Source organism: Pelodiscus sinensis, chromosome 1 (genome assembly GCF_049634645.1).
Source record: "Pelodiscus sinensis isolate JC-2024 chromosome 1, ASM4963464v1, whole genome shotgun sequence".
In the NCBI taxonomy this organism is placed as follows: Eukaryota; Metazoa; Chordata; order Testudines; family Trionychidae; genus Pelodiscus; species Pelodiscus sinensis.
Window position 1 is genome coordinate 190,317,635 of NC_134711.1, and position 275,197 is coordinate 190,592,831.

Consider the following 275,197-nt stretch of genomic DNA (forward strand, 5'->3'; position numbering starts at 1 on the left):
TCTTGTGCAAAATCAAGCCAGTGTAGACATAGCCTTTGCCCATAGCAGTGATGAGATCATAGAATCATAGAATACTAGGACTGGAAGGGACCTCGAGAGGTCATCAAGTCCAGACCGCTGCCCCCATGGCAGGACCAAATACTGTCTAGACCATCCCTGACAGACATTTATCTAACCTACTCTTAAATATCTCCAGAGATGGGGATTCCACAAGGAACTTTCTTTTCTTTGCTGACCAGCCACTGATTACCAAGTCCAGGCCAGAGAGGAGCAAAGAGCAGAGGGAAGTGGGAAGCTTCTTCTGTGCATCCCGCTAGCGCTGCCCCTAGAGGGTGCATGTTCCAGGATACCCCTAGAGGGTGCAATACTGTGGGGGGAGGAAATAGCGGGGGGAGGGGAGAGGGACTCCACCCCTTACACGCCAGTGCCCTGCCTTGCCCGCAGGCACCGCCGGAGCAGGCAGGGGGATGGGGAGGCGGAGAGGAGAGAGAGCAGAAGCTGCAAAGCATCTGCGCGGGGAGGAGGGGAGCAGCGCCCAGCCCGGCCACAGGCAGGAAAACAAGAGCACGTTTCCCTGCAAGAGGCCAGGCCCGCCCACTGCCCCTGCTCAGCCAATCCGGCGGGAGAGGGCGGCCCAGGCGCTGCCGGCCGGCGTGGGGCTGAGGGGCCGCGCAGCCAGGGTGAGCATCGCTGCGCGCTGCCTCCGCTGCGGCTGGAGCCTCCGAGCGCCCCCGCCCGTCCCGGCGCACATGGCCTGTCTGATGGCAGCGCTCTCGGTGGGCAGCGCCTTGGTAAGAAGCCCCCGGGCGCCTCCCCCCCGCATGGCCCCTGCCCGAGCGGGGCAGCCTGGCTCCCGCAGCGGGCGGCTCTTCTGCGGTGGGACCAGCTCCCCCTGGGCCGGATTGAGCGGCTCTTGTGCGCGTCTGAGCCGGCGAGGGGCTGGCACCGCTGGGGCGGGAGGCGGGAGGCGGCGGAGAGATCCCGTGTGTAGGGCAGCTCCCCGGCCCGGCCCTAGGCTGCAGAGCTTTTCTCCCACCGGCAGGGTCGGAGCTAGGGGTGAGCTTCCCAAACAGAGTCCCCTCCCCCCGGCAGCTGGCCCATATTTCAAAACAGGCGCTGGGAGGAAGCCTCCTCCCGGTACGCAGGCTGCCTGATTGCTGCTGGACAGCAGCGACTCCCTTAAGCAGCGCGGTCGGTGTGCCAGGATAATCCCCCGGCGGTGAGTTCCAGCGATTCGTCCCAGCGGGTGTTGGGGTCGAGGGCAGCGTGGCATGGCTCGGGGAGAGGGTGAGGATGGCCACGGGGCTTCTCCAAAAGTGGCCCAGCCCAGAAAAAAAATGGATCGATGGCTTTCACTGTGCAGTAAGCATTGCTGGGATGCCTTCCTTGTGTGCTACCAGCTCTATCACCGTTGTGTCTGTGCGCCGTGAGAGAAGGGGTTTGGGGGAGGACTGCTGGTTGGTTTATGGGGGTACAGCAGTGTGAGAGCTTGGCCATTGGTTTGTGCTTTTCTAAGCAACTGGAGTGGCTGGTTAACCTTGGCCTTGGTTTGTGTCAATAAGTCATGCAAGGAATTTAGCAGAAGTTCTGGGGATTGTTCTTGTGGCATAGTTATTGCCATTTCACAGGGTACAGGCTGGCTAGAATTAGGCAGGATGCACTGATTTTTCATTTATAGCATCCTGGATTTGAAATCAGGGACACACAGCAGGGTTTGACCGATAGTTACCTCTTGCCTTGAGCTCATGGGGGGGAAGGAGGAGGAGATTAGACAGTTTTCTGAGCATGCTCTGTCCTGCTCAACTGCATCCTATGATTTCAAAACAATTTTACTGAGAAACATACAAGCTCCAGTAGCACATTATGTAATGAGTTCTGTGTATGTCTGGTTGATTTTAACAAAAGGGAAATATTTAGAGAGAAGCTGGTAAAGAAGATAGAGACATTTTGCTGAATGGGCATGTGTTTATTGTTTTGCCTGTTGTGAAACAAAAGCAATTAAAAACCACGACACAGAAATTGGAAAATAAAATAGAAAACTGGTTGAAGGGTTAAACATACATTAGTTTAAAAGAGACTGTTATAAAAATACCATTATAAACATGACTTGCTTGTTTTTATCACCAGATATGCAAATATATTTGCATTGTTTAGTAACAGTCCTTTTGTTAACGAAAACAAAAATATAGATATAGGATTTGACTCTCTACCCACCGGCATTAACAAGATCAGGATCACTGTTTCTAGACAGGACAAATGCTTCCGTCTTTTACTTCACTATCCATTCCAATTTTGAAAATCCTCACTCAAAGGACTGGCCCTTCCTCACAACAAGATAGAAGTATAGAAATCTAGGACTGGAAGGGGCCTTGAAGTCAAGTCCAGCCTCCCTGCTCAGAGGCAGGACTAGGTAAACCTAGACTTGGGGTTCTCAAACTTCATTGCGCTGAGACTCTCTTCTGAGGTTGTGTAGTTGCTTTTGTCTGAAGGGAGGATCGAAACCTCCCTGCTCACTGTCTCAGGTGGGGATAGGGCCCAAAGTTGAGGTCCCAGGGCTGCTGCCCTGGGCAGGGGGGTCTATAACCTGAGTTCCGCCACTCAGAGTAGAAGCCCTTGGCTTCAGCCCCAGGCAGTGGAGTTTGGGCCCCAGGTCCCAGCTGGCCCACAACATTTTGGTACCTGAGGTACGGAGCTCAAATGATGCCCACATATGAGCCAGCAGCAGACACATTTTTCTACACTCTGGGTCCTAGTGGTGCCTCCTCCTCCACAGTCTGGCATCTGAGACGGCCGCCTCAGTTCACCTCATGGTAAAGGAGCCAACCCTAGAGCCCCCAGGAAAATGGGATCATGACCTAAGTTCTCTTTACGCTGTGTTGCCGCATGGCTGTCAAGTGCTGTGTACACGGGGAGAGGAGACCTTCCACTGTCCAAGCCCTGCCAGAGGTGCCATGGCTGGGGAGAGGCCCCCCTCCCCTGGCCTTGTCCAGCCCCACCAGAGCTACTGCAGCTGAGGAGAGATGCCTCTCACCTTGTCCTGAGCTGCTGAGGTGAAAGAGGGCCGGGGAGAAGCCAGCACCCCAAACCGTCAACCCTGGCCCCATCCCTGAGCCCGCATCCCCAACTGGAGCCTTCACCCCCCCCACACACCTAACTCTCTGTTGCAGCCCTGAGCCTCCTCTCACCCCAAATCCTCACCCCAGACTCCATCCAGAATTTTCACCCTTGCACCTCAACCCTCTGCCCCAGCTTCAAGCCCCCTCCTGCATCCTCAGCCCCTCACCCCAACCCTCAGTTTTTTGCCACACACCAAACCTCTCTGCCTCGCCCTGTCACACATCACCTCCATATTGGTGTACATAACAAAATTAATTCTGCACATGGATGTAAAAAGGAAGAGGGAACACTGATTGCAACTCACTTTGGGTTCCCAACACACGATTTGTGAACCGCTGATCTAGATCATCCCTGAGAGGAGTTTGTCCAACCTGTTTGTAAAACCTCCCACAAAGGGGTTTCCACAACCTCCTTTGAAACCTGTTCTAATATTTGACTACCCTAATAGTTAGAAAGTTTCTCTTAGTATCTGGCCTAAATTTCCCTTGCTGCAGCTTAAGACCATTACTTCTTGCCCTAGCTTCAGTGAATATGGGGAATAATTGATGACTATCTCCTTTAAAATAGACCTTAACATATTAGAAGACTGTTTTAAGAGCGTCCCTCCCCCGTCTTTTCTCAAGATTAAACAATTGTGCCCAGTTTTTTAAACTTTTCATTATAGGTCACTCAGTTTAACATAGTTTTGCATTATCCTGTTCATATTATATATCTCTATTGTCCAACTGTTTAAGAAATCTAGTAGGCATTAGGAATGTTACGTTTTGTTTTATCAACTAATTGACTAGTTGATGGATATTCCATCGATTAGTCGATAAGTGCGGGAGCTGCTGTGGGGTTAGCTCCTGAAACCAGGAGCTAACCCTGCTGCGGCTCTACCTTTTAAATGTATTAAGAGCCTGCTGGCTCTTAATACATTTAAAAGGCTGATGCACAGCATGGGGGACCCTATGCAAGCCAGGACAGCTGATTCCCAGCACATGCTGGGTCCCCCTTGCTACACTTCTGATTTTTAAATGTATTAAGAGCTGATAGGCTCTTAATACATTTAAAAAGCAGAGGTGCAGCATCTGGGACTGGGTGCGAGCTGGGAGTCAGTTGATTTCCAGCTTGCACTTGGTTCTTGCTATCACCCTGCCTCCCCTACCTCCTGTGGAGATGGTGCTGGGAGGGATCTGCTTTTAAGCCAGCTCCCCCCCAGCACTAGCTCCTGCTCCTCCTTTGCTGCCTCTGATAGAGGCAGCGGGGGAGGGGGGGGGGGAGTGACTAGTCGATTACCGATAAGCTTTTGCTTATTGGATATTCGACTAGTTGCTTACATCCCTAGTAGGCATTGTTAGATTCCTCTTCAGTTTCATTTATGAACATGAGTAAAACACCTCCAGGAAATTTGGTAATCAGAGTTGACTTTCACCTCCAGAATTGTGGATCATGTGTTTGGTACATTCAATGTTCAGTCTTACAGAAGTAAAAATAATGACTCGTGTTAGTGGAACAATCTTATGCAAGCTTTGGATGGCAGCATATATGCTTGCTAGATTTTGGGAAACTGCCCATTTTTACTGTTGCCCCCTGCTTCTTTCTTATACACCTGCCTAGACAGACACAGGCAGGACTCAAATCACTGAATTGTTCCCTTTCACCTTTCCATATGAGAGCTCTGAATTAATATATTTTTGAGAATTCTTGGAACAAAAGAATAAGTTTGATGAAATTTGTTGCCAATAAAAAGTTCTCCTATTTCTTATTCCTATTTTCTAGAATGTTAGCAGTTCTTCTGCTATGGCTGAGCCAAAGTCAGTGTGTGTTTCAGTGGATGAAGTGGTCTCAAGTGGCACAGATAACCAAGATGCTCGGTTGCTGAATGGGCACTTAAAAAAGGTGGACAATACGCTAACAGAAGCCCATCGTTTCTCCTACCTACCCCGGAGACCAGCTGTGAACATTGAGTTTAAGGAACTGTCATATTCTGTCCAGGAAGGACCATGGTGGAGGAAGAAGGGTAAGGAAAATGAATATTTTTAGCAGCAATATCTAGAGAAATGATCTTTATGTTGTCATGAAGACTGTGGTGGTAAATGGAGAGAATGTGCTGTATACAGTGAAACAAAAGCAATGACTGGGGTCCATCAAAGTACATTCTGTGTCTGTTTTTTCTAGTGCTTTCTCTCTGCCACTTAGTGCGGTGAGTCTTGGTGTTTTCTCTGGTGCAAAGTCTGTAGAAGTATGCAAATAAATTGCTCATTCTGTCTTGCATATACAGTAATGTGTTTAACAAAGAGTGAAGTGACTACTTGGCTTGGCCTTAAACATGTGAGAGTAGGAGGTAGGGATGAGCACAAGGAGCCTTTCTCACCATCATCCCAAGGGACAAACATAACAGCAGTCCCTGGTTTTGAGCGAGCTCAGGCAGTGCTCCTTACTAGTAACTTTGGGGGCTCAGATCACCTCTGAACGTGCAAAGGACCTTTCTCACCTCCAGGCAGGCAGATTCTCTTGGGAGCATGAGCTATGCCATTCCATTAGACCAGTTATCACCAACCAGTAGATTGGGATCTACCGATAGATCTTGCTGTCTCTGATAGGTGGTCGCTGGATACCTGACTGGTTTGGCCAGGCTGGCCTCTCCTCCCACTGTCACGTTGCTCCTGCCCTCTGCCTTGGAGCTCACCCCTCCCCCGGGGAGCCTCCTGCTTGCTGTGCAGGATGTGAGAGGGAGAAGGGGAGGGGGCACTGATGTCAGGGTGTCCCTCTTCCCCCCCCCCCCACTTCTGTATCCCATCTTCACACACAGAGAGAAGGGGATGGAGGGAGCTTGGCAATGCAAATCTGTCACTCACACACTGTCCGTCACTCTCCTCTCCCGACTCAAGACATACGTGGGTTGTTACTGCTTTTACTGCTTGCAAAGTGGGTTATGTTTGGTTTTTGACTGGTCTGTGCATTTCATAATTTTTATTTCTCTCTTACGCTCACATTTAATTCTTTTAGTGAATTCTAAAATGCCTAACCCGTAGTGGCTGAAGTAATTATCCCCGTGGTAATTGCTGCTACTGGAAGTGGCTGGCATCTCCCTGCAGCCCCTGAGAGGCAGAGCAGGCGGTCTTCACATGCTGTCCTTGCCTGCAGACACCACTTCTGCAGCTCCCATTGATCAATAATGGGGAACTGTGGCCTGTAGAAGCTGTGGGCTCAGTGCCTGTAGATGCGGGACAGCACATGGTGCCATGGAGCCATTGCTGGACATGCGAGCTGCTCTCAGGGGTGGTGCAGAGCCAGGGCAGGAATAAGCCGGCCTTAACCCCACTGCTCCACCGCCTGGAAGCCGTCTTAGTTAAACAGTGCTCAGCCAGAGCCTGCTTCCCGAACCCCTGTCCCAGCCCTGAATCTCCTCCTGCACCCAAACTCCTGCCCCAGATTTGAGTTCCCCAAGACCCAAACTCCTTCCCAGAGCTTGCATCTGGAAACCCCTCTGGGACCCCAGTCCCCCACCCTGAGCTAAGCCTGGAGCTCCTCCCACACTCCAAACTCCTACCCCCAAGACCACAGCGTGCTCCCCAACTCCCTACCCCAGCCTGGTGAAGGTGAGCAAGGATGAGAGGAGCCCAAAGGGGATGGAGTGAGCAGGCTAAGGCCTCGGAGAACAGGTGGAAGAGGCATGGGGACTCAAAGAAGGAGCGGAAGGAAGTGGGGCAAAGGTATTTGGGTTTGAGGTAGATCTTACATTGCACTTAAATTGAAAAAGGGACCATGTGGTTAAAAAGGTTGGAGACCCCTGCATTAGATGCTGCAGTATATGTGTTCCCTTGTGTACTGAGGGTGGGCTTGTGTACAGTGTGAGCTGAGGGTGGGTTTGTACCTTCTGAAACATGGTTCCTCCCAGAGTTTCTCATGGGCTGGCACAGTTCAGAATTGCTGTCTGCTCAAGCCAGTGAGTAAATGGCACAGTCCGAGCCTAACAAACCAGTTCATTTAGCTGAGGGCGTTTGGCTGAAACATTAGAAATAAATAAAGACTATGATTAAAATTCATTCTAGCTAAACTATTAACACTGGGTGATCCCCTGGCGTTTATTGTTCAGATAACAGAGAATTAATGCTTGGAGAGTTTCACATTTAATTTAGATCTCACGGTCCAAGTAAATACAGTATTACAAGGCTGCCAAATCTGCTTGGCTTACAATCTCATGTGTTTTTATCCTACGTATGGGTCAAAAGAAAAGGCATGTTTATGCAGCTAACAGGGTATAATGGCAAATGGTTAGCTTTTGAACTCTTTCTGAGGTGTGAATGTTTCAGCTGTAGAGTAGGCACATGAAGTTGAGGGCAGACTATATTTCTTAAGTAATGTTTAAAAATCTAGCCCATAATGTATAGATTGTCCATGTCTGTCGGCTGTTTTATCATTCTTTTTAGAGCCTAAAATGTATAGGGAGGAGATACCACCAACTACATGGGTGTTATTTGACAGGGCCAAATTCTGAGAGATGCTGAGTAGCTCTTATTGGCTTAAGTGGTATGCTCAGTATCTCTCAGAATTTGGCTGAGGTACTGTTAGATAAATTGTAAACAAAGTGTTGGTCCTGCCCAATGTGTAGCTAATGGGCCCTGATCCTGCAAAAGAATGTGCCCACGAGGAGTGCCAGTGCAGTCAAATAATGACTGTTACTGTAGTCTTTGGGAGACCATGTGGCTATAAGGACCTGCCTGCATGGATGCTTCTGCTAGATCAGGGTCCGTGTTTGTAAGCCTGTAGACCAAGTGGTATATCTCATTAACATGAGATAGTACAACAACAATCTCCCACCAAAGTAGTTGTGGTGTTAAATATGGCGCTGAAATATCCCAGAATACATTCATATATGCTGCAGCTACAGCAGCTGCTTATTTTATCTGCTATATCCCATTATCATTCCCTCACTTCAAGTCCTTTAGTTCAAGCCAAGAAACATGAGCTCAAAGACAGGTGTATTCCCCTTTCTGCCTAACAAATTATGCTCAACAAACAGATTGTGGGTTAGTTGTTCAGAACACTTCAAAAGCGATGAGTAAAATATAGAGTAAAATCCTCGCTACAGTGCAGTTAATGGCAAAACTCCAATTACATTTGGTGGGGATAGGATTTCACTCTTAGTTCTTTACATTATGCCGTACCTATTCAAAGCAATTCTACCTATTTGGTAACGAGTCGTTACAGAGCTATTGTGAGGTAGGTAATAGTCTCATCTCCATGTTGCGTAGGCAGAAAAACTGTCATCATGGCTCTGATTCTCCTTCGACTTGCACATTGTTGGTCTTTTGCACTAATGGGGGTAAAATGCTGCCAAATCAGAATGGTAACACTTTCCAAAAACGTTGTGTTCTCTTTGTAAACGGCTGCACAAGATGCAAGGCAAAGGAGAATGAAGTCCACTGCATTTTGTTGTAACGTTCTGTTTTCTTCATATGGTTAGTGATCTCTTTGAAGGGACAAGGACTTAAAATATTCCCCATAACAGACACTTCTGGAATGAAGTATACTGAAGACAAGATATTGAACTCCTCAAGGAGAGCTCTCTTTAAGGAGAGTACTTAGATGAAGTCATTACATTTTCACAAGCAATTGTTTCCTGTAGAGTAAATTGATATAATTGCATGCTTTGGTAGGATATTTCTATTAATTGGAAATAACAAATGTGCTGTGTTGAGTCATGCCAGAGACAAAAATTAGGGAATTTTTTAATGACACTTCTTGCCCTCAATTTCATTTTACCTGTCTTTGTGTATCCATTGCTTTAAACGTCCCTCTTATAATAGTTTTATACAAAGTGTTGTCAGATAAACAGAATTCCCAGGCACTCTCATGCCAGCCTGGCGAATAGACCAAGTTTTAATAATCTAGAAATGACTGTGATGAAGAAATACTATATATCCCCCTGATCCTTCAAACACCTATGCCTGTGAGTAGCTCCAGCCGCACTGTACATATGAATAGTTACTCGTGCTTATATGTTTGCAGGAGTGGGTTTCTAATGTGTCTCAACCTGCATTTTTTTTTTTAAAAAGAATTACTTCCCCATCCCTGCCCACTCACCAGAGAAGGTGTCTTTAAAAGCTATTTGGTAACACTGTCCAGCAAGGTTTGATGTTTCAAATTTTGTTTTGTTTCTCACTGGAATTAAAACAGGATCTTTCAAAGGTTTTCACAGAATGGAATTTAGTGAAAATGTCCATTTTCAGATCTAAATCCTGAGGTTTTTTGCCCCCCCCCCCCCCCCCCCCCCCGGTAAAAAATGAACAGAGAATCCTGGTTCAATAAACCTTCCGGATGAAAACTTTGACAAAACAGATACTTACTCATGAAACATTTTGGCTTTGACAAAATGGCTATTTTCAATTAAGTTTCATTTATAGTAAATCTCCGTTCCAAACACCTTGGGAATGGGGGTTATTTGTAACTCTGAAATGTTTGTAACTCTGTAATTATGGTTGTTCTTTCAAAAGTTTACAACCAAACATTAACTTAATACAGCTTTGAAACTGTATTCTGCTGAAGAAAAATGCTGCTTTCCTTTTGTTGTAGTAATTTATATTTAACACTGCACTGTATTTTTTTGGTTTCTGCTGTTGCTTGATTTTGTATGTCCAATTCCAAATGAGGTTTGTGGTTGACTAGTCAGTTCATAACTCTAATGTTATAACTCAAAGGTTCTACTATAGCTGATAATGTTCCAACCACCCCATTTATTTAGTCTTTAACAGCAATGTTTACTGCAGGGCAGCATATTTCATAGAGATTAAAAGGATGCTGTATACTTGAATCCTCTTAAAAAAAAAAAAACCAAAAAAACCCCCCAATTTTTCTAATTGAGTCCTGATATTTACTTTTAAAAATGCCTGAAATTTAAAAAATGCCTGAAATTTAAAAGTGTTTGTCTGTTCCCTTTCTGACATTTATGAACCTCTTTTGGGTAAACCAGCAGTATTCTTACCAAACATGCTCAGGCTTTTCCCTGTGGCTCTTTCTTTTCTGAGCACTTGCTTCTTGGCCATTCATTTTCATTTCTGCAGCTGCTGTTACTGGTATGCATCTGTTGCTGGCCTTGGGAAAGGGCAGTGAATGACAGTGATGTTATCGCCTTGGGGTATGAGAAAGAGGTCTAAGCTCTCTGTGCAGGACAGCTACAAGGGACCATTTCCTATTCCCCAGTTCTGATGTTGGGCTTCTACTTGCTTCTTCCCTAACACATATATCTTAGAGCAGCCTCAGAATTGCTCTAAAGCGGGGATGGTGAACCTAAGGCCCAAGGGCCAGATGCGGCCCCTGGCTTGCCTGGATCAGACTCCTTAGGCTTAGGGCCTTCCCCAGCATTGGGGAATGCATTGGGGAATGCTCCACCCCTCGCAGCCCTTGACTGACTTTTGTGAGTCAGCGGCCCTGACACACATAAGGTTCCCCCACCCCTGCTCTAAAGTATACCAGCTGCCAGTGGGTCTCAAGAGCCACTAGGCTAGCTAAAGATCACTGGAGCACAGAGACTTTCAAGCCACACCTCTTCCTCCCAGCTCCAGCCCCTTCCACCAGGAGCAGGCTCAGAGCATTGGCATAAATCAAAAAGTTATTACATTGGACAAGCCCAAAACAATAGGGAATAAAAGATCAAAAACTGAACAGTCTGTCTGGTCTCAAATGAAAGCATTCACCAGAAGGAATGCTTCTTTGCATAAGATCTGATTTCTTTGGTGGGGTATCTGCAAAATAGAATTAACTCTGTGTAATGAACTAAACAGGATTTATGTACACTTTAAAAATAAATTACCGGTATGTGTGAGAACGCCATAGGTCTATGTTACCAATTCAGTTCCTTTGGGAATCTGATGCACTGCCAAACCCCCATAAGCTATGGATTTGCAAAGAGGCTATGCTGATTGTTGTTTCTCATGCTGGGGAGATCTTTCACTGGCAAAATATGTTGGGTTTAAGTCTGTTTTTACATGACTAGTGCAGAGCAACTCATCTGCAGCCAAAAACAAACACTACAAACAAATAAACAAGAAAACTATACCAGGCCCAGGAAGAGTAAATGACTAATTAAAAAAACAAATCAAGCAAACTGCTGTCAAATGCTTAAGATGAAAAGAGTAAAAATAATCTCTCTTCCTAATCTCTTTGAATTCTAGTTAGTTTTAGGTGTTAGTTGTAGCAACAGTAGGTAAAAGATTTTTCTATGTCAACGAGATTTTTCAGGGTGATGGTGTTCCTTTTATATTGATCTCAGAAAATTTGTTGCTGTTAAGATTTTTATCTCTTTGCCTGGTTTTAATGAAAGAAACAATAAACATTCAGGAAATGCTCATAAATGAGCATATAGTTTACTTCCAAAGAAAATCCATGCAAACACATTGTATTGAAGTTGAAATTCTTAAACAAACCAACCAGCCAAAACAGTAATGTAAAAGTAAGATTAAAATCCAAACTAACAAAATCAGAGGCATTTTGTGATAATGCTGTCATTCTGTTGTATGTTCAGGCATGTTGTTCAGACAAAGAAATCTATATGGTATGTAACATTATCTACTTTTCATAAGACCCAATACAAAATTATAGCTCTGCATTACCATGCCAATAACAGAGAAGTTAAATACACCATGGCTGCCTTTAACTTTTAAGTCTGGATGTTTCTTGTATTGATCCGTCTCAGCTTTAACATCTTATTAAGAGATGTATTCATTTCCTTTTCCTTTTTTGTTGGGCTAAATGACAGTAGAAGGACTCGCTTTCATTTACAAAGAATTACATGACAAATGCTGCTTGTCGCAAGAGACTCATTAAAATAAGTGGAATGCGCCATTTAGAAATCTATCCTGAGATGGTCTGGGGTGACCTTGGACCAGATTCATCCCTAAAGTAACTCTCTTAAAGTCAGTGGAATTATACTGGGAATGAATTTGGCACAAAAATACTTAATCAAGCAAATGGTACCTCTGACCCATCAATTTAAATGGGCATTTTCATTAGCATGGGAGTTTGGAAAAGAGCACAGGGTAAGTTTTTTGAAAGCACCTTAATGACTTGAGAGCCTGAATCCTACTGACTTCAGTCAGCAACTCAGTCACTTCATAGAAAAGTTTTACCAGTAAGGTTTGTAGAAAAATTTCTGATTTTTTCACAGTGAAATAGCTGCTTGGTTTTGAAAGAGATGGATTGTGGAATGAGTTAGTTCAACTCTGGCAGCAGTAAGGCTGAAATTTTGATTACTGTTCTCTACCAGAGAAAATTTGTTTCATGGTTTGAATTGGGCCACTGCTTGGGTACATCATAAAACTATATGCAGATAGGTGGGACTCAAAATTTGCTTAGCAGAAGTCCAGGAATGGTATAGAGGTGTTGACATATTTTGGGATGGAGGTGAGTTGGTAGAACGGAAGGAAGGAAGCTTGCACAATACATGCACACACTATTTTGTTCAGTCCCATGCTGGTCATCCCTTATTTTTAAAAGCAATGAGCCAACTTGCCTTTTAAGGAAAAATCTCTCTGTCATGTCAAATGTTTCAATATATAAAAGCCTAGTCCGCTACATTTTTAAGAACTATCTGGAGACAAACTTTAATTTAACATGCAACTCCTTACTTTGACTAGAGTTTCAACAAAAACAAGGTATGAAAGAGAAATTTCCACCCTGAACTCTAACATGCCATCTAGAATTAACAAGAGGTGCAAAAAAACCAGGCTAACCAATTTACAGAATAAGGATTGATATTGGGGCCCCTATATTAAATTTCAGTCTAGTGCTACGTGAAATTAAAGTGTTATATCTCATAAATCAAGAGTCTCCAATAGAGTTATCAACTCCTCTGCTGTCATGCTCCTCTGATTAAAATGCGCCATGAAGAGTTAATTTAGCTTGATAAAATTGCATGTATTGAGGATCAGATTATAGCTAGCCTCTTGAAGTAAAGGAGATCGTCGTGGGGTATGCACACCCCATTCCCTTTTGGGTCAGATCAGGGTTGTAATACTACCACCTATCCCTAAACTGAGAACAGTGGCTGGAGTTAGTATGGATCAGGGTCTTGTGACTTAATACTCAGAGTCAATATGGCTGCCCCTGGGCTTCTGGGCTGTACAGTCTAGTGGCCCAACTGAATATGGTCACTCTTGGGATCAGGGATGTATGGCCCAACAGTCAAAATAAGGGGCTGCAACCCAAGGGGGTGACAGCCAAGGTAAGGGGACCTGGGATATCCCTGTTCCACCGGGCCCTGTCAGTGTCAAGCATGGTCACCACCCAGTCAGCAGGGTTCCTACTGCAACATGCCTCAGTTGGGAGATACCACTCATACTGCCTCCCTGGGCCACTTCCTTCCATGCCCCCAGCAGCCAGGTTTCTTGAGCTCCTCAGTGTTAGTAGCTCCCTGGGATTCCAACTCCTGTTGACCGACTGTAGGCAATAGGTCTCTGTTCTGGTCCTTGGGATCTTTGGTTCCTGCAGTCAGGTACTGAAGTAGCTGCTGGACAGGATCCTCTACCAGGTATACTCTTCTTTCAGTGGTCTGCCTACAATGAGCTGAGATGCTCCCTTTTTATACTGGAGGCAGCAGTTGGAGCATACCCAGCATGGTCTGTGGGGCATGACTTCTTTCACCCTTAAGGTTAACTCCATATTTTCTTGGCTAATGCAGGGTACACACCCTGTCACAAGGATGAACATTCTGTTTTGCCCTTTCACCCTTGACAAATGCATCTTTACTTTGTTTTTATAATGCATTAATAATGGGCACCTACGGATACACTTTAAGGCATATTTTGACATAACTTAAGGTCCCATGTAAATATCATGCCAATGTAACACCTTAAAGGAGTGATAATTAATTTGCTTCTCAAAAATCCCAAATAACTCGGGTTTTGCTTTTTCTAGTACTTGTCAGTATTCATGGTTAATTAGGCAACATTTTAGTTTGTGTTGTAATGACTCATTTGCAGCAAGTTAAAATGCAGAGGCTAGTAGAATTTGCTCTTTAGTAACCTATTAAAATGAGTCAAAATGTAACTTTTTAAAGAAACTGTATTTTTATTGATTTGGTTAATAGCAACATAGACATTCATGTTCTGTAGAATGTGATTGTTAAAATCTGGCTTTTTTCATGTTTCAGTAATCCCTGTGAAAATAATTGATTTAAGAGAAACTTGTCTTTTACAAGACTGTAACATGCTTAATCTTAAAGTTATCAAGAAAAACAGAAGATCTTCTCCCTGCATGAGAGAAGCCTTTAGACAAGGTGCAAATTTAATCAAATTTGGCCCATGGTGTTTGCAAGGGAAATGTTGATTTTTTTAATAAATATTATTAAGGTCTGAGATAATATTATTAGAGATTTTAGACACACAAATGTTCTTTAAATAAGATGGAATACTCAGGTGACTTAACCTAATGTGAAAATGCCCAAATTGACTTAAGTGGACTAGATTAGGTTTGGATTAGGTTTCTCCAGTTCTTTTTGTGTGTGTGTGTTCTGTTACAAATTCATTCAGACATATTTATTTGAGCAAGACATAGAAAAATGTATGTGTTATGTGTAATGCCCCAGAAAGATTACACTCTCTTGGTGACATTGTGAAATCCAAATGATCAAAAATAGGATTTGCCCTGAACTATTGGCTAATCCTTGCTAGAGGAGTTAGAAAAAGCCTGTCCTCCTCATAGCAGGTGCACTGCAGTAGAGGTGCTGCATGAAACAGTCTCTTTTTCCTCTCTCTCGGTTACTGTCGGTCAGTGCACTATAGTAACCTCAGAGTGTGACGCTAGAGCTAGAGGAAATGCAGTCTGATTGGCTGCTATATGTGCTGTTGCTAAGTCGAAAGGAAAAGATGTAAAACAGTAAGGACCAAAACCCTTGCTGGGGATAGTTTTTCCTTTTTTCTAGAACAGATTAATTGTATTGTTTTCATTCACTTTAGAATCTGCTTGATCCCATATTTGCATTCCAGGTAGCAAAATGTATGTAATTTAATATTCGTGTGTTAGAGCAAACAAGTCTAACTGATAGAAATTAACTGCAGTACTAATGAATAAGCTCCAGAGCTAGTTATTTTAAGGGTCCTTTTACTTATTTTTATCAGCTTAATTTTACTCATGCCTGACAATATCAAAATTGTGTATTTTTATTTAACTTGATGATTCCTGAATTTAATTTTATTTTAACTCAGTAAAGAGGGACATACTGTTGTTGGCATTCATGGAGCCCTGTGCAAATTCAAAATCGGTATCTGCATCCACAAGAATGATCTGATGATATCAAGTGGATATCTGCAAATCTGTAGTGTTCTACATACAAAATTTATATCTGGATCCGCATCCACCAAAATGAGCCATAGATACATCCACATCTGTGGATGTAGATATAATGCAGATATCTGTGGATTTGCAGTGCTCTAACCATTCAAATTGCTGTTGCAGTTCCCATTGGCCAGGAACTGCAGCTAAGGGGAGGTGGCACCTGGGGGGACAATGCCTGCGGGGGCACCATGCACTGCATAGAGCCACCTGGCTGCATTTCTGTCTAGGGGCCAGACATGATGGAGTCACCTGGGATAAGCACTGCTTAGCCAGAGCCCTCACCCCAATCTTCCCCAGCCCCAAACCTCCTCATGTACTCCCAACTCCTTGGGCCCCGTCCTACGCCAGATCCTGCATCCTCAGGCATAGCCTTCACCCCTTCTTGCTCCCTAACCCCCTCCCCTACTCCAGAATCTCTCTGAATCTTTCATTTCTGGCCATACCCCAGAGCCCACACCCCCAGCTGGAGCCTTCATCCCCTCCCACACTCCTGTCCCAGCTCAGTGAAAGTCAGTGAGAGTTAGGGATAGCGAGAGGTGGAGGAAGGGAGGCAGGACTGAGTGGGGTTGGGGCCTCAAAGAGGGAGCAGGCCAGGCATAGGGACAGCAGGAGCAGGACGAGGGACTTCAGTTTTGTGCAATTATAAAGTTGGCAACTCTGCCTTCACTTGCAGTGCAGACGTACCTGTAGGGCCAGGGTGTCCAACCAATTCTGAAACAGTAGCCGCTATAGTGGCTACTACTATAGCGAACTAGCTACGCTCAACGAGCCAAATAGCCACATGTGGTTAATGGTTAGTGCGTTGGACACCACGACTTTAGGGTATGCCAGTACTGTAAGCATAGGGTCTGATTGCAGCTCTTGTAGACATACTTAAGTAGCTTCAATCTAGCTAGCTCAGATACCGTAGCAATAAAGCCGGAGCAGCATGGGCTGTACAAGACAACCGCCCACCCCTCCCCCCGCAAGAATCTTGGTGATTACTCACAGGGCTAGCTCGTGCTAAAGCACATATGGCTGTGACTTTGCTGGTTGGGGACCTGAGCTGGCTACATTAAAGCTTGTTGAGGCTTTGCTTTCTCAAGCTAGAGTCACTCCGTCCGATTGCAGTGCACATTTAACTTTACGCTGGGCACAGCATGAGGTGTGGGGGCAGCCAGGGACCCAATTATGGCTCCATAGTTCTGTGTTCCAGTGCTGGATCTCCATCAGAAAATTGGGATTGCCAAAGTGCTTTGCTCTTCAGCCTCTTTCCTCCCTTCTCCTCACTCTGCACCAGGGGTATTCCTGCCTTCCTGAAGTTTCATTTCAAAGATGACAGTATTAGCTATGCCATTGAGATGCTGATCTCAACCTACAAATCTACATACAGGTACTTACATATTCATGCATTCCAAGGCAGACTTTGTCCCAGCATGTACAGAAAAGGCATCTTTGGAAAGCATATGAATGTGCCAGTCTGGGGTTTAAAACTTTGCCATCCCTACTGTAGACTGGTATTGTCTTTTCTGATGCGATGGGAGCTTTGTGCAGGTCTCCAAGGGTAGAATTTAGCTCAAGGAGTGCAAATGTTTTTAATAATGTGTGTATTCTGCCATTGCATGAACATGTGGTTTCGAAATGTACCTTCTAGCGAACATAAGCTCTACCCATTAATTCTTGGGGTATTTTGCTTGAAGGGGGAAGGCTGTAGGGCTCAGCTCTTATTCAGTAAGGAATGAATTCTGCCACACTTAGTATTTTACTAGGGCTAGTATTTTACTCAGAAGAGAGGCTGACTGATTTCAGTAAGATTACTCCTAGAACAAAACACTACAATGTCTACACTACAAAGATAAATTGGAAAAAGAAACTCAATTTGTGGTATGTAAATTGCATTTCTTTTTCTGATTTACTTCCGAAAGAGGCTTTTCCAAAATTTGGCATATCCACATGGGACCAAATTTCAGGAAAAAACCCTCTTTCAGAACATTCCTTCTTCCTCGTAAAATGAGGTTTATGGAGATGCCGACAAAACATGTCCACTTTTCTGACATTTTTTTTCGGAAAAGCAGACGCATTCCTTGGACATTGCAGAGTTTTTACGGGATATCTCTGGTATCCCAGAAAAGCTCTGCAGTCTAGACGCACCCTCAGTATACATCAGAGTGGCAGATTCTGGCCTTACAACCCTGTTAAATTATAATTAGGAAATGTGCCTAGAAAACTGCAGCATACATTTCCCTCCTCCGTTAAAAAAAGATTGATCTTTACTTAGAAAATGAACATTTTCAGCAGCATCTAAACGAGAACTTCAAAGGAGATTCCCAGAAAAATCTATACATTATTTTAGCCTCAGAGAGCGTATTCATCTGAGTTTGAAATGAGCACTACAAACAAAAAGCTGGTGGCTACATCTAGAAGATGTCCTTGAGGCAAAACTTGAATTTATTAGCACCCCTCTCCTCCCAACAACACAGTACTTCAGGTTTCTGTAGTTAGCACATTCTTGCTATACATGGAGAAATAAAGTGACAGAAAATGTGGATGGAAATAACTTCAGTGCTCAAATCAACATGCCACATGGTAGAAACCTGCCCAGGACTGTGGATGTTGGAAACAATCAATCAGTTGTTCTGTGCTCTAGCACAGACACATGAGTATTTTGCCTGTGGTTAATCTGCGTAATCTTTGTGGGGTATAAACGTGGGCAACATTTGCTTTTTTAGACAAATTACATCCGAACTGCAACACATGCATTTATGTATAAACGACGACTGAAATGCAGATAGTCTGATATGAATTTTGTCTTTTCATCTAACAAAAGAACTAGGACAGTTACTATAAAACTAACAATAAGGGCTAGATTGTGAATCCAACTGTGTTCATGCATGGACATAAGGGAAGTGCCAGTGCTCTTTTATTAATGCGTGGGCTATTTAGACCTTGTAAGAGTACATTGGGCTAAGCAGGTGCTTCCTGGATATCTCCTCCTCTCCCCCCGCCCCCAATTTTGTGAGCACCATGGAGCATTGATGTAGCAGTCCCTACTCAGAGCTAAAGGCACACTCCAGCTCAATGGCATGCATCTAAAGACTAGACTTGCTCAGGTGCTTAAGTCAATTTTTTGGAAAATAAAATGAAAATGTAGATGCTTCATTGAAATCCTTGCTCTGGGGTAGGGCTGGGAGTGGAGGGTTCAGTTGCAGGCTGCCCTGGGGAGAAAGGACAACCCCAACCCTCTCTCACCGCAGCAGTTTGAGGCCAGGTGAAAAGCATCCCTCCATGGCCACTGCAGCTCCAGTGGGCACAGCTGAGAGAGGGGTGCATGTCCCCTGGCTGGGGCAGGGTTCATCTGCCCCCTGCATTCCCTAGCCATCATGAGGAATCCAGCAAACTGCACTTCCCTCTCACTCTCTGATGAAGGGGAACCACATGGTGTGTGTGGGTGTGTGGTTTCAGCCCACCCTCCCTAAAGGGTGTTGGGGGGGTGGGAGGCTTGGGGCTGGTGCAGTCCTGGAGGTGGGGAGCCCCCAGCCGGCCCCTTTCACCTGCCAGGTGATTCAGTATCTTTTATGAATGGTTTTGAGAAGCAATCCCCGGCACATCCTGTTTTCCTAGCCCAACCAAACCTTTACCTTGCTTTGAGCTATAAGAAGAGTAAGCTGTACACTGAATTTGGTGGTCCTAGCTCTTACAGTTTAGGAGGAGTTCTTGAACAGACAGACACACCGGCAGACCGACACACTCTCTCATATATAGAAGATCAGTAATCGGTTAATTAACCCCCCCCCCCCCCCCCCCCCCGAAACAGCTCACTCGAGCAGGTGTAAATTTTCATCACACCTCCACCACCCTCCAAACATTTATAAAGAGTGATTTTTTTTTTAAATCATTTCACTGATAACAATCCTTTTGGTTTTTCATCCCTTTTTCTTCAGTTGCAAACTAGGAAAAGGGGAGCAAGGAGGAGGGGGCAATGGTGAGAAGAAGACTCCTACCCCCAAGATTATCACCATTTTTCATCAAGTATCAAATGAATTCAAGGTCAATCCTTCTTGCAACCTACAAAACAAAAATAATTTGTGAAATTGTCAAAATCTTCACAGAAATGTATTTTTTGGTAAGCTCCACAATTCACCCATCCCAAACCCAAACAAGATGACAGTTAAAACATCACACAGAGGGGGGTACCAGCAGCTCAGACATAAAGGAAACCTCTGCACTACAGAGGAGATCTAAGCTGCTACTGCCAATCTGCCAGGGTTTGAATTAGCGGGTCTAGTGAAGACAGCTAATTTGAACTAAGTGTGGCACTCCAGTTGATGCCGGTAGTCCTGTTTCTACAAGGAGCAAGGGAAGTTGAAGGGAGAGTATTCTCCCTTCAACTTCCTGTAGTGTGGATGGCACCAAAAGTTGAGTTAAGGTACTTCAGCTATGCAATTAATGTAGCTGCAGTTGCATGAATCTTAATTCAACCTTATACCCTAGTGTAGACCTAGCCAAAGAGAGGAGATCTTTGTGAGAGACTGTTATTTCAGTAGCTAATTATAAAAAAGATTAACAAGGGAATTATGTGGAGATTAATTAAGAATTTTTTTCCCCCTTGGGACTTATGAATTATCAGGAGGCTCTACTGTAGTATCCCACTGATCATGTATTCATAGGAAATTGGTTCCCTACTGAATTAGCTGTTCTTGTTCAGACCTATACCTTGATTGAATCTGGGCTCAAACTTGTGGATTTTTTCTTTTGAGAAGGAAGCTTATCCTTGCCTGATAAAATAGCAAGTAACAACAAATACTATAAAATTAGTGCTTGCCAAATACTAGCAGTATGTGGATAAAATCAGAATATTTACTTGCAAACGATGTGGCTGTAGACCCATAGCACTTAAGTCTCAAATTTTGTTTGCCGTCATTTGAGTCCAATCATTGTGGGAAGCTTTGTGGTTACGTTTACTAGAAGGAGTTACTTTTCGCTCCAAGTCTTTCATTTTCACTTGGAGTTGTTCTAGGCTTTCAGGAAAATTATTTTCAGTTTTACCAAGAGAAGGACCTGATCATTTACAGAATACATTTATCACGAGAGAAAATGGTAATGGCGAAGTAGTCTAAATCCTTTAAGGAAAACCATATGTTAAATTGCATTACAGTTTAAATGAATTAACATCTTGTTTTTTGTTCACAATTCATAAATAAATAAATACAAATAAATGGCAGAGGCTTAGGTTTTGCAGGATAATTTACCATTTTCATCTTTTACTTTCCGTAGCCTACAATGTTTGTGTAAGAATTTTACTTCTTGCTGCTTTACATGTTTAATTATAAAGAACACTTGTAATTATTTCTGAGTACTTCTGCTGAAGCACAGAAAAAGATGGAACAGTTAATAGTCAGGACCCTGGGAAATTAGTCCTGTATTCAATATTTGCCTGACCCTTCAAAGAATAGATCTTGGAGTCAGAGAGAAGAGGCTGGAGCTTCAAAATAAAAAAGTACAAGTTTAATCTCTCTTGTCCGACACCCTTGCAACAAGGGATATTAAAAAGCATGTATTTATGTAAATGTGTAACCGCTGAAAATTTCAGCAGTTACATGTTTACACGCATCTTCTTCTCCCCCCCAGCTGCTGCCTCTGATAGAGCAGCACGGCAGGAGGAGGCCCTGCATGTAACCATGAAGGTTAACCCATGAGTCCAGGGTCATTGGTTAACCGTGTACACTGTCACATCCCTATTCAGGACCTGATAGGTGTTGAAGCAGAGAATTTGCCAGACTACGGGAGGTCAATATTATCTAGCAGCATTACCAACACTTCCACTGCTTACTAGGCTCTTAGAATACATTTAGGGGTAAACTGAAGCTAAACAACAGCACAGAATGAGGAGTGTCAGAGCTGATGGCTGTAAACAAACTTTATGGGACTGTGGGAAACTTGGCCACAACCATGATAAGTGGACATGTGGCTAACTAAAATCATTCTGGACCAGAAATATTGCCAGACTCCCACAGTAGACTGGTTCAACCTAAAGATGGTTAGTGAAAATGTCCATATAATTAAAAAAAAATCTAAAGGTTTTAATATTGTAAACAAGGCTGTTGGGACAAATTCTTCTCTGAGTTACATCTGTGCCCTTTCTCTGGAATCGTTTAAGTAAAAGACGAGGAGTCCTGTGGCACCGTAAAGACGAACAGATTTATTTGGGCATATGGTAAACACCACTTTGTCAGATGCATGGAGTTCACTCCATGCATCTGACAAAGTGATTTTTACCCATGAAAGCATATGCCCAAATAAATCTGCTTGTCTTTAAGGTGCCACAGGACTCCTTGTTGTTTCTGCAGGTACAGACTAACACAGCTATCCCTTTGAGACTTAAGTAAACAAGATTGCACTTTTTACTTCCTTTTATACAAGCATTGAGCCAAATGCTTCACTGAGTGCTTGAGACATTAAACAATAAAGTTCTGAGAATCTAATGTGCTTAATCAGCAAATGTACATAGAATCAAAAGGAAAAGGGGCTATAGGGTAAATACTTAATTAGAAAATTTGCACTGGCAAATTGGGGTTAGCATTGCAGTTGGATTACAATGCCACTGACTTGAACTAACCCTTTTTTATTGAATATTCATGAAAATGAATATTGGGGTTCAGCTTTCTCTAAAAACCTGTTTATATCAGCACCTTAAAGACTAACAAAATATGTAGATGGTATCATCATATGAAGAAGTAGGTTGTGCCCATGAAAGCTCATGAGACCATCTACATGTTTTGTTAGTCTTTAAGGTGCTACTAGACTATTCGTTGTTTTTTAAGTTTTTCCAGTTGTAGACTAACTCAGCTACCTCTCTAAGGGTATGTCTACACTACCACCCTAGTTCGAACTAGGGTGGTTAATGTAGTCATTCGAAGTTGCAAATGAAGCCCGGGATTTAAATATCCCGGGCTTCATTTGCATCTTGCCGGGCACCGCCATTTTTAAATCCCTCTTAGTGCGGACTCCGTGCCCGCGGCTACACACGGCACGGAGTAGGTAGTTCGAATTAAGCTTTCTAATTCAAACTACTGTTACTCCTCGTGGAATGAGGTGTACCGGTAGTTCGAATTAGCCTAATTCGAACTACCTACTCCGTGCCGCGTGTAGCCACGGGCACGGAGTCTGCACTAACGGGGATTTAAAGAGGGCGGCACCTGGCAAGATGCAAATGAAGTCCGGTATATTTAAATCCCGGGCTTCATTTGCAACTTTGAATGACTACATTAACCACCCTAGTTCGAACTAGGGTGGTAGTGTAGACATACCCTAACGTTGTTTATATCAGTTAAGATTGAAATTTGCTCTACTAGCTGCCTAGGGTTTGTAGGCCTATTATTCCTAGACAGATGAATGTTATAGGCTGCTATCAGAGAACTTTGTGAGCCTCAAAACACACAAAAAAGTTCTAGGAAGTACAGCTCTGCATGAAGGTTTCATTCATTTGTGGATGGGAAAGACGTTTTGGTCCTGGAGCTTGTGTGATTCTTTGGGTAAATTTACAACAGGTTGAAATTAATATACAAATACAGTATGGACAAAAGATTCCAATTACCATTCTACGTATCAGCTCAGATTTCAAATTTAAATTCCCAGCAGGTTTGATAGCAGAGCTGCTCCAACACAGGTAGTAAGAACTGTGAATAATGGGGATTAAAAAAACCAAAAACTCTTCTGCTACTCTCTAATGGCTGACTTAGGTTTGCTCAAGCTTTCAGTAAAAATAAATTAAATTAAATTAAATAATCAGCACAGATCATGGACAGAGCAATATTGACTAAAGGAATGTGGAAAGTCTCTGACTGAATTAAATGGGCATGGGATTGGATCTCAAGTATGGAAAATTTCAGCCCAAAATGTGAAAGTTTCTGATACTTATGAATGACTGCAATCTGGAAAATAGAATTTCTGCCATTTCTACTGTAGTATAATGGGTTATAATGCTCGAGATGGTGAGCTATTCCATGTGTGTGAGTTGTTGTATTAGGAATCAGTGCTCAGAGGGTGCGTCTACACTGCAGCATTTTTCAGGAAAAACAATACTTGCATCCATACTTCCATTGAGTTCTTTAACAGAAAGTTGAAAGAACGGAGGGTTTTTTCTGACGGCAGTACACCTCATTCTACGGGGAAGAAGCCTTTTTCCGAAAAAGGTGTGTGTGGATGCAGAAGAGGAAATTCTGTCAAAAGAAGTGGCATCCAGGAAATAACACAGGTGCCCTAGTAGCCACTCAGTACAGACTAATCACAACTTAAAAGTGAGAGAATGTCCAGTCAATTGCTTTTTCTTTGCGCTTTTGCTGTATGGATGCTCTCTTTCGAAATAAGCTTTTCCGGAAGATGTCTTACAGAAAAGCTTCTTCTGAAAGAAGCTTGCAGTCTAGACATAGCGGCTACGTCTACATTGGCCCCTTTTCCGAAAGGGGCATGCTAATTTGACAGGTCGTAATAGGGAAATCCGCGGGGGATTTAAATATCCCCCGCGGCATTTAAATAAAAATGTCCGCCGCTTTTTTCCGGCTTTTAGAAAAGCCGGAAAAGAGCGTCTACACTGGCCCCGATCCTCCGGAAAAAAGCCCTTTTCCGGAGGATCTCTTATTCCTACTTCGAAGTAGGAATAAGAGATCCTCCGGAAAAGGGCTTTTTTCCGGAGGATCGGGGCCAGTGTAGACGCTCTTTTCCAGCTTTTCTAAAAGCCGGAAAAAAGCGGCGGACATTTTTATTTAAATGCCGCGGGGGATATTTAAATCCCCCGCGGATTTCCCTATTACGACCTGTCAAATTAGCATGCCCCTTTCGGAAAAGGGGCCAATGTAGACGTAGCCAGCCAGAGTAAACAATAATATTTTACCTTCTTGGAGAATGTTTGTTTGCCATTTGATTTGACACGTAAGGATATGGTTATGTAAAGCTTAAGAGGAAAATAAACTCCACTGAAGGAGGCATAAATCACTGAGTCCTGAAGTACAATATTATTGTATTTTTCTATAGTGTTGTTGTGTCCAGTAGTAGGACAGTATTGGGGGGTAGTAAAAAAACCATGAATGTGGAAACCCATTGAAGTCAATAGTTTGATCAGAAAAGAATTTGGCCTGCTTTCAGAAAAGCTCGTTCATTCATTAGCGTGCTTTAACACTTAAAATTATAGGTACATTAATATCATCCAGTCATGATACATTATAAGGTGCTTTAGAGGGTAAAACAACACAATTTGCAGGGCCAAATAAGAATGTAGCCTAGCTTGGCAATAAGCCAAAAGATGATATTTCCCCCAAATTCAACCTGACCTGGATTCAAACTCCTGTCCAGATAAACAAAATTGCAAACAATGCAGTTTTGTATGTATGACACATTATCTGTGTGATTTTTTTATATATATATGTAAATATTTAATTTAAAAATAAGCAAAACAATGTCAGCTTTGATTTTTCCATCAAAAGCACAGGAATAGCAGTTTCCTAGAAATAGTTCAATCCCATGGCCATTGGATAAACTGCTTAATATATGAAAATAGTAGAAAAGTGGACTGTAAAATGGAAGCTTTCTCATCTTTGAGTGCTTATCAGTGAAAAAGATGAGAACTAAAAAAAGGGGGGGGGACTTTTAGTAATATTTCTCAATGGGGCTTATTGTGTATAGGGGCAATTTTCTGCTGTTTCTCTTGTAGTCCATAATGTTCATAATATATTTGATCACTGTTTTTCCTCAATGGAGCCCTTCGCAATATGTCAGCAGGGATTCCAGTTCATATATGGTACAGTGTTAGATCTCCATTTGCAACTTCCAGTATTATTATCTGAAATTTTGTTATGTTACCCTGGGCTTTGTTCTGACTTCCTTTCAGGCTGGGCTTAAAGGGGAACATTTATGTTTTCTAGATACATCACGGCCATTTCTTTGGTGACTTGTTGATGGCAAAGAATTGGTGGTATATGTTTTTGATGTAGTCAGATGTAAAATGCTCAGAATTTGTTAATAATGAAAATGTACACTTCAACCTAAAAAAGATACAGAAAACCCCCCAAACAATGAATAGAGACTTCCTGTAGTTGATTTTCTGGAGGGATAAAAAGGTGTCATTTGCATATAAGTAACTGCAGGAAGGTGTATAATTGATAGGGTGACCATTCCCAGACTGATTTTCACACATGCTACCTGGAGGAGTAATAGGGTCCTATATAAGACAAGCCCCTATATCAGGATGGCCCTGATAATGTTTGGACATCTGGTCATCCTAATAGTTGGGTTCATGGTACCTAATTATGTGCCTGAGCTGTATGTGCAGAAGGTACTCTTAATACATAACTCTGCCCCTTTCATGCAGGAAGAGGCTTGTTTGCCTCCAAAGTGGCATATTCTGTTCCCCTGATCACTGCAGAGGGATCCTGGACTATGGGGGATCCTAATGGGACTGTGGAAGGTTTAGAGGGGACACACATGTACCCTTCACACCTAACACAGTTTAGGGGAGTTTGTGGATAAGCTCCATGACCTGTTGCTCTCGGGAATGTGTGTGAAGGTATGGGGGAGGGAAGGGAAGAGAGGTAAATCTTGCCCAGTAAATAAGACACTTGGTGAAAAATCTCCACATGATGTCCTAAGGAGAGGCAGTTGAGCCTAACATTAATTATTTAGAAGGAAGGAGTTAATGAAATTCCTGGTTGATACTATTAGGGAGGAATTGCAATCCTAATAAGGATCGGAAAACAAATATAAAGGGACAGGAAGATATTAGAAATATAAACAAGGAAATGGTGAAAAAAAATTCAATGTGGGTACAAGTTATTAAATAATTAAGATATTGATAAAATAATCCAGAAACTCCATGTGACAGAGAGCAATAAATACAGGAAGAGGGAGTGGACAGCAAATTAGGCATGACATTGCAATGTGAGAGAGAATTTGGGAGTATATAAATAGCATGACATTACTGTGAAGGACAGTAGTTCCTCTTACAATGCTGTGGTGTAACCACACTATGGATATTCGGGCGCTCAGATACCATGGTAATCTATGCAGAATAAAACCCCAGATATATAGATCTTTTGTTTTTACTTCTGAGCATCTTGCCTTCGAGCAGATCTTGACAAACTGGGGGAATGATCAAGGAGATGAGGGGAGTGAAGGCATGTCTACTCTTAAAATTCAGATTGACCTAGCTATGTTGCACATGTTATGCCCTTGAACATTGTAGTTAATCCAACCTAACCCTGGTATAGTCATGGCTAGGTCAGTGGAAGAATTCTTCCATCAGCCAAGCTGCTGCTGTTTGGGGTGGTGAATTACCTACATTAATGGGAAAACCCCTTCCATCAGTGGGGAAACATCTACATTAGTGGTTCTCAAACTGTGGGTTGAGATTCTAAAGTGGATCACTACTCCATTTTAATGGGAGTTGCCCGGGATGACTTAGACGTGCTGGGACTCTGGGTAGAAGACCGAGCCCTATGGCCTGGGCTGAAGCCAAAGCCTAAAGTTAAAGCCCCAGGGCAGTGAGGCTTAAGTTACAGGTTGCTTGCCTGGGGCTGAAGCACTTGGGTTTCAGTTTTGGTGCTCCTGCCCACGGTGGCAGGATTTGGGTGGACTCAGGTTTTAGTCCTTATTGGGGATCCTGTAGTAATTTTTCTTGTCCCAAAGGGTCACAGTGCAATTAAGTTTGAGAACCCCTGGTCTACACTATGGTACTACAGTGGCATAGCTACAGTGCTGCCTAAGTGCTTGTTGTGTAGAGCATGAAGAGAAAAGGGTATAGGAGCTAAATAGAGATGGATTGGTTATGTGGAGACCGGAAGGGCATATTTCAAACAGGCATTTGAAAGGCATGAATGCCAAGGAGGGAAAGAATTTTTTAGGGTGCTACTTAGGGGGTGACAGGAATAATGATATGACATTAAGGAAGGGAAAATGTAAATTGGATTTCTGGTGAGATTTGTTAGGCTGTGGAATAGCATCCCAATGAAAGTGGTGGAAGTCGCATTGCTTTGGATGTTTCACGCCACAATAGAGAACACCCTGGAAAATAAGAGGGTGAATACTCTTGCACTGGCAGGGAGGTAGACTTGATAACAGGCTTTTTCCATCACTAAATGCTGAGAGTCTGAATTCTACATGTGGTGTCCTAATGTTTGGTTCAGATACATAAACTATTCTTATTTAGCTATTTCGGCTCTCTTTGTTAAATGGGTTGGCCCTCCCTGGATTAAAGGATACGTTCTCCTCTGCATAGATCTTCAGGTGATGTGGAGCCAACCAGGGATTGTGTCTGGTGGGGAACAAGAGGTGGAAACCTTGGCTTTCTTAGGCCACCTCTGCCTCTATAAGCTTTACTGCAACCTTTGGATCATTGCAGCAATAAGATGTTGCAGCATTTCTTTTTCTTGTATAGTGAGAATTGACAATAACACAGTCAATGGAGAGTGTGGCTCAGGATTGGAAGGACAGGGTGATTAGACTGTGAGTTCTTTGGTGTAGGGATTATTTTGTATGTTTTTTATACAGTGCTTAAAACAATCGGACTGAATTTGACTGAAGCATCTAGGCATTACTATAATAGATAAATATTTGTTTGCAGTGTATACTTACAGACCATTTACATCTGCTAGACTGATTTACCACAAATAATACAATTGAGGGAAAGCCTATTTAAAAGTAGTTTTGTGGGTTTTGCACATATCTACACCAAAGCTGACTCATATTAATGTTAATGGGAGGTACACAAGTTAAGAAAAATATCCTGTAGTATTTTGAAAATGTTGTGATCCAGTGACAGACTAATTTGCTGTGTTTTGTCATTATCCAAATTGTTGCAACCCCTATCTCTTCTTTGCCAGACTAATGAAATCTTAACCTGCCTAAGAAAATAAAAAGTGCAGCTGGTGTTTTCACTGCTTAAACACAGTGCTCACAAACATTTAGCTCTCATTGAAATCTAGAGTGCCATGAACAGATGCTAGAGTTTTCATTACTTTTCTTTGCTTTTGCATGTACATATAGCAAAATTTGCTATAACAGCTTTACATCTGATTTCTCCACATACCAGGCAAATATGTTACTAATGGCTGCCCACATGTGAAAATGTGATTATTAGACAACTGTGTATTAATAATTCATCCCATTAATAATAATGATGCACTTTCAGTTTATATTTAGGTATGTTAATCACTTAAGAGAAAGTAAATAAGGGGAGCAGTTATACTTAAGACAGTACTGTACACTAGTTACTCCCCTATGCAGATCAGTTCCATGTTGGAAATACGGTGAGTTTCAACTCAAGAGTTTCTTTGCACTTCTTAGATGGGGGGTTTGCATCACCTTTGATTCCTGAGAGGACATGTGAATGCTGCCCAATTACATCTCACAAGTGCTCCCTTCGGGCTGAGTGCATGTGCCTGCATTCTCTGCCCTTTAAAAGCTTGTTTGGTGACTCAGCCCCCCGGTCGGGTCACACACTTGCCTGTGTGTGCAATCACATAAAACTCATTCTGGGCTACACATTTAATGGGGATCCATCTCGCTGCCTCCTCTATTGTGTCTCTGAGTCTGTTCCCCACTCTAGACGAGGGTGTGCCCCCAGGGCTTCTTTACCCTTATCCTAGAGCTTTATCTCAGAGTCCCTTAGTGTCCTTTCACCCCTTGCGGCTGTCCACAGTGCTGCTGCTCTCTCAGCCAGACAGTCTTCAGTGTCCACTCTTTGAGGTTTGGAGAGGCATTGAATTGACTCTGGTTCTATAGCTCCTTTTGTAGGGTCTTCCTGGCCCCTGATTGGTCAGTTCCCCTGCAGCCACTCTAGCCTGCCTAAAGGACTTCTCTATGGCTTCTCTGGTGTGGGGTATGGCAGAACCACAGAGCCTCTGGCCGGAAGGCTTATGGGACCCATGCCACTTCCTTTTTAATGTGGCCTTCCCAACTGCACAGCTCTAATAGAAGTCTTTGTGCCAGATTCTCAGCTGATGGAAACTGGTGCTGCTCCATTGACGTTAGTGGAGCAATGATGACTTACACCAGCTGCGGATTTAGCTCTGAGAGTTCATGTGGATTTTATGGTGATTTGCCTGTAAAGTGTGTGATTTCAGGTTGGATTGGGCATTAATATTGCTTCAATGAAAGATTTACTTGGTTTTAGTGATTGTTTTATGAGGAGAAATACTGGAGCAAACTTAACGCCTAGTTAATCTCTTTTTTTTTTTTCCAGGGAGAGAGGGAGGGCGAGAATAGCTAGTATGAACACAGGGCAACCTTAACATAAATCAGTTCTATGATTAAATTGTTGTTAGAGAGCTTAGAATTCTAGTGGGAAAATTCAAGTTGCATTTTCTGGTAACATTTATCCTATCCATATTTTCCCCTCCACCCAAATGACTTGCCTAAGTAAATGGCCAGGTAGCACTGGTGTCTGAAAAAATCAACTGTACCTTGGGACACAGGATTGCAAGAGTACCTAGTTGGAAAGATACTGGAAGGCAAACACCTCCTTTGTATGAATCTGCCTCCTACAAAGAAGGTACTTAACAAAACAAGAGTAATGAAGAGTACTTCAGTCTGCAAATGTCTTTTGATGGGCTTCCAGTTGCAAGGTCATATCTCTCTCACTCACTCACTCACTCACTCACTTAATTTCCTGTTAGTTCTAGTATTTATTAGCAGATGAACCAGTCAACTGAAGTCAATAGAATGCCAAAAGAAGTCCTGTAAGGAACTGAAAAAGCAGGCAACCTAAATCATTCTAAATGGGAAATGTGTAATAAAAAATGGTTATATTACCCAGAAAGTGTACTTGCAGTGTCATTTGATAAGAGGACAATATTGCTGGTTATTTTTCTTAGTCAACTGAAAACCAGCTCAGAAAAATAGCTTGCCATTGGATGATTGTAGGGATAAAGTATGGAGATGACTATTATTTTATAGATCAATAAAAATATCATTATAAACCAATAATTCCATAGGCAATTTGTAAAATAAGGGCCAAGATTTTTCAAAATGATAAGTGATCCTGGTGATTTTGCAGGTCCAACCTGAGATAATTTGAAAGAAGGTGAGTGCTCAGCAGTTCTGAAAATTGGGCTTATTTAAGGAATCTTAAATTGGGCACCCAGGATCATTAGTCATTATTTTTATGTCTTGGCCAATACCTTTGTTTGTTTGTTTGTTTGTTTGTTTGTTTTTTAAGTGCCCATTAGAATGAAACAAAGTCCTGGAGTCAAGTCAGCAGTGAGATTAGTGGATATATTTATTCCGTTATAAATTATGTGCTGTACAAACTATATGTTTTTACATGTGAATAGTCAAAATATCTTCCCTTTAAAACACCCTGCTTACATGTAACATGTTACTGATGAAAATCTTTAATTGCTTAGGATATATGGCTAGTAGCAAGAATCAAAGCTTTCTGCATGGTACCCTATCAGCTTGAGCTAATCCATAACATTGAATGTAGGTCAACTGAAGCTTTTTAAAACAGATGGAAATTTAGTAGTTTACTGTGGCTCAACGGATTCCCTCACAAGGCTGGCAACTTCACCCGTACCAAACTGCAGAAAAAGCAAAAATCAGTCTTCGGAAATCTGCTTATTCTAACTCGTTTTCATTCCAGCAACAGCTCATACTGTACAGTAGGTTTCTGTTTAATATTTTCAGTGCCGACATCCTGCAGAAGATGGGATAGTTAATTAGAACAGTTCAGTAGTGTTTTCATTTAGGAGATTTCATTAATGTAAAGACTGAGAATGAAAGAGGAAAAACACAGTTATTTTAACCAGAATCTGGGAGCTAGTAGAAATCCCAGGCTTGTTTCCATTCTTCAGCTTTTTCTTTATATGGAGGATCACAGATGTGGCCATTATACAGTAAAACTCCATTAGTCCGACTTCCAATGCTCTGGGACTCCTGATGGTCCGGCACCATCAGGAACCCGGAAGTGCTGGGGCAGCCGGACAGGCTTCCCCCATTCAGCTGCTGCTGAAACTGACCAGCAGCTGAATCGTGGAAGCCGGGAGCAGAGCAGCTGGGGTGCTGCTGGGTTGGTCTCGTAGCGCTGCCCCTCGGGGCTGCAGGACCCACCCGGCAGCACCCCAGCTGCTCTTGGGGACGCCTGGGGCAGAGCAGCTGGAGTGCTGCCGGGTTGGTCCCGCAGTGCCAAAGGACGGTGCTGCGGGACCAACCCGGCAGGACCCCAGCTGCTCTACCCCAGGGGTCCCCGATTCAGCCGCTGTTGAAACAGATCAGCGGCTGATTCCAGGAAGCCCGGGCAGAGCTGCTTCCTGGAATCAGCCGCTGATCTGTTTCAGCAGCAGCTGACTTGGGGACCCCTGGGGCAGAGCAGCTGGGATGCTGCCGGGTTGGTCCCGCAGCGCCGAGGGGCGGCGCTACGGGACCAACCCGGCAGCATCCCAGCTGCTTTGCCCCAGGCGTCGGGATTCAGCCGCTGCTGAAACTGACCAGCAGCATCATTTTCACCAGCCGGCTGAATCCGGACGCCTGGGGCAGAGCAGCTGGGGTGCTGCGGGGTTGGTCTCGTAGCACCGCCCCTCGGCGCTGCGGGACCAACCCGGCAGGACCCCAGCTGCTCTGCCCGGGGCTTCCTGGAATCAGCCGCTGATCTGTTTCAGCAGCGGCTGAATCGGGGACCTCTGGGGCAGAGCAGCTGGGGTCCTGCCGGGTTGGTCCGGCAGCGCCGTCCTTTGGCGCTGCGGGACCAACCCGGCAGCACTCCAGCTGCTCTGCCCCAGGCGTCCCCAAGAGCAGCTGGAGTGCTGCTGGGTTGGTGCCGTAGCGCCGCCCCTCAGCGCTGTGGGACCAACCCGGCAGCACCCCAGCTGCTCTATTGCAGGCATCCCGGATTCAGCTGCTGCTGAAACTGACCAGCAGCGGCTGAATCAGGGACGCCTGGGGCAGAGCCGAACTATCGTAAGGGGGGGCTATGAGGAGTCTGGGGTGGCATCCCCTCCCACCCCACTCCGGACCCCTCATAGCCCCGCCTTCTGATAGTCCGGCATATCTGATAATCCAGCACCCCCTGGGTCCTAAAGGTGCCGGATTATCGGAAGTTTACTGTACTTGCATGTCACTCATGTAATCAGGGCAGTGGATATTGTAGGCATGGGACGGCACGGCCTGCGGAGTCCCCTCCCATGTTCCCTGTCACAAGGTGGGCAGGCAGGCTGAGGGCCATACACCTGTCCTCCCAGTGCTGGGGCTGCCATGGCTGCACCATCTGCTCAGAATGGAGGGAGGGGCAAGAGGAGAAGAGACCTTCAGCAGCGGAAGACCATGACTGCTGGGTTCAGGCTGGGTGGGGAGAGTTGCGGAGGCTGTGCTGCCCATCTCTTTTGTTACTCACAAATTTCTCTCTCCCTTCAGGGACACCCACCCGTACCCAATTCCTAGGGCTCAGGTTATAAAGCTTCCTGCAAGTCTGCAGGATCTTTTGCCACTGAAAAAGTCTTACACCATACTCTTATACTCGTATTCTGTATTTATTGGCAATTATCGAGCAAGCAGAATATACATGCTAAGCATAGTGACGTGATTAGTGAAATTTGAGTCCTGCTTAGCTATACCTTAACCAATTATTTTAGTATAATTTTACTAACCTGATCATAATGTACTGTAGCAGACTTATCTAACCAATCATCGCTTGTACACAGGCTCAGGAAATAAGTCAGCAGTTGGTCATTCAAATAATCTGCGAAGGTATGCAAGGAAATTTGCCATTAGAAATAAGAAAACTATGGTGGGAAAATGTTATAGAAGGGGAGAGACAATTAATGGCATGGTGGAAATTTGGTAAATTTTACCCTAAACAAAGATCAAATGATTCTACAGGCATATGTAGTAACTGTACATGCTAGCCTAACTATTGATATCTATCTGGTGGTGCCTATGGGAATCCAGCTAACACAAAATTTGATTATGTATTCCACTGATCATCATTCCTAGGCATATAAAGAAAACCAGCAATGGAAAACCATTGACATGTTTCAGTATGTGAGCCGTGAAAATTTGGGATACGTGCGTGAGGATCAAAATTTACAAGAAAGGGTCGAATGTTTCTGTGTAAAAGACAAAGAAAGCCAAAGACCTATGTTTGATATATATTCACTGAACAAAAGTCAGCTGTTGTGTATGCAGGAAGGGGATGTGTTTGTGTGAAAAGTCATTGTCTAGTTGTAGTAGTAGATAAGGGATTGTGTTTTATGACTCATTTAGCCTTCTGGGTCGGAGGGAGGCTAGGGCTGTGCTCCCCAGCTGCCCAGCACTCTGGAGGAGGCAGGGGCATGCTGCCCAGTGCTCTAGGGGGCCGTGGAGGATGGTGCTGCATTGCCTGGCATGTGCAGCCACTTGGAGAACTTGGGGCGCTAGCCTGGGAAGGTTGCAAGGCATGCTGGGACGGGGCCAGCAGCCATCGTGCGGAGCTGAGCTCTGATGCATATGGAAGGGGTGGGGCTGTGGATGGAAGGAGTAGAGCTGGGGGGCTAGCCTCTTTAAGCCAGGGGTTCACTCCCCTGCCCATGTATATAATTATCAAATGATTTCTGTGGATGCAGGAAAACCAAATGGGAGGAATCCTCATGGATGCTTGTCCACAAGAGTCCCCACAGGTAGCCTGCCACTTACTCACTGCTAACGGGGGGGCACAAGTAGGAAGTGGCTCTGGGGATGTCCAGTTGAAATTATGCTTTTCTCAGCCTCAGAAGCGACTCTCCATGTGATTTATTTCTCTTTCGATCTCTGGTTTCCTCCTGATTTTTCAGGGCAGTTGCTCCAGCCTTTCCTTGATTGCTACCCTGCCAGCTCTGAATCCTTAGCACTGGGTGGATGAAATAAAATGAAAAACTCAAAGCCTTTTCACGCCTGCTCTGATTCTTGTGAAAAGCTGTGGAAAGCTCATTTAAGATGTGATTTAAAACAACTTAGATATTTTACATCTGAGTGTGTTCGGGGACAGTCTCTTCCTCACCCTCAGTGCCCAGCTGACTGTGTGTCTGGAGTGGGTGGCAGAATGGAAGAGATGGGGGATGGAGTAAGGAACCGGCTGATAAAGGAAGGTTCCTTTAAATGTATACACGTATAAACATAAAGCAAATCTATTTGTAGGGGTTGGGAGGAAAGACGAGGGAGAGACTTGTGCAGGAATTTTCAATATACTGTAATTTGATGACATTTCCATGGAACAACTCTTCATTGGCAGTTAAAAGTGGCAGTTCACCAACAATTAAAGCTGACCTTTAAAGTGGAACATCTGTTTAAAAGTGAAATAGTGGAACCCAAACATTTTTCAAAATCCACTAAATGTGGATCCCTCAGTTTCTGTAGGGATTTGTAGCAAAATGTGATCTTGGTTGCATATTTGTGATAACCACTCTCCTTTGCGCTGTGCTTGGGTGGAGATTGGTATACCCTTGATGGTCTCTGCACAATGCTTTTCAACACTCACTCCTTTGGTTTAGTGAGCCTGACAAACCTTGTCTTTGAAAAGAAATAGTGCTTGGAAAGCTTTTCTCTACAGATAAAAAACTATGGCCTAGAGATGGTGCCATTCGACGCAGCTTGGAGGAAAGGGTGGTGTACAACATGTTTCAGCATCGCACCTCAGAGATACCCCTCAGAACAACAATACCAGTTTGCTTTGAGGAGGCAGGGAGAAGGAGTTTGTTCCTGGCCTCTCCCGGCAGCAAATTATAATAACTGCCACTGCAACTTACTGTACATTGGAGAGGGAGGGGGATGGAGCCATGCCTTCACCCATTCCCCTCCTCCGCTATCATGTTCTGTATGGAGGAGGGAGGAGCAAGCCTGCAGTGCCTGCTCTGCTTTTTCTTGCTTCCCTAGACCCATGGTCCAGGGGGGTTGTCCATGCAGAGGTACGATGCAGATTCTGACTCCCCAGTAACAGAGCAGCCTAGTTAGATCTGTGTGTAACAAAATGAGGTTAGGTGAGAGAGTTCAGCAAGTGAATGATTTAGAATGTCTCCTAAATTAAGAATTTGAAATAAAAATGTTTTGTTTTTTAATCAGTTTCTTAAGGCTGTGAATAGTACTATTTGTACTTTCTGAGGTATAAAGGTACAGTAATTATGAGGAAATTGCCTGCTTCATGACTGGCATACGTAAGAGGTTCTCATCTCTATGCACATATCATGCTCGTGACTGCTGTTTGCCATTCTCTTGAATGTGTCAGCTTTTTATTTCTGCATAATGCTTTTTTTTTTTTTTTTTTTTTTGGGTAATAATAAACCTGCTTCTTGTTTTTAGCTGCAGAAACAAATGTAAGAATAATAATAAAAAAACCTCTCAAATGAAAAAAGCACTTCTCCAATAATTATCTGAATTCACTGGTTCAAAAACAAATGCGTTTTTCATAGATTTGTTAAAAAGGCAGAGCCGTGCATCAGGTTCTGGTGATCTCACCCCGATTCTCTTTTTTGGTGGGAGGAGAGGAAGGCAAGGAGACTATTTTCTTCTAGATCATAATACATACTCTTCCCCCACTTCTGCAATGGTTTGGCAAGCATGTGATGAAGCCAGCAGCACTATCCACCAGCACAGAGGTACTCATATGTATGCTTGCAAGAGCAGGGGTTATTACAGTTCATTGACCTATTTAAGTATCTTTGGTTGCAGACATATGGCTGAGTGTGTATGCATCCAAAGGCAGCATTTGGCTTAAATTCTCTTATGAAGCAACATTTGATAAGGAATCATTCCCTATCTAGGAGTCAAATCCCTATGGAAAAGTCCTATAGAAATGAAGAGAAAGGAGATCCATTATGGTTTTTTTTTTTTTAAATCATTGTATAGGATTTAATAGAGAATTATATCCTGCTATATAATAGCTTGGAAAACCTCATACAAAGGTGACTGTTTTCTGTAAAACTTCCACAGGTGTTTAGTGTCATCTGTATAGATCCTTGTTTCCCTCCACACTCTACATTGGCCTTCTGCTAATCCTGGTCTCTCCTTATGTGCTATTGATTCAGGGACCACAGTGACTACTGTTACCTCCCTGGGAGCAGTTGGTAGGGAAAAGAGAGAGAGAGAGAGGCATTGCTCCTTCCAAAACAGCCTTTAAGGAAGGCTGGGAGGGGGGAGAGGGAGAAGGCGCTACTATTGTCACTTCTCCAGCAGTCAGTGAGCTAGGGACACCCTCCATTATAGAGACTAGGGATGTAAGAGGTTAACAGGTTATCCAGTAAGCAGTAGGGGTGTTAGCGTATAGTGGGTTACATGATTAACCCATCAGCCTGAGGTTATCGGTTAATCCTAATGACTTCATGCAACCCCTGCCGCCTCTGTATCAGAGGCAAGCAAGGGGGAGGGAAGGTGGGAGCTTGTGACTGTGGGCTCCCTGCACATGCCAGCTCCCGCTGCGTCGCCCCGCCCCCGCTGCCTCCCACAGAAGCAGCAATGTGGGAGGGAGGCAGGAGGGAGCTGGTGCTCCAGGGAATCTGGCTTAAAAGCTGGCTCCCCATGAGCACTGGCTCCCACAGTGCTGTCCCCCCCCCCCCCCCCCACCAAACCCTGCTCTGATAGAGGGGCAGCAGCATGGGAGGGCAGGTGGGAGCCGATACATGCGGGAAGCAGCGTTCGAGCTAGCTCCTCGCATTTATTGGCTCCTGTGGAGCCACCTGCCCCTCACGCTGCTGTCTCCTTCAGCACCGGCTCCTGCCTGCCTCCCCTCCCCCCACATGTAAACATGTAACCGCTACGATTTCCAGCAGTTACACGTTTACTCAAATAAACAATAGTTAACATCCCTAGTAAGCAGCAGGCTTATCGGCCTGCTTACTTGGTAACCAGTTAACTGGCCCACCTGGACAGCCTCCCCCTGTGGCTGTGGCAGGCTAGGTCAGTTGGACCCTGGCTGCGGCACAAGAGGCCAGAGCAGTCTGCTGCCCACGGCACAGTGGTTAACCAGTTAAATGATATAATTTTAATCATTTAATCAGTTAACTATTCTAATGGGTTTTTACATCCCTAACAGGGTCATCCTTCTCCACTTAATTCTCCAGCAGCCTTTCTGTCAACAGTGTCTATAGGCAGTGGCTGTGCTTTCTGTTTCTGAGGGAGCGGATACAGTAGGGTAGCTACATAGCAGCTCCTCCTCATCCGCTACTGGGGAGGGACCTCTTCCTCAGGATTAGGCTGAAATTTTTCCTTCAGACACATGGTGAAACTCTCATTCAAGTGAATATTTGATTCTATTTGGAAACAAGCAGGTTGCTCTTTTCCATCCACTTTCACACATTCCAACAAATGGAATAGTGGATGAATTGCTGTTAGTCTCTGTAAAGATTAGTAATTGCTCATAACAGACATGTCAGAGTGATGGCCAGGCCTGCTGACAGGAAGCTGCTAACGGGGAAGTTGCCTTGGGGCCTGGTGATAGTAGTCACGGTGTTTGGGAGCCCTCGTCCCTTTAATTTGCTGTCGGAGCACCACACACACGGCACTCTGGACAGCTCTTAGGGCTGCCTAGAGAGTCAAGGGCTGTGAGGGTTGTGTGGAAACAGTGCTGTGGTCATACATCAGAACAGCCATACTGGGTAAGACCAAAGGTCCATCTAGCCCAGTATCCTGTCTGTCGGTAGTGGCCAGTGTCAGGTGCCCCAGAAGGAGTGAACAGAACAGGGTGTCTTCAAGCAATCCCTCTCCGGTCACCCATTCCCAGCCTCTGACAGAGGCTAGGGACACCATTCCTACCCATCCAGGCTAATAATCATCGATGGACCAAACCTCTATGAATCTATCTAGTTCTTTCTTGAGCCCTGTTAAAGCCCTGGTCTTCACAACCTCCTCTGGCAAAGAGTTCCACAGGCCGACTGTGCTGTGTGAAGAAAAACTTCCTTTTGTTTGTTTTAAACCTACCGCCTATTAATTTCATTTGGTGACACCTAGTTCTTTCCTTATTCACTTTTTCCACACCAGTTATGATTTTATAGACCTCTATCGTATCCCCCCTTAGTCTCCTCCTTTCTAAGATGAAAGGTCCAAGTCTTTTAAATCTCTCTTCTTATGGGACCCATTCCAAACCCCTAATCATTTTTGTTGCTCTTTTCTGTACCTTTTCCAATGCCAATATATCTTTTTTGAGATGAGGTGACCACATCTGTACATGATATTCAAGATGTGGGCACACCATGGTTTTATATAGAGGCATTAAGATATTCTCTGTCTTTTTCTTTACCCCTTTTTGAATGATTCCTAACATTCTATTTGCTTTTTTGACTGCCGCTACACACTGAGTGGATGTTTTCAGAGAACTATCCACAATGACTCTGAGATCTCTCTCTTTAGTGGTGGTAGTAGGTCAATTACTCCCCATCATATTGTATGTATAGTTGGGATTTTTTTCTCCAGTGTGCATTACTTTACATTTAAAGTGCCGGAGGCACTGAGGGTTGGCTGCCCTGACCCTGGCCCTTTCTCCCAAGGCACTGCCCCTTCCTTCCAGGGCATGGATCCAGCACTCCCACACCTTGCCTGGAAGCCCATGGACACCATCAGATCCTCTGGTTGTCACAACAATCCGCGCTGGACATTTATTCAGCAAGTAGATGGAGCAGGCACGGAGACATTTTTCTGAAGTACAGGTTAAACCTCTCTAATCGGGCACTCTCTAGTCTGGCCCTCTTTGTGTCAGCAACACCCATGGTTGAGCATGATTTTAGCTAGCTGGAGGTCCACTTGTCATGGAGGTGCCCAAATTTCTCAGTCCCATAAAGATTGTATACAGTTTGTTTGTTCTCTCAGTGTTCTGTGCTCTAATTTGCTCCTCAGTGTCTTCTAAGAACCCAGTAAGCATTGGAAGTGCTGGTAATGCTGCTAGACAACATTGTCCTCCCATGATCTGGTAAACTCCCTGGTTCAGCACCAGTTAGGTCCCACGGTGCCAGACTAGGGCAGTTCAGTTTGTGGTTCTTTTGCAGCAGCAGGATTCTTACACATTGCAAAACTTGGCCTACTCTCAACAGTGAAAAAGAGGGGGGAGAGGGAGGTAGCTGGCCTGGGTGTGACAAAATGCTGTGCCTCTAGCTGCAAACAAACCCAGCACTTAGAGTTTGTCAATGATGGGTTGCTCAGCTCAGAAGTTGGGATTATAATTGTTTTTCAGGCTTTGTTTGAAGTAACTGTACCATATCTTTCAGAAATATTAGCTTTTAGAGAATTCATTTGGGATTTAGAGGCTGATTCAGGGGGAAAAAGATTCCTGATACGTAGATCCCTTCCATTTTAATTTTTAATTTTATTTAATCTATTTACATTTTTCTGGGTAAAGGACGGGGGAGTGGGAGTAATGATCAGTAGGTTAGTGCTTTGATGAATGGAATTTATGTGCTTTGCTGCAGAATTGAACTGAACTCAAAATACAATGCCGCCTCTGAGTTTAAGAAAACAATGCATTTCTAATCCTTACATAAAGCTTTTCAGTTGAATAGTGTTCTGTTGTCTGTCCGTCCGTCCATGCAGTTAATAATCGAGCCACACCATTTGCAGTGTGTGTACACAGCTTCCTCCATTTTCTCCTGTTTTATGTTTTTTTTTTTTTAACTTTTGAGTACTTTCATGTGTTCTAATACAGATTTTCATTTTTTCCCATTTGAGTGTGTCGGATCCTTAAATCGATATCTGCTAACAGCTTGAAATGTGTTTGTGATGACTGATGAGCATAACATTGATTACTTAATTCAGATGTGTCTGCACTTAAGAGTTTACGTGCATGTCTGTTTGTTTACTGTATGTATCTTTTAGACCAGGGCTAATCAACACGTGGCCTGTGGGCAACACGCGACCTATGGTGCGGTTTGCATTTACATGGGGCTCAACACGCAGCCTGCGGGTGGGATCCTTTGAACATGGCCTCCACTGGGCACATGCTCCACAACGGTGAGGTCTCTTGCACTGAAAGACGCAGGCGGACGGGCTGGCTGTAACGGCGTTTCTAGCCCCCGGGGAGGAGGTGCCGGGAGCGCCGGAGCATTGAGGGAAGTGCATGGTATTCATGTCCATCAGTGTGAAAGAAGATACTTGCATATATATTTCCATGTACATGCAACCACATTTAAGTTGAGGCCTTCAGCACATGCTGTGAGTATCATTGTGGTCCCCAGGGCTTCCAAAATTGAATAGCCCTGTTCTAGACTAATACACAGCCTTACTTCAAAAGGCAGCTTTGCGTGTACACATATACTAATATGATATTGTAGTATGTCTATCTCATTCAATTATTGTATTTTCCTAATGAAACAAGTTATTTTTTATATATTTGAAAGACACACAAGCATAATGTGAGGGGTTTCCTCCATTGATTCGAGCAGTGTAGGCATTTCTGACGTTTCGGAGAGTTTGGTCAGGTCCTATTGTGATCTAGAAGTCATCACCACTTAGATACTGTGCTTAACTCAGAGCCTTGAGCTCAGAAGAATGGAAGTGTATATTAGCATTTAGCAACAAAACCCGGTACAGCTGGTCAAAAAGAAGGGAAAGCATTTTCTGAAGTATTTAAAAAAAAATCATGTTTTTCTCCCCATCCTCAAACTGAGAATTCTGAAATAGAAAAATACTGAGCAGCTTTACAACTTGGCCACTGGCCTGGATAGTGAATGATATGACAGGACAGTGGCCTTAATGCAGGGGTGGGCAAAAGGGCCTCCGCAGGCCGGATCTTGGCCTGGGGAGGCCCTGCTGCTCCTCCGCCCCCAGGCCAATTAGCACCTGGGGGCGCGGGAGCACCCAAAGCCTTCTCGGCTCTGCCCCTGCCTTGTGAGCAGCACGTGGCGCTTAATTGGCCCGGGAGTGGGGGAGCACGCAAAGCCTCCTCTTGCCCTGCCAGGAGCATGTGGCGCTTTGAAGCACCGCATGCTGCTCACAGGGCAAAGGTTGGGGGGAGAGTGGAGGAGGCTTTGCACGCGCCCCCCCCCCCAGGCCAATCAGAGCCGGGGGACGGAGGAGCTGCGTGAAGATTCCTTCGCCCTACCCAGGCCCTGCAAGGAGCCCACGGCACTTCAAAGTGCCATGTGCTCCTCGCAGGGTGGGAGGAGGCTTCTCACACTCCCCTGTCCCCAGGCCCTGATTGGGGGAGCATGCCAAGCCTCTTCCAGGGCATGGGTGCCTAGTGGGAAGGAGGGGGCAAAGAGGTTCCCCCACCCCCAGAGTGATCATGGTCTGGGGTAGGGTAGCTCTGCCTCTTCCTGTTTAGGCCCCATCCCTTCCAGGGTGGCCCGGGGCTACTTAAAAAATATTCAGAAGTAGGTAAATGGTACCTTTAATAATAAATATAGAACTTCTATCTTTATAAAAGCTAGCCCCCCCCATAAATATAAAGTTATGTGGCTATCTACATGTGACAATAGTCTATAAATGATTAAATTTGAAAATTATATGTGATAAAAATGGTAATGTCATTGCCCATTAAGATTTGAAAACCCAAAGTCTGCCTGCCAGTGAACTGCCTGAACTGCCTAATGCAATGTTTCCCAATTGGTGCTCCGGGGAACCCTGGGGTTCCACGAAGCAAAACGAGGGGTTCTGCGAGGATCCAGCACTCCCCCGCCCCCTCTGAAAGAGAGAGAGCTGGCTAGCCAGCAGAGGAACAAACAGCGAGTTGTATGGGCTCGTGGTGCCCATGCTCCACCAATATTTGGAACTGGAGTGGGCCCCGGCCCCGCCACATGTCCTCCCATCCCGGTCCCAGAGCATCTCTCTCCCGGCCCTGTGCCCGTCCCCGTCGTGCGCAACCTTCACTGAGTTCCCCCTTGCTGGCTGCTGCTGCTGCTGCCCTGAGCAGCACGCTCAAACCAGTAGGCGGGAAGACTCACGGGCGTGACGTAACATCACGGCCCGGGATTTTAAAACTGCTAGGTGCTGCGTTGCTCTGTATGGCTGAGTTGCAGGTTCAGAGTCCGGAGACAGAGTGCAGACTCCAGCCCCACAAAGTGGAAGGCAGAAGGTAGGGGAAGGGCTGAGAGAGGAAGGGGCTTGTGTGGAGGAGGAGGGGAGAGGGGGAAGAGAGGGGAAGGCACCAAAGGGACAGGGTAGAGGAGAGACAAATGCCAGGGGGCCAAGTGCAGACAATGAGGAAAAAGGCAGGAGGGGAGGTGTCAGTGGGAGGGGGACAGGATGATGCTGGGAGGAGAGAGGGTAAGGGCATTAGGGGCTAGAGGGGGGATGGAGAGGTGGTGGGAGAAGGCTTGAAAGAAGGGTGTGATGTAGTGGGGGTAACTTGCTAGGGCTGTGGCAACCTCTGCTGTCTGTAACATGCGTCATTATGCAAAGGGGGCTCCAAACCTGTCTGACCAGCTACCTCCCATGGGGAGAAACAAAGGAAGGTGGAATGCCACCCCTGGCTGGGGGGCAGGGCTGGAGGAGAGTTAGTTAGTTTCGGTCTGGGAGCATGGAGGAAGCAGCCTCAGCAACAGGCTGGGGGGTTTAGAAGCCGAGACCCGCCCCATATCAAGGGGGGCTGAGGCATCCTAGGCCTGCCCTGTAACCTGGTGACATCTGTGCTGTGCTGTATTCTGGAGAGGCAATAAACTCCCTCTGTTCTACCGGCTGGTGGAGTCTGTTCGTGCCATTTCGGGGGTGCAGGAGGCGGGGGACCCCAACGCGCCGTCACAAAGGGGTGGGCATGAGGAAGGCCATGATGGAGCAAGTCATGTGTGAGGGCGCAGGGGTATGAGCAGAACGGGGGCAGAGGATGGTGAAGGGGTGGGCATCAGGGAAAAAGAAGGCAAAGGAGGTAGGGGCAGTGAGGGAAAGGGGAGGCAACAGAAGGGTGCAGGAGTAAAAGAAGGGGCAAGTGCCAGGAGATTCTGGTGATGAAGCAGAAGTGCAGAGGAGGGACCAGCACCAGAGGAGAGAGGCAGGGCAGGTGTGTAGAGGGAGGTGTTAGAAGAGGGGATGAGGAGGGGTAGCTCACATGATCAGAGTGGGGCTACTGGAGGAGTGGGCATGGGGGGCAGAGAAGGGCTGGTGGAGGGGGGCAGGTCACAGGAGGGCTGAGGGCAGTGAGAAGGGCAGGAGTCAGGACAGCAGAGGAGGGTGAGGATTTGGGAGGCAGCAGGCACCAGGAGAGCTGATGGAACAAGGGGAGGAGACATGGCAGCAGAGAGAAAAGGTAAAGGTTTAAAAATATTTATTAATAACTTGGGTGCCACAGTGGCACATCCAAACAAGCCACATAAACTCAGTACTGGTGCACAACACAATTCATTTTGCTCATGCGAGGAAACTCTTAGGCTATGTCTACACTGGCGGTTTCTTGTGCAAGAACATCTTGCGCAAGAACATGACCACACTGCCATGTACGAGCTGTGCTTTTGCACAGGAGCATCTATGGCAGTGTGGACGCTCTCTTGTCCGAGAAAGTGCCGATGCCCATTTTAGCCATAGGGCTTTCTTGTGCAAGAAATTCATGTTGCTTGTCTACACTGGCCTCTTGCACAAGAACAGTTGTGCAAGAGGGCTTATTCCTAAGCAGGAGCATAGGGCTTCTTGCACAAGAAGCCCTGATTTCATACCTGAGAACGTCAGCGTACTTGGGCAAGAACACACGGCCACCGTAGACAGGGAACAAGTTTTTGCACAAGAGCGGCCACTTTAGTGCAAGATTGCACCAGTGTAGACACAGCCAAGGGGAGGGAGGGAGGCAGGGGCAGGGAATCAGCACTGGCTCAGCATGTCTCCATGGTTTGGGGGAAGGTGCAAGGAAATTGAGGTCAGCTGGGTTGCAGAGTGGGGAGGTCCGGGGAGCTGAGCTGGGCTGGGCTGCAGGGTCGGGGTGGGTGGGTGGGTGGAGCTCAGTTTGGCTGCAGGTGGAGGGAGGTGCCGGGAACCAGGACTAGACTCAAGGGGAGGGAGGGCAGGGAATTGGCCCTTGGCTCAGCAGTTTTGTGGGGCTTGGGGGAGGTGCAGGGAAACAGGGCTCAGCTGTGCTGTGGGGGAGGCATGCAGGGAACCAGTGCAGAGCTCAGCTGGGCTGAGGTGGATGGGGGAGGCATACGGAAGAGATGGGCAGCTCAGCTGGGCTGTGAGGGGCTGCAGGGAACTGGTGCTGCACTCCCTTGGATTGTGGGGGATGGTTTTGGGGGAGGTGCAGGGAACCAGCAGGCGTGGGCAGCTCAGTTGGGTTGCAGGGGATAGAGGTGCAAAGAAGCCTAATGGGGGGAGGGGGGGGGAGAACCAGGAGCCCTGAAATGACCTCTCCTGGTCCAAAAATCCCTCATCTGGGACCAGTCAGGTCCAGAGGGTGCCAGTTCAGGGAAGTCCAACTCCTACCCAAGTCCCCTCCTTGCACCCTCCCTCGTAACCAGACACCCTACCCCCAATCTGCTCTGGTTCCCTCCCCCTGGCCAGACACCCTACATCCAGCCTGCTTCTGCACCCTATCTATCACCCAGACCTTGCCCCCTTCCACCCCCCAGCTCCCTCACAGATCCTGCACCCCATCCCTATCCCGCTCCTTGGCAGCCCTGCCATCCACCCTAGCACCTAGCACTGCCCTGGCCCTGGCCTCAGCACCCTACCTCATACCCCAGGACTCAGCACCGCCCTGGCCCTGGCCCTGGCCCCAGTCCCCTGCCATCCACACTAGCACCCAGAAGCACCCTGTTCCTTGTCCCAACACCCTGCCAGTCACCCTAGTACCGAGCAGGACCATGTCCCTGACCCCAACACCCTGCCACCTGAGCCAGCATCATAAGAACGGCTGTACTGGGTCAGACATCTAGCCCAGTATCCTGTCTCCCGACAGTGGCCAGCACCAGGTGCCCCAGAGAGTGTGGACCGAAGAAAATGATCAAGCGATTTGTCTCCTGCCATCCCTCTCCAGCCTCTGATAAACAGAGGCCAAGGACACCATTTTATCCCCTGGCTAATAGCCTTTTATGGACCTAACCTCCATGAAATTATCTAGCTTCTCTTTACACTCTGTTATAGTCCTAGCCTTCACAGCCTCCTCTGGCAAGGAGTTCCACAGGTTGACTACACGCTGTGTGAAGAAGAACTTTCTTTTATTAGTTTTAAACCTGCTCCCCATTAATTTCATTTGGTGTCCTCTAGTTCTTCTATTATGGGAACTAATAAATAACTTTTCTTTATCAGCCCTCTCCACACCACTCATGATTTTATAGACCTCTATCATATCCTCCCTCAGTCTCCTCTTTTCTAAACTGAAAAGTCCCAGTTGCTTTAACCTCTCCTCATATGGGACCCGTTCCAAACCCCTAATCATTTTAGTTGCCCTTTCCTGAACCCTTTCCAAGGCCAAAATATCTTTTTTGAGGTGAGGAGATCCTTCCACCCTGCAGCACCCTCTCCCCAGCCCCTACTTTCACTCTGTCCCCTGCTCCCACCAGCACATTTGGGACCACATTAGTGGGGCTTGGGGGTCTTTGGAGAGTTGTTGGTTTTTTTTTTTTTTTTTGCATCTCACTTGCGTGGTTCCAACTGACTTTTCTGTGGGTCAGTGATCCTTGACTCAAAACAGGTTTCTTACCCCACTCATAAATAAAGACAATGCTAAAACTTTTTGAGTTTGACATAATATTTTATTTAAAAACAAAGCCAGGCCAACAAGCTCCCAATTGGGGCCAAACCCCCGTCTCACTGCAGCATCATAACACTCCTGCACCACCTGATCCCAAATCTGAACCTATCATACACTGGAACCCCCTGTCCTGAGCCTCTTACATCCCAAACTCCTGCATCCCCACATCCTCAGTCTTCTTCCATAACACTTCTGCACCATCCACATATGGCAAATCTGTGTCCTGAGCCCATCACTCACAACCTTCTTGCTCTGAGTCCCTCACATATCCAGCCCAAACTCCAGCATCCTCACAACCACAAGCCCATGGCTTGCTCAGCACCCCAACCTTCCACCTGAGCCCAACACTTCCCAGCCTAGAGCCCCCTCCCTGAGTCAACAGCCCCTTCTCCTGCATCCAGATTCCCTCCCAGAGCTTGTACTTCTCACCCCTTCCCACACCCAAATCCCTTATTCCCACCCCACACCTCCTGTCTCAACCTAGTGAGAGTGTATAAGGGCTGGGGATAGCAAGTGATGGAGAGGAGGGGAACAGAGCCGATGAGGCCTCAAGGAAGGGGGTGGGGGTCTTGGGGAAGGAATGTGATTTTCATGCATTTGTGGGGATTTTCATGAATTGGTGGGGCCCTCTCCCCCCCCCTTTTTTTTTCGCTTGACAAACCTAGGGGCTCCTTGAAATTCTGAAAAGCTGAAAAGTGTTCCACGGCCAAATAAAATTGGGAAACACTGGCCTAATGAGTCCAATTTAGTGCACCACATTGTAATACAGTGGTGTGTTCTATTTTGGGGAAAGAGTATTTCCTGAATTAGGGACTCTTAGTCCTGGTGTACACTAGAACATTATTTCAAAATAACTCTTATTTTGAAACAACAAGTGGAGTGTCCATCCTACCGACCAAAATAACATGCTGGTTATTTTGAAATACTCCTAGGCTACGTCTAGACTTTCCCCTTCTCCGGAAGAGGCATGCAAAGCAGGCAAGTCAGAATAGAGAAATCCGCGGGGGATTTAAATATCCCCCGCGGGATTTAAATAAACATGGCCGCCGCTTTTTTCCCGGCTTGGGGAAATGCCGGAAAAGAGCGTCTAGACTGGCGCGATCCTCCGGAATAAAGCCCTTTTCCGGAGGATCTCTTATTCCTACTTGCAAGGTAGGCCATGTTTATTTAAATCCCGCGGGGGATATTTAAATCCCCCGTGGATTTCCCTATTCTGACTTGCCTGCTTTGCATGCCTCTTCCGGAGAAGGGGCCAGTCTAGACGTAGCCCTATTTTCTATGAGGAATAATGCTTATTTCTAAACAGTTATTTGAAAATAGCAGTACAGGGCATTCCTGCTATAAGTCGCCCCAGGATACATCCATTCCACACTAAAGTCATTGATGCTTATAGGAATGGATGAATTCTAAGTCCTCCCATTACTTGTCCTTAAGTCACGCCCCAAAAAAACAAAACAAAAACAAATAAAAAAACCTCCCAAACCCACAAAACCCAATTTGTGCAAATGGCAGTCAGCCGTGGGGAAAAAAATCCCCGCTTTCAGTTGGTTTGCTATACGTTCCAAAAAACTTGGATTTATCTTGGACTTATAGCGAGGATGGCTTGCAGTGTGGATGCTCCACTGCTCCAATTTCGAAATAACTACTTCCCAGAGTCATTCATATTAATTATTCCCCAGTGCTTCCTGGGGCTATATGTTGAGGTAGCACTTTCATATTAAGGGAGCCTGACTCAAATTAGTTTCAAGGTTTCTCTGTAGTGTGGATGCGCTATTTCGAAATAGTTATTTAGGGAGTTATTTCAGAATAAAGTTCTTTAGAAATAATTTCCTAGTGTAGACATGCCCTTATTTCCATCTGGCAGAGAACACTCTGTGTGTGTATATATGTACATATGCATCTCTTCTTGACAGTCTGCAGAAGTTTGAGAAAAAAACTCACGTGGGTTTTGTGCTTAAAAGTTTAACGTGTGGGACAGATTAAAGTTCCATGCACCATAACTGTGCTACTAGTTTTGTACAATTCAGACATGGTAGTTTATATAAATTAAGATAATGTACATATTCAAAGTTGAGGATAAAAAAGAAGTGGTTGAATGTTACAAATAGCTTGGCTTTTAATGCAAGTATCACTTAATCCATCTGCATATCCATTTTCTCAACATTGTACTTGTTTGAATAATTAGGAAGGGGTTGGGAATTGACAAAGTGTTTTATGACAAGTTCTGTAACTTTTTTGTTAAATTAATTTTCAAGCACTTGGTTTTGTGTTCTGTGAGCATAGGGGAAATATGCAGGTCAAATTTGTTCTTTTTGTATGAACAATGTAGGGCAGGCAGATGCTATCCAGCCTGGCTAGATGGGTGAGGTCATGCCATCTGTTAAACTTTGGAATGGAATGGCATGATGTTGGAGGGCTAGCTGCCTAACAGGCTGTCACATCTTATTAGTTACCCTGAAGAAACGCATTATTCAGATATTAAAATTATGCAATGCGCTGGCTGCATAATGGGGAAGGAGCATGGTGTATGTACAACCCTCATTCTGAGGTTTCAAAAGACTGAAAAGTTTACTTAGGGCTTTTTTTATTTGAGTGCACAATGCAGACTGTCAGATCCAATATCTCGAGCAAGTTTAAAATCTAAATCCATGGATTTGAGAGAACAATAAATGTACAGGGTCTTTTCAGTTTCTTCACAATGTACAGTTTAGTTCCAAATTCTCCCTCAACTACAATTTAAGATCAGTTTCTCACTTCCTCTCCCATCTTCTCACCAGCCTGTCATCTTTTGTTAACAAAACCACATATAGTGAATGACTTCATGCCAATGTCTCTCAGTGTTAAGTGCTAATAATTTGTCACTATCCTCCACTTCACAGTGCAGTGTGTAGGCAATTCAGTGGACACTAGCAGCTTGGGATGGTGGTAGTGACACTATAGATGCCTGCAAAAAGAGAATTCAACCCATGTTTTAGAGCAGTGGTGTGAAACACCGAACTCTTGATCAAGATCTTCCCATTTAGAGTCTGTTCAGAATCTGCAGGATACAAGGCTTTATTAAGTCCTTATGGTTGGGGGAAAAAGCCTTCAAGTTTGAATGAGGACAACCAGTATAGTGACCTATTCCTGAGTCTGCTAACAACCAAAAGTAACAACACCAAGGGGTTTCAGCTGCTTCCATTTATCTCAGTGGGATGTTAATTCTAAAGCCTAATTATGACTGGAGCTAGACAAATAATGTATACATCATAATTTTTTTTATTAAATGAAAATCAGAAAACATTTTGTGTTGGGGGACACTCTGGAACCCCCATATTCACCAATGCCATGTAATTATGATAGGTTTCATACAAAGCATGCCATATAAGGTATCATGTGAAGATTCATGAGCTACTGAAACTAATAGTTTTGCCCACTTATGCATATCATTGGTATGTATAAAATTATGAGGTTTTGCTATATGATTGTTACTGAAATTTCTTGTACATTTGAGAATCTTTTCAGCCAATTGGGTGTTAGCCAACCAGTAATCAGCTCTCTTCCTCAGTTGCACAAATCCATACATTGGGTGTTTACTCAGCCACTGTGACTCAGCAAAGCCCACCAGGCATGTGATCACAATGACTTACCCAAACATGTCCCTGTGAGATTTGCTAAGTGTTTCCTAGACATGTGGACTGTGAATTTAAAATGAGGGATGGTGGCATTATGTCTTGGCTTTTCTCTTCTCCTACCTACACTAGAAGCAACAGGAAAATGGAGGGGGAAAAAAAGCTTCACCTGAGGAGACAGAAAACAAAAAGTCAGAAAACATTCAGGATTTAAGTCCAGGTTTAAGTGGGAAATCTGTGTGTTAGGAACTGCCCATCCAGTGGAGTGAGAATACTGTTGATCTAAATGCTGCCTAGTGTAATAAGGTTTAAGATTTAGATTATGCCTTTTTCTTCAATTTTCTTGGATAGCTATCGCTGAACTTTTTATACCTATCACATATAATCATTTAAGATCTTTTTCTGTAGTTGATAAATATATTTTATACTTTATCTAAAACAGTGTTTTGGCTGAAGTGCTTGGGAAACTTCAGCTCGATTTACAAAAGCTTGTGTATGTCCTCTCCAGTGTTCCCTATAAGCTGACGCTTGAGTGGCTGCTCAGGAGAGGTTCAAATTCTGCCCGGATGATTAACAGAGCACTCACAATGCCCATAGCTGGCAGCATGTGTGTCTATTGGTGGTGCACATCTGTACATGCCTTGGTGCACATAACAAAATGTATTCCACACATGGATGGGGAAAAAAAATAGAGGGTCTGTTGGTCCTCTCCATGTTGGGAAAGGGGTGGATTGGGATATAAACTTACATTGATCAGGCTTCTGAACCAGGACAAGATGATACCATTCTGGGATGTAAGACGGGAGAGTTAAAGGGGAACAGCAGCACCCTGTTTTCAGGTTGCATTCTGGGGATTCTGTCACAGGCTGGTCAAATGAAATGTTTCATTCCACATGACTCCATTTTTTTGGTTCATCATGAATGTCTCTGAATGATACTGGATAATCACGGAGTCAGTGAAAGAGCATGAGAATGACTTGATAGCCTTGCAGTGAGGACTTTTCACCTAAGCTGTGAAGTCCTTGCTCCAATGACTGTTTGTTTAGGGAGACCCATACCTAGAATATTCCATATCTTAATGGTTAGGTCCTTCTCCTGTAATGTGTGGATCTACATTCAAATAACTTTTCCATGTCAGGTGGAGGGGAGAATTGAACCTGGTCTTCTGTATCTCAAGTTATAAGGTTACCATTTCCTCTGGCCATTTGTGACTAGCCTAAAAATTATACATTTCAGTAATGTCAAAAACAAATGGTTCATTTTGACATTACCAAAACATTTCCTCTTTTTTGTTTGTTTGTTTGTTTGTTTTTTGGCTTGGTCAAAACTTCTCCTCATACTCCACTTGAATTCAAAAATAGTTTCAGATGAATTGAAACTGCATTTTTCAGCTAATAAATTAGCCCAAATATATTAGCCCAAAATGTCCATTTCTATTTATGATATCAGACACTTAAGCATTTAACGTTTCTTCCTCTTCTGATGTTTTAGTCCAGAACATGTTTCTTTACAGACACTTACACAATGAAGGGTGTTGCTGTGGGGTGAAATATAAACTTCATTAGAATTGTAAATTTCATTTTCATAAAGAAGGTCATAGAACTCAGACAATGGAAAATCATGTTGTTCTATATACCTGAAAATCGTATGGATGAAATATAAATATAGGGAGATTTTGAATTCCAGCAATAAAGCGCAACATGGTTCATAAAGGTAAATGTAATATACCAATGACAGATGAAGCCACCACTGTGACTAATGCCTGTGAATTTCCTGCTGTGACTTGTTTGCTAATAGGGATGTGAACAGGTGTCCTGGAGGCAGGGGCTGCTCTGGTGTCCCGGCTGGAGCAGCCCCTGCCTGCAAGACATTTTGGCTTGCCGCAGACAGAGGTGCCAGCCCCCACCGGTTAACTAGCTAACTGGTTAAACATTCACATCCCTAGTGAGGAACATTGGGTGGGATGCTCGGTGTGACAGTCTGAGAACAACTTGTCCTGTAGATAAACAGGGAACTGTAGTACAGGCAGTCCCCGAGTTACGCGGATCCGACTTATGTCGGATCCGCAGTTACAAACAGGGATTTTCTCGCCCCGGAGGACTGGAGCGGCGGGACGCCTGGTCCCGCCACACGCCTCCTCCGGGGCGAGAAAAGCTGCTCCCTGTCTCCCTTGTCTGCTGGGGAAGCCTGCAGACCAGGGAGACACTGAGCAAAGCGGCGGAGGACCCGGGCCGGACCCACGGCACTTCCAGCTGATCTGGAAGCGCCGCGGGTCCGACCCCGGGTTCTCCGACGCTTTGCTAAGCATCTCCCTTGTCTGCAGACCAGGGAGACGCTGAGCAAAGCCGCGGAGGACCCAGGCCGGACCGCAGCGCTGATCTGGAAGTGCCGCGGTCCGGCCCGGGTCCTCCACCGCTTTGCTCCGCGTCTCCCTGGTCTGCTGGGGGGAGACGCAGCTAGTGCCCCCACCCCCCAGCAGACCAGGGAGATGTGGAGCAAAGCCCGGGGCCTGTGGTAGAGCAGGTGGGGCGCTGCCGGTTGGTCCCGCAGCACCGCTCCTTGGCGCTACTGGACCAACCCGGCAGCACCCCAGCTGCTCTGCCCCAGGAGTCCTGATTCAGCCGCTGCTGATCAGTTTCAGCAGCGGCTGAATCAGGACGCCTGGGGCAGAGCAGCTGGGGTGCTGCTGGGTTGGTCCAGTAGCGCCGAAGAGCGACCGCTCTACTGGACCAACCCAGCAGCACCCGGGCTGCTCTGCCCCGGGCTTCTTGGAATCAGCTGCTGATCAGTTTCAGCAGCAGCTGACTTGGGGACGCCTGGGGTTCTTAAGTTGAATCTGTATGTAAGTCGGAACTTGTGTCCAGATTCAGCCGCTGTTGAAACTGATCAGTTTCAGCAGCAGCTGAATCTGGATGCCAGTTCCGACTTACATACAGATTCAACTTAAGAACAAACCTACAGTCCCTATCTTGTACGTAACCCGGGGACTGCCTGTACTCTGTATCACTGATACACCACATAAACACTATAATATATTAAAAAAGAAACATAAGCACATTGTGCATGTGGTACACAGAAAGACAACACAGCCTAAAAATCAAACCTCAAATTAAACAAATATCCCTGTTTTAGAGTGAGACAATGCTTGTTACATTTTTTCAGTAACTTTCCCTGGCTGTTTGTATTTTTCAGGTGCAGTGGTAAAAAGTTGCTTGTTTCTAACAGCGAAACAAAGAGTAACATTAAAGCAAAGAAAAGAAACCTGCAAGACTTGCTCTCTCTAGAAAGGGTATGACCATATACTGGCATAGCTGCCCAGCAAAGCTTCTCTAGGGAGATGCTGATTGTAGATTATACCAGCTTCCCGAAGGAAATAAATGATACTAGCAAAACCACTTTTCCAATATGAAAATGTCATAAGGAATCACATCCCAAACCATATTATTATACCAGCAAACATTTCCAGCATTGACCTGGCTTAAGGCAAGTGTATCTGTGCCTCTCTGCTTCACTGTGGTGTTTCTGCCAGCCCTCTCCTGCCAGACTTTCTGCTATAGATTTTACAGGATGGTGAGCACATCCTTACAGTATTGTCAGATGAAGCTTTCCTCTGCAGAGTGGACTTTTACAACTTGTTTTGCTCTTGAATAATTCAACCAACTGGTTCCTTAATAGGAAAAGTAAAAAGATTAGTCTATTGTTTATGATGCTTGTCTTCTTCTATAATAAGTAATGGATTGAGAGGTCTTTAGCTATTAATTTGTGGGCATAATGGACCTCAGTAGTAGACTAGTGGATTTACTAGGAGCCTTTATGCATGATAGGAAGTTTCCCTGTGTCTGCCCCAAGGCAAAAAGAAAAGAATAGGAGGCCCAATTCTGATCTTATTTACATTGGTTTTATAATGGATACTCATTGTCTTCACTGTAATTTGACTTACACTGGTGCCAGAAAGATCAGAATTGAGACCAGGGCTTTTAGACCTGGAAAATACAATTTAGTTTCCATAGAATCATCATAGAATACTAGAACGGGAAGGAACCTCAGAGGTCGGGTCCAGTCCCTTACCCCCATGGCAGAATCAAAAATAATCTAGACCATCCCTGACAGATATTTGTCTAACCTACTCTTAAAAATCAACAATGACAGATTCCACAGCCTCCCTAGGCAATCTATTCCAGTGCTTAACCACCCTGATGGTTAGGAAGTTTTTCTTGGTGCTAATTATCTACATGTGTAATGTTCTCTAGGTCAGATGATAGCAGTCGTCGTATACAGTGAAAATCCCTAGAGAAGCAAAAGGGTGTCAGTGGTGTAATACATAGTGGTAAAACAGCATCAGTAGTTATTCAGAATCTTCAAAGGAATTGGTCATGCAATGGAAGCAGCTTAGATTCATTTTCAATACCCCAGTTGTGCTCCCATTTAAATCAGTGTGAAACTTCCATAGATTTAAATGCGAGTGCAGCCGGTCTCCACATGTCTATTAATGAATGCAGAGTTATGCTAGAACTCATGGAAATTTTAGAAAGTCCATGTGACATCTCTCTGAATACCAAATGAATGTATTACATCAATGAAATGCAAATGAATCTATCACTTTAAAGATGTTATTTACTTCAGTGAATCTATTGGAGCAGCAGTAGTGCTAATGATGATTTTGACCCCAGTTCCGCAGCTCACTTAAGCATGTGCATAACTTTAAGCGCTTGAGTAGTCTTGTTCACTTTAAAGTTAAGCATAATGCTCCTTGAGAGCATTCTAATTTTGGAAAAAATGAAACATCTCAGTTTCCCCAGAAACCCTTATATTCCTCAGCAGAGAAAGCAGATGTAATCTCCTGCAAGCCACTTCGCTGCTGAGTCCTGCAATGAAGCCTTGGACTCCAGCAAAGAGAGAATTCTTCTCTTATACCCCTCTTATCATCTTTAATATGTATGGAAATCTTCCTAACTCAGTTGATGAGAGTTAATTGTTTATACATGAAATACAAGGTTAGTAATACTTGTCCTAGGTTCAGAGAAATTTGCTTGTTTATTGGACTCCTTTGCTGGGCAATTCTGTGTCCCAAACTGTGGACCTATTCTGTGCCTACATCCTCTTATCTAGAATTGGTCACAATGTGGAATCTTCCTTCTGCAGGAAAACCTGACTTTTGGCAGGGGTGGGTGGGAGGATTTAATGTAAGTTAAAACAATTTAGATAAAATCAGAACATTGATTTTAAATTTTGACTTTTGATATTTTATGTTCGTATGATTTGTGTTCTATTTATTTTTATAGTTTTTATTTGATTTACCTTTATATTTTATTGCATACTTTTAAACTGGGTTTCAATTATTTTAAAGATAAAATATAATATAAAATAATTGGTTGTTATTCAAAGTGATCATTTTTCATTGTTGTTCTAATTAACAGTTACTTTGGTAATAGCTTATTGGTATTGCAGTTGATAGTCTAATGGTATTTAGAAGTTAGTTACGGGGCATTGGTATTCAACTAGTCATTGGTAATCACTATTGAAATTAGAATGGATATTATAACTTGTAATTGATTTGGTACTCTGTAATTGTAGCAATTGGTATATTATGAAGATAAAATATAAAAGTATCTTAAGATAAGATGCAGATAAAATTTAAAATTTGGAATATAAAATAAAAACATCAAAATAAAAATTAATTTGAACAACCTTATTGAAACACATTTTGATATTGACGAGTTCTCATTTTATGGTGGAGGAATGTTCCATAGGAAATTGACTAGCTCTGCTGGTGACAATACAGGTTGTACCTCCCTTAACTAGAACTCTGTGATCTGGCAACATCCATGGTCCGGCAGGACTGCGGAAGTTCCTGGACTACAGAGTCCAGGTACAAGGAGGTTGGGCCGCAGAGCAGGAGTGTGTGGGGGGAGGAGTGGTATGACTCAGCCAGGAGCCGCCTGTCAAGGGAGGGGGGCACAGCAGGGAGCTCTGGCTCCTGCTGACAGGTGGTAGCGGGGGGGTCGACAGTGGCTGCAGAGTCCCAGCAGGCACAGAGTCCCGGTAGTCTCGGAAGCTGCGGCAGCCATGGGGCCCTGGCAAACCCACAGCCCCAGCAGCCATGTAGCTCCAGCCTGGGGAGCCATAGCTGGGCAGGCAGCAGCAGGGCTCAGTGTCCTAGCCAGGGGCAGTATGGGTCATGATGGGAGGGACCTCCCCTTGTTTGGCAAATCCCCTTGTTTGGGACCAATCAGGTCCTCTGGGTGCCAGAGAAAGGAGGTACAACCTGTGGTATGAAACGATTATCCAGTTTAAGATCCAGTCTCCTCCCCTCCCCCCAAAAAAAGGGTATTTCAGATACAGGTCTGATTCTTCAAAGCACTGAGAGCCTCCTGAGAAATGTTGGAGGAGTTCAGGTCCTTTAAGAATTCTGGCCATTTTTCTGTTTAAAAAAAATAAAATGATTTTGATGGAAGTATTTATAGTCTAGGGAACAGTGAACCTTTATATGATTTCACTGAATTCAGCGGAGATTTACCTACTCAGGATTGATCATCCTTACACCCAGTGGGCAACTCTAAGAGTTGGATTGTGCCTCTCTGAGGCACAAACCCTCCTTGAACTTCCTCTAAGGCAGCGCTTCCTCAACACAAATCACTGTATAAATGGAACAATCTGGCCAAAGTTAATTGGAAATAAGGAAGATACATTTTCCTATACACGGTAGATATATCACTGAAAAGCAGGCCCTGTATTTGAGAACTACAACTATTTTCACGCATATAATCCATTCCTCATGAAAGACTTCAGTATAGAATTTATAGGTCAACTGATTCTGTGGAAGATTAGCCTCAATATTCTGTAACAGAAGTCTCTAGGTACTTACAGCCCAGAATGTTTTTAATTCCTGATACAAGATTATGCCTGGCACAATGTTACCACTACAGGGTAAAATCTCCTCTCTTAGATTTGGTAGAATTAACCTTTGTAAGTAGAAAGACCTCTCACCCACTCCTGCTGAGAATAAGGTATGGTATTGTATATGTTGGGACTTAGTGGTCTGAAATGCTAATTAATGCAATCCTGATCTAAAACTCATTATGGGTTTTTTTCCCCTTTAAAATCATTCTCTTACTCTTGTACTATGCTGTGAGCATGATTTTGGGACATTTAGTCTACTCTAGTCTAAGTACAATATCTAAGATGCTTGAAGTGTATCCTGCCAAATATAATAGTGCTGATTCTGAATTTCTAAGTCTAATAGAAAACAGGGCCATTCCTTGTTTTTCTGCAGTTTAATGGACTGAGCAATGACTCGTCGTACGGTTGCACCTCATACCTCTATAATGGAACCAGGTTTGTAATTTCCATTTAGAAGAGTTTTTATAGTGGAAAAACTCAAGTTATAAAATACACTTCTGGCTGAATCTTGATTTATAGGTTTACAAAGAAATTTTTAAAAGAAAAATGCAGTTTAAACAAGCCTACTTTATTTTTTAGTCATTAGTTGGATGAGTAGTGGAAATATATTGCAACCTGTTTTAGTTAAGCTACTGTAATTACTAGTAAAGAAATGTTTAGTCAATGGATGAATAATTTGGATGAAAATGTTTAGGCTATGAAAGTATATTTTGCATTATATCTCCTGAAGTATTTATACCAAGCAGAGTTTTATATGGTATGGTATAAAATAGTTACAAAGCATATGCAGTATTTATTGCACTATACTTAGGGCTTATGGTGAGGTGCGTATTATGAAATCCTTCCAATAAGGATAAACTATCCTATACAGTAAAAATCTACTCTATCACAACAGTCTCATACACTAGACATTGGTGTACCAGATTGTTACAGCGATATTTTCTGTGTTATCACATGAGCATCGTTATTGGCTATCCTCACAGTCAATAGCATTTTAAACTAATCTACTACTGGGGCCAGTTGTGGGAGTAAAGTGCTACATAATGAGTGAAATCCTGCATTCATTGAAGGTAATGATAAAATTATCTTCATTGACTCCAGTGAGGCCAGATTTTCACCCACTATAAGGGTATTACATTTACATGTAATGAGCAGTAATTTCGAGTGATAACTCATCTTAAGGGATTTACTACAGCACCCAGATATTCACCTTCCTTTTGGGGGTACAAACCCAAATTTGTATGATGTTCACTCCCTTCCTTAATGTGAAGGAAGGTATACACATCTTATCTCCCCTCCCCCTGTTAGAAATTACATAATCTGAGTAATACCATACACCAAATATAAATTAATTAACTATGAAAAGTGGGATTTTAAGTGGTCAAAGAGGCAGCAGGCAGAGCACAGCTGACTGCTAAGAAAATAATACAAATCCAAGCTAGATATGCTAAAGAAACTAGTTACATGTAAGATCTCACCCTAAATGTGGTTCTAATAATCTTCACAGACCAGATACCTTTCCAGGCTGGGCCCAGCTCCTTCCTCCAGTTCAGTCTTAGCTGTGTCTCACAGTCATCTTGGATGGGATAGCTATGGAGAACTGACAATCTGCATTACCTCACTCCTCACCCTTAAATAGGATTTGCATAAAGCAAGCGTCCTTTGTTTCCTAGTTTGATTTTCCTCCTTCCCTCCACCCTCCACCCCCAGCTTCTCATGGAAAAGTACAGAATTGAAGATGGCTTCCAGGATGGTCACATGACTCTGTAGGGTCCCTGTAGCCATTCTTCACAAGCTGACTCACATTCACAGAAGGTTAAGTTCTTTTACAGTTCATTGTCTTTTGCTGTTGGGCTTTTTCTCCTTTGTACCAAAAGGCCAGGTAGTTGGCTTCACCCAGCATGAATGCATTGGTAATATAAATCTAAAACCCACACTCCTAATACCAGAAACAGAAGTGATGCATGCATAGAAACAGGATAATTATATTCAGTAAATCATAACATTTTCTATGATATGGTACATGAACCATCTTGCACAAAGCATACCTCAGTTATGACATTCATATCAGAAGCATATTTTCATAAAGCACAGAGCATGCTATATCACAGGGTGTTGTGATAAAAAACTGACTACCTTAGCCATGAAACAATAACAAGGACACAGGAATTAGGTGAAGAGCTCACACCCTTTTTCTTGATGCTTGTGACCAAGATCAGTGTACTCCAGTGTAGCCATGATGGGTTGGAGGACCACTCCAGTCCAACAGGCTGTAATGCCTCTCCCCCCGCCTGACCCCATTTAATCAGTTAAGCTTAACATTTAACCAGTTAACTAATTTTAACGAGATTTTACATCCCTAACAGCTATTTTGGAATAGATCCCCACGTGAGCACAGAATCTTTGGAAAATGGCAGTTGGGCTCCTAGCTGGCTTGAGAACATTTTTCGTGGAGTGGATCAAAAGCAGAACCATTTCTAAATGGATCAGTGTCACTTCATCATCACTACTCACCAAGTGGGAAAAGGCCACAAGCTCCAGTGCAGTTCGTAGGTTGTGATAGTGGCTCTGGTGTGCTATGTACTGCCACTTTCCTCTGAACCTCCTGCATTGGGCTCACTAGCAGCCGTCCTTATTACCCCTGCATAGGAGAAGCATATTTCACGTTCAGTAAATGACTGTGAAGCGTCACCATTTCATAATATTTTCTTTCTTCCTTCAGGTTACAAGACCCTTTTGAAAGGAATTTCAGGGAAGTTCAGCAGTGGCGAACTTGTTGCAATTATGGGTCCTTCTGGGGCTGGGAAATCAACGCTCATGAATATCTTGGCAGGATACAGGTGAGTATAAAGGATCATGGTGATAATCGTGTCTGTCCTCTTCTGAAAAAGCAGAAGGACTCTGTAATGGTCGCTTGCTCTCAAGTGGGTGACGGGGGCGGGGGGGGGGGGACCTCTCTGATTCACTCTAGACACACCGTAACCAATAGTCTATGTGGACATTGTGATCCTCTGAGCAGGTCAGAACATCTTTATCTACAGCCTCCAGGCTGGAGCAGACAGCAAACACAACCTGGAGCCTCTCAGCCTTGTGGCTGGGGCTAGTCAAAGCCTGGCAAAGGCCTTCCTTCCAACCAAGGGGAAGTAGGTCAGCACTCTAGGGGTGGGGTTGACAGCAGGGGGAAGAGCGATGTTAGCTGACCCTACTCGACTGGGTCCCAACCCAGGATCCCTAAGAGCGGTGTATGGTTCCACCACTGGCTCAGCAGAGATCCTACCAAAACATATTGATTCTCTCTTTGTAAGTGTTGGAGTACTTTCTGCCACTGTCTGGGTGTAGGACTCTACTCCAAAGGTCTTTTGTCTCCTCAGGGTGCTTGGCAGCTTGTAGTTCCCACAGGTTTTCGGGGCATTCATCTGGCAGCAATCCCAGCAGCTCCTTAGGTTCTGTCTGTTTACTGCATGGGGCAGTTCTTTTTAGTGCTTAGCTTAGGCTCTGGTGTTGCTCTGGGCTCCCTGAAAGAGATGTCTGCTCCCTCTGGCAGTACAGCCCCAACTCTGCTTCAGAGCTCTCCTTTTATACTTTGTCTCACCTCAGGACATTTGAGGATGGGGCAGATTCAGGTCCACCAACCAGAGGGAGTGTGGTGGTCCTTCAGTCTCTAGATCAGAGGGAGGGCATTCCAACTCACTGACAGACACTCAGCTCACCCAGTCAGTCATTGTAGAAAATAAGTGCTTCACAAATATTGAATTATGCTATCACCACTGTTACATTCCTATATTCTATACAGCAGACTAATATGTAGGAAAGCAGTTGAGTCCTTATAATTCCAAAAAATGAGAAATGGCTGTTCACAAGCCATCAGACAAATTTGGCTGAAGGTTTTATCTGTGGAGTATTAAGTTAGGTTTTATAAACACAATATTTTTCCATCAAAATGTTCAGGATGTAAGAATAATTTTTGATTAAACTACAATATGTGAAACAACTGGGAAGTTTTCCCACCTCTGCCCCATTGCTTGACATAGTTGCTTTCTGCTACTGTCACCAAATCACAAAAGGAGGGGCAGAGACACACCCCACAAACAGCCTTTCAAGAAATGACAGACCATTTCTGAAAACATCCCTCTTGGCAGCACGTTTTTTGCATAAGTTTGAATTAATTGTTTTGCCAGGGTGTGAAATTTCTTCTGAAACAATACACACAGGACATGTGCACTTCCTTTCATCTGTCTATTTTGGTCTGAGAAATCGCCTAAAAAGAGGCTAAAAAAGCCCAGTGTGCCTTGTCTCTAAGGCCACGTCTGCACTTGCCACGCTGGAGATTGATCTTCTGGCATTCAATTTAGTGGCCCTAGTAAAGACCCACTAAATCGAAGGCTGATGGCACCACCAGTCTATGTTGGTATGCCTTGATTCTCGAGGAGTAAGGGAGGTCGATGGGAGCGTTTGCTCCCATTGATCACCCGCTGTGAAGATGGTGCCAAGTTTGCCTTAAGGTAGGTTGACTCCAGCTATGTTATTTACATATAGAATGGCGTACCTTAAGCCAACCTTCTGGGTCTAGTATAGACCTGGCCTGAGATGTGTAGTAAAATAGTATAAAGGTTACTCTCTCTCTAACTCACTTGTTTTGTTTCATTTCAGAGAGACTGGGATGAAAGGAGTAATCCTCATTAACGGGCAGCCTCGTGACCTACGCTCTTTTCGCAAAGTGTCCTGTTACATCATGCAGGACGACATGCTGCTCCCTCATCTTACTGTCCAAGAAGCTATGATGGTGAACTTTGTTTCTGGTTCTGGCTGGTTTGGGGCCTGGGACTACAGAGAGGCTCTCTTCTTCCATGAGTACACATTTTTACTCCTGGCTCTGGTTCCAGGTGTTAGACTGGAATTCAATTGAGTCCCCATGGCTTTGTTGCTGTTTTAAGGTCACAATTAGGACTCAGAAGAAAATTCATGAGCCTGTGTTTATTTGCTCCTCAGAGAAATAAAATACCATGAAAACCTAGCATCTGGATAGTATTAGCAATAGGTTGGTTCCAGAGGTTGGTTCCAGAGAAGGGCAACTAGATTGTGGCCACTTTCTCACTCATGAGTCCTCCCAGTGTCAAGCAGTATCCTATTACTTGTTCTGTATTCCAGTAGCTGCTAAAGCAGGCCTGGGCAAAACAGAGTTGGTGGACCAGACCCGGCCTGCCAAGCCACCAGATCCGGCCTGCAGATGCAGCAGGGAGCCTCAGGCTGATTCCCTGCTTGCCCCACCCCCTCCTGCACACCACTCAGAAAAGCAGCTGTTTGGCCATTTATGTTTCACAGCTGGGGTAGGGAAGAGGCTTCATGTGCTATTCCTGCCCCTAGCACAATTCCATTAGTCCGTTTCTGGCCAATGGGAGCTTCCTGTCTGAAGAACAGGCAGCGTACAAAGTACCACTCTCCCCTCCCCTTTGACTCTTATTCACAGACACACATGGCCCCAAACATGTTGGGCTGCTGGCCGGGAGTCACCTAGGTAAACCACCTGGTCAGAGCCTGCCTCCCCTCCAACACTCTGCCCCCTACTCCACATAACCCAAACCCTCTGTTCCTCTCCTGAACCCATATGCCCTCCCAGATCCTGCACCCCAATCCACTCCTCTAGGTCACAACCCAAACCCCTGCACCCCCTCCTGTGTCCCCGTCCTCTGCCCTAGATCACAATCCCCTCCTGCCTTAGGTCACAACCCAAACCCCTTCACCCCCTCCTGTATTCCAGTCCCATGCCATAACTGCCTCCTTCACCCAAATTCCCTCCCAGACCGCGCACACCCTCCTGAATCCCAATCTTTACCCCAAGCTCCCTTTCACACTCAGCCTCCATCCCAGACTCTGTGCAGCCTCCATTAATATCATGTAAGAGTGCAGCCCTTGACCACTTTCCAAAATCTTGGAGTAGCCCCCCCCCCCATCAAAATTATTGCCCACCCCGTGCTAACGACTGGAACCGGAAATGTGGGTTACGGCTAGCTTTTCCAGACCAAGCGAGTCTCTGTGAGAGCCCTGGGTGAATCTCTTTCCTGGCCATATGGGCAAGTGACTAGTTTAATCTCCTTGTCAGTTTTCCATGATCTAACCAGCTGTTTCCATACTGGCAGATTGCTGCTGTATGCCAGGGCTCCCGGCTGCCACCCTGTCTTGGGTCCAGGAGCCCTCATATATAGCCTTTTCCCTTCTATCTTGATGTGGGCTCCATGTGAAGAAGCCCAGACCTTAAAGTTGATTAAAATCCTCTTCACTCTTGACATAGTGCCCGTTTATTGAGAGCTGTTGTCTGGAACCTGCTGCTGTTCCATGTGTTGAGACAATCCGCTCAATAGTTTTGTCATAGCTGCCCAACCCTCAATGTAGAGAGTCACTAATTCATGGATAGTAATAGAGATGTACCCGTGTTAGTCTGGTCTTGCTGAAACAAAAGACAGGACTATGCAGCACTTTAAAGACTAACAAGATGGTTTATAAGGTGATGAGCTTTCATGGGCCAGACCCACTTCCTCAGATCAAATTCATGGATGTTATCATTTGGTAAAGGAAAAGTGGCTTTAATCAATCCTTTAAGACCACAAGGAACCATGATGATCACCTAGACTTGCCTATGCTTTATCTGTTTACTTTCCAGAGTTGTAATTTTTATAACACAGATTTCTGGAAGGGGTCTACTCTGTGAGAGAGCATTCCTGTTTCATTTTATTTGAGCAGTACATAGAAATCAAAGACCAATTGGGTAATATTTTTTCCCAAGTATCTGGCTAAATTACAGCTGCATTAAGAGCCTCTTTGGTAAGTTGGACCAAGATCATAGACTTTGTCTAAATTAACCTCTCAAGGTACTGTCAAAAAATTAATTATTTAACAGTTTAATTGTTACCTCTTAGGACAGCTGATGGCCTCTATCTGAGCACCTTACAATCACTAATGAATTTATCTATAACATTTCCAAGAGATAAAGGAGAATTGGTATCATGACTTTACAGACGGGGAACCAAAGCAGAGAGAAACTTAAAGACATAACAAAACATGTCTGACTTATCTAGTGTCACACAGGAAGTGTGTGGCTAAGCTAGAAATTGAACTTCCTAAATCCCACTCCGTTTTATTGTCAGCTAGACTATCCTTTCTCTCTGATATGATAGAACATCTCTAGTGAGCACTGAGTTTTGTTGGTATCTTGAGTGGTCCCTTAGACAGCATGTATATGCCTACACTGTACTCATGATTAGAACTTCATAACTAACACTGCACTTACTAAGCGTCTGTTTTCTAAATTCTGCCTCATGTTAGAATAAATTGTTCAGTTCTTTGAGAGACTGCTCATGTCCATTTCACATTAGGTGTGTGTGCCTACCACATGCACTGATGCCAGAAGTTTTTCCCTCAGCAATACTCACAGGGTCATGGCTCTGGCGACCCCTGGAGTGGCACCTCCATGGTGTGAGAGGCATGCATGGAATGCAAGTACTTTCTCATCACTCCCTGATAGCCTGGGGAACGGAAAGAAAAGCAAGCCATGTCCCAGCACTCACGGCTTCTGCCCCCCCACCCTCCCAAAACTCTGCCCTGGTCATCAGTACAGTGGTGCAGGCCTGCTCAGGCATGCAGCCTCCAGCAAGGGCACAGAGGCAAGCCATTGGTCTCTCCAAGACCTTGGCACCACTCCTGGGGCTTTTCCAGAGAATGAGATAATTGGTCATCTTCTCGTTGGCACAGGTCCCTTTCATGGCAGTTCTTGCGGTCTCAGCATTCATCAGACCAACGGTCTTGCTCAAGCTCTGAGGCCTATTCAAGGTCCTGGCGCGCGTGGATGATGTGAGATCTAGATCGCTGCGTTCCTGTTACTGACACGCCTTTTCCCAACCAGCTTTGTGGTCCCATGACAGAGGTGCCTCATGTTCAGAGAGAACCTAATGGGCCCACAGGACTTACAGCTATGCCAAAGGAAGTCACGGGCCCTCCCATTCCTGGTTGCCGGCCAGTGCACACATGACTTTGCAAGCTAGGACAGAGCATGAGTCCCTGCCGCTGGGCCAGGCACAGAGTCCCATGGTGCCATCCCAGCCTGCAGCACCGCATCCCCCTAGCATGGCTGCAGGGACAGTGACCTGGTACTTGTGGAACCCAAGCTGGGTTTAACCAACCATCCCAGGCTGCCCAATCGGTTTCAGAGGTGTCTAAAAGACCTTCAGCCATGGTGTCCAGCCCTCTAAGCAGGTGCAAGCTCTAGGGGAAAGGACACCCCTCCCAGGAGCTCCTCAAGAGGGTTGCTTCTAGCCTACAGCTACTGGCATAGGATCTCAAGGAGCCAGTGGATACCTTCTTTGACATGCTCAGCGCCTCTGCCTTAGTTGCGCTGCCATTACATGAAGGGGTTCTAAAGGTCACTGATGTCCCCTGGCAAACCCTCTCATCCTTGACACTTCCTGACACACATCTCAGTTCAGGAGATCTGTAGAGCCACACCACGCTCCTCGGTCTGCACGTTTACATCTGACTACGTCATCGCTCAGCAGGCCAGAGGCAACGCTGGGTTCAGCAGAGCTGTGTGGCCAAGAACTCCTACCCGCCTCCATGGGTACTGTTTGGAGTCGCCTATTGTGGAATGGACACGAGCGAGCACTCGATGAAGAAAAGACAGTTACCTGTTTTGTAGCTGATGTTCCTCAAGATGTGTTGCTCGTGTCCATTCCACGACCTGTCTTCTTACCGCACTGTTGGAGTTTTCTGGCAAGAAATAACTGAGGGTGGCGGGTGAACGTGACAGTCCTTATACCGTGCCATGAAAGCACCAATCCAGGGCTTGCCAGAGTCACTCCCCTATGAATATTCCTGAGGGAAAAACTTCTGGTATTGGTGCATGTGGCGAGCACACACTCCTAATATGGAAAGGACACAAGCCACACATCTCAAAGAACATCAGTTACAAAAGAGGTAACTGTCTTTGGTAGTGTCTTTGTGTGTTTTAGGCCAGGTCAATGCTAGAGACTTAAATCAGTATAACTGAGCAATGTAGTTATACTGACCTAGCGCCTGGTGTAGACAATGCTAAGACAGCAGGAGAGCTTCTCCTATTGCCATAACTACTTCCTCTCATGGAGGTGGATTAATTACTCCAACTAGAGAAGCTCTTCTTCTGCAACAGCACAACTGCATTGTGGTGCAGTATTTTAAATGCAGACCTGCCCTGAGTCTTATAGTGGCTGTTCCCAAAATGTCATGTTGCTGATCATTTTCAGTTTAACTTGCATCGTATTGTGTGTTTATGTAATAGGTGTCTGCTCATCTGAAACTTCAAGAAAAGGATGAAGGCAGAAAGGAGATGGTATGTATATTGCTCTTTGAACTAAGGTATTCCTTTGGGTACAAGTGCTGCTTCATGATGATGTCTGAGTGAAATGCATCTTGCTTGAGCATGTATCTAAAATCGAATTGCAAGTCATGTGCAAGAACAGGGTAAATTACAATAACAAAGTTGACAGCTGTTATTGTGTGGGCGGGATAATAAAATCTCTACATATCTAGTGCTCAGCATGGTAGTTGTGAAGGTTGATTAGGTAAACATGATTTATTCAAACGTATTTCAGTTTCTGTGGAGCTTTTTAATGTGCGCTTTGTGGCTCTGATTTTTGGACCTGCATTCCTCTCTTGCACATGCCCATACTAAGTCCCAGTGCATGACTAGTTCTGTTGCTGTGTGTGTGTGTGTGTGTGTGTGTGTGTGTGTGTGTGTGTGTGTGTGTGTGTGTGTGTGTGTGTGTGTGTGTGTGTGTGTGTGTGTGTGTGTGTGTGTGTGTGTGTGTGTGTGTGTGTGTGTGTGTGTGTGTGTGCCCAAACATTGTCAATAACTCTTACAACTCTGGCAGACAGTTGCAAGAATAAGTCAGGTACTGCACACACATAAGAGCTTGAGTCGGGCAGAGTGTATTTTTCAATCATGTTAATTCAGTTGATTTTACACAATTAAAACACACCATGAAAGGTGTAGTGAATACATTAGCTTGCTGCTATGTGACCCAGTGAGGAGACTAAGATTATAATCCAGTTGATATGGCTTCTGACATGTTAGCCTGCATCTTTATGGGACTTCTCATGTGTGTTAAACTAATTCATTTGAAGTAACAGAAATGGAAAATGCACCTTTTTTAATCTGGCAAGCCAGAGCCCTGGAAAAGGTGGGCCTGTGTTCCTAAGCAGACTGGCTGCTCAAGTGCTTATCCGCTGTGTGGGTGGGATTACAGAAGCACTCCCATGTATGTGATAAAAGACCTATTCATTGCTGCATAGATGTTTTAATACAGATTGATTGGGGAGGGAAGGATGACAACTCAAGCTAAAATTAAATCACAGCACTGGTGATAGCAGAGATAGTTCAGGTTGCTGAGATTTATGAGGCAAAATATTAAGTCAAGTTTTTGTTTTGTTTATTGCTAAAGTAAGGGTTTTTTTGTTAGGTGGGGTTATTTTTGTACGTTTAAAACTATGTTTTTGTCTAGCACAAAATGAAAATAACAAGTAAGAGACTTTTCTGTGTGTCTTAATATAGGAAGTGTTAGTGTGATTATGGGCAATTTTGGGGCTAATGGGACTTGCATAACAACACATTCCTGTAATTAAGCTGGTGACTTCATGTCAAGAGAACTGGGTTCTATTCCTGGCTCTGGTACTGATTTCCTGTATTACTTTGAACAAGTCTGTGACTCAGTTATCCCAGCTGTAAGGTGTAAAACAGTAATACTTCCCAGTCCTTGCAAAATGCTCTGGAGTCTTTGTGTGAGAGAAGCAATAGAAGTTTAAAGTATTATTTCAGTGTTGTATGTGTCACTTTATGGAATAAAACTTATAGGGTTTCCTGAACAAAAACACTCACTGAAGTCAGTGGGAACTGGAAGAACTGGACCCTTTTATTATTGCTACTGCTAAGAACCCACAGGTGTAGAATGAGGATCTCCATCAGCTTCTGCTTCCTCATAACCACCAGGGGCCCAGGTAGGGTTGCTGTGAAGCAGAACTGCAAGGCTAAGCCCGTCTGGAAATTCTCCTCCAAGAGGCATGAGTGACAGTTCTCCTTGACTGGCTGACACTCCCCATATAAACGAGGAAGCCACTTCTGGGAGTTGTCTAAACAATGCAGACCTCTGGTGTGCTTTTGCCTTAGATCCCCTTCCCCGTCCTTCCTCCTGCCGCAACTCATCTTGATTCCCTGCTCTCAACCTAGGCTCTGCTCCTGAGCTTAGCCTTGATGTATTGTCTCTGGTATAAGACCACTGCAGACCCTGTGAAAGATCCTGGCCTGACTTAAACCCCAGTTCATGCTCCCAATTTTGTAATGGACTCTGATTGTGTGGTTTTGACCTGTCCTAGTGCTGATTTGACGTCTGACCTTTGACCCAATAGGAGCTGCTCATTCTGGGCCCATAGCCACCCATGACCCAGCCCTAACACTACCATTATTACTTAAATACAGGGCAGCTTTGTCCCAAACAGATTGCTCTACCTAAACGTAAATAACTAAAACCTTACATTTGTTAAATGAATGAACAAACACCATTGGCTGTACAGTTATGGGACCAGATCCACAGGTGATGTAAATCACTCGCTTTCATGGAGTTATGTTGACCATACACCAAGTGAGGCTCTGGCTCATTATCTTTTACATTAAACAGTAGCTTGCTAAGGCAGGCCGCAGGCATCTTTAGCCAATGTAGTCCAGCTCTTGCACGGTGAGTGGTGCATGTTTTACGCAGCTGGATAGAGTTAGCATATTGTATAAAATCCATTGAAAAAAATACCAGTGGAGAAGAGGTATCAACAATCTGCTCTTTCATAGAAAGCTAAAGGTCTTGACACTGAGGCTGTTTTGTGTCATTTTGGCCACAGAAAGGGCTCTTTAAGGCCCTTTTACTATGCTAGAGCAATGTGAAGTAGCTTTAGTGTGCCTGAGAATCAGGTCCTAGAGTATGTGAACAGCTTGGAGTCAATCCTCGAGTCCTGTCGCGCTTTTTACTACATCCTTTCTTGTTATAGCCAATGGGGAGATCTGTCTGAGTCAGGATTCAGAAAAGCTGAGTAAAGTTTTCAAAATTAGGTGTTTTTAATAGCTAGACTAGATTAAAATAATAATAATAAAAGTTCTGAGTTAACTAGCCACTTCATCTGCCATCTCTGAAGTATGTGTAAATGGAAAATGTCACCAGTTCTAGTGTGGATGCTCTGACATTTTTGCTGCATTTTCTTTGTGTGAGTTCAAGATGTGGGGCATCCAAGATTTTTCGGGGGTACTGTCACTTTTTATTTAACAGAGGAAGGGCCAGATTTTAATTTCCATTAACCTGGTGTAAGCGCAAGATGGTCCTCAGCAGTCCCCAGATTCATGCACAGAGGGGATTTTCCATTTAAACATCTCACCTAATCTGCATGGAAATGGCAAAGGGGAGGGAGGATTAGCCACCTGTGGAGCACAATCCTCCTTACTGGGACCCACTAAGTTTGCTTGGTGGTGCAGATTTCCTCACAGGGAGAAGGGGTCAGGGTTAATGAGTGAGGATGGAGATGGTGGCTTGTGGTATAGCAGCAGAGGGACATATATGAGAAGATATATGGAGCAAGTAATTAAGGAAATCATCTGTAAACACTTGGAAAGTGGCAAGGTGGTAGGGAACAGCCAGCATGGATTTGTAAAGAACAAATCATGTCAAACCAATCTGATAGCTTTCATTAATAGGATAACGAGTCTTGTGGATAAGGGAGAAGCGGTGGATGTGGTATACCTAGACTTTAGTAAGGCGTTTGATACGGTCTCACATGATATTCTTATCAATAAACTAGGGAAATACAACTTAGATGGGGCTATTATAAGGTGGGTGCATAACTGGCTGGATAACCGTACTCAGAGAGTATTTATTAATGGTTCACTATCCTGCTGGAAAAGCATAACAAGTGGGGTTCCGCAGGGGTCTGTTTTGGGACCGGCTCTGTTCAATATCTTCATCAACGATTTAGATATTGGTATAGAAAGTACGCTTATTAAGTTTGCAGATGATATGAAGCTGGGAGGGATTGTAACTAATCTGGAGGATAGGGTCATAATTCAAAATGACCTGGACAAATTGGAGAAATGGTCTGAGATAAATAGGATGAAGTTTAATAAAGACAAATGCGAAGTACTCTACTTAGGAAGGAACAATCAGTTTCACACATACAGAATGGGAAGCTATGGTCTGGGAGGGAGTATGGCAGAAAGGGATCTAGAGGTTATAGTGGACCACAAGTTAAATGAGTCAGCAGTGTGATGCTGTGGCAAAGAAAGCAAACATGATTCTGGGATGTATTAACAGGTGTATTGTGAGCAAGACACGAGAAGTCATTCTTCCGCTCTACTCTGCGCTGGTTAGGCCTCAATTGGAGTATTGTGTCCAGTTCTGGGCACCGCATTTCAAGAAAGACGTGGAAAAATTGGAGAGGGTCCAGAGAAGAGCAACGAGAATGATTAAAGGTCTAGAGAACATGACCTATGAGGGAAGGCTGAAGGAATTGGGTTTGTTTAGTTTAGAAAAGAGAAGATTGAGGGGGGACATGATAGCAGTTTTCAGATATCTAAAAGGGTGTCATAAGGAGGAGGGAGAAAACTTGTTCATATTGGCCTCTGAGGATAGAACAAGAAGCAATGAGCTTAAACTGCAGCAAAGGAGGTTTAGGTTGGACATTAGGAAAAAGTTCCTAACTGTCAGGGTGGTCAAACACTGGAATAAATTGCCCAGGGAGGTTGTGGAATCCCCATCTCTGGAGATATTTAAGAGTAGGTTAAATAAATGTCTACCAGGGATGGTCTAGACAGTATTTGTTCCTGCCATGAGGGCAGGGGACTGGACTTGACCCCTCGAGGTCCCTTCCAGTCCTAATATTCTATGATTCTATATCCTCTTCCTTCCAGCCCCACAGGGATTAGACAGGAAAGGGAGTGCAGTTTAGAGCTGTATGCCCTTTTCTGTGGTATATTGGGACACTTGTTGGATTACTCTGAACCACGCTACGTGGGTGCATGGAGTAAAGTCAGGTGCACTGGGCCTCTCAGGGATGGCTCACTTGATTTTACACAGATCTCTGGGGATCTACCACCATTGGTGGATGTTCCATGGTCTATTCTGACTCAATGACTTGAGAGAAATTCTGCTCGAGAACCTCAGAGGTTTCCTCTCACTCTGCCTCTTGTTATAGCATTAGCTGTGGCTGTGCTGCTCATAGATGAGACAGCAAAATCCTTTCTGGCCCCTTTTGTGGTCACGTTATACCCTTCCTGAAGCATTCAGAGATTGTAATATATTTCCATTGCCTTTGGTTCTGACCTAAGTGTGAATGCCATAGGGACCCCTAAAGCTATGTGAAACCCTTTGAAACACAATAGGGCATGAAGTTGTCACAGATGCTGGCGTATGTTCCTTTCTGAAGTTTTGTATCCATCCTCTGAGTGAGTGTCTCAGAGAATCTGCATAAAACATGAGGGGTTCTTTAGAGACAGAGAGAGAGTCATAGGAATATATGTTTTTACTGGATGCCTTGATTCACTCAGTAGGATTCCTTTATTAGCTAAACAAGATGCTTCCCAGATTTCAAATTAAAAATATTTTATTTAAAAAGCACCTATGTCTCAGCAGTGATAACTGTGCTCCTTGTATTCATGCAAAAAATCTTGTTAACATACTCACACCTCAGGGGATGTGAGATGAGAAATTTAGAGCAAATCTCAAACAAGCCAATGTGCTTGTTCAGATTCCTAATGTAGTTTACATACAGTCCCTTCCCTAAGGAGACGTCTGTAACTTGTACATTTGTAGCACATGAGCGGAGGCATGGGATCCTATTATTGTATACGTAATATACTTACATGCTGCCATTTAAATGTTTCATACTAATTATAATAAAATAATTAGCTTCTATCATCAAGTTTTCAGTTTTTGGTTAGTTTGATTTAGTGTGAATATTGTTGCTTGTTTAAAATAGTGATTGGAAGAAGTGGGAAATGATAGCTGTAACCTTTCCCTCTATCCCCTCACTTTGCTTCTGTGATCTCAACCCTTTCCACACTGTAATTTAGGCTGTGTCTACATTGGCACCCCTTTCCGGAAAAGGGATGCTAATGAGACCAGTCAGAATTGCAATTGCCGCGGGGGATTTAAATATCCCCCGCGGCATTTGCACGAACATGACTGCCGCTTTTTCCGGCTCGGGGTTTTGCCGGAGAAAAGCGCCAGTCTAGACGGGATCTTGCGGAAAATACGCCCTTTTCCAGAAGATCCCTTATTCCTACTTTCAAGGAATAAGGGATCTTCCGGAAAAGGGCTTATTTTCCGCAAGATCCCATCTAGACTGGCGCTTTTCTCCGGCAAAACCCCGAGCCGGAAAAAAGCGGCAGCCATGTTCGTGCAAATGCCGCGGGGGATATTTAAATCCCCCGCGGCATTTGCAATTCCGACTGGTCTCATTAGCATCCCTTTTCCGGAAAGGGGTGCCAATGTAGACACAGCCTAATACTATATGAAAACAGAATAAAGACACCCCCACCCACCCTTTTTTTTTTTTTTTTTTTTTTTTTTACATGCTGGGTGCCAGTGGTCCTAATGGTTTATCGTCAACAATATTATTTTTCTGTAGAATTTTGCATTACTTTTTAAGTGTTTCATTATTCTCATAGCACCTAATCCAGAAAGATGAGCACTTGCATTTTCCAGTGAAGTGAGTGAGAATCAACACAGTGGCAGTTGCAGGGCCTCAGCACCTTTCAAAATCAGGCCCTTATATACTTGCCACCATGTTAAACTTCTCTTCCTGCACGTCACTGTGGTGTCAATGTCATAGCCTAGTAACTGTGCTCCTTTGGGGATCACAAATTATAATTTTGACCAGGGTAGGCCTTGGTTATGTAGTGGTTCCATTGAAATCAGTGAAATACTCATGAGTCAGGGTTACAGGATCAGGCCCACAGTTGCAGAAAGAAAAGAATAATGGCAGCCAGTACTCTTCTTCTCTTGTCCCCCAAGACACTGGGACAGATTGTGTCTTACAGGTGTTTGTGACCCATGTAAAGTCCCGAGAACCTGTATGATACCCTTCTTATACTGCCTGTGAAGATTAAGCTCTAGGAGTGTTCCAGACTGGTCCCCAGGAAAAATGGATGCACCCAAAATCAGTTGTCACTTGTAAAAATGCAGGCCTTGAGGGACAGAGATATTAGATGAAAATAAGTTAATACACTTGAGAAACTACTGAGTCCTGTTATTCCATTCTACTGTTCCCTTGTAAATAAAAATGTAGAAAATCTACAAAAGAGGTTATGTTTATTTCTGATATATATTATCTGTTCATACATCATAAAGTTGTTTGACATTGGGTTCTGAGGACAAGCCCAAGTCCTGATTGCAAATCAAAGGAAAATAACAATTAGAGGTCCAATTCCACTTTATACAAGGAAGAAATCCCATTAAAATTAATGGGACTAGTCATGTGAGAGAAGTGAACAAACTTTGGGCCATAATGATAAATGAAGTTCTCTGGAACTCGATCAACCTAGTAGACAGAAAAATCCAACTCTTCTGACATTATATTGAGAAGATAAAAATGATAACATTGGTTCAACTGCTTTGTTTTCATTCTTAAGAGAAAAAATAGTGATAATGCTGAGAGAAGGCGGGGAGGTGATAACAATAAAAATGACCCATGTTGTGTTGATCCTGTCCCCAGGTAAAGGAGATCTTAACAGCCCTGGGTTTGCTGACGTGTGCCAATACAAGAACTGGAAGTCTTTCTGGGGGCCAGAGGAAGCGTCTTGCCATTGCTTTGGAATTGGTGAACAATCCTCCAGTTATGTTTTTTGATGAACCTACCAGGTAAATCAAGGCCAAATGTTAGAAAGGAAACCCCCATTACTGTGGGTATTTAGGTATCTAACCCCCATTGATTTAAATGGACCTACCGGCATTTGTGAGTTCCCCCCCCTTTCCTTCCCACCCCTCCTCCCTGCATGTGCTAGAGAACCATCATAGAATGTACTAGTCCTTGTTAGCATCTTAGAATAGCTGAAACAGAAGACAATCTAGACTTTCCTTTGATTATATGCTATATCACGTTATGTAGTGTCATGTTTGCTGTACTCACCTTTCTTTGTTAGCAAATGCTTCTGGTACATTTTATTTAAAATATTTGTGTCAACATCAGTAAAAGCTACATTTTTTTAATACTGATTTTCCTCTGTGTTACTCCAGATTACTCTGGCATAATACCATAGAGAGCAACTGAATTACCCCTGCATGAAACGATAGAGAAATGCGGGCCCCAAGGAATAATTTGTATGGGATCACCAGATAGTGCACTGGGTTACTGTGGTAACCTGTCGTGACATGGGTCTATTAAAAGTGGTTGTTAGGGAAACAATATAGAAGGGGGAGATTCAGAGAAATCCTAGAGACAGAAAAAAAATCTTCAGATTATTATGCATAGTTTCCCTTTAAGTAATGATGGACAATTAGCGTAAACATTTTTTATAATTGCATTTTTAGTTTTAAGATCTGCCCTCAGGTTGACACCCATGATAGCCCTAAATCAGTTAGGCCACAAGAGTGTATCTGAGAGTAGAATTTGGCCCTTAGACTGTTAGATTTGTGAGCATCATTAATCAGAGCCCACTAACATAGAATTTGAAAATTGCATAAGGTGGCTCTGAGACATTCCCATTTTAATTAAGATGCATGCCTGGTAAAGGAAAAGGCCAGAGGAAGAGAGAAATACAAACCCAGAAATGCTGTGTGGTATAGGGCAAGATGATTACTATCTTTTTACAAAATGCATCTTTATGACAGAAACATCGTAGTGCATACATTGTTTTTAACAGTTGCATATAGAATCACAGATCTAATAAACACCTTTTTGTCTTTATTTTTAGTGGCTTGGACAGTGCATCTTGTTTTCAAGTTGTCTCGCTCATGAAGGCTTTAGCCCAGGGTGGCAGATCCATCATCTGCACAATTCATCAACCAAGTGCCAAACTGTTTGAGTTGTTTGACCAGGTACCCTTCAGAAATTCTCCTCTTTATATATTTCTTTGAACATGTTGTATCTATAATTGGTGCAAGCTGGAGATAATACAAAATCATACATTTATGTCCCAGATCAGGATCACTGGAGTGATAGGTTTGAATAAAATATTTATATAGATATAAGATGGCACAATCATGCCATTTCCAGTCTACTTTGAAGCCTGTATATAAAGGGTGAATTATGATGTTTCTATACTAGTACACTACAAATCCTGAAAGGGTTGTTTTGCAGAGTTCAGATCTTGAACATCTCTCACATTCTGCAGAGTTTCCATTAACTGTAGTTCCACGTTCAGCATTGACCGGTCTTTTCAATCCATTACTATATTCTTCCAAATCAAGTAGCTGCTAATTGACTACTACAGGTGCTGTTATGCAGAAAGCAGGTAGACATGTACAAAGGTTCTGATGGTTTCTCATTTTCTCTCTCATTTTTTAGCTCTATGTTTTAAGTCAAGGACAATGTATCTACCGTGGGAAAGTATTGAACCTTGTCCCATACTTGAGAGATTTGGGTTTAAACTGTCCAACCTACCACAATCCAGCAGATTTTGGTAAGGAAAAATTGAATCATTTTGCTTTTGATTAGTTCTTCTGAATGAAACCGAAATAGTGATGGCTTTTGTCCTATAATTTACCATGTCAGTGTGGAATGGGTCTCCTGTTTTTGTAAATAATTTGAATGCCATCTAGTGGTGGAATTTATTAGTGATTTTTTGGATTGAGATGCAAACTGTAGCAGATGAAAGACAGAATGTGTCACTCCTATAAACTTAAATTTTTTAATGAAGCACCACAGACCTTGAAAAAACAATACTGCATCATTCTATAGTAATAGCAAAGTGTTTCAAAGCAGCAGAAGGGACCACAAGAAACAGGACTGCCTTCCATATAACAGGTACTCAGGTAGACATACATTCACTATATTTCCTTTAAAATGTTTTATTTAACAAGTATTAGCAGCAGGAAAAGATGCAGGCTTTTTACATACAGTATTGTGCATTTAAGGCCTGCCTCTGCTCCCAATCAGTGGCAAAAGCTGTCATTGACAGTAGCCCCACTAGCCAAGCCTGTAACTAATGCATGTGTAGAATGAGTAAGTCTTTTCTGAATGCTCTGTGTAGTGATGGAGGTTGCATCTGGTGAATACGGGGACCAGAACAGTCGGCTGGTAAGAGCAGCGCGAGAGGGGATGTGCGGCACAGACTTCAAGAGAGATGCTGGTGGTGAGAATGAATTGAACCCCTTCTTGTGGCACAGACCCTCTGAAGAGGTAAATCAATGCAAAGCTCTGAAGGGGAGGGAGGCTGAGAGAATTAAGCTAAATCTTAAGTAGAGGAGAGATGTGTATGTTCTGCTGTGTGGAACTGGGGCTTGTTAGTGAAAAGTACAAGGAGGTTAGTTTGTTGTGTTGTCTGTCCCCTCAGGATTCTTCATCCACAGAAGGCTGCCACAGCTTCTCAGCCAGCTGCCTCACCCAGTTCTGCATCCTGTTTAAAAGAACTTTTCTCACCATCATGAGGGATTCGGTAAGGCTGCTTTGTACTTTTGTAGCCAAAGGCACTTTTTGAGTACTGGTGATGCAGTGTCCTGAGCTGAATTCCAGCATCCACCATGTGTGCATGCAGATCGGCACAGAATTGTAATACATGAAGGTTGTATTTTGAGTTTCAGTAATTATGGTACCAGAGAGTGAAAATATCTGAAAAATCCCATCTGCGGCTTGAGTCTTTGCTACCCTACACCTTGTGCAGTCATTACACTACGGCAAAGTGAGTGCAAAGTTGCACTAGAGTAAATGATTCCACAAACTGCAAGGCAAAGGAAAATTAGGCTGTTATTAATTATAGTGTCCTCAAGGGAGGATTGGCATAAATTTGTTCTTTTTGAGTACTGTATAGCTTGCCAGTTAGGGAGATTAGTCAGTGAGCATTACATACATGTTAGGGTGTATGGAACCTGCACAGCAGTAAGGAACTTTGGGGCACTTCTCAGGGCACTAAGCTAGAGTTCCTTTTGTGTCTCTAAATGACTATGTTGTGTTAGGAGCTTCACCACTCTTTGAAACAGAGCAGCCTGCATTTCCACATGTGCCAGTCCAGGGCCATTGCCTCCATTGGTCAAAGTTCCCACTATTTGATTATGGTAAACTAAAATCTTTAGTTAAGGCACTATAAGGGTACATCTAGACTACAAGCCTCTTTCGAAAGAAGCTTTTTCAAAAGAATCTTTCGAAAGAGATCATCTAGACAGCCACAATTTTTTTTCGAAAAAGCAATTCGCTTTTTCGAAAGAGAGCACCCAGCAATCTGGATGTACTCTTTCGAAAAAGCCCTGTTTGCGGTCAATAACACCTTTTTTTGAAAGAGCACTTTCAAAAAAAGGCGTTCTTCCTCATAAAATGAGGTTTACCGCTGTTGAAAAAACCGCTGCATTCTTTCGATTTAATTTCCAAAGAACGCGGCGGCAGTCTAGACGCAGGTGAATTTTAAAAAAAAAAGCCACTCTTTTTGGAAAAAGCCCTTTAGTCTAGACATAGCCTAATTAATCTTTTTGTCTATGAATGATGTCATCCAAAAAGGTATATCCAGTTTCAGATTCTCCAGATTACTCAACTAGGCATTATCCTCTTAAAAAATATTTTTAATTCCTACAGATATCTTCAAATGACTGCCATATCATTGTATAATAGGTTCCTTGTCTCTTCCCAGGGGGATGCCCAAATTGGGCAATTAATAGCTTTACTTAAGGACATTTCTTTTTTGTCTAATCATAAATACATAACTATTCTATATTTTCTTCTGGTTTCTGTACTTTGTGCCAGATTTATTTTGGTGATACTGAATTACTGAGTGATTAACTCTTGGTAGTCTATGTCCCATGAATTTTTCATCAATATAAGATCAAAAAAACTTGCCTGACTCGCTTTCAAAGCCCTTTCTATTATGATTCAGCTATTTGTTAGGCAGAGAAGTCTGCCTGTCTTGAGGAAGTATGCCCGTGGCTACACTGAGGTTGTCAAAAGTATTTGGATACATCCTCTTTTTCAGCCTTTGCCCGAAAAGCAAACTTCTCTGTTTTCTAGTGATTTTTGTGTCTGATTGGCAAGCGTAGATCTAGAAATTCCATTCATGTAGCTTTGTCTATCTGAAGCCCAATTCACTGACAGAAAATTACCATTTCTAAGTAGCTCATTTTAGGATTTATTTAATATTTTTGAAGGCTATTTTAGTTGAATTTATGTGTGGCGTGGCAGCTGTTAGATCCAAACATGCTGATCAGAAACACTACTTTTCCTTGCTCTAGGTCCTGACTCATTTGCGGATCACATCTCACATTGGAATTGGACTTCTCATAGGCTTGTTATATTTAGGAATTGGAAACGAAGCTAAGAAAGTCTTAAGCAATTCTGGCTTCCTCTTCTTTTCCATGTTGTTCCTTATGTTTGCTGCTCTCATGCCAACTGTCCTTACGTGTGAGTACTGACCATGTTGTTGCTATATTTTTTGTAAATAAGTTACTTTAACTGGAGTGAAGCAAACAGTATCTGAGTGTGTTTATTTCATGTCAAACTTTTTGGTTTTATTCTTAATTAAAATGTCTAAGGGTATGTCTACACTGCAAGCTTATTTCGGAAAAAGCTATTCTAGAAGATATCTTCTGGAATAGCTTATTTCGAAATAGAACATCCACACTATAGGGAAGCCTCAAAGTTAGTCTGAGGCAGGCTCCCCTAATGTGGATGCACTATCTCAGTTTAGAACCCCAGGAGGCACTGGGGAGGAATAACTTAGAATGGTCCTGGTGAGGAGCTATTTCGACATAGCAGCAGTGGAGAGTCCACACGCACCCTCTCCCGAAAAAGCTTTTTCAGAAGAGTGGTAAACCTCATTTCATGAGGAATAACACATGTCAGAAAAAGCCCTCTGTTATTTCGATTTTCTTTTGAAATAACGCAATTGCTGTGCGTACACTAGTATTGTTTTTCCGAAATAATGGCTGTTGTTCCTGCAAAATAGTGCAGTGATGATGCACCTGGAGTGAATTTTCTACTCATTCAGCTCAAGGGCTAATTGCGTAGGACAGAGAAACTTTTCCAGCTCTAGTCTGGAATTTGCCATGGTTGGAAGATGCCCATGATGTCACCCTGTATCGTGTGTATGCAATGCATATGGATAGGGCCTAGAATAACACCCCTAAACTTTTTAACTTGTGACTCTAACTACAGAGCTATTACCATAAACAGGAGAGGGGCCTGTGGGGTTTTACATAGTAGGCTGTCAGCTTAGATTCCCCCATGACAGGAGAAAAGACTTGTGGCTTTGAACATTTAACAACATAGGTGGGGGGCGAGCTATTATCTGAGCAGCCTGGCATGTATCTGGACAATGAGCTACTCTCCAGGCTGACCTCTTGTGCCTCAAGAGACCCGAGAGTGTGTTGCTGGTATGACAATTGTTTTTGAGTTCAGGACACATTGCAGGATTGCACTGCAGCATTTCAGAGTTACAGCCGTGCGGGATATTATACACAAGAATGTCACACTCCTAACAGTGTAAGTAACCAGCGTATTAATTTTTATGCTATCTAGTTCCTCTTGAGATGGGAGTATTCCTCAGAGAGCATCTGAACTACTGGTACAGTCTGAAGGCCTACTACCTAGCTAAAACCATGGCTGATGTCCCTTTTCAGGTATTTACTTTGAAATGAACTACAATACATTCTCTTATATTCACTTGCAAATAAAGTAGGTATCAGCATTTCACCAGTATTTTTATATCATCTGAATACCAGAGGAGTGGAAAACTGTCCCTGTGTGTTAGCGTAGGTGCTTTCTGGCTTCAATCAAAGACCCGATTGGGAATAAATGGCAGGACCTCACAGAAATCTTGAATAAATAAACTAAAAAAAGACAGGCACTTTTCATTTCCTTTTGTGTTCAATGGCTGCAAAGGGCTAATAGCAAGTGACCTACTTGGCTCTCAGCCTCATCAGGCTCCTGGGCAAGGTGAGGGGGCCCTGATTCGTGCCCCTGGAAGGCCGGGGGCCTTGGGCAGAAGGAGCAGGGCTAGGCAGCCCTCAGCACTGCCCAGAGCATGGTGCATCTTCCCCAAGCAGCTCTCAGTGCTGCCCAGAGTACGCCGTGTGGTGCTCTGGCAGCAGTTTAAAGGGGCTGGGACTCCTGTCACGCTGCAGTAGCAGCGGTGGTGGCTGGGAGCTCCGGACCCCTTTGTATCTCTAGGCCCAGGGGAAGTTGCTCCCTTTTCCGCCCCCCTTCCCTCTCTCTCCCTCCTCCCTTCCCTCCATTGGCAGGCCTGCAAGTGGCAGCTGGTTTTTGAGACTAAGGTAACATGCAGGACATGATAGGTTTGATAGGGCCTTGGGCAGAAGGAGCAGGGCATGCATGATAGGATGGAGTGGACATGCTAACTCCTCTGAGCATCGTCACTTTGAGTGCAGCACTGAGGGATGAGAGAGGTGGGCGAAGTAGGATACTTCCTAGATATTTATATTATTACAGCAACACTGAACATTCAGTACCAATTTTGGCATGACTCTAGAGTGTCGTAACTTCTGATGGGTCTTTCTACAGATCATGTTTCCTGTAGCCTATTGCAGCATTGTGTATTGGATGACTTCCCAGCCGTCAGATGCGCTCCGATTCGTTCTGTTCGCAGCCCTGGGGACGATGACATCACTGGTGGCGCAGTCATTGGGTCTTCTGATAGGTGCAGCCTCCACATCATTGCAGGTACTGCCATTTGTGTCTTGTGACCTCACCGGAAGCTCGCGTCCTCTGGCTGCAGCTACGTAACGCCTGCTTGCCATGGCTGCTGCTATAAGTTACCTGACCCCTCATTTCACTCCGAGTCCCCTGTAAATAAACAGCAAAGAGGCTCTCTTGCCATTTCCCGGTATCTTTAAAGCTGCTTGAGAATTAATAAATAATAGCAAGAAGGCAGTGATATTTCAGCGTTTGAAAGAATGAGCTCTTTAAGCGCATCAGCACTGAATGAGATGCCAGATCTCACCTGCCAGATAGCAGTCTCACCACAAAAACAAAGCCATAACCCAGACCCTCTGCATAGAGGGAGTGAAGCAGCTGAAGACATGACTGCTGCTTGGAAGAAGGGCTTGTTATGGGGGGGGAGGGGTTACACTGCAGTGCCACTTCGTAGCATAGCAGGGTGAATCATAGAATTGGGCGGGACCTCAAGAGGTCATCAAGTTCAGTCCCCTGCCCTCAGACATGACCAAGCATCATCTAGACCATCATTTTCATCTCCTCTGTCAGGGAACTGAACTCCAGTCTCCCACATGACAGGCAGGAGATACTGCTATACTAACAAGGAACTTCAACTGCTTGTCTGAATTTGACACAAGACAAAGGGTTTGTGTCTTAGAGGGAGATTGCTGAATTAAAGACCACCTTCCCCAGTAAAGAAATTAAAATCAGGGAGTACCCCCAATGCTCCTGAACATTTCTTTGGCTGTCTGAGGAGACATAATTTCCCCCCCTCCTTTTTCTAGGTGGCAACATTTGTGGGTCCAGTTACAGCCATCCCAGTCCTCCTTTTCTCAGGATTCTTTGTCAGCTTTGACACCATTCCAGCATACCTCCAATGGATGTCCTATATCTCATATGTCAGGTACTGTGTGGGAAGCCAGTGATCTCTTGGCACTAAAAGACAAAACATTCCAGGTTAAGGTTACCATAGTTGTAGCACATTCTTTTAGGATTTAATGTGATATATTTCCTGCTGGAAATGCATATAAAAGAGTAATGCCAAATTATTTCACTGTGCAAAGTATGTACAACAATATGAAATAAATAAGAAAAATCTGAGCATGGCTTTATGTGTATTGGGCCAATATCTGGGCTGGTTTATGTCATGTCTGTTCCCATTGAATTCAGTGGGATTGCACACAACATTCAAGTCTGCAGAGCATTTGGTGGACAAGTTGCTTTGACAGGTAAAAGTGAGGACAGTGTCTATAACAAGACTTTAATGGAGCTGCCAGCTTTGCACTTTGGAGACTATTTAGCATTTTACTGTGTATGTCATGGCACACCTCAGTGACAGTTACTTCAGACAGACATCTTGGATAAAGACCTGTTTGTCCAGTTTATTACTGATATTTCTGTAGATGCCCAATGGGTTTTCTCCAGAGGAAGAGGGTTAGGAAGGTCCACTTGAACAATATTTGTATATGTCCTAGATAATGCTAACGTCAGATTTATGTGGGAAACATAGTTTCTTTCCAGGTTGTAGAACTATAAAGACAACTCATGTCAAACTCTGTTCTGGTTTGCAAACTCACCAGATCAAGTTCATTCCTCATATCCAGAGACTCATCAGAAGTCAGTGTAGACAGGAATGGTAGCTGGAGTCAGGATGGAAGAAAAAGGTTTTGTCCCTAAGGCCCCAGACTAACCCATGTGGAGTCCTGCTGAAATCAGAGATCCATAGATAGTAGGCCATCTGCTACATGATCAGATCCTATGTGAGACCGGATCCAGATTAGACGAGGGAGCTTGGGGAAGTTTCCTGGCAATTATGCAGCAGAAGAAGTGTGCAGAGGACTGTACGGATGAGACATTTCAATTTCTTTCCCATCACATAATACAACTACATCCAGGCATTAAGTATATTTTCTCTTTAAAATGCACTTTATTAGAATTGACTTGATTAATATATAAAGTCACTGAGATGTTGTTTTAATATAAACAGAGATTATTCCGATTGTTTTAAATAATGTTCTCCTTTTAGGGAATTTGACTGTAATGTTTTTGAATATTCTATTCGAGGCTTTGTAATCTATCCTTTCCTTTCTAGGTATGGGTTTGAGGGAGTTATTCTCTCTATCTATGGGTTAGATCGAGAAGATCTTCATTGCGACAAAGATGATACCTGCCACTTTCAAAAATCAGAGGCCATCCTGAGAGAACTGGATGTAGAAAATGCCAAACTTTACCTGGACTTCATTGTGCTTGGAATTTTCTTCTTCTCTCTGCGTCTCATTGCCTACTTTGTTCTCAGATACAAAATCCAAGCAGAGAGGTAAAGGAAGACCAAACAAAACTATTCAATAGGAAAAATTTTAGTCATGCAGTAGAGGGCACTTGTTATTGTCTCGTTGTTGCAGGCTGGTGGCCAGTGCCCAGTTACAGATGCTATTATGATCCAGCCCACAGAGAACCATATTGGGTTAGTGGATATATAGTGTTAAATCAGTCCAGTTGGATTGGGTCACATTTCCATTACACTTCCTAGCTTTAACTAGGAAGAAGAAGTAGAAGGGAATTTTGCAATGTAGAGTTTCAACTCTGAAACAGAGTAACTGCAACAAAAATGGTTCCATTTTCCTTTATGAAAACTATCTGTGATAAGACAATCTTTGTTCTGAGAGACAGAGCTTTAAATGGCTGGTGATTAGTGATCAACATTCAGTCAAGTACGTACTGGAGAGAATGCAAAGAAAGTAGCATTATGGCTTCATTCAGAGTGTCATCTTTGAAGTTTTTTATGCATCGCTTTGCCTCTCTTTTCCACAGGAATTACCCATCCAAACCCAAAGTCTGTAAACGTGATGATGCTCAAGAAAAGATGTCTTTTTAAATTGGGATGAATAATACGTAAAGAAAAATCATAGGGGTTACATGTTACTTTTGTGTGTGTATCTGGTGCTTTACTTAAGGAGATGGTCTCAGACTCAGACCTTGTAATATTCAAGAAAAAAGGCAGAAGTGTATACCTGTTAAAAAAAAAAAAAAAAAAAATAGAGCACAGATGGTCAGGAATATTTAAGCTTTCCACAGATAATTTCTTATTTTTTTAAAAAAATCTGTTTTTGAAATGTCTTTTAAACCCACCTTTTTTGTGACCGTTAATATGTTAATTGTGCTCAAGCCACGTGAACTACCTCTTGTGAATGCAAATGGAATGAGCTCCAGGGCTGTTTTCTCTCTCAAATTGTGAAAGCAGAGTATAAAGCTAGCCCATAGATCAAAGTCTGATAGCATAGCACGTTTGTACTAGAATATTTGTGGTTATTTGCATGGAATTGTTTAAGATTTCCGCAATGAACTATATAGATGATTCGCCCTAGCATGCAGGGGCAAAGTGATATGACATAAATAATGGCAGTCAATCGGTTTTGGTTTTCTCCAAATCTAACCTGTCCTAGCCACATGGGAATTGGTCAAAACTGATTAAATCATTTTATCTTCTTCTTATAATTACTCTTCTTCTCAAATTTCAGGGTGAAATCCTGACCCCTGCTGGAGGAAATGGTAGTTTCAATGGGGCCAGGATTTCACTCACAATAAAGTGACCCATGCTCTGATCCGTCACGTTGGTATTCATCTATCTTAGATCTACCCCAACAGAGTTCCTGTGCATTTACCTCCATGTAACTGAGGTCTCAGTCAGTGCTACTAAATCTGGAGAAACATCATTGCTGTTGACATGCTTATATCTTTCAGTAAAACTCCTTTTTGAAGCTCAGTCTTGGAAGGCCATTCCCTGTAGTAGTGATTGAGAGATTTTTTTGTGTCTGTGAATCACTGTAAGCCACTGTTCATAGACTGTTTTTAGGAAATCCAGGCACTTCTCTGTATTAAACCCAATTTGTCTGGAATTATTTTTCGATGAGTGAAGTGACATCAGCATTTCCCAGGGAAGCAAGCCGTATGCTTCACTATGAGCCAGATTTTTCTGTGAAAATTTTTACCATAGAAATACAATAAGAGATACAGAATCCTGCATAGATCACCCTCATGCAGCCAACTGGGGGATACTCAGAGCGATCCTCATGAGTGAACTGTTTACACACAATTCACTGGTTGAAATTCACTCACAAAACACTGTTCGCATAATTCAGGATTGTGAGCAAACTTGTAAATATTGTGGGCTGTTCAGACTAGGCGTGAACAGGCAAACATTTGCCATATTACCCATTTGTTGCAAACTTTCTCTCTCAACCTTGAGTGTGAATATATGACATTAAATAGGTTTGTATTCACAGCACACACTGTGCATTTACTAACCCTTCATTTACAAAATACCAAAGTGAAAACAACCTACCATTTACCAAATTATAGAGAACTAAACAGGTGACTTTCTGGATGATACTCCATTGACGCACAATAGTACTAACCTATCAAACCATTCAGTCCAGTTTAAGAATGTGAGAGCTCTGGATTACCATCTGGTCACCCATGCCTGTACATTGTTTGCAGACCTTCTTGTCTTAGTGTCAGTATCATGTTCTCATGTACTGTTACTTTATGTCCAACAAGTGTTGTCCTCCATTAGTGTTTCCAAAAGATGCCTGCTTTGTCATTTTTTTGTTAGACATGTTTATCCAAGCATCTGCTGTAGAAAGTTTTGCAAAAAAAAAAAATTGTCTAAAGTATATTTTTCATATTGTAGAATCCCATTGAATAAATGAATTCTACTGAAGCTTATTGTTCTACATAAATAAGGCACTCATATTTTCCTCAATCTAAAAATAACAAATTAAGTTTTTCATTTCATTCTATGACCTGATGTTCAGGAACCGTAAAGGGCTTAAGAGGAGAGTTCAGGAACTTGTGTTTATGAACACAGTCCCACTGAAAATCCTTTTGAAGGGGATGCAACCCTCCAAGTGGCCTGACAAACATGTGCCTCCTTTTTTCAACTTCCTAGCTCTCTTCACCTTAGCATTTCCATTTGTTCACCCCCCTGAAATTCCAGATAAATACAATAGACGTGTAGTGGACAAATCAAGAGGACATCTCCATCCCTGGGATCTATGAAAGTAGCTAATTCAGTGGGCTGAAGTTAAGTTCTATGAGGCCCTTCTGCAGTAAGTGTTCAGTGAGTCTCAGTCTTTTGAGATAATTGGATTCGTTCACAAAGGATTAAGATGAGTTAGTCAGTACTTGCCACCTCCCATTTGGTACCCAATCTGGCAACTGGGGCCCTGACTCGGCATGTTCTTAAATCCATCCCTATTCAGGGAGGCTGTTAAACACGTGCTTCAGTCCTGTTGAGTTCACTGGGCTTTAAACATATGCGTTGACGCTTTCCTAAGTAGGGATGCTTTCCTGAGCCAAGTCCTTCCTTTGGCTCAGCCCATGCTTTGGGAGTTAAACGTGTGTACGTGAAGATGTGGGTTGTATCCAATGGAGTTGGCAATGCATGGAAGCTAGAGCAGAAGCCCCTGCTTACGCATATAGCAAGGGCCTCAAGTTCCTGTTTCAAAAAACCAGCACCAACCACCAAAACTTAGGAACCATGAGGAAAATGGTTTCTGTGCTGCTTCTAGCCACTGTTTACACTGATTTTGCCAACTCAGAGTGAATATCTTTTCATTATTTTAAATTTTAACATCAGGCTAGTCTCTTCTTAATTGCAGCTGTTTAGCTGTGTTCCTTTTGCAGCTCTTTACATAAAATCCTATTAGAAAATTTACATCCCATTGTTTGTCTTGGACTCTGCTTATGTATGGGCTAAAAGTGACACTGCCCTTACTCTAGTGCTGCACTGGCCTCTTGCATGAGGTAGTACATCTTTTATTTTAATGTAGCAAACATCAGGGTTGATTTTGCCTTCCCTGCACACCCAGCATTTCCATTGCTCATGCTGGGAGCTGCCCCAAGAGTCTCTAGGAAGCATTTCATCTTGTTTTGTTTAACACTGGTCTGCTGTTTTATGGTGTCTGTGGTGAGGACAGTAAGCCCTATGCAGTTTACATTGACAAATTTTGACCCAGTGCTCCCTACACCCACTGGCAGCCAGAAAACAAGATTGTATGTGCGCTATGGAGCCTTGACCTATCTATATGTACTTCAGCGGTGCTCCCACAGGCCTGGTCTACACTAGAACAGGAAGGTTGGCTGAAGAGGCATGCAACTCCAGCTACAGAAAATGGAGTTGGCTTACCTTAAGCTGAGCCGTGGCAGTATCCACACAGTGAAGGGCAAATGCTCCCATCCACTTCCCTTACTCCTTGTAGAAAGAGGAGTACCAGACATGGATGTGAGCAGTCCTCAGCGTTAAATGTAGCAAGTTTATGACCAGCTAAATCGAACGCTAGAAGATTGACCTCCAGAGCATTGATCTTCTAAGTATAGACGTGCCCCTGGTTTACACATTTTAAAGTGCTGTTCAGAATGTATGATAATACTGAAGACATTTTTAAAAGCTGCGCTGGAACTAAGTAGTAAGCGGGGCTGATATTCTGACATGCTCATCCATATGTTGTATAACCCCTGACACTGTCATGTCACCAGATAGGCCAGGGGTAGGCAAGATCAGCTCTGTGGGCTGGATCTGGCCCTCCAAGCAATTTGATCCGACCTGTGGCTACCCTGCCACTCCCCCGTCCCCATGCCAATTGAGAGCTGGGGATGGGGGAGTGCACAAAGTCTCTCTTCCTGCCAAGGACAAGCAGCACCAGAGGGAACTGCCAGCTGTTCAAAATGGCTAGCAGTTCCTTCTAGGCACTATAGGCTGCAGGTAGGGTGGGGTAGGGGGGCAGGAGCCTTTGCGTACTCCCTCATCTCCAGGCCCTGATTAGCCTGGGGGTAGGGGGAGCGCATGAAGTCTTCTCCCAGCGCCAGGAGTGTGTGGTGCCTGGAAGGAACCTCCAGCTGTTGAAAATGGCTAGTGGTTCCTTCTAGGCACTACGCACCGCTGGCAGGGTGGAGGCAGGGGGAAAGACTTCATGCACTCCCCCACTCCCAGGCCAATCAGAGCCAGGGGGTGGAGAAGCATGCAAAGTTTCCTCACCGCCGCCAGAGGCAGGCCGCATCTAGAGAGAAGTGCCCTCTTCTGCCCGAGGCCCCGACCTTTCCGCCAGAGGTCCCGTCGCTTCGGGGCAGCCTGCAACCACTTCCAAAATTTGTGAAGCAGCCCCTGTACAAAAATTATTGCCCAGGCCTGAGAGAGACCCTCTTAGATCTGCCTACAGTGCAGACATAGAACAAGTAGTTAAGTCCCATTGAGGTTAATATTGGTTTCTTAAAGTTAAGCATGTGCTCAAGGACTTTGCCAAATTTTGAGGATTGAATCCAGACTGTGCTGGTTTTAAAACACATTTTTATGTAGTAGGGATAATTTTCACGTGTTACGTTCAGGGAGATTTTGGACTACTATGTTTCATACAATGAGTATGCAGTTACTTTTAGCCACAACTTTAACTCTGTGCAGTCACTGATCCATTTCTACTTATTTGTACATATTCCATGCAGCAGTTACGTAGATTAAGAGCAAAAGTGCTGAAGAGCATGAGCCCTAATTTTGATTTCTAATGTCAGCACCTGTGTTGTGTACAATACTTAATTTTATTTTCATATAAAGGATCTTCCTTCAGTGGGTCCTTGCTTTTTTCCAAGTCTCTTTTTTTTCATGTAAATTATCAAATTCAATATGCTTCTGAACTGAAATCTACCCTGTGCCTGGGGCCAGCACCAAGGTCTATCCACAGCTTTAATTGGGTCTTAAACTAAGACCTTGGGAATTAGACACCTACCTTTGAGGCTCTTAACCATAGTCTTTCTGCTAGGCCTCTGCACAGGGTGAATATTACCCTTTGACTCCAAACTATCGTGTCCTTATTCACTGGATGTCACACTGTACAGTGTAGGAAAAAGAATGGCATACATGAGCCTTTGGCGTCAATGCGAGGTATTCCAATACTCTGTCTGCAAAATTCATTGATTTATTGCAAAACAGAAGTTCTGGGTTTAATGGTGTTATCCCTGCTCTGCCTTTCCTCCAATATCTAAAATGTATTTTAAGTGTATTGTAGAGACAAGATAAAAGGCTTGTTTCTGAAAGGTCTTTGTGCTGTCTTCACAATCATGATTTTTGCACCATTACTTTTATTTTTGGGAACACAGTATATGTAAATGCTATAATGACTTCTTTCTATTCCTTAAGAAAATCCCTCTACTTGTGTTTATTCTAATTATGTCAACCTTTACTAATGGGAATATTTTGAAAAAGAATGCAATTTTAATAACAAATGTGCTCTGACAGAAAAGTGCACATAAAGCATGCCACAAAAGTTAATATATTGCATTTCTAGTGTTGCCTTCTGATATGGAAGGAAAATGATCATTTTTATTGTAGTATGTTTTAAAAATCAGTCCTACAGTGTAGCTGGGACTCTAGCTAACTTGTTTTAGACTGTTTGTGCAATACCTGATCTCAGTCAGTTGAACTTACAGTGAGATATTGCCCTTGAATTTGTTATTGAGTTGTTTAACTTTTTTTAAAAAAGCAAGATTCAATGCAAGCAACATTTTAAATCAGTGTGCAAAATTGTGCATACACTGTATATCTTGATATATAATTGTTCTCTTGTTTCTGTGATGCAAAATGCATTACTAGGAATCAACTTTATTATGCTTCTTTAGAGACTATTGTTGCCTGCGTGCTGTGATATATTTGCACTGTTGTAGAGGTATATAAACCTTGTCTTTTTTCAGGTTGCTTATCATCTTTGTAGCTCATACTCGTTGGCACAATAGACCTGAATACCAACTTTAGGATGTGGGGCATTCTAACAATAAACTATGCTTTGTACATTTCTGTATACTAAATACTTGTAAGAGTTTTGTATGTGCATTATTTTCCAAATTAGGGCTTTGTTTTCTGAAAATAGAGAACACTTCTGATGATGTAACCAATTAAATAAAACATTATTATTTTCAGATGACTGCATTAGTTCTTGTTTACTCTCAGTTGGAAATGACAAGCATATCACTGTTGAACGATCTGGACTGTCACAGACTACTCTGAGACATATACGCCCAATCTGTGGAGTTCTGCCATGGATCCATGGCAATGCATTATTCTTTAGTTCCACCTGTGAATTAAGGCACTTAAGGTATCTGGTTTCCATTATACACCTATCCACATCCTAGTATTCTACTTCTGACAACTACCAGGACATCCTGTTTGTCTGTGCCTTCCTCCAGCATCTCTACTTTCTTCCACAGTCCTCTAAGCAAGGCGTGTCCTTCCTGACCTATCCACACTGTCACTTCCTTCCCATTCAAGTCTCTCCTGTGGACCAACATTCTCTACCCTAATGCCTACAAGAATCAAACTAACTGATTGTGCCTAGCTTGTGGGGTTGGTATTTTGTATAATGCAAAGATCTTAAAACCTTTATTGAGGATGTTGCCAATTCCAATCTGACCATTTTACTGTTCAGTTGAATCTCCTTCTGTTGCCCTACAGCTCTGTTTTCTGACCTCTGCTGTATCTCTAGAGTGGACACTTAGGGCACAGCTAGAAATGAATTAACAATGTTAGCAGTATTCCCTTGGTTCTGCAAGCTTATATCGTTCACAACTATTCCTTCTGGATTTAGACTTATCATGCTCCAATGTCTTTACTCCAGATTTTCAATGAGATCCAAATTTGGCCCCTTTATCATTGGCTTGCTGTATGGTTTTGAACAAATCTCTTAACCTCTCTCTGAACCAAATTCAGTCCTGGGATAAATATTTATAACTCCCCATCAACCTGAATTCCTAGTCCTATTGAAGTCTATGTGCCTACTTGGTTGAGTAAAGCCTACTCCCAGAAGCAAGGGCTTCAGCAGGATTAAGCTTACAGTTTGTATCTCAGTTTAAGTTTGCAAAGTGCTTTGGTATTCATTGGTAGGCAAGGTGCTAGATGGATGCATGACTTCTAAAAAATGCCTCTTGAAGGAACACCATTTGAATACAGCCTAGTATTTAACCATTTCATTGGACAAACTTTTGATGATTAGGTGATTGTTTCCTAATATCCTTGACATTTAGAATGTTTATACTCTCAAACTTTGTCTGGAGAGGAAAAAATAAGCTCTTCAAAGACACCGGTGGCAACCAAGAGTCTTAGACCTGTTCTATTTTGACATAGCTACAATACTCAGGGTGCTGTCCTGACCCCCCAAGGTAGTAGCAGCCATACCAATGGAAGAATTCTTCCATTAATGTAGCTACCGTGTCTTTGGGAGGTAGTTTTCCTACAGGGATGGAAAATCCATTTCCATCACTGTAGGATCCATCAACATTATTGGGTTATGACTTCATAGCTACAATGCCATGGCAATGCTGCCATAGCCCCCACAGTGTAGACAAGCCCATGGAGTCATGATGGTGCATATGCTTGTAGAAGAGACATAACTGGCTTAAAATCACTTGTCAATGTGAATGTTTCTTTTTAAAGGAAAGGCCTGGTTATCAAAAGATCAGATGTGCAATTACATGTGCAAAAACCAATTACTATTGCATGGCTGATTTGTGTGTGTATTTACTGTGGCAGGGCCCATAAAGCAGGTATCTGTGTGCACAAGTGGACATGATGTATCTCATTGGCCACATACACACACAGTCAATTTGCTCATGCTCTCCTGTATGTGCAAATTACAGTAAAACTCCAAAAGTCCGGCATCCAATAGTCCGGCACTCCTGATAGTCCGGCATCAAAATGGCAAGAGCCTAGTGAGTGAGCTTTGGCAAAAAATGAGTCAGAAGGTAACATCAGCAGAACTGAGCAAAAAGGGTAAAAAAGGCTTAAAAAACCTAAAACATTACAGTATACTGTATACAGTATGTACAATAAAAAGGGTTAAGAACATTTTATATACACTGTATATAATGTATACAGTGTATGTATATATATATAACCAGCTTATAGCACCTCCTGATAGTCCGGCATATTTGATAATCCGGCACCACCTAGGTCCCATAGGTTCCAGATTATCGGAAGTCTACTGTTGCTGGCTCCTTTTCCAAATCAAGCCCAACATATGCCAGGGGCTTTCTTACCCAAAGAAAAATTTGTGAATAGAAATCTGGAGAAAACGCATACTCTCATATCCCAGGATTATGAATTACACAGGAAATATATGAAGCAAAAAACAGGACTATGTAGCACTTTCAAGACTAACAAGATGGTTTAATAGGTGATGAGCTTTCGTGGGCCAGACCCACTTCCTCAGATCAAATAGTGGAAGAAAATTGGCATGACCATATATACCAAAGGATACAATCAAAAAAATGAACACATATGAAAAGGACAAATCACATTTCAGAACAGAAGCGGGATGGGGGGGAGGTAAATGTCTGTGAGCTAATGATATTAGAGGTAATAATTGGGGAAGCTATCTTTGTAATGGGTAAGACAATGTCTTTGTTTAGACCTAGGTGAAAAGTGTCGAATTCACCTAGGTCTAAACAAAGACATTAATTAACTGCCCGCATCTACACGCGGCAGTGAAATGGGATTCCAAATTAAAGCCCTAAATCGAATTAGCTGTTATTCTTCCTGCTTTACTGTAAGTAAAGCATCTGTCCATATCAATTACTTTCCCACATACCTGCTCACAAAAACCTATATCCAAGTGTCCCTGTGGGGATGTTGGGGGGATTCATAATTCTTTTTTCTCCCTTTCACAAACCAGAATCTAGCTCCAAAGTAATTGTGGAAGAATTGGAAACTGCTATAAAGTGTTTAATTTGCTGCTTTTATTTTTTAAGACATGCTTTTGGTATAGTAAAGTATTGAAACATTTGTGGGCAACAGTGGAGAGCCATCTCACTGAAAAGTAAAAGTACATTTGTCAAAAATGGCTTGGCAATTAATGGAGATCATAGTGTAAGATGGGCAAGCTTTCTGTTCTTGTCCTGCTTAAGGAATTTCAGTGGAGGGAGCCAGATTCATTCTAGAGGACACATTCTGAAATAAAAACAAAACAAAACAACATCATTGATATCTGCTTCCAACACAAAATATATCCATTCCATGTCAGAGACCGTGCTAGCTAATTTTCAGAGTGTTTATTTCAGTTGGTTGGGAATGATTTTCTTGTGGAAAATGAGTTTAGTGAAATCTTAAATTCCATAGGAAAACTTGAATTTTTCCCCCTCCGTCCCCAAATTATTTTCCAGCAAAAACTGCAATGAAATATTTCAATTTGGGTCAGATAAACCGAGACTCGGCATATTTTGTTCTGTTGAACTGATCCAAAACATTTTGCTTTGAATCAGTTCAATGAAATATTTAAGCTGCATTTCCCTATCAGTTCGTTACCTTTTGGGAGCTATGTGGCTGGGATCCCCATTATCTCCTTTGACCAGGCTCTCTGGAATACTACATCTCTCACAGTGCAATGTGGATTGCCCTCTGATCAAGCTGCATGATGCATCCTGGGAGTAACATGACTCTGAGTGTATGTGAGATGTAGTCTGTCCAGGAAGCTTGGCTCATAAGGAAGGATAGGGGCATCAAGAACCTGACCTATAGCTCCCAAGAGGCAAGGAGCCACAATGGGAAAATACAGATTCATGTTGAATGTTTGGGTTCAGTTCAGTAAATTGAAGCATTTCCATTTTGGGAATGTCAAAACACTACATTTCAATCATTTCAACAATCCTGAATCAGATATTTTTTTTAGAATTTACATTATGCAAAAATAAATGAATAAATAGAAATGTCCATTCTTCACCCTTTTGTGGGATGAGCACAAATGTGGAAATGTCAGATTTCCCATAGGACCAAAATTCCAAATTTTGCTCAATTTTAAAGTTTTACAGAGGGACACCACTAGTTCCATGTTTCCCCATCAATATTCATTTACAAGACACAAACCCTATGTGAACTCCAGAAATGTGCAGTCTTGGGTATATCAGATGGTGCTTATTATGTATGTAAAAATAATCAAATATATTAAGAAATGAATATGTAGGTGGATACTCTCCTATTTCACTCTCCATGTCCTTGCCTTTCCCCTACACTGATTTTTTTTTTTCCCATCCTTTCTCTCACTCATGTACTGCCAAGTTTTGGCCACTGACTAGCCTAGAATTGGAAGGTTCCCAGAATTAGGAAGGTACCCCAAAGTATATTAAAGGTTTTGGCCTCCTCTGCCCCTGGCTAGTTCCATGTGTTCTGTGCTTCCTAGAGGCTCTCATATTAATCCCAGCCCAGAAATGTAATTTTTTTTATAGAAGATTTTCTCCCTTCATCTATTGGTTTAGGTTAATCACACTGAGCAAATCTATACTACAGTGTTGTTTTCTGTGTATTTGGGAACTGGGAAAAACAGACCGCTGGCTCTATTACCTTCATTCGTTGGCCCAGGAAAGAAGCACCAGATGACATCAGGGATACTGTTATCAAAGCAGCATCCTCTATTGTTGCATTCCTCAGCACTGATATATGGATAGCCACAGTTCACTCTGGCGAATGGCTGCAGCGCACATTGTTCCTGCACTGTTTAAAACAAAGTCTGTGTTAACTGAGTGTCTGAGTTTCATTTAATGATTTAGGGCCACTCTGCCCTGTAGTCTTCACATTGTACACTTCAGTGTGGGCACAGGAACGGAGGAATGATCCTGCCACATCACACCAGAAGTCCACCTAGAACAGTGCTTCTCAAAGTGGGCCATGGTCAACTAGCGGGCCTGCGCTGCTTTTTTTACCTAAAGAGTCCATAACCATAGTGTCTTGCAGCTCCCATTGGCTCTGATTCATCATCTCCAGCCAAAGAGAGTGCAAGGCTCTAGACCCTTTAGGTAAACAGCAGTGCGGGCCTACTAGCAGCTTTACCAAAGCAGGCCTGTGGCCCACTTTGAGAAGCACTGATCTAGAGCAGCATCTCATCTCTGATATTGACCAGGATCAGGTGCTCCAGAAGAAGGTGCAAAGACCCTAGAACAAGTAATTCTGAAATTCTCTGCCTAAAGAGGAAGTTCCTTTCAAACCTCTTTGTTAGAGATTGGTTTATGAAATAAGAAACATGAGGGTTTATAATTCTTAGATCCTTACCCAGCCTAACAAAACATAGGATGCTGAAGCTCACGTTGATTTCAGTACTGATGCATCCAAGGGCAAAATATGTCCCTTAGTTTTAATATGCATAAAATGTACCTTGTCATGGTAATAGGTCGGAGACTGATATCAAATGCTTCTATAAATATATTTTCTTTATAACTAAATTGCTGGAACAAACAATACCTTGGCTACAATCTCCCATCCATTCGATAACAATGGTGGTGTCAGATGTAAGAAAATGAGCCCTGTCACAAACTTTTAATTCTTTGTAAATGTTACTGTTTCAGCTGTTATTCCTCCTGTGAGAATACTGTTCAGAGAAGATGACTTACAATTTCAGTATTGCCAACCTTGAGTGTTCAAAAATTGAGAGTTAGGTCCCAGAAACTCATTACATTGATTTTAAAACTGAGATTTTTTTTTAAACCAAACCAACAACTATATAATTTTGTGTTCTTTTGATTTGTTTTCTGGCTTGTGGCTTTTGACAAAAATTTCTTTGATCTGCTTTTAGCTTCTAGAGGCTCAGATTCATCCAAGCATCTTTAAGCTCATATGTGCTTCCACTGAAGTCGAGGGGTCTATGTCCGTAAAGGTAACCATGTGCTTTAGAGCTTTGATCCATCAGGATCCAAATGAATTGCAACTGTGGGACTTAATGCTGACAAATCTCACTCATGCAGCAGGCCTTACTAATTCAAATAGTGCCATTGATGTGAGATTTTTCCAGTGCTTTTAATTGTACAGTGTTTACCAACATGGTTCATTGCAAGTAAGTACATTAACATGCCAATTTGTCACACAATTTTTAATTATTTTTCCCCAAATTATATTAGTTTTCACTTTCCATTCATGCTTACTATGTATCACCCACCACCCACTTCACTTCTGTTGTTTCTGCATCTCAGCTACAATTTTCTCCCATTGCTTCAGAATTCCATGATCCGTTGACAAGTTGTCCTGGGTCAGATTTGTTTTAATGCTACTATAAAGTAGCATTACTCTTACTTTATAGTTCCAATTTACAGTAACAAGCATTGTGTATTCAGTTAGGCATGTCTACACTAGCAAGACGATCAACCCTTTGGAGGTCAATCTTCTAGCATTCAGTTTAGCAGGTCTAATGTAGACCTGTAAATCCAAGGCTGAAGGCAGCTCCCATCGGCATCCAATACTTCTCATTCTGCAAGGAGTAAGGCTCCCATCAGTCTCCCACTGTGTGGGTGTGGATGCCGCTACTGCTTGTCTTAAGGTCAGCCAATTCCAGCTATGCATTCTGCATAGCTGGTGTTGCATTCCTTAAGACAACCTGCCTGGTCTTCTGTAGACCAAGCTTTATAATAGAGACAAAAGTCTTTGTTACAGAATCATATCATAACTGAAGAAGTTCAATTTAGGACTAATGGCCATTTTGGATTTCAAACTCCGATTGCTGTCTACATAAGAGCCTCATCTGTTCATCACCACAAAGTCTTGCTCTTTTTAGAGAAGAGAATTCATTGCTGTTAAGGTATTGCCATGTCTGACTGGGATAGTTTGTCATTAACATTTTTTTCCTGAAAAACATTAAGACCTTCAATCACTTATACAAAAATGATGGGTGCAAGCGAGAGCAGTCTAAAGCCCAATGGAATTGGCACTGATTTTTTTAAAGCTATTAAAAACCTGCATAGTGTGTTTCATTTTTTTAAACACCAGCCCCAATCCTGCAGACATAGGTGTGTAATTAGTGAGACCTTGTAGCACTCTAAAGTCACTCGTGTGTGTGAGTGTTTGTGGGATAAAGGCTAATATCTTTTAAACTTAACACAGTGATATGGCTACCAATGGGGCAAAGGAAACCACATGAGCTAATTAACATATGGGCATTATTTTTAAAATGCATTGGTTAGCTGTTCTGTATATGAAAATAATAAGAATGTCTTAATTTGTGGTTCTCACATTTGGTTGTTACTAATAAGCTGAATTTGTAATAAGAAATTTTGCATTCCATTGCCAGGCATTGTAGAAGCATTAAGATCCCATTCTGTGATAACCCTGCTAACTGCAGTAAAGCAGATTTTATATAAAATGGTAGCGTTAGAAATACTAAAATAATCCTAAATTTTATTTCATTTCACTTAGTGTGGTATTACATACTGTACTCGGTAATAGGCAGAGAAGACAGATTTTACAGCATGCAACAAAAAATTGAAGCTAACTTGATTGTAAGCTTTTGGGCCAAATGCTGTTCAAGAAATAATAATTATTACTGATAATAATGGTGAGTAAAAGGATACAATCACCAAGAAAGAGCATTTTGGTTTAACAGAACTCTTCAGACACAATTAATTTTTTTTCCCAGACTTCCCTTGGATGTATTGTTTGGTTGAATTAACCTTGCTTATTATCAACATAAGAAAAATTAAGCAAATACACTTACATAGTTGTGTGTATCCATTAGCCAGGCTGCTGAGCCCTAAAATAAGGACAATTGCCAGTAACCAGAACCTCTTTTGTTCCATTCTTGCTTGCAGTCCTCAGTCTTGAACCTGCAGGTTGGTTAAAACAATTAGGATAGAGGGAAGATCTGTAGAAAAGCTAATTTTATACCCATATGTTTGTTCGGTCATTTCAGGAAATGTTTATCTTGGGAGGGTTATTTTATATTCAAGCTCCACCTGAGTATTTATTTTGGGGTAGCCCATGTTCAGTCCAGATACACTATCAAGAAGGTGGAATGATGGTTTGGATATTAATCTTAGTGGGAGTTTTATGTGGCAAAGATAGCCCTCCTGTTTTTTCTCATGAGTCACTCATACCTACCCTTGAATTAGTCAATATTCTATCAGTTTTCCTTCTCTGTCAATCACCGTATTAATCTAATGGAAAGAAAATGTGATATAAGCAATTTATTATTTCTAGGTGTGGAGAATGTGGGAGATTTTTGCAGTGTTTTTATGAAATATTACATGTGACTCAGTTTAATCTTGTGTTGCCTGTTACCTCACCTCAGGGGATTATCTTCTTTCCGGAAACACTCGCTGAGAGTAATAGGTGATCTGTTCACTACTGTGTCTGGGTTGGGTGAGAGGACTATCAAGACTTGTCATTTGAATAGGTCTACCTGGGCAATACAGTGGGTATGCCAAAGACAGTGGCTACACCAAGAAAAGTGGTTCTATTAAGTGAGCTGCTAATCAGGCAAAGAATTCACCTGGTGGGGGACTCAGTGATGGCTGACCAGGGAGTCACCTGAGAGAGAAGTCTGGAAGTTGTAAAAGGAAGGGTCTCTTATTGGTCATTTGAGAGATAATGGAAAGATGGGCTGTCTCGCTCCATGATCCGAAAGGAAGCCATGAGTTGAGGGAGGAAGATCCTGGATGACTGAAAGGACACTGGCTCAGATCCCAAAGAGTGCTGCAGGAAGCGATGCAGTGAATGGCATACAAGTTTTTTTTTTCTCTAGAGCTTTCTCTCTGGTGCTCTCTAGAGTAAGGAGTAATTGTGCTGGAAATAATTGCAAGGTCTATGTCTCTCAGGTGCAGCTATTCAGTTTCCCTGGAGAACTACACCGTAAACTAGAGAATCCTCATGGTTGGAGCTGTGGAAAAAGACGTGTGTAAGCAGCTGAGGTACCAGCACAGGTCACAGAGCCCAGGCACTCAGACTGATGGGTTCTCCAAAGGGGGTGCTAGAAAGAGAATCTGCACCCCAAAAGTGTATTCAGAGATCCCAAGCCAGAGATAGTGCCTGGACTCTTCTGAGACTCTTCTTGGACCAGGACTGTGACACTAAGCCACAGAAGTTTGACAAATACCACATTTCTGGCACTACATCAATGCACAGGAGTCAAGAGATTCTTGTAAGTAATGTATGATTGATTCAACTTGCTGCTTCTCTTCAGAACGGGAGAGGTGATAGAATACAGTATATTTGTCTTTTAAGTGAGGGCAGAGGTGGTAGGGAGATTGCCATGGGCAGAATAATATTTCTTTTCCATTGGAGGTAGCTGTGGGTGCATCTACACAGCACAGCTTAACTCAAAATAAGCTATGCAAATTGAGCTACGTCAATTGCTCATCTTATTTTGAAATAGAGCACACTTCCTCTGATTTCCCTTATTTCTCATACAATGAAGGTTACAGGAGTCGGAGTAAGAAGTCCTCCAGCTTGACAGTATTTTGACACTATTTTGAAATAACCACCTGCTGTGTAGCCACGGACTAAGTTATTTCGGAATAGTGTTGCAGTGTAGATGTGGAAATAAGCAAATTGCGTAGCTTATTTTGTGTTAATTTCAAAATAACTTATTTCAGAATTTGGCACTGTCTACACAGCACCAAATTTTGAAATAAACCGCTATTCCACCATGTTCCTTAACCCTCATGCAATAAGGTTTATAGGGACGTTGGCATAGTGAGCCCATTATATTTTGATATCCATTATATTGTGGTATCCTGAAATAGCTCTGCAGTGTAGATGTAGCCCTGGGCTGCACTGTGGACTGGCTGTGTGAGGACAAGCGATCCTACCTCTCTCTGTGTCCCTTATCATATCTCTAAACCTGCCATAATGGTGCTTACCTCCCTTGTAGAACAGCAAAATATTTACATAAGCAGGTCTCTTATTTTCCTACTTACGTTTTATTTCTGTCTTTTTCTTTTTCCTTTCTTTTTCTAGATTTTTATCTCCCTTCAGAGGAGATATATGATCCATATTGCTAAATGATTCATGTTGATAAGCAAAACAATGCAGAACATTGTTGTGGAGTTTGATAGTGTTAAAAATCTGACTGAACCATTGTAGGTAAGAGGATAATGAAGCACCAAGACCAAGTCCTGCCCTGTGTCTGGGCAGCCAGCACAATGAGGATGATAAAGGACCATAGTAGGTGGATCATATACACAAGGAGGCCCATGCACACAAAAAGGGATGTATCCAAGGCTATCAGGACAGGACTTAAGGGTATTCTTGTCAAGTGGCCCTTGTTTCCACTGTCAATTAACACACTAGGGGTACGTCTAGACTACATGGCTCGGTGGACGGAGCCATGTAGATTTGTTTGTTCGGCAAAGGGAAATAAAGCCGCAATTTAAATAATCGCGGCTTCATTTAAATTTAAATGGCTGCCGCGCTGAGCCGACAAACAGCTGATCAGCTGTTTGTCGGCTCAGCGCTCTAGTCTGGACGCTCCCCTGTCGACATGAAAGCCTTTTATCGACTTCCCCGGTAAACCTCATCCTACGGGGCATAACGGGGAGGTCGATAAAGGGCTTTCAGGTCGGCGCGGGAGCGTCCAGACTAGCGCGCTGAGCTGACAAACAGCTGATCAGCTGTTTGTTGGCTCAGCGCAGCAGCCATTTAAATTTAAATGAAGCTGCGATTATTTAAATCGCAGCTTCATTTCCCTTTGCCGATCAGCCTAATCTACATGGCTCCATCGACGGAGCCATGTAGTTTAGACACACCCTAGGAGGTTACATAACTCACTAACTTTTCCCTGAGAGGAAAACTGGAATGTGAAAGAGACGAGCTAAGAAGTTAATGGGAAGGATTCATTCCAACAGCTGCCTGGGTAATTTTCCAGTGTTTTGGACTGAATTTCCCATTTTTTGGTTGTGTGGAATGAAACTCTAGACAGGGAGCCAGGTTGTGTTCTGTGACTTTTTTTTCATCTTCATAAAAATTACTGAAGAAAGGCAGCAGATCCCAGAGACATGGATGCTGATCTTATTTTTGTGTACATCGAAGTAATGCTGTTGGAAAGCTGTGTGTGAAAATGGCATAAAAACCAGTTAGACCCATACTTGTACCTTGCATAGTCATTTTTAGCTGGGCAAACTGCATAGACCACAGTCTGTTCTGACTAGGTTATATCTTACAGTCATTTGAAACTCCTTTTGCACATGTATCAGTTACTACATTCAGTATAAGGTAGAGAAGAACTGGTTCTCAGTCTGGCTTGAATGGTGAGGACGCTCTGGACCTATTACAGAGTAAAATCCTGAAGTAGTTATACTTTGCACTGTCAAATAAAACTCTCATGGCCTTCAGGAATTGGCTCACTGCAAAGTAAATGAATTGATTTATTATGAAGATCTGTTATAAACACAGCAGTTTCCAGAACATTTTCATTTGGGCCACAAGCAGAGATGGGTGAATAATTGATCTTTTGGTTCAACAAGCAAACAGCACCCCCCCAAAAAAAATCAGAAAAATTATTCAGTTTTGTTTTGAAAGTGTTTGGAATTTCTCAGCAAATGAGAGAGGTCCATTTCAGGAAAACCATAGGTACGTGACCTTTATAACATTTAGTCCACAGTAAGCTTTGGAGGCCCATGTTAGAGCAAGGACTTGAGCTCAGAGCTTCCCATTCTGAATTAAGGCTCCAAACTATCAAGCTCAGGCCTACCAAAAGTGTTAGGAGAGAGAGCAGAAAAAGGCACAACTGGCTTGGGGCGCAGCGATTCAAAAGAATAAGCATGGCAGCCCGTGCTGTCTCTATTCAATTTTGATGACTACATTTTGCTTTTATAAATTCCTTCAGCCCTTGAATTATATTCACGTTTTTTTATTTGCGTCCTCGCTGTGTATTTTTGCTGTGGGCTGTTCGGGATCATTCCCTTAAAAACTTGCCATATTCCTTTGCAGAGAGTTGCATTTTGGTGGTGCTTGAAAGAAGTCCCGTAGACAATTTATTAAAGCATTGTGGGATGATATATAGTTTAGATGAAGTTAAAAGACAGTGCGGTGGCTAGGTCTCTTAGGGTCTACACAGCACCCTTACCTCAAAATAAACGAACCAATTTGCACTATGCAAATTGCGTAGCTTATTATGAGGCAATTTCAAAATAAGGCGCTATTCTGAAATGTCCCTTAACCCTCGTGGAATGCAATTTACAGGGACGTCAGAATAGCGAGCCCATTATACTGGAGGTTTTCTGAAATAACTCTGCAGTGTAGACATAGCCTAAGGTGGGACTTCTGAGACCTAGATACAAGCCCCTACCATGAAATCTGCCATGAACTCTGCATGTGATCTTGAGCAAGTCAGGCCCTCAGGTTCCAGCCTCCAAACATCAGGAAAATAGTACATCCTTATCACTTAGGAATGTTGTGAGGATAAATATATTAAAGAGTGTAAGGTTATTCTGATAACTTATGGTGATAGGGGCCAAGTGATTACAGGTGCAGACTGTTATAAATGCAGTCTATATTGATTGTCACTTAGGTAAAATATATCTAAACTGTGCACAACTTTACTTGTTAAGCTCCCACTGAAGTCAAATGAGTTTTGCCTAGGTAATGCCTAAGGGCCATTGAGGATATGCCTGATGTCTCACTAGTGTACTGGTGCAGTGTGGCTTGTTCAGGGTTTTCCACAGCAATGTATTTTCTCAGTATGTGTCTCTTTTGCAGTAAGGAGCTCAACTCTAGGATCAGCTGAATGCCGCCATACACTACAGTGTGCACTCCAGAGGTAAGAGCATGAACGGGAGCAGGAGGAATGTCAAAGATAACGTAACAGTTATTAGAAGATTTAGCCAGTGTGGCCCGAGTCTGTCAGGGGCGGTGCAGGACTCCCACTGGCGCTCCCCTGAACTGCAGAAGGAGAGTGGCCTGAGGCCGGGGGGGGGGAAGGGTGAAGGACCAGCCCTGGGATTGGGTTGGGGCCCAGGGTGGGTGGGGTAGCCCAGGATTGGGAAGGGCTGGAGGGACCACAGAGGCCTCTGATAGTGGATTCCAGACCCCAGCCCAGTGGCAAGAGGGGGCCGTGGAGGCTTTCCAGTGGTGCTCCCTAGACACAGTCCAGGGGCAGAGCGGGTAGGCACAGGCCAGGGAAGGGAGGCCATTCAGGCCTTCTAGTGTGGCCATGTTGGGAGGTCCAGCGGTGTTAGGGGGAACACTTGTGGGCCCTTGGGGCCTGGAGCTGCACTGCCCAGCCCTGGTAGTAGAGCCACTAGGACTTCCCCACTGCCCCGGTCCAGTGTTGGGATCAAGGGACTGGGGCAAAGGGTTTGGGTCAGGGCGATGGCAAGATGACAAGCCCCGGCTCCAGCTGACCATTCCCTTCCTGGGGTGGCTGCCCGCAGTGGTCACTCTGCAGTACAATTGTCCTCTGTGCTTGCTGCCCCCTGTGTTGACTGTGCAGTATCACATCTCTCCTATCAGCCCCTCCCTTTCCATGTTATGGAAAACAATGGAATTCCAGGCACATCCTTTTTCTGCCACAATGAAACCCTGACCTTGCTTTAAGTTAGGACAAAAGGAAACTGCTTATCAAATGGTCTTAGCTGTTACCGTTTAGGAGAAGTTCTTGAACAAATCAAATGGTCTTAGCTGTTACCGTTTAGGAGAAGTTCTTGAACAAATGGACTAGCAGACTGGTGTGTGTGTGTGTGTGTGTGTGTGTGTGTGTGTGTGTGTGTGTGTGTGTGTGTGTGTGTGTGTGTGTGTGTGTGTGTGTGTGTGTGTGTGTGTGTGTGTGTGTGTGTCCAATATATGTTGTTTGGTACCTCTGACACTGGAAGAGATGCCAACAGCAGCATCTGTTTCTCCTCTAGCAAATGGACTACATGTGGTTACAGATGCTGAAGAGTCAGGAGGCCTCGTATAAAATAAAAGAGCAGTAGCATTAGTGCTACCCAGATCTCTGTAGCTAAAGCTCTGCAGTCCACAAGTGCGTACTTGCTGGTTTGCACTACTTTTTTAAACAGACTGTCAGATTCTACAGTGGAGAAAGATAGAAGAGGCTAACTACTGAAATGTTTCATTGTAATGCATCGTTCAGAATGCCAATTTCCTGTATGCTCCTATCTATGGGACTACAAAAACTTTGTAGTCTGGACATCATGTACATCCCAGTGTGTTTTTACTGTTATTAATGCTCAGAAACCCATTGAAGGTAACAATATGTAGCTCAACAGTTACGTTGATTCCTCTGAGACACAGCGTCTATATTACTGTCTTTACTATGTAGTTGTAAATACCCTGTTCATAAAGTCTTAGTTGAGCCCTGGCATCTATCTGACGTGACATTACCTACTGACAGTGGTTGAAATAGGGAAATATTTGTGTTTACCAGTTTAAACCCTTGTATTCAGGATACAACAGCCTCATAGAAAACAGCTAAAGAAAAGGATTTGGGGTGAAATTGTGGCCCCTATAAGTCAATGGTAAAGCCCCCATTAACTTCAATGGGGTAAGAAGTCACTCTTGTTTTTTAAACCTTTATACCAAACTGGGTGGGGTTGCAACTTCTTTGGAGGATAGGGACATAATTCAAAATGACCTTAGCAAGTAAGAGAAATGGTCTAAGGTAAATAGGATGAAGTTTAATAAAGAGAACTGCAAAGTGCTCCACTTAGGAAGGAACAATCAGTTCTATACATACAAGATGAGAAGCGACTGTCTAGGAAGGAGCATGGCGAAAAGAGATCTAGGGGTCATAGTGGACCACAAGTTGAATATGAGTCAACAGTGTGATGCTGCTGCAAAAAAAGCAAATATGATTCTAGGTTGTATCAACTGGTGTATTGTAAGCAAAACTCATGAAGTCATTCTGCCGCTCTACTCTGCACTAGTTAGGCCTCAGCTGGAGTACTGTGTCCAGTTCTGGGCGCCACATTTCAAGAAAGATGTGGAGAAATTGGAAAGGGTACAGAGAAGAGCGACAAGAATGATTAAAGGTCTAGAGAACATGACCTATGAAGCCAGGCTTCATGAACTGGGCTTGTTTAGTTTGGAAAAAGAAGATTAAGGGGGGACATGATAGCGGTTTTCAAATATCTAAAAGGGTGTCACAAGGAGGAAGGCGAAAATTTGTTCCTCTTGGTTTCTGAGGACAGGACAAGGAGTAATGGGCTTAAAGTGCAGCAAGGGAGGTTTAGATTGGACATTAGAAAAAAATTCCTAACTGTCAGGGTGGTCAAATATTGGAATAAATTGCCAAGGGAGGTGGTGGAATCTCCCTCTCTGGAGATATTTAAGAACAGGTTAGACAGACATCTGTCAGGGATGGTGTAGACGGAGCTTGGTCCTGCCTTGAGGGCGGGGGGCTGGACTCGATGACCTCTCGAGGTCCCTTTCAGTCCTATGATTCTATGATTCTCTGATTGATTCTATACTGCATGTGTTTCAATGGAAAGGTGCTAACGTCTCTACCCTGTAACAAGGTTTCTTTGGTGAACCCTTACATGCATGCAGAATCTGACTGAAATGAGTGGGACTCCATGCAAATGTACCAGTCCATCCAAACAGAGCCTATTGCCTGATAGGGACCTATAAAATAACCCCAAAGTGTTCAGACATTGAAGTGGATGGGTTATCCACAAGGACTCTGCACTCTGGGAGAACTGCCCATAGGCAGTATGCCAGCCTTTGCCCAGCTCCCTGGACCTCACTGAACACTGGCAAATGCATAGCTGGAAACCAGTCTGTCTCATTGGTGTGCTGGCAATATCAAAACAGATGTTATGTTGATGCCAATGCATTTAGTATTTAGACTTGATGTACTGCTCATAGGATGCAGCAGATCTTGATCTCACTTATTATAGCTTTACACCCATGGTATAAGTTATGCTGAGTGTTTGCAAAAAAGCCTGCAGTCTAGACGCAGCCTTAGCCTAAGCATTAGCAAGGGATTCCCAAGCATCTTAGTTTAGTTAGCCCTAAAGGACACACAGAGCTTGCATATATAGCCGTTGGAACCTACAGTGGTGATAGTTCGCGCACGTGTGTGTGTGTGTGTGTGTGTGTGTGTGTGTGTACCTGCACCTGCTTTAACCGTGTAAAAAACTCTTATTTATTTTTCTTGTAGTTAGTGCTATGGAACTGGCTACAAGCATTGACGCTGGTGAGAGATTTGAGGTACAATTGATCAAGTGTAAGTGACTGGGCCTCTAGAAGTAACTTGACTGTTGTTGTGATTTTTGGTGTAAGGGATTATCCATCACAAAGGCAAGATAGACTGGACTAAACAAGGGGACTGTCTACGACTCCATGTTTTGGTTGTTTGTAGTGCAGGAGTTCACACTTGGTTGGTGAAATCCAAGTTTAGAACATGCAACCAATGTGGGATTTATGCTCGGCAACAGTCTGCCCTGAGGCTGGCACTCCCAGTCATGAACCACTCTAGACAGCTTGCCAGGCAGTCTACACTAGCTATATTGTTAACCCCAAGCATTCAAAAATAATGAGTAAGCTCCCTGACATCATACAGTTGGTTTAAATGATCATAAGCTATTAAAAGAATAGTTTGGAGGCTTTTTATGAGTTGTTTCCTGCGTCTTTAAGGTGCCCTGGTTAAATGTTCAGGCTCTTCTCTTAAGCCAGGAGGACCAGAAGCTTTTTTTTTTTTTTTTTTAATGAAAATTGAGATTCTCAGTTCCAGTAGTTCAGTCTGTAAAGGAAACTGTGAATTCCTCAAGGACTGGCAAAGCACTCGCCATTGCTAGTGCTGTGTGAACTACAGCAGCGCAAGACTGAGGGTGGGACAAGTCCCTGCAATTCTCAGTGTAGGTGCAGCTGAAATGGTGGGGAGGGAGGGGAGAGGGGCAAACATTCAGGGTGGTGGTGTTTTCCCCCATCTTGGACAAATGTGTGCTGCTGTGTGTTTATTTCTGAGATCACACCGTAGGATAGGCTGTAGCTTGTAACCACAATCTGGAAAAGAGGGTGGCTCAGAGCCACACCAGAGATTGCATCTTGCAGAGCACAGTCTCCACCAGGGCTGTTCCTTGTGTACAGGCAATAAGCAATCTACTTCATAGATTAGGATGAAGAACATCCCCCACCCTGTGTCCCAGCCCTGCTCCTGATGTTGGTATAGAGCCATGGCCCTGCCCAGTCCTCCAAGCACACAGACTGCTTTTGTGAGTGGTCATTGCACCAACCAAGTGGCATAGGAGGACTTGTTATGTGTCCCTGGTTAAGCAGGGGTCACTCACAGTCTAGCCCTACTTGTTTGATTTTTATAGCACCTTTATTTATGCATAATCCCACCTTTTAGGGGAAAGCCTGGGAAGAGAATCCATGGATCTCATACTTGGGTTTATATCTAAGTCTTTCATTATGAATAATTCATTTACACAAGGGTGTAGTTGATAAAGCATAGTTGTGTGTGTGATATGATCAGCCACACCAAATGACTAAACATACCATAGAGCTGCCGATCTGCTGCTAAATTCACTCCCTTGGATTTCCTTTCCATAGTTACACCAGCACATAAACACTATACGGTCTCTTACAAGGCAAGTTAAAAAATGGAAATCTATTTTTCAAGCCAAAATTCTTGACCAGTTCTACTATTTTCTGGGCTTGCCTGGGCCTGAACCAGAGATTTAATTTAAATGTTTAATAATGATATTAATCTTCATACAGAATCCCTGAAAATCCTGCAGTCTGATCAGTGAAATAAGTTCAGTAGACGATTTACTAGAAAGATAAATATAAAATGTTCGTATTTTTGATTATGGAAATAGTGGACTTTTTTTCCTTTTTTTCCCTTGGATGAGGAATGAGGTTGGCCCAGTGATTAGGGAAGAAATCAGGAGCCCTGCAATCAATTCCCTGCTGTGCCACAGGCATTCTATCAGATCTTGGACAACTTAGCCTCTCTGTGCTTAATTTTCCATCTGTAAAATAAAGATCAGAGCACTGTCCTGCCTCATTGATAGGGACTCTGCCAAATTCACAGCCATGAAAAACATGTCATGGACCATGAAACATGGACAGTCCCTGTGAAATGTGATTTTTGTGTGTGCTTTTACTGTCTACTATGTAGATTCCACAGGGGAGACCAGTGTCTCTGAAATTGGGGGTTCTAAACCGAAAGGGAGCGGCAGAGAGGCCACAGAACTATTTTAGAGGGACTGCGATATTGCCACGTTTACTTCTGTGCTGCCTTCAGAGCTGGAAAGCCAGAGAGTGTCGGGTGCTGACTGAGGGCCCAGTTCTGCAAGCAGCAGCACAGAGGTAAGGATGGCAATACCATACCATATCATACCATGCCATGCTTACTTCTATGCTGCTGCTGGCAGCAGCTCTGCCTTCAGAGCTGGGTTCCTGCCCAACAGTTGCTGCTCTCCAGCTGACCAGCTCTAAAGGCAGTGCCAGCACCAGCAGCAGTATAGAAGTAAGGGTAGTGATACCACAATCCCTCCCTAATGTAACCTTGGGCTCCTCCATCATTCCTTTTTTGGGTCAGGACCCCTACAATTACACCACCATGACATTTCCGATTTAAATAACTGAAATTATGAAATGTATGATTTTTAAAATCGTACAGCCATGAAATTGACCAAAATGAATTTGGTAGGACTCTACTCATAGTGGTGTTGTGTGGATAAATAAATACACTTAAGGCTATATCTACACTGGCATGATTTCCGTTAAAAGCATTTGCGGAAAAGAGCATCTAGATTGGCACGGACACTTTTCTGCAAAAACACTTTTTGCGGAAAAGCGTCCGTGCCAATCTAGACACGCTTTTGCGCAAAAAAGCCCCGATCGCCATTTTAGCCATCGGGGCTTTTTTTGTGCAAAACAGTACTGTGCTGTCTACACTGGCCCTCTTGCGCAAATGATTTGCGCAAGAGGGCTTTTGCCCGAACGGGAGCAGCATAGTATTTCTGCAAGAAGCACTGATTTCAGACAGTAGGAAGTCAGTGTTCTTGCAGAAATTCAAGCGGCCAGTGTAGACAGCTGGCAAGTTTTTCCGCAAAAGCAGCTGATTTTGTGGAAAAACTTGCCAGTCTAGACACAGCCTAAAGGTTATAAACTCCTCAGATATAATGATAAAGGGTAGGCATATAAATACCTTTATACATATTGAACAACATCCTGACCAGCATAGTCACAAAAATAGTCATGGAAGCTTTCCTATGTTAGTCTGCTGTGCTGGCCAGTTCCAAAAGGGTATGTAACACTACAGAGATTTAGAGACTATTGTGATGCACAAAATCCCTGCTCAGCTGTTGCCCTTCATAAAGTTACCAGATGGCCAGTTTTCAACTGAGCACTTGGACGAAAAGGAACACTTCCTGCAATTCCACAACCCAGTGAAAATAAGTGAGCGAGTGGGGAGGGAGGCAGAGTGAGCAACGGAAGGAGGGAGGATGGAGTGGGGGGGGGGGTGGGCGAGTGAGCAATGTAGGGAGGGGGATGGAGTGGGGGGCCAGAGTGAGCAGTGAAAGGAGGGGGGATGCAATGGGGGGCAGAGTGAGCAATGGAGGGAGGGGGGATGCAGTGGGGAGCAGAGTGAGCAATGGAGGGAGGGGGGATGCAATGGGGGGCAGAGCGAGCAATGGAGGGAGGGGGGATGCAATGGGGGGCAGAGCGAGCAATGGAAGGAGAGGGGATGGGTGAGAGGGGTGGGACCTCAGGGGCAAGAATGTTGGGTTTGTTTAGTAAGAAAGTTGCTCACTTGTAGGGTGGACCATATTTCCCCATGCCAAATATGGGACACCAAGGTGGGGGCTGCCAGTGCTTGGGGCTTTAGCCCAAAAGGGGAGGCTGCTGGAAATTGGGGTTTCAACCTGGGGGCGGCACGTGGCCCTCAGGACTTCAGCCCTGCAGCAATGGAGGGTGCTGGCACTTAGGGCTCCAGCCCCGTGGGGCAGGGGGAGGAGTTGCTGGTGCTGGGAATCATTTGGGGGTGTTTGGGGCTCCAGTGCCAGAGTGGTTGGGAAGAGGAGCTGCTGGTGCTTGGCGCTTCAGCCCTGCAGGGGTGAGGAGGCGCTGATGCTCAGGGTTCCAGCCCCACAGTGGAGAGGGGGTGGAAGGGGCCACTGGCGCTTAGGGGGCACTTGGGCCTCCAGTCCCAGAGGAGGGAGGAGTAGAAGCCACTAGCACTGGGGGGAATTTGGGGGTGCTCAGGGCTCCAGCCCCAGCGTGGTTGGGGGGAGCTGCCGGTGCTTAGGGCTTCAGTGGCTGACCCCTGCTGCAGGAAAAATACAGGACAATGTGCCGGTTTTTTTTAAAAGTCAGGGCGTTCGGAACAGCCCTTAAATACGGGACTGTCCTGGTAACAACAAGACGGATGATCACCCTAGTCACTTGGCCAAGGAAAATGAATGAGACTGAATCTACAGCCTAGTAATTAGGGCCCTCAGGTAGGAGGCCTCTATTCACACCTTTGCTGCAGGGACTGTTGAATTGTTTGGCAAACGTGCAGAAGCTTCAAGAGGCTAGTTTGGGAATGCCCCACAGCTCAGGGCTTGGCCCTCTCCTGGAGGCGCCAGTTAGATCCCTTCTCCGCATCACACAGAGGGGGAGGATTGAACCAGGTCTCCCACAACCCAAGTGAGTCCCTGAATTACTAAGCCCATGGTCCCCAAATTATGGGGCATGCCCTGCCTAGGTGGCATGGAGGAATTCAGGGGGCACGGCAGGGTCTGGGTCAGACTCACGGAGTGGGGGGGGGGGGGAGGGGAGGAAGAGGAAGGAATTTTCACCCAACATTGCTTTGCTCTGCCCTAGCTCTGTCCTAGTGCCAGTCCCAGTTCCAGCTGCAGCTCTGGCCCTTGCCTCAGCTCTTGGCTCCCAGCTCCAGCTGTGGCTCTGCACCCCACCCTAACTCTTGACTGCAACTCCAGCCCAGCGCCCAGCCACAGTCCTGAGGCAGGGATGCAGCCAGATTAATGCCTGAAACTTGAAATGTATATATTGTCAGATAGAATGGAAACATTTCATTTCTGTGTTCTCAAAAAGATTTTGATTCAAAATGTTTTCAGTGTGCCAGTAAACGTCAGAATATGTCTTTTTTCAATTTCAGACAAAACAAAACTTTTTTTGGATTGTTTCCAAAATTGCCAGTGAATAAAAACCAACCAGCCAAACAATCCAATATTTGTCCAGCTCTAAAATACTCTTCCTTTCATCCTGTGCTGGTACCTATTTTACGATATTTCCTAAATCTGCTGCGTTCTCCAGGTGGGATTCCTGACTGAATGAGTTGCAGCTGAGTTTTCCTGAAGCCATCTCTGAGTCTTGAAGTTCAGAAGCTCAATACAATTCCTGACTGTTCTGGCTCTGCTCCTCCTTAGAGTTTGTGTTCCATATGAGACATGGTTGTCCTGCCCAGTAAAAATGGAAGAGATCAAGAATTTTTCCCTTCTCAGACAAAATTGAGACATTACAATTTCTCAAGCAGCAGTCAGGTGGTTAAAGCACTAAGCCATGATGTGCAAGATCCCATTTCATGTCCCTGCACTGAATTGGGCAGAACATGGATTTAAATGTAAATCTCCCAGTTCTCACATAGTCTATCAGCATTTTGAAGATAAAGTCCCTCCTGGACCCAAGAAACCATGGGTAATAAGCAGGAAGAACTGGAATTGCTAACCAATAAATACAACTATGATATCATTGGTATTACAGAAACCTGGTGGGATGGGACGCATGTTTGGAATATTGGTATGGAAGGGTACGGCTTGCTCAGGAAGGACAGACAGGGAAAAAAGGGAGGAGGGTTGCCTTGTATATTAAAAATGTACACACTTGGACTGAAGTGGAGATGAATGTAGGAGATAGCTGTGTAGAGAGTCTCTGGGTTAAGCTAAAAGGGATAAAAAACGAGGGTGATATCATGCTAGGAGTCTACTACAGGCCACCTAGCCAGGTGGAAGAGGTGGATGAGGCCTTTTTTAAACAATTAACAAAACTATCCAAAGCCCAAGATTTGGTGGTGATGGGGGACTTCAACTATCCAGACATATGTTGGGACACTAACACAGCGAGGCACAGGCTATCCAATAAGTTTCTGGACTGCATTGGAGACAACTTTTTGTTTCAGAAGGTTGAAAAAGCTACCAGAGGAGAAGCTGTTCTGGATTTGGTTTTAACAAATAGGGAGGAACTAGTTGAGAACTTGAAAGTGGAAGACAGTATAGGGGACAGTGATCACGAAATAATAGAATTCATGATCTTAAGGAAAGGTAGAAGGGAGACCAGCACAATTGAGGTAATGGATTTCAGGAAGGCAGATTTTGATAAGCTCAGAGAACTTGTAGCTAAGGTCCCATGGGAAGTAAGACTGAAGGGAAAAACAACTGAGGAGAGTTGGAAGTATTTCAAAGGGACGTTGTTAAGGGCCCAAAAGCAAACAATTCCGCTGTGTAGGAAAGATAGAAAATATGGCAAAAGACCAGCTTGGCTTAACAAGGAGATCTTGCACGATCTCAAAATAAAAAAGGAGTCATATAAAAAATGGAAACTAGGACAACTAACAAAGGATGAATATAGGCAAGCAACACGGGAATGCAGGGGCAAGATTAGAAAGGCAAAGGCACAAAATGAGATCAAACTAGCTACAGGCATAAAGGGAAACAAGAAGACTTTTTATAAATACATTAAAAGCAAGAGGAAGACCAAGGACAGGGTAGGCCCACTGCTTAGTGAGGAGGGAGAAGCAGTAACAGGAAACTTGGAAATGGCGGAGATGCTCAATGACTTCTTTGTTTCGGTCTTCACCGAGAAGTCTGGAGGTGTGCCTAACGTAGTGAATACAAGCAAAGAGAGGGTAAGTTTAGAAGATAGGATACACAAAGAACAAGTTAAAAGTCACTTAGGAAAGTTAGATGTCAGCAAGTCACCAGGTCCTGATGAAATGCATCCCAGGATACTCAAGGAGCTGATAGAGGAGGTATCTGAGCCTTTAGCTATGATCTTTGAAAAATCATGGCAGACAGGGGAGATTCCAGAAGACTGGAAAAGGGCAAATATTGTGCCCATCTATAAAAAGGGGAATAAGAACAACCCAGGAAACTATAGACCGGTCAGTTTAACGTCTGTCCCAGGGAAGATAATGGAGCAGGTAATTAAGGAAATCCTATGCAAACACTTGGAAGGTAATAAAGTGATAGGGAATAGCCAGCATGGGTTTGTGAAGAACAAGTCATGCCAAACTAATCTGATAGCTTTCTTTGATAAGATAACGAGCCTTGTGGATAAGGGAGAAGCGGTGGATGTCATATACCTAGACTTTAGTAAGGCATTTGATACGGTCTCGCATGATATTCTTATTGATAAACTAGGCAAATATAACTTAGATAGGGCCACGATAAGGTGGGTGCATAATTGGCTGGATAACCGTAGTCAGAGAGTAGTTGTTAACGGTTCTAAATCCTGCTGGAAAGGGATAACAAGTGGAGTTCCTCAAGGGTCTGTTTTGGGACCCGTACTGTTTAATATCTTCATCAATGATGTAGATATTGGGATAGAGAGTACGCTTATTAAGTTTGCAGATGATACCAAACTGGGTGGGGTTGCGACTTCTTTGGAGGATAGGGACATAATTCAAAATGACCTTAGCAAGTTAGAGAAATGGTCAGAGGTAAACAGGATGAGGTTTAATAAAGAGAAATGCAAAGTGCTCCACTTAGGAAGGAACAATCAGTTCCATACATACAAGATGGGAAGCGACTGTCTAGGAAGGAGCATGGCGGAAAGGGATCTAGGGGTCATAGTGGACCACAAGTTGAATATGAGTCAACAGTGTGATGCTGTTGCAAAAAAAGCAAATATGATTCTAGGTTGTATCAACAGGTGTGTTGTAAGCAAAACTCGTGAAGTCATTCTGCCGCTCTACTCTGCACTAGTTAGGCCTCAGCTGGAGTACTGTGTCCAGTTCTGGGCGCCACATTTCAAGAAAGATGTGGAGAAATTGGAAAGGGTACAGAGAAGAGCGACAAGAATGATTAAAGGTCTAGAGAACATGACCTATGAAGCCAGGCTTCATGAACTGGGCTTGTTTAGTTTGGAAAAAAGAAGATTAAGGGGGGACATGATAGCGGTTTTCAAATATCTAAAAGGGTGTCACAAGGAGGAAGGAGAAAATTTGTTCCTCTTGGTTTCTGAGGACAGGACAAGGAGTAATGGGCTTAAAGTGCAGCAGGGGAGGTTTAGATTGGACATTAGGAAAAAATTCCTAACTGTCAGGGTGGTCAAATATTGGAATAAATTGCCAAGGGAGGTGGTGGAATCTCCCTCTCTGGAGATATTTAAGAACAGGTTAGATAGACATCTGTCAGGGATGGTGTAGGTGGAGCTTGGTCCTGCCTTGAGGGCGGGGGGCTGGACTCGATGACCTCTTGAGGTCCCTTCCAGTCCTATTATTCTATGATTCTATGATTCTACCCCAGTGAAAATTTTGTAGAAACCGTCATATTCTTGTGCAAAGTTTCTGTTTCAACAAATCAGCATTTTACCACAACAAATTCTTTAAAAAATTCCCCATCAGCTCTGGTAAGGGAATCACAATCTGACCCTACCAGAAAGTGCTGTGGTTTGTATCAGAGACGTTGTTGGCTAATGTCTCATCTGCAGGGCACTGAAGTACATACACCTATAGCAGGCCTGGGAAAACTACCTTTCATGGGCTGGATTTGTCCTGTGAAGCCATTGGATTGGCCTGTGGATGCAGTGGGAAACCTCAGGTAGACTCCCTGCTGGCCTCCTGCACATTGCTGAGAAAAATGGCTGTTGTGAACTTATGGGGCTCTGAACAGCTGTGAGCTGGGGCAGGGAGGAGCAGCTTCAGGTGCTGCTCCTGCCCCCAGCACAATCCCATTGACCAGTTTCCATCCAATGGGATCTGCCTGTTGTCAACAGGCAGCTTGTGAAGCACCCTCCTCCCCTCAGGCTCATAGCTGTTCAAAAACTGCATGGCCCATGCAGCCAGTGCAAGGGCAGGGCAGGGCAAGCAGGGAGTCTACTTGAGAATGCTGCTGGCTGGAAGTCAAGCAGGTAAGTCTCCTAGCCAGCACCTGCCTCTGACACCCCAGCCCTCTGCCCTCCCCACCCCACATAACCCAAACCTTCTGCCCTCATATCCCCTCTCAGATTCTGTACCCCAATTCCCTGCCCCAGATCACAGCCCAAACCTCTGCATCTTTTCCTGAACCCCAGTTTGCTGCCCCAAAGTTATAACCCCCTCCTGCCCATGGTCACTTCCCAAACCCCTCCAAGCCCTCTTGCACCCTAGTTCTCTTCCCCAGGTCACAATCCTCTCTTGCCCAAGGTCACAACCCAAAGCCATGCACACCAGTCCCCTAGCCCAGGTCACAATTGCCTCCTTCACCCAAACTTCCTCCCAGATGCCACACCCTTGCCTGCACCCCAATCCTTTCCTGCAAGCTCCCGTCTGCACCCAACCTCCATCTCTGACCCCGCACCTCCCCCATTAATATGGAAGAGTGTGGCCCTTGACAACTTTACAAATTCTTGGAGTGCCCCTCCCCCCTCCCATCAAAAATTATTGCCCATCCCTGAGCTAGAGGAAGGGAAAAATATTGGGACAATTAAAAACAAAGGACAACACAGCATTTACACATTTTGTTTTTATGTTTTTATTGCTTTAAACAGATATCTGGTACCAACCTACTGAAAAGAATAAAAGCTGCAATTAATTGGGTCATTGAAAAGGAATAAACCCAAGACACAAATTATTTAGAAATCAGAATTGCTACACAGTGTGAAGTATAAGATGTGAGCATTACTATTATTTTCCTGCTTCAGTTGATCAATTGACAGGTTGCTTGCCTGAATTCCAGGTGCAAATTCTCTTTAACAATCTAGGGAGAAAGAAGGAAAATAGGTTAAGGGTTGAATTTTTTCATCTGATCCACAGAAGATTTAAAACATTTATTTGCCCATGGCAGATAACAAAAAACTGTACATCAAGCAATTGTTCAGGGCAACGGTTCCCTGCTATGCATCTCCCAGTATGTTTCTGGCACATATGTTACAAAGATCTATCAACAAATGTGTATAAATGTGTTGTTTAAAATGAAGGCTATTATTCAAAGAGAGGATGTTCCAGAGAGAATGACATGCCCTATCTGGACTCTGCACCATCTTCTTGTGCCCTCCTTGTGGCATTGATACCCTGATGACTGATCCTAGGACACAGGATCCTGGCTGGAGAGGGTTAACAGCAGAGCAGTACTGAGCACTGGATAGACAAGAAATGTCTTCAAATCCCTTTATTGCCACACATCATATATCACTGCAGGCAACATTAGAACAGCTGTGAGTATCATTATATCCTGCCTCAGTATAGGGGATGGACTAGTAGTCCTCTTAATGTCCCTTCCAGCCCCACATTTTTATGATTATTCATCCTCCCTTTTTCAAACATTAAACATCTCTACCTCACTCACACCCTGCACAATCAAGCCTTGAATGTAAGCAAATAATGAAGGCCCATGAAGCTTAATCGAAGGGAATTCTCTATCAGTTCTTAGCCTGCAAAGTATCATGCAGACTAGAAAATAAAACAGTAAAATTCCCAGCTACAAACCTCTATGTGATCACTGAAAAAATTAACTTTACTTCATGCAGATAAGTTACCTTCTTGCACCTGAAGATGATAGAAGCACCAGGGGACAGCAGGCGGTCTTGACTCAAAACAACAGCCTCTTGCCTCACATAGTTCAGCAGAGATGCCAGGGTAACCACAGTTTGTTCTGAGTTTTATCTCTTCAATACAGACCTTCTTATCTGTTTGGTTTTTTTAAAAATAAAAGGCATGTTACCTTAGCTTTCTTTTACCCTATTTGTTACCAGTACGACCATAGCACACAGGAAACCCAGTCATGGACGAGGACTCCAGTGTGCCAGGTACTGTACAAACAGAACAAAAATCCTGCCACTGCCCCACATAGCTGACAATCTAAGTGTAAGACAAGAAAGAACAGATGGAAGCACACAGCAATGTGGAGCCTTATGTGATGTTTATTTGTGATCTACTGACAAACTGTTAGTTTAATAGCGCTGGACTCTGCTTTAGAAATAGAAGGACAGAGTCCCTGCTGCGTCAGATGTACAGTGGCTGTGGTGACGAGGGTGCTCTGTCAGGGAGCTGGTTACAGCTCCTTGATTCTCCATCCAGCCTTGGTCACAGTACAGTTTAGAGCAACTAGGGACCAGCTGCTAGATGGAGATTGTGGGAGAGCATGATGCTTTGGCTACTCCCATCGCTCTGAGGCTCTGGACTACACTGCATCTCTCTTGAGCAAAAGCCTATGCAAATGAAGCACGGATTAGCATATTGCCAAGCTTCATTTGCATAATTAGGGGCCATTTTTGTGCAAGAGGCTTTTGCACAAAAAGGAGCTGTGTAGACGGCTCCTTTTTGTGCAATAACCTCCTCTTGTGCAAGAGCCGTTCTTCCTGAAAAAATTAGGAAGAACGGCTCTTGTGCAAGAGGGGTTTTTGCACAAAAAGGAGCCGTCTACACTGCTCCTTTTTGTGCAAAAGCCTCTTGCGCAAAAATGGCCCCTAATTAATTACACAAATGAAGTGTGGCAATATGCTAACCTGCACTTCATTTGCATAGGCTTTTGCGCAAGAAGGAAGAGTATAGATGTAGCCAGTGAGTGAGGTAAAGGGAGTGCAGTGGGGGCAGAGAATTTGACCTGCAATTCCTACATAAAGTGAGAACAGCAGAAACTGTCTGATTTAAATAATCTGGCAGAATGAAGGAATCCAAATCAGATCCCAGTACCTGAAGGCAAAAAGTTACAAGTTTTAATAGTAGAATAATAACTGGCTTTGTACAGATTGTGAACTTCTCTCATCTGGGGCATGCGTAACACAACAACAATTCAGCTTAAATGATACATTAGGGAGATTTGGCCAATGAGTGAACGGGATAGCCAGGCCAGTCCTCTCAACATAGGTATGCATGGGGCTAAGCCATGCCTCTTTAGGCTAAATCCAAAGTAAAGGAAGAGAGGCAGGAAGCCATCCTATTTCAGGGAGGTTGCAGGGAGTGTGTGTCACAGGCAAAATGCTTCCTAGAACTGCCTAGCATGCAGGAGCAGAGTCAATGGTGGAGTCATGATCTTGCCTGTGCCTCAGCTCTCCCCACTAAAACCAGTGGTGCTATCTCCCCCTTCTGCAGCTTGTTTCTTATGAATCCCATGAGAAACATGTACCATTTATAAAATAAAATGCTTCTCCCCTCTCCACATACACTCAGACTACAAAATCAATCTGGACTCTGAGAGCTCATGTGGGTTCTCTATCTCTAGTCATATAATCCGTAAGAGAGGTTCTGTTAGAAAACGGTGCCTGTTATAACCATGCAACCTCACTATCTTCAGACAATAACCTCAGTGCCCAATGCCTTCAATGCATTTACAGGGGTATTAACTAATTGGAACATAGAGCAGAAAGTTGTTGATGATGCCCAAGAAGGAATAAAACACATCTTACTCCCAGGCTGTCTACACTGGGCCACTTATTCCAGAAAATCAGCCGCTTTTCCGGAATAAGCTGCGAGCTGTCTACACTGGCCCTTGAATTTCTGGAAAAGCAACGATGCTCTACTGTACAAAATCAGCTGCTATTCCGGAAAAACTATTCTGCTCCCGCTCAGGCATAAGTCCTTATTCCGGAACACTGTTCCGGAAAAGGGCCAGTGTAGACAGCCCAGTAGTCTTTTCCGGAAAAGTGCGTCTACATTGGCCACAGACGCTTTTCCGGAAAAAGGGATTTTCCGGAAAAGCAGCCTGCCAATGTAGACGCTCCTTTTCCGGAAAAACTGAAAACGGAATAGTATTCCATTTTAAGCATTTCCGGAAATTCATGCCAGTGTAGAGACAGCCCCAGAGTTGTGGTGGCTCTTCAGGGCCCACAGGAGTAAAGAGCTGGTTGTGTCTTTCCATTAAGGTAACTGGAAAGAACTGAAAATAGAGGGGAGCAAATCTGATGAGCAAGAAGCTGCCTTGTGTGTATACTCGCTTTTCAGAAAAGAATCACATTTACATTGTTTTCTATTTGACCCATTTTGTTTGTTTTACTCTCTCCCCCCCTCCCCATGCTCTTCCCTGCTAAATAGAGATCAGGTTACCTAGGGGTTGGAATGGCAGCATTATTCATCTTATCTTTGAGTCATTTTTATTACCTTTCATAATCCTAGAGACCAAATGTCTTATGGATGCTGACCTTAGCCTGTAAAATATCGAGGTGTTCATAAACCAAACTGCTAGAGCAGCTCTGATGTGCAGTAGTTGTGTGAATAATAAGAAACTTTCTAGACTTACCTTTCTAGTGCTGAAGAGTGCTTTGTATTGTCTCTCCTTGTCAAAACATTTCTAGATATGTGATACTCCAGGACAAGCTTTACACAAGGTTTGCCTCTGGCATAAGCTGCCTAAAAGAGGTTTTTTCTGTTAAGGAGCTCTTTAGCTCTCAAGCATTTTTCAGGTAAAACTACACATCTTCCTTTTGGAACTGGGTGTTGAAAGTGTTAAGGGGTATATCACCCCCTGTCTGTTTGATGTCGTGTCTTCTCTTGGCCTTACATAAAAGGATTTTAATTCTAGGGTCTGAGTATTCTAGATACCAAAGAAAGGGTGTTCTTGAAGGCAGGTGTTTCACTACTTCTTTGGCTGGTTCTTACTAGCCAAAAACAAACTTGCTCAAGTGTATGTGTTCTGTACTCTTCAGTTACTCCTGGTAAGAGTTAGTGGCTTCATTTACAGATGAGAGTCTCTTACCGTTCTAGACTTGAGTGGGTCTTACTAACTTAGAACTAAGCAACTAGAAGAGGCAACCCCGTTAGGTATTTATTAATAGTACTGAACACCAGATAGCTCTGAAGTCTTTGCAAGGTACTCTGTGGATTTCTGAGTTTAAAATTAATTCATTTATTCGGTATAGGGCCCAATTCTTTATGCAGAAGATTCTATCTGCAGCCTGGAATCTCTATAGAATAGTTTCCTCAGGCAAGTCCTTTCATATCTTGAGTTACATCTGTGACTCAACTCTTGCCATATGCAGCATGCAAGCGCAGCAGAATTTCCCTTTATGCGACATGTTGCAGGATTAGAACCATGTCCCTACAGTTCTGATTCAGCTAGGTCTGGAGTCTTTAAAGATTAAATTTAAGAATATCTTTTCAAATATTAAAAGAAAGAGGCAAAATAATACAGGATTGCAGACTTCCCCAGGGTATGTCTACACTACAGCGCTAATTTGAACTAACTTAGTTCGAATTAGTTAATTCTAACTAAGCTAATTCGAACTAATGCATCTAAAACTAAAAACTAGTTCGAATTAGCGTTTTGCTAATTCGAACTAGCGCGTCCACATTAAGTGGACCCTGAACCGGGGTTAAGGATGGCCGGAAGCAGTGCCGGCAGGGCATCAGAGGAGGACTTAGAGCGTGGAGATGCTGTCTCAGGCTAGCCAAGGGCTGTGCTTAAAGAGTCCTGACCCCCACCCCAGACAGACAGTTCTCAGGGGTGCCCCGCTTGCAAAGCAGTCCTGGCTTGGATTGCCCGGAGTACCCACACTGGGCACATCACAACACTCGGCCATCAGACCGGCTGCACTTGCCAGGCTGCCATCTGGGGAGAGGAGGCAATTGGGGGGCTGCAGGTGAGCTTCCACCCCCAGAAGCCCGCAGAGCCAGCCCAGTCCTCCCCATCGGGGGCACGTACCCCATTCCTCCCTCACCTCCTTCCACTTACCCTTCCCTAGCCCCTCTTCTTGATGTACAAAATAAAGGACAATTGTGTTCAAAAATGGAATCTGTCTTTATTGAACAAAACTGGGGGAGACTGGGAAAAGGAAGTGGGAGAGGGGAAGAGAGAGGCTGGGAGAGGGGAGGGCAACTACAATGATCAGGGGTTGGGAACAGGTCCCATATGAAGAGAGGCTAAAGAGACTGGGACTTTTCAGCTTAGAAAAGAGGAGACAGAAGGGGGACAGGATAGAGGTCTCTAAAAGCAGGAGTTGGGTGGAGACGGTGCATACAGAAAAGTTCTTCATTAGTTCCCATAAAGAAGGACTAGAGGACACCAAAGGAAAGGAACGGGTAGCAGGCTTCAAACTAGTAACAGAAAGTTGTTCTTCACAAAGCAAAGAGTCAACCTGTGGAACTCCTTGCTGCAGGAGGCTGTGAAGGCTACAACTAGAACAGAGTTTAAAGGGAAGTGAGATCAAGTCATGGAGGTTGGGTCCATGGAGTGGTATTAGCCAGGGGGTAGGAGTGGTGTCCCTGCCCAAAGTTTGTGGAAGGCTGGAGAGGGATGGCACGAGACAAATGGCTTGGTCACTCCCCTCCAGGGTCCCTAGGGTTGGCCGCTGTCGGCAGACAGGCTACTGGGCTAGATGGACCTTTGGTCTGACCCAGGACAGCGATTGTAAGCTCAGGGTCGGGGGTTTCAGTGGACCACCTTGATTTTCATGCACACCTGCTCCTGGGTGGCCAGGCTGGCAGCTCTCCTGCCCTAGCCGGCCACTTTCCTGTGCCTAGTGTGGAGGTCGTGAATGAGGTCCATGATGTCCGCACTAGCCCAGGCGGGTGCCCGCCTCTTGCGGTCCCGGGCAAGCTCCCAGGAGCCGCCAGCCTGGTCCCGGGAAGAGGGGGAGGGCTGGGGGGCATCGGGTGGGTGGCTCCATCTGTGCCAGGTGCAGGGTCTGCTGGCTGGGTGCTGGCAGGCTTGCACCTGGCACGGGCATCATAGCCAGCCCGTGCCCCTTTAAGGGGTCCGGGGCTGGGAGGAGGGCAGACGAGTTTCCCTGGTGTTGGCCAGAGTGGCCACCAGGGAAAGCTGGGAAGGGTTAGCCTCCCACTAGTTCGAATTAAGGGGCTACACACCCCTTAATTCGAACTAGCTAGTTCGAACTAGGCTTAATCCTCGTGGAATGAGGATTACCTAGTTCGAACTAAGCGCTCCGTTCATTCGAATTAAATTCTAACTAACGGAGCGCTAGTGTAGTGCCTTTGAAAGTTAGTTCGAACTAACTTTGTAATGTAGACATACCCCCAGAGAGTTTATTCAAGGAATAAGCTAAATTGGGAGCAGAGGTTCTGCAGTTGGGGCATTTTACCTGGAAATCATAATGGGCGGGATGCAGTGAGTGAGTTGTGGGGGAGAGGAGGAGAACAGAAAACTGATGTTAAAATGCGGGAGGGGGTGAGTGAAAATGGAGAATACGAGGAATTGGGAGAGACTGGTGTCCAGGAGTCTTTTTAGCTCAACACTTAAAGGTCCTCTGAAACCTTGTTTTTTCCTGACCTTGGATCAGATAATGCAGAGTCACTCTAACCCTGGATAGCCACTTAGAAAACAAATTTAAATTAAGCAAGACATTTCTAACTTTAGCCAACAAGGCTGTAGTGGGACCATTTTTGGTTACTTGCTTACTTCTATCCAGGAGAGAAAGCAAATGACTTGTATATCTCATGTGAAAAAACTGAGACACAGAAGACGTGAAAGGAAGGTTGAATGTTGCCTATACTAGCGTTTTTCACTCTTTTTTCCTCTTTGCAGTGTTCTAGTAGAAATTCGCACTCATTTGTTTGTCCTTCTTATTGTGTAAGTTTCCCACCTGGGCACATTTTTGCATGGTTAAGCACTAGGAAAATCAGACCCATTTCTGACAGGTACATTACATTTCTTTGGGAGAGGTGTGAAGCACCAGGGGACGTCTGGAACTTCTGAACTGAAACAGCATCCTGAATTCCTGCACTCCTCAGGAGAGATTCCTGGAGGCCCACAGTTCGTTCTGGTTTTCGGATCCACATTACATCGGCATGGAGCTATTTAGAACAAAAATCAGCATTACCATATGTCTCTTTTTATATTGGTGTTTTTATCAATGGCACGTTCATTGGGCTCAAATAGTCATACAAATATAATTTTACCATAACCCACTGAAACCAGAACTAGTTTTGTGGCACCTTATAGACTCAGGGTATGTCTACACTACCCCCTAGTTCGAACTAGGGGGGGTAATGTCATACGGAGTTGCAAATGAAGCCTGGGATTTGAATTTCCAGGGCTTCATTTGCATAAAGCCGGCCGGCGCCATTTTTAAATGCCGGCTAGTTCGGACTGCGTGCCGCGCGGCTACACGCGGCACGAACTAGCTAGTTCGGATTAGGCTAGAGGATTAGGCTAGTTTGGATTAGGAGAGAGGAAGGTTCAACTGAAATTAGCATAGTTGTGCAGATGTAAAACCATAATCATAGAATCACAGAACACTAGAACTGGAAGGGACCTTGAGAGATCTTCAAGTCCAGTCCCCTGCCCTCACGGTAGGACCAAGCACCATGGGCAGTCAGTAATGCAGACAAGGTAAGGCAGAGCCTTCCCAAAATTGCCTACATGACTGACTGCCTAAGGTTGGGGCCGCTGCCAGGAAAGGTGGGGCTGCGGTGCAGCAGCCTGGCTCCGTCCAGCCCCCCAGGAAGGCAGCTCAGCTCAGCAGCTTGGCTGCCTGGGAACAATGAAGCATGGTGCATCAGCCCAGTTTCACTTGGCCACTCGTGTGGAATAGAGCTGCTGTGCAACAGTCTGGCTTTCTTCAGCCGCTGGGATGCATTGGGCCAGTGCGCAGGAGCCTGGCTTTCCCTGGACGCCAAAGAGAGCCAGACTGGGGCGACAGCACAGCAGCCGTAGCTCTCCACATGACTTGGAAGTCTCGGGTGGAAGAGGCAGGGCCTTGGTTGGAAGGCGGCAGGGCTGGGGTTTGCCTTCTCCAGCTGGCCTTACCGATGTCCATACCAGGCAACGTCTAGACCATCCCTGATAGATGTCTATCCAATCTACTCTTAAATATCTCCAGATGGAGATTCCACAACCCCCTAGGCATGTATTCCAGTGTTTAACCACCCTGACTGTTAGGAAGTTTTTCCTAATGTCCAGTCTGAACCTCCCTGCAGTGTAAGCCCATTGCTTCTTGTCCTATCATCAGAGGCCACAAGGATAATTCTTCTCCCTCCTCCTTGTAACACCCTTTTAGACACTTGAAAACTGCTATCATGTCCCCCCTCAGTCTTCTCTTTTCTAAGCTAAACAGGCCCAATTCTTTCAGCCTTCCCTCATAGCTCATGTTTTCTAGACCTTTAATCATTTTTGTTGCTCTTCTCTGGACCTTCTCCAATTTCTCCATATCTTTCTTGAAATGTGGTGCCCAGAACTGGACACAATACTCCAATTGAGGCCTAACCAGCGCAGAGTAGAGCTGAAGAATGACTTCTTGTGTCTTGCTCATAACACTCCTGTTAATGCATCCCAGAATCATGTTTGCAAGTGTATGTTTTTTGTAAGTGTCACACTATTGACTCATGTTTAGTTTGTGGTCCACTATGACCCCTAGATCCCTTTCTGCAGTACTCCTTCCTAGACAGTCACTTCCCATTCTGTATGAGTGAAACGGATTGTTCCTTCCTAAGTGGAGCACTTTGCATTTGTCCTTATTAAACTTCATCCTGTTTACCTCAGACCATTTCTACAGTTTGTCCAGATCATTTTGAATTATGACCTTATTCTCTAAAGCACTTGCAACCCCTCCCAGTTTGGTATCATCCACAAATTTAATAAGTGTACTCTCTATGCCATCATCTAAATCATTGATGAAGATATTGAACAGAACCAGTCCCAAAACAGACCCTTGCGGAGCCCCACTTGTTATGCCTTTTCAGCATAACTGTGAACCGTTAATAACTATTGTCTTGGGGTATTTCAAAATAAGGGATCAGATACAAATTTTAATAGCTGGAATTCTAACATTATAATCTTTCAGTAAAGGCATCAGTAATAGATTGGGTCCATAGAAGTGGCTTAAATGCATCAAATCTAGTTAACTGCTGCCCATTTTTTGGTTGTCTAATTGGATTTCTGTGGCTGATTATGCAGTATTATGGCACAACAGTGTGCTAAGTTAAAATAAACAGTTTTCGAATAGCAAGTACCTATTCAGATGTCTATTACTACTCCTTCATGTATATTGCTGCTTATCTTCAAGAATGTCCTTAGGATTTATGGGGCCCTATGTAGTACTATTAAACTGGTGCCTTTATGCCCAATGGCAGCTAAGCGGGGGTACGTCTACACTACAGCGCTAGTTCGAACTAACTTAGTTCGAATTAGTTAATTCGAACTAAGCTAGTTCGAACTAACGCATCTAGAACTAAAAACTAGTTCGAACTAGCGTTTTGCTAGTTCGAACTAGTAAGTCCACATTGAGTGGACTCTGAACAGGGCTTAATGATGGCCGGAAGCAGTGCCGGCAGGGCATAAAAGGAGGACTTAGAGCATGGAGATACTGTCTCAGGCTAGCCGAGGGCTGCGCTTAAAGGGTCCCGACCCCCACCCCGGACACACAGTTCTAAGGGGTGCCCCGCTTGCAAAGAAGTTCTGGCTTGGAGTGCCCTGAGTGCCCACACTGGGCACATCACACCACTCGGCCATCAGCCCGGCTGCACTTGCCGCAGGCTGCCATCTGGGGAGAGGGAGTAATTGGGGGGCTGCAGGAGAGCTTCCACCCCCAGAAGCCCGCAGAGCCAGCCCAGTCCTCCCCATCGGGGGCTCGTACCCCATTCCTCCCTCACCTCCTTCCACTTGCCCTTCCCTAGCCCCCCTTCTTATTGATGTACAAAATAAAGATAACGTTTCTTCCAACATTGACTCTGTCTTTATTGAAAAAAACTGGGGGAGACTGGGAAAAGGAGGTGGGAGAGGGGAAGAGAAAGGCTGGGAGAGGGGAGGGCAACTAACATGATCAGGGGTTGGGAACAGGTCCCAGATGAAGAGAGGCTACAGAGACTGGGACTGTTCAGCTTAGAAAAGAGGAGACGGAGGGGGGACAGGATAGAGGTCTCTAAAAGCAGGGGTTGGGTGGAGAGGGTGCATACAGAAAAGTTCTTCATGAGTTCCCATAAAGAAGGACTAGAGGACACCAAAGGAAAGGACTGGGTAGCAGGCTTGAAACTAGTAAGAGAAAGTTGTTGTTCTTCACAAAGCAAATAGTTAACCTGCGGAACTCCTTGCTGCAGGAGGCTGTGAAGGCTAGAACTAGAACAGAGTTGAAAGGGAAGTGAGATCAAGTGATGGAGGTTGGGTCCATGGAGTCCTATTAGCCAGAGGGTAGGAGTGGTGTCCCTGCCCAAAGTTTGTGGAAGGCTGGAGAGGGATGGCACGAGACAAATGGCTTGGTCATTGTCTTCGGTCCATCCCCTCCAGGGTCCCTAGGGTTGGCCGCTGTTGGCAGACAGGCTACTGGGCTAGATGGACCTTTGGTCTGACCCAGGACGGCCATTGTAAGCTCAGGGCTCAGTGTCGGGGGTCTCAGTGGACCCCCTTGATTTTCATGCACACCTGGTCCTGGGTGGCCAGGCTGGCAGCTCTCCTGCCCTAGCCGGCCACTTTCCTGTGCCTAGTGCGGAGATCGTGGACGAGGTCCACGATGTCCGCACTAGCCCAGGAAGGTGCCCGCCTCTTGCGGTCCAGGGCAAGCTCCCGGGAGCCGCCAGCCTGGTCCCGGCAAGAGGGGGTGGGCTGGGGGGCATCGGGTGGGTGGCTCTGTGCCGTGCCAGGTGCAGGGTCTGCTAGCTGGGTGCTGGCAGGCTTGCACCTGGCACGGGCACCGTAGCCAGCCCGTGCCCCTTTAAGGGGTCCGGGGCCGGGAGGGGGGCATAGAGTTTCCCTGGTGTTGGCCAGAGTGGCCACCAGGGAAACCTGGGGAGGGCTAGCCTCCCACTAGTTCGAACTAAAGGGCTACACAGCCCTTAGTTCGAACTAGCTAGTTCGAACTAGGCGTTAGTCCTCGTAAAATGAGGTTTACCTAGTTCGAACTAAGCGCTCCGCTAGTTCGATTCAAATTCGAACTAGCGAAGCGCTAGTGTAGCGCATAGGAAAGTTAGTTCGAACTAACGTCCGTTAGTTCGAACTAACTTTCTAGTGTAGACATACCCCGGGAGAGGAGGGTTGATGATTTTTTTTAGAGGTGTGATTTTATAATCTTCAGCAACACTCTAATGCAGGGGTTCCCAAACTTTTTGACATGGGGACCAGTAAATCCATTCATGAGTTTTTAGAGGATGGGTAACATTCATTTGCATATTCATTAAGCAAATGATGAATATTCAAATAAGTTGTTTCTGGTCCTCCCAAAGTCCCCAGTGCCAGCTTTAGCAAAGCTTTTGATACAGTCACCCACAATATTCTTGCCAGCAAGTTAAGGGAATATGGATTGGATAAATGTACTGTAAGATGGACAGAAAGCTGGCTAGACTGGGGTTTCCCAAACTTTTTACTTTAGTTGGAACCCATTTTTTTCAGTACTGTCTTTTGCAGCCCAAAAATATAAATGCATATAAAAAATAATTAAAAATTAATAAATGTTCAGTGTTTCACCCGACTGCATCCTCCACCTAGCTTGGGCCAGGGCTTGGGGGACCCGGCGCCGCATGGGCACTCCAGCATGCGGGAGTAGGAGCAGATTGGGGGTAGGGTATCTGGCTAGGAGGGAGGGTGCAAGGAGGGGTAGGGTTGCCAGGTGTCCAGTAATGTACCGGACAGTCCCGTATTTGAAGATTCTGTCCAGTAAACAAATTGAGAAAATACCAGACATATAAAATATCCGGTATTTTCTCATTAGGTAAGTTTTATTATTATTATTAGGTGTATCAGTCTGTAGCTGCGAACTGTCTGGCTGGTAGATGTGCTCACGCTGTGAGAGTGTGTCTACCAGCCAGTCAGTTCGCAACTACTCGAGGGAGGATATGGGGGGGGGAGGGGAAAATAGAATCCCCGGGGCCGGATTCACTCGTGTACCCAGGTCTGCATGTGCCCGGGTCAGTCCTGCTTCCTGTCAGCCGATTTGCCCCCGCCGGCCCCCGCACTTCTCCTCCCGATCTCCCATGTCCAGCCCCGCTGCCCCCATCTAGCCCTGCTTCTGGAGGCTGGTTCTCCAGTCCTCCTCCCAATCTCCCCTGTCCAGCCCTGCTTCTGCCGCCCGCTCCCCCCCCCCCCCCGATCTCCACCAGACAGCCCTGCTGCCCCCAACCCTGCTTCCCGGCAGCCGTTTCCCCCCCCACACACACACCTCCTCCCAGCCTGCCCTGCCCACTTCTCTCCTGGCAGCCACGCTGAGGCCCAGTATGTTTTTCTAGTGGCCCGGTACCGGGCTGCAGTCCATAGTTTGGGAAACGCTGCTCTAATGAAATATTTTAAAGCAAATGTTAAACCAAGGTCCTGTCAAGTAACACAATAAATTCAGAAACTGACCATCTATACCCGGGGTTGGCAAATGAATATTAAAGGGCTTCATTACTATTTGAATAGTTCAAGTTTCTGCTAATAGGTCTGGCAAGGTGACAGGCTTTTTCTCTTTTAAGGTAACTAGATCCTCTCCAGAGGAAGCAGAGCCACTGAACAGAGATAGGAAGAAGGACATTAAGGTGGGCATTAAGACCCAGTGGTGCCCCAAATTTTCAGGTACCCTACACAGCTGCATACTCTGTGTATGGGTAAGGATGGCCTTACTTATTTTGCCAACAATATGAGCGTTAAACTTGCTCGCAATGAAGTCAGTGGGATTTTGCTACTGAATTCAATAGCAGCCAGATCAGGACCATGGAACAATGCTTTGAGATGAAATGTTAATATTTTACAGTACAGAAATAGGAGATTTGTTCATGCTGCCATTGAAGCCAGCAGGAGCAGGCCTCCATGTAAGGACTTCTGAATGCAATAGCAAATAAATATACTTACCTGGTGCTTCTTCTCCTTCAGTCAGTGCACTGAGTCCTAAAATGAGGATGACTGAGAGTATCTGGATCCCTTTGTGTTCCATTGCAGTTTGGAGTCCTCCAAAAGAAAAAAGAGAGAATTTGGATCTAAGAGAGGTACCTCTCACATTCAGAAGGGTTCATTTTATAACCTCTTCTGTGTTTGTGCAGTAGGTTCAGATAACACTCTCCCAGACCATGCTCCACCTAGAGTATCTTTTTCTTTTGATATGAAAATGTAACCACGTATGTCATAGATGCAGGGGTGATATAGTGGTGATATATATTTGATAAAATGCAGACTGCTGTGATAAATTGCATTTATCATGCCCCTTTGACTACCTCACCGAAGCTCATTTCCTTGTGGGCACTCCAAACCTAGGAGTAGTTTGAAACTGCTGATACATGTTTCTAATAAAACAACTTCCAAGATAAATATTTTCCCTCCACATATACATTTTCTGCTTCAAGACTTCTCTAGGCTAAGGCCAAGAGCAGGTGAAATTCACTTCTGAACCAGTGAAAGTATAGCTCACAAGCTATTTTGGTGGCAGGAAAAGAAGTAATTTAACAATAGGAAGTAAAGAAATGTGTTAATTTCAATAGAAAAGGTCAATAACATTTCAAGGTCACCTTTTCTACTGAAATTAAAAATTAAGCCCAGTAAGTCAAAGGTGTTAACCTCACCCTGTTACTCTACAACACCAAATAATTCAACATGATCTGGGATTATGACTACAGAGACCTTGGCCATTGTGCAAACACTAAAACAAACAAAAGCATCTTGCAATATTTTGGGTTTGAAAAACAAACTTAAGCCCAATTTATCAAAGTCCTTTGGAGTCTTGTATTTTGTCACAGTCCATTTTGATGGAGAAGAAAGGATTAGTTCTGTTGTTGCATTGAGTTGACCTTTGAGCATGGTGATTGCTTTTTCTGCTTCTAGCAAATCAGAAAGAGAAGGGAGGATGAGAGAGTAGTAAAGGTGGGAGAAATAAGGCTTTTGTTGATATTCTCACAATACAAAGGGGCTGGTCAGTTGCAGCAGGATGCTTTGGGCTCTCAGGTTGGCCATGAAAGTTGTTACTCTGGACCCGGACTCACTACCCTGGTTTGGGATGTAATATGGCTGGTCTAGCCGGCTCCCTCTTCTTTCTCTATCTCTTTCAGGTTGGCCAAACTTCAGTAAGTCATTTAATCATGTTGTGCTGGTGCCACGGGGTATAGCTGATCTCTGGCTCTGCTGTAAAGTAAGCAGATAGAGGAGGATAGTGGTGGATGCAAAGGAAAGGGAAATCAGTGCAGGAGCTCATATGTATTAGGCTGGGATCCTCACTGGTCCAGCAGTGATGATCAGGTATCCTCATTGGTGTGCTTGTCTAAACACAATGAGAATCAAGGTTCAACAGCGAAGGACAGTCTCTGGAACGAAGTAGAGGCCTGTTGGCCTATGCTCAAAGGTTTCTCCAGGGAGAATACCCCCGATTTATTCCCCTCAAGAGAGCCTTTTATAGGAACCCTTTATGGTAATGGGTAGAATAGCTCAGACCCTCGTTATTTGTCTGCCAGTTAACCCTAATTTCCCACACATCAATTTTGGTCCATTAATTTTCATTCTCTTCTTTACCAGACATGATCTCAACACTGCTCTGGGTTGTATCATTGCAACTTTTTGTCTGGACTAATCCAGTCTCTGTTTCCCTTTGGTAGCTTTTCTTGTCAACACTTGTAAAAGGGGAGGGTATCATTTTTTGAACTTTTAAAACTCATTTTCTAACAGTTGTGCTCACAATTCGGATAGGCCTGATAGACCCCGTTATTACACTTTTTCTGTATTCTTTTATCATTCTAACTTTGAAGAAATAATACAGTGTGATGTTACAACCTTCCTGTAAGAATATTTTTGTTTTTATTTGGTTTCTCTGTTTGTATTCTGTGAAACATAACAAAAAAGCGCACAAGACTTTTTTGTCTGAGAGACATATTGGGATCTGATCTCTGGATCTAAAGGAAGGGAGAGGTCTCTGGCTTCCTATGTTTCGAGCCATGCAAATTAACAGACAAAAGGCTTTCTCTGTGCAGATTGCTACCTGCGTATCTGTCAAGGAATTGCGTAGTTTAAAATATCTATGGAGATGAATAGTTAAGGGAAGATAAATATTTCAATATGCTCACAGTCCATACAATCTCTTAGACAAACATAGCTGTGTAAATGTGAGTCATTTTTTACAAAAGGAACTGTAACAGCAGTTTGATTTCTTGGGTTTGAGTATTTTTTCATGCTGTCCATTTTTGATAGGTTGACTTAATCGCATGGTGGGATTTTCCTAGTCAAAATTTTGTTTTCAATATTCTTCCATTTGGAAATTTAAACTTTTTTTGTTTGTTTTGGAAAAGTTTGATTTTTTTTTTTCGGAACTCAAAGTATTTCTGTCCGAAAAGTACCACAGCAAATTTTGAAAAATAAAAATGTCACTGCATTTTCAAAACCAGAAGAATGAAAGAGTCTTAGAAGAAATCATCAGGAAAAATGTTTTTGAATTTTTGGCTATCTGCATTTAACAGTGTTTATAAGGGTGGCTGAACAGCAGCAGGGTAGGGAAAACCTCTAGGAATGAATCACACGGTCTAGCAATCCAGCATTTCCCCTAAAAATGGAGAGAAGCTCACTGGGCCTAGTAAGCTATGGGAGGGGAAAGAAAATTATCCTTTCCTTTCCTCTCATAATGATAAACTCAATAGAAGGCTTTTAAGTCTTTGAGTTGGGTGGAAGGAGAATATTCCAGCAGGCTTCCTGGATATCCCCAATATTTAAAGCTCCTCCCACATATTTTTAAAAAATGTACTTAAAATGCAGAGAGGGTTCAACGTTTGATACAAATATAAGCCCTGTGGCCTAATGCTTTAACACTAAAAACCTTTCTGCTCTCAATTGTTGATGAACAGAATGGCTACTGACCTGTTTATCTGCATACACTATTTACCTCGTATTCCAGATGGACAGAAGAGCCAGAGAAAAAGAATGTTCTTACTTCTGTCTAGTGGTGAACAGGGGAATGTGTTGCTACAGAGAACTTCCTTTGCATAAAATTTCAATTCAGAATTCCCCCTTCCCGCTAAATGTACATACGTTATGGAATTGATTGGAATTGAACTTTTGAGAGGAGAGAGGGTAAAAAGAACTCATACTTTAGGGTGAGGACTATATCCCTGGTACATAAGAGCACACGCACAGCCATACTGGAGCAAACCAAAGGTCCATCTAGCTCAGTATCCTGTCTTTTGACAAAGGCCAATGTCAAGTGTTTAAGAGGGAAAAAACAGAACAGAATCATCAAGTGATCTATCCCCTGTCTCTCATTCCCAATTTTTGGCAAGAGAGACTAAGGACACCATCCCTGCCCATCCTGGCTAATAACCATTGATGGACCTGTCTTCCATTAATTTATATAGCTCTTTTTTGAACCCTGTTATAGCCTTGCACTTCACAACATCCTCTGGCAAGGAGTTCCGCAGGTTGACTATGCATTGTGTGAAGAAATACTTTCTTTTGTTTGTTTTAAACCAGCTGCCTATTAATTTAATTTGATCATACCTAGTTCTAGTGTTATGAGAAGGAGTAAATAACTCTTCCTTATTTACTTTCTTTACAAGTCATGATTTTATAGACCTCAATCATATCCTCCCTTAGTCACCTCTTTTCCAAAGTGTGAGAATCTCCCTCATACTCAGCTGTGTAGACGAATGCAAAGATTTCATTTAATTTCTCCACAATATCCTTATCATCCTTGAGTGATCCTTTAGGATCTGGATCATCCAATGGCCCCGCCAAATAAATCCAGCGTTTTGGGATCTATAAGTTAAAAAGGAGTAATTTCAAAATAGATGAAGTGGTTACAAAATGGAGTTATTTCAACATATGCAGTAAAGTAAAGAAAAGAGAGATCAGTGATAAAAAATATAGATGGGCCTTGGCTCCAGCACGATTTTACCTCTATTTAATTTGAGTAAGAGCACACTTTTCTTCTTTCTGTGTTGATGTTCTGTGTTTTTCTTGCACTTCTTCCTGGAGGCTTTCCATAACCCCAGCATGTTCTTATCACAAGTTATCTAGCTTGAGGAAAAGTCCTAGTGAAGATAAGTCACTATGTAGTTTTTTGCATGAGTTAGTAGATTGAATTAAAGACTGAGGTGTAGCCTAGCCTTCCATTCCTATGAAAAACCACAAACTTCCCTCAAGTTAGTTGCAAAAGGCTCAGTCAGGGAATTCATTTGACAAGACAAGCAGGCAGGGCTGCTGACAAAATTGCCAGGCCCCTGGGAAAGGTGGGGGTGGTTTCCGGACTTCCGAAGGGGCAGGGCCTTCGGTGGAAGTGGTGGGGCTGGGGACTAGCCTCTCTCAGCCAACCCTTCATTCTTGTCTGGCCTGGGCTGCCTAGGGCTCTGTGGTGAATTAAAGGACCCAGGGCAGTTACCTATCCTGCCCCGTCAGCAACTCTGGGTGCCCCCCACTACTGCTGGCCTGTTCAGTTAGAAATCGCCACAATTTAAAGGTGGCAGAGACCCCGTCCCCCCAACCAGGTGGTCCAGAGCTATTCCCCCCCTCTCCCACCAGCTGCCGCCATGCCGCTACATAGCAGCAGGAAGATCTCAGCTACTGCTGTTGCAGCCCAAGGACCTCCACGCCCTTTTAATTTGCCTGGGCCCTTGGCATTTGTCCCCTGTTAGCCGTCTTGAAAGAAGGAGAGAAGTGGAGGTGATTTTCTGGTAATAAGGGTGTCATGGTCTTGAGAATGGCCAAATAGCTGCAACTACTATATCAATCTCGGGCACTCATTAATGGATCTCAAAGTCACCCTGTTCTTTCAGGCCAATTCCACAAGCCAAATACACAGGGAAGGATTGGAACTTAATTTCATTCACAAGTTTGAGCCCATGAAAGCTCATGATACCATCTACATGTTTTGTTAGTCTTTAAGGTGCTACCAGATCATTTGCTGTTTTTTTAACTTTATCCTATCAGGGAGGAATGAATAAAGATATCCGCTGGCTCGCACACTTCCTTCCACATCCTAATGGCTTAACCAACCAAACAATGGCTACTTATAGAGGTGCAAATTGTTCTTATCAGCCTCTTATAACTAGAACAATCCAATTCATTATTTTTTCTCTTTTTTTGTTTTCCTTCCTCCCCCCCCCCCCCCCCTTCCCTCTTCCCCCCTCTGCCTTCCCTTATTTATTCTTGGACCTGAACTTTTAATACTCCAGTCATTGAAGAAGTGAGTTGTACCCACAAAAGCTCATGATACCATCTACATGTTTTGTTAGTCTTTAAAGTGCTGCTAGAGTATTGATTGTTTTTTCAGTTTTTTCAGTTACAGACTAACTCAGCTACAGATGGACATCATACCCAAAGGACTGAAAGTGAACAATCCATTAAGATCAACATACATTTGATCTGAGGAAGTGGGTCTGGCCCACGAAAGCTCATCATCTAATAAACCATCTTGTTAGTCTTTAAAGTGCTACATTGTCCTGCATTTTGCTTCAGCTACCCCAGACTAACACGACTACATTTCTATCACTATTCTACCCCTCTGAAGCATTCAAGTCAGAATTATTCATGGGCTCCATCCTGGGAGCTGTTTACTCTCACACAAGCAAGCATTTTCTGTCACCTAACTCGGTGGATACTTTTATGGTTCCCATCACTTTGCTATTTGATATATGTATCATTTCTTTCTTTTTTTCAAAAATAAAATGTGCTTTTAAATCATATTATCTTTGTTTTTTATACCTTACTATTTTATTTGTAAAAGCTCCTCCAAATGTCTCGTGGATGGGTGTGAAGCAAGTAATTTGTTTACAATTTTTCTTATATAGTTTTACTACTACTATCTGATATATATGGGTAGTATTAATTCTTTGTGGTTACACAGTGCTTTACCATCTGTAAATCTCAGAGCACATTACAAATGCCGGGTAAACACTTTAATTTTATGTTGCAATTAGCCTGAAAACTGAGATTTGAAACAAACTTTGTGAGAGGCAATGTGGTCCAGTGGACAAGGTATGAGTCCAGCAGGGTCCCCAGATCTGCCCTAGGTTTCCCACATAACCATAAGTGAATCACTTAAATTATGTTCCTCAATTGTCCCCAGATGCTTCACTGATAGAGGAATGTCATTGATCTTTATTTTGAAAGGGTTACTTGTGCCGTATCTTAGCCATCCATGCTAGGCCTTAGCTGAGCCTTTATCAAGCCTCTATCAGTTCTTCTGAATTATGTAGCAATTCCAGTTATCAGTAGTGTGACATTTTAAAGCATTAGACCTGGATTTGTGCCATTTAGATAAGTCTAGAAAGAGAGAAAGAAAGAGCTATGCAGGTGTCTGGGCCTAAGTGTTCATTTGTCTAGGACACTAGTTCTACATGTCTTTTTTCAAACTTTTTTTATTGGTTTTATTACAACTACGTGGCAGAGAGAAGTACAACTCTCCTTCTTCTCCAGCCTTCTTTTTGGCAGGTAACCCCAGTGCTACAGACAGGTGGTCTATTATAGACTATATGATTGAAGTCAGGCATGTGCTTAAGCACTTTACTAAACTGAGGCCTCATTTCTAAAGTAAGAAAACTGTTAAAAACCCTACATAAAACTTTCATCTGCTTTCAACCCTGAATTATGCACTGTCAGAAAGTGCTCAGATCAGGCTCACCAATGCGGGTGGGGGGGGGAGGGGACAACAGGGTCTAATTGGGCCACAATTATTCAAAAGGGCCCTGGGCTCTTTAAATCAGTGCAGGAGCCCTATGCAGTGCGTCCCAGTCAGCACTAGGAACTGGGGGAGAACAGGGCACCATGGTTTGAGCGATACAGGGCTGACTACCCTGGCCCTGGCCTTTCCTCCCAGGGCCCCGCCCCTTCTGCAATTGTAGAGCTTCCCCACACCTTGCTCAGGGGTCTGGAGAGTGTGCCGGTTCCCCTAACTGCAATATACAGTGATGGGGATGACATAAGATGACAGATTAGAACTAATGTCTCAGACATATGAACACTGAGGTACAGATATTTAAAGATATTTAGGTGGTGTAGCCCACAGCACTCTAACACCTAACAGATTTAGGCTCTTAGGTGCCAAAAATCCCATCAACAGTTGATGGGATTTAGGCTCTTAGGAGCCTAAAACACTTTTGAAAATGGTCTTTATGCAAAGCATGACAACACTTGTGTCCTTTTAAAAAGCTGTACTTTGGTGGCTTCCCAAAATATCACTTTTTAAATATTGAAAATAATCTTATTGAAATGGGCAGAACACAACCATGATAGTGTTGACTTTTATAAGATTAGGTTGACAGTGCTGAGTGTAAAACCTGATTGCCACGTTAAGTTCTAAACCACACTTTATATCTACATCAGCATTTTCACACTCTCAAATACTTATCGCTTCACTGGACTTTGTATGGGCTAGGAAATATTTTAATCAAAATGAGATAACTGGAGAGAACGGCCAAAAAAATGCCTCCTTAGGTCAATGTTATTTGAAACTATCTGAGCAAACATAACTGATATAAAACAAGGCCTTCTAGAGACATTTTCATCCGTAGACTCACATTCTTCTTGAAGACTGCACACTGAAGACTGCAATGGAAAATAAGGTGTTCTGGTTACTGACCCTTTCACTCATTGTGGGACTCAGCAATGCCTTGCTGCGTAAGTGCATATTTAAATATTATGGTCAGGGGAGTTGTCATGCATATGCTCAAACCACCTGAAATTAACCAACACTAATTTTTGAGTATTGTTAAATAAGGTGTTTCTCAAAGATCCTGTTTCATAATTTCAGTAATGTTAAATATTAAAGCAACTATTATGTTCTGTGTTATGTTGAGATGCAAAACTTAGTGTACTTTTCCCATAATGACTCAGAATGAGAATGAAAATTAGGACCCCTCTAATGGTTTTTCTTGTCATGAGGGAGAAGGGGGTAGCCAAGATTTTTGAGATCTAATAAATTATGTTTCTTCCTGACATGCAGCATTAACTAGATGTGGGTCTGTTTTTTCTAATAATCATGTTTTTATCTGGAGAGATTTGTCCAAATAGGGCCTAATTTTGATATGTTTGTGTAGTGTTCTACTGACTTCATGGAAAGCTGTTTGTATTCAAGGAAAAAATGACTCCAGAGGTAGGAAAAATTGACTTGGAGGAATTAAGTCTAATAGGGCATGTCAACATGAGGTGTAACAGTTAACTCGAACTAAGGACTTAATTCGAGTTAACGTTTGACTGCCACATGTAGCCATGGGCAGTTAGTTCGGACTAAGGGGATTTAAAAATGGTGCCCGGACGGGAAGATGCAAATAAAGCCTGGGATATTTAAATCCCGGGCTTCATTTGCAACTTTGAATGCCTATGTTAGCCTTCCTAGTTTGAACTAAGGGCCTAGTGTAGACATACCAATAGGCTGCGTCTAGACGGGCAAGTTTTTCCACAAAAGTTACAGGTTTTGCAAATCCTATTGAGAATTATTTCATAATTTTATACATTTTAAAAATTTATGAACTTGTTTTGGATGTAAGTTTCCAGCAAATCAAACATGGCAATATTTTTGTATTGTAGAGGAAGCAGATAGTGGAGCTATATGTCTACCTTGGAATTTTATACTGCTGCTAGTCCCATATCATCTGAAAGCCTTCCATGAACATAGACCAGCAACAGTGAAGCCCCTAGAGGACTTTGTGCTAGAGCAACTAATCCATTTAATGGTTCAAGTTAAATGCCTTCTAAAGTATATACACCAACGTATATAAATTACATACCTCAGATTTTAGTTTGAAATATGAGGAATTTTAATTCACAAATTTATAAGACACAGTATTACAAAATCCTTATTGTGCAACCCCCCCAAAAGCTTTTGCTAAGGCCCTAGTTATGCTACCATTATAGTATGTGGTATATGCCATTGACTTCAGTGGGCAAGATCAGGCTTTAGGAGCTGCAGAACCAGGATGACCCCCTACAGAAGTCCACTCAACTCCCAAAAAAGGCCTGCTCCTCAGAACCAGGCTATGAGTGTGTCTTTAGTACTTAGATAGCATCATACATGTACAGCATGCTTTACAAATTCCGTACATAGACAAGAGTCCTGTTACATGGAATTTGCTATTTATAAAGGGTGAGAGACTCATGTAAAGATTCCATTTTCCAGAGAATCTAAGTATTTCAAACTTGGAAGTTTGGTAAACACACCACTCCCACTAAGTAAAGCAGCAAGAAAAGTTTTCCAAATAAACAAAAACTAACAAGGACTAACTTTCACATTGGTAGTATTATATGATTTAAGCAAAGAACTCAATAAAGTAAACCTATTCCCACATTTGCCTTTCTACAGTAATTTTTGCAAGTCTGCTCTCAGCTTTTCTTTGGGATGGTACACAAATGTAATCCACTGAATTCAGTGCAGTTACTCTTAGTTTACATCAATTTAAGATGAGAATTAGGTGCTTTATATCAGCTACAAAAAAGCAGGGACAAATTCATCTCTGACATAGCTAGAATTGGGCTCTTAGTATTTTACAGTTACAACTTTATCCTACCTGTAGTTGTATATCTTTTGTAGCAAAGGAAAACTACTGAAATGCTCACTTGTTGCTGTGCTGGCAGCTTCTTTTGGAGAAAGACTGTTAATTATGCAAAGCGGCATAGAGGTTTCATAGTGGTAAGAGCAAATAGCCAGCACTCACAAGCAGTGTTCCCTCTAAGCTGTGGGGCAGCACAGCTCCACAGGTGATTAATCAGCCTTGCTCAGTCAGTCAATTCTTTGCAGGGAGCCCTGAACCTCTGATTGGGCGGGACTGATTAATCACCTGTGAAGCTTTGCTGCTCCACAGCTTAGAGGGAACACTGGTGACATTACACAACACTGGTGACAGGACACTGGACTCATTTAAACTGTGAATTAGAACATAGCTCTTCAGTAATATAAGCCAAAAGTAATCCATTTCACTACTTGGTCCCATTGCAGAGGGACTCTTTTGAGCTGGGTCTATCTGGGCTTCTAATACTGCTGTCATCTGAAGAAGTGGGTTTTTCCCACAAAAGCTACATGTTTTGTTAGTCTTTAAGGTGCTACCAGACTATTTGTTGTTTTTAAAGTTTTTCCTGTTACAGGCTAACTTGGCTTCCCCTCTGAAGCTTTCATAATACATTGCTTAGGCACCTCTGCAGTGCCCCTCACTCCCAATCTGCAGCCCCCTGCTACCTGCCTGGGTATTTCTCAGATCTGTGGTACCCCTGACTTCTGACCCACATGTGCATGAAAGTGTAGTTTACAGAACAGTGCAATTTATTGCTAAAATAACTCAGGCATCCTCATTTAATGAAAAACGTCAGACTATTTACCTTGTACTTTGTTTTAAATAGCTCCAGGAGCATGTGATGTGCAACCAAATGCAAGAGAAAACTGTGGGTATCCAGGCATCTCGGAAATAGAATGCGTTGCAAGACAATGCTGCTTTAATTCAAATGCCCCAGATAGCCCCTGGTGTTTCAACCCAGTTACAACGGAAGGTAAGGGTGTGAAGGATGTCAGTTTTTCAGTGCTGGCAGACTGACTTTTATTTGCATAAATCCCAGTTCTGCAAGGTGTTGAACACCTTTACCTTCCATTAAAGCCAATAAAGTCACTATCAGGAGAGTCCCATGATTAGATAAATGTCATAATAAACTAGGAATTGGTGCTGTCAGAGGTGCTGGAATAATTTGTATAGTGTGTGTGTAGGAGGGAGGGGGGGCTGAGAGCTATTGCACCAAACTGTAAACTCTTCATATAATGGAAACCACTTCCCCAATGTTCCCTCTATTTTTTTCCATCCATGTGTGGAATACATTTTGTTATGTGCACTGAGGCATGTGTGAATGTGCACCAGAAACACATGCTGCTGGCTGTGGACACTAGACATTCTGCCTATCCGCTTGGTGGCATCTGAATCTCTCAGGTGTGGCCATTCAAGTGCTCAGCTTACAGGGGACACTGGTTATCAGTCATCTCCAATTAATAGATACATTTTAAAAAACAGATGAGGAAACAGAGGAAAGATGGAGGGGATTTGGGAGGCTGAGGAGAATCTTGTTTAGACTTTGTTTTCAGCATATGCCTCTCAATTATTTTTCCATCTCCTTCCTATTCAGCATATTCTGGCATCCTTTTATGTGAAAATATTTAGAGTTCGGTTACTAGTTTGTTTCTTTTATGGAAGGCAGGGGGAAATTAATCTTAGTCCTATCTTTCAGAATGCGATCACAGTGTTTGTGAAATGGGTTTTGTTAATATAGTAGAGCTTGAGATAGGTAATGCCCTATGCAGTAATCATTTTAATTTTTTCCTTCTCCACCCAGAATGTCAACTATAAAATGGATATTCTCTAGAAACCTGCCTCTCACAATGGAGTTCTTCATTCATGACAATGACCGAGTGCTCACATCTGTACAATGTTTGCAGTCTGTAATGATGCTGATTTCCAAGCAGGTCATTTCTGATCCCTCTCTTTTCTTCACAATGACATAGTTTTCCACTGTAGTCTCTTTTCTATACTTTAGTAAAATGTACCAGCCTGAAACAATAAAATAGCAAAGCAAAAATTGTGAGATGCTTCTTTGGTATTTTTGTTGCCCTTTCCTGCCCTGGACTTTCTCTGTCAATCCCTTAGCCAGCTCGGGTCTTCTCCCCCACCCCCCAACTCTCCTTCTCTGTCCTCCCAGCCCCCTGGCCAGCAGGGTCCTTTTCTCTCCACCCCAGCCCAGCCCTCCCTGCTGGCAGGCACCTTTTCCTCCCTCCCAGCCAGCAGAGCTTTCTCCCCTCTGCTCTCCCCGCCCCCACCATGGTACTCCGTCCAAGGGCCAGGGGAGAGAAAGGGTTTGGGGAAGGAGGGCTACGCCACCGTTTTGGTGACAGGCAAGATGGCGAACCCCAGCTCTGCTGGCCACTGTCTTGCTGGCACGACTGTCCCCAGTGGTCACTCTGCAGTATAACTCTCTGCTCGCTGCCCCCAGTTGTCACTTTCAATATTGTGCCCCTCCATGTTATGGAGCAGTCCTGTTCCAGGCATTTCCTATTTTCCTGACACAACCAAACCCTGGCCTTGCTTTAAGTTAGGAGAAGAGGAAGCTGCATGCCGAATTTGATGGTGCTAACTCATCATTTAGGAGGAGTTTTTGAACAGACTCAGAGATGGACAGACAAACAGAGAGACAGACATTTCTAAAATATGTAGATAGATAAGGCCTTTGAGTCATGTCTCTTGTGCATTCAGACTTGCCCTTTGCACCCTTTTTTGTGTCTCACATCTCTTCTGGGATTGCTCTAAAACAATATGTGCAACCCACCCCGGGAGACAATATTGCTCTGGCACTGTCTAGAGTATCAACAACTGCCATAATATCCCCTCCCTCCCCCCACACATTTCTTTATACAGTATTTTGTTTGCCTCTGCTGTGATAGTGCTACTGTGACATTATTGGATTGCAATATGAATGTACAGATAGATCATTGTTGCAACCACTGTTACATGTTTGCACGAAATGGGTAAAGTAAGATGTATATGAAAAGCTGATGATTTCCTGATTCTGTTTATACTATTCACATGTATGTACCGTTTTTCTATTTGAAGTTATGAGAATTGGCTAGATATATATTTATATATATTTCAAATGTTTGCTTCCGGGGCTATGTCAACACTGCAGGCTTCTTGTGCAAGAACTTTTTACACAAGAGTTCTTGCACAAAAAGTTCTTGTGCAAGAGCACGTCTACACTGCCATGTGCTTTTGTGCAAGAGATGTGTTTTTGCGCAAGAGTGTCCATGTCAGTGTGGATGCTCTCTTGTGGAAGAAAGGTCTGATGGCCATTTTAGCCATAGGAGTTTCTTGCTCAAGAAACCCCTGTTGGCTGTCCACACATGCCTTTTTGCACAAGAACGCTTGTACAAAAGGCTTATTTCTCGTAGAAAGAGGAATAACTCTTGCGCAAAAAGCCCTGAGTTCTTACAATTGACTGTACTTTTTCTTGCGAAAGAATGTGCTTGTAGTGTGGATGCTCCTCAAGTTTTTGCACAAAAACTCTACATGTAGACATAGCCTGGGAGATATCAACAGAAGGGTGGACCAGACTATTGTGAGAAGACTATTAGTCAAGTGAATAGCAGTACTTGACTGACAATGCACCTAGGGTGGTACCAAGCTACATTGGATGAGCTTTCATGTGACTGTTCAGGTTAGCACATTAGCAATAGCTGCTGCCTCAAAAGGACTGAATCATGCATTGGCAGGTGACTTTCTTATGTGACAAACTGTATCTTGGGACATACTTTTACACTGGGAGTCATTTAACAGGGGTAAGGTTATAAAAAGGGCCCTCTGGGTTCCTCTAATTGTCTTCAATCCAGTAATCACCTGTGATGGATCTCTGCTATGAACTGAAGCCTGACAGGACAGTTGATCCATCCTAACTGAGCATATATTCCAAAGACTTGAACTAAGACAGCAGATTATTCCCTCTTTGCTACAAGCCTGCCCCAAGAGCTTTGCAATTGGTGTATATAATTTGATTCCTTTAACAATTTTAACCTCTCACTTTTTCTTTCTTTCTACTTATTAATAAATCTTTATATTTTAGATTTGAAAGGGTTGGCTAACAATGTGCTCTGTTGGGTAAGATCTGAGTTATAAATTGACCTGGGACTATGGCTGATCCTTTGGGATCAGAAGAACCTGTTCTGATTTGGTGAGACTATCAGTTCAGTCTCTGCTGTGTGCCGACTCTTGGCCAGCAGGCCCGCCTCATCCCCTGCTCTGTTTCCAGACAGGTGGTGGATCATTATGTATCATCTCGGCTGCCTTTTACATGCTCCCCCTCTCACTGTCCTCTCCCTGCTGTGCTCCTTCACCCCCTTAGCCCCACTGCTCCCCCGTACTATCCCTCCCAAGCAGGGTGCATCCTGCTCCCAGTACTGCACAGAGAACCAGACCCTGGTCAGATCATTCAGCTCAGCAAGAGTGTGGCTGGCAGGCTCCTTCGTCTCCCTTTCCCCTGCCTCTGGCTGGGCTGGCAGCCATGGAAAGCTCAAGACCCTCTGGCCCAGGACGCTGCCCAGGAGGAGCCAAGCCCCGCATGTGCCAAAGGCCTGCACAGCGCTGGCACGGGGAAATGCTGGAATGGTGCGGAGGAAGCTATTTCCAGCCTTTTCCTGCCCCAGTCCTGTAGGCTCTGCAGCAATCTCCAGGGGAGGGGTGCTTAGCATCTTCTTCAAATGCTACCTTCTCCCTAGGCCCTGCCCCATGGTTAGCCCTAGGACTGCAGGTCAGGGGTTGGGCCTCTAGGGATGTCTTCCTCTGGGTGCTTCACCCCTCACCCTTCCTGGCCTCTGGGCAGGGAAGTCCCTTGGGGACTGCTGGTTTATGTCTGCACTTGAGTTTGGAGGGTCTAGACTCTGGAGGGTCTAGACTCTAGAGTGTCTCTTGGGCTCCCTTCCCAGCTTCTTGAGAGCTAGTTACCCTAATTCAGGCATACAAGTGACCTGATTTTGCAAGTGCAGAATACTAACAGTTGACTTAAGTGGGAGCTGAAAAATTGTTCCACTTTGTAACGTACCAATGTTTGAAAAATTTAACCTAGGGGTTTATGTTGAGACATATTACTACTTGAATTGTTTCAGCTTGTACTTAGAAGCTGAGAGAGTCCTGCTATCGATCAAATTTTGACTTATGCTGCCATCTACTGAGGGTTTAAGATTTCATGGGTCTTCTGTTTTGCGTCAGTAAAGGTTGTTGCTGTGGAAAAGGCTCACTAGGATAAATTATTCATGGCAGTCACATTGGTTAACAAAAAGTGAGTTGGCTTCACCAAGGAATAACTGCCTCACTTCTTACTCTTTGTTTGGAAAAAAACGAAAGAAACTAAGGAGCTTTGTTGTGTTTTAGCTTCCTAACAATTTGAGGCATGTTATATGCAAAAGGACTTAATATTTCAAAACCAGTTTTCTGTGTAAAATGCTAAACACAGCTAAGTTAGGTCACAAAACTCAAGAGAAAGCTCTAACAACCTCGGTAGCAATGCAGTGTAACACACGGCAATGGTAAATGTACAGCTCCTTGCTCTATCCTTTACAGACAGATAAATCTTTTCTGTGATTGTGACACTGAAAGCTGCATCATCCGAGTGCTGCTTTTCTCAGTACTGCCAGTTTATTGATGTGTCGTTCCTACAGCTTGCCAAGAGCATTTAGGGATAAAATCCCACACAGATCTTTGAAAATTTCGGGATAAAGCTGCCTCCTTACCTCTTCTCCCACACAGTGGCAGATTAATGTCTGGGCCAATGGGACCTGTGCCAAGAAACCCTGGCCAATTTGTGAGCCCCCAGAAAAATCTCATAATGCTAGGGCAGGATGATTTAGCTGCTGCGTCCTCTGCTGTGCTGCCCATGCCGGGGGCAAGATTTCTTGGCTGAACTGGTGGCGAGATCAGCTAGTGAGTGTGGCTAGAGGGAGCAACAGGAGCTACCATCTCTTCCTCTCCTGCTTGTTGTTTCTTTTGAGGCTGCCCACATGGGCTTCTTATTGCTGCTAGTGACAGGGTCTCTCTGCAACCTGCCACATGTAGCTGGGCAGCCAGGGTTAAGTGGCAAAGGAAGATGGGGAGCACCACCTCCTGCTGCATCTCCTCCAGCTCCACACTGCACAGGAATGCTCACTCTCAGCTGGAGTCCTATCACTTTGAGCCTGAGCCCTGAGGACATGAGCTGCAACCTGAAGTACATCAGCGGCCAGGAGAACACTGATGTTAAGGGGGAGAGCGCTGTGGGCTGGAGAGCTGGGGAAATGCCCACTACCTCAGCCCACAGGGGCAGCCCTCAGGGAAATGCAGCCCCCACAAGCACACAGGCTGTCAAGAAGAAGGGACTCTCTGCTGTCCTGTTCAATGGGACAAATATGTAAAAACCCCCAATGCCCCCCCCCCCCACATGCCATGGGTGCTCTTGTCACCTCTTCCTTGCCTCTCAAAGTTAAATCACTTCTTCCCCCTCTCCCTTCTCCTCCCCCCATGACCAATTCTCTCCCCTCCTCTTCCCGTTTTCTTTTTCTGTGTCTTTTGCTAGTTGCAAAATGTATGGCGAGAGAGACGCTTCAGTTTTTATGCCTCTTCAGTGTTTTGAGGCCTTTGGATGATCTGTCCTTGCATGGCACAATGCAGCATTATTTAACCCATTTTAATATGTCATGATGTATCCCTATTTACCCCCACCTGCACCCTCAGAACTTTGTGGATCCCTCTTCCCCATGCACATGGGTCACAGCCTTGGATTCATGCACATTGTGATATGGCATTAGTATTGGCTGGCCTGCTCAGCTGACATGAGGCCTTCTATAGCATTGCTCTCCCACCTCCGCACTGCATGAAAGGCTACAGTGCTATTTTCCCCAGACCAGACTTTTAAGATCCTTGTGTGTATTTCCCCCCTCACCCAGAATGGACTGAGGTGGCACTAGTTACACTGGTCAACGGCTTCCAGACCTAACTCACTCAATTATGAATTTCTTACATGAACTGTGGCCCACCCAAGTTTACTTAATACAGATGATCAGTAGAATCAATTGTTGACATGGACTAATGGTCACCTGTTGCTATGTGAAGGCCAAAGCCTATCCTGGTTGGGGAATAAAACATAAAGGACAAGCCCAGATAGTTATAGAAGTGGGAGAAATTTATCTTGTGAGGACCTTCAGTTCCAGTGACATTTTCCCCTCCATTACACTGGTCATACAACCATAGAGCTGGAAGAGACCTCAGAAGGCCACCAAGTCCATCCACCTTCCCAAGGCAGGACCAATCCCAATTAAATCAACCCGGCCAGGACTTTGTCAAGCCAAGACTTAAACACCTCTAGGGATGGAGACTCCACTACTTCCCTAGGTAACCCATTCCAGTGCTTCACCACCCTCCTAGTGAAATAGTTTTTCCTAATATCCAACCTAGACCTCCTCCACCTCAACTTGAGACCATTGTTCCTGGTTGTGCTATCCATCACTACTGTGAGCAGCCTTTCTCCAGCCTGTTTGGAATCTCCCTTAAGGAAGTTGAAGGCTGCTGTCAAATCCCCCCTCACTCTTCTCTTCAGCAGACTAAACAAACCCAAGTCCCTCAGTCTCTCCTTGTAGGTCAAATGCTCCAGCCCCCTAATCATTTTGGTCACCCTCTGCTGGAACCTCTCCAATGCGTCCATATCCTTCCTGTAATTGGGGGCCCAGAACTGGACACAATACTCCAGATGTGGCCTCATCAGAGCCGAATAAAGAGGAATAGTCACATCTCTGGATCTATTGGCAATGCTCCTCTTAATGCAACCTAATATGCCATTAGCCTTCTGGGCTACAAAGGCACACTGTTGACTCATATCCGGTTCTCATCCACTGTAATCCCCAGATCCTTTTCTGCAGAACTGCTACTTAGCCAGTCGGTCCCCAGCCTGTAACAATGCTTGGGATTCTTCCGTCCAAAGTGCAGGACTCTACACTTGTCCTTGTTGAACCTTATCAGATTTCTTGGTATAATGGGGTGATGAATATTCTCTCTGCAGTATGACTGAAAAACTAGATACTCATTGGCTTAGTGATGACAAACTTTTTATTGTGTGTGCTGGCTAATCAGAACCCAGCCTATTCTTAAAAGAGTGAGTTGATGTCTATGTATAAGCTAGTTTCTGAAAAGCAGAAATACTCCTGATAAGAGGCTGCAATTCCAGAGTCAACTGACTGAGAAACAAGGGGGGTAAAACAGGGGTGGGGAATCTTTTTTGAATCGGGGCCGCTAACCCGCAGAAAAATCAGTGGGGGGGGGGCACACACAAGAAGCAAAACAAACAAACCAACCCCTCACTGAAGTGGACCCTAACTGAGAAGAAGAAAGACATTTGCCACATTCTCCTTGTACAACAGAGCCTTAGAGCGCTCATGTTAGTAGATTTTGTGTTCTCCAGCCCTGTGGAGGATGGCTGGGGGGAGGCTGGAGCACCAGCATGGACTCCGCAGTGCTGGGGGGCGGGGAGCCCTGAGCCTCGGGGGCTGGATCCAGAAAAGCCGGGACTGCATCTAGCCCCAGGGTCTTAGGTTCCCCATCCCTGGAGTGAAGAATGCTTGGGAGGAAAGAGGCTAACAATTTTTTGACGGGGGGAGGAGAGGGGCAGGAAATGATGGTGCAATGGGAAATTTTTCACAAAAGTAATTAATCAGACCTTGAAGTTATTTGTACTCTGAGCCCGTGTAACTGCAAGGCTTTGTTACTGTTACCCTCCTATTTCCACATTCATATACTGCATCTCATCTTTACCCTGCAAGTTCTCCATGGAGCATATATTTACACAGCATCACAGCACCTACCATTATACCCACACAAGCAAATTAATTCTAAGTTCAAAGCAGAAATGCCACCGCTGCCTCGCAGTAGCTAGAAACACATCATTCTCTACACAGTGAGCTGTTCCATACTCTGCAAGTGATCCAGTCAGTGAGTGTGGTTCTTGACATAAGTACAGGTGGCAGAATCAGACCCCAAATATTATAAAACTGCACCTAGTTAAGATTTGCTTACTCTTCTGCTATAATTAACTTGCTCTGGTCTTGCATCAAAACCTCCTAATTTTCTTTCAAAGTTATTTTCATGATGTTAATGTTTTCAACACTGAAGGAATATATAATATGTGCTTTGTAAAAGCATACAGTAAGTATCCTGGAATTAACTGCTCATTTTGTTGATGATTCATAATAACTTTGTATGTCGAACAGCATGATACATTTCCAAAACACTTTTTAAAGACGAGGGTTCAGATCCTTTTAAATCAGTAGGAACCTTTCCATTGACTTCAGTGACAGTTAGATCTGATCCAAGGGCAGATCTCCATTTTTTTGAGCAATCTGTGAGACTGTATTTTATCTCGCTTATATGAGGTGTGGAAGCATGCTGATTAAAGTCACTTGCTAGCTGATTTCCAAATTAGCAAAAGTGTATTTTCATTCAGTCACTGAGACTGGCATCTAACAGCCAAGAAAACTACGAGACAAAGCAAACATTAAAAAATCCCAGCAACAACTACCTAGCAGTTGCATCTGCAGCCTACATGGCATGAAAATGGAGAATAAAGTTGAATGTTGGGTGTGTCTCTTCAGATCAAAGTCAAGGAACACTGGTGGTAAGCCTGCCTTAAAGCTCCTTTGTACCTACCAGACAATTTTGGCTTGCGTCTTCCTGTGCTGTGTGTAATCGCTCAGATTTCAGTTGCATGTAAGTGAGATACTGCTTTCCTTGCTATGGGCCTGTTCTACCTTGAAAACAAGAAATCCAATATGTGCATTGTAAATGCTTCCAAAGATACACCTATAGAAGATGGGCTTTCAATAGACGTACTGGAAACAGCAAGTCTCTTGATGATTAGACTGCACCCAAATGCTACTCCGAGGCACTAGTCAGCAACACAACAGTTAAATCCCATAAGTTTGCTGAGAGGCACACGTGGTGTCCCAGTTCAAACTACTCCCTTGTTGCACTCACTTTTATGCAGGTCAGTTTCAGCTCTCTCAGCCCTTCCAAGGAATGAAGGGGGCAATTGCCCAGTGGCCCAGGCAATTTAAAAGGGCCTGGGACCCCCCAGCCATCATAGCAGGGCTAACCCTGCCCTTGCTCCGTGCCACTCCCCAAAACGCCCTGATGGGTGATGGGTTTCCATGTACTGCCACTGCCCCAAGCACCAACTCTGCAATTTTTCACTTTGTAATTACTGGATCATGGTAGCGCATTTTAAACTTTGCCTCCTTCACTTCAATGAAGTCTCTCTGTGCTCCTCTTCTGCCATTCACTGATGATGGCAAAGGGTTTTTTGAAACATGCCACACATTTAAGTCTAAAATCACTAATCTGTTTGCTGAGACGGTAGCTTTTTTGTAAGGTGTTGCTGTCTGTGTCATCTTGCCCATGGCATGTCACATCCTGTGCCATATGGCTAAGGGATATTTTACAATGTAATCCTGTGTTGCTCCCCGTTCTTATAATTGTGACCTGAGTTTGCAAATTTTTAATTGGTTTAATCAGGTAAGCAGCTTGTTTAATAATGTTAAAAATATGCATGGCTTTAGTGCAAGGATTGTCAAACACTGAAGCACTTCTCAAAGAATTATAAAGAAAAACCTAATTAAACTGAAGCCTCCTCACCCCCCTTCATCCTCGCAACCTTCCTTCCTTCCTTTATTTATTTATTTATTTATTTATTTTTGGTGTGGGGAGGGTTGTACATATTTTTCAAATAGCCATTGATTGAAGAATAGAAGTCATGGCCACAGGCAAGAACTGAAAACATGCCAGTATGGTATTTAAATGTTTTACACATGTACACTATTAACCTAAAAACATCCAGAAAATTAGACATTAACTACAAGACCATAATTGCCCAAATGTAGAGGATAAAAATTCAATTACCTACTGGAGAATTTCACTCACTAGAATTATTAGACTATATCCTGAAGTCTTTTTCTCAGGCTATCCCCCGTCCCACTTATTTCCCCCCTTATATTTTCTTTCTTCTTTACACCTCACTTTCTCTTTCAAGGATTGTCATCTGAACTTTGCATTTGTATATTTTTTAAAATGTAAAGGAAAAATACAATGATTATTTATGAAATAATTTGATTTAGGAATTAAGAATGGTTTTACAAGAATTATTTCTCAACTTTCAGCTGATCTCCACAGGTAATAGGATAATTCTCTGTTGAGACGGTCAAGAAGGATTGACATGAAAATGGAGATTAAAGTTGAATTTTGGATTTTCCATCCACTAGTCAATTAGTCAATAAGCGGGGAAGCTGCAGAAGGGTTAGCTCCCAGTCCCAGGAGCTAACCTCGCTGTGGCTCTGCCTTTTAAATGTATTAAGAGCTGGCAAGCTCTTACTACATTTAAAATGCTAAAGTGCAGGGGAGGAGACCCAGTGCAAGCTGGGAATCAGCTGTTCCGGCTCATGCAGAGTTTCCCTGACTGTGCTTCAGCCTTTTAAATGTATTAAGAGCCTGTCTGCTCTTAATACATTTTAAAGGTTGGTGTGCAGCGGGGAGACCCGGTGTGAGCTAGGAATCAGCTGTTCCAGCTCGCACCTGGTCCCCTCTGCTGTGCTTCTGATTTTTAAATGTATTAAGAGCCACCAGGGTCTTAAATGTATTAAGAGACAGCAGGACTGGGTGTGAGCTGGGAATCAGCTGATTCCTGGCTTGCTCCCGGTCCCTGCTACCCCCTGCCTCTCCTGTGCCTCTTGGAGATGGTGCTGAGGGGGAGGAACCAGCTTTTAAACCGCTTCCCCCCAGCACTGGATCCTGCTCCCCTTCCCCTTGTTGCCTCTAATAGAGGCAGCAAGCAGAGGTGGGAGAAGCTACTTGGAGGGACTAGTTGACTATCTGATAAGCTTTTGCTTATCAGATAGTCGACTAGTTGCTTATATCCCTATTTCTGTGATGTGGATGTCTATCCGCTGGCAACTTAACTATCCAGACCTCATTGCAAGCCATCAAATGGTGATAGCAGCTTGGACCCACTTTGAATTGGTGGCTAAAAGTTCTGTGTACCATTATCAATTGCTTGAACTATCCAGCCACCCCACAGCTGCTTTCATAAAACTAGGTGTTTCTTATTTTAGAAGAGTAGATATAAATACTGAGTATTTTGTAACATACCCACAAGAGGCAGCTGTATTAATAGGTTGCAAGCCAGGAAACCACAGCAGCACGTAAGATGCCTTTCCCCATCATAAGGTGGTTGTCTTCGTGTGAGCAATTCATGCAGAATTCATGTGACAGGCACAAACAATGCAAAACCTACTGTTTTCTCTGAAGACAGCTTTTCTGAGCTATATTGTGTCATTTTTATATATATTATGAGTTTGAAACATTGGATATACTTATAGATGGTCATAAGTGGTGTAGGTTTGCTTGGCTCTACCTCTGCAGCAGGATGTATTAGATGATCTTTAAGGTCTCTTCCAGTCATACATTTCTGTGGTTCTATACCATATTATGTTACAGTGTATGCGATGCTATCATGCTGTATGGCATCTTTTAGTTGTATCGACATGTGTTTCATTCTGTAACCCATGCAAAAGCAATAAAAAGGAGACTGATAAACAATCTTTAGGACCAATAGTCTGGTGGCACCTTAGAGACTAATAAAAAGACACACAGTATCTATCATGAGCTTTCATGGGCAAAACCCATTTCATCAGATGAGCTCATCTGAAGAAGTGAGTTTTACCCATGAAAGCTCATGATACCATATATATTTTTGTTAGAACTGCAATTCGTTTGTTTGAACCGCAATTTGCGTATCTTTTTCCGCTTTTCTTTCGAAAGAGGCTTTTCTGAAATTTGGCAGGTCTACACAGCACCAAATTTTGGAAAAATCTGCTCTTTCGACACAACCCTTATGCCTCGTAGAATGAGGTTTACAGGTATGGTGAAAGAACGCGTCCACTTTTCTGAATTTTTTTTCCAAAAAGCGGACACGTTCCTTGGACACAGCATTGTTTTTCAGGAATACCAGAAATATTCCAGAAAAGCGTGGCAGTCTAGACATGGCCTAAGGTGCCACCGGACTACTCATTGTTTTTAAAGGTACAGACTCATAAGGCTACCCCTCTGAGTATCTTTAAGACAGTCTCAGAATTTAAGTGTAAAATTCAAAGCTATGTTTTGCCAGTTTCAGAGCCAATCATTTACTATGTCATGAAATCCCTGAGTCACACTAAGGTATATTTTCAGCAAGATGCAAGTGGATCTGGGCTAAATCTCTCTTAATAATGAGAACAGAGCATACTTGAAAAATCATCATATATTTGTTTCTATTAATTTAGTTAACAAAACAGTTTGATAATAGCTGGGAAGTGGATTATGAGTCTTAAATATGCACAGATCAAGGAAGAAAATAAATTTCTTGTACTCTGATCCCTGGAATGAAAGTATAAAAACAGTCACTATTTTAAATTTCTTCCTCTATAATCTTTAGCTAGTATCACCCAAGTCAATATAGCACTCTATTATCAGTTTTCTTGCAGCTTTTTCTTTACATGAGATGTATAGGTGCCAAAACACATACATACACATCATCGTGAATCCTCCTGGCTTTTACCTCTGAAAGGGGCTGAATGAAACCAGAAACGACCATTGCTCTTTTCATTACATACAGTAAGTTATGAGTTTGAGTGAAGAGATGATAGAAAGTAATTGCTGTTAATATAAAACACAGCCTAAGAGTCCATGGGATGGGGTACATGATTCTGTGGAGCAGGAATTTGAAATCCAGTTTCAAAAGTTCAGTGAATCAATGCTATCTTCAGATTCACAGTTCTTCTCTCTAAAAAGTAAAAGTTTTAAAATATTCATCTTACTGCTCTGTGAAATGATTCTAAAGTCACATGATTGCTTTAATCCACATGGGACAGTAAATGACTGCTGAAATATTGTACATATGATAAACAATTATAAAAATGAAATAGATACTTTATTGCTAATGCTTATTTTTCTTTTTGAGAAATAAAGCCTCTTCACTTCATCAGCTGGCTGGTTGTCATCCTAAGCGGTTATCCCTTCTTTTCTCCTTGGGTCTCCCAGAGACAACTAAAATGTTGACTGTCCCAGTAAGACAGCAATACTTGACTGTATAGGCATTGTTGGAGCCCTCTCGTTCTGATTAATGGACAGACTTGAAGTAAGAGCAAACTCTGATTATCAGGCAAAAGATGGAAGGGGGAAAACAAACCTCCATTTGTTCATGTATCCAGTCAAGAAATGAGGTGGTACGACTGTAGACTCCTGGTTTATTTACTTCTGCACAGCCCATCCCAAAGCTGGTAGTTCCTACCAGTTTCCAGGTGTTCATATCTTTGCATGCTAAGGGTCCCCCGCTATCTCCCTGAGAGACCAAAGAAATCAAACAAATGGTCAGCATCTCCTCCCTCCCCCCCGCAAAATATGAGGGATTATTTATTCTGGAGTATAGCAAATACCACTGGTAAGAGTTTCTTAATCTCTCTCCCTTCTGAATCTTATGAAAAAAAAACCCCACTTATAGGGACTTTGACTTTCACAAATGAGTAACTTTTCTATGGAGTAGACATGAAATACTTTCTCTCTTTGCTGTGAAAAAGTGTTATCTGCAAATTCTCATTCATATGTGCAAAGATGTAGTAAGTGTTACAATGGTTAGGGAATTGTCCATGGGAGTGATTTTCTGACGGAAAATGCAGTTTCCACAAAATCAAAATTTTCCTAGGGAAAATTTTTATTTTATTGAATTGTTTCATTAGGGAAAACAAAATGAAATCTTTAGTTTTTGATTGGTTCTACTTGAATTCGAATATTTTGAGTTGTTGAATAAACCCCGTGTTAAACAATCTTTATTTAGAGTCAGTCTAGCTTTGAACTGCATTTCCCTATTGTGGTGCATTGCCTCATGGGAGTTGTCATTCTGGTCCCCATTCTGTCTTCTGGGCTGTGCTCCCTGGCTGGACTACGTCTCCTATAATGCAACAGTGTTCTCACTGCGCAACATAGTGCATGATGAGAGTCACATAACTTAAGGAGCCCTAAGAATAATGTAGTCAGGCCAGGGAGCTTGGTACATAGAGAAGAATGGAGCCATTTGGCAACCTGAACCCATAAGCAAATGTACCATAATAGGAAAAAGTAGTTTAATGGTGAACTGACTTGAAAGAAGTATTTTGGGTCAATTCAACAAACCAAACTATAACATTTCTATTTGGAAACACTGATATATTTTGTTTTGATGTAAAATATTGAAAGTTCCAAATAAAAATTTTTCAGAACTTTTTGTTCTGTGTAAAATTTTTATATTTTATCTTATTGTCGCAATTCAAAATAAAAACAAATATTGAAATATCAGAATTTCTCATGGGATGGCAATTCTGATTTTTGTTTAGCTTTACTCAATCATATTACATGCAATAGTCAAATTAAAATCTCCCAGAACAAACATCAGCACTGTTCAATGTTCCTATAATTGTGGGACACTATTTGCCCATGATTTTCTCATTGTTTAATGGTCTGAGAACTAGAAGTCCTGAATATAAGCCCCCAAATTGGGGCCTTTATAATGTTGGAACAAATATTACTTGAGGATTCTTTGGGATATATGGACAAAGAATCTATTTAGAGATGTATAAGGAGTGGGTATCTGCTTTTCCTAACTGCTCATGGGAAATCCACAAATATCAATTTTTATGTGGGTATGTTGTGGCCCAAGAGGACCCATCATGAAAGATTCACTACTGGAAATGCCATTTATGATATTGCACTGCTATACCTGCTGGCTACGTCTACACTGGCATGATTTTCCGGAAATGCTTTTAACGGAAAAGTTTTCCGTTAAAAGCATTTTCGGAAAAGCGTGTTTAGATTGGCAGGATGCTTTTCTGGAAAAGCACTTTTTCTGGAAAAGCATCCGTGGCCAATCTAGACGCGCTTTTCCGCAAAAAAGCCCTAATGGTCATTTTCGCAGTTGGGGCTTTTTTGCGGAAAACGCTAATGTGCTGTCTACACTGGCCCTTTTCCAGAACAGTTTTCCGGAAAAAGACTTTTGCCTGAACGGGAGTAGCATAGTTTTTCCAGAAAAGCACTGATGATTTTACATGAGATCGTCAGTGCTTTTCCGGAAATTCAAGCGGCCAGTGTAGACAGCTTGCAAGTTTTTCCGGAAAAGCGGCTGATTTTCCGGAATAACTTGCCAGTGTAGACACAGCCACTATGTACTGTATGAATACAGAATAATAGATGGGAATAGTCAAATTCCGGTGGTACTAGTATATCCGTGGTTCATCAGTGATGACAGTACTTGAAGGCCCTCTAATTATCTCATATCTATTAAGCCCATCTCTTTCTCTATTTAATTCAACACTCTCAGTAGGCCTTTTATGTCTGGGGATACCACTTCCAAACACGAACATTCAATGCAAACAGCAGGGCTAATAAATTGATGTATTTTATCCCTCTTCCTCGTCCTCCATTGGTGAGCTTCTGAGAGCAGGGCAATATTACTGGTATTACTCTGCATTTAGACAACACTTAGTACGTTGTGGGTGCTCATCATCATCATCATATCAAAGGGAAGTAACCTCCTGGCAGATCAAAGGCCACCCTGATCAAACAGTAGGTAGGTCCTGAAGATGGCCTGGCTGGATGTTCAGTGTCTGTCCATTACTTGTGATTTTACTGTGCCAACAAAGTTTTTGGTAACCCTGTTATCACTGACCGTGTAGTGGCACTCTTTGATAAATCTATTTTGTAATTCTTTGGTCCTGTGAGTGCTCCCAAAATACAAATAATTAATGACTTTCCATCACTAACCTGGGCTGGATTTGAACCAGTGATTTATAGATATTGTGAGAGACTTCACAATTCATTACCAGACCTAGGCATTTTCTAGTTTTAGTCTTTCCAAATCTAGTTCTCTTCCAGATTTACACACTTCCATTTCTCACTAAAGTCAGACAGCAAAGCGTAATGCACTGGTTGCTGTATGTTAATCATGGGATTTCTGCCCTTGCAAGTCTTAAGAGCTGGCTTAAGTGAGACCTCTTCCCCTTACTAAAGGCTGTGAGCAGAGCAGAAAATGGGTGGTATCACACTTAAGCACATAAAAGAAGTCTGAACTTAAGTACTTATTTCTTTAGAGAACTGTAAATGTACCTTCTGCAGTTGCTGATAAAGTGCACAGATTAAAGGAAGGCAGGGAGTCATACTTTCTGAATGCAAGTAGTCACAGTATCTGGTATACATACACAGTAAAATATCTACAAATATTTGCTGAGGAAAAGGCTGGGTGTTGTTTCCTGATAATGCATTACTCTGATTTTTACAAACAATGTTAATCAGTTCAATTGTTGTTAAGAAATATCCATACCTGGCAGGTGTCCACACCTCCTTTTAAATAACCTGCACAGAGCATTGAAGAAGTTATGATTCCCCCATAGATGTCCTTGTGGTTGCAAACCTTATTAGAAATCAAAGGAACACCAGCAAAATTCATGGTCTCTGATGTATCACCTGTTTAAAAACATAGATAATTCTTTCTTTTTTAAAGTCCTACAGTTTTACAGTGCTGTTATTTCCTTGAAACCAATCCCCTGCAGTAAAGAAGAAAGGCTTAAGGATATGAAGAATTGGGAAAGCAAAGATAAAAGAATATGCTTTAACTTTAACATGATAATAAACAAACAGGAAATCTAGACATCCTGTCACTTGCCTACATTACCCAATAATGAGCTACGTCATAGAGCTTTGATTGTTGTGCATTATGTGATTCTACAACTTGGCAACTAATGATGATGGAAAGAATTTAGAGCTGGTCAAACTACTCATTACAAACAATACTTGTTAATGCAGGCCCCCTCCCCATTTAGTTAGCAAATTGTTTACAAATTAAGCCTGATTTTCTTTGAGTGGAATCATAATTTGTAACTATTGATCAAATTGTTTGGATGAATTGTATCAAAAATATAGTTTGCTCACACACTTTTTGCTTTGACCTATTGTCTATTCGCTGTTCACCCTCTGGGGTTGGTTGCCTCTCTCGCTTCTGTTCATTTTTCTAAGACCCCTATCACCATGGCCCTTCCAATGTAAATGACAATTCAAAAACTTTCACTTTTATGATATGGTTGATGAAAATGATGACCTCCACGTTTCATAGTAAAGTGAACTCTTGTTCACATATGTTTTCTTTATTATTCAGCAAGCTCTAATGTACATCAGTGTAGACAATGTGCATTTGGTTCATGGAATCATGTGTACTTCCTCTACTTGAGGTTATAAACAACGAAATCAATCGAATTAGGTAAATTTAGATAAATTACTCTGGGTGGTATTTGCTAGAGATGAAATGCATAGCCCTAATTGAGGCTTTAAATGTTGGTTAGGCCTTGTTTGTCCTTCTGTACATGGGTGAAGTTTATCCTAGATTATTAGATTATTCACGTACATAGAATTAGCTTTATTTTCCAGGTTTTTCTGAAGATTTAATGCTGCATACTGAAACTGCCAAACACTATGCTTACACCACATGACTTTTTTTAGTGCATCTAATTTAGAATGGACATTAAAAATACCCACCTCCTTCTGCTGTAGCTCCCCATCCTGATATCCAGCACATTTTCCCTTCTGGAAAATGTTCACCAAAATTAGGCAGACAAATTGGTTCTATCAGGCCTATTTAAAAAGAAACAATTGCTCTTAAAATGCACAGAGGAAGACCTACACGGGGGTGTGGTTATTTGTGTGCATGTTTTATTTTATACATCTGATTACTGACCTCCTTTGTAAAAATCCTTTGAGATCTACCTATAAAAAGTGGTATGTAAGTGCTTTGTACTATTATTACATATAAAATAATTGGCTCAGATACTCACCTGGTGTAAATGAGTTTACACCAGTGGAAGATAGGTCTTGAAATATTTACAATAAGAAAGTGTAACTTCAGAAAAGCTGAAGCTGCACTAAATGGGTATCTGAGAGGAACCACTCTAAAGTTGCCATGAAGCCAGATCTGCAAGGGTTTGTTATTAAGATTATTTTAAACCAGTCTTTACTTCAGTAAGAATTTTAAGCATGTGTAAGGGCTTCAATATTGGTCTCAAGGTAAACTTGTATATGGAGGGTCTGCCTGAATTCTCCTCTGTCAGTTAGTTTGGGAGGAGGAGTGACTTCAGGAGCAAACCGTATTTAGATCCATATATAGCGTAAATGTATTCATTTAACAGACAGGAGCTGTGTAGTTCCACGTGATCAGCTCTATCTGGTATTGGGTTACAAATCACTTTAGTACTGAAGACAGGGGTAGTGAAATGTTGGTATCAGCATTTTTGTCTTCATTGTCTGAGTAAAGGGAAGCAGAACTATGCTTAGCCTGTCCCACATGAGGGTGTCACCCTGAGCTGGAAGGATCACGTTAAGCTAGGGCTCGAATGCCAAATCCCCATGAAAGCAGAGAGGGGTGGGGACAGGTGACCCAGCCAGGAGGTCTGGATTCTCCCTAGAGGTTCCTGGACTGGTTTAACCTGTTCCTCCCCAATGTTCAAAGACAGAGCTAAAGATGTCTCATTACGAGTCTTTTGTTATTTTAAGTTCTCAGTAAGAGCTGAAATCACGTGTGCTGAAGCAGTATTTCTTTCCTGCCTGCTAAAAGCTAAAAATCATTGAGACTGTCCTACTAAGGTCACAACAGAAAGGCAGGTGGCAACAGAAGGTGACTGATGGGCAGCCAGCAAAAGTGACGACCAGTTGGCCAGCAGGAGTGACCAGGCAGCAAGGAACAGAAGCTGGCGGAGCGACTAGCCAGAGTCAGTGCTCAGATGGCAGATTTCTTCCCTGGCTGGGAGTTGAACTCACACAGATACTCCTCTAACCCTGTTTCCTTTCTGAACAAGGCCAGCCACTGTGAGTGGAGTGTGGTGCGGTGAGGGAGCAGAGGGAGACCCAGTAAAGGAACTCTAGGTTGCAGAACTGATGAACATGAGGCAGAAGACTCTGCCCCATGCACTCTGGGGTGGGTGTCCTGCTCACAGTTCTATGGTTGTGAATCCTGCTTTTGTGGCATGTTCCCTAATCGATGTTTAGTGACTTTTCTCCTTTCACTAAAACGTTCTTTTCTACATTCAGACCCTGTGCTTGTGAATGGGAAAATATTGCATCACAGAGGCACCAGGGGGTGGTGTGTAATTTAGGGATGGAAGCGACTAGTTGAGTAGGCTTATCAGGTAGTCAAGTCATTATGGAGAACTACATGTAGCAGGTCACCCTGATCTGGAAGGACCACATTAAACAAGGCGGGAGAAGCAGGAGCCCTTGCTGGGGGGAGCTGGCTTAAAAGCCGGTTCCCCACAGCACCATCTCCACCGTGCGTGGATGGGGGGGCAAGGAAGGCAGAGCTGCAGCAGTCCCAGAGCTGGTGCAAGCCAGGACTGCTCAGTCCCAGCTCCAGGAGCTACCCCTGCTATGGCTCTGCAGTTTAATTATAGTAGGAGCCAGGCTGTCTATGCACCTAGCTCCTACTACATTTAAACTGCAGAGCCGCAGCAGGGGTAGCTTCTGGAGCTGGCGTGAGCTGGGACAGAGCCATTCCCTTATCGACTACTTGTGTAGTTGATACAAATTGTATCGACTACACAATTAGCCAACTACCTGCTTCTTAATATCCCTAGTGTCATGTTCCCAGGTTACTAAGTGGGGGGAGAAGGGGTTGAGCTGGTTCTGTGTTGTATTGTTTAAAAGGAGCCCCTAGACATTGAACCCGGCCCTGGTTGCTTCCACCACCACCTGGCAGAAGGGTTACACATGCAATGTAATTCAATCTAACACACAGACTTGTTTCTCCTCTCATGCATGAAATCAACACCAGCATCTAAACCCAGTATTATACAATTTTACCTGCTAAAGTACATATTTAATAACTTATATATGAATCATGGGAGCACACTACTGCCCTCTACTGACTAAACTGTCAGGGCTCTACAAGTGCTTTTACCTTCCTTCAATCGTTTCAGGATTAGGATATTAAATGTTGTGTAATTTATTTGATGCAAGTTACTGATGACTTTTGTGTCACTGTATGTTTGCAGCTGCAACGTGTTTAAATGTACTGTCACTGAGTGGGGGGAGGCTCTGTAGAAATACCACTGGCACATAGGGGCTCACAAACAGTCCAATTTTCCAGCATGAATTTTTCTTTTGTGCAAAGCATCTGGTCACAATATGGAATCTTCCAAGTTCCCTACATTCCAGTTGTTCTAATCATATTGTGAGTAAATTTCAGAGATGGTCACGTACTGCAGAATTTTGATAAACTTTATAATATCCTAAACTAATTTGCTTTTTTTAAAAATATGATCGTTGAGATTTTGGGAAATAAAATCCTGAAATGTAATTTTTATTTAACTACAGAGGAGAAATAATTTCTAACAAACAGCCAATTGGGGAACTAGAAAATATGAACATGAGAACTGACAATATTTGTAGAAGTACCCTCAGGAAGAAAGGTACTCTCTTTGATGGGGAGAAAACAGTAAAATGCTCTTTTTACCAATGTTTCTGTATTTTGGTTCACCAGGCATGTCAGTTGAAGTTGGCATCCTGATCTGAAAGTAAGAGTGATGTTTGTTTTGTTTTTAATTTCAATGCATCACTTTATATTAATTGTCTTGACTTTTATTTGAAATGTTAATTCTCTGAATATATGAAAGGTGCCAGATTCAAAGCCCTGGGCACTGCAGACTAGAGATGTAATAGTGTATCCAGTTAAATGATTAACTGATAAGCGGATGCTTACTTGTTAATGCTACAAACGACACACAAGCCTTCCCACTCCCTCTGTGGCTCTGCGAATAAGTCTTTTAACGGTCTGACTGGCAGGTTGGCTGAGTCCTGGCTCATGCTAGGTCCCAGACGCTGCCCCCGCTGCAGTTCTGCATTTAAAGTCTTCTGGGAGCTGGCGAGCAAGCACTCACAAGCTGGGACTGAGCGAGTATGCCCACCAATAAATTCCCAAGCTCCTTTCTATGCAGAGCAGCAGCAGTTAATTGAGTAACCAACAACATTTTTGTCAGCTACATGGATACTGGATTCCTAACAGCTCTGCTGCAGGCCTCCATACATTCACAGAATTTAGTTCAGCAGGGGGATGGGGAGCACAGACATCATTTAGTCTCAACTGTGAGCTGGACCTGGTGAGAGGCTAACTCACTCTATCAGGGATGGAAAAACTAGTTTGGAAGAATAAGAATCAATGGTTCAGATAACTAGCTTCCTCCCTCTGTGTGATTTCCAACTCCCTGTAAGCAGTATATAAATGGACTTCCAGAGGGAAATCACACAGAGGAAGGAAGCTAGTTATCTGAACCATTGATTCTTATTCTTCCAAACTAGTTATCATTAAATGACACAAACTTGTCTTTAAAAATATTTCCAATATTTTTAAAGACAAGTTTGTGTCATTTAATGATACTTACATCCATGTGAATTAGATCTATTAAGCACAGGATATATCCTAGTATTAGGTATTTTTGGACTAGTCCAGCAATACTGTGAGCCTAATCCAATACCCTTTGAAATCAGCGGGACTTTCTCCATTAATTTAAATGTAGGTTGGGTCATGGCTTATGAGATGATAAAATGTGAGCAGACAGTTCTGCCTTGCACCTGCTTTGAAACAGAAAGGAACCTGCCCTTTAAAGTTCAGATCCAGTTTGGATTCAAATCTAAACTTCTCCAGAAGTGTGGCTCAGGATTACCTAATATAAGGCCCAGTTTAGACATAGGCCCGAGCTGCAATGTTTGGATGTGGACTGGATCTGAACTTCCCCAGAACTCATTGGGGTTCCCCACTGAAGACAAGAGGGTTACGTCTACACTGATGGTGTCTTGCACAAGAACTGTTTTGCACAAGAGATGTGCTTTTGCACAAGAGTGTCCATGACAGTGTGGATGCTCTTTTGCACAAGAAAGCTCTAATGGCCATTTTAGCCATAGGGGTTTCTTGCGCAAGAAAATCATGTTGCCTGTCTACACTGCCCTCTTGTGGAAAGCTCTTGCGCAAGAGGGCTTATTCCTCATGGGGAGAGGAATAACTCTTCCAGAAGAAGCCCTGTTTTCTGACGCTGTACTGTAAATTTACATGTGCGAGAACGTGCGTGCAGTGTAGACACCCAGCAAGTTTTTGCGCAAGAACTTCTGTTCTTGTGCAAAAAGCCTGCAGTGTAGACATAGCCTTAGGAGTTTTGCACTGACTTCAGAGGAGTTGGGATTTCTCCCCAGCATTCTGATTTAGGCACATCTCTGTGTCAGAGGCTTTTCTAGTCTGCATTATTTGAAATTCCTCCCGTCTTTTAATTAAAAAAAAAAGGGAAAAAAAATGAAAGGTGGAAAATTACCATTGAGAGCAAGTGGTGCTGCCAGCTTCATCAGTGCTATGTCATTCCCCATTGTCTTGGGTTTATAACTTCTATGGTATACAATTTTTTCCACTGCATATGGATTAGCTGAAGTGTCTTGTTGAGTCACAAAACCCACCTGCACTCTCCAGGAGCTAGGCAAGTACAAACTGAAACAAAGAGGTGGGAGGGAAGGAGAAATCTTTAATCAAGATAAAGTTTTAAAATTGTCAATTGTGCCTATATGCAAAATTAATAGCTATCAGAATCAGAATATTCGTAATTGATACTACTTATCGAGCTGCCTGTTAATATCAGCCATGTTTTAAACTTCAGCTCATAAATAAATAAACACACGGACACAGGTCTGCAGTGCCCAGGGCTTTTCACCACCTCCAAAGCACCCATGGAAAAAAAATAGTAAATGCTCAGCACCCATCAGCCGCTCTCCAATCAGCTCCTTCCCTTTCCTTCAGTGAAAATAGAGGATGCTCAGAACCCACCAGCAGCCCTCCAGTCAGCTCCTCCCTCTTCTCCCAGTGCCTCCTGCCCACCATGTTCAGCTATTCAGTGGCATGCAGGAGGCATTGGGGGAGTTGGGAAGTAGTAAGGGCAGGGCATTCTCAGGGAAAAGGTCAGAAAGCGGGAAGGAAAGAATGGAGCAGGTTGGGAAGAGTGGGATGGGCTGGACTAAGGGCACAGTCTGCAGTGGAGCTGGAGTTGAGCACTCCCCAGCAACTTAGAAAGACAGTGCTTCTAAGTACAATGACTAGGGGTGCATCTACACAGCACAGTTATTTTGAAATAACAATGTGAGCATCTACACAGAAATAAATTCAAAATAACAGACAGCTTATTCTGTAAACCTCATTCCATAAGGAATTACACCTATTCCAAAATAGCTATTTTGACATTGCTGTCGTGTAGACTCTCCACTGCTGCTGTTTTGAAATAGCTCCTCCCCAGTGCCTCCTGGTGCCCTAAATTAAGGTAGCATGTCCACATTAGAGGAGCCTGCCTCAGGCTAATTTTGAGGCTTCCCTGTAGTGTAGATGTGCTATTTTGAAATAAGCTATTTCGGAGTATTTCTTCCGAATAGCTTAATCTGAAATAAGTGTGCAGAGTACATGTACCCTAACAGAGTACACTTATATAGTACATTTCACTAATGTGCCAAAGGCTATAGTGGCCCCCTATTTGTTTGGTGTAGAGTAAAGTGCTATAGAGACTTACATGGTTTTCCTACCTACTTGAAAAACCACCTCTCTCCGGGTATGTCTACACTACCCCGCTAGTTCGAACTAGGAGGGTAATGTAGGCATACCGCACTTGCAAATGAAGCCCGGGATTTGAATTTCCCGGGCTTCATTTGCATAAGCGGGGAGCCGCCATTTTTAAAACCCCGCTGGTTCGAACCCCGTGCAGCGCGGCTACACGGGGCACAAACTAGGTAGTTCGAACTAGGCTTCCTAGTTCGAACTACCGTTACTCCTCGAGGAGTAACGGTAGTTCGAACTAGGAAGCCTAGTTCGAACTACCTAGTTTGTGCCCCGTGTAGCCGCGCTGCACGGGGTTCGAACCAGCGGGGTTTTAAAAATGGCGGCTCCCCGCTTATGCAAATGAAACCCGGGAAATTCAAATCCCGGGCTTCATTTGCAAGTGCGGTATGCCTACATTACCCCGCTAGTTCGAACTAGCGGGGTAGTGTAGACATACCCTCCCTGTGTAACATCAGAGTGCTTGAGACCAGCTGGAGCACTCAAAATAAGTCATTAGATTTATTTAAGGGGGCCAATAGTTGGGCATTTTCTGGAGAGGGCCCGTCATTCTGGAACTCACTTCTCTCACTGTTTCACCACTATCCAGGTCTGTTGGGCCCCGTTGTTCTTATTGACATCAATAGAAGTTTGAATGTTCAGAATCTCTGAAAACGAGGCCCAATCTCCCAGATATGACCTTAGATTTTGATGTCATAGCAGATGGACCATTGTTAGCATATGCCTTCTTTCAACCAGTGCCTTCACTTTATACAATAGTATGTGAGATACTTTCATTGGAGCAAGCTTAGAAAAATAATAAAATCATAATACAGAGAACAAAACAGTCCAATAGGGATAACAATTCACTCCTGGGCAAAACTTTTCTTCAATGTAATTTGTCATTCTGTTCCCATTATCCTTCTGCATGAAAGCAACTATCCCTTGAATTGATGCAGCCAGATATAGGGAAGCTGAGCAAGTAAATAGATAAAATACTTACTCATAAACACAGTGGGCTGCTGTGATAATCCACCGTGGGGTGATGATGGATCCCCCACACAGATGGAATCCTTCAAACTGAAGGCTGACCTGCCATGGCCATTGCTTGGGTGATGATGCATTTCCACCAACTATGCGGGAGGAGAACCTGGACCTAGTACCACACTCTGTATGAATGGGAAGAAAGAATCGGGAGAGTATTATAAACATAGTAAACACAATCCTATCTGTGTGAAGCACAATTTTATTCTTTACTTTTTTGAATTCCAGTTATTCTCAGTCTGCTTAATATCAGTCTTCGCAGTGGATGTTCCCCTTTTCTACAGCAACTGGAGTCAGACCATATCTTGGGTCTGAGCCTGGAATTAGGATCATCCTTCAAGAACACCTCCCCAGAATTTTGTGTCTCCAAGCAGTACACACAGCAGATTCAATGGCTTTGCTGCAGAGCTCTCACAGGACTTTTTAAAGATATTAACTAAATGTATCTCAGTATTTTTCTCCATCATTGGATTCAAGGTTTTTCTCCTCAAAACTGCTAAAAAAATCCCAAACTAAACAACTCTCCTCAGTTCTTTTGACTTTCTCTCCCCTCAGAAATGGCAATATTAAGTAGATTATAGGAGCTCAGCTCTGAGCTGGGCTATGGGTAAAATCCAGCCTAAGAAAATGTAATAGGTCACCATAGAACCAGTTCCAAGCTCTCTTAAGGGTGAGGTTCACATCAGGACATTGGAGCAGGTTGCATCAAAGCTTCCTTCAGCGAAACCAAACAAAAAATCTGTGTTGTTGAGCACTGTGGGTAAATGTTGAAGCCCCCACTGCCTCTCCCTGAGATATTGGATCCCTATTCCTACAACTTGAAAATCAAGCCAGAAAGTTTCTTCCCACATGTAGGTGCATCCTTTCTGTTAACAAAGAGTAATTTATCCCGAGTGGTTCTGTCTAAGTCCTCCATTGTGTTTGGTCAGTCAATCCTCACTCAGCCCAGCCCTACCATCAAGGTATGGAGTGAAATGATTCAGATTAAGAATTGGTTGGGAATTTTTTGATGAAATACTTTTCATCAGAAAAACACCAACTTACTGAAACCAAAACTGTTTGCAAAAAAGGCTTCGTTTTGACATTTTCTGTCAAATAAAAAAAATTGAAAAAGAGTTCTGAATAATTTGGACATTTTTCAGTGAAACTGTTTCCTTCCTCCAATTTTCTGGCTAGAGAATACTTTTGTAATTTAAAGTAAAATACATTTTTAATGGTTTCATCTGGTTTTGATATTTTGAAAGTGTTTCTATTAACTCACACTGACATTCTTTTTGGAAATTAGATATTTCAGTCCAATTTGCAAGTTGAGTCAGTTTTTGATACCTCAAAAATGTTCACAGAACAGGAAAACAGTTTCTATTCAGCTTTAATTCAAATCCCATTTCAATATGGACCTTCCTACTGTCCTCTTCCAACCTCCTAGGGTTCCACAAGAAATAATACAGTGGATATGATTTTCCTCACAGAGACATGCAGGTTATGTGCCTGCAGATGTCCTTTTAATCTCCCTGGTAATACACTCTCCCCTAAAAGGCCCTTCTTTGGCAGAGGAACTGGTGAAGGCTATTGATCACAATCTGCTCTTAACATAAGAGCACAAAGTCCTAACAATTCTTATGAAAGAGACATACTTCTAGATCCTCTAAAGAGAAAGAGAAAATTCTATGACTTTAAGCAAGATAACTCAGATTCTGAGCTATGTTTCCCAGAATTAACCACAAATGAGTGTTTATCTTCACAGGTACTTCTTTTTATAGAAAATGAAAACCAAAGGTGAGAAAACCCTTGCAAAGTTGAAGAGCTGTGTAGTTTGTCCTCACCTTGCTTATGAGGGTGTGATTAAGGTGAAGTGGGAATTCTCTATAAAGGCATTCCTATACCGAAGGACTAAAAGATCTTCATGACTCTGCATAATGTTAGGCCTGCTTCAAGTTTCTTAGTAAAGGGCATTGTCACACCATCTGAGAGAACAGTCCTGTCAAATCCGCAGAGAGGAGAACAAAATCATCACTCAGACTAAACTTGGCTACCACAGCCTCAGCCCAGAGCATACTGGCTACCAGTTTCTTTATTATGAAGATTGTGCTCAATGGGGAGGCCATCTTGAGCATTCACAGAACAGAACTGAAAGAAAACACAAGAAACTCTTCTTTAAACTAGATTTGCCTGGCAATTGTTTCCAGACTGATGCTTCCCCTGACTCCGATTTGCCGTATATTTAAAATTTCCAATAAGCAACTATGGCAGCATCTGAAGAAATTGGAATTGCTGGTAGCATTTGTTATCCTTCCAAAGGTTTTGTTGATAATCACTTTGAGGAGCATAGACACAAAGCAGTCACTGAAGCATTCGGCAATGGAATAATTTCCAGCTACCTCCAGTGAGACTCTCTGAACTACCTTGGCTAGGCAGCTGTTCCCTTTGAACCTGCTGATCCTCCAGGTTCCTATGTGTGATTGCCAATTGGGAAGAAGCCATTGGCTGCTTTCCTAAGACTATTGCTGGGATTCTATGAAAAAGTGTCAACTGGCTCTCAAGTCTGAGCAAATTTCTCTCTCACCCATTCTCATGAGGGGTGGGTCAGGGTGGGCCCTCATCTGGGAACGAGCCACCTCACAGAGTGAGCACTTGAGTCCAGGAAGGATATCCAATTGAACACACTCTTTTTCCACAAACTCAAATCTATCCATTTCCCCAAAGTAAATTAAAATATATCAACATTATTAACAAGACCATATCAGAAAGTTATCAGACAATGAAGGTACAATAGTTCATCTTGTATGCTTTGGAAAGCCATTGTTATCCAATGCATATATGTTGTGTTCACCAAATTATTTATGATGATTATCAGCTGAACCTGAGTTCGCTGTGTGATGCCGTGGCCAAAAGAGAGAATGTGATCATGGGATGCATAACAGGGGTATCTGGAATATGAGTAGAGAAGTTATTTTATGTCTATATGTGGCACTGGCGTGACCACTACTAAAATACAGAGTCTAGTTCTGGTGTCTTCAGTTCAAAAAAGTTGATAAGTTGGAGAGGGTTCAGAAAAGAGCCATGAGTATGTTTAAAGGGTGGAAAGCATGCCTTATGGTGATAGATCCAAAGAGCTAAGTTTAACAATGAGAAAGTTAAGGGGTTTGATTACATGATTACAGTCTATAAGGATCTATATGAGGAGCACATCTTTAATAATGGGATCTTCAACCTAGCAGAGAAAGGATTGACGCAGTCCACTGGCTGGAAGATGAAGCTAGACAAATTCATTCTGGAAAGACAGTGCAAAATGTTTACAGTGAAAGTAACTTTACAAAGTGTTGTGGTGTCTTCTACATCATTGATAATGTTTAAATCAAAATTGGATGTGTTTTGAAAAGATGTACAGTAGGAACTATTTGGGGAAAGTTTTTTAGCCTGCTTTATCAGAAATTTGTGGTTGCTTCTGGCCTTCCAATATGGTATCCAAAACAGAGATAAGGAAAGTTATGTGGTACCAAAAAACTGTGCATATCAGTTTTCTGGCAATATGCAGATTCATATCATGATCTTGATCTGTGTAATACACATCCTATAAAATCATATTTCAGCTTCACATTGATAGCTCTCTTCCTTTAACTGAAAATATCTTTTAGTTATTTGTCATCTCTTCAACAAAGGGGACTTTGGGGCTTGGCATGCTCTCAATGAAACACTCTGTCAACTATGCTAGTTAAGGAAGCCTCCATCTGCAAGATGATCACACTAAAGTCAGTGCAGTCTTCTTGATATAATAAAAAGTGGTAATGTTGCCCTTCTGGTTAAATCCAAACCTTTTAAGAAAATAGATATGAGCAGAACCCACACACAGGCTTAGACCAAAGATCTGGTTGGTTTCTGTTTCCCATGGAAATGGAGACAATCCCCCTCTAAAGGCTCTCTGACATGAAAGATCCTAGAATGTAAATTCATAGGTAAGACAACATTTTCCCTTTTCCCTCTCCAGTGACAATTACCTGGACTTATAATATTCATTCATTAACAGAACTCATTCAGTGTCCTTCAATAGTTGCTTCCTCACTTGTACATAAATCCTCCCAATATATGCTTCCATTCCCCATCTCTTGCCTCCTCACCCCACAACTTCTTCTCTGGCTTTCCTTGAAACTTTACTTACCGAAGGCAGTTCTCCCTGAACCTCACAAAAACATTACCCACAGTTTACAACATGGCAATATACTCCTGGCTTTTCTTAGAGTCCTCTTATATGAGCCAACTGCAAAGGATGTAACTGAAGATAGTTTTCAAACTGTTACTTTTAATTTCACAAGCACTTACCCAAACATTTTAGGGTGATTATGTTGCCTGAAGTGCACTCTTCTCTAAGATAGAAAACAGTAATGTTAGTCCCTAAATATGCTCTTTGCTTTCTTAAGTTTCTGGGACAGATATCTGGTTTTGTTTTTAGGGTCTAATTAAAAGACTAAACACTGAATGTTGTGTGTGTCTATATCTATAATGCATAAATATCCCATGTGTCTAGGTATGTGCGTTTGTATGATTATATATATAATACATCTCAGAATATATCTACAGATGCACAAAGGGCCTGATCCAACATCCACTGAAGTCAATGGAAGCCTATAGTTTGATTTTAATGGGTTTGGATCAAGTCCCTAAAACACATGAACTCTCATTCTTTGGAGAGCAAATAATGAAGCTGTGAATGAACCTGGGTCTCTACTATATAACAGCATATGACATTTATGAAGGTCTACATGCCTGAGAAAAGATGCAACTTCTTGAGAAAATAAGCCAACAAACTTAATTTATGAACAATTCTTACTCCATTATCTAGACCATTTAGATCACCATATATATTCTGATTTGCTTAGTAACTTTCCTCCATTTCCCTAAAACAATCTGAAACATACCTTAAGTGTGATGCATTGTGTAAGGATGTCACTTGATCTGCTGATAACCAATGACTGGCAGAAACAAAATGTCTTTGGAACTCTTCTTCAATTGCAGCTGCAGGCAGATAACCTGAACTCACATAACTGCAAATAAATCATAAATTTAGCTTGCTGATTTGGAATTTCCAATAATACTTTTAAATAATTTAGTGTGACTATTACTAAAAGATTCAAAGTAGTAAATATATCAGTCTAATGCTAACAGCATATAAAGCAATACAGTCATTGTTCAGAAAGGAAGCTATTTATCTTGTGGTGCCTGCATCAAACTGCCATTAATAGGTATAAAAGTTTCAGAAGGGTAGCCGAGATAGTCTTTAAAGTGCTACCAAACTATTAGTTGTTTTTTATTAATATGTATGGAAATCACACATACCGAGAACAGAGCAGACTCCCTAATGTGACAGAGAAAATAGGTTATAATTCTAATTTTGTACTAAACTTTTTACCTTTAATTGCTCAGTAATTTTTGCAATGCTAACATACTTTCTTCCTTTCCCTCTAGAATAAAACTTAGGGGCTACGTCTACACTGGCATGATTTTCCGAAAATGCTTTTAACGGAAAAGTTTTCCATTAAAAGCATTTTCGGAAAAGCCCATCTAGATTGGCAGGATGCTTTTCCGCAAAAGCACTTTCGCGATCGGGGCTTTTTTGCGGAAAACACTACTGTGTTGTCTACACTGGCCCTTTTGTGCAAAAGTCTTTTGGAAAAAGACTTCTGCCCGAATGGGAGCAGCATAGTATTTCCGCAAGAACACTGACGATCTTACATGAGATCGTCGGTGTTCTTGCGGAAATTCAAGCAGCCAGTGTAGCCAGGGTGTGTCTAGACTACAGGGTTTTGTTGACAAAAGTGACTTTTGTTGACAAAACTATACTTGCGTCTACACTATAGCCGAGTTCTGTCGACATAATGTCGACAGAACTCGGCAGTTTTGTCGATGGTGGTAAACCTCATTCTATGAGGAATAATGCCTTTTGTCAACAGAGTTCTGTTGACAGAAGGAGTTATTGCATCTACACTGTCCTTTGCATCTACACTCTCATGTTAACAAAGCGGCTTGCTTTTAGTCTGTAGCCTGTAGTGTAGACATACCCCCAGTTTTTATTGAAGAGGAGGTACAGAAATAGTAACTATTTTTAATTCAACACATTTTGCTTTTTTTTAGTTTAAAAAATTTCCAAGAGTGATTTTTTTCATGTCTTCAAATAATTTTTGGTCTGTTTGTGACTAACTAATTCTGAATAGTTGTTAGTAAAATTCAAGTTGTATTGGTTATACTTAATTGGACACTGAGTCACTTTGGCTATGTCTACACGGCAGCGTTATTTCAGAATAACTGACATTATTCTGAAATAACATAGTCCGCACCCACACAACAAGCAGTTATTTCAACATAATGTCAAAATAATGCCAAGCTGGAGGACTTTTTACTCTGACTCCTATAAACTTCATTTTATGAGGAATAAGGAAAGTCGGAGGAAGAGTGCTCTTTCTCGGACTTCCTGCTATGTAGACAGAGTCAAAAGCTGAAAAAAGCTATTTTGACTTAAACAATGGAATTGACATAGCGCAAGTTGCATAGCTTATTTTGGCTTTAGCCCTGCTGTGTAGACATGCCCTTCATGTTTATGTATTGAACAGATATATGTATGTTTTAGAATCAGTTTTCTGGTGCACATACTCAGGGTGTGTCTAGACTACAGGGTTTTGTCGACAAAAGTGGACTTTTGTCGACAAAACTAAACCTGCGTCTACACTACCACTGAGTTCTGTCGACATAACGTCGACAGAACTCAGCAATTTTGTTGACCCTGGTAAACCTCATTTTACAAGGCATAACGCCTTCTGTCGACAGAGTTCTGTCGACAGAAAGCGTTATTGCATCTAAACTGTCCTTTGCGTCTACACTGCGATGTCGACAAAGCAGCTTGCTTTGTCGACAGAACTGAATGTAGTGTAGACGCTCTTTGTCGACAGAAGCTTTGTCGACAGTATCTGTCGACAAAACTTCTGTCAACAAAATCCTGTAGTCTAGACGTACCCTCACTTATTTTCAAATGTTACCAGTCATAAATGTTCTCCAATAGTAACTTAATTTTTTCAGTTTCAATCAAGGAAACACATTAGCCAGGATATTCCCAAAAAACAAACACAGAAAGGATGGGAACCCTCTCAATGGGAGTTACTTCAAACATTTCAATCAGAAAATCTTTTGCTGTATTTTTCCCAATTCTCAGTTGAAGTTTGTTGACTGTGAACTGACTGAACAGACGTGGACAATATCTATTGCATTGCAGTGGTGTGGAAATACCAATTTGTGGTGAAATGTGAATCTGGAAGTGAATATTCCAGGAGCATGGCACAGCAGACCCTTATTTCCGTAGGGTCACATCCTGCTGTCTGCTGTGAGGTATACTGGGAAGAAGCATAGAAGAATTAGCACCTAAAAGGAACTTGTTACATCTGCCAGCCAGGGACCTTATTCATAAGTACAGAGGAAAAGTCATCATGGGTCAGACCAAAGGTCCATCTAGCCCAGTATCCTGTCTTCCAACTGTGGCCAATGCCAGGTGCTTCAGCAGTAATTAACAGAACAGGGCAATTATCAAGTCATCCATCCTCTGTTGTCTAGTCCTAGCTTCTGGGAAGACCAATTTGCTCCCAAGGTTGCCTATTTTGAGTCATCTTCTCTTACATCAACAGGAAGTGTCGCTCTCTCAGCACTCCACCATCTCCTTCCTAGCCTCAGCAGTGTAACTCCTGTCAATGAGAGGGGGATTTTCCTATACACGCTCTTTGTCACTCACTCTGTAGTATATTTTGAAAATAAAGCCACCTGAATTCACCCCTTTGACGTTGAATAGTCAAGTCATATTTTTTCCCAATGCCAAAAATCATTTGTTTTAGTAATGTTTACATTAATACTAACACTGTATACAAATCAGAGTACATACATTATACAAGGAAACTTAAAGCATTAAGTTCACAGTATAGGGTATGCCATTATAATCTCAGAACTGAATTGTCACCTGCAAGAATAAAGCTGGCCTGTACAGCAGATAGAGCTGTCGTGGGGAGTGAGACCAAGTCAGATAAGCCTTCCTGCAGGAACTTCCCACCAGAGAAAGTCATTTAAAATGTCATTTAGAGATTCTCACAGTACCTTGAGAAACCTAAGCGTTTACATGTAGCATTTCCCTTCTCCTCCTTCCAGTCATCTGAGCAGACGGTCCTCCAGGAACCAAAAGTAAACACCTGAAGCACTGCTTTCTTTCCACTCAGCCTGACTGAAGAATTCAGAATAACAAGAAAAGCACTAATAAGATCTTAATAAAAACCACTGAGGACTCTATCAAGTAAAAGACATAGTAAGCAAATCACCATTCTTGGTGAATTCTGTCTGAACTACTTGTCTCTTTTGAACACTTGTTTCTTTGGGTACATCTACACTGTGGCACTATTTCGGGATACTTCTGGTACCCCAAAATAGCGTTTTCCTCATCTTGATAGCACGCCTTGTTATTTCTAAATATAATCAAAATAATGGGCGCACTATTCCTACATCCCGGTAAATCTCATTCCACGAGGATTAAGGGATTTGTTGGAATAGTGCTCTATTTAGAATTTTGGTGCTGTGAAGACTACACAGTGCCAAATTTCAAAATAGACAATCTCAAAATAAGCTCAAAATAAGATATGCAATTTGCATAGCTCAAATTGCATACCTTATTTTGAGCTAGCACCACAGTATAGATGCACCCTTTGAGATAAATCCCCTGTATCTTTTCGCACATAGAAAACTGATTTTTCCTTTACCTTCCTCACTATTTGACAATATGCAAAGGGACACCCAATAAATGCAGCTTCACTGATGCCACCTGATGTACCTGGCAAGTCCCTACATAAAATGTACATAGATTCAGAAAGCTTTTGCCAGAATTCTAGTAGTAATAGAATAGGGCTGACTTTTGGGCAAGCGCCTGCTGTTCAGAATCAATAGGACGTCTGGCTGGTGGGTATTGCCCACATGCATAGAGTCTAACTGTGATCACCATATTTGAGATCAGGGAGGAATTTTTCCTCAGCTCAGATTGGCAGAGACTCTGGTGGGTGGGAGAGAAGTGAGGGAATTCACCTTCCCGTGCCGCCGGGGTTACAAGTTCTATGTCTGTTTAAATTAGTGTAAATAGTGACTAGAATTTGGAGTCTATTCCAGGAGTAGGTGGGTGAGGTTTTGTGGTCTTCAATGTGCAGGAGATCAGACTAGATGATCATAGTGGCCCTCTCTGTCCCGGAAGTCTATGAGTCTAGGGCTATGTCTACACTGCAAGGTTTTGCACAAAAATGGCTGGTTTTGTGCAAAAACCTGTGGAGCGTCCACATCTCAAATGTGCTTTTGGTCAAGTAAATCAGCAGTAAAACTGCAGAACAGAGGGCTTTTGCCGATGTAGGCAAACCTCCTTTTATGAGGCACAACTCCCTTTTGTGCTACATCTATTGCACAAAATGGCAAGTGTGGACACTCCAGAGGGGTTTCTTGCACAGGAAACCCCTATGGGAAAAAGCATAGGTGCTCTGATGGCCATTCATTGTGCAGTATGGACGCTCTCTTGTGCAAAAGCACATCATTTTTGTGATGCGCTTTGAGGTGTGGACGTATTTTGCGCAATTAGTTTTTGCGCAATAACTCTTCCGCAAAAGACTTCTTGTGCTAAAACCTTGCAGTGTAGATGTAGCCTAATAGATCAGAGACAATGCTGTAGAACACAATGCTTCCTCTGATTCCGATATCCAGTTCTGTCCCTTGGTCTGCAGAGCTCCAGCTGTGGAGAATTCCCATGGGGGATGGCACAGCAGAGGCAACATACCCCTGCACTTTCAGATGGAAAGAAGAGATCCATCCCAGGATCAGTATGTGACTATCTGACTCCAAAATGTTGAGATTAGATTTTCATTCTTCTCATTGGGCAGGCTGGAAAATGGGAAGGGCAAAACTTTTCTAAAATTCTGTATACGGTTTAGGATTCCAACTCATTAACAAAATAAATAGGATGTAAATGATTCCAAATTACAAATCCACTTCTTTAAAATTTATTCCATCATTCCCTACCTACCTACTACTATAATTAGGGTCCTAATATTCCCCTAATATTGTTGAAAAGAACACAATCAGCTATTATAAAACTGCACAGGAAAGACTCATTTAAAATGATTGTGTGGCACCAGAAATTGCTATAGGGAAATGTTGGAAACTTGTACACATGTGTCACATGGGTGGCAACAAGGTAAATCACCAAGTGCTCCTGCCTTGTAGTGTGCACTCAGCTTTCATTTCTATCTCTTCCCAGAAGTTTGATAACACACATTTTGCTATAATGTGCCAAGTGCTTTTCTGCCAAGGACTGTTAGAAGTGACCCATAATAGAGTAAAAATTACCACAACTGTACTCGTCCTCTCCTCCTTTACAGTTAAAGACACCATCACACCTCGCTGCTTTCTGGATACACTTTAAGGACGATCTGCATCGAAACTTCCCAATGCAGTTGTACTGGACTGCCAGGAATTAAAAAGAACACACTAACATGAACACAACAGGATACTAATTTGTGTGCTTGAAGTATTTTTTCTTACTTTGATTATATAGCCTCACTTTTGTGCTGTTAATGAAAAGACAATCCTTGTATTCCAGGAATGTTGAAATACAATCTGGAGGTGGCTACACAATGCTGTTAAATGTATCCATTAGTAATGGCAACTACAGTGAAACAGCACTGTTGTTGATTATGGCTCCTTTCCACCCTCTCTAATCCCCAGTTTATATTTCATTGATGATAGTCTTTTATAAGTGTATATGAAAAAAAAACACCGGGCAAAAAATGGCATACATTGTCTGAAGCCACATCCAGTCTCTATTCCTCAAGCTCACAAGGCTGCTTACGTGTTTTTTTGAATGGGGATTGTTGTGTCGAATCATTGACATCTGTGTTTCAGTCAGTTATGTCTTCAAATACAGTATTTGCCTTAAAGGTTTCTTACTCAGTCAAGTTTTCCACTGTTGTGAGTGTTGGAAGACTTGGCCAATGGCCTTTCTTGTGTGCCAGATCATTTTTGTTCATACCAGTAAATACAATTTATAGTCATCAAACCAAAAGAATATTTTACTTCAGTAAACAACTTTGATGGCAGTTTAATTCCATTCTCAGTAAGGGGCTCATGAAAAATTAAGTGTTTGAATGTTAATTGAGAACCTAATAAATAACTAATTGTACTCACCACCCAGACCAATAGCAACTGCTAGGATTACTACAAGTAACAAAACCAGGATAAATGGAAGAAACCTTAGTGAGACTAAAACATGGCACTTCAAAGGTGGCTGGATAGCACCTAGAAACCAAACAAAATAAGTTAGAAACAGCAGTCTCTGTTAAATAAAAACATAAGCTTAGATTTTCAGTGAAAACATTTTAAATTTTTAAAATAGACTCAAGTAGTAATTGCTCCATTTGTTTTATGGTATGGCCCAAACCTCTGAGGTGCTGACTAATTTCTGCAAGGAATTGAGAGCAGTCAAAACCTTGCAAAAGTTGTTCTGCACTTAGGGACTTGGTCCATAGCCTATTGAAACAAAGGAAAGACTCCTTTTGCCTTTGATGGCTTAGAATCAGGTCCCTAGTGAGTGGCTGGTTAGGTTAAGCCCCAGTGAATGCAAAGCTTGATTTCTAAACATAAAAACAAAAGAAGTATATGTCTCTCTCTAAAATGTTGAACGACTCTGAGAAAAGAACATTCAGAATTATTTTATTCATATAATAAAACCTGAAAAAAGTGCAGGATCTACAAAGAATTTTAGAATAGATTATAAAACTCTGAAATCTACTATATATTTGAGAGAGTTTGTGTGTCTGTATGTCCATCTATCTGTGTGTCCATTTGTTCAAGAACTCCTAAACAATCAGAGGTAGGGCCACCAAAATTTGGTATACAGCTTCCTCTTATCATAACTTAAAGCCAGGTCAGGGTTTGATTGTACCAGGACAATGGGATGTGCCTAGAATGTGATTGTTTCTCATACAATGGAATGGAGGGGGCTGCTAGCAGAGACAGTTATACTGCATAATGACCACAAGGGGGGAGCAAGAGGCCAGAGATGTGGACAACAATAACCAGTTATTTACTATTTGAGTTTGTCTATGGGTCTGTCTGTCCCCCACTTGTGGGACATGCACCTCTCCCTTGGCTGAGCCTGCTACAGCTGCAGCAGCGATGGAGGGGTGCTTCTCACCTGACCCTAAGCTGCTGTGGTGAGAAGGGCTAGGGTTGTCCCCTCTTTCTGGGCAGCTTGCATACTGAACCCTCAGCCCCAAACCCACCACAGAGCACCCAGAGCAATGATTCAATGAAGAAAAACCAAAAAAATTCAGCTAAGAACCTGAGCAATGCCCAGTAAATCCTCTAATGAACAAATATCAAATAATCAAAGAATAATCAAAGAATGAATGGCTGAGTGTCATTTTTATGAAAACTACTGCCAACAAATGTCTTTAGAATCTCTCCTCTATCAACTCAGTATTTCTGGTGCTCGCTGTTATTGTCATCTCTGGCTAGATGCTACATTGTGTGCTGTATTCAGGACAACTGAACTCCAGTGAAAAGGAAGGATCGGTTATGGCTCCACTTGTCACAGTGAAGAAGTAAATCTAGCAGCAGCATACTGCAGCCCATAACACTTGAAGAATAAAGATGTAGAGTGAAATACTAGAAGTGAATATGAGATGCTAAAGATTGAAACAGTGGCAGGGCAGAACCAAGAGAAGGACAAAATTGGCCTGTGTTTTGTAAGAGATTATAGGGTACGTCTAGACTACATGCCTCTGGCGACAGAGGCATGTAGATTAGGCTACCCGACAGAGTAAAATGAAGCGGTGATTTAAATAATCGCCGCTTCATTTAAATTTACATGGCTGCCGTGGTGAGCCGACAAACAGCTGATCAGCTGTTTGTCGGCTCAGCGTGATAGTCTGGACGCTCCCCTGCCGACATCAAAGGGAGTTGTCGACAACCCAGGTATGCCTCATCCCAGGAGGCATACCTGGGTTGTCGACAACTCCCTTTGATGTCGGCAGGACAGGTCCATGTATATAAGAGGTGGCAGAAGAAAGCACAAGTCCAAGGCAAGAAGAAAGCTCTAGAATTTTGCTTTGGCAGCAAGGCTAATTGGAACGATAATATTGGAAATATGGTTATAGAAAACTGAAGGCCAAAATTAGAGGTGATTGTTGGGCCTAATTGAGCTGGGCAAAGTCACGCAGAAAATCAATGGAAGAGGCAGTCCTCTGAAATAGATTAAAGAACAGGAACCCACATTAGTGGATCAAAAAGAAAGACAATGGGTTGCACAGAAAATAATGAATGGTTTCTGTAAAAAAATTATTCTGGTTCGATATATCAACGCCAAATTAAGAGAAAATTGAGTGTGAAACTCATCCATTTGCATATCTAGGAGGTCTTCAGTTTTGATTCATCCACTCTATCCCTGAACTTACCTTTGAATTTTGGATTTGCAAAAACTTGAAGCTCAGACAAAACTTCTGAGTTTCACCCAGTTTCATGTAAAATTGCAAACAGTGGAAATTGAGTGGGTCTCTTAGGGTGCGTCTACACTGCACTGTTATTTCGAAATAACTAGCGTTAATTTGAAATCATAATGCGAGCATCTACACAGCCATTCTGTTATTTTGAAATAATTTCGTAATGACAGATGGCTTATTCCAAAATCTGTAAACCTCATTCTACAGGGAATAACACCTATTCCACAACAGCTTATTTTGACATAAGCGTGCAGTGTAGATGTACCCTGAGACAAACAAAATGTGAAATCAGCTAAATTTTGTCTGGCTTCAGGTGTCATGATTAATATTTTGCAGAGCTATAGTAGTTAAACAGTCTGTATAAATTAATATCACGTTATCTGACCTTGGGTCTGATTCTGTTCTCATTGAAACTACCGTGTGTTTTGTCCCTTGTTTCAATGGGAACAAGGTCAGGCTACAGAATATAACCAACCTGCCTATTGTGCTATCCCTGATCGATATTGCCTGTTTCTAATGATATGGATTTCCAGATTTGGAAGGTTTCAGGTCAAACATTCAAAATTGTGTCATATCTTAAGTAAGAAACAAATCATCTACTACCTGGTTGAAGCTGTATCAATAATGAAACTTTGCAAAAATATCATGGAAACATATCCGCCCAGGCAAAAAAAGTCCTTACCCATTCGTACCCTGATGAAGCTAGTGAAAAAATAAGTGCTTCTTTTCTCAGTAATGAAAAAAATTACCCACAGTGTTTGTGTAAGAATAGTTTTGCAAGGGAAATGTACACATTACAAAGAAACAAAAAAACCAAACCAAAACAAAAAAAGGCAAAATCCCTACCGTGTTCACTTGCACTGGGATCTACTTTTGCTTGTTGTATGCTGAGAAATCTTTTGTAGAAAAAATTAACTTCAGGTACTGGCAATTTGTCTTCTGTAACAGAGGTGATTTCAAGATTTGCAGTATTGGGATTTGTCTCCAGTACCTGGCTCCACAAAGAACAGAAGTCAGTTTTAAAACCAACTATTCTTTTGGACCATACCACTCCAATGCCTTTCTACTGGTGATGATTTTATTCTATTTTGTTTTTTGTTGAGGGGCTCTGCTTTTAGCACATTTTTGGAATGAACAGCTGATACAAAGCAAATCCATGGACAGCTTTCAGGCTTTTTCTCTGTTTGCTTAAAAATGGCTTCATCCTGAAAAATGCTGAGCAGCTTCAGTGCATTACTGAGAAGCTCATGCAATTCCCATTGACTTCAGTGAGAGTCAGGGCACTCAGCAAATTGCACAAATTGATCCCTAATTAGCAAACATTAACCAGGAATTTACTGAAACTAAAATGTTGCTCAGGTCTGCCTATAACCACAGTTATTTAGAGTAATTCATTCACCACATCAAGAAATTCTGACAAGTTCCTTCTTTAAACGTCAAAGCATTTTCTTTTCTACAGGATGCTTTTTAATTGCTACTGTTAAGTAAAAGGAAGTACAAGTTATGAACTGTGCAAAGCCTGTTCTGATCTGACTTCCCAGTTAGCTTATGCTGAAGAATTTTTGCATCTTGTATGCCTATCACAAACTGAAAATAAAATGCTAAAATATAGTTCTGGGTAAATAAGCCTTACATTTTAAAATGTAGGGACATGAAGGGATAGGATAGAGAAAACTTTGGCATCTGCTCTAACAATCAAATGATACAGTGGGTCTGATTCTGCACTCACACTGATGTAATCAGGAGTAATTGTATTAAAGTCTGAGGAGCTAGTATGCTATTAATCTAAAATATCAGGCCCAGGAAATGTTTACCTTAGACAAAGCATAGTTCTTGTTTGACAGCATTTTTAAGAAACAGAATATCTTTTCACCATCCAGCAAGCATTACTTACCCAAATAAAACCTTTCTCTCATTCTATCAGATATAGCATACATTCCTGGTGAGTAAACATTTCAAGAGATATTATATAACTGCTGTTTTAGTGCAGAAATAAGGAAAAAGCATCTTACTGCAAATGGTTTCTGAACATAAAGAATACCTTCATTGTTCCATGTTCTGGAAATAAACAGTATTAAGAAGCATGACATACAGTTACAGAATAATAGAGATTGTTATTTCCTCTGTCCTAGGTTGTTACTCACCTCTTCTTGAGAAGCCATGGTTAAAAACAAAAATATGTTCTCTTTTCATTATAGTAATAAGCCAGATGGAAATCTAGCTGTTGTTCAACCAGTCCACTCAGGAAATATTTTCATCAAACCACCCAGAACTGCCAGCTCAACCACTGTAGCAAACGACATTATTACTGTAGTCTGTGTAATTCAACCTGATCGTTGATATCAGGTAGCCTACATGACTATGCATAGCAGGAAGGCAAAGAATCAGCAACCTTTTTAATCAGTGTAATCAGGTAAGGTAATATTGTGGTTCTTTTCGTGAACCTGTCTGAGAGGGAAACTCTCCAAACATGGAGTCATAGGTGTGCTTACCTGTTCCATTTTTCCTAAATAAAGTGGCTGGAGAAAAGCATGCGCCAGAATTCTGGGCTCTGGCGAATGAGCCCCTCAAAGCTAGTTAGTCTGGCAAACCAGGCCCTTCACCTAGTTGCATAGCTCTGTGTGAATTTTGTGTGGTTTTTGCCAAATGCATCCGCCAGGCACAATGTTGAGTTTGGGTTCAGTTAGAGGCAGAAGTGAAATCAGAATTGGCTTATCTATGCCTGGAAATGACTGATATTTCCATTTCCCCCATTTTTTTCCTGGGGTACTGAGAGAAATTGTTCATTTGCTCCGCAGCTGCCCTGAGCTCAGCCTTGGAAAACCTAGGTTTGATTCCCCACTATGCCTGAGGGAAGGCTGTTAGGGAGCAAGTCACAATTCCCTGATTCTCAGCCCCGAGGACCTGACTTAAGTTCAAGTTTCCACTCCAGGGTGAGATGTGGAGGCATCTTTAAGGGTGTGTCTAGACTACATGCCTCCATCGACGGAGGCATGTAGATTAGACAGATCGGCAGAGGGAAATGAAGCCGCGATTTAAATAATCGCGGCTTCATTTAAATTTAAATGGCCGCCCCGCTCTGCCGATCAGCTGTTTGTCGGCAGATCGGGGCAGTCTGGATGCGCGGTCAACAAAGAAGCCTCATGAAAGAAGGCTTTTTTGTCGACCGCGGCGCATCCAGACTGCCCCGATCTGCCGACAAACAGCTGATCGGCAGAGCGGGGCGGCCATTTAAATTTAAATGAAGCCGCAATTATTTAAATAGCCAGGAGCAGATCTGGCTCCTGAGAGGAGGGAGGACATAGAACTCCATGTGCTGTCCCTACCCTGACCAATTCCTGGCCAATGGGAACTGGTTGGGGGTGCCTGTACCTATGGACAAAGAGCAGTGTGCAGAGCTGCTTTTATGCCTCTGCCTAGGAGCCAGACCAGCTTCTGGCCACTTCTGGGGCACAGCATGGTCCACAGTGCCCGAAGAGGCAGGAAGCTTGCACTAGCAGCCCCACTGTGCTGCTGACCACGAGCCACTGGAAGTAAGCCCATGTCCAACCATGAGCATCAACCCCTTGCCCCCACCCTGAGCCCCACCCCAACCTGGAGCCCCCTCCTATAACCCAGGCTCCTCATTCCTGGCCCCTTCCCAGAGCCCGCACTCTAGTCAAAAGAGATAATTATGTTGGGTCCCAAGCATCAGCAATTTTCTTCAACTGGGTCACAAGAAAAAAAGTTTGAAAACCACTGATCTATGTGCTTCAAACCTGGCTTGGGGGGGGGGGGGGTACCTTAAAGGAGAAATTATATTTCCTCCTCCATGCTCATTTCATTCTTGGCTTCTATGATGGGGAAGCCGAGAAGGGACCTAGCTGTGGTGCTAGCTTTGTGAGGCAGAAATCTGTCTGCTAAGAACCTGGCTCAGACCACCAATTGATTTCACGTACACCACAGAACAACCTATGCCTGACACCAGTTCACACTCACTGACTCGTTACTGCTTTGGGGTGCATTTAAAATGGTGATCTGAAAGGAAGAGATTCAGTGCCCTGATAGTAGCAATGTGCACTGACTGTGCACTCTGTTGTGCTGTGGACATGTACTGGGTTAGTCCGATTTTACTACAACCTATGGCAGGCATAGGAAGACTGCATATTTTTCTTGCTTTTCAACCACCCTAAAATAAAAATGCAAAGACTAACATGCTGTGCAAACAGGATATCAGCGTTTCTCAAAAAGATCACAAGGGGTTTGAGGTTTTTTATCTTAGCTGCCTCTCTCTCTCTCTCTGTCTCTCTCTCTCTTTCTCTCTCTCTCTCTACTAATTTCTGCCTGTACTGAACTTACATTCACAGGAGTGGAAGAGATGGCAGTGGCTGAAACACAACTATATTCGAAGGTCTTGAACAAAGTCAAAAAGAGAAGCAGCTGTGCTGTACTAGAATCCCTCTTATCTATGGGATTCCCTGCACATACAGCGTGAGTAGCATTAAGTTACCTGAAGATATTAAAATAATTTTCTCATAAAAATTTGAGCACAGCTTGCATTTTTAACAGAGAAAACAGGCATCTGCTTGACAGGGATGTTTCTGTATATAGATAAGATCTCCTAGTCTATGCCTCTTTTATAGCATTTTTGGGGTGTTGATCTAAACCTAAAAAGAACCTATTGTGCATCCATTTTTATATCTAAGATCTAATAACTATCCACTTTTCAGGTTGAGAGATTGTAAAACGTGTTAAACACTTGACATGAACAGTAATCTCCCACAGTATTACCTACAACAGGTCATATTTTTCATTAATCACTTTTGCTGTAATGCAGGTAAGTTTAAAGATACCTTATAGCTTATACTGGATTCTACGACATAGCAAAGACATCTTACCGTATGTAGGATTTTGGAGACAGGGTTTACTTTTCACAAGGCATAGTTTTTCTGTTTATAAATAGCATCTAAACCTATTCAACGTGATTGTCATTTTTACTTTTTTTAAACCCATAAAGTATTTATCTTAGTTTAAGATCATGTTAAAAATTAAATGCCAATGAGGGGCCATCTTTTCAGAATTGAGCGCTGTGTTGTAAAGTCTTCAAATCGTCTTTAAAACATGTTGCTGCTACTGGTGGATGTATGCCTGTTTTTTTTAAAGTAAAGGTAACAGAGCACGGAGCAGGTCTGGATAAAATTTAAAAAGTCACCGGGATTTTTGCTTAAAATTTGAACTGAACAACTTTCTGAGTTTAGACATTTTAGCGCAAGTTTGCAGTTCCTGATTTCAGCCATGACTAACTTTCCTGGCCTGGCCAAAACCAGCTTGTGAGGGAAATAATCGTAGGATAGCCCGATCTTGCATGGTTTAGAGCTGTAGAGCCAGAGTCTCTTTTTAAACACTAAGCCCCAGTTGCATCGGAGCAGTTTAAAGGTACCTTAGTGTAAATGGGAATCACATAGAATCTCATCAACACACTAACCCCCAACTCTTGGCTTGCACAGTACTAATTGTTATTAGCTTTTCCAGACAGTGATCTGGTAGTTTGTTTTACTTATAAAACAGTATTTTCAATATATATATATATATATATATATATATATATGAACTCTTCTGCTTTCTGTTTGAGAGATCTTTGTAGACCTAGGATCCATTTTTGCATTACATTGCCTTATTGTCTGTTATTTGTTTGGAAGAAGTGCATAAGAACCCCAGTCGTAGGCTAGGATACCGCTATGCAAGCCACGATACAAACACAAATGAAAACGTAGTCACTGCCTTGAAAAGCTTACAGTCCAAAAACGAGTTGAGGCAACAGGTAGATACAGACTGACACAAGGAAATAATGGAGCAATGATGACTGGTATGATAGGCAGAGGTCTCTGCTCCCCAGCTGCCTAGCTATTGCCAAGTTTATTTATAGGCCTAATGGCAAAGGGTAGTTTTAAGGAAGTAAATAAAGGAGGATCAATGACTTGGCTTTGTTGTTGTTGGCCAGGAGCTCTTGCCAAGATTCAGGGGTTTCATGGGAGAAAGCACAAAAACTCTTTTGAAAATGTAATCTGTGGGTGGATGGAGGTTGGCATTGGCAAAGAGAAGGCAGGAAGTGACCTATTACTAGTGTATGGGAGATAATAGTTAGAGAAGGGATGGATTGTGAAGGGCCTTGGAAGTGAAAACAAGCTGCTTGTGTGTGATGCTGTGGAGAAAGGGAAGCCAGTGGAAGAAGGCAGAGAGAGAACTGACATGTGCAAAGTAACCAGCTAGGGAAATAGTCTTAACCAGCAGCATCCTGCATTGATACGAAAGGGGTATGATTGCAACCATCATGCCTAGATGTTGCAGTAATCAAGGTACACTATGATGAGCGCTTGAGTGAGAATTTTAGCCATGAGGAGGGACAAGAAAGGCCATACAATAGAGAGGTTTTGCAGAAAGAATCTGCAAAATTTGCACATAGGATATAAGGAGAGGTCTGAGTCAAACCTAACCCCCAGTTTATAGGTCTGAGTGACAGGAAGAATTGTGGTGGTGTCCTCAGTGCTCAAGAACGTAAGCAGTGGGGAGGGCAAGAGGGAAAGATTAAGGGTTGTATTTTGGCCATGTTGAGCCTTCAGTAATAAAAAGACATGGCCTGTCCTAAGTAAGAAAAGCGTGTCATTATGTATTTACAAGTCCACATACACTTTGCTCCCTGGCGAGAGGAAGCCAGAAAGAAGCACATGAGACAAATACATGTTGCTTAATGCACTGCCAGAAGGTGCACAGATACTGCAAAGATGGATGCCGTATAAGAACTTGAACAGAAGGGAATTAAATGTACAAATTTAAGTTCAAGGCCCCAGCAGGCAGAACATATTGTTCAATGTGCATCAAAAATTGTCTCTTGGGTATTGCAAAAGAAACAGAAGAGTAATAGTGAGTTTTAGAAATGTGTCCAAGTTGAAATGTCCAGCTTCCTCTTCCTCTACTGGACTTCTCCCCATCTCCACCACTCCAAGAAACTCCACTCTCGGTCTCAAAGATGTGTATGTATAGGTACATACTGCTCTCAAAACTGAATTTGGCATAATTTGGTTCCATAGAACAGTAATTACGTATTAGACATGACCTGAACCAAATTCCCTGAATTTGTAGCTCAAATTTGTCTCGCCCATAGGCAGAATCCAAACAATAAATCCTTTGGGAAAATGTGGATCCAGATTCTAAATATAAGAGTGTTTGGATCTCAGGTTCTGATTTGCTTCGATAGTGCTTACACTTGGGATTTTGTTTGGCCGCATCTTTAATAATAATGTGGGCCTATATGACGCATGCTTCTGCAGTGTATTAAAGAAAAGTCTCCAGACCTCAAGGGAGAATTTATCATTTATCTTGCTGCGTCTATTCTTTCTCATTGTGATTCCACTTTATTTTTCTTAGGAATAAAGCTTTGGCTGCTACAGGACACAAGACAGTAGAAGAGGCTTCCAAGTGGTAAGAATGATGTGATTTACAGTTCCCCGTGGAGTACTATCAAATGAAACCAAATTAAATGTATTTGCTTATGGGCTGTTTCCCCTCCCCCCCAGGATTTGAATTTAGTAGAATTTATGGTAAAAATGAAATAAAATCTGAGTTCATCTTTATTTTGCTTTATGAGACTAGTCTTATTTGATTGTATTTCTTGTGGGTATAACATTATTTGCAAAAAGTACAAAGTAAAGTCAGAGCAGAGTAACTTTGTTTCCTAAAAGATGGTTCTTTTTTAGGGAAGATGAGAGAACATGTGGGTGTGGGGGATGGATACTGTCATGATCCCTTAATATTGACGTGTTCAAAGAAGGTAGGATTGTGAGGAATCATTATGTTATAAATATCACCAACTTCTCACACCTCCACTCCTGCACAAAACAATTCTTGCTCTCACAGAACTGCATAATGACTGTGGATCAGAGTGGGAAGTATAGGTACTCAGCCCATGAAGACAGGAAGGCAAAGGAAGAAAAGGAGATATTAAAGATCTGAGGGTACGTCTACCTCTAGTATCCTGAAATAGCTACCCCGCATCTACACAAGCCACCTGTTATTTTGAAATTTTTTTTGAAATAACGGGCTCATTTATTTCGCCATCCCAGTAAACCTCGTTGCACGAGGGATAAGGGATGGCTAGAAATAGCACATTATTTAGGGTGCTGTGTAGACACAACCAGAGAGATTACAATTGTAATAGTATTTGGAACATGTTGGGTTAAAGGGCACAACTGGATGGACCCCACAACCTCAGGTGGGAAAAGGCTATAAAATCAAGCTGAATGACTTAAGCATTTGCTGTTTTAAAAATAAGAATCATGATCATGGGTAATATCAGTTGCTACCCTTGGGTTATCTGAATTTTTCCTCCACTCAAGATACTGATGATAGAATAATGAGATGTGGCTGATGCTGATTTATTTTGTTAAATTTATTTATTTAAATCCCAAATCTAAAAGTATATTTACAGTATACACTACTATAGCGGCACAGCTCCGATGCTGCAGCTGTACCACTGGAGAATCATAGTGTAGATGCTTTTCCATTGAAGTAATTATTTCACGCCTCTGAGAGGCAGTAGTTATATTGAAAGAAGAATTCTTCTGTTGATGTCACCATGTCTACAGCAGGGATTATTCTGACCCCATTATGGCATTCAAGCTACATTTTTCACAATCCTGAGTGACATTGCTCGGTTGATCTAACTTTTAAATATAGACCAGGCCTGAGTCAAATCTCAAATCCACAAGTTCTGCTGATATCTGAGATAAAGAAGAAATATAAAAAAGCACCCAGCCACAGCAATGCCTCCTACAAAGGAACCTGTCTTGCTCCAAATGGAGCGATATAGAGAAAATTCAGTTACTCATCCAGATACAAGGGCTTAAAATCAGAACATTGTGCCGTTGAAATATGCATTCTTGTATATTTTTCTTTGTTGTAGTTTTCAGCAAGGCTGAGATGATAGAAGTTATTACTTTTATTCAGACTTTACGCCACAAGAAAGATGGTTCTGGAGTTTTTTAGATCTGGGTTTATAGTGGTATAAAATATGGTGATATGTGCCATTTACTTGTCTCTAACATCTAGAGTGGTGATCAAGTGGTGGATTGCATGTTCATTCCAGCACATGTCTCGGTCAACAGATATACTATAAAACAAGCTCCTTTGGAAGTGATTTCATGCTGTGAACTGAAAAATTCTGAAGCAGATTATGCTCCAGTTCTCAAAGCGGAATGATTGTTGTTATAGATTAGAGAATGATTTATTAATTTCAGAGAATGCTCTCTCTCTCTCTCTCTCTCTGTTTTGTTATTGTTGTTTTAACTAGAGGTATATAAAAATGCCAATTGAATTCTTGTGGATTTTTAATCCTATTTTTTCAAAATTGCCTCCCTTTCTTTTTCAGTTTTGGGTGGTTCCCCCTCCCCTTCCCTGCCCTTTTTCTTCCATTTTCCAGTGGCAAAACACAAAATTGGGGAGAAAAGAAAACCAACAATATTATGAGTTTTCTATTTTCAAAACCTGAAAATTATGTTCTCATTTTAAAGTTTCAAAATAAATGAATGTTAAAAACCAAAAGACCTTATCTCATCAATAAATATTGTGGAGGGGGGAGGGAATTTTTACTAGTTCTAATCTCTTCTTACTTCATTAAGTACGAGTTTCTGATAATATAACTATTCAAGTTTTCTTTCTTTACTTTTACTGTGGATGGCTTTGCCAGAGCAATGGAAGAATGTATATACAATTGTTCCTCAATTTACCCTGTACAACACACTCTCAATTTCAGGTTGCACTCTCATTGTAATGATCCTTCTTTGGATGATCCAATCCCTCAGGAGTATGCTCTCTATTTGTGCCCATCTGGCCCCTTGCATGACAGACTACAGGAATTTTGGAAAGAGAGCAAGAACCAATGTGCAAGAAACAGAGCCCATGAGATTTTTCCACACATAACGCTTTGTGATTTCTTTACGGTAAGAAAGTCTTTAACAATTCCATTGAGCACAAACAGCATGCTAATGGGAAATTGAGATTGAAATCTGAGCTCTCTTGATCATGTATTTTCACTTGCTCTTACAATTATTTTGGACTAATGATCCTTGCAGAATTGATAGAAACTCAGGAGTGATTGTTTTCTATGTGCACATTGATTTTTAGCCACACATCCCTTGCATGCACAAATGATATGTGCAAAAATTATATGGATAAGAGATTCCCTATGCAAAGTTCAGTGGATTCAAATAAATGCCATGTTTTAAAAACCTAGCAACAGTAAACCATAACAGACTATGCTTGGACACAGGTTAAGGTGATTGTGTTTATTTCCTCTACATTTGCAAATATCAGTAAAAATATTTGGATGGTGGACACTGAAATATGATGAACCAAAAAAATGTTATGGACTAGACGTAGGAATTAGAGGAAGATTTTCACGTTTCATGAGAGCAGAGTGGCTGGACATAGACTTTTTTGTGGTCCGATCATTTAAACTTGTCTTGCAAGTAGTCAGTAGTATCTAATTTTGCTTTCTGAGCATGCAAATTAGGTAAGCAGTTCCATATGTAGAATGCGGAGAAAAGCAAACCCTCAGATACATTATCTATATAACATCCTCTGTGCATTTGTTTCACACTGGTTCTGGATGCTGATTGGAAGAATAGTAACTGCGCTAAGTTCACTGTTGAGAAAGTTCCACATACTAAAAATAGCAATGGAAATAAAATTGGTTGTCTGCTTTTTCTTCCTGCTTTGTCTGGTGCTGCATTTGCAGTCCTGCCCATAGCAGCTCATGTTCTATACCTTAATATTGCCATGGGGCAAAGTAGTCAAAAGTATGTAAATAACGTAGGAACCTAAATCTTATTGTCAAAACAATGGGTAATCCTGTGGCACCTTAGGCTATGTCTAAAATACACCCCTCAAAAAAAGAGGAGTATAAGATCTTTCAAAAAGGCACCCTGTTGTCAATAAAACCCATGTCTAAACTGTGGTTTCAGTTTCGAAATGGTGCTTGTTTGAAACAGCGCCATGACGTGATTATGCAAATGAAGCTCAGGATATTTAAATCCCTGCTTCATTTGCATTTTCAAAGTGCTTCATTTACATCCCTCTGCCGACAGAGGGGTGTAGTTTAGACGTAGCCCGAAGAGACTAACAAAAATATATAGGATCATGAGCTTTCATGGGTAAGACCACTTCATCAGATGGGTCTTGCCCACGAAAGCTCATGATCCTATATATTTTTGTTAGTCTCTAAGGGTATGTCTACACTACAAAGTTAATTCGAACTAATGGACGTTAGTTCGAATTAACTTTGATAGGCAATACACTAGCGCTCCGCTAGTTCGAACTTAATTCGAACTAGCGGAGCGCTTAGTTCGAACTAGGTAAACTTCATTGTACGAGGACTAAGCCTAGTTCGAACTTACTAGTTCGAATTAAGGGGTGTGTAGCCCCTTAATTCGAACTAGTGGGAGGCTAGCCCTCCCCAGCTTTCCCTGGTGGTCACTCTGGCCAACACCAGGGAAACTCTATTGCCCCCCTCCCGGCCCCGGACTCCTTAAAGGGGCATGGGCTGGCTACGATGCCCGTGCCAGGTGCAAGCCTGCCAGCACCCAGCTAGCAGACCCTGCACCTGGCACGGCTCGAGCCACCCACCCGATGCCCCCCAGCCCTCCCCCTCTTCCCGGGACCAGGCTGGCGGCTCCTGGGAGCTTGCCCGGGACTGCAAGAGGCGGGCACCCGCCTATTCCCCTAGGAACCCTGGAGGGGATGGACCGAAGACAGTGATCAAGCCATTTGTCTCGTGCCATCCCTCTCCAGCCTTCCACAAACTTTGGGCAGGGACACCACTCCTACCCCCTGGCTAATACCACTCTATGGACCCAACCTCCATGACTTGATCTCACTTCTCTTTAAACTCTGTTCTAGTTCTAGCCTTCACAGCCTCCTGCAGCAAGGAGTTCCACAGGTTGACTCTTTGCTTTGTGAAGAACAACTTTCTGTTACTAGTTTGAAGCCTGCTACCCATTCCTTTCCTTTGGTGTCCTCTAGTCCTTCTATTATGGGAACTAATGAAGAACTTTTCTGTATGCACCCTCTCCACCCCACTCATGCTTTTATAGACCTCTATCCTATCCCCCCTCCATCTCCTCTTTTCTAAACTGAAAAGTCCCAGTCTCTTTAGCCTCTCTTCATATGGGACCTCTTCCAAACCTCTGATCATTTTAGTTGCCCTCCCCTCTCCCACCCTCTCTCTTCCTCTCTCCCACCTCCTTTTCCCAGTCTCCCCGAGTTTTGTTCAATAAAGAGAGATTCTATTTTTGACCACCCGTTTTCTTTATTTTGTACATCAGGAAGGGGACTAGGGAAGGGTAAGTGGAAGGAGGTGAGGGAGGAATGTGGTACGAGCCCCCGATGGGGAGGACTGGGCTGGCTCTGCGGGCTTCTGGGGGTGGAAGCTCTCCTGCAGCCCCCCAATTGTCCCCTCTCCCCAGAAGGCAGCCTGCGGCAAGTGCAGCCGGTCTGATGGCCGAGTGCTGTGATGTGCCTAGTGTGGGCACTCAGGGCACTCCAAGCCAGGACTGCTTTGCAAGCAGGGCACCCCTGAGAACTGTCTGTCTGGGGTGGGGATCGGGTCCCTTTAAGCACAGCCCTCGGCTAGCCTGAGACAGCATCTCCACGCTCTAAGTCCTCCTCTGATGCCCTGCCGGCACTGCTTCCGGCCATCCTTAACCCCGGTTCAGGGTCCACTTAATGTGGACATGCTAGTTCGAATTAGCAAAATGCTAATTCAAACTAGTTATTAGTTCTAGATGCGTTAGTTCGAATTAGCTTAGTTCGAATTAACTAATTCGAACTAAGTTAGTTCTAATTAGCGCTGTAGTGTAGACATACCCTAAGGTACCACAGGAGTATTTTTTGTTTTTACAGTTTAGGACATGTCTACACAGCAGAGCAAAACTTCAGTTACATCAATTACATAGCTGAAGTCAAAATAGCTTAATTAGTCTTTTGGTGCTGTCTAAGGAAAAGCACTCTTCTTTCAACTTCTCTTACACCTCGTGAAATGAGGGTAACAGGAGTCAGAGTAAGAAGTCCTCCAGCTCGACATTATTTTGAAATAATAGCTTACTGTATAGATACGCTCTTTGTAATTTTGAAATAACGTCAATTATTCTGAAATAACGCTGCTGTGTAGACATTTAGGATGTGTCTAGACTACAGAGTTTTGTCAACAAAAGTGGACTTTTGTCGACAAAACTATACCTGCATCTACACTACCGCTGAGTTCTGTCGACATAACGTCAACAGAACTCAGCAGTTTTGTCGATGCTGGTAAACCTCATTTTAGGAGGCATAACGCCTTCTGTCGACAGAGTTTCTGTCGACAGAAGGTGTTATTGCATGTAAACTGTCCTTTGCGTCTACACTACCATGTCGACAAAGCAGCTTGCTTTGTCGACAGAACTCAATGTAGTCTAGACGCTCTTTGTCGACAGAAGTTTTGTCAACAGTATCTGTCGACAAAACTTCTGTCGACAGAAGCCTGTAGTCTAGACGTACCCTAATAGACTAACATGGCTATCACTTTGAAACTTTTGAAAATAAGTAGTTTAGAGACAGATGTACATATTTAAGGGTACGTCTAGAGTACATGGCTCCATCAACGGAGCCATGTAGATTTGTTTGTTCGGCAAAGGGAAATGAATCTGCGATTTAAATAATCGCGGCTTCATTTAAATTTAAATGGCTGCCTCGCTCTGCTGATCAGCTTTTTTGTCGGCAGATCGGGGCAGTCTGGACACTCCCCTGTCGACATGAAAGCCCTTTATTGACCTCCCCAGTAAACCTCATCCTACATGGCATAACAGGGAGGTCGATAAAGGGCTTTCAGGTCAGGGGGAGCGTCCAGACTAGCGCGCTGAGTTGACAAACAGCTGATCAGCTGTTTGTCGGCTCAGCGCGGCAGCCATTTAAATTTAAATGAAGCCGCGATTATTTAAATCGCTGCTTCATTTCCCTCTGCTGATCAGCCTAATCTACATGGCTCCATCGACGGAGCCATGTAGTTTAGACTCACCCTATGTGTCTAAAGATGCAGATAGGTGCCCGGGGGATCTTCAAAAGCTTTTAGGTAGGAAATTCACTTACATGGTTTTGTAAAGCTTTGTCTACACACAGGGATTATTTTGTAAAGCCTTGTCTGCACTCAGGGATGATTTTACACTGAGTTTTTATGCAGTAACTGTACTGCATGTTAGTTAGTTGCAATAATTACATATGCACAGTCAATTGTTTTCTGCTTCAGTGTAATTCAGTGTGTCAATACTAGTTATCTACAGTGCCCATATTATCTACTGTGTGTCTTGCTGTATGACTGTTAGGTGCTTAAGTCTAACTGAAAAATCAATGGGATTTAAAATCCCTACTACCTAAGTCAGTTTTGAAAATGAGGCTTAGGCTCCTAATTAACTTGGGTACTTTTGAAAATTTGACCTCTGAGCAGGGTTTTTACTAAATGCAAAGACAGTATATTCTAAATAACCTCCGCTATGACTATCGGGATGCTCTCTACAGAATGAGGCTTAAACAGCATAGTGAGGTACTGCCTCCCCTCCACTCTAAAAGGATCAATGTGTAAACTCCAACAGAGGAATATTAGAGGTATCACTAAAACTATATTGATCTGTACAGGTTTTAGAGACTTTTGAAAGTCTCCTTCATTGCTGGCAAAGTTGCACATTAGCATCCTTGCAGCACTTCACCATTAGCTTCTTCAGAGATCTATAGAAATAACATGGAAAGGGCAGTGGTGGAGCAGTTGGACAAACAAACTATATTCATAATGCTTTCATACTCTCTAATGCTGCTGAGATTACAAAATAAAGAGAACAAATTTCATAGGAAAGTGTCAGATACTGTGCTATGAGTTGGTTATTGATGGCATTTATAGGAAAATAACATTTATGAATTTGAAATGAATGTAGTGCTCATGAAAGGTGTCAAATGTAAAAGTCTGAATTGACCACAGAAACGATACATAGTCAGCATCATTTTCAAGCTTCCATAGAATGTATCTCAATCCTGTTCTAGGTGGAATATTTCAAGGGATAAGGGAATAATTTAATCTCTATGAATATTCAGTACTTGTTCTTTCTGCTCTTAGTGCCAGGCAGAGTGCCACTCAGTACTGAATTATGGTAGTGGTTTTATGACCTAGATACCTTCCAATAGGAGTTGTTTATGAGGCAGTGGGTGCCCTGGCAGTTTGTAATGCATACTCCTCATATGTTTTCTTTTAGTGTGAAGACCAGAAAGTGGAATTCCTGCATGAAGCCCTAAAGAAAGTTGGTGACAGGTTTTTAAATTGGTTCCCACCAGTCATTTCTCTATCACTACATTCATCTGTCAGCTACCTTGGTTTCTTCATTAATGATGCCCATGCAAATGTCATCAAAGAGTTTGCTGTGGCTTTTGCTACTGAGGCTTCGATCTTGGCAGGTACCATCAATGTCATTTGGAAATTGTCCTAATTTAAGACTCTCCTGAATTTTTTATGGGACTTAGATCAGATTCTATTATTAGCTTAATGCAACCATCCTGCCCCAGAGTTTTGAAACAGTCATGCCTGGGGAAATCGAGGGGTTGAGAAGAGTTGAGTGCTGCTTTCTCACTTACTCAATACAACCAAGACAACATATCAGCCTAAGAGATCTCTTTTCCTGGAAGCTATCTGTATAAAATGGCAGTTCATAAAAAAAAACAGTTCATAGTGTTCTAATTATTTTTAAGAAATCTAAGCAAAGCCTTCACTTAGTAAAAATGTTTTAGGCAATTACTGGGTAGAATTATCTGGAAAATCCCTTACCTTGTATATGTGTCTATTTTGGCACTTAACTGTGGTCATCTCCATTGTTTCTGAGGCTGGCTTGATGTTTGTTCAGTGTTGCATTGCTAAACTGCAGTTTCTGGTCAAGGGTTGGGTTTTCTTTGTTTTGTTTTGTTGTTTTTTAGATAAATTCATGTATACATTAGAAGCGTAATGTAAAACATTAATGTTCTTAGCCTCCAAAATGGAAATGGGAAGAAAATATAAAACTTTACTACCCTTAAACTTGATGCCTGGCTCATAGTTTAGGACAATGGTGAGATTTATGATCATGGATGAGGAAGAGAGGAAATTCAAACGAAAACAAGTCCAGAAGGAATCCATCAACCAAAACCTTATTGTATCAGATCCTCTGGCTCTGTACTTCAGTTACAGCACTGGGAAGGTGATGAGCCCCTTTTGCTTTTGGTGATGTTGTGGTGTCAAGGTCATGCGGTGAAGAAGGGAAGCAGGAAGAACAATGGGCACCCAGACAGAGCTGTGAATGTCTGGAGTTACTGCAGTGCCCGCATGGACTATTCAGCTCTCATGGTTTCCCTTCAGGGACCTGTGCTTCAGGTGATCCTTGGCAACTGCTTGTCTGAGATATGACACACTGAGATAGTGTTGACTTCATTTATGTCACTGATCAAGTTGACAAATATTGCTAAGAATGCCAAAAATTACATTTAATCATTTGTAGGGCCCATTTTACACTGGAATAAGAGGAAAAGAGGGATATATTCTAAGCAAGGTTTCTTATGCTGAAGAAGGCAGAAGAACCAAAGACTCTGCAAACTCAGCTAAGGACTTTGCCATGCAGGTCTGGGATTGCTTGGATGCTACAGTGATGAGCATAGATAGCCTAACAATAACCAGATTAAACTTAAAAAACAAAAACTGGTCTGGTAGTGCGTTGGTGTTGTAAGGCTTGATACAAAAGAGGTCAAAGGGGGGAATCAATCTATATATCTGTCTGTTTTAGAGTTTTCTTCAGCACTCATCACATCAGCATTCAAGTGATCTGCTGATAGGAGCCATGCATTTCCCGCCAAGCAATTTCCATCGATCCCGACCTCCTCTCTCCAGCCCCTGAGATTACAGTGGTTCCTGGAGGTCTAGGGCTACAGGCAACCAGTGCTGCTCCTGTGTGAGGAGAGGAAATAGATGGTTGGAATCCTTAAGCCCAAAACTATCTCCTCATGGAAAGGAGACAGTTGGACTGTGGAGGGGCCCCTATTTCAAAGCCATTATCTAAGCACTTCCTTCTTGACCACGTATCCCATTCATTCTCTACACTCTGTAATGCCACCTCCTCCTTACACTCAGGCCACTGCTTCAGTTGTGAGGCACTGCCTCCCCATGTCATGTCATCCTTCAGAACCCTGGTTTCTGTATATGGCAGGTAGGGCATTTGCAGGGAATGGAGAGGAGTCAAGTGTGCAAAGGACTTTGTGGTGGGGACATGTGGCTATGGAGCATAGACACTATGCAGCTGCATCAGAGAGAGGTAGTACCTCCACTGAGTTATATGCAACTGCAAAGCCCCAGTGGACTGAGCACCAACCGATGGTTAGCACCGGGATTTGGTGGATGGTACTTTCACTTCTGAGAAGTAATGTTTTATGGACAAAAATAAGGGAGTGTTTATTAAGTGAACCAGCAAGAAATGAAATAACTTTCTTTTATAGCAAGGGTAAACTGTGCACTCACCGCATTAAGAATGTTCACTTGGAAACAGAATGAGAGTCTGACAGATTGCCTTTGATTGCTACGTTGCTTCATGTGCTGTGCAGAAGCCTGTGGAATAAAATTCTGCCTTGAGGTAGTAAATAAACAGTCTAGATAAACATCACTTCATTTTGTGATCTTATAGGATTCTGATTTTATTCCTAGATTGCCATATAAAACCCTGCACAAAGCAGCTGCATCTTACTCTGGCTCATAAATTTTATCCTCACCATCAAAAGACTTTGGAACAATTGGCCAAATCTATCAACCCTGGACAGAACTGCCTGTGGACAGCTGCTCTGTATTCTAGAGATATGCGCTTTGTAAATTACCAGGTACAACATTCAACATTACTTAGTTCTCTGTTGTCATGTATTTCAAAGTATTTCTAAAGCAGATTTGTTTTTTAATTTATGAAAATATATATGTGTGCATAATTCATAGTTTCAGTATACATTACAATGCAAGGTGCTTCTTTTGGCTGAAAATTTGTATTCTGAAATCAGTGGAAGATAACCATGTGGCATTGTATGGCACCTTGATATACACACCAGTCAGATCTAATTCCAAACTTACACAGGAAAATTTCATTTTAGTCTTTTATGGCATATGAAAATAAGCAAGAAGAAGGCAATATCACTGCACAACAATAAAAACATACCTACCTTGGAGTCTGTAACAGCTGAAGACCCTAATATAGGACATGACTACGCTCATAATGATCCTTCTACTCAAAGGATTCTTTATTAGAATTGGGTCAACATTTTTCAACTTAAGTTTTTTCATTAAAAAAAATCGAAATGCTTTCATGGCATTTTCACCATTTTTCAGCCAGATCAGTACAACCTATTATTATTTATTATTTGAATTATGGTAGCATCTCACAATCATAGTCAAGTTATATGCCAGATAATTGTAAACTATGGAAAACATACCTGCAAATATTTGTCTTTTTAAAAACTATTCTACATTTGTTACACAAAATAAGATTTTATTGATCTAATCTCTATTTGTATATATATTGTAAGAGCCCACTGCACTCTTTCTCTATATGACAAAGGAAAATGTCATTAGAGTATAAGCTACCACACACACACACAAAGAGAAACAATTTGTGGTACATAGTTAAGCAGCAATTCTCTGAAATGCTCCATTAGTTATAACATAAATATTCTGGACATGAGATCTGATATGCATTTGAAGTTGTTTCTTTTTTAATCCCCTGCCAGATCTTGCGAGCACTTTTCCAATACAAGCCTCAGAACATTGATGAACTAATGCTGAATGCTGGGGATTTGATATATGTTGACCGATCACAACAATTCGATGTTAGTGATGGCTGGGTGATTGGTACTTCACACCGGACTGGCTGCAGAGGATTTCTTCCTGAAAACTACACTGAAAAAGCCAATGAGTCAGATACTTGGGTTAAACATAGGTTAGTAAATCTTCTCTCCATAATTTCCAGCGGTATACATGCATGGAAATAGGTACTGTTCCATATTAGTTCTCTTGTATACGATAATACAGTGAGAGAGGGGGTTTGATCCATTCTGTTGGTAGATATTGGAACCCTGCAGAGATTCTGATTAATTCTTGCTGACAATCAGGAAGCGGGCCTCTTAACACTACTTGGGAAATGAGGAGGTGAGAGTGGTACTCTGGGCAGTGTAGGCCTAGGATCTGTACACAACATAGCATGTAGTGTACACATTTTTATAGTGTGGTGTCACCCACAATTACAAAGAGCAAGTTACTGAATGTTCAGGAGTCCTCAAGGAACAGTCAGACTAGGGGGCAGAAGGTTTGAGTTTAGAGTTTGTGTCAGGCTGTCACTTATATATGTTTAATTAAGCCAATCTGCAGGAAGTTTGATGCTGATCCTATGGAGCACGCAGATGAATTGTGGAGCTCTCTTTACCTTCCTTTCTTTTTTCAATTATTATTTGCCCTTAGTTCTCGCATGTCATTCCCTGTATCCCACCTCTACCCCCATAACTTAACAAAACAAAGACAAACAAGCAAACCAACAAAATTAAATACCAAGCCTGTCCTATTGTGTGTGGGATGCCTCCTTTCCCCCATATTTCACCTTCTTTAATGATATTTAAGTTCTTAAGAACAAGAATTATGTCGTCTTATGATGTTTGGAAAATGTGTAGAATATTTTGGTTACTACCTCCATATAAATTCATACATAACTATACACTGTGCATCAGTTAAATATACATGACATAAGACCTCATAAAAGGTCACAAAGGACACAAAATTTTAAGGCATCTGACAATGAATGCCTTCAACTCTTCCATCCAAGGAGAGACACCCACTTCTGAAATAATCATCATGTGATCTTGCACCGCAATCTTATCTCTGCCCCAATAAGCAGTCTTCCATTTCCCCCTTTCTTAAACGTTCCACAAACCACAAACATCAGACTCCTGCCTACCCACATGTACTCCAGTATCACTTCTGCAGTTTGGTGAAAACACACTCACACACAGAGCCTTTACTGCTACACATCATAATGATCTTGTATAAGAATTTCCCTGGCTTTTTAATATTAGAAAGGATCCCCAGCTACATAGTGGTTCTTGGGCATTTTTAATGAGATCCTGTTTTTTGTGAAAGGGAGCCACTGCTAGATGGTGAATAAAAGATGTAATGTTCCTCACCAGTGACTAAAACACTTCGTCTTGAAGATTTTATTAGCAACCATAGGAAATAAGAACATCTCTCTTTTTTTAGAAAATGAAAACTGAGATTCAAGAGTATTCCTTTGAAGCAAAACTAACATTGTGATGGATAAAAACATTGCATATTTTCAATAAATCAGAAATAAAATAAGAAACTTTTAAAGTATCCATTTTCTTCAATGCTGCTAAAATGTACAAATAGGTCAATGTTCAGTGTCAAAAATCATTCCTTTTGCCAAGACTGAGCTGAAAAAAATGAGACACAAAATCTAAGCTTTCTTAAATGGCTGACATTTGAATAATTATAACTCAAACTGATACATATTTCTAAATTCATAGAAAACTTAGCATCACTGAACAGATTATGTATGGAAAATTTGGGGGAAGGTGCACTGTATTCTTTATATAAAACAAAGAGACTGAATCCTGGCTTTAAGCGGAAAAAAAAAGAACTCTCACCTTGATGGAATGACTACAACTCCATAATAATGATTTAGGTACCTAATTGTTTCACTGAATCTGCATGACTTACTTTAAATTATCAATTTCAAATGACCATATATGATGTGCAAAATGTTATTGCACAGGAAGGCCCAGCAAGTTGTCTTAGAATTAGTTCTTGTGACATGAACCAAATGCCAATGGAAAACAAAATCCAGGTTGTTTCATGCTCTCTTCATTCAACATATTGTAAAATAGAGAAATCCAGAGACCCTGCAGAAAAAGGTGCTGGAGATTCTATAGCTGAAGGGTCTCGTGTGATCACATCTTTTGGATTAAAAGTATAGACAAGGTTAATCGTGCAGGAATGTCTGTTAACATCATCTTAGAGTACAGGGGGCATACACCCTGAAGAATGTTAGCTAAATGGGCTATAATAGCAGAGATAAAGGAGAGACAAGGCAGAGCTGGGGGGCAATATCAAATTAATATCTTAGATGCCTGTATACAAATGCAAGAGGTATGGGGCATAAGCAGGAAGCACTTGAAGTGCTAATAAATAAACACAACTGTGACATAGCAGGTATCACAGGGTATGTCTACACTACCCTCCTATTTCAAAATAGGAGGGTAATGTAGGCATACCGCAATTGCAAATGAAGCCTGGGATTTGAATTTCCCGGGCTTCATTTGCATAAGCCGAGCGCCGCCATTTTTAAATCCCGGCTGGTTCGAACCCCGTGCCGCGCCATTACACGCGGCACGAACTAGGTAGTTCAAACTAGGCTTCCTAGTTCGAACTACCGTTACTCCTAGTTCGAACTACCTAGTTCGTGCCGCGTGTAGCCGCGCGGCACGGGGTTCGAACCAGCCGGGATTTAAAAATGGCGGCACCCGGCTTATGCAAATGAAGCCCGGGAAATTCAAATCCCGGGCTTCATTTGCAATTGCGGTATGCCTACATTACCCCGCTAGTTCGAAATAGCGGGGTAGTGTAGACATACCCACAGAGACTAGGTGGGATAATACACATGAATAGTGGTATAGACAGGTACATCTTGCTTAGGAAGGATAGGTAGGGGAAAAAAAGGAGGAGGTGTTGCCTTATATATTAAAAAAACTGTATACTTGGACTGAGGTGACGATGGACATAGGAGACAGACTCTTGGTTAGGTTAAAAGTAAAAACGAGGGAGATGTCATTCGAGGGGGTCTACTACAGACCACCTAGCCAGACAGAAGAGGTGGATGAGGCTATTTTTAAACAACTAACAAAATCATCCAAAGCACAAGTTTTGGTGGTAATGGGGGACTTCAACTATCCAAACATCTGTTGGGAAAATAACGCAACAAAGCACAGATTATCCAACAAGTTCTTGAAATGCATCTGAAACATTTTTATTTCAGAAGGTTGAAAAAGCTAGTAGGGGGGAAGCTGTTCTAGATTTGATTTTTACAAATACAGAGAGGAACTGGTTGAGAATTTGAAAGTGGAAGGCAGTTTGGGTGAAGATGATAATGAAATCATAAAGTCCATGATTCTAAGGAATGATAGAAGGGAGAAAAGCAAAATAAAGATAATGGATTCCAAGAAGACAGACTTTAGTAAACTCTAGGAGCTGGTAGGTAAGGTTCTATGGGAAGCAAGACTAAGAGCAAAAACAACTGAAGACAGATGGCAGTTTTTCAACGTTTTTTTTAAGGGTGCAAAAGCACACTATTCAACTGTGTGGAAAAGGTAGGAAGGACAGCAATAATAGACCATCCTGGCTTAACCAGGAGTTCCTGAATGATCTAAAAATAAAAAAGGTGTCAGGTGTCATATAAAAAGTGAAAACTAGGACAAAGTATGTGGGGGCAAAATTAGAAATGTGAGAGAGCAAAAGGAACCCAATCTAGAAAGGGTAACAAGAAAACATTCTACAGATATATTAGAAACAAGAGGAAGAGCAAGGACAAGCTAGGTCCATTGCTCAATGAAAAGGGAGAAACACTAATAGAAAATGTGGAAATAACAGAGATGCTTAATGACTTCTTTGTTTTGGTTTTCACCAAGAAGTTTGATGATGAAGGGATGCCTAACATACTGATTGCTAGAGGAAATGGGATAGGTTCAGAAGTCAAAATAAAAAAAGAAGAAGTTAAAAATTACTTAGAAAATTAAGATATCTTCATGTCATCAGGGTCTGATGAAATGCATCCTAGAATACTCAAGGAGCTGATAACTAAAGGCTCAGATACCTCCTCTATCATCTTTGAAAAGTAATGGAAGTTGGGAGAGATTCTAGAAGACTGGAAAAGGACAAATATAGGTCCCATCTATAAAAAGGGAAATAAAAACAACCCAGGAAACTACAGACCAGTCAGTTCAACTTCTTTGCCAGGGAACATAATGAAGCAAGTAATTAAGGAATTCATCCGCAAGCATCTGGAAGACAAAGAAAGATGATAGATAACAGTCGGCATGGATATGTAAAGAAGAAATCATGTCAAACCAATCTGATAGTTTTCTTTGATAGTCTTGTGAATAGGGGAGAAGCAGTGGACATGGTATATCTAGACTTTAATACAGCATTTCTTACAGTCTCGCATAACCTTCTTATCAATAATCAAAGCAAATACAACCTAGATGGGGCTAGTATAAAGTGGGTGCATAACTGGCTGGATAACCATTCTCAGAGAGTAGTTATTACTGGTTCACAATTATGCTGGAAGGGTATAATAAGTGGGGTTCTAAAGAGATCTGTTTTGGGACCGGTTCTGTTCAATATCTTCATCAATGATTTAGATGATGGTATAGAGAGTACGCTCATTAAGTTTGCATATGATACCAAGCTGAGAGGAGTTGCAAGTGCTTTGGAGGATAGGATCATAGTTCAAAACTATCTGGACAAACTAGAGAAGTGGTCTGAGGTAAACAGAATGGGAAGTTTAATAAGGACAAATGCAAAGTACTCCACTTAGGAAGGAACAATCAGTTTCACACCTACAGAATGAGAAGTGACCGTCTAGGAAGGAGTATTACAGAAATGGGATTTAGGGGTCATAGTGGACCACAGGCTAAATATGAGTCAACAGTGTGACGCTGTTGCAAAAAAAGCAAACATGATTCTAGGATGCATTAACAGGAGTTTGTGAGCAAGACACGAGAAGACATTCTTCCACACTACTCTGCACTGGTTAGGTCCCAGTTGGAGTATTGTGTCCCGTTCTGGGCACCACATTTCTAGAAAAATGTGGAAAAATTGAAGAAGGTCCAGAGAAAAGCAGCAAAAATGATTAAAAGGCTAGAAAACCTGAGCTATGAGGGAAGACTGAAAGAAGTGGGTTTGTTTAGCTTAGAAAAGAGAAGACTAAGAGGAGACATGATAGCAGTTTTCAAGTATCTAAAAAGGTGTTACAAGGAGGAGGGAGAAAAATTGTTCTCCTTGGCCTCTGAGGATAGGACAAGAAGCAATGGGCTTAAACTACAGCAAGGGAGGTTTAGGTTGGACATTAGGAAAAACTTCCTGTCAGGGTGGTTACACACTGGAATAAATTGCCTAGCAAGATGTGGAATCTCCATCTCTGGAGATATTTAAGAGCAGTTTGGACAGACATCTATTAGGAATGATCTAGATGGTGCTTGGTCCTGCCATCAGGGCAGGGGACTGGACTTGATGACCTGTCAAGGTGCCTTCCAGTTCTAGTGTTCTATGATTCTACATCTGTGCCCTCCAGCTGCCATGGTATTGTCTTTCAAACTGCAGGGTCTCCAGTTTTTGCACAAGGGTATCCATGGACTTCAAGGCAGGGGACTGCAACTGGAGTGTCTCCCACTTCCATGCTCTGTGTTGCATTTACTCACCAGTTTATTCCCCTGCATCAGTGTCACAGGATAAAAGTGCCTGTCCTATTGATTTGAGAGTTCATGAGTTATTTCCAGAGTTTAGAGACGAATTTGTGCATTAGACATAAATGATTATTACTCAGGTGTAGTCACTTTACACTGCCATTTGTCATTCAAAGCTTGAACCCAGGAACATTTTTCATATCAAATTTTGGTGTGAGTTGTTTTTAGACTGCTTAGATACATTACAATAAAAGTCATGTGGCTGCAGAGGCTTTTTGGTTCCTGTATAACTTAAAAATCAGAATTAATTTTAGAAGAAAATATTTTGCATTACTGATTGGCATCTTCTTTCCTCTTGTTTTTCATTGTTAGAGAGATTACAGTGATAATTAGAAATGAGGAAATGTAGAGGCTGCCTTCCCACATAGGTGCCACCATAATCTTGATGATTTTACCTCATTTCAAAGGCAGCTGTGTCTGTGCTGCACTTTGCTCTGTAGGTGCAAGCTCTGCAGATGGTATTTTAGATAACAGTTTACACAAAAAGCTGCAAAACAGTCCTTGCTTTATCCTTGAAGGGAGGGAGCTAACTGTATTATTTCCTGTTTGACACATTTCAGAGGGTTTACATGCTCTCCTTACCATAACTTAATATGCATTTAATATTATTTAGGATTGTTCCTAGGTAAAAAACAGCATGGTATGGTAAGTGTATAAAATAATTTGGCACAGGAACCATACCCTTGGACTAAGACCTTATTTATGTTCTGCCTGGAGCTACACAGTCCTTAGATTGGACTGTATAGGAAAAGCATGTGTACTCACCTACTTGTCCCACCAAGGAGTGGTGGGGGAGAGAGATGAAGCTTTAGCTCCATCACTCTTCACTCAGTGGACAAGTAGCATGTGGGGGACATTGGAATTGCGACTGGCAAAGGATGTAAGGATAACAAGAAAGGTTTCTACAGGCATGTTAACAAGAAGAAGGTGATCAGAGAGGGTGTGCGGCCCCTACTGGATGAAGGAGGTAACTGAGGGTATGTCTACACTACCCCGCTAGTTCGAACTAGCGGGGTAATGTAGGCATACCGCACTTGCAAATGAAGCCCAGGATTTGAATTTCCCAGGCTTCATTTGCATAAGCCGGGCGCCGCCATTGTTAAATCCCGGCTGGTTCGAACCCCATGCCGCGCGGCTACACGCGGCACGAACTAGGTAGTTCGGACTAGGCTTCCTAGTTCGAACTACCGTTACTCCTCGTGGAATGAGGAGTAATGGTAGTTCGAACTAGGAAGCCTAGTCCGAACTACCTAGTTCGTGCCGCGCGTAGCCGCGCGGCACGGGGTTCGAACCAGCCGGGATTTAAAAATGGCGGCGCCCGGCTTATGCAAATGAAGCCCGGGAAATTCAAATCCCGGGCTTCATTTGCAAGTGCGGTATGCCTACATTACCCCGCTAGGTCAAACTAGCGGGGTAGTGTAGACGTACCCCTAGTGACAGACGATGTGGGGAAAGCTGAAGTACTCAATGCTTTCTTTGCCTCTGTATTCATGGACAAGGTCGGCTCTCGGACTAATGCGCTAAGTGACACAAGATGGGATGAAGATGGATAGCCCTTGGTGGGTAAAGAACAGGTTAGGAACTATTTAGAAAAGCTAAACATACACACATCCATGGGTCCGGACGTAATGCATCCAAGGGTACTGAGGGAGTTGGTAAATGTCATTGAGGAGCCTTTGGCCATTATCTTTGAAAAATCATAGAGATCAGGAGAGATCCCGAATGATTGGAAAAAGGCAAATGTAGTGCCCATCTTCAAAAAAAGGAAGAAGGACGATCCAGGGAACTATAGGCCGGTCAGTCTTACCTCGGTTCCTGGAAAAATCATGGAAGGGATCCTTAAGGAATCTATTTTGAGGCACTTGGAAGAGAAGAAAGTGATCAGGAATAGTCAGCATGGATTCACAAAGGGCAAGTCGTGCCTGACCAATCTGATTAGCTTCTATGATGAGGTAACTGGCTCTGTGGAAATGGAAACGTCAGTGGATGTGATATACCTTGACTTTAGCAAGGCTTTTGATAGGGTCTCCCACAATATTCTTGACAGCAAGTTAAGGGAATGTGGATTGGATAAATGAACGATAAGATAGATCGAAAGCTGGCTAGAAGGCCAGGCCCAGCAGGTAGTGATCAACGGCACGATGTCAGGATGGTGGTCAGTTTCTAGCAGAGTGCCCCAAGGTTCGGTTCTAGGACCGGTTTTGTTCAATATCTTTTTTAATGACCTGGATGAGGGGATGGATTGCACCCTCAGCAGGTTTGCAGATGACACTAAGCTAGGCAGAGAGGTAGATACTCTTGAGGGCAGAGATAGGGTCCAGAGTGACTTAGACAAATTGGAGGATTGGGCTACAAGAAATCTGATGAGGTTCAACAAGGACAGGTGTAGAGTCCTGCACTTGGGACGGAAGAATCCCAAGCATTGTTACAGGCTGGGGACCAACCAGCTAAGTAGTAGTTCTGCATAAAAGGACCTGGGGGTTACAGTGGATGAGAAGCTGGATAAGAGTCAACAGTGTGCCCTTGTAGCCAAGAAGGCAAATGGCATATTAGGTTACATTAAGAGGAGCATTGCCAGCAGATCCAGAGATATCATTATTCCCCTTTATTCGGCTCTTTAGAGGCCATATCTGGAGTATTGTGTCCAGTTCTGGACCATCCCCCACTACAAAAAGGATGTGGACGCATTGGAGAGGGTTCAGCGGAGGGCAACCAAAATGATTAGGGGGTTGGAGCATATGACCTATGAGGAGAGGCTGAGGGAGTTGGGTCTGTTTAGTCTGCAGAAGTGAAGAGTGAGGGCGGATTTGATAGCAGCCTTCAACTTCCTGAAGAGAGGTTCCAAAGAGGCTGGAGAAAGGCTGTTCTTAGTAGTGACAGATGGCATAACAAGGAACAATGGTCTCAAGTTGTGGTGGGAGAGGTCCAGGTTCGATATTAGGAAAAACTATTTCACTAGGAGAGTAGTGAAGCACTGGAATGGGTTACCTAGGGAAGTAGTCGAGTCTCTATCCCTAGAGGTGTTTAAGTCTCAGCTTGACAAAACCCTGGCTGGGTTGATTTAGTTGGGATTAGTCCTGCCTAAAGCAGGGGGCTGAACTTGATGACCTTCTGAGGTCTTTTCCAGCTCTATGGTTCTATGATTCTATGACATGAACTGTAGTAATTTGGTGCTGGTGTAGACCAGCAGTAAATGACTGCCCTCCAGGAGCAAGAAGGAAGTAGAAGGAGATTTTGTGTTAGATGGGTGCCTCTGAAGCACAATTCTGAATTTATTCCTCAGGTGTCCATCTTAGGGTTTGTCTATAGGGCAAGTTATTGTTCAGCAAGCCCGGGTTTGGATTTACAGTGCACTAGCTTGCTATGCAGTATTGTGCTGTGTAGACGCTTTGATTGCGCACTGAAGGCCCAGAGTGCGGTTCTGCTAAACCCTTTGCTCATGTGGTTGCCTGAATCACAAAAGAGCCAAATGGAAAGTTTGAAGCAGATCTGGCTTTACTGTAATTTGTGAGTCTGATTTTGTCAACACTTGTTCCTTGTACTGAGGCTACAGTTTAAAATCTATACAGACCTCCCAGATCAGTGTTTCTTAAACTGTGTCCTGTAGCACACTGGTGTGTCGCGAGGCAGTCGGAGGTGTGCCGTGGAGAACAACAGAGTTCAAAATTGCCACCCTTAAAGGGACAGGCAACTTTTTTCCCCCCTCAATAACTTTCCCCAGACCCTATTTTTTTTATTTGTTTATTAATTTTTTTTCTTTGATAGCTTTTCCCTGGCCTCTTTTGTTTTTTGGGGTTTTTTTGCTCAACAAAAAGTCCTTGGGGTTCCTCATAAAAAAAATTATTGTTTGGTGTTCCTCCATCTTAAAAAGTTTAAGCAACACTGTCCCAGATCATCACATCATTGCATAGTCTGTTGGCCCATTTATTCAAGGGAGCAGAATTTTTTAAAATATACATGTTTTGGGGATTTCAAGTATTAGAAAAAGCATAAAATTGCATCTTTTGAAATCTCCTTCGATGACACATTATCATATTCCTGCCGGGGGAAAAATTGCAATGTTAGGCTGAATATTAGGGTGAGCTTATACAGAGCCTGATCTAGTACTGAAATCAGTGGAAGTTTTCTGATTGACTTCTAAAGAGGCAGAATGTGCTGCCTTCCCAACTCCTCTCCTCTGCAAGGACTGTTTCGCAGCTTTTTGTGTAAACTCTTATCTAAAATGCATGTACCGGTTCATAAGATTATAGAGCTGGACATGGGGAAGCTACAATGTTATTATTGTTATGCTGAGAAGTACTGGTGACTGCATTAACCAGAAACTTCTTTGAGATTGGGTGTGAATACCTTCATCTCTTAACATCACTGTCAGGATGAGTAAAAGAGAAGCCTCCCAACATAGGCCATGTCTACATTATAGCAGCTGTGTCCCTGTTCACCAGGGTTAGTCCCTGGCAGGCCACCACTGCCACTACCTGTGGCAGAGCAGGTAAATATAGTGATGGGGGCCCGCCAGGAACTAAACCTGGTAGACCAGATCTGGCCTGTGGTCTGGTATTTGCCCACCCCTGCTGGAGCACCATAATGTAGCTGCTTCCTACATTGGCAGAAGGATTTTTTCCCCATTGATGTAGTTTATCTACCTCACAGAGTTCTCCTATTGACCTAGCAATGTCTGCACTGGGGTGGGGAGTGGGCACTAGTTCAAACTTATGTTCCTCCACGTGACATAAGTAAGTAGAACTAATTTTCAAGTGTCCCCCACTCTAAGACAAATGAGGTTTGGGAACCTGCCCAGGAAATTTGGAGTGAATGGAGGTGGTTTGCTGAGAATTGTTTGACAGGCTTACTGAGTGTTGCATATGAGAGGAGGGAGAATAAATGGAACAGAGAGGCAGAGGCAAAAATAGAGAAAGACAAGTAGTTAAAAAAGCTAGGGAACAGGTGATCCATAACTGAACCTCCTACTTCGTCGCAAATGGAGATAGTGGCTAAGGCAATGAAACCCATCCAAAAATTGGGGAAACTGGGTTGGAAGATTGGACTACTAAAACTGGAGCTAGAAGTCTGGGTGGCTTGAAATAGTGGCTGAGCTAATATTTGGCTTGGATTTGATGATGGCTAATAACTGTGTAATCAGTGCCACAAAAAGTGTCTAACAAATTCACTCTGTGGCTGCTCCCTTTAAAGATACAGTGCCAAGAGACAAATGGTTTGTAGGCTGTTTCTTTGCAATGAACAAATTGGCCTCCTACTCTAGCCATTCTCTCAGCTACACAATGCAGTAGCTTTTCATCTCCGGAAAGACAGGGAGTGGTTAAAATCTATTTTGAAAACCAGCATCTGAAAAAAGAACTGATCCCTGTTTGCTTGCTGAGTGATGAGGACAAACGACAAATAGCAAAACAAGGAAATGGTTCCAGTGGACAGCAGTGTGAGCTTTAGCATTGTCAGAGTTGAAAAAGGCTGTTCGGACTGCCCCTGTCTTGGTCTATCCTTGTTTCAAAATCTCTTTCATATTGGACATAGATGCTAGTGCTTCATATTTGGGTCGGGCTGGGCAGGAGAACTTCACCTTGGCTATGCTCCCACCTTCCTTTTGAATCTGAGAATGTACCTGTGGAAGTTGAGACTGGTGCTTCGTCTACATTTAATATTTAGGTCAATATACCTATAGAGTTCAAAGGTATGAGAAACCCTGAGCACCATTGCTATGCCAACTTAATCCCTGGTTTGGATGCTTCCATTGGCCTACCTATCGTTTGGGGAAGTAGAGTTTCTATGGCAATGGAAAAACTGCATCTGACACTGTAGGAAGCATCTGCACTGTGGCACTATCGTGACATAGGTGTGCTCAGGACTGGCGCTAGACCAAATGGTGTCCCTGACAAGGAGCATATTTGGCAATCCCCCCTCCATTTGTTAAACTTTTGAATATCTTACTTTTGTTTTTGTAGCCCATTTCACCACTTGGATGCACAATCTGCATGTATGATTTATCCTAGTCATATAAGATGATGAATTTACAGGTTAGAATCTGCAAATCTATATTGATTTAGGCCATATATAACCAATGTTTTTTAAAAAATTGTTTCCACTAAGCTTATAGAATTTTTTAAATTCTAAGAATAACTGAAATGTAGTAACACAAGAAATTGAACTGTTCACCAACACTGGGTGGACCAGGATTAAATTATGTTACAGTAGGTGGCAGTCTTAGAATGTGATCCTAGCCATTTAGTTCAAAAGGTTACTTTTCTCACTGTGACCCTTACAAACTGAAGCACATCAGATAGACCCAAAGATTAGCCTATGGCATTTTCAAGCAATAAAATAGCAAGTGATGTCAGTCTCTCGTCTATTGTAGCACAAAGATAACGGTTTTAATGAGCCTGATCTTTGACGAGTTATGTTCACCACTCATAATGTGACCAGCAACACAAGCAGAATCCACAAGCTATCTACACATTAGAAAAAGTGTCCTTTAACTCTGCATCATGAATGAACTGGAGAACTCTGAATGGAGAGTGTTTCATAGGTAGCAAAAAGTGATGAATGTTGTCTAATTCAACACAGAAGTCTTTAATCATTGATATCTGAACATTCCCAACATTTCAATGTCTGTACAATTCTTCAGGGGTGTTTTCTTGCCCATCAGCAGCTACATAAACTACCTTCATTTGTCTGAACCTTTTATCAATTTGAGAATTGTCAACTAGCGACCAAAAAATCCTCCCTATTGACTTTTTCTTCCAAGTTTTCCATCACTTCATCTCTTTCCTTGTAACCAAACTGTCTCTTCTGATGAATACAAGTTCCCTTGAAGACAGGCTTGACTCCTAAGTTTTCCACCATTTCTTTAGTAGCATCACTGGAGATATTTAAGAACAGGTTGGACAGACATCTATCAGGGATGATCCAGATGGTGCTTGATCCTGCTGTGAGGGCAGGGGACTGGACTTGATGACCTCTCAAAGTCCCTTCTAGTTCTATTATTCTAAGAAAAGAAGTAATAGTATTTGTATATTGTTGCATAGATATGGGTTTGATAGATGTCTCTGATATTTCATTAAATAGGTCCTTTATTAATTGCTACTTACACTCTTCAGGTCTTAATGCACAAGTATATTTTCACAATTACACAGTAAAAAAAGGTTTGCAATATTGCACCTGGGCTCTCATTTCACTTCATTTTCTTCTTATATCTCACACATTTACTGGCAACACCCTGCCCCTTATATATTTGAGAGATCATAGCTGACAACATTTTAGGAGGTTCAAGGAACTTGTAGTTCTCAGAAAGTCTGGAAGGTTCCACAAGATTCTACAAAGGCCTAGAACATTGAGGGTATGTCTACACTAGCTCGTTAGTTCGAGCTAGGTAGGAAAATGAGGGCAACCGGGGATGCAAATGAAGCCCGGGATTTAAATATCCCGGGCTTCATTTGCATCTTCCTGGGCGCCGCCATTTTTAAATCCCCCTTAGTCCGAACTCCATGTCCGCGGCTCCACATGGAACAAGGAGTAACGGTAGTTCAAATTAGAGATCCTAATTCGAACTACCTACTCCGTTCCGTGTGTAGCCATGGGCACGGAGTTCGGACTAAGGGGGATTTAAAAATGGCAGCTCCCAGGAAGATGCAAATGAAGCCCAGGATATTTAAATCCCAAAGAGGTTTGGGTGAGAATTAAATAAATTTGGGTCAGTGATGTGAAAACATCTCGACAGTAAAAGAGCAGACATATTTAAATAGTTAACCTTGTATTATTTTTAGTTTGATAAACTTGGTACTTAGTTTCTCTTTAGCATGGGTCATGCAGGATGTCATCATTCTGAGTACTACCAGAATTTTGGGCAGAGCTAGAACAGGAGTGTTATGCTGAAATAGACCGGTGATTGCATCACACAAAGCTCTTTGAGAAGCAAGACTTTGTATATTCCTAGTACAAACAAAACTGCATAATTGAAAATATTAGACTCCATCAATTTCTGCTTCCAACTGGAACATCTCCAGGGCCCCGAACTGTGACCTGCCACTCAGATCAAAAGGAGCAACATTATTTCTTAACCACAATCTGGAAACAGCCTGTCCCTTAGATCAGTACTGTGGGATGAGACTTTTTCATTAACAGTTTTGAGAAGCATGTCAAAACTCTATGGTTCTACTCCCACTGAAGTGAATGTAAATCTTGCCTTTAATTTCCCTGCATACAAGATCAGACCTTAAAAATTCCACCTCTCTATGTGTGTCTGTCTGTTGTTGCTTCTACTTTTCCTACAGAGAATTCACTTTCACTCCAGCTTCAGGACAACTCTCCAAGAATGAAAATGAACCTAGTCTTAAACTGAATGGTGAAGTCCATAACCCAATGATGACAAAGAGTGTAACCAAAACACTTGCTTTCCAGGTAATAATTCTTCATTTCTTGCTTTTGACAGGTGCATAAATCTCAAGGCAGGCAACATGCTTATACGAATACATTTTTAATATCACCCTTTAGTTTCATCACAATATTTTCTATAGAGAAATTGCTTTTACATTTCTTAATGATTTGTCTGCCAGAAAAAATAGCCAGACAAATAAAAAATGCATAGTTTTCAAATGTCATCTTTCTTTATGGGCAAGGAGTAAAGCAGATCTCATAAGCCTAAGCATAGCTTGTGTCCAACTACAGAGATACAGCCTGGGATGCAACGTGAAGATGTTACTAACAGTAGCTGTTGGGCCTATTTCTTTTCTCATACCAGTCTGATGTCAGTGTTACACCACTGATTTCAACACCAGTGCAACTGAGGCTATGTCTACACTACAAGGTTTTTGCCCAAAAACAAACATTTTTCGCAAAAACCGGTGGAGCATCCACACCTCAAGCGCGTTTTTGCACACACAAAAAATTGCAGTAAATCAACAGAACAGAGGGCTTTTGCTGGTAGAGTTATTCCTCTCCCCATGAGGAATAACTCCTTTTTGTGCAATAGCTCTTGCACAAAAAGGCATGTGCATGGGTTTCTTATGCAAAAAGAGCCTATCTCAGCTTCCCACTTGGGCTGTCCCCTTGCAAACAACACCACACACTGGGTTTCTTTGGGTGCATAGGCTCTGATGTTTATGTGACCTGAGTGCATTTCTGTGCATTACACCATTAGTACATTCTACCAGTAGCTCCTTTCTTGTGACCTGTTGGAGGCCTGGAATTTGCAAGAACCCTGCACATTAGAAACAAAGGTTCTCTAAAATGTGAATCCTCAAAAGAATGTAGCTAGTAGCCAGACTGTAGAGGATATCCAGCTCAAAACCAGACCTCAGAATGTTCCTTTCAGCACCCTGAAAATAAGATGTCTTACATAGGTACAATACCATCTTGACACGACTGCTTTTGTGCTCCTCCTCCCTTCTCCCATCCACCTCAGCTCTGTGTTGAAGTCATAATTTGACCTGCAGGATGTTGCTTGCAGAGGTTCACATGTTCACTTTGAGTGGCCCTATGGAAGTTGCCACACTCAAGTTCCCTCAAAACAGAAAAGCAAGACTGCAAAACCCTGACTCAGTGTTCCCGCTGCAGTTTATTAATAGTTCTTTCTAAGGGTGTGTGTATCAAGCAAATGGAGATGTGACTGTAGCATGGGTACACACACCTATGCTAGTTTTAATCTTGCTAGCGTGGGCAATAATCATTATATAGCCATATTGGCATAGATTTCAGCTCAGACTACAAGCCCACCGGGGACCCTGAGTACATACTGACACATCTTCACTGCTATGGTCACCTGGTGCTAGCTAGATTAAAGCTTACATGGGTATGTTTTGTTGAGCTACAACCACTCTTCCACTTGTGGTGTGTGTGACGGAATTTTTGCGGGTGCGAGCTCCTCGCTCCCTCCCCCTTCAACTCCCGAGCAGGGCTGGGGAGGGGCGGGGCCCTGCGAACCCACCGTCTGGGCTTGTCTCTCCGACCCCTACCTGGGGTTCTAGGGTTGACGTCCGGGTGAGGGGGCGATCACCCCTCTGCCCCTAATGGCTGAGGGGGGTCGGCGGCCCCTCCGTCGGACCCCTCCTCCTCCTCTGACTTGAGGAAGGGGGTTGCAGTGTCGTCGCGGGGCCTGACCTTGGACCAATGTCCTCCTGCGGTCTTGGCCATGTGGGTTTAAGGTTTCAGGGGAATTGCTTGTAGGTAGCGAGGAGGGGTAAGGGGAGTGGGGGACCCGGGCCCTCCCTCACCTCTGGGTCCCAGCCCGAGGCCCTAAGTGGAGTTTGGCGACCAGCTGTCGCCCTCCATGGCGGACGGGGCTGCTGCCCTCAACTCGTCCGCCCACGGGCGCCAAAAGGGCCCCGCCTCGGGCTCCTTCCACTCCCCGCTGACTTGCCCCAGTGGTGGAGCAAGGTTGGGGTCACTCGCCACGCCGAAGTCATCGGGCGCGTCCCAAGGCAAGCCGCCAACTGCCGAGTCCGTCTCTCCTCATTGCCCAGGGGGCCGTGGGCTTGGTGTTCCTGGACACCAGGACGCCTGCCGCCGCACTTCCCTCCTTCCTGGCGGGTCGTCCCTGGCCTTTGTGGTCGCTGGGGGATGACGTCTGTGCGGGGAGCCCCGCCCCCGTGGCGTCCCTGCCCCCGCGCCTGCACCAACGTGCTCCTGTGCCCCGCGTTGGAGCGTAAGCCAGGGCAGCAGACCCGGCCGCTTCCCCGCCGCCTGCGCTCTGCCCCGCCTCCCGCTCCCAGTCCCTGCCGGCAATGCCGGGTGCCCGAACCCCGGTGCTGCCGCGCTGGTGAGCTTGCCGCCCACGGTGGCCACTTTTCCGGCCGAGGGGGGGGGTTCTCTTCCGGCCGCCAGTGCGGACCCTGCTGGGTCCGTCTCAGTGTAGCTTCACCCTCAGACTCAAAAACAAAACAAAACAAAAAACCCTGTAATTTCAGAGAGAGAATAAGATGCACAGTGTACAGTGGAAAATTTGAATGCAAGACCTGTTCTTTTTCTAAGGATTCCAGTTCTCCTCATCCAGCTTGCCTGGTCTATGCTCAGATTTTAACATATGTTAGTCAAAACACCTGTTTTCTACCATAAATGTGGTTTTAACACCTAATCAGAGCCATAGTACTCTTTCCACTGATTGCTGTGGACAGCGAGGCCTTATATTTCTGTGTCTAAGTACCTCATTTGTAAAGTGGGAATAATACTTCCTTTCTCCCACCCTTTGTCTGTCTAGTTTATTCAAATGCCTTTCAGGAAAAGGACTGTCCTTTAATATGTGTGTACAACCTATTGCACAGTAGAACCCAGATCTCAGTTGCAGGTTCTAGATGCCATTGCAATAAAATGAATAAAAAATTCTAAATGTAAATGGTTCACTTCATCTAGCTTTCTCAGACTGTTGCTCTCAGAAGAAGCCTGTTGGTGATACGCCATGGGGAAAGAGTGGATCAGGTTTTTGGGAAGTCCTGGATCCAGCAATGTGTAACTGCAGATGGTAAGTAAAAGCATGGGAGGATTGGCCCTTGGCATACCAGACTGAAAAGAAAATATTGTACCATGATAGTACTGATGTGTAAAGTCTAAATTACTACTTGTAGATGTCTATAAACCAGACAAACTTTAGTGCTGAAGAAAGCAGCTATTTAGAAATGCCCTTCCTACAAGTTTAGTAGTGTCATATAAAGTTTTATTGTAGAACCTTATGGTTTGTCTATGCTGACAAGTTACTGCACTGTAACTTTTGTGCTCAAGGTGTGAAAAACCCCCACACTGACTGCAGCAAGTTATAGCACTGGAAGCGCCAGTGTAATCAGGTTTTCAGTACTACGAGCTGAACCCCCTGTTCTGTTAGTGCTTTCCCAGTACCATAAGTAAATCACTTACATGAGAAGAAGCTCTCTCAAAACTAGTGTCATGATCACACTGCTTAAAGCTCTGCTAGTGCAGCACTTTAAACTTAGAAGTGTAGACAAAGCCTTAGAGTTATGAACAGCAGAGTTATGAATTGACTTGTCAATCACACGGATCATTTGGAGCAGCAGAGACAAAAAGAGGCAAATATAGTACAGTACTCTATTGAATATAAACTACTAAAAATAAAGATAAAGTTTTTAAAAAAAGGTTTGACAAGTTAAAGAAACTTTCTGTGCTTAGTTCATTTAAATTAAGATGGTTAAAAGCAGCCTTATTCTTCTGCACAGAAAATGTCAAAGCTGTATTAAGTCAATGTTCAGTTGTAAACTTTGGAAAGAACAACTACAGTGTTTTGCTCAGTTATGAACATCTCAGAGTTATTAAAAACTTCCATTTGCAAAGTGTTTGTAACTCTGAGGTTCTACTGTATTCGAGATTTATGATGTCACTATATTTCCTAAGTAGTCATAATACAGCTGAGTGAAACTTTACATTTTTGTCTCAAGATGATATGCCAAACGTGAATTTTTCATCAGCATTTTTAGGAATTTACAGATTTGATTAATGCCCAAATTTCCCTATTTTGTGCTGGTTGACATAGTTTTTCAAATTTACATTGTTGATCAAAATCATGATACTTTGCTAATCAAACCCAGTCACAAATAACTGGAGCAAAAGCAAAGAGATTTTGTGGAGAAATGAGAAGATGTGAACACTGACTTAGATGCCAAGTCATGTTTGAATGGTGTTTGGCCTTGAAAACATGATTTCAACATGAAACAACTATATATTTGGGGGCAAGGGTGGGAGAGGAATTGTGTTTTGCTTGTGATCTCCCGGATTCTGTTGGAATCAGACGAGATGTCTGATTTCAGACCTTGAATTTTGTACATTATTTCCTTTTCTTTTTGCTAATGAAAACATTGCTTTTTTTTATAACTTTGGCAATGGTTAAAAAAAAAAGTTTCCACGGCTCTGAAGGGAATATAAGTCTCTGGGGAGTTTTAAGAGCAGGTGTCAGCCATATATTTTCTCTGGTGCTCTGATATTCTGAAATTCAGAGCTGTGTCATTCTGTCAGAAAGTTTTCTCCCTTATCGTCTTTCCCAGAACCAATTGAGACTGGGCCATAGTGCATCAACAATTTCCTTGGTTTGCTTTGTTGAATGCAAAGTGCAGTATCCCTAAAGTGGAATCACTCACTTTTTTCACCAACAGAGACACTAACAGTCCGATTTTCAGAAATGGCAGCCTAAAATGCAGAATTTTTAGTGTGTGCATGAATATCAAAAATGTGTACATATGTATTGCTCGTGCCTTTATATATGGAGATGAAGGGTTCTGTTTTGTTTTAGGAAAATATCACAGAGCAGATCTGAACTTCCCTGTCAGCCTGCCAAAACGAAAAGATGGCATCAAACCTTTTGAATGTGATCCTCCTTTATCATGCTGTGGTATTTTCCAGTCTAGACTTGTAGGTAAGTTAGGTATTACTGTGACTTTACCATAGGAATGCTTCTGGGCAGTGTAAATGGGAAGAGTTCCTTTATGGATAGCAGGAACCGGAGCTTGCACTTTCATGTGGGAGCTATGCAACAGGGGGAGGAGCAGGGCCAGCTACTCATGTAGTGCAAGAGCCAGCCTGCCACCTTATGGCCGCAAAGGGTCAGAGCAGTATGCCACAACATTTGGCTTCTAGTCTGAATCCAGAGCGGTGAACTGTAGCATTTCTGCTGGCTGGCTAAAAGGGAGGCAGGACATACAGTTTATTCATCTGTAGGTTGTGTGAGAGCTGTCCATTGTGAGCAATTGATAATTGGGCTGTACTGGTTAGTTAGAATGAATACACCTATCACAGGATGTGTTTAAGTTCCTAGTTTTGATAAGCATCGTTCTCAGAAATTGGGTTGTGGTGCAGACACTTGTCTTTCTCTGTCTACCATAAATGCACCGGAGTGCCATTTACAAATTTAGAATTTACTTTCTGTGGCTGTATTTCTAATATTTACTTAACATTTCCTCTTCCAACAAATATTCCTGCTAGTGGACTTGTTCACCAGAATATTTGTAGAAAGTGAATTAATGAGGGACATGAGTTCATTCAAGGTCAGTTTATTGTAAAGTTCAAGCTAATATCTGTGGGAAATATTTGGTAGTTGTACTAATGATTGTAAAGAGTAGCTCTCGTGTATTGCAGGAGAAGCTCTGCTGGAGAAAGAAGAGTTAGTTAGCTATGTATACAGTTCCCCAGCACTCCGCTGCATACAGACAGCTCAACACCTGCTAGAAGGTAGGTTAGCAAAATGATTGTTTCTTTGCCCCATTGGCAGGCCTGTCGCTGGGGGCCGGGAGCAAAAGAGGCAGTTGCCCTGGCGCCTGACGATTCAAAGAGGACTGGAGCACCTAGCCACTGTTGCTGCTACTGTGGCAATGGTGACAGCAGCCAGAGCCCCGGATCCTTTAAACTGTCACCATCACAGCATGCTCCAGGAGGCTTTGAGGATTCGGGGGGTGCACCCTGTGTTCCAGGTGGAGTGGAGGGCTGTCTGCCTCGGCCCCACCCCTTCTGCCTGAGGCCCCACCCCTTCCAGGAGCATGGAGCGGTCACTCCCACCTTGACCAGGGTCCCATGGAGGCTGTCGGCACCCCTATATACTGGACATTTCTGAGTCAATCCTTTTTAAAGCCAATGACAGAAATGAAGCTAAAATGCTGCATGGCATTTTGAATATTTACTTCTGCCTTTAATCAGTGCTGACAGATATTTCTATCTAGGAGCAAGGACTAGGTGACACTGTGAAGAAGAAATAAAGTTTCCCCACTATAACAGTAAAATAATATTCAATTGAATCATGTTCAATAAAGTTGAAATGGAATCTAATGTTGTATAAGACAAAGGCATTAGATGCAGTAGAATTTAACTTATTGGCTAGACTCAAATTGTTATCTCTCCCATAAATGATTTTGGTCCAGAAATCAAGTGTTTCCATTACACTGAGGGACAGCTATCTGGGGAAAGAAACCTGGGACTTTCTCCTGGAAGGCTGCCTTTGTTAACAAGAGGGTTTGTTTAAAAAAAAAACAACCCTACAGTCAACAAAACTAGTTTAAAAAATGAAGAATTCTGCATGATAGATCACCAAAAAAATTCTTTTAAATTAAAAAAGTATTAATGATAGGACTCTGGGTTTCCAGAACTGGGAAGGGATACTAATTTTCTGCTGGGAATTCATATGTCAGTATGGCCTTTTAAGAATATAGAGGAAAACTCAGGCTGCCTCTCTTTAAAGAGAGATTTTTCTTTAGCACTATGTTCATGGGTTTGGATTTACTCATCAGGTTAGGCCCAGTGAGCTACATGGTATATAAAAACAGCTTAAAACAATTTTCTTCTTGATACTTACTTACTCTGTAACACCTCTGAAGAGTAAGTCCATGTCTTCATTTTGTTCTGGACCCCACAGAACACAGTGGTATCACTCCACAAATAATCGTTCGAGAATTTATACCAACAGTCGCTCTGGCAAGAATATAATATACTTTCTTCTGCTCCTCACCCCTTCCAGACTGCTAGCTTCGGAAGTTTACAAAGTATTGTTTATGCACGTAGAGGAGCATGTTTAAAAGGACTGAGATTTGATGGAGTCAACATTATTTGTGCTTCATGGTCTTTGCTGTACATTATATTTTTATTTTGTTAATAAAATTATTACCAGTAAGAAGGTGCCATGTACAGTCAAAGTTTAAAGCTCTGAGTGCACTTTCCCTTTTTAAAAATCTTTTATTTATTGCAGGGCTTAAATTAGAGCGAAAGATTAAAATCAGGGTAGAACCTGGACTCTTTGAATGGACCAAGTGGGAGGCCTGCAAAATAATTCCCTCCTTTATGGCACTGACAGAACTGACAGAGACTACTCACAGTATAGATACCAGTTACAGGTAAACGCTGCACGTGCTTTATGTTAATGTGTATTTCTAATACCTCTCCTGGTTTTGGCAGTTCTTAAATCCCACAAGAGAGTGTTGCAAAAATGAATGATTCAGGATTTAGGTCACTGACTTCAACAGAAAGAGTAAGGGCTAAAAAAGAGCCTATATATTCGATCCCAAATTAGGATGTGCAGATATAGTTATTTCTTTCACTACATAATTCACCGGTAAGGTGACACACTAACAGGCAAATAGTTCTTATGTGTATATGGATGGGTGAGTGCATGCATAGGTCCGAATCCTGCTCCTATTAAAGTGAATAGCATCAACGTTAACTTTGCAAGATCAGGCCTATGACTGATTATCTAGACTCACATGATGGGCATCCATATTTTTCTTTCAATTTTTAACTAAAACCTACATGAGCCATGTATTGTTACATGTAAAAATAAATTCCTCTCTCCTGTCACATTTCCACCAAGAAAGAATTGTATTGTATTTTGGTGGAAGGAGGTCAAGTCCTTTCCTTGATGCACAGCTCAAAATGATTGAGGACTTCAGAATTTGTGCCACTGTGGGCTGTGTCAGAGTGGAGACAGAGTAAAGAATGAAGATGGGATTCTGATGTTGCCTGATCTCCTAAGCTGTCATGATTTGCACAGTTCCACATGTGACTCTCAATACTAAGAAAAATGGCAAGTATAAGGCAGCCAGTGCCCCTTTTCAACACACACTGGAGCAGGGAGCTGTAAGAACCGGGACAGCCCAAAGATGTTGGGAGAAGAGAGATGAACAGAAAGCAAGGTGTCTGTCATTTTATAGTCATAGTTTGCCAGGATGCTAATGTTCTATTAAAATAAATGTCTGCATTAAATTCTGTGGAAATTTTTGTTTTGCTCAAAAATAATCACTGCACTCGGTGAAGTCTCCTTTTCTGGTCCCTGTCTTCTGCAATATAGTTCTGTGGTTTGGTGCAGTTTGTAAATGTTTGTAAACCACAGCAGAACAGGAAATGAAGACAGACATTGGATCTATTCTAGCATGTTACCTTGCTCATGGCGCCATGCAGCATTGCATCTGCAGTGCATGGTCAAATCCAGAAAATCATTTGGTTAATAAAGGTCCATAACTCTGGGGTTTCCCGGGCATGGACAAGTAAAAAAAAAAAGGGTTGCACCTTTATTGTATCTGTCAACAAAGAGCAAAATCCTTAGTTTCAGAATGAGTGAATAGGCCAACCTTTTCACTTTCCTGGGTCCAAATGTATTCACTGCAAAGTTACTATTTGCAATAGTTTCTTCCTTTCCAAACAAAATATAAGATTCTGCAGTGACAAGCTATGATTGAAGATGAGTAAGGCATTTGATGAGTGGAAGGGAAAACTGTAAAGTGTTGCAACACTGCTGCCAATCAGCTACTGAATTATCTAAACAAACTATATATATATACACATTGTTGTATATCAATAAAAACAGTACAGCTTCCTGCCTCAGATGTTTCATGTATGGCTGGATAATAACATGAGAGATCTCCATATTTCTAAAACAAAATTGGCTCTTTATTAAAAAAACTGGTTTTTTTTTTAGAAAAGCTGCAACTACAGCTACCATTCTAGCCATGTGCACCTAAACTGACTTCCTGGTGCTTTGTCTAAACCCTTCCTTGCTGAAACTTCTGCTCCTTCCTCTCTACCACCCTATCACACTTGGTCTTTCTTGTCTGTTTAGACTGCAAGCTACTTGGGGCAAGGACTGCTTCCGCATATATTCAATATACCGTACATACAATATGGAGCTTAGATCTCACTTGGGGCCTCTTGGCACTATTGTAACACACAAAATGCTCTAGTACAGGCAGTCCCCGGGTTACACGGATCCGACTTACATCGGATCCGTACTTACAAACGGGGCTTTTCTCGCCCCGGAGAATGCGGGCGGCGGGACCGCCCAGACGCGCCGCGGTCCCGCCGCCTGCGTCCTCCGGGGCGAGAAAAGCTGCTCCGCGTCTCCCTGGTCTGCTGGGGGGGGGCGCAGCTAGTGCGCCCCCCCCCAGAAGATCAGGCTTTTCTCGCGGATGCCTGGGGCAGAGCAGCGGGGGCGCTGCCGGTTGGTCCCACAGCGCCGCTCCTCAGCGCTACTGGACCAACCCGGCAGCACCCCAGCTGCTCTGTGCCGGGCTTCCTGGAATCAGCCGCTGATCAGTTTCAGCAGCAGCTGACTTGGGACACCTGGGGTAGAGCATTTGGGGTGCTGCCGGGTTGGTCCCCGCAGCGCCGAGGTGCGGCGCTGCGGGGACCTACCCGGAAGCACCCCAGCTGCTCTGTCCCAGGCATCCAGATTCAGCTGCTGTTGAAACTGATCAGCGGCTGATTCCAGGAAGCCCGGGGCAGAGCAACTCTGCCTCGGGCTTCCTGTAGTCAGCCGCTGGTCAGTTTCAGCAGCGGCTGAATCTGGACGCCAGTTCCGACTTACGTACAAATTCAACTTAAGAACAAACCTACAGTCCCTGTCTTGTATGTAACCCGGGAACTGTCTGTACTAATGATCACACACTGTGACATCTGCACTCCTCAAAAGTTTTTAGTTACTATTTATTCCCTGCTTTCTGAATTAGTGCTTAGATACTATGTTGAATGGGTGCCTGTAAACTCAGAGGCTAAGTCTACACTACCAGTTCTCAGCAAAAAATATGCAAGTGAGGGACTCATTTGCATTAGTAACAATCTCATTTGCATATTTTCTGCCAATCTGTTTTGCGCTGGGGTTTCTGTGCAAAAACCCCAGGGCAAAAATGGTCCCTCATTTGCACATTTTTTGCTGAGAACACTCATAGTATAGACATAGCCAGAGTAGATACACTTAACCCTCTACCAGTTTGCTGAATCTCTGATTCAGTGATAACCCCATGGTGTAAAAGTTCTGATGACAGTCTGAAATTAATTTACACAATAAGACTTTTGTACTTCATGGTAGGTATGGTACAATAGCCCTAGAACACATCAATGTATTTCATACCTCTTCACTGCTTATTCTGCACACTGGTGCTAAATGGCTGAGATAAGATTATCAGATTCTGAGTATATATGTGGTTGAAAGAAGTTGACTGCTATAGTTTCCTGGAATACAGTCATTGCATGTGACAGAGAAACATGTAGCAGTGCAGTTCTCCAGCTAACAGGAGAGGTGACTTTATAGGAAGAAATAGTAAAGTTAGAAAAAGTTTCCTTTGTCCTTTTATTCCACACTTCATGGCAGAACCATAAATCATGGCAGACCCCAAACTGCAGCTGTTCAGTGGAGACATGCTGATTTACAGCAGCTGAAGATCTGGCCCTTAATTTGTAAACACTGTCTTTTTCATGCAGGAGCCATCCATAAGTTAAAGAAACTATAAGGTCAGATTTTAGAGGTAAAACTGCCCCAAATCCTAAAGCTGGCTCAGTATTATTAAATATTCTCACTGGTCTTTATCAAAATGAATTTTCCGTACAAAGCAATCAAGAATTTTGTTTGATTGTTTAATTTATTTTGTCAGAGCAGGTTCAGGTGGGGATTTTTAAAGGGACACTAAAGGCAAGGGGCCAAATCCTAGAATCAGTCCTAATAGTGTCAGAAGGAGTTCTATTTAGGTAAGAACTGAGTAAGGACTTCAGGATTTGGCTCAGTTTTTAAACCTAAAATCAGCCTACCTGGACAATGGGGTTTTTTATATATATATTCTTATGTGGCAGAGACTACTTTTGGATTTATTTTTCAAACACAGGTATTTCTGGAGTATATTTCTTATAAACTGCACAATCCGTTATGAAGTTTACTACGGGACAGTTTCTCTTACCCTTATTTACCTTGGGTAGTTTCTGATTCTGGGAGTTCTTCTATTGGATTCAGTGAGACTACTTCCAGAGAGAGCTATGGTTTGGTGTGAGTTGAAGTGCCCTGCTTCAGATAAGTGCAGTCGCTCTGGTAAAGATCGAGTATAGGTACCAGTTTGTTTACTGAGCTTTGATAATATTGACAATGTCTCAATATACAAAAAGTGTGACCTACATGAGTGAGTCCTCTGTGTTTTTTATTAACAGATGTACTCTCCCAATTTCCTCCCTGGTGCCATTGGAAAGTTATGAAGCGTATGTAAGCAGATGCTCTGCAGTTATAAACCAGATTGTCAGTGACTGTACAAGCAACGGTAAGTATTTCACAGTCTAGTGTTCAGTGCCTCATGATTTCAATGACAGGACCAAAACCAGCTCTGTCATATGAAATATATTTAGTGCAGGTGCTTGGTATTGCCCTATCTTCAAGGTAGATTGTTAAACATTGTGAGATTATATATAAATATATGGACAAGATTAAACATAAGGCAGTAAAATACTCCATTGCTAAATCATTTGGATGTGACTTGACAATCTAAGGAAGCTTCTTTTCTTCTCTTTTCCTTTTTTTCTTTTTGGAAGCTTCATCCTCCTTCTCCCTCCAGTAAATGCTTTCTCTCATTACCTGAATTGAATATAACATACCAAGCAGGATATTTACACTTGCCCAGTCTATAAGTCACACATCTCGGCAAAGATGAACAATGCAAAACTAACCAAGAAGAATAACCAATACCCATTGAATTGTAAAGTTACAGTGCTCTTTCTTCTTTCCTTGAATTATTTTGGTATATCAGGTATCATCCTTATAGTGGGTCATGGCTCATCTCTGGACTCCTTCACTCGACCTGTACTAGGGCTCCCAGCCAGAGACAGCAATGATTTTGCCACATTGGTTAGAAAGGTAAGAAGCTTTTCCAACAGAAAGCTGTTGCTCACCATTTTCTCCTTGGTATATTTTCAGTATACCAAGCAATGGGCTGTCTGTTTTTTCAGCTGCTCACTTAGAAGAGTTACTCTGTGACTCCATAGGGAGCTTGATTCCGTAGTTCTCATGCACAACTGGTCATCAAGGGATGTGAGTTTTACCAGTGAACTGACATGTGACCTTGGGCACATCATAACCTTTCTGGTGAAGAATTTCGAAGACACTATCGCACCCAATTCCCACTGGAAGTTACTGGAAGGTGCACACCTAACTACCAGGTGTGCCTTTGAAAATCTCCCCTTCTGTGGCTTAATTTGTCTATCACTAAAATGGGTAACTGTGTCCCCTGCCTATTATCTCCCAGGTGTTGTGTGGTCCACCTCAGGAAAGCACAGCTCCATTACAAAACTCTATCTGTAAAGCAGTACAGACGCTGCCATGTACACTGTGTCTCAGAGGGAGCCCAAATCATATTTGCTCAGTTTATGAATAAAAAGGCTGTGCTGCCAACATAAGCTCATTCTTGGATCTGATGACCAAACTGGGTGCTTGCTGGTTTGCACATGATCATCAGTAACAACGATTCTGTAAGCCCAATTTTCCCTTCTGTTAATACTTGTTGCACTGGTGTTACAGAGGGGAGAATTTGATCGGCAGTGTGTTTACTGCTGGAAATGATACATGAGATAGAAAGAATATAACGTGGTTATCAAACCTTTGGGACAGTTTGTGGAGCTGACACAAGCTCCATTAGTATCCAAGGGTATGTCTACACTACCCCACTAGTTCGAACTAGCGGGGTAATGTATGCATACCGCACTTGCTAATGAAGCCCGGGATTTGAATTTCCCGGGCTTCATTAGCATAAGCGGGGAGCCGCCATTTTTAAATCCCCGCTGCTTCGAACCCCGTGTAGCGCGGCTACACGGGGCTCGAACTAGGTAGTTCGGACTAGGGTCCTATTCCGAACTACCGTTACTCCTCGTGAAACGAGGCACCCTAGTCCGAACTACCTAGTTCGAGCCCCGTGTAGCCGCGCTACACGGGGTTCGAAGCAGCGGGGATTTAAAAATGGCGGCTCCCCGCTTATGCTAATGAAGCCCGGGAAATTCAAATCCCGGGCTTCATTAGCAAGTGCGGTATGCATACATTACCCCGCTAGTTCGAACTAGCGGGGTAGTGTAGACATACCCCAACAGATTGGCCTCCCTTGTGCTGTTGGTTCATGTTAGGTCAAGTGAGAGATTATATTAACCTATTTTCCTAAAATGTTCTTAAGGTACACCCCCCTGTCCCAAAATGAAAACTGTTTAATTACACTGTGCTTTCAATGGTGTGTCTTCCCCATTTCCAGTGCTATCAGGAAAGTTCTAATACAAAGTCCTGTTGCAATCTCTGTTTTTTTCCCCAGATACCTTCACTGGGCATGTGTTTCTGTGAAGAGCTTAAAGAGGAGAATAGATGGCAGATGATTAACCCACCAGTTAAGACATTAACCCATGGTTCAAATGCATCATTTAATTGGAGAAATGGCATACTGGACAGTTAGTCTTTTTTATATATTTCAAAAAAGAAGAGAAGATGTGATTTCTCCTGACATCAGAGGCCAGTGGTCTATCCAAAATACTTAGAACTTGGGGGAATTTTCCTCCACTATTTGTATGAATTGTCAAAGCACAGAGAGCACTTTTGAAGGTTTTATGCCTTAGTTCTGTTTTTGTTACAGTGATTCAGAAGAAAGAACCTATTAACTGACATAAAAGTGAACATTACTTTATCCAGTGCTGAAGAATGAACTTTTAAAACTCATTATTTAGACTAACATCTGTAATGTTTGACATGTGTAACTGACTGTAAGCCTTGTTGCTTAATGCAGTCATGCAACCATATGGTTATATCTTCAAGAACAAAATACAATCAATAAAGAATTAGACATTTTGTTTCAGACAAATGGACAATTTTGCTTTCTGATTGATTGCTTCTAGTTTATCTAGAGTATGAGTGGACATGGTGCATAATACAGACTATTTATTTTCTTCCTAGAACAAAATTTCAGACTAAACTTTTTTTGCTCCAAAAAAATCCCTAGATGTAGGTCAACTAAAACATTTCATTATTTAGTTGAATTCAGTAAATAGTTTTGGTTGGAAAAAAAAAAGAAAAGCAATTTTTTCCCCCAAAAAAACCCTATCTTGTCTTGACGTTTTTGAAACAAGACATTTAATTTTTTAAATTTGAAATTTAAAAAAAATTGCATCAACTTTATCTTTAAAAAATCTAAAACGATCAAAAAATTGAAAATCAAATAAAACGGTTGGGTTGATCCAAAACATTTTTCCCAATGGTTCACCCACTAAACCAAAAACCACCCAGGTTTCTTCCTTACCTGTTTCTTCCTTACATCTCGCAGACCCTTAAAATTGTCTCTGTTGACTTCCTGGATAGGCTGCAAAGGGGAGGCTTCTGGGGAAACGGGCGTGCAGAAAATTCAGAGATAATTTCAAAGATAGGTGCCAAACAGCCTGCTAAAATTAGATAGTAACATTCAGAGTGGTCATTAGAAGAACAGAAAAACATTTCTGTGTATTTATTTAGGGTTGATTTTCACTGTGATATTTATTTAGGGCTGATTTTCACTGTGGTAAGTGCTCGGAACATGGGTGGCTTAGTGTCAACCTCTGGATGGTTCAGTTTGATTTTCTGACAAAACATGTAGATGGTATCATGAGCTTTTGTGGGCACTGCCCACTTCTTCAGATGACCAGAGTTTTGAGTTTAGGATGTGCAGACTCAAAATACATAGGGGAGAAGGGTGGAGGGGGAGAAAAAAAAGAAGGGGATGGGAAACAAGGAGCAGAGGGTATGAAAATATCAAAGGGAAAAACAAGTAGGCAGAACTGGTAATCTATAAGCACCTAAAAATTAGATAGTTAAAAGAAGCAGATAAGGATCAAAGGATAGCAATTAGAGAGGAAGTATACTAATGCAAGAATCTACACAGACAAAGAGCTGTTGTCACCTTCATTGAATGTTACGTTGATAATGTTCCAGCCATCCGTTATCTCGATTGCGGAGGTCGTCAATGTGAGAATTGAATTTGTGGATGAATTGTAGTAATTCCAATGCCTCTCTGAGTATTTGGCTTGTAGAATTGGTTTGTGACAAGATGGCCACTTGGAGATCTAATATATCTATAGATATAATTATCTATTGCTATGGTCTGTCTTTTAAAAGATACTGGAAGTTGTTTTTTACCTGTTTTGAAATAATTATGCTTTGGCCTTCTATAACATCTCTCATGCAAGGATCTCAGGGCAGACTACAGATATTGTCGGATAGTTTGGGCTTGTGAATAGGCCTTGCTTTAAAAAACATAGAAATGTTTAAAAGTTTTCCAACTCTAAAAGGTGACTATTTAAAATGGCATCTTCTTACTCACAAAACTGCTCTTGCAGATACACTGGGGCTGCATCTAGACTGGCAAGATTTTGTGCATAGTGGTTACTTTTGCGCAAAATCTTGCCGCCTGTCTACACTGGCTGCGAGTATTTGCACAAGAACACTGACTTTGTACTGTACAAAATCAGTGGTTCTTGCACAAATACTCCGACGCTCCCACTCAGGGATAAGCCCTCTTGCGCAAGTATTCTTGCGCAAGGGGGCCAGTGTAGACAGCCAAGTTAATTTCTTGTGCAATGGTTAAAATGGCCATTGGAGCTTTCTTGCGCAAGAGAGCGTCTACACTGGCACAAATGCTTTTGTGCCAAAGATGTCTTTTGCGCAAAAGCATCCATGCCAGTGTAGACGCTCTCTTGCGCAAATACTTTTAACGGAAAATCTTTTCTGTTAAAAGTATTTGTGCAAAATCATGCCAGTCTAGACGCAGCCTGGGTGACTGTAAAAGTGAAATAAAGGCTATTATATTTTATTCTTATTACTTCTATGCAGCTAATGGAGCTGAGACACTGAGTAGAAATCTATTTCCTGCTTCTCCATCAGTAATATAATTGTCCACTAAATTTCAACCAGTTACACCTGTACAAACTGCTTGATGGGAGTGGGGTGAAGGTCCACAGGTGTCACTGGAACCATAATTTAAAGATAATGGACGAATGCTGGTGTATCTGAAGGACATATCTAACAGAATGTTTATTACAGATGATAGATGATGTGCAAGAAAGCATGAAGATTAGTTTCCAGCTTGTGGTTGATGCTGACAATTTTATAAATAAATGTGTTATCTGAAAGCTGTCATATACTTGATATGGCAATCAATGAGTCATTAGACATGGAATTCCACAGTGTGCCAGTTTCACAAGCATTTCTCAGAGCAGACCTGCACTTTACCTTATTTAATTTACATGAGAATAGAACTTTTTTCTGGGTTTAAACACTTGGTGTTGCTGATTTTAATACAAACTTTGAAGCATCGTGCTAATGCTTGAGAACCACAAAGTGAAATTGTGCAGTCTACTTTTATCCATGTCAAATGAGGTGAAAGTGTTAACAGAATAAATGCTGAACAATTAAATGTCTTCTGATTTTTCCAGTTTAAGGACATGGATAAGCTGCTCCATTCATCAGCCCTCCCTACCCCCACAGAGCCCCTTTGGTTTCATTTGGGCTCTGTGTGGTCACTGGGGTCCACTCACACAGAATAGCTTGTTAGTCCTTAAAATGATAAGAAAACTTGTTGTTGTTTTTTAAACAGCCAACATTTTCAAACTTAAAAATAAGAGTCACTTAACTTTAAAAGTTACTGAGCACCTCCCACAGCACCTCTGAAAATCAAGTGTCTTTTACTTCAGTGCCTAAATATGGACCCAAGTTGGATCCTACATTTGAAGAACTTTGGCAAATGTTATTAATATGACAGTATTCCTGTAAGCCTGATGGCTGGCTCTGCAGTAAGAAGATATTCTCTGGGATTTCACTAGGTAATTAAATTGCTTAACAAAGTGATATAATCCCTGTTGAATGTGATGCGTTTATTACTGAGAGACTAGCTGCTGAATTCTCACAAAACTTTGGACTTTTCTTTAAAAGCTTTAGCTTGAGTATTGTGAGTGGATGGATAAAAGGTAAAAAGCCTTTTCCAGATTCTTCGTTCTTATTAAACTTTCAAAATAAGCTCTAATTTATGTTAATGAGGGATATATACTTTTTATAGGGTTTATTATAATGTAGAAAAAGCATCTGAATATTTTTATATTAAAATTCTGGTTGTTCTTTTTGCTTGAGAAATATTAGGAATGTCAAGACTGTTCTTCTTTATGGGATGTCTGAAAGAACTCATATTGTTACTGCTTTCATTTTTATTAAAGAGATGAGGGTGTTGAATTTTCAATGTGGCTTTTTTTCTCAAAAATGTTAAATAGTCATTGAAATTAAATGTGTTAAAAAAAACCCCAACTCCGTTCATTTTTAACAGGCTATCTAAAAATCCCTTTGACTTTTAATTTCTCGGGTTTCATTCTGTTGTTTTTTGTGATATCATTATTTCACTAACATCTTTCACAGAGTAGACAGCATGTGAATTTCTAATGTTAAAACAGAAAAAATACAATTTTTTAAAAAAAGCAGTCTATTCCCCCCCCCCCCCCCTTTCTCCCTTTGCAGGTTCCTTTTGAGAAGTCCCATGTAAGAATTTAGTCACATTGGGAGGGAGCTTGTCAATCACTGAATTATTTAGATCCCTTAGGGCCACAGACTCTCTGTTCTTAGTGGGTGTTGAGGAATCCTCAAGCGGGTCATTAGACATGGAATTCTAATGGTCAACCCCCCCCATGGGCCCACTTATCAGCATCCATACAGCCCAATGGCTGGAATCCAAGTCTCAGTTCCCCTTTACCACGATATATATGGCCCGACTGCCAGAGTCCCAAATAGAGGTCCACTCTATAGGGGTTAATATGGCTCAGCAGTCTGGGTTCAAATACCAGTCCCCTCTATAGGGGTTAATACAGCCCTGAGGCCCAGTCCACAGGTCCAAGGGAAATGATTTCTGCCCAGGAGTGCTGAAGAAAGGGGGTAGGGAGTCCCAGGCCCTCCCACTCCCCTGGGTCCCAGCCAAGGGGCCCTGTTGGCAGTGGCTCAGTCAACTGCTTGCTCAGCGACGAATCTCACTGCAACACACTGAGTGCCCACAGGACAGTCCTCCGTCCTGGGCTACTTCCTACCATTCCTGGGGTGCTGCTTCGCTCTCGCTGCGTCACTCAGGCCCTCACGGACGGCCTCTCTGGCCGTGGCTGCAGTTGAGGCTGCAGAGGCTGCTGCTGTGGTGCTGCTGGTGCTGTTCTGGAGCTCAGGTTCCTTCCCTACTGGCAATCAGCCCTGAGTGAGCTGCGGCAGGGCCTTTTATACTCAGGCTTGCTGAGTGAGCGTGCCCAGCAGGACCGTGGGGGAGGGGCTCTTTCAAGCAACTGGGCCCAGCCCACAGTCTGTTCTACAGTGCGGAGCTGAGACACCCCATCACAGAGGACTTAAAGAGGGTTCTAAGATCTCTAGTAGGTGCTCCTCAAGCCTTACCTGGGCTTGTGATCAGGCCCAGAATGTTTTGCAGAGACTGGGTTCCATGCAGATGATGAGGCCTCATTCCAAATCATCTTTCATTGTCATCCAAATGCTGGGCAGAAAAACACATGCTGAGTGTGTCAACATTTATTTTACTTGCTCTCCTCCTCCACTATTCTTTCTTGGAAAGGGGATTAAAGACAACAGCCGGGGAAGTCCATTGGCATATAGTTTCTGCTATAGTTGTGAGAAGACCTGAAGCCATGTGGAGGCTCCAGCACCTCCATGGGGATAACTCTGGTGGCCTATCCAAGGTCTGCATTGATATCAAGAACTGATGTAACCTGCTGCCAGTTCTGCATGTGTGTGCATGTGCAAAGCCTGTCCTATGCCTCTTCTCCTCCCAGAATAACTAGGTGAAAACTCCGTAAGTGGGATTTTCCTTCACTCTTGGTGAAGAATTCCTGTATAAGAGATGACCTGCCCTTCAGAATACAATAAAGAAAATTAAGGCCCAGATCCTGGAAGCACTTAAACAAATAATTTGATTAAATATGAATTATCTTATTTAAGTGAATGGGACTATTTATATGCATAAGCATTTGCACCATCAGGAAGGAAGTCTGCGTCTTGTTTAGGTTTTATCTAAAATAAGGGAAAAAAATCACCTTTACATACTTTATTGATTCTTCAGAAAAATGTATACCTAAGAGGAAGTAAAGCCATCCTGTTGATTCTTAGGGTGTACTTGTGCTGTAAACCTTTTCACTAAAGCCAAGGAGCCTGAAAAGTTGAGGGCAAAACTAGCTTGTTCCTAAATCTCTTTGATATTAAGAAGATGCCTCTTTCAGCAGTTCTCTTCCATCTTGCCATCTAAGTGCTGTCAAATTGAATGAATAATACACTAAATGGAAAATATATTAAGTATCATCTACTCTCCAGTGACAATACATGCAAACAGGGTTGCAAAAACATCAATCTAAAAACCAATGAGCCAGATGCATATAAAAATGGGATGTTGTAATCCTATAGATTTAGTTGAGGAAATCATTAATTTATTATCCTCTGTGGTGTTCAGGATTAGGATGTAAATCATCCCTTATGTCACAAAAATAGAAAATGTTTCAGTAGTAACATAGAACAACACAAGAGAATAATTGTGCTATTTGAAAATCTCCAGAGTAGTTTCTGAATAAGGTGGCTGAAAAAATTGCAGTTTCACTCTATAAGGGTACATCTACACAGCAACATTATTTTGAAATAACTGGAATTATTTTGAAATAACTTAGTCCGCATCTATACAGCAGGCGTTTGTTTTGAAATAATGTTGAAATACTGTCAAGTCAGAGTACTTGTTATTCTAACTCCTGTAATTCTCATGTACGAGGAGTAAGGGAAATTGGAGGAAGAGTACTGCATTTCAAAATAAGTGCTGTATAGATGCTCCCTATTTTGAAATAAGCTATTCTGAAATAAGCTATGCAATTGAAGTAGCTCAATTTGCATAGCTTATTTTGAGTTAAGTCCTGCTATGTAGACACACCCTCAGGGTATGTCTACACTACAGCGCTAATTCGAACTAACTTAGTTCGAATTAGTTAATTCGAACTAAGCTAATTCGAACTAATGCATCCAGACTAAAAAAACTAGTTCGAATTAGCGTTTTGCTAATTCGAATTAGCATGTCCACACAGAGTGGACCCTGAACCGGGGTTAAGGATGGTCGGAAGCAGTGCTAGCAGGGCATCAGATGAGAACTTAGAGCATGGAGCTGCTGTTTCAGGCTAGCCGAGGGCTGTGCTTAAAGGGACCCGACCCCCACTCCGGACAGACAGTTCTCAGGGGTGCCCCGCTTGCAAAGCAGTCCTGGCTTGGATTGCCCGGAGTGCCCACACTGGGCACATCACAGCACTCGGCCATCAGACCAGCTGCACTTGCCGCAGGCTGCCATCTGGGCAGAGGGGACAATTGGGGGGCTGCAGGAGAGCTTCCACCCCCAGAAGCCCGCAGAGCCAGCCCAATCCTCCCCACCAGGGGCTCGTACCCCATTCCTCCCTCACCTCCTTCCACTTACCCCTCCCTAGCCCCCCTTCCTGATGTACAAAATAAAGGACAGTTGTGTTCAAAAATAGAATCTCTCTTTATTGAACAAAACTCGGGGAGACTGGGTAAAGGAGGTGGGAGAGGGGAAGAGAGAGACTGGGAGAGGGGAGGGCAACTACAATGATCAGAGGTTTGGAAGAGGTCCCATATGAAGAGAGGCTAAAGAGACTGGGACTTTTCAGTTAAGAAAAGAGGAGACTGAGGGGGGATAGGAGAGAGGTCTATAAAAGCATGAGTGGGGTGGAGAGGGTGCATACAGAAAAGTTCTTCATTAGTTCCCATAATAGAAGGACTAGAGGACACCAAAGGAAAGGAATGGGTAGCAGGCTTCAAACTAATAACAGAAAGTTCTTCTTCACAAAGCAAAGAGTCAACCTGTGGAACTCCTTGCTGCAGGAGGCTGTGAAGGCTACAACTAGAACAGAGTTTAAAGGGAAGTGAGATCAAGTCATGGAGGTTGGGTCCATGGAGTGCTATTAGCCAGGGGGTAGGAGTGGTGTCCCTGCCCAAGGTTTGTGGAAGGCTGGAGAGGGATGGCACGAGACAAATGGCTTGGTCACTGTCTTCGGTCCATCCCCTCCAAGGTCCCTAGGGTTGGCCGCTGTCGGCAGACAGGCTACTGGGCTAGATGGACCTTTGGTCTGACCCAGGACGGCCATTGTAAGCTCAGGGCTCAGGATCGGGGGTCTCAGTGGACCCCCTTGATTTTCATGCAAACCTCCTCCTGGGTGGCCAGGCTGGCAGCTCTCCTGCCCTAGATGGCCGCTTTCCTGTGCCTAGTGCGGAGGTCATGGACGAGGTCCACGATGTCTGCACTGGACCAGGCAGGTGCCCACCTCTTGCGGTCCTGGGCTAGCTCCCGGGAGCCGCCAGCCTGGTCCCGGGAAGAGGGGAAGGCTGGGGGGCATCGGGTGGCTGGCTCGATCCGTGCCAGGTGCAGGGTCTGCTAGCTGGGTGCTGGCAGGCTTGCACCTGGCACGGGCACCGTAGCCAGCCCGTGCCCCTTTAAGGAGTCCGGGGCCGGGAGGGGGGCAATAGAGTTTCCCTGGTGTTGGCCAGAGTGGCCACCAGGGAAAGCTGGGGAGGGCTAGCCTCCCACTAGTTCTAATTAAGGGGCTACACACCCCTTAATTCGAACTAGGAAGTTCGAACTAGGCTTAGTCCTCGTACAATGAGGTTTACCTAGTTCGAACTAAGCGCTCCGCTAGTTCGAATTAAGTTCAAACTAGCGGCGCACTAGTGTAGCACCTATCAACGTTAATTCGAACTAACGGATGTTCGTTCGAATTAACTTTGTAGTGTAGACATACCCTAAGAGAGTTATTTCTCTATAAGAAATTTAACTCTATAAGGGTACGTCTATGCTGCACGCTTATTTTGAATAAGCTATTCCAGAAGAAATACTCCAAAATAGCTTATTTTGAAATAGCATGTCTACACTATAGAGAAGCCTCTAAATTAATCTGAGACAGATTCCCCTAAGGTGGATACACTACCTCGATTTAGGGGAGCATCTACACAGCACTTATTTTGAAATAGAGCACTCTTCCTCCAACTTCCCTTATTCTTCATGCAATGAGGTTTACAGGAGTCAGAGTAACAAGTCCTCCAGCTTGACAGTATTTCAACATTATTTCGAAAAAACTACCTGCTGTGTAGACATGGACTAAGTTATTTTTAAATAATGTTGCTGTGTAGTAGGGTTGCCAGGTGTCCAGTTTTCTACTGGACAATCTGGTATTTGCACCGTCTGTCCGGTAGAAAAATTCAGAAAATACCAGACATGTGCAATGTCCTGTATTTTCTGAATTTCCAGCTGGGCACCGGACGGAAGCCTGGTGAGGGTGAGGGAGCGACTGGGAGGTGGGGCCGTGATTGGCACTGGGAGCCCTATGGTCGCACGCAAAAGCTGGGTGGAGTGGGGCGGGGGCCGGGACTCCCAGCCACTCCCCCCGCCTGGCTTCTGCACGCGACCAGAGGCTCCCAGCACCAATCGTGGCCCTGCCTCCCAGCTGGGAGCCTCTGGTTGCGAGCAGAAGCCGGGTGGGGAGAGTGACTCCCAACCCCACCCCATCTGCCTCCCAGCTTCTGCTGGCAACTAAAGGTAGTGCCTGCTGGAGGCGCGGCCCGAAAGACTCTGGCTGTGGCCAGTGGCTGCACCATCCCCCACCAGGTCTGCTTCCCGCCCCCCCTTCCTCTGGCTCCCCCCCTCCTCACATCCAGCCCCGCGGCCCCCGGCCCTCCCACTCTGCTTCTGGGCCCCCCCCTTCCTCCAGGCCAGCCCCACGGCCCCCAGACACCCCCCCCCCCCACCAGCTCTGCTTCCTGTCCCCTTCCTCCCGTCCCCCATCACGCAAAATATGCAGAGGATTAGGAAAGAGGGTTTATCTGTAAACTAAGCTAAAGTGTGGCAGTTAGGAAATGGCATTTCCTGCATGTATGTGTGTCAGTCTGGTCAGGAAGTGGCTTAAAGGGCAAATAGCTCTACAACAACTCAAAGATGCAGGGAAATACCCATTCTAACAATATTATCTTGTGCTGCAGCACTGTTAGTGATGCAAAAATCACACATTTAAGGTGGAAAGCTTGATGTGGATAAAGGTGGCATTCCATACCATTGTTCTTGAGAGAGCCCTAGCTAAGTGATGGGTCCAGGAGGGCCCATAGTAACTTTCCCTTACCTGTGTTGGTTTAGGGTAGGCGCCTTGGGAGAATTCCATGCTCTTGCTATAAGTGTTTTGTCACTTTTTAGGCCATGCCCCTTTCTCCATTCTGGAAAAGCATAAATTCCATCTCTTTGAGTTCAGTCGTGGAATTTCCTGACTCTACTGTGAGTTTTTAACTCATGGGGTATCGCTGATATGTCTGTTACACTGTTTATAAGGCAGATTCATATTTGGAAGTGGACTATTGAATCAAAATTTCAGAAATTCATCTGTATTGGCTAACATTTTAACAGCCATTGAAAGTGCACACAGCTCTCTGTGTAGTATCCTTCCTGACATGGGAGTCTATCTATTAACTTGGATTCTTATCTACTTCAGTTTAACTACCCAATCTTCAGATACTGATACTTTCTCTCTCCCACTCCCCTTCCCTTTTTTACCCTCCCCCTCCTGTTCCTCTCTCCTATTTATTTTGGGTGTACACATCCTAAACTCATAACTCCAGTCATCTGAAGAAGTTGGCTGTGCCTGCGAAAGCTCATGATACCATCTACATGTTTTATTAGTCTATAACAGTGATTCCCAACCTTTTTCCCATGGAGGAACCCCTAAAATAATTTTTCATATCCCGAGGAACCCCTATGAAAACGTTTGCTTGACCAGAAAAAGTTGACAGTGGGAAGAGCAATTCAATTACTGCTAAATTATTGTCAAGAAAATTTATTTGTAAAGAGCTGTTTTATATATATATATATGTCAGCTTACATTGTAAGAAAAAATGGGAGCATTTTTCCTGTCTTTTTTGTATTATCTAATCTTTTTTTTCAAATATCAAAATATCAAATCAAAATTAAGATTACTCCAGTATTGCCAATTGCCGGACAAAAATTCCCGTGATATTTCGAGGGATATTTGGAATTGTTCACAGTACTTCAACATTTTTATTTATTTATTCCACGATTTCTCGCGGAACCCTGGTTGGGAAACACTGGTCTATAAAGTACTACCAGACCATTTGTTGGTGTTTTTCTGTAACAGACTAACTCGGCTATCCCCTGAAGCATTTTAAAAGTTCGGATGCATAAAGTTAGATGCTTAAATTGATAAGTGGACAACTAAAAAATGCCTGTTTTTTTTCCCTTGGGGAATCTCACTTCTCCCAGGGTATGTCTTCACTTGCAGCCTATTTCAAAATAGGGCTGCAAATGTAGGCATTCGGAATCGCAAATCAAGCCCAGGATTTAAACATCCCGTGCTTGATTTGCACCTTCCCAGCCGGGTGCCATTTTTGAAATTTACAAGCCCAGAATAACTGCCCGTGTCTACACACGGCAGTGAAATGGGCGTTTGAAATAAAGCCCTATTTAGAATTACCTGTTAAACCTCATTGCAGGAGGAATAAACAGGTAGTTCAAAATAGGGTTTTATTTCGAATGCCCATTTCGCTGCCGCATGTAGACGCGGGCAGTTATTCTGGGCTTATAAATTTCAAAAAAAAATGGCACCCGGCTGGGAAGATGCAAATCAAGTACGGGATATTTAAATCCTGGGCTTGATTTGCAATTCCGAATGCCTACATTTGCAGCCCTATTTCAAAATAGGCTGCAAGTGTAGACATACCCCCAGTGATTTCAGCAGTAAGACACCCAAATGACATGGGGATGAGCACAATATAAAAAATAGGAAGACATTTACAGTATCTGGAGACCAAAGACAGTAATCATCTCACTGTCAGACACTCAGTAACTAAATATTTAGAAAGAGGTAATCTTATATCTGGTTGAACTGATGCTATCTGCCATGGGCTCTCAATGTGTGGTTGCTAAAGATGAAACATTGATAAATATTTTATCTCTAGATGAACAAGGGTACTGCAATATAGTTAAAATAGAAAATATTTGTATAAAACAATCTTTCAGCACAGCACACACACATTTTTCTTGTTATATTTCTGAATAGGATTTTTTAGGATGGGGCTGCAGGCAATAATGGGGACTTGATGATCTAAGAAGTCCCTTCCTATCATATGTTCTTATTTCCAGAATTTGCAATGAAATGAGATGATATGTTTTGCCATTTCCTCACCAAGGGAAGTGGCACAATAATACACATAAAACAAGGTAAACTAATCTATACCCAGAACCCATGTGCAAAAACTTGTGTGATTTGATTCCATCATTGATGATGTCATAATCTCACCACTCTAAAATGAGCTTACCCTAGTGCAGCAGCAGGAATCTAGAGAGGAAGACAAGGCAAGAGAGAGAGGGAAAGGCAGCTCTCTCTCAGCAATCCTTTTTCCCAGGTACCTGATAATAAATGAAGCTACGTCTAGACTGCTGCTTTTTATCAGAAAAAGGTATGCAAATTGTGCTCCGCAATTTGCGTACCTTTCCCGATTGTTTTTTTTGGAAGATGCTTTTCTGAAATTTGGCCCATCAACACTGAGCCAAATTTCAGAAAAAACTCCTCTTTTGGAAGAGCCCTTCCTTGTGAAACGAGGAAGACAGGGCTTCCAAAAGAACGTGTCTGCTCTTCCGCAAAAAATTTCGGAAGAGCAGACACATTCACTGGATGTGGCGGAGTTTTTCCGGGATACTTCCAGTAGCCCAGAAAAACTCTGTAGTCTAGACCTAGCCTGAGAGTCTTATTTAGGTGCTTGTTTCTGATGTTTAGTTTTTACTAAAGGAAAATTATTTATTTATTCAGGGTCAAAATTAGTTATTAGGCATAAGCAAGCTGAAACATACTGCTGAAAGATGTTGAAACAACAAAGATGGTATAACTTCAGGTCTCTGAGGAAAGTGGGGAAAGGTTCTGAGCAGTCTTGGCTGCACTATACATATGAGGATATGAAGTTTGTAGTCATGCCACTAGAGGTCATGCAGTTCCCAGTGCTAAGGATAAAAATGATGCTATAGCAACATGAAGAAGAAAAATGGAACAAAATGATATAAAATAAGTCTGTGGCTGAACTTTGGTTGCTATTTCCTTATTTGTTCTGGTTGAGTGCAGGTTTTATAGTTTTCTCTTCACATTGAGATTGTACCATAACCTCCAGTAAGGATTATAGAAACAGGAATACAATCCAAATACACCAATAAACATGATCATAAAACAAATGCTTTAAGTTCCTTGAAAGTCAGCGTTAATGCTGAGCCTTAGGAAAAAAGTAATTTCCGATTCCAACCAAGAATGACTTCACCTTGAACTAAAGGTGACCTTGAGTTAGCAGTGACTGATTAAATACGTTGTGCAGCTATTCATCAAATTTGCATCAGATTAATTTGAAACTTACATATATGTTAGAATTCTAATGTATGTGATTTTTCTAAAAGAGAAAGAAGGTTTGCATTAGTAAGCCAAGCTTTCCTTAATCTAGTAGTAAAGGTAAAGGAAATATAATATTTCCATTCATCAAGAAAGCCATGTAAAAAGAGGGGAAAATCTTCAATAACTAAACAAGATAACCACATAAGAAGCTCTGCATAAAATGTATTAAGGAATTGCCAACAAAATTCCTTGAAGGATAGGAGAAAAATACTGAGCATTTCCTTAATAAGAAGTTGTAGGTAGGAGAAAAATTGCAATGCCAAGTGATAAACAATATTTATTTTACACCTATCACTTCCTTCTTAACAATTTGCTATTAATTTCCAAACTTCTACAACAACTTCAAATAGCTTCTATGTTAATAAAAAAACCCTCAAAACCTACCACTAAAATGTTTTCTCTTGTTTCCCTTAATGTGGAATGTTATGCAAATTATCCTGGTTTAAGTTTTAGGTGTAGAGATGTTAGATAGCATGTAATTACATAGTCATGCAATCAGAAAATTGTAGTGGTTACACAACTGTTTGGGTATGTCTACACTACAGAGTTAGTTCGAACTAACTTTCATAGGTGCTACACTAGCGCTCCGCTAGTTCGAACTTAATTCGAACTAACGGAGCGCTTAGTTCGAACTAGGAAAACCTCATTTTACAAGGATTAAGCCTAGTTCGAACTAGCTAGTTCGAATTAAGGGGTGTGTAGCCCCTTAATTCGAACTAGTGGGAGGCTAGCCCTCCCCAGCTTTCCCTGGTGGCCACTCTGGCCAACACCAGGGAAACTCTATTGCCCCCCTCCCGGCCCCGGACCCCTTAAAGGGGCACGGGCTGGCTACGGTGCCCGTGGCAGGTGCAAGCCTGCCAGCACCCAGCCAGCAGACCCTGCACCTGGCACGGCTCGAGCCAGCCACCCGATGCCCCCCAGCCCTCCCACTCTTTCCGGGACCAGGCTGGTGGCTCCCGGGAGCTTGCCCGGGACCACAAGAGGTGGGCACCAGCCTGGGCTAGTGCAGACATCGTGGACCTCGTCCACGATCTCCGCACTACGCACAGGAAAGTGGCCATCTAGGGCAGGAGAGCTGCCAGCCTGGCCACCCAGGAGGAGGTTTGCATGAAAATCAAGGGGGTCCACTGAGACCCCCGATCCTGAGCCCTGAGCTTACAATGGCCGTCCTGGGTCAGACCAAAGGTCCATCTAGCCCAGTAGCCTGTCTGCTGACAGCGGTCAACCCTAGGGACCTTGGAGGGGATGGACCGAAGACAGTGACCAAGCCATTTGTCTCGTGCCATCCCTCTCCAGCCTTCCACAAACCTTGGGCAGGGACACCACTCCTACCCCCTGGCTAATACCACTCCATGGACCCAACCTCCATGACTTGATCTCAATTCCCTTTAAACTCTGTTCTAGTTCTAGCCTTCACAGCCTCCTGCAGCAAGGAGTTCCACAGGTTGACTCTTTGCTTTGTGAAGAAGAACTTTCTGTTACTAGTCTGAAGCCTGCTACCCATTCCTTTCCTTTGGTGTCCTCTAGTCCTTCTTTATGGGAACTAATGAAGAACTTTTCTGTATGCACCCTCTCCACCCAACTCATTCTTTTAGAGACCTCTATCCTGTCCCCCCTCTGTCTCCTCTTTTCTAAGCTGAAAAGTCCCAGTCTCTTTAGCCTCTCTTCATATGGGACCTGTTCCCAACCCCTGACCATTGTAGTTGCCCTCCCCTCTCCCACCCTCTCTCTTCCCCTCTCCCACCTCCTTTTCCCAGTCTCCCCCAATTTTGTTCAATAAAGACAGATTCCATTTTTTAACACAATTGTCCTTTATTTTGTACATCAAGAAAAGGGGCTAGGGAAGGGTAAGTGGAAGGAGGTGAGGGAGGAATGGGGTACGAGCCCCCGATGGGGAGGACTGGGCTGGGTCTGCGGGCTTCTGGGTGTGGAAGCTCTCCTGCAGCCCCCCAATTGCCCCCTCTCCACAGATGGCAGCCTGCGGCAAGTGCAGCCGGTCTGATGGCCTAGTGCTGTGATGTGCCCAGTGTGGGTACTCCGGGCACTCCAAGCCAGGACTGCTTTGCAAGCAGGGCACCCCTGAGAACTGTCTGTCCGGGGTGGGGGTCGGGACCCTTTAAGCGCAGCCCTCGGCTAGCCTGAGAAAGCATCTCCACGCTCTAAGTCCTCCTCTGATGCCCTGCCGGCACTGCTTCCGGCCATCCTTAAGCCCGGTTCAGGGTCCACGTAATGTGGACATGCTAGTTCGAATTAGCAAAACGCTAATTCGAACTAGTTTTTAGTTCTAGACACATTAGTTCGAATTAGCTTAGTTTGAATTAACTAATTTGAACTAAGATAGTTCGAATTAGCGCTGTAGTGTAGACATACCCTGTGATAGTCCCCAGGGAGTGCGGATCCCCCTGCAGACGGGGACTCTGTTGCAGAGCTGTCTCTGTCTGTGGCAACCCTGGGCACACCGTGGACAGAGGCTGCTCCACAGCAGCTTCCCCTGTCCCCCCTCTATCTGCTACCTCTGACAGAGAGGCAGCAGTGCAGGGGGGAAGGAGGAGAGAGGAAGGTTTGGGGAGCTGGCATGCAGAGAGCCGGCTTGAAAGCCAGCTCCTCATGCATATCGACTCCTGCTTGTTTACCACTCACTTTGTGCTGCTGCCTCTCTATCAGATCCAGTGCTCATGGAGAGCTGGCTTAAAAGCTGTCTCCCCGTGGACACCAGCTCCCACCTCCCCTCTTGCTGCTTCTCATACAGAGGCAGCAAGGGGAGGGGTGGAATTCATGTAGTTGACAGGATTAACCAATAAAACAAGGCTTATTGGTTAATCGTGTAGTCATCTTCATGTTGACATCCCTATTTAGGACTAAAATATTTAGTTCTGTTTCAGTAACATTGTTATCTCATGATTCACCAATTCACCTCCTTCTTCTTTCCCTTGCTTCCCCCTTCCAGCTCCCTCCTCCCAGGTTTCCCCCACCCCTCTCCCAACCTCTCTTCTCCCCTCTCCTGCCTCCTTTCCCCAGTCTCACCAGAGTATCATTCCCTCTCTCCCCAGTTTTGTTAAATAAAGAGAGTTTGTGTTCATGAAAATATGTGTATTTTATTTGACATCAGGAAGGGGGGTTAGGGAGGGGTAAGTGGAAGGATGTGAGGGAGGAATGAGGCACAAGCCCCCAGTGAGGCAGACCAGGGAGGCTCTTAGTGCTCCTCAGGGTGGAAGCTCTCCCGCAGGGCTTCCTGGACACTGACAGCCCCCCGATGGACTTCCCGGATGGCAGCCTGCAGAAAGTGCAGCCAGGCTCACAGCAACACGTCCAAGAGAAGCACCAGAGTGCCTAGGGGCAGCTCTGGCTCCATGTTGCAGAGTGCTGTGATGTCCAGAGTGAGGACAACCAGAGCACGCAGAAACAAAATGCTTTGCTGTCCCTCATCGAGGTAGGCAAGCAAGCAGGGAAACCTGAGAACCAGCTGTCCAGGGGCGGGGGGGTCCCTTTAAGCACAGGCTTCAGATAGCCACAGGCAGCAGCCACACAAAGTTACTCCTGACCAGATGCCCTGCCGGACCTGGTTCCGGCCGGCCTTAAATGAGATTCAGCTTCCACTAAGAGTGGACGCACTATTTCGAAATAGCAAATGCTATTTCAAAATGCATTTTGTGTGTAGACGCATTATTTCGAAATAAGATATTTCGAAATAACACTGTAGTGTAGAGATACCCTTAGTGAACAATGGTCTGAGAATTTTTCTTGTCATTTGTATATGCTCCATTTTAAAGTAATAATGTGATAGAGTCTAAAGATACACCCTAATCTTGTAACCACTTACACAAATGAATAACTTTGTCCATGAGTGGAGTCCTGCTGGGTTCAAACAGTTGTTATATATGCTGTATGGAGCAAATAAAATGGACTCAGAATTGGAAATCATAAACTCTGAGTTCAGAAAAACTCCCAAGTAGGCATTTTCTACACAAAGTACCCAGAAAAATATGTTTATTCATAACAATGTAACAGAACGTTCAATTAAGTACAAATTATACAGGGCTATGATACCCAACTGTTTTCCGTGTAATTTCCTTATTTAGTTTTATTCTTCTTTACTTGTATCTGCCTCCTCTGACTCCTTTGATTCTTCTTCCTTCTCTTCCAAACTAGTATTTACTATTGAAGGAAAATATGAAATTAGTGGTACACTTAGTAAAATAATAGAGTTGAAATCTTCTATAATTCATTCATTCATTGTAGTAATACCTTAATCCTGGAAAACATAATGCAGATTTCTTACATATATGGTCCACTCATTGGGTGCGTCTAGACTGGCAAAAACTTGCCAGATGTCTAAACTGGCCGCTTGAATTTGCGCAAGAACACTGACGATCTAATGTAAGATTGTCAGTGTTCTTCCGCAAATACTATAATGCTCCCTCTCAGGGATAAGCCCTCTCGCTCAAATGTTTTTGTGTAAGAGGGCCAGTGTATACAGGGAAGAACTGTTTCGCGCAAAAAAGCCCTGATGGCGAAAATGGCGATTGGGGCTTTCTTGCACAAAATCGCGTCTAGACTGGCCACAGATGCTTTTGCGCAAAAGCACTTTTTGCGCAAAAGCATCTGTGCCAATCTAGACGCTCTTTTGCGCAAATGCTTTTAACGGAAAAACTTTTCTGTTAAAAGCATTTGCGCAAAATCATGCCAGTCTAGACGTAGCCATTAGTTATTAGAAGTGAGCCTAAGTGGAGTGCTTTAGAAAATCCTACTCTAGTTAGAAGAGAAGCATATATGGAATATAACAAAATCCCTATTACAATTAAATTGTTTTGAATCCACTTGCTGTCTTTGCATTACCAAAGTAAAGACCCTATGGTAAACAAATAAGGACATAAATATGGAATTTATATTCTTAGTCCTGGGCTCATCAACAGACTGCTGTAGGACTTAAATGAACTGATTCTGAAGTGTAGGCTGTTCAATCAATATTTCATTAGTAGAAAACGTCCACCAATAAAATAATAATGAGGCCTGAAAAGTATGTTTATAGTCAGTATCTTCACTTTCGGTATATTAGGAGCCAAATTCTTTGTGAACATAACTCTACTGAAATAAAAAACATAGCTCTATGTCTGCATCTAGATTGGCATGATTTTGCGGAAATACTTTTAACAGAAAGGTATTTCTGCAAAAGAGTGTCTAGATTGGCACGGATGCTTTTGCGCAAAAAGCATTTTAGCCATCGTGCTTTCTTGCGCAAAAAATTAAGGTGCCTGTCTACACTGGCCCTCTTGCGCAAGAGGGCTTATCCCTGAGCGGGAGCGTCAAAGTATTTGCGCAAGAAGCACTGAATTCTTACATTAGAACATCAGTGCTCTTGCGCAAAGTCAAGCTGCCAGTGTAGGTAACTGGCAAGTTAAAATCTTGCCAGTCTAGACGCACCCTACATGTTTATGGTATGTTGCAGCATATTTTCAAGTTATCTAATTGTCTCTCTAACTCTTGTTGTTGGTTTTGCAACTCACCTTATTATGAAATGGGTTGATGGAAAACTGAGAATCAAATATTTAATGGATGAAAACATCCAAATTTGTAAGGTTTTATTCTGACATGTTTTAATATATTCAGACCATATTTTAATTAGGCAGAGATTTACTCATAAAATATATCTTAACACCAGCCTCACTTTACAATACTTTCTAATAATTTTGATAAATAATTTGAAATATTTTGAAAAGCAATGAAAATTCAGAAACTATACTTAAAACATCCAAACATTAAAAAGCAATAACTTCATTTTCAAAACTAGCTTCTCTTTAATAATTCATTCAACTTTCTGTTGAGAGTATACAAGTGTCACCAATGAGATCAAGTCTCAAAATACACATGGGCTGTGTCTACACTGGACCACTTATTCCGGAAAATCAGCCGCTTTTCCGGAATAAGCTGCGAGCTGTCTACACTGGCCCTTGAATTTCTGGAAAAGCAACAACGCTCTACTGTACAAAATCAGCCGTTATTCCGGAAAAACTATTCTGCTCTCGCTCGGGCATAAGTCCTTATTCCGGAACACTGTTCTGGAAAAGGGCCAGTGTAGACAGCCCAGTAGTCTTTTCCGGAAAAGCGTCTGTGGCCAATGTAGACGCGCTTTTCCGGAAAAAGGGCTTTTCCGGAAAAGCAGCCTGCCAATGTAGATGCTCCTTTTCCGGAAAAACTGAAAACGGAATAGTATTCCGTTTTAAGCATTTCCGGAAATTCATGTCAGTGTAGACACAGCCATGTAGATTTCAAATGTCCAAATTTCTGGTGCTGGTTAGGTCTGGCTCTGGCTATTAATCCATTTAGTGTATTACAAAGATCAGATCCATGAATGGTAATAATATTTATTTTATTCAGAAATAAGCTCTGTATGATAAGTAATGTTGTTTGAAGTCCTGTATGTCAGTTTCACTTTTTAACCAAACAATTATTTTTTCTGTTTCATTATTTCTTAGGGAATTTTAATTCTATTTTGTTTATTCACCCTACTGAGGAGAAAATTCATCTCATGTAGGAAAAAAGCTTCACAGTGATGGATTACATTTTGTGAGGCATGTCAGTCCAGTCTCTAATTCTGGTATAAAGAATTTTCAAATATCCATTATGTTCAAACAATAATGCATATAAACTTGAGTATACATAATTAGAAGCCAGCTTGTAGAGATTTGGCTCTTTATGAAAAACAGAGTTTATTATCCTTTCAAAATGATGTGTCCCCACACCATTGTTCCCACTAAGGTGCACACCTGTGCAGCCATGCACAAAAAATTCTTTCTCCGTCCACCATCTCTGAGAGCTGCACTGTAGCACTTGTGTGGCAAGTGGCTGCTCCGGTGGGTGAAGCCAGCTGAGACAGCACGGTGAGGGAGTGGTTGGGGGAGGTGTCTGGGACCTGTAGTGGCCCAGTGGTGGTGGGGGAGAGGCCTTCTCCGGTGGCTGGAGCTGCCACCTGGCGTGGAGGCCAGGGCCTGCTCTGGCAGCTGGGGCTGGGAACAGGACCTGCTGCATGGCGGAGAAGAGGGGTGTCTGCTTTGGAGGCTGGGAACGGGACATGCTGCATGGTGTGTGGGGGGGGGGGGAGTTCTGCTCCAGTGGCTGGGAACATGTGTGTGTTAATAAATTGGGTACCACGGGGCACACATCCAAACCAGCGCACAAGCCAAAAATTACTCCACTCCTGGTTGGAAAATCTTAGAGGAAACACTGCCCCACACTGTGACACATTTTCAGCTAGTTGACATGTACAATGACAATCTATAATCATTTATTCTTCTCTTTCTTTCTCACCCTGATCCACCTGATCTTCTTTGCTCCCTTCCTCCTCCTCTTCTCCCTCCTTTGATGGGGACAAATCTTCAGTGGGCTCTGTAGCTTCAGCAGGAGGTTCCCCAACCTCAGTAGGTTCCTCAGCAACTGAATTGGGAGAAAAGCAGATATATGTCAAACTATGAGGAGGAAAGAACCTTCTAGATCTGCTCTTTGGCATTATTTTTATTCTTAAGTAACAGCTAACATCTTACACCCAATTCTGTAGCCTCTGTTCATGTGAGTAGTCCCACTAACTTCACTGGAAGTGCTTAATAGAAGAGTTGCAATATTGGGCCCTGGGTCAGATTATGATAATTTCTCTACTGTTACAGGCTTTCCAGGACAGTTGCCTCTGTTACTAATAACACATTATAGCAAATGGAAGAATACTCAGTATGCATTATAAAGCATATGAATGTGATGCAGTAATATGAATCTTCAAACTTTCAGCTGTCGCTGATTTCTAGCACCTTGTAAATGGACAAAAAGTACAACTCTCTTATCATAACTTATCATCGTAAATTAATCAAGCAGAAACAGTTTGGGGAATTTTGGGGGAACTGGGTTTTCCAGCAGTTCCTCAGGACAAACCTGAAGGTGCTGGCACCTCTTCTTCTGCTGCTGCTGGAGGCTCTTCAGGAGGTGGTGGCGGGGGTGGTTCTTCAACTGCTGGTGTCCATAAGGTTAAAGTTGTAATATTTTTTGCTTTCCATTTTGGAGTAATTGCTACAGCTTCCTCCTCTTCCTCTTCCTCCCCTTTTTCCTAACAAATATAAAAAAAATCCAGAATTACAACTGGGAATCTGGAAGTAATGATTACAAACCTGTTTGAATGCACTTAAATCTGAGTTTGAAATGGGAACAATACAGTCCTTTACAGTAAGCTGCCAATAGTTAACAACTGAACAACATTATTGGTCACAAACTTTGGAAAAGAGAGAAAACCATTCCAAGCTAGAAAACTTGAGGCAGTCACTCACTTGTTGATCTCAAAATTAATGCTCACCAGTTTCCTTTCTTTTTCATGAGTAGATTCTATCTGGAGCAACAGAGGCAGTGCCATGAGGGCAAAAGAGCCTTCTTTAATCGTTTTGCAGCTCACAGAAGGGCTGAGCCTAATGCAGTACTTATAGGCACTGGGTTGTTCCATTTTCCCAGTGCCACAAAAGGAAAGGAGAGAAGGCAGGATCATTACCTGTCTCCTTTCCACATCAGACTATACCATAGGTCTGGTACTTAGGGAGCTCAGAGTGGCATTGTACACTTTGGAAGGAGAATACATCCTGGTTTTTCCAGTGGGGTGATACAGCTCTCTGCCCCAAACCCATACAGAAATGGACAAGCAACAGTGTGGATGCAATAAAAAACTGTTCTCTGCTTCCCAAGGTGCTCATTTTACAAAGGTATATTGTCCCTAGGCAACACCCCAATGGTGCAGCTCTTTACTTTCCAAATATGGTTCAGGCTCTTACAGGCCATAACCGAGCCCTAATTTTCAATGTGTCTCAATTAGCATCCATTAGATTTAAGAACTGTGGGTATGTCTACATTGGAGGTATATTTCTTAGCTCAGATAGACATATCTGTGCTACTGCTGATCAAGATAGCACACCAAAAATAGTGTAGCCACAGAAGCACAAATGGAAGTAGGGAAGCCCACAAAATACAATCAGATCTGATATAGTAGGTATGTAGCTAGCCCTTCCCACTGCTTGAACCACTGTGACTATACTGCTTGACCAGAGTTACAATGGGAACGTTTACCTCAGACAAGAATTACAGTTCCAGCTCCAGTATAGACACATCCTAAAGGGCAAATCTTAACACACACAAAGTAGCCAGGCTAGGTACTGGGAAGATGCAGGCAAAATGAGGAGATGTAAAGCCACTGGGTGCCAGAGTCCCGAATTCTCCCAACATGGACCTCTAGCATCAGAGACTGGCTCTAGCACACACAACAACACACACTAGTATTACACATCAACACACACTAGTATTTAGGGATCTGATGTGGAGCTGCAAGTTGTTCCTTGTTTACAGATATCTGAGAGCTCTGTCCTAAAGAAATAGATATTGCTCATACTTCTTGGGTGGCTGAAGGTTTCATCATGTCATACCACACATAAAAGTTCCATTATTAAAACCATATACATTCCCTCATATCTTATTGCTTACAAATACACTTGAGATGAGTGTTATCTTTCCCAGTGATTTGTCTAAAAATATCTAAATACTTCAAAATGTAATTGCAGTATTTTTACAGAAATAGAGGAAGGGCTCTTTGGAAATAAAAACTAACACTTAGGAAACATGCAGGATTATTTGTCATATAAGAAGACAGATACAATGTGATTAATAAATAAATGTAAAGCAAAGCCAAAGCATATGTTTTACATCGTAGTAGCTGTTTACCAAAACATGCAATACAAGAGAAATAATAATCATTTCAGTTATAAATGGTTCACATGTTCAAGGTGTTATATAAATATTAATTAATTCTCATAACAATCCTCTAGTGTAGGTAGTGGTATCACCATTTTACAGATAAGAACACAGCTGTGACTTGCCCAAGGCTTCACAGATAATTGTGGCAGAATTATAATTTGAATATGGGCATTCTTGGCTTGTGGTCCAGTTGAAAGTGGGAATAAGAGATCCTCCGGAAAAGAGCTTATTTTCCGGAGAATCACGTCCAGACTGGCGCTTTTCTCCGGCTTATCTACAAGCCGGAAAAAAGCGGCAGCCATGAAAATGCAAATCCCGCGGGGGATATTTAAATCCCCCGTGGATTTGCCTATTCCCAAGTGCTACATTAGCATCCCTATTACGGAATAGGGGCCAATGTAGACGAGCCTAAGGCTGTGTCTACATTGGTGTGATCTTGCGCCAAAGTGGCCGCTTTTGTGCAAAAACATGCTGCCTGTCTACACTGGCGGGGAGTTCTTGTGAAAGAACACTGACGTTCTAATGTGTGAAATTAGTGCTTCTTGCGCAAGAACTATGATGCTCCCGCTCAGGAATAAGCCCTCTTGTGCAACTGTTCTTGCGCAAGAAGCCAGTGTAGACAGGCAACATGAATTTCTTGTGCAAGAAAGCCCGATAGCTAAAATGTCCATCGGAGCTTTCTTGCGCAAGAGAGTGTCTACACTGGCACGGATGCTCTTGTTCAAAAGCACATCTCCTGCGCAAAGGCACATGCCAGCGTAGACACTCTCTTGCACAAATACTTTAACGCAAGAACTCTTGTGTTAAAGAGTATTTGAGCAAGATCACGCCAATGTAGACGTAGCTTAAAAGTCCTGCAGGGCTAATGCAGGCTCCCCTGGTTCTCTGCCATTCTCAGAAATGCATGCATGTCTCTGTGTCAGAGGTTCACTACACGCTGTCCCTGTCCCAAGTACAACCTCCACAGCTTCATTGGCCAAGAACTGTGGCAAATGGAAGCATGCCCAGAACCCCCCTGCCCGCACTCCACCACATAGGAGCCTGTGCCAGAGGAATGTGCCAGCTGTTTTCGGGAGCCACACAAGTTAAGCATTGCTCTGACACACTCTTGCCCCCTTGCATCCCAATCACTTGCCCCAGCATACAGCCTGCATCCCAACTGCCTCCCAGAGTTCCCACCTACAGCTGCATGCCCTCCCACACTCAAACTCCATCCCAGAGCCTGAACCCCCACCCAACTTTCTCCAAGAGCCTGCACACCACACCCTCTCCCACACCTCAACCTCCTGCACCAGCCTGGTGAACGTGAGTGAGGGTAGGGGAGAGCAACCAATGGAGAGAGGGGAAATGAAATGAGCAGGAAGCAGGGCCTCTGAGAAGGAGAGGAATAGGGGTGTGGCCTCAAGGAAGGGGGCAGGGAATGGCTGAGCATAGTGGAGTGCACATTGGGAGTCCCCAAAAATTTTTAAATCAAAATTGGAGTTGCCTGGTTGCTAAAGTTTGACAACTGCTGCCTTATTTAAATGAGTCTCAATTAGAGAAGTTGATTAATTGCAATTAACTCATGCAAATAACTAAAAAAAAGTAACTATGATTTAAAAAATTAATCGTGATTAATCACAGTTTCAAATTGCACTGTTAAACAACAGGATCCTAACTGAAATGTATTAAATATTTCTAGATGTTTTTCTACATTTTCAAATATATGGATTTCAATTGCAACTCAGAATACAAAATGTGTAGTGTACACTTTATTTTTTATTACAAATAGTTGTATTGTAAAAATGATAAACAAAAGAAATTGTATTTTTCAGTTCAGCGTATACAAGTGCTGTATTGCAATCTCTTTATTGTGAAAGTGTAACTTAAAAGGTAGATTTTTTTCCTATGTAACTGCTCTCAAAAACAAAACAATGTTAAAGGCTGGAGCTTACAAATGCACTCAGTCCTTCTTGTTCAGCCAATCACTAAGGGGATAGGCATTTGCATGAACACGGCTACCGCTTTTTTCCTGATTTTAAGAGGAATAAGGGATCTTCTGGAAAAGGCTTTATTTTCCGAAAGATCCTGTCTAGACTGGTGCTTTTCTCCGGCAAAGCCCCGAGCCGGAAAAAAGCGGCAGCCATGTTCATGCAAATGCCGCGGGGGATATTTAAATCCCCCGCAGCATTTGCAATTCCGACTTGTCTCATTAGCATCCATTTTCCGGAAAAGGGCGCCAATGTAGACACAGCCTCTGGGTATGTCTACACTTGCTCCCTAGTTGGAACTAGGGATGCAAATGTAGCCAACCGAAATTGCTAATGAAGTGGGGATTTAAATATTCCACGCTTCATTAGCATACTCTCGCCCACATGCTATTCCGCTCGCCAGCTGATTCAAACCTGGAAGTGCGCTCCAGGACGCAGAGTAACATTAGTTCAAACCAAGGGGTTTGATTCGAACTAACGTGCCCCGGAGTGCATTTCCGGGTTCGAATCAGCTGGTGAGTGGAATAGTGCGCAGGCGAGATTATGCTAATTAAGTGCGGGATGTTAAATCCCCGCTTCATTAGCAATTTTGGTCAGCTACATTTGCATCCATAGTTCGATCTAGGGAGCAAGTGTAGATGTACCCTAAGAGAAATAAGTCTGTTTACATTTACACAAGATAATGCTGTCCACTTCTAATGGACTATGTCATCTGAAAGTGAGAACAGGATGTCACATGGCAGATTTGTAGTTGTGCTAAACATCTGTACGCCCCTTCATACTCAGCCACCAGCCCAGAGGACATGCTTTCATGCTGAAAACACTTGTTAAAAAATTAATTCATTAATTGAATATATGACTGAACTCTTTGGGGAGAATTGTGTGTTTCCTGCTGTTTTACCTGCAGTCTGACATATATTTCATATTCTAGAAGTCTCAGATGACTCAGCATATGCTGTTCATTTTAGGAATACTTTCACTGCAGATTTGACAAAATGCGAAGAAGGTACCAATTTTAAATTTCTGAATATAATGACAGCACTCATCCAAAATTTGAGGGTGCATCTGCACAGCAGGGCTTAACTCAAAATAAGCTACGCAAATTGAGCTATGTCAATAACGCTGCTTATTTCAGAGAAGCTTATTTCAAAATTGAGAACATCTACAAAGCACTTATTTTGAAATAGATCACTCTTCCTCCAACTTCTCTTAGTCCTTGTACTATGAGGCTACGTCTACACTGGCATGATTTTCCGAAAATACTTTTAACAGAAAAGTTTTCTGTTAAAAGCATTTTCGGAAAGCATGTCTAGATTGGCAGGATGCTTTTCTGCAAAAGCACTTATTGCGGAAAAGCGTCCGTGGCCATTTTCGCGATCGGGGCTTTTTTGCGGAAAACAGTACTGTGCTGTTTGTGATTTGCGCAAGAGGGCTTTTGCCCAAATGGGAGCAGCACAGTATTTCCGCAAGAACACTGACGATCTTACATGAGATCATCAGTGTTCTTGCGGAAATTCAAATGGCCAGTATAGACAGCTGGCAAGTTTTTCCGCAAAATCATATGATTTTGTGGAAAAACTTGCCAGTATAGACACAGCCTGAGGGTTATAGGAGTCAGATTAAGAAGTCCTCCAGCTTGACAGTATTTTGACACTATTTTGAAATAACTGCCTGCTGTGTAGACACAGACTAAGTTATTCTGGAATAGCACTAATTATTTCAAAATAGTGCTGCAGCGTAGATGTACCCTGAAGTGCTTCCAAAATCTGAGCCGGATATAGTGTTTTTCAGCAGCTGTAAAAGAGAAACACTCCAATGCAGAAACTACAGAACCCAAACCACCAAAATGGAAAACCATCCTTCTACTGATGGCATCTGGCTCAGAGGATGAAAATGAGCATGCATCAATCCATTCTGCTTTCTAACAGCAACCACCATCAATATGGATTGGTGCATGTCCTTTGGAATGGTGATGGAAGCATGAAGGGAAGCATGAATCTTTAGTATATCTGGTACATAAATATTGGAGTGAAAGTAACTTAAGTTTCTTATAGATACTGTCATGTTGCACCCTCGCTGGGAACTCAAGAAAGGAGGATGGGGAGGGGGTGCAATACAATAATACCTATAAGAAATGTAGGTGCGGGGTGGAGTGTGGAGGGCTCAGGACAGGGAGAGTTGAGAGGGGAGCAAGAGTCAGGGCAGGAACTTGGGGATGAGGAGGAGCTGAGAGTGTGGGGGGGTGCAGGAGTCAGGGTTAGGAATGTGGGGGTGCAAGAGACAGGGTTTGGGGTATGAGGAGGGGCTCAGGGCAGAGGCTGGGGCATACGGGGTGCAGGAGTCAGGATTCGGAGATGTGGGGGTTCAGAAGTCAGGGCAGGAGGCTCAGGGCAGGGGACTGAGTGTGTAGGGATGAATGCAGGGGAGGCAAGGGTGCCATTTTGGGAGGAGGGGGCTGCAGTTGCACATACTGGGCCCCTGTTGCTTTTTTTCTCCTTCCTCTGACTAAGGAGTGAGGGGAAAATGCAGAGCCTGCTGCATTCCTCTGCCCCCTCCTCTAGGCAGGCAGGAGTGAGAGGAATGCAGCAGGCTCTGAACTCTCCCCTCAATCTCCAGTCAGGGGAAGGAGAAAAAAGGCAATAAGGGCCTAGTACATGTGACTGCAGCCTCACACCTCCTGGAATGACACCTGGGAAAGGGGGCTCAAGGCTGGGGCAGTCCTGGATGGCAAGTCGCACCCTTGGCCAGCCCTCTAACCTGTCTGACTGCTTGCTGCTGAGCACGGCAGCCTGCAGAAGGCCTCAGGAGCCCAGCTGAGCAAATGCTACCCCTCCCATTGCAGCTGAGTACCCCAGCTGGCCAGCTTCTTGCTGGAGTGCTACAATGGGGCATACCAGCATTCACTTCTGCATAAATATTTTGCAATGCCTGTTCTAAGAGAATCATACGAATGTCTGTTATCGCTTTCAGGTCAGATTGTAAACAAGAAGAAGGAAGCATTATCTCTTGCAACTGTAACCAAACTTGTTTGTTCGAGATATTGGCTTCACAAGAACTGAGAGGACTTTCTAGGCTCTAAAGGTTTACCTAATTTTATATTTGAATGTTTTTATTTTTGTATATTATTCTACATTTGTAAGTTTAACTTTCATGAGAAAGAGATTGCACTACAGTATTTGTATTAGGTGAATTGAAAAATACTGAAAAATACTATATCTTTTGGTTTTTAGAATGTAAATATTTGCAATAAAAATTAATACAAAGTGAGCACGGTACACTACACTGTGTGGTAACTGAAATAAAATATTTGAAAATATGCAAAAGACCCCAAATATTTAAATAGATGGTTTTCCATTACTGTTTAACAGCACATTTAATCATGATTTTTTTTAAATCACTTGACAGCCCTAACCTCATCTATACTGAGAACAGTGTTAAATAGGGTTGCCAAGTGTCTGGTTTTCTACTGGACAGTCCGGTATTTGCACCGTCTGTCTGGTAGAAAAAAATCAGAAAATACCGGACATGTGCAATGTCCGGTATTTTCTGAATTCCCAGCTGGGCGCTGGACGGAAGCCTGGTGGGGGCGGGGGAGTGACTGGGAGGTGAGGCCACGATTGGCTCTGGTTGCGAGCAAAAGCCAGGAGGGGCAGGGTGGGGGCCGGGACTCCCAGACACTCCCCCTGACCAGCTTTTGCACACAACCAGAGGCCCCCAGCACCAATCTCGGTCCCGCCTCCCAGCTGGGAGCCTCTGGTTGCATGCAGAAGCCGGGCAGGGAGAGTGACTCCCAGCCCCTCCCCTGCCCAGCTTCTGCTCGCAACTAAAGGGAGTGCCTGCCGGAGGCGCGGCCCAAAGAACTCCAGCTGAGCCCAGTGGCTGCACCTCCCTCCCCAACCAGCTCTGCTTCCCGCCCCCCTTCCTCCAGGTCCTCCTCTCCTCCCGTCCAATCAAGTGTGTTCAGTTTTTTGGCGGGATCTACCTGGCAACCCTAGTGTTAAAGTGTCTCATGATAACCATATGAATGTATATAAACAAGCTCTGTGGCCAGGTAATTTCTGGTACAGGGACATAGGGTCTTCAAAATAAAAGCCAAAGTCAAATCAAAACTCTGTCTGACTTGATATATTGCTAGCACCTTTGGGGAATGATCCTGCTTTCACTGAACTCAACGGCAAAACTTTTAGTGTCTGCAATGGGAGCAGTAATGGGGCCTTCATCTGTTAGGGCGCACACAGCACATTAGCCAGACAAGTTTTTTTTATTTACTTTGTTGCTTAGAAAGGCACATATTTCTAAAGCTGTTAGACTTTTTAAATGCACAGTACCTGTCGTGATCTAGATAGACTATATCTGAATAGGCTGACATGACTTGCTGAGTTTTCTAACATATAGTATAGTCTGTATTATATTATTTACCTGGTCTACATGTGTGTATTCACCATGCTGTTCACACCCAATATCAAAAACATACTTCCCACTACCTATTGGCTGTGCAAAGAGAAACATAAAGTTAGCAAGTCTTTAAAGTTAGCAAACTCTAAAGAAGTAACAAAAAATACAGAAGATGACAACACAATATCATGCATTTTTCAGAATTTTAAAAATAAAATGTGAAAAAAACTTTGGAGAAATTTTGCATACGCCTTGTTCATTTATATCTATTACATTATGGTTCAAAGAATACTGGGAAAAACAAGGATCTTTGTTTATATTTTTAATATAAACAGTCCACACCAGAACAACATGTTCTAATTTTCAAATTCAAATAGCATTTTCCAGCATACTTACATTTCCATTCACAAACTTGCCCTGGTATCTGTGGTTTAGATGAATAAGTTCAGCTGCTCCTTCCTGTTGCCCATTTACCCAGCCACCAACATATTTAGAGCCAGTTTCTGCATAGAGATACGTACCTTGTCCATGCCTAAATGGCAAATAATAATTTTGCATTATATAGATTGCAGTTCTATAAACTGGAACTCTCTGGTCTGGCAACATCCGTGGTCCTGAAGGATAATGGATGTTCCAGGATCAGGGAATCCTGGAATGCTGGATGGGTAGAGTGGGGTGGGAACTCAGTGATATGCGGGGGAGGGCAATGCATGGCCTTGCTGGGGGCAGAGCAAGAAGCCCAGCATGTGGCTCAACTAGGCTGTGGGGAAGGAAGGCCTTGAGCTAACACATGGATCAGCTGAGCTGTGGGGTCTGGGAGCTGGTGCATGGCTCAGCTGGGTTCCAGCAGGAGGGTGGTGGCTCAGGTGGGCTGCAGGAAGAGCCAGGAAACCTGGTGGCAGGGTGAGGGAAGGGAGCTGGCAGCAGGAGGACCAGAAATGACCTCCCCTGGTCTAGAAAAAATCCCTCATCTGGTATCAGTCAGGTCCTGAGGGTGCCAGACCAGGGAAGTCCAACCCGTATTACTATAATTTAAAGAGCAGGATTTTTTTTGCAATATTAATGTATTAAACATATGACTAAAACAAGTGCCTCATTAGTCCATATTTCCAGCCCCAACAACATCTTCATTCATTCATATTTGTCTAGCTCTATTTACATGAGATATGTTATTGCAGGCTTTCCATACATTGTAAACTAGATTTGGTTGCCTATCACACACACTTTCCCTTCTCAATCCAAAATGGAACACCTGGCTCTCTTTACACATGGACACAATCAGGCTGAGCCACAAGACACCAGTGAGGTGATCCCCCATTTTTCCATTCAAGCCAAGGCTGCTTTGGCCCCAGCTCAGAGAGCTAGCCACTATACGATCACAGATAACTCATTTGTGCTGCGTTAGATAAGTGAAAAATGCTTAGCTCAGTGCTCTTGAGGTGGCCACCTACCTGGCATAGAGCCACAGAGATTTCTCAAGTCTTCCTGTGACTGTCACACATACCATCATAACGAAAAGACCTACTGCTGGTCCACTTCTCTCTGTCCCTTACTATCCTATTTGACTCAGCCATTGTCCTCGTGCACTTGGCCAGAGAATTTCTCTTTGCCACTCCACAGCTTGCCCCAACAGGCAAAGTCTTGAAGCTGGCCCCAATGGTGGAAGGTGCAGTAGAGGCTTTTGCTAGGGAAAGCCCGTGGGGAGTGGCCTTGCAGGTCATTGTCTGTTTGGAGATGAAAATTAGCACAATGCAAGTCCCCATAACGGGGAAGATGAAGAACCTACTGGCCAGGCAACATAGTATCTCTTTCCATGCAAAAGGGCATCAACCTCCAAAATCCTGGTCACTCACATGACAGGCAGGGATACTCACTTTTATACTAACAAGGAAAGGGGCAGGCCCACCCTGTATATCCTGCTCAAAGAGACCACCTATGGCCAGTCTACCCCACACCACCAGCAACAGCACTGCTTTTTTGCCTGTCTTTCCAAAAGTCTTTGGCTGCATGCACCAACAGCCCTTTCCTTCCTCCCAGGCACTTCCTCAGCAAGACACCTTTGGAGACTATACACCTTCTCCCACACCCCCAGCCTTTCCCTCACCGATGGGCTGATCAGCCCCTTCTTCCTCTCACAACCCTTTCTTTCTACCTTCTACCTTCCTTGCTTCAGATGCTCCTCAAAGTCATGGCATCACCAACTCAGCCACAGACCTTTGGCTTTTGAAGTGCCTCTTCAAAGATGCTCAAGCCAGCAGATCCTTCCTTTCAACACACAGTGCCTGGACATTCCATACACAGCACATTCTGGGCGGGAGGCAATGCTTATGGATGCTGCCTGTCATTCAGGAAAAATTCACAGTACTTTTCTTTCTATGGATCAAGACCCTCCCACAACTCTCTTTTTCAAAAGGACAACCATAACTCTAAAGACAACATTTTTTTACTTCCTCAAGAAAACTGAAAGTTCACCATAATAATGAAACAAACCTATAGTGGCTGGACCATTCTCCAGTGTAGATGTCTCCATTCATATAGGAGTAAACTCCATTTCCATGTCTTTGGTCTTCCACCCATTCTCCTGTAATAGACATTTTCTGTTATTATTTCTCCCTCTTCATTGAGCAATGGGCCTAACTTGTCCTTGGTCTTCCTCTTGCTACTAATATATTTGTAGAATGTTTTCTTGTTACTGTTTCTATCTCTAGATTAATTGGGCTCCTTTTGTGTTTTTGCCTTTCTAATTTTGCCCTCACATACTTCTTCTGTTTATATTTATCCTTTGTATTTTGTCCTAGTTTCCACTTTTTATACAACTCTTTTTTTTATTTCTAGATAATTCAAGAACTCCTGGTTAAGCCAGGATGGTCTCTTGCCATACTTCCTATCTTTTCTACACAGTGGAATAGTATGCTTTTGCACCCTTAACATTTTTTTTTTAAAACTGCCAACTGTCTTCAGTTGTTTTTCCTCTTAGTCTTGCTTCCCATGGAATCTTACCTACCAGCTCCTAGAGTTTACTAAAGTCTGCCGCCTTAGAATCCATTGTCTTTATTTTGCTGTTTTCCATTCTACCATTCCCTAGAATCATGAACTTTATGATTTCATTATCACCTTCACCCAAGCTGCCTTCCACTTTCAAATTCTCAACCAGTACCTCTCTGTATTTGTTAAAATCAAATCTGGAACATTGCTCCCCCCCCCCTCCCCAGAAGCCTTCTCTGCCTTCTGAAATTAAAACAAAATGTTTCTGATGCATTTCAAGAACTTGTTGGATAATCTGTGCCTTGTTGTGTTATTTTCTCCACAGATGTCTAAATAGTTGAGAAGTTCCTCATCACTGCCAAGTCCTGTGCTTTGGTTGATTTTTCTGGTTGTTTAAAAAAAGCGTCATCCACCTCTTCTTCCTGGTTAACTGAACTATTGTAGACCCACCCAAGTATGACATCACTCTTGTTTTTACCCCTTTTAACCTAACCCAGAGACTCTCAGTGAGTCTGTTTCCTATGTCCATCTCAACCTCAGTCTAAGTACATACCTTTTTAATGTATACGGCAACACCTCCTCCATTTTTCCCTACTTGTCCTTCCAGAGCAAGCTGTATACTTCTATGCCAATATTTCAATCATGTGTATCATCCCACCGAGTCTTTGTGATACCTCCTATTGTGTTTATTTACTAGCATTTCAAATTCTTCCTGCTTATTCCCCCATACTTCTTGCATTTGTATACAGACAACTAAGATACTGATTTGATTTTGTCTTGTATTTCCATTATCTCTAGTGTTATAGCCCATTCCCTCTTCTCCCTCCCTCCCACAATTTCTTACCTATCTCCCAGGTCTCCATGTTTTTCACTTACCTGTGGTCTTTAGTCACCTGCCCCTGTTGAACCTAGTTTAAAACTCCCTGATGAATGCATAATCATAAGTCAGAATGTTTACATTTTGTGGTGGTGCTTCTATTAAGTAGCAGATTTCTTATCTACCTATAAAATGTAAGGCTTTCTGTCTCTGGATCTCTAACTTCTCCTGAACTGCACACTTGTAAAAGTGCACAGAGGAGAGAAAAGACTCTTGCTACTTCCAGAATGAGGAGCTACAGTAGAATATTTATCATAATGACTCAAAATGTGGAACACAGAGCATTCACTGGTTGCCCATAAAGAGGTCATTTGGTGTTAACTTCCCTTGTTTCTCTCTGAAACATGACATTAAAACAAGGTTGTATATACGCACAGTTTTTTCAGTGTAAGCATTTGCTGTAGCTAACACAAAGTTGTTAGGTGTGTAAATATTAGGGAATGTGGTCTGCATTACTGGTGTAAGGGCTCCTCCCCTGCTGTTGGCAATCCCACCAATAAATATACATATAAATAAATACATAAATAAATAAATATTCTCCCGATGGGTAAACAGTATTTTTTTAATTAAGCTTTAAGGGCTGGATTTTTCAGTCTAAGCTCTCTAGCCACATAATTGTGTTGTAAGATTCTAGGGCAATCTCTGCCTGTCTAGAGTTCTGCAACAGCTTACATTCATTCTGCTGGCAGTATTGCATTTGGTATACGGGGATGGAGACAAGTCAGGGGAGGGAGCCATGTCCAGGAAAGAAAGAAGATGGATTTTCTGCCAATAGGGTAAATTAAACTGCCTTCCTGAAGCTTTAATTTACAACTTTAGGAGGCTGAAAAATTGTGAGCTGTGATTAGCTCCTCCCTAGTCTTCACTCTCTGCTGTTTTCTTGGATGCTGGGGAGAACTGAATCCTATATTTTTACAATTTTCAGAACCCATGGCTCTTTGAAAGAATCCGAAAATGTTCTCAACCTGACTGTCAGCATAACCATTACTTGTAAACTAATATTCTTATCATGCTGTTCTTGGGCTGTTATTTTTAACATAATTCCTACTCTGATTCTAATTAATGGTGTAAAGAATTTGCTCAACACTAAATATAATGAAGCATTCCACTTGATCACATTATTTGGCAAGATTAAACTGTTACCAAAATCATCCATAAACTCATCTCCTAACATTTATGGGGAGGCAAAAATAAAGAACGAAAAAAGTTTTGTGACAATTATCTGGATTGAGGCAATAATATGCTGCCTGACTCATTGTTTCACATAATTCCACTGAAGCATTTAATCTTCTCGAATATTTAAATATTCATAATTCTGTCCAACAAAAGATTCACATTTTACCTTCATATTTTGATCCATCTGGATACATAAAAATTCCTTGACCATGCTTTTTGTTCTCAGAGAATTCTCCAATGTAGCGAGCACCATTTTTAAATCTGTAGGTCCCCTGCAATATATTTGGTGTAGATACAGTATTTTGAATTAAAATGATAATGAAGTATCTAAACTAATGGGACTGCTGAAATACATGCATGATTTCCAAAACAATCATTTATAATTATCTTACCCGCCCATTTCTCAGACCATTGGCATATTCTCCTTCATATGTATCACCATTGGGTAATCGTGCTCTTCCATGTCCATGTCGTTCACCAGCTGCATTGCGTTCACCTTCATATTCCTGGTTAAATGGAACAAGCCATTCAGTGGTTAAGAGATGGAGGAGGGGAAAGTTAACCTGAATTGAACAGGAATACAAACAGGAAGCCAATTGTGTGTCCTGAACAAATTCTTTTCTCCCTGAGTCCCAGAAAGGCACTAGGCCAAGAATTCTATTGGTAGCTACAGTGAATATCTTGCACGCACCAACCCACCAAATCCTACTGATAATCAAAGGTGTCTTCTGCCAGCAAACTACTGAAATGTGTTGGGAGCTGCAGCAAGTTGAAAGAAACACTAAATACCATAGAAAAATACCAGGACTTCATAAACAGGGCTTGATGAACAGTGGCGAAAGCCGCTCGCCAGCCCCGCACTGTGCATGCACAAGACTCACATTGTGTATGCGCGCACTGCAAATGAATGGTGCACCTGGCTGAAATCTACTCGCTATGGGCAAGTAGATTCAATACTTTGTCGAGCCCTGTTCATAAAAGTCCTTTTTATTTCTACAACTCCATCAAATACAGTAGCTTAGCAAACCTTCATGACTGAGTTCCACTAAAGTATATACTCCAAGAGAACATAGCAACTAAGGACATCATTGTGTTTATAAGATTACTAGAAGATTTACCCAGGTCCTTAGCTCAAATAAGTTTTGTTTTTCTTCATTTAAATTATTGCTCTTGGGTGGGGCTGGGGATGAGAGATTCAGTGTACAGACTGCCCCAGAGAGAGAGGACAACCCCAGCCCTCTCTCACAGCAGCAGGTTGGGGCCAAGTGAGAAGCTCCTCCATGGCCGCTGCACTGAAGCGGGCATAGCTGAGAGAGGGGAGCATGTCCCCAGGCTGCAGGTCAGACAGACACACAACAGACACACAAACAAACGCTCTGAAATATATAGTAGATAGCTATCCCTTTCTCCACCCTTGCTGGCCCAATGGAGTTATCACTGTCCCAGTCTCTATCTCTGGCTCCTTGCTTCCCCTCTGTGGTCATTCTGCAGCATAACTGTCTCTCCTGTCAGACTCTTCTCTTTCCATTTTATGAGAAACAATCCAATTCCAGGCACATCCCATTGTCCTGGTACAGCCAAACCCTCACCTTGCTTTAAGGTATGACAAAAGAAATCTGAATACCGAATTTGGTGATCCTACCTCTTATTGCTTAGGAGGAGTTCTTGAACAAATGCACTCACACTCGGACAGATGCACATTTCTAAACTATATAGTAAGAAGATTTCTTATTTTAAAAAGCATTTTATTTGAGATAAACATCTCATGGCTTTGAGAATCCAGCATAACAGAGAATTTTTTTCATAGTTTAATACTACAAATCCAATATCCCGTGTCATCCTCATCCACGGCTCTGCTCCTACTCTGATTGACATGAATGGCAAGCTGTCTGTTAACTTTGATTAGAATATGATTGACTCTTAAAATATGCAACAGTGAGTAACTACAAATTCAGTTCTTTGGAGTGTTACAAAACTAAAAATATGTTAGTATAATAATGTCTAATGGGTCATTTTTTTGTTAATATGCCATATAGTTATGGACTGGGGCTCTGCCTGGGAAAGAGAAGCTTTATAGATTCAAAGGGACTGTTATAATCTTATCTGAGCCCCACACAACACAGGCCACAAAATGTCTGCCAAGTAATGCCTAGAGCAGATTTTTTTTAGAAAAACATCCTCTTTTGATTTAAAAAATGGCCAATGATAGAGACCCCACCAGGACCCTTTCTAAGTTGTTCCAGTGGTTAATTACTCTCCCTGTTAACAAGGTCTGCCATATTTCCAGTTTGAATCGGTCTTGACACAACTTCCAGCCCTGGGATCCTTTCTCTGCAAGAATGAAGAGCCCATTATTGAATACTTGTTCCCAGCAGTGAAAGTAAGGGTACATCTACACAGCAGGACTTAATTCAAAATAAGGTACGCAACTTGAGCTATGTCAATTGCGTATCTTACTTTGAAATAGAGAATGTCCACACAGCACTAATTTCGAAATAGAGCACTCTTCCTCCGACTTCTTTTACTTCTCGTAAAATGAGGGTTACAGGAGTCGAGTAACAAGTCCTCCAGCTTGACAGTATTTTGACACTATTATTTCGGAATAGTGTTGCAGTGTAGACATACCCTAACTTAGAATTTCATACAAGAACCGTCCTATTGCAACCCAGCTCCCTGCCAGTTCCTTAAGTTGCTCCCTGTTGACTTTTGCCACAGCTCAGCTGGCAAGCGCTCACTTTCCCCTCTGCTTTTTCCCCAGGAGGCTACTGACACCGGCTGTGAACAAGTCAGGCCTGAACCTTCCCTTGGAGCACAGATAGGTAAAAAAATTCAGACTACTGGACACCTGAGATGTCTAGTATCCTCTGAATTTTTCCCCAGCTAGGAGGCAAGAATGCCGGGCACCTGGCAATTCTACAAACACTCAGTGCCTGACCTTCCCCCCCCCCCTCCCGAGCCCTCCTTGGCCCCCCCTTCCTGCCCCTCGTGCGCCCAGCCAGGACCGTGCACTGGGGCGCAAAGTGGGACGCCCTCTTCGGCCCGACCGCGGCGTCCTCTGCCTCTACCCCCCCCCCCCGCCCCCATGCTTACCTGGCTCCCCAAGGCTGCCAGAACAAAATGCTTTCCCCTGGGTTTTAGTGCTCAACTGCTCCCCTGTTCCTATCCCTCTTAAAGGGGACATGCTGTTTTAATGTCCTTGGAGTCTTTTTTGCTCAACAACTTTGGTCTCCTCCCCCCCCCCCCCCTTTTTTTTTTCTCTTCAACAGAATTTTTTCCTGGTGGTTTCTTTTGGGGCGGGGGCGGGGGCGGGGGCGCGTATTTTTGTTTCAACCATCTGGCAACCCTAGGCACAGACACAACCAGCCCCCAGTGGTTCTCCCAATTCCCCACCCTCCGCCCCAGGCTAACAGTGGCGGGCAGCGGGGGAGGGGCACTGGCTACCCAGGCACGCAGCGGGGCGCGGGCTCTGCGGGGGGGGGGGGCTGGCCTGGGGGCGCTCTGCGCTGGGATCTAAGGCGGGAGGGTGATGGGGGGGGGCGCGGCCTCGGGCCCTGCATGCGGCCTGCCCCGCTGCCGCCGCCGGGCCCTGGGGGGGGGGGGGCAGCGCCGGGCCCCGCACTGACCCCCAAGTCGCTCTCCGCCTCCTCCTCCAACTCCTCCGAGCCCAAGTCCGACATGCTCCGGCCGGGCCCCGCGGCGTTACCGTCACCATGGAAACCGCCGGCCGCGCAGGAGGCAGGCGCGCGCCGTCGCCATGGCAACAGGCACAGGGCTCCGCCCCCTCCCCGCGCCGGGGCGCGTGCTGCTGTCCCCGGTGCTGAGAGCCCAGGCTGGGCGCGGGGGAGGGGGGGAGAGGGGAGAGGACGCCGCGGTCGGGCCGAAGAGGGCGTTCCGCGTTGCGCCCCAGTGCACGGTCCTGGCCGGGCGCACGAGGGGCAGGAAGGGGGGCCTAGGGCCTGGCACACGGGAGACACCCGGCATGGGGCAGGACACGAGGCACAGAGAAAGTAGCTCTCGCTGACATGGGTGCGGGGGTGCTGCAAGTTGTGGGATGACAGAGGCAATGCAGATCCACAGGCACATTCAGCCTGGTACACGCACGGCAGAGTGTGGAGCACAAATAAAGGGCATCAGTGCATCGTGTGGTTTGGCAATTCTGGAAGAAGGCCGGATGTGCCATGGCTTACTTAGTCCAACACTTATAAGGCTGGAGAGTACTATGCTCCAACAGAAACGAGTACACGTCAAAATTCCAAATGTTAACACTTTCTGAGTGCGGCTGACTCCAAACTTTGCCAGACTACACCATGTTCAGATCTCCATTTGCTCATTAGGATAGAGCAGGTCTTCAACAACACAGCTCTAACAAGGATTGGGGTTTGAACTCATCTCTAAATCAGGGCAAAACCAAGGGCACATAGTATGTGAGCACTCCTTATTGCACAAGTGTGGCAGGTCTTTTTTCCTACTTGAAAAAGAACATGGCCACTTCCCAGTAAACAGCAGGCTTCTTCCTAGCTTTTTTGTTTGTTTTTTATTGCTTTTGTTTTGTTTGAGTTTCTTTAAAGGAATGTTGAGCCTCAGCATTATACGAGTGATGACCAAAGCCTTTCATGGAAAGATAATTACGATAACATGATATACACATTCATAGCTTACCTTTATTAAATGTTTACTTTTCCCAGAAATAGCTCCTTTTATACATCTAGGATTTCTTCTTTCTTCTTTTTTCTACTGTGTACAAATAGCTCACATATTCACAAATCTTTTTCTGTCATGCATACAGGGAGTTCCCAGTAATTCAAATAATTTGTTCAAATATTTTACAGTGTAAGCTATCTCTATGTCTAGCTGGGTTTAGTGGTGGTCAGAAATTCCAGTTCATAGATTTTAAATGCTTGTTATATCTTACAACTTTTCCTTGTAAATGAGTCTTGTTCATCAGGACAACAGAGCAGGCCCTCTCTGTGGATAGCTGGGTAAATCTTATTAGAAACTGTGTATTCTTTCAAATCAAAGCCAGAGATCTTATAATATAATAAACATACAAATGTGCTAGCATGTCTGAAATCCATCTAGAAGGATGTTGCTAACCTGACAGTATTCACAGAAACAAGAATTTTTGCACAAAAGAACTTGTGTGTGTCTTGACTTGCAACAAAAGAGGTGCAATCCATTGGAATATAATAAAAGAGTACATTGATAATAACTTGTAATTCTAATTTTTATTGAAGTATATCAAGGGGCTGGGATGTGCAATGGTGGTGACACCAGGCTAGATATCAAGCAGCAAATATCAAAAGCAGCAAACAACTTTCATAAAATTGAAAAGATCTGGATAATAGCATGATAGGCACAAAAAGACGAATATTTAACACCAGCAGCATGTCTGTTCTCTTTTTTGGAGAAGAATCAAAGAAATCTATCATTGCGACGGATAAGAAAATCATTTAATTCCCAGGTAAATGGATGTGGAAAATCTTCAGAGTCCACTAGAAAGAGTTTCTCAGCAGAGCAAATCAAGCATCAAATAAGAACATAAGAATGGCCATAGTGTGTCAGACAAAAGGTCTGTCTAGCCCAGTATCCTCTATTCTGATACTAGTCAGTTATGAAAATAACCATTAAGTGATTCATTCCTAGTTGCCTATTCCCAGCTTCTGACAAACAGGCAAGGGACATCCTCCCTGCCCATTCTGGAAAATAGTCATTGATGGACCTGTCCTCCATGAACTTATCTAGTTTTTTTTTAGCTTATCTAGGTTGTTGGGGTTTTTTTAAGTCTTGGACTTCACAACATCCCTTGGCAAAGAGTTCCAAAAGCTGATTGTGTACAGGTGACCTCTGACTTATAACCTCCTGATTATGACCTCTCTGCTCCGGCCCAGTCTCTCAAGACCACCTGCACAGTGAGCCACAGGGTCAGCCAGTCGCCCGCAGCCCCGGCAGGCTCTGAGCACACCTTGTGCTGTACCGCTGGCTCCTGGACACGTGGAGCCGGTTCCACTCAGCCCAGCCCCCAGCCAGCTCCATCCAGCACAGCCCCCAGCACTGGATTCGGGACACGTGGAGCTCTGGGGACTCTGGGCCGGCTCTGGGCCTGGCACTCTGGGGACTACAACTCCCAGGAGGCAGGAACTGAACCTCCATTTATATCATTGCGCCTATGGGAAATAAGGGTTCAACTTACGATGGCTCGACTTACGAGGTTTCTCCAGGAACCAATTAGGCCGTAAGCGTGGGGGGTCGCCTGTACTGTGTGAAAAAAATATTTCCTATTTGTTTTAAACGTACTGCATATTAATTTCATTTAGTAACCCTAGTTCTTATGTTCTGAGGAGTAAATAACACTTCCTTATTTACTTTCTCCACACCAGTCATTATTTGAGACACCAGGCCAATCTGGGGACATGGAAGCATGCAAAGTCTCCTCTCCCCATCCTCCCTGCCAGGAATGTGCAGTTCCCTCCTGGCAGGGTGAGACTGGAAGGCAAGGCACAGGGTAGTGAGGCAAGGGGAGGCACCTCCCAAACTATGGGAAAAGCCTCCTTCCAGGTCCCCCTCCTCATTGAAGAACCATACCAGCTGGGAGGAGAGAGAGGGAAAGAGAGAGAGAGAATATTTCCCTAACGTCCTTCTGCCCTCCCACCAATCAGTTTCTCTCTCTCTCTCTTTTTCTCTTTCTTGGTGAGGGGGTGTGCCCCCTGACTGGCTGAGGGGAGGGGGTGTGCACAAAGTCTCCTCCTGCCACCAGGGATGTGCAGTGCCCAGAGGAAATGGCCAGCTGTTTGGTTCTCTCTAGGCACTGGGCACCCCTGGCAGGATGGGAGGCGAAGACTTCACACACTTCCCCACCCCCAGGCTAATCAGGGTCTGTGGGCAGAGGAGCACTGGAAGTTTCCTGGCCCTGCCCCTTTTGGCCGAGGCTCCACCCCTTCAGCCTGAGGCTCTGGCCCTTCTGGGATGGCCTGCAACAACTTCCAAAATTCGCGAAGTGGCCCCCCCTTTAAAAATTATTGTCCACCTCTGGTCCAGAGGCTAAAATTCCAGTAAGCTAATAGTAGTAGCAGGCTGAGATGGGGCACTCATCTGGGGTCTGTGACAGTCTCACAATTATTTATATAACAAGATGCTCAAATGACATTTACAATCACAAGTTGTTGAAAATACTGTTTACTTGTATGCTCTCTGTTAAGACAATCAAATGCACTGCAGATTTCCAGCCCTTAAGAAGTACTTCATTTTAGGCCCTTCTCCATGTGTTCTCATCCCTACTCCAGCAGCAGCACATCTGTGAACTACAAGCAATTTCTCACTCCATAGCCACTAGTTCTCTCGAACCCTTTTTAGAATACTATCATGAATTTAAGATGAAGGTTGAGGTGATTTATCTGACTCCAAAAGAGCTCATCTCTGCTCAATATAATTAAATTGTCATTGCCAGAGTACAGTTATTTCTGAGGCTCATTCCTGTACCATTGAAGTCAATGAGATTTGTTGTCTATTGACTTCAGTGAGGGCAGAATAAGGGCCCCAAATGTCAAATTTGTTTCCTTTGGAATGGAACAGGTATTACAAAAATCCTAAAAAAGAATACTCCTAGGTCATTACCAGGTCTCCACATCCATCTCTCTTCAAATTACACACATTAACTCTCAATGTAGAGCCTATTATATTAATGAACAAAGTGGAACCCTTCTAGCAAAATTGGAGCTGCTTAACGTATCTCTTTGTATTCCTGTATGTTTATGGCTAAGACATAAATGGGTTTTATACATGCAAACAAATGAATGACTTATCTAGTCCTTCCTTCCCCACACCCTGAACACATAGATGCTTCTGTGATATAATGTTTTGTTACAGCCTAAGGAATGAAAATATGGAGGCAGCCATTCTTGAAATATTGGCAGCACTTCATTACTCCTCAGCTAATGCAATCCTGCTCAGCTTCTATTGCAGACTCAAGAGGGAGTAGTAATATCCATTCCAGAACTCCACAAAATATACAGCTGACTTTGAAGCACTTAGTATATTCCATTTTTAAGACATATAGAAAAAGTATTTCCCCTAAAATTCTGTATACAAAAGGAAACTTTCCCTTCCAATATTGGGGAGAGAAGGGAGAGAAAATGACACACCAAATGCCATTTAAAGGAAAACCGTTCTTTTTGCACCAGGAAATTAACCTTCTAAATTCTTCCCTACACTTCTGTAACAGGTAAAGTTACTGCAGCCCCTAATGAGAGAGTTGACACTGATTAGATAAATAAGATCTTATATGCCAATTCCACTGATCAGTAAAGGGAGAAAATGGTTTTAGTAGTACCTGTAGCACAGGCATGTCAAACTGGCATTTGGGGGGCCACATGTGGCCTGATCGAAATTTTTTGCGGCCCACCAGAACATTTTTATAAAAGAATGAAGTGTGGCACGCTGGCTGCTCGGAGCATGTTGTGGCTGAGTGCCTGCTCACAGCTGGCTGCAGCAACTGCTCATGGCTGGCCCGGACGCTCTGCTCACATGCTCACGGTCAGCTGGGAGCTCTGCGCTGGGCACTCCAGCAGGTGCTCACAGCTGGCCACTGCTCATGCCGCCCCAGAGCCTCAGGCAGAAATGTTGACTCTGGAATCCAGGTATTAGGTTGACGATGGGGGGAGCTGGGAGTGCCTGGCTCTGGGGCAGGGTAGAGGCATTAGGTTGGGGGGGGCCTGGCTCTGGGGGAGCAGAGGTGCATTGGGTTAGAACGGGGTATGGGAGTGCCTGGCTCTGGGGGAGACGAAGGGGTTATTTTGTTAATATTTTGTTTTTTATTTATGTATTCCCAAATAAAATCACAAAATATATTAATTTAATATCAATAAATATGTCACATTTTTTGCAATTGCATGAATAATTATATCTTTATGCAAAATCTCAAACTTACAAAGTATCGGAAATTTTCACAGAAGCCTATTCTGTTTGATTAACCATGGTCTATCCTTGTTTTTATTTCAACAAAACAAGTTATGTATCATATACACAATTTAAAAGTACCTTAAATTTATATTTCAATTAAAATTATGTAAAATTAATTTAAAAATTATTTAATATGAGCAAATAACTATTTTACATATCAAATTATGGCAATATTATAAAATTGCTAAAATATAATCTAATCATAATAAATAACTATGACTTTCCGACAAAGTACATTTTCTTTGGTGGCCCTAGGGTTGCCAGGTGTCTGGTGTTGGTGCCTTCTGCCTGGCACCTAAAATGCTTTTTTTTTTTTTTTTTTTTTCTTTTTTGCTTAACAAATTTTTTGTTTTTTGGTCAAAACATCTAGACCCCTAGGTGGCCTTGTGGCCCTGAAAGCTATCAGTTTTCATTTGTGTGGCCCTCAGTAGGCTTCGAGTTTGACGTGCCTGCTAGCATATAGGTCTTTCTTTCTTTCTTTCTTTCTTTCTTTCTTTCTTTCTTTCTTTCTTTCTTTCTTTCTTTCTTTCTTTCTTTCTTTCTTTCTTTCTTTCTTCATTGCAAGGTTTTATTGTGAAGCATATTTTAAAGCAAACATAAGAAATTCACAGTTCTACTTATTTGGGTCCAGATTCAGTAAAGTGGCCTGATCTCTTCATTAGTCATCTGAAGTACGATTTGGCAAAGAAGACAGACTATGAATGATAAAAGTGAAATAATTGGTGTAGTTAGGTTAATATCTTCCTTGATTTCCAAGGGTATGTCTACATAGCAAAGTTATTTCGAGATACCAACTAATTTTGAATGCAACTTTTGAATACGTCTGCTATTTTGAAGCAGATGCGCTATTTCTTCATCCCTGTAAACAGGGCTCGCCAAACTGCGGGGAGCCCAGCTCACCAGTCATGCTCTCCGGCGATCTGCACATGCACAGATCGTTCTGTGCATGCGCAGATCACCCAAACGCGGTTCTTCCGGGTTGTAATCTACTCTCCACGGGCGAATAGATTGCATTATTTGTCAAGCCCTGCCTGTAAACCTCATTTTACGGGGAGTAAGAGCTGGCTCAAAATAGTGCTTTATTTCAAAATTTGGTGCTGCGTAGACAATGTTGTGAAGAAAAAACACTTCTCTGGTCATAATAATGAAGACCCTCATGTGGTGATGGGAGACCTGGCATAGCCCCTGAATAAATGAGGGGAAGGAGCACAGGGGAAGTCTCCCTCGAAGGGGGAAGGGAATGTAACGAGATACATTGTTGGTTATCCGTGTCACTAAATTGGGGTTACTGGTGGCTAGGTCAGTATGGTGCAGGCGCATTGATGGCCATCTCCTTGCCAGCACCTCTGAGGCACGAGAGCAATGTGAGGATGACGGCCTGTCATCGGGCAGTGCTGAAGTCTTAGGGACCACTTGGCAGGCAGCTCCCCGCTCTTTCCCAGCCCTGTGCTTATAAGCACTGTTGGCATCGGTGCCAATGTGTGGCAGTGCAGTGTTTCTGGCATCGAGAGCAAGTGTGCTGGCCCCACTGTTCTGGGGGTCGCGGTCAGTGTGCCTGTGGTAGGTGCTGGCACCACAGTCACAGAGGTGCTTGGCACATCTCCCCTGGTCCCACTCCGGGACAGCATAGGAGGCAATGTCCTCGAGGGGGAAGGCTACCTGCTCCAACTTTTACTGGGGCTAACAGGCACCTCAGTCTCAAGATCTCCCACAGAGAAGGTAGACTGAGCTTTCTCTGAAGGCTACAGTGCCTTTTCAGAGAGTATCATCCGGAGCTACAGCTCCTGGTCCTTTCTGGTTCTGGCTGACAGGCTGCAGCTGTGGTCACATTTGTGAGGTGAGTGTGACTCGTCCAGGCAGCGTATGCAGGAGCTATGCCTGTCCCAAGTAGGCATAGGTTTGTTACATTGTTGACACTTCTTAAAAGATGTCATGCTGAAGAGATAGCAGAAGCCTCTTTACAGGTGAGGCAGCTAAAGGCTGTAATTAGCTCCCTACTCTTAACAGCTGATAAGCGGGAGCATTTCTGCCTGGCTTCTCCTCATCCTTCTATCTTTTATTTATTTTTCTCTTGCCTGGTGCCCTTCTCCAGTCATCTGAAGAAGTGGGCTGTGCCCACAAAAGCTCATGATACCCATCTACATGTTTTATTAGTCTATAAAGTGCTACCAGATCATTTGTTGTTTTTTTCTGTACAGACTAACCTGGCTACCCCCTGAAGCTGGTAAATAATAGATAGTAAGGGAAGCGGGGGAGGCAGAGAAGGGCAGCTGGCCGAGGAAAAGTGGACCTGTCACTTATGAAGTGGTCCCGATGGACCAAAAAGAAAAAAATTCTAAATAATCTTTTTTTCCCCTTTGGTCTATTTTATCAGAAGGAATAAAAAGAGGATAAATTCTGAGGTAAAAATTGAACGGAGCAAGTGCTAGTCTAAGGGAATGTCTCTGAGGAGAAACAGCTGAGGAGCTCTGTCTGACTGAGGGCGGAAAGAGAGGAACTGAGGGAGAGAGGGAGGGCCCTACACAAGGCAGCTGTCAAACCACCAATAGTATGAGCCGTCTCCTGCGCAAGTGTGGCCCGACAGTAAACTGCTAGGGAAAAAGCTCTGAACTATAGCTCCGGGGATGACCTGTCACCGACAATGGAGCACTCACAGGGACATCACCATAGAATCATAGAATCATAGGACTGGAAGGGACCTCGAGAGGTCATCGAGTCCAGCCCCCCGCCCTCAAGACAGGACCAAGCTCTGTCTACACCATCCCTGACAGATGTCTAACTAACCTGTTCTTAAATATCTCCAGAGAGGGAGATTCCACCACCTCCCTTGGCAATTTATTCCAATATTTGACCGTAGTCAGAGAGTTGTTGTTAACGGTGCTAAATCCTGCTGGAAAGGGATAACAAGTGGAGTTCCTCAAGGGTCTGTTTTGGGACCCGTACTGTTCAATATCTTCATCAATGATGTAGATATTGGGATAGAGAGTACGCTTATTAAGTTTGCAGATGATACCAAACTGGGTGGGGTTGCAACTTCTTTGGAGGATAGGGACATAATTCAAAATGACCTTAGCAAGTTAGAGAAATGGTCAGAGGTAAACAGGATGAGGTTTAATAAAGAGAAATGCAAAGTGCTCCACTTAGGAAGGAACAATCAGTTCCATACATACAAGATGGGAAGCGACTGTCTAGGAAGGAGCATGGTGGAAAGGGATCTAGGGGTCATGGTGGACCACAAATTGAATATGAGTCAACAGTGTGATGCTGTTGCAAAAAAAGCAAATATGATTCTAGGTTGTATCAACAGGTGTGTTGTAAGCAAAACTCATGAAGTCATTCTGCCGCTCTACTCAGCACTAGTTAGGCCTCAGCTGGAGTACTGTGTCCAGTTCTGGGCGCCACATTTCAAGAAAGATGTGGAGAAATTGGAAAGGATACAGAGAAGAGCGACAAGAATGATTAAAGGTCTAGAGAACATGACCTATGAAGCCAGGCTTCATGAACTGGGCTTGTTTAGTTTGGAAAAAAGAAGATTAAGGGGGGACATGATAGCAGTTTTCAAATATCTAAAAGGGTGTCACAAGGAGGAAGGAGAAAATTTGTTCCTTTTGGTTTCTGAGGACAGGACAAGGAGTAATGGGCTTAAAATGCAGCAGGGGAGGTTTAGATTGGACATTAGGAAACAATTCCTAACTGTCAGGGTGGTCAAATATTGGAATAAATTGCCAAGGGAGGTGGTGGAATCTCCCTTTCTGGAGATATTTAAGAACAGGTTAGATAGACATCTGTCAGGGATGGTGTAGACGGAGCTTGGTCTTGCCTTGAGGGCGGGGGGCTGGACTCGATGACCTCTTGAGGTCCCTTCCAGTCCTATTATTCTATGATTCTATGATTCTATCCTGGGATGCATTTCATCAGGACCTGGTGACTTGCTGACATCTAACTTTCCTAAGTGATTTTTAACTTGTTCTTTGTGTATCCTATCTTCTAAACTTACCCTCTCTCTGCTTGTATTCACTATGATAGGCACACCTCCAGACTTCTTGGTGAAGACCGAAACAAAGAAGTCATTGAGCATCTCTGCCATTTCCAAGTTTCCTGTTACTGCTTCTCCCTCCTCACTGAGCAGTGGGCCTACCCTGTCCTTGGTCTTCCTCTTGCTTTTAATGTATTTATAAAAGGTCTTCTTGAAGAAGAAGAACCGTGTTCCCCTGCAATTCTCTTTTGGGTCAGAATGACCAATTTGAGAAAAGTTTGTTTCCTCTGTGAAATCTTCATGGAATCGGGTAAAGACACATAGAAGACCAAATTTCACTGGGGAGGGAGGACCATATTTCACAGTCTGTGACATATTTTTCATGAATTTGAATTTGGTAGGGCACTCTAGCCTCCATTCCTAGGTTAAACCTAGGCTACAATCATGGAGAGTGAAAGTCTAGGAGTAATTTGCTTGTCTATTTTCATCTCTTTATCTATTAGTAATGGTCCCCATAATCTTCTCCTTCAGCCCACAGATCTCTAGGCAGTTTGAGAAGTGTGGAGATAAAGAGACTGCTTCTGGTGGGCCAAGGAAAACATGTTTAATGCCAACTGACTTCAAGTCACATATTTAAGTGCTTTGCAGAATCAGGGCCCTAAGGAGTTAAGCGTATACCTTAGCTCTGTACAAATCAAAGTGACTTTTTGACTCATGAAACTTGATTACTTTTTCAGACTGTGACATCAGCAAGGACATAGTCACGGATATGTCAATACACTAAACATAAGTACTGTTTACTTCTGAAGAAAAGCGCACACACCTTTTTTTTTTTTTTTGGAAAGTGTGAATGCTGCTTGGCAAGAAAGGAAATGGTTTGAATTATTAACCCAACAATTTAACACAAACCTCATACATACCTTCTTCTATAAAGAAAACAGCAGCAAACGCCAATCATTTTGCACAGTGCTCTGAATTATGTAGGCTCCTCTCTTTTTAAAAACAATGGTATTAAAAAAATCTTGTTCTCCCGGCCATATCACTATCTGCATCTCAAGCTGGAGGCTGGCCTTCTGACTCTCCCTGCCACTGTTCTTCTCTGTAATTAACTGGCAGGCACAGAATCCTCTGTCCTCCACAGACTCCTGTCACTCTTTGTATGTGTTCTCGCTTATTTTCTGGCTTTTGGCAAGTTTAGCTGCCAGCAACCCATGATTGTATAGCAGTAAGGACAGCTGTGCTAAATACGGCAGTAGTCTTTGGTCTTGTTAAAGAATAATGAACTGGAAGAGATTTTTATTGTATCTAAATAAAAGCAGCACTTGCAGCTTTAAGAGGAGAAATTGTTTTGTGTATTTGTTTTTTTAAATTATGGCACAGTTTACAATCAGGGACTGGATGTTACCAAATCAAGCTTACCTACTTTAAGAGATTTGGCCTGGGATAACATAACCAGGTCAAAGAGACAAGAGACTGTGAATGTAATGGTATGAATATACCTTATGTTGAACAGTTCTCCTTTAGGGTATCTGGCCTTTCTGCTGTAAAGAGTACAAATCTTTATTTTTCATGTCAGTCAGAATAATCATTGCTTGGGTGTCTTTTGGTGCTGGCAGGAAAGGGCAATGGCATAATTCATACAAATTGTGTTTCCTAGGAGGGTTCCCTCTTTTTATTTTTCTTTGTTAAATGGTTGCATAATAGAAATTTAAAAAATCAGCATACTGATAAAGAAGCAGCCCAGACTGATGGCTTCTATCTATAACTAAGTAATATCATACTTCCCTGCATTATCTGGGCTGCACTTAGCTGATGTTTCCTCCCCTGCCACATATCCTCATACTGGGCAGTATTGTCATGTATCCAGTGCTCCTAGATAAACTACTTTTCCCCTGCAAGGGTTACTCATATAGTGATTAACAGGGTGGAGATAAAGCAATTTCCCTGAGTCCCGGCTTCCCCACCTTTATGCAGATGGGGAATGGACAGAGCTTTGGCTCCACCTCCAGGAACCCAGCCAGCACAGCTGAGCTGATGTGGAAGGGGATGCAGTTCTGCCAGTCCTTGGGGTTTTGTCACCCGTTGGCCTTATAGACTCCACCAGCTCTCAGGGTCCCACCACCCACTGGCCCCATGGGTTCTGCTGGACTTTGAGATCCCACTGCCTGTTGGCCCTAGTATGGACTCTGCAGCTTACTGGCCCTGCCAGCTCCAGGGTCCAGCCAGTGGCTCAGGGCTCTGCAGCTGCCCCCAGGTGTGGCCCCAGCATGGAGTGGTGAGGGTTGCCAACTCTCCTGGACCCGATGCCATTTTCAGCAATGGAGTGTAATCCATCTCATCCAGGCGAGTTGGCAACATGATCTCAACAAGTCTAGAGCTCACTACCTCTACCCCAAAAATAATTCCAATGCTACTGTCCCTATCCTGGAAACTAAAGCACTTTCCTTTATTATGGCCAATCTTAATCTTCAAAGTAGAGCATTTGTGGTTCATAGGTAATCCAATAACTTGGAACCAATTGTAGAAAAACAAACACTCCTAGTCTATATGTTAAAATGTTAGTTTTGCCACAACTTGCAGAGAAACATGTTATACAACTAAAACTGTGACCTTATCACAAACCCTGACAGAACATAGCAACCCAATCACCATATGATCCCTTGGTCCTTCTTTGTTCCAGAGGAGGAATGATCTGTCTGAGCCCGTCAATCACCTTAAATGCAATCACACTAGAGGTAGTCCGAAAAGTTCAGCTATTTAGGTTTTACGGTGACCATCAAGCTTTCATTGGATGAAGAACTCAATGTTCACACTCGAAAGGCTGACACTACCTTTAGCAGACTCACTAGAAGAGCATGGAACAACTGAAAGCTTGCTACTTTGCCAAGCTTGTGTCCTCAGCACTCTCATGGATGGTGGGGAAATATGGACAACTTATGCTCATCAGGAGAAAAGGTTAAACAATTTCCACCTGCAGTGTTTATGCCACACATTCAACGCCAAATAGCAAGGTAAAATCACGAATGCAGAGGCTCTTCAAAGGGGCAATTTGCCAACTGTGACAGCCCTGCTCAATCGAAGATGACTGTTGCTGGCTGGGCCATCAGAGTAGGTTGGCAGATTGATGCATAGGCAAGAATGTGCTACATGGGGAGCTATCAGAGGAATTAAGAACAGGGTGTCCCAAGCTCTGCTATAAAGACACATGTAAGTAAGATATGAAGGAATTGGAATTTATCCTGACCAATGGGAAACCTTGGCAAGTGATCGTACAAACAGTGTCATTGTCTCCATCAGAGTATCCATGACAGAAGCTGGCTTCTACAGCTTGAAGAGAAAAAAGCACATGGGAAGCAAGCAGCTCCCAACGAAAATACATACAGTCACAATAACTGCCAAAGATCATGTAAATCTTGGATTGGACTTGTCAATCACAAGAGACATTGCAAACCATCTACTTCACAAGCAGCAATTCCCACCATCTCTTGTAGATGAAAGGATGCCAACAACACACAGTTCATCATAACTATTGTCAAATGCCACAAAAAGGAAGCAGCACAACGGTTACCCAAGATCAGTGTTTCCCAACTAGTGGTACGAGTACTCTTAGGGGTACTCAAGAGAAGTCTAGGGGGGAGAGTACATCAACACAACTGAAATTTGGAGAGAACTGAATTTTTGTTTTAAGTTTTACAGCACTTTATTATTTTTGTATTTTTTACACCCAAAAATTTAATCGCCTGCCCAGCTATGATTAAGATGTTTAAACAAATGTGTTGCAATGGTAGAAAAATATTTACTGTGTCTGAAAACTGTACTTACGGGGGGGTACTTATATATTTTTAAAAGGGGTACTTTTAAAAAAAATCACAACTATCTAGTGTAATTTTACTAAGCTTCACCGTAATGCCAAGAACTAGATCCTGCAAACATACCTTTATTAGTTTGAATAGCCCCATTGAAATGAATGGGCCTGCCATGGGAGTAAAATTGAGCACATTTATTTGCAGGATCAGGCATAATCATATTAGCAGCTAATGAGTTTAACCGTGAAAGCTGTGACAGGCAGTACAAGGGAGAACATGAAATGAAGCATAACTTTTCAGCGTGAGTTGTGAGACATTTTGTAAGCAGACTGCTGGAGCCAAGGCTATTACATTACACCAAATAGAAACTGTCTGTACTGTGGAGGATAATTAAAGCTGCTACTTAGTAACTGTTAATGTTGCTCAGTATGGAATAAAATAAATAGATTCTTAAAAACACAAATTAGAGAAGTGGGGGAAGAATTGGATGAAGCCCATCTTCCTGGAAATGCAGAACCTAGTTTCTTCCTTAAGAGCCTGATTCCCAAAAGTTTCATGAGTGTTTTGGTGGATGGGGAGCAATGTTATCCACTCCC

At 43.1% G+C, this 275,197-nt stretch overlaps 5 protein-coding genes and 1 long non-coding RNA gene across 9 annotated transcripts; 2 read left to right on the forward strand and 4 right to left on the reverse strand.

Moving 5' to 3' along the window:
- The first annotated feature begins 562 nt into the window (after positions 1 to 562).
- ABCG1 (ATP binding cassette subfamily G member 1) lies at positions 563 to 89,339 on the forward strand. 3 transcript variants are annotated; one of them, XM_075912224.1, is made up of 15 exons: positions 563 to 680; positions 4,879 to 5,119; positions 59,228 to 59,345; positions 61,156 to 61,288; positions 65,810 to 65,860; positions 73,273 to 73,418; positions 74,471 to 74,594; positions 75,064 to 75,178; positions 75,749 to 75,897; positions 76,052 to 76,153; positions 77,931 to 78,099; positions 79,216 to 79,316; positions 80,218 to 80,376; positions 81,156 to 81,274; positions 82,463 to 89,339. In XM_075912224.1, exons 2-15 carry the CDS (start codon positions 4,900 to 4,902, stop codon positions 82,689 to 82,691), a joined length of 1,935 nt encoding a protein of 644 aa, XP_075768339.1. In that variant the 5' UTR covers positions 563 to 680; positions 4,879 to 4,899; the 3' UTR covers positions 82,692 to 89,339. The 3 variants fall into 3 exon arrangements, with proteins under 3 accessions (XP_075768339.1, XP_006126182.2, XP_006126183.1); XM_006126120.3 differs by having other exon boundaries at positions 635 to 791; XM_006126121.4 differs by lacking the exon at positions 563 to 680 and adding an exon at positions 969 to 1,219.
- On the reverse strand, positions 83,135 to 128,035 carry LOC102459799 (uncharacterized). The gene is made up of 7 exons (XM_075906725.1): positions 127,954 to 128,035; positions 121,848 to 121,994; positions 115,787 to 115,936; positions 96,876 to 96,971; positions 93,743 to 93,892; positions 84,913 to 85,003; positions 83,135 to 83,381 (listed from the first exon to the last, which is right to left on the reverse strand). The coding sequence occupies exons 1-7, from the start codon at positions 128,033 to 128,035 to the stop codon at positions 83,135 to 83,137; spliced, it is 963 nt and encodes a 320-aa protein (XP_075762840.1).
- Positions 128,036 to 150,933: 22,898 nt separating this feature from the next.
- On the reverse strand, positions 150,934 to 179,025 carry TMPRSS3 (transmembrane serine protease 3). Its single transcript, XM_075920286.1, has 12 exons — positions 178,982 to 179,025; positions 177,684 to 177,828; positions 174,523 to 174,633; positions 173,686 to 173,802; positions 171,412 to 171,535; positions 168,201 to 168,326; positions 167,605 to 167,648; positions 163,247 to 163,412; positions 160,988 to 161,157; positions 154,969 to 155,111; positions 151,810 to 151,962; positions 150,934 to 151,404 (listed from the first exon to the last, which is right to left on the reverse strand). Exons 1-12 carry the CDS (start codon positions 178,997 to 178,999, stop codon positions 151,390 to 151,392), a joined length of 1,332 nt encoding a protein of 443 aa, XP_075776401.1. The 5' UTR covers positions 179,000 to 179,025; the 3' UTR covers positions 150,934 to 151,389.
- A 2,105-nt stretch (positions 179,026 to 181,130) lies between these two features.
- UBASH3A (ubiquitin associated and SH3 domain containing A) lies at positions 181,131 to 224,149 on the forward strand. The gene is made up of 14 exons (XM_075912231.1): positions 181,131 to 181,307; positions 184,242 to 184,295; positions 186,625 to 186,811; positions 192,143 to 192,341; positions 194,605 to 194,774; positions 195,669 to 195,877; positions 209,747 to 209,873; positions 212,820 to 212,928; positions 214,702 to 214,824; positions 215,544 to 215,636; positions 217,141 to 217,285; positions 221,355 to 221,461; positions 221,945 to 222,051; positions 223,487 to 224,149. Exons 1-14 carry the CDS (start codon positions 181,195 to 181,197, stop codon positions 223,622 to 223,624), a joined length of 1,881 nt encoding a protein of 626 aa, XP_075768346.1. The 5' UTR covers positions 181,131 to 181,194; the 3' UTR covers positions 223,625 to 224,149.
- On the reverse strand, positions 221,639 to 228,377 carry LOC142821346 (uncharacterized). Its single transcript, XR_012898147.1, has 3 exons — positions 228,255 to 228,377; positions 224,462 to 224,600; positions 221,639 to 221,772 (listed from the first exon to the last, which is right to left on the reverse strand). It is a non-coding gene; the product is annotated as an uncharacterized LOC142821346 (long non-coding RNA).
- Positions 228,378 to 240,660: 12,283 nt separating this feature from the next.
- On the reverse strand, positions 240,661 to 261,644 carry RSPH1 (radial spoke head component 1). Of its 2 annotated transcripts, XM_075912237.1 has the most exons (9): positions 261,488 to 261,644; positions 258,257 to 258,370; positions 258,031 to 258,136; positions 255,317 to 255,407; positions 253,223 to 253,358; positions 252,851 to 252,922; positions 244,608 to 244,779; positions 243,996 to 244,121; positions 240,661 to 240,845 (listed from the first exon to the last, which is right to left on the reverse strand). In XM_075912237.1, the coding sequence occupies exons 1-9, from the start codon at positions 261,539 to 261,541 to the stop codon at positions 240,772 to 240,774; spliced, it is 945 nt and encodes a 314-aa protein (XP_075768352.1). In that variant the 5' UTR covers positions 261,542 to 261,644; the 3' UTR covers positions 240,661 to 240,771. The 2 variants fall into 2 exon arrangements, with proteins under 2 accessions (XP_075768352.1, XP_075768358.1); XM_075912243.1 differs by lacking the exon at positions 252,851 to 252,922.
- Positions 261,645 to 275,197: the final 13,553 nt, after the last annotated feature.

What these genes read in the sequence shown, in the direction of transcription:
- ABCG1 (XM_006126120.3), top strand. Translation starts at nt 750, where the DNA reads ATGGCCTGTCTGATGGCAGCGCTCTCGGTGGGCAGCGCCTTG. An exon ending in TGGCTGATGTCCCTTTTCAG is followed by an intron (nt 79,317 to 80,217) that starts GTATTTACTTTG and finishes GTCTTTCTACAG; the next exon opens with ATCATGTTTCCTGTAGCCTA. An exon ending in TCCTATATCTCATATGTCAG is followed by an intron (nt 81,275 to 82,462) that starts GTACTGTGTGGG and finishes TTTCCTTTCTAG; the next exon opens with GTATGGGTTTGAGGGAGTTA.
- TMPRSS3 (XM_075920286.1), bottom strand. An exon ending in TCCCAGTGCAAGTGAACACG is followed by an intron (nt 174,634 to 177,683) that starts GTAGGGATTTTG and finishes TTTGGTTTCTAG; the next exon opens with GTGCTATCCAGCCACCTTTG. An exon ending in GAGGTGTGGACACCTGCCAG is followed by an intron (nt 151,963 to 154,968) that starts GTATGGATATTT and finishes TTGGTCTCTCAG; the next exon opens with GGAGATAGCGGGGGACCCTT.
- UBASH3A (XM_075912231.1), top strand. Translation starts at nt 181,195, where the DNA reads ATGGCAGTGGCTGAAACACAACTATATTCGAAGGTCTTGAACAAAGTC. An exon ending in CAGTGACTGTACAAGCAACG is followed by an intron (nt 221,462 to 221,944) that starts GTAAGTATTTCA and finishes TTGGTATATCAG; the next exon opens with GTATCATCCTTATAGTGGGT. An exon ending in TTGCCACATTGGTTAGAAAG is followed by an intron (nt 222,052 to 223,486) that starts GTAAGAAGCTTT and finishes TTTTTTCCCCAG; the next exon opens with ATACCTTCACTGGGCATGTG.
- RSPH1 (XM_075912237.1), bottom strand. Translation starts at nt 261,541, where the DNA reads ATGTCGGACTTGGGCTCGGAGGAGTTGGAGGAGGAGGCGGAGAGCGAC. An exon ending in GCAAGTTTGTGAATGGAAAT is followed by an intron (nt 252,923 to 253,222) that starts GTAAGTATGCTG and finishes CTCTTTGCACAG; the next exon opens with CCAATAGGTAGTGGGAAGTA. An exon ending in AATACACACATGTAGACCAG is followed by an intron (nt 244,780 to 252,850) that starts GTAAATAATATA and finishes TATATTTGTTAG; the next exon opens with GAAAAAGGGGAGGAAGAGGA.
- LOC102459799 (XM_075906725.1), bottom strand. Translation starts at nt 128,035, where the DNA reads ATGGAACACAAAGGGATCCAGATACTCTCAGTCATCCTCATTTTAGGA. An exon ending in CACACCTCTCCCAAAGAAAT is followed by an intron (nt 115,937 to 121,847) that starts GTAATGTACCTG and finishes AAAACCAAACAG; the next exon opens with ATAAGAAGGTCTGTATTGAA. An exon ending in TCCTGGGCCAACGAATGAAG is followed by an intron (nt 85,004 to 93,742) that starts GTAATAGAGCCA and finishes AACTTTCTACAG; the next exon opens with CAGATGCTTGGATAAACATG.